The following is a 254,455-nucleotide window of genomic DNA, read 5'->3' as shown; positions in this document are numbered from 1 at the left end:
CCCCAGCAGACCACACCATAAAAGATAGCAGAAGCCACCACAGAGTCATAGAAGGTCTTCAGGAGTGGGCCCTCCACCCCAAACGACCTGAGTCTCCGCAGCAGGTACAGTAATCAGTAAATCAGTAATTGGATTCCAGTAATTGATGATAATTTTAGAGAAATTTGTGATGAAGACCTGACTATAGAAGAATTTGATTTTGCTATTAAGAGCATGGCATCTGACCGTTCACCGAGACCAGATGGTATAACAACTAATTTCTATAAGCACGTTTGGGAAGACCGAAAATTACTATTATTCAGTGCGATAAATGAATGTATAAATCAAAAGGAGCTTATGACAACAATGAAACAGGGAGTTATAAAATGAATTCCAAAACCGGGGAAAGATAAGAAAAAACTAAGTAATCTAAGACCTATAACACTTTTAAATACAGACTACAAAGTTTTTACAAAAGTTTTAGCAACAAGACTAAAAACAGGTATTTCTGAAATAATTAGCCCAACACAATCAGGATTTCTCAAAGGACGGTTGATCCAAAATAATATCCGCTTGGTTTTGGACCTCATTGATTACAATTACCTAATTAAGGATAATGGTTTTATGTTGTTCTTGGACTTCCATAAAGCATTTGATTCTATTGAACACACTTTTATTATTAAGACATTTAAACATTTTGGGTTTGGTGATGCATTTCTGGATATGGTCACTATGTTGTATACTGATATTAATAGTTGTGTTTCTCTTTTAGAAGGCACATGTCCCAGGTTCAGGGTGGAGAGAGGTATCAGGCAGGGCTGCAGCATCTCACCTCTTTTATTCATTGTAGCCACTGAATTACTTGCTACAGTGGGGCAAAAAAGTATTTAGTCAGCCACCGATTGTGCAAGTTCCCCCACCTAAAATGATGACAGAGGTCAGTAATTTGCACCAGAGGTACACGTCAACTGTGAGAGACAGAATGTGAAAAAAAAATCCATGAATTCACATGGTAGGATTTGTAAAGAATTTATTCGTAAATCAGGGTGGAAAATAAGTATTTGGTCAATAACAACAATACAACTCAATACTTTGTAACATAACCTTTGTTGGCAATAACAGAGGTCAAACGTTTACTATAGGTCTTTACCAGGTTTGCACACACAGTAGCTGGTATTTTGGCCCATTCCTCCATGCAGATCTTCTCGAGAGCAGTGATGTTTTGGGGCTGTCGCCGAGCAACACGGACTTTCAACTCCCGCCACAGATTTTCTATGGGGTTGAGGTCTGGAGACTGGCTAGGCCACTCCAGGACTTTCAAATGCTTCTTACGGAGCCACTCCTTTGTTGCCCGGGCGGTGTGTTTTGGATCATTGTCATGTTGGAAGACCCAGCCTCGTTTCATCTTCAAAGTTCTCACTGATGGAAGGAGGTTTTGGCTCAAAATCTCACGATACATGGCCCCATTCATTCTGTCCTTAACACGGATCAGTCGTCCTGTCCCCTTGGCAGAAAAACAGCCCCATAGCATGATGTTTCCACCCCCATGCTTCACAGTAGGTATGGTGTTCTTGGGATGCAACTCAGTATTCTTCTTCCTCCAAACACGACGAGTTGAGTTTATACCAAAAAGTTCTACTTTGGTTTCATCTGACCACATGACATTCTCCCAATCCTCTGCTGTATCATCCATGTGATCTCTGGCAAACTTCAGACGGGCCTGGACATGCACTGGCTTCAGCAGCGGAACACGTCTGGCACTGCGGGATTTGATTCCCTGCCGTTGTAGTGTGTTACTGATGGTGACCTTTGTTACTTTGGTCCCAGCTCTCTGCAGGTCATTCACCAGGTCCCCCCGTGTGGTTCTGGGATCTTTGCTCACCGTTCTCATGATCATTTTGACCCCACGGGATGAGATCTTGCGTGGAGCCCCAGATCGAGGGAGATTATCAGTGGTCTTGTATGTCTTCCATTTTCTGATGATTGCTCCCACAGTTGATTTTTTCACACCAAGCTGCTTGCATATTGTAGATTCACTCTTCCCAGTCTGGTGCAGGTCTACAATACTTTTCCTGGTGTCCTTCGAAAGCTCTTTGGTCTTGGCCATGGCGGAGTTTGGAGTCTGACTGTTTGAGGCTGTGGACAGGTGTCTTTTATACAGATGATGAGTTCAAACAGGTGCCATTCATACAGGTAACGAGTGGGGGACAGAAAAGCTTCTTACAGAAGACGTTACAGGTCTGTGAGAGCCAGAGATTTTCCTTGTTTGAGGTGAACAAATACTTATTTTCCACCCTAATTTACGAATAAATTCTTTACAAATCCTACCATGTGAATTCATGGATTTTTTTTTCACATTCTGTCTCTCACAGTTGAAGTGTACCTCTGGTGCAAATTACTGACCTCTGTCATCATTTTAAGTGGGGGAACTTGCACAATCGGTGGCTGACTAAATACTTTTTTGCCCCACTGTATTACTGTCATAAACTCAAACATCAAAGGATTAGACATAAATAATCACAAATTAATAATAGGTCAGCTTGCCGATGATACAACAGTCTTTCTAAAAAATAAAGAACAAATTCCACTGGCCTTAGATACAATAAAGATCTTTTCTGATGCTTCTGGACTACGCCTGAACCTGGACAAATGTGAACTCATGAGTATCCACAATTGTTCTCACTCTCTTTGTATGATATACCTGTCAAAAATGAAATCAAATATATCTTGGAATCTGGATAACTAAATGCATGGCTGATAGTGAAGAAAAGAATATTCAGAATACAATTGACAAATGCAAAAAAACTCTAAACCATTGGCTACAGAGAGATTTAACGTTGTTCGGCAGGATAATGTTGACCAAGGTTGAATCTTTGTCCAGATTAATCTATCCAGCTTATTCCCTAGCCATCCCACCAAGAATTATAAAAGACATCAATAAGGTGAATTTTAATTTCATATGGAAAAATAAACATCATTATGTTAGTAACAGGGACTTGATAAAAGATTATGAAGAGGGGGGTTTAAAAGCAATCGATTTTGAAATAATGAATGGCATTTTAAAGATTAATTGGCTACGATCTTTCTTGAAAAATGATAATGAGATCTGGTTCTTGATACCATCTCTTATTTTCAACAAAGTTGGGGGGATCCAATTCCTTTTAGTATGTGATTTTGAAATTTCTAAACTACCGTACCCATAAAACTTTCCAAATTTCATCAACAAGTTTTGTTAAATTGGAAATTAATGTTTAAACATAACTTCAGTCCCCACAATGTTCCACTGTGGAATAATAGGGTGATATTGAATCGGGGGAAATCTATGTTTGTGGAAGAATGGATGACTAAACAAATTTGGTCTGTGACACATATAATGGATGAAAATGGAGATATACTTGAATTAAACAGGCTTAATGAGAAATATGACATGAGTTGCTCGTTCGAGCTCTATAAAAAGGTTTCACAGAATATCCCAACAGTCCTTGTAAATACGGTAAAGATCAATTTTTCAAATATACAGACTCCAAATTTGCATAAAGTTAAACTAGATGGTCTTGACTTGGTTAATGGAAAATGCAATAATCAGTTTTTGAGGAGGTATTTGGTTAACACCTTATATCCAGGTAGGACAAAACATTCACTCGTCTTTAAAGATTATAACAAATCTGAGATCTCGTTGATCAGAACCAAATATTTAACATTTCCAATTCCCCCCAAATTTAAAGAAGTCCATTTTAGAACTACAAAAAATATTTACCCCTCCAATGAATTTATGAGAGACAGATTTAAATTTGTGTTAGACAACTGTTATATTTGTAAAACAACTTCGGAAACAACAGAGCACATGTTCTATGGATGTGTGACAATCCAGAATTTATGGAAATCTCTCCATGTCCTAATATTGTCCCAGTATGGATATATTGATTTTTGGTCTTTTCAAAATATTCAAATTGGAGTAATCCTTAAGGACAAAAATAGTGAGTTTTTAGTTAACAATCTCATTATTATAACAAAGTATTACATACATAAATGCCGATATGCTAAATCCCCCCCTTCATGGCCTGCTCTTAAAAACGACCTCTCCCTGTTCCGTAAATCTCTTAAGCTAATAAATAAGCCCCAAGCAATCAAATTGCATAGATTTTTAGAAGAGTTTGATTTTTCTTAGCCCCTTATTTAAGTTATGTGTCTTGTTTATGGAACCTCACTTTTAGAGATTTTATGATCCCCCTTGTCTTCTTTATTTCTGTTCCTTGTTTTTCATTCTTTTTTTATTCTTATTTATTTTTGTATTGGTTAGTCATCTTTTTATATTATTATTATGTAGATGTGTGAATATGGATGTGTATGTATGCATGTGTATATGCATATATATGTATATATGTGTGTGTATGTATGTTTACTTTCAGTTATTGTCGATTTCATTGTGGTGTATAGGAGATGTGATTCTGTTCTGATTGATTTAATATGTCGCTTGTCTCTTTGAGATTATTTAGAACAATAACAATGACAAAGTTCATAAAATAAAAAAATTATTGAACGCGAAAAAAAAAAATTAAAAAAAAAAGATTCTAAGTGTGACCGACTGCCTCTGCCGTGGGCAAAAGATGACTTAGACTTAGTTCCTCCTACGCCGGGCGGCGCATCGGGCAGCTAGTGATCTCCGTCGATGTCGGTCAGCAGCGACTGCTTCAGCTTCGTCCCGGGCAATGTCGACAGTTCTCAGATCGTCCATGAATGTTCGACGCCATGTGGTCTTTGGTCGGTGTTGTGGCCATTTTTGTTGAATGTTTATAGAATGCAATTTGTATTCATTTTTTGTTTTTTTCCTTGAAGGTGTAAGAATATACTGACCTTAATTTGTAATTAATTTTATTGGATAAGCATTCGAAAAGTGATTGGTTTATTAGTTTATGGACCCTCCCATTAATTAAGAGATTAAGAGCACCCGGGAAGGGTGTGGTAAAGAGGTTTTTTGTTTTGTTTGCCAAATGTCAGATGGGAAGACGGGAGGGTTAAAAAATGATTTTTTTGAACACTTTTGAAATTGTTAAAACAAATTAAGTTAACTTTCGTTTAAGTTTAAGTTTTAAGAAGTTATTTGGCTGATTTCTGTTTGTATTTTTTTCCCGAAATAAACGGCATATGATTTTTAAACAATGGAGTCAGAAGTGCGTAGCAAAACAAACCTCCCGTTGCCACCCACGGCCTTTCCTCGGATTTTTGTGTTTGGAAAGTAAAAGGCCACGACATTTAAGTCAAAAAAATCATTTTGACTCGCTTGGATGTCAACTTGGAAGATGGGAAAACTTGCAAGAATTGGACTTGGAATGTTTTGGAGGAAGGAAGGTTCAGGGCTGAAGCAATCAGCTTCATGGGCTCATCCGGTTAGAATAAGAAAAGCAGCCATCTAATGCAGAATTATTTTCAGGGTACTCCTTTTATTCTCAAATAAATAAGGCAAAAAAGGAAGGAAACAAAGACACACATGGACTGCCAATGCTGAAAGAAAACAGAGATTTAAGTTACTCAGTACCTTAAACAATACATAAAATAAAAACCCAAACAGAACCTCACCTCAGCTGCCGCCCCGTGTGGAAGTGCGGAAAGAGTGAGCCAAAAGTGAATGCAGTCCTTATATACTGTGTGACATATAATGTGTGACAGGTGAGTGCAATCAAGGACAAGCACCACACCCAATCAAAGGTGAGAGAACTAAACAAGGTGCATCTGGTGAAGTGAGTGGGTGTGCTGGGATGTGCTAAAAGGTGGGTCTCTACAACAGCCGCCCCCATATTTCTAGTGAGAAATATGTTGATATGATCAGGATCAGTCTTCGTCAGGAAGCGAGGGCAGGGGGATCAGACAGGAGACAGGGCGGATATAGGTTTTATCCTGTACTAAGACCTCCACAGTTCTGATGTGGTCATCTGGGCTTTTCAGCAAGCGCGTCACTCTTCCTACAGGCCAAAGGGCTCGTGGAAGGTGTGAATCCATAATCATGACGACAGAGTTCAATGTGAGATCTGGTTTTTCCTTCTGCCATTTGGGTCTTCTTTGGAGGGATGGTAGATAGTCTCTTATGAAGTGTCGCCAGAAGTGATCTGCCAATATTTGTGCATGTCGCCATCGTCGTCGGCCTAGGAGGTCAGAATCAGAATAGGATACCAGGGGGAGTGATGAATCATGTCGGCCCATAAGGAGAAGGTTTGGGGTTACGGGGTCAATGTCCGCAATGTCTGAGGATACATAGCCTAGGGGTTTTGAGTTAAGAATGCCTTCAACCTCAATTAGGACTGTTCTTAAGACCTCTTCAGTGACCAGTTGGGCACCAATGGTTCTCTTCAGAGCATTCTTCACAGAACGTATCTCCCTCTCCCAGGCTCCGCCGAAATGGGGTGCATGTGGGGGATTGAATTTGAAATGGATTCTTTTAGTCATTAGGACCGGCTGCAGAGTCGGAGCAAGGTTGTTAAAAGCTGCCCGTAGTTCCTTATCTCCTCCTTTGAAGTTAGTTCCTTGATCACATATAATTTCCAGGGGTGTTCCTCGTCGAGAAATGAATCGTTGGAGGGCCATGAGGAAGGAGTCTGTATCCATACTGTTTAGGAGGTCAAGATGTATACACCGAGTGGTGAGACATTTGAATATTATTCCCCACCTTTTCTCCGATCTGCGGCCTGTCTTGACCTTGTATGGTCCAAAGCAGTCTATTCCTGTGGAGTAGAAAGGTGGTTTGAATAACCTAAGACGAGCAGCAGGCAAGTCTGACATTTTTGGAATGATGGGCTGTGCTCTCCATTTCTGACATGCGACGCAGCTATACCGATGCCTGCGTACGGCTTCCCTTCCTCTGAGAATCCAGAATTTCCGACGTAGTTCAGCAAAAAGTCTTTCTGAACCAGCATGATGCAGTTTGTCATCATAATTTTGTATGATCAGTTTGGTCACTGGATGAGCAGGATCAAGTACTATTGGGTGAATGACATTCAATTCCAAGTCTGGGCTTTGCCGTAATCGGCCTCCTACATGGATAAGTCCAGAATTCCTGCACAACACTGGTGACAAACACAATAGACGGCTGTCGGATGAGAGGGGTTTGTCTGACTGTAAACGGGCTAAGTCTTCACCGAAACTGTCCAGTTGTGCCTGACGAAGGATTTCTTGTTCTGCTGTTTGATAATCAGCTGCAGAAGGAATGTTACCCTTTTGGTTGGAGAGTGAATGAGCCGTGAAATCCAATAGCTCTTGATACGTTCTGAAGCTGGGTGTGTATGTATGGGAGGGTATACTGACAATACCAAAGAAGTAGGATTTCTTTAACTCAGTCTGATCATCATCAGGATGAAGATCTGTAACTGTGGGCCAGTTATTTGGAGGTTCATGCAGAAACGAGGGACCCTCAGTCCACCTGTTTGGGCTAAGGAACTCTTTCAGGGATTTACCTCTCGTAACATCATCAGCAGGATTTGTGGCTGAATTGATGTATCTCCAGTCTTGACTGTTTGTGAGGTTTTGAATTTCTGAGACTCTGGCTCCTACGAATACCTTGAAACGGCAGGAATCTGACTGAAGCCAGTGAAGTACAGTTGTCGAGTCAGACCAAAGGGTGGTAGTCCTGACTGGTAAGGTGAGTTCTGTTTGTATGAGCTCACTGAGGCGTGCGCCTAGTAGGGCTGCGCATAGCTCCAGTCTGGGTATTGTTAAATGCCGTTTAGGAGCAACACGTGAGCGAGCTAACAAGAAACTCAGTTCTACATGGCCTTCAAGATCATCTGATCTCAAATATGCGACAGCACCATATGCTCGCTCTGAAGCGTCACAGAAGATATGAATGTCTCGAACTGTGGTAGAAACATCCATTTCCTTAGAAGTATAGCAACGTGGGATGGCAATTTGTGGGAGATAACAAAGTTCTTCTTCCCATGACTTCCATGCCTCTAAGAGGTCGTGTGGAAGGGAAGGGTCGTCCCAATCTCTCTTTTCTCCATAGCTCTTGCACCAAGGTTTTGGCGCGCGTGTTGTGAATGGGAGTAAGTAGCCTAATGGGTCATACAGACGAGCAAGTACTGCATAGATACGACGCATTGTGGTGGGGTGTGAGGCTAGAGTTCTGTATTTATAGGCAAACAAATCAGTCTCACAATTCCACAATAATCCTAATGTGCGTTCATGTGGGCCAGATGGCTTGTCTTCAGTCAGGCAAAGTTCATTACTTGCCGTTCTTACCTCAGATGGTAGATGGCTAATCACAACAGGATTATTGCTGGCCCACTGGCGAAGGTCGAAGCCTCCTTCTGATAGATGGTTTCTTAATTTGTCTAGGAGTGTTCGAGCTAACTCTGCTGATGGAAAACTCTGCAAGCAGTTATCAACATAGAAACACTGCATTACTGAAGACTGCACATCTTTGTCAGATTGATATTCCTTCACATGTTTCTGCAGTGCATAGATTGCACAACAAGGGCTGCAGGTCGTGCCAAAGGGGAGTACCTGCCACTCATACACTGAAGGGGGAGCTGCTTTGTTCATGTCACGCCACAGGAATCGGAGGAGTGGTTTATCAGGAGGCAGAAGATGGACTTGGTGAAACATGCCTTTGATGTCGCCACTTATTGCCACTGAATGTTGCCTAAAACGCAACAAAACACCGAGAAGTGTTGGGCCTAGGCTTGGTCCTGGCAATAGGTACTTATTGAGACACTGACCTTGAAATGTGAAAGAGCAGTCAAAGACTATGCGATCTTTATTGTTGTGACTTGTCATATGATGAGGAATATACCAGGTTTCTTTGCTATTGTGCATCTCCTCCGGGCTAAGTTTGACTACATAGCCTGCTTGCTCCAATTTCAAAATCTGATCCTTGTAAGACCTGGCTTTGTCAGGATCTTTAGCTAACCGAGCCTCAGTGTTGCGGAGTCTAGACATGACTACATTTGGAGGGACATTCAAAGGAGGAAAGTTTGCCATCCGAAGAAGAGGAGTGGCGTAGCGATTAACACCATTGATCTCAACCCTTTTTGTGGCCTGTTCAAGGAGTTCCAGTGCCAGTTGATCTTGCTTTGATCGGATCACAGATTTCTCACTGTATTCAGGTAAAGTGTCTAGTTGCCATAGCTTCTCAACATGATAACGCAGTACATCTGCAGATGAACTGAGAGATGTAAACAAACACTGCACATGCTCTGTACTGCTCTGGGGCTGAAAATCTGTGATCGGACCTTGAAGTGTCCATCCTAATTGGGTTTTAACTCCTGCAGGAGACCCATATGGTCCCTGTCTCAATGGAGCAGTAGGCGTGATGAGGTGAGTATGATCTGAGCCTATGAGCAGGAGTGGCGCTGCTTTATTAATAATGGGTAATGGGATACCTTGAAGATGCTTGTATCTCCGTTGGAGAGATGATACAGGGTAGGTGTGGTCTGAAAGTGCTAGGTGATTTGCAGTGAAGGCATTAGTAATTGTGTAGGTTTTCTCTGGGTGTGCGATGGGTGAGATTTTGAAACTTACGGAAGAACCATGAATAGTTTCAACTTCTTGACGGACCGTTCTAAGTGATAATCTCTCTGCTTCCCCAGTTAGGTTGAGATGCTGTGCAGCTGATGTCAGAAGAATGGTACGCTGGGAGCCATCGTCAAGTACTGCATATGTTTCAAGGGTTCTTTTGCCATTTCGCAGGAGCACTTTCACGACCTTTAAAAGGACACTAGGACAATCACTAGGTCTATCAAAGTATAGCGTCCTCACTACAGGATGAGTGTCAGTTTTAGATCTCTTATTTACATCGCATAGGATCTGGAGATGTAGTCCCATACAGGTGGCACATGCTTTCTTCAGGTCACACTTTGCGGCCTGATGATTCCTAGCACAACGCCAACACCGTTTGTTTACTTTTATCCAGTTTGTTTTCTCATCCTTTGTCTTCTGAATAAACCCAGGACACTTACTAATGTGATGTTCTGGTGAGCAGCAATATGCACATGTAGCCTTAGTTGTCATGATCGGCTGTGTTGCATGTACAGAATCATCAGATGTATTTGCTTCATGTAATATTGTTGTAAGTGGAGAAGCGTACTTACGGGCAGGTCGTGTCTGGTTGAAGGATGGAACAGGACTGGCCTTCTTTGGTTGACACCTGCATTCCATTTGCAACCAGGATGAGAACAAAGGCAAGGTATACGTCATTTCTCCCTGTTCCCTGTAAACATGCCGTTTGAAGCGACTGAAATGCTCTGCAGGCAACTTCACTAACAAGCTATCGACATGGGAGCCACAGTCTAGTTCTGCACGTCCTTGTTCTCCCATAGTGCTAAGCAACCCAACTAAAGCCTGTACTCGAAGAGCAAAATTATCAAGGCTCTGACCATCACCTGCTCTGATAGGAGGCAGTTCCAGTATATTCTTTAGCTCTTTCAATGCCAGCTGTCTTGGTTGCCCATAACGCTCATCAAGGGCTTTGATGGCTTGAGTGTATGGGTCAGGAGCGTAGGAAAAGGCAAGAGCTAATCGTTTAGCTTGGTCTACTTTGAGGTGATCAAGAAGGACATGATATTTGAAGTGCTCTGTCTCATGAGGATCAAGAAGGTTTGTAAGGGCCATCCGTAACATCCTGTATTGCATTTCGTCTTCTCTACTAAGGTCTGGAAATGAAGGACCTTCAAGCTTATATACATGTGTTCTCGTGCTAGAGGAGTGACCCGAGCTAGCAGTACCAGATATCAAAGGTTTCTGTTCATATGAGGTATTGGATGTAGCTGGTTGCTGCTCTAGAGGAGGGCAATGCTTGTGGTCAGATATGCGAATGAGAGGTTGAACAGGGTCTTCAGCTAAAGGAACAGCAGGTTGAACACATGAGATCTGGTCGGGATCCTGCCGTGATAAGGCCAGGAAATCAAAGGGAGTCTCATCTTCTGTAGCAAGGACTGGTCTAGGCAAACCAGTTGAAGGGATAGCAGCATCTAGTATTGTTGAATTAGGTAAAGGAGGGCTGGCAGCTGTAACTAAGCCAGACTGACGGCTAATCTGCGGGGGCTGGAAGGGTGATTGACAGGTTACTGTATCAATCACTGGGAGCTGCTCATGTTGTTGATGTGTTTGAGGACTGGCTCGTAAACTGCATACAGAAGCTTTTATTCCATCAGATGAGACTGTGCGAATTGAAGATCTGGAGCTACGAGAATGGGAAGGAGATGATTGAACCATAAATTGCTTAATCTCCCTCATGGTCGTTAGGAGTTCCCTCATGACCTCATCTTGGGTGGTGGGTAAAGGAACAAGGGATGTCTCTGGTGGTCTTTCTGACTCTCCGACAGGATCCTGCAGCCCATGTGTGTCTTTATCACTGTGCTGGCATTCAGTTTGGCTCTCTGTCTCACATGTAGCTCTTCTAGCTCCAGGGTACTGAACTTCATACTGTTGCAGGTAGGCAGGAGGTCTACTATCACGACTGGATCTTCTAGATGGCTGCTGTGTATCCATGATGCTAATACCTCTCCGGCTCGGAGGACCATGTTTTGGAGGAAGGAAGGTTCAGGGCTGAAGCAATCAGCTTCATGGGCTCATCCGGTTAGAATAAGAAAAGCAGCCATCTAATGCAGAATTATTTTCAGGGTACTCCTTTTATTCTCAAATAAATAAGGCAAAAAAGGAAGGAAACAAAGACACACATGGACTGCCAATGCTGAAAGAAAACAGAGATTTAAGTTACTCAGTACCTTAAACAATACATAAAATAAAAACCCAAACAGAACCTCACCTCAGCTGCCACCCCGTGTGGAAGTGCGGAAAGAGTGAGCCAAAAGTGAATGCAGTCCTTATATACTGTGTGACATATAATGTGTGACAGGTGAGTGCAATCAAGGACAAGCACCACACCCAATCAAAGGTGAGAGAACTAAACAAGGTGCATCTGGTGAAGTGAGTGGGTGTGCTGGGATGTGCTAAAAGGTGGGTCTCTACAACATGGAAGATTGGATCTTCGCAGAATGGACTGAAAAAAAATGACGCAAAGTTCGTGAGTAAATGCGAAACTTTGTTTGGATCAACCGAGATGCTGAGCTGCAACATGAAACATTTGTATTAAACAATTATCTTTTGGACCTTGTGAAACGAATTTTCTGGTTAAAATGGAGGAACAAGAAAGAGAGCTTTTTAATTTAATTAAAAAACGCAGAGCGAAGCTTGGCGTTCTGACAAGAAAACGAAATGACATTAATGCTCTCATTGATGCTGGAGAATCAAAAGCCTCCATAGATGAACACATGAGAACATTTAATGATTATTTGGGAGAGTTTATGGACTTACAGACTTCAGTTCAAAAATTGCTGAACGATGATGAAAAAGAAACAGATCACAGCGATTGGTATGAACCTAAGCTGATCAGTTTTAAAGACTTTCTGCATGAAATCGACACTTGGATAAATGCAGACCCTGATCCACAAAAGGATGAAGTTGTAGCCTCTAATGTTGGATCAAAGGTAGCATCTCATGACAGTGACATTGCGCCGCATGATAGTGTCTCACAAGTAGCGCAAGAAGCGAGCGACATGATTTCTGAACGAGTTGCTAAACCTGGCAGCAAGGGCTCTAGTAAAGCGCCCAGTAATGTTACTGCAGCCTTAACTTTAAGGAGTAAAAGCTCGCGTGCGGCTTCAATTGCGCTGATGGAAGCGGAAGTGGAAAGAGCCGCTTTAAAAGCGGAGGTGGACGCACTGCAAGAAAAACATGCACTCGAACTGGAAGAAGTTCAATTAAAAGCAAGAAAAGAAGCATTGGCTCTAAGAACTAAGTTGATTAAGGCTGATGCAAAAAGGCAAATTCTCACCTCTGCTCAGGATCGGCAGAGCCTTGCATCCAGGGCTGAGGTTGAATCAGAAGGCGGGATTACAGCGCCTTCTGGAACATCTACTGAGTTCATACCTGCTGCTACAGCTCGAAAGGCCACAAGACCAAAGAAAACCCCTTTAGTTCATTCTCCTTTGCCAATGCCCCTAGAGACACATGCGCCTGCTGGGGTCAAACCAGAAGGGGAGAGCCCAAGGCCAATCTCTTCACAGGTTGATATTCACAGCAGTGCCCTAATAGAGATTATGACAAAGCAAAATGAAATTACTCAGATGCTTGTAAACCAACAGAGGTTGTCACTGCTTCCAGCTATGGACATTCCTGTTTTTGGTGGTGATCGTTTACGTTTTAGATCCTTTCTTAAGGCTTTTGAACAAGGAATAGAGACTAAAACTGATAATATGCAGGATAGGCTTTATTATTTAGAACAGTTTATTACAGGACAGCCCAGAATTTTAGTGAGAAGTTGTATGCACATGAGTCCACAGACAGCTTACGTTGAGGCAAAAAGGCAGCTTGAGTGGAACTTTGGTAACAGAGCAAAGATAACGTCTGCATTTATAGACAAGGCTCTTAACTGGTCAGTTTTAAAGTCTGACGATGCTTCAGCATTACGTGCTTACACATTCTTTCTAAGAAGCTGCTTCAACACAATGGATGAAGCTGGGTTTCTTGATGAGCTGGAAAATTCAACCAATATGAGGATTCTTGTTTCAAAGTTGCCTTTTAGACTTCGTGATAAATGCCGACTAATAATCGTTGATATAACAGAAACGTGCGATCGCAGAGCAGGGTTTAAAGATCTTCTTGATTTTCTTGAAAAGCAAACAAGAGCTGCATTAGATCCTGTTTTTGGAGAGAGTCAAAACACAAAAGAAAAGATAGCTTCAAAACCATCAAAGACACCGCTTAAAACTAAAAGCAGTAGCTTTGCTACTTCTGTAGCTGTAGTTTCAGAACAGATCAATGACAAACTCAAACCGGAACGGATTCAGATAAGCCATGAAGATAAAGGGTTAGACCAAACTCATTTTTTGGACGTATGTGACTTATTCAAACTAAAAGCCAACAAAGAAAAGGTGACATTCCTTAAGAGTAAAGGTTTATGCTTTGGTTGCTTACAGAGAGGCCACATGAGTAAAACTTGTCCACATCGTTTGACGTGCCACACCTGTAACAAAACTCACCCTACTGTTCTCCACATAGACTCAAATGAACGGCAGTGGCAAGCAGCTAAAGCTGAATGCAAGGAATCATCAGTCTCAAATGCTCTTGTTTCTTTGAACTTTGGTAGCCATACTGGGGCCGGGGCTAATGAATGTGCCTTGTCAGTTGTTCCAGTAAAAGTGAAGTTGGAAAATGGGACGAAGGTTGTGGAGACGTACGCCTTTCTTGATCCCGGCAGCTCTGCAACCTTTTGCACTGAGGCGTTGATGATGCAGTTAAATGCATCTGGAAAGAAAGTGGAAATCATGTTAAAGACTATGGGTCAGGAAAGGCCAGTAAGTAGCTATAAACTTTTTGGTATGGAAGTAGCTGCTTTGAAACAGAATGAGTATTTGAGGTTGCCTGATGTGTACACTCAAAAGTTTATTCCTGTCACTAAAGAAAATATCCCTAAAGAAGAAAACTTAAGAAAATGGCCTTACTTAAAGGAGGTTAAGTTGACACCGATAAATGCTGGCATTGGGCTGCTTATTGGTGTAAATTCTCCCAAAGCGCTGGAACCTTGGAGAATCATTAACAGTGAGGGTAATGGACCCTATGCTGTGCTAACTCGTCTCGGTTGGGTTGTCAATGGGCCACTCAATCAGGGTAGTGAAAAGGATGAGCATGATGCTAGTTTTGTCCAGGTAAACCGCATTTCTATAAGTAGTTTAGAGGAAATGCTGGTTAAGCAGTATAATCAAGATTTTGTGGAGAACCAGTGTAATGAGCGTGCAGAAATGTCTGTAGAAGATAAACAGTTCATGAACATAATGTTAGAGTCAGCTGTACTTAAGGATGGCCATTATTACTTGAAATTACCCTTTCGTAAACCTGAAGTAAGAATGCCAAACAACAAACAGGTGGCTCAGCAGAGGGCGCAATATCTGCTAAAACGGTTTCAGAAGGATCAGTTATTCTTTGAAGAATACAAAGAATTCATGCACAATGTTAGTATGGAGGGACATTCAGAAATCATACCACAAGAACAGTTGAAGAATGAGTAAGGAAAGGTGTGGTATATACCTCATCATGGGGTCTACCACCCCCGCGAGAAAACACTGCGTGTTGTGTATGATTGTGCTTCAACATTTTCTGGAACATCACTGAACAAAGAGCTATTACAAGGCCCAGATCTGACTAGCACTTTATTAGGTGTGCTGATTCGCTTTCGGCAGGGTCCAATAGCGCTTATGACAGACATTAAAGGGATGTTTCATCAGGTCAGAGTAGCTGAGGAACACGTAAACTTTTTGCGTTTTCTCTGGTGGCCCGATGGTGACATCACAAAACAGTTGGTGGAACATAGAATGCTAGTCCACATTTTTGGTGCAGTATCCTCCCCCAGCTGTGCCACCTATGCACTACTAAAGACTGCTAATGACAACCAACATCTGTACCCAGAGGAGGTTATACATACAATCAGGCATAGTTTTTATGTAGATGACTGTCTTAAATCTGCTCAGTCTGTTGAGCAGGCCATCTCACTTTATCAGCAGCTTACTGAGGTGTGTGCCAAGGGGGGATTTAAGCTCAATAAGTGGGTATGTAGTGATCGCTCTGTCCTCTGTCAGATCCCGGAAGAAAATAGAGCCACAGGTGTAAAGATGCTGGACCTTAGTCGGGATCAGCTACCCACAGAAAGAGCTCTCGGTGTGCAATGGGATATTGAATGTGATGTTTTCACATTCAGTATTGTGAACAAGAACAAACCACTTACAAGACGTGGTATTCTGTCCAATGTCAGCTCCATTTATGACCCTTTGGGTTTCTTAGCTCCAGTCATTCTGCCTGCAAAACAAATTCTGCAACATCTATGTAAACTGAGGTTTGGCTGGGATGAGACAATACCAGCAGAAATGTCACAAACTTGGCAAAAATGGGTTGAGGATTTAGTTCTTCTTAACAAGTTTAGTATTAGTAGATGTGTCACACCCAAAGGATTTGGGGAGATAGAAAGTGCACAGCTGCATCACTTTTGTGATGCCAGTGAAACTGGATATGGTACCGTATCATATCTTAGGCTATCTAATGGCAAGCAGGAAGTGTGTGTTTCCTTTATTATTGGTAAAGCAAGGGTGGCGCCGTTAAAACAAGTCACCATCCCACGTCTTGAGCTGGCTGCTGCAGTTTTAGCTGTGCGCTTAGACAAAATGCTATCAGTTGAACTTAATCTTAATCTGAGTGAGTCAGTCTTTTGGTCTGACAGCACAACTGTGCTACAGTACATTGCAAACACAACCACACGGTTCAAAACGTATGTAGCTAATAGAGTTTCCACCATTCATGCTTTGACAAAAGTTGAGCAGTGGAGGTACATCAGTTCAAAGCTGAATCCAGCTGATGCAGCCACAAGAGGAATGACAGTTGGCTGTTTCCTGAAATCAGCCACCTGGATCAGTGGTCCAGAATTTCTCAGTAAACCTGTTGGTCACTGGCCCGTAGGCATGAATTGTGTATCTGTCCATTTGGAAGCTGACCCAGAAATAAAAGGGGAGGGCCTGATGTGTGCAGCTGTGCTGAAAGAAGATGTGTGTCCCACTACTAAGCTGCTGTTGTACTTCTCCAGCTGGACAAAATTAAAAAGGTGTGTGGCATGGATCCTGAAAGTAAAAGAAAAACTTAAACTGCAAACAAGGAAAAGACAGAAGTTGCTGGGCACGCACTGTGGAAGTCAAATATGTGTTAAGCAAGAGGATAAATGGAACACTCTGCTCAAAACTGAGGATTTGTCCAAGGCTGAGGAAGCTATAGTGAGCTTTGTGCAGAGAAAACATTTTGCTGATGAAATGACTGCCCTAAACTCTGGCACTGTAAGGAAGTCAAGTCATCTGTATAAGCTTGATCCTGTAGTTGCTAATGGTGTCTTGAGAGTGGGTGGAAGACTGAGCAAAGCGGATTTACCTGAGGAAACAAAACATCCTGCAATTTTGCCAAAAGAAAGCAATGTTTCAAAGCTTATTCTTCAGCATATTCACGAAAAGATTGGTCACAGAGGAAGAAATCACATGCTTTCAACCCTTCGCCGTCAATACTGGATCCCTCATGCTAATTCAGCAGCTAGAAAATTAATCAAAGACTGTATAGTGTGTCAAAGACAACGGCAAAAGCCAGGTGAGCAGAAAATGTCGGATCTTCCTATTGACAGAATCTCAGCTGATCTTCCACCATTTACTTATGTTGGTGTTGATTATTTTGGACCAATAGAAGTAAAGAGAGGCAGGAGTCTTGTTAAGAGATATGGAGTTCTCTTCACATGCCTAACCTGTCGTGCAGTCCACCTTGAGGTGGCACATTCTCTTGATACAGGCTCCTGCATTAATGCCATCAGGAGATTCATCTGCCGCAGAGGACAGGTCAAAGAAATCCGGTCAGACAATGGAACCAACTTTGTCAGCTCAAATCGTGAGTTAAAACAAGCTATGTTAGAGCTAAACCAAAGTAAAATCCAAAAAGGTTTAGCACAGGATGGCATAAAGTGGACCTTTAACCCGCCCTATGGGGCCCATCATGGTGGAGTATGGGAGCGCTTGGTGCAAGAAATAAAGAGAATATTATACTCTATCACAAACCAGCAAGTACTAGATGATGAAACCTTGCATACAGTTTTTTGTGAAGTGGAGGCTATACTGAATGACCGCCCAATCACACCTTCTTCTGACGATCCTAATGATGTAGAAGCTCTTACTCCAAATCACTTGCTCCAGTTAAAAGGCAAACCTGTGCTGCCACCAGGTTTATTTAAAAAAGAGGATCTGTATCTGCGAAGACGATGGAAACAAGCCCAGTATATTGCGGATCTATTCTGGAAAAGGTGGGTGAAAGAATACCTTCCTATGTTGCAGGAACGACAGAAATGGAACAAGATTCGTAGGAACTTTTGCATTGGTGATGTTGTGCTTGTTGTTGATGGAGCTGCACCAAGAAATTCTTGGCCCATTGGCCGCATCACTGAAACCATGGCCGATGCACACGGAGTAGTTCGCCGTGTTAGAGTTAAGACACGAACAAATGAGCTGGAGAGGCCAATCAACAAAATATGTCTCCTGGTGGAGGCCATCTAGAGGAAACAATGAATGTTTGCCTCCAACTGAGCCAAGTTCTGGAACCTCTGGCTCTACATTTACACTGACACTCACTTTGCCCTACACTCCATTATACAACATACACCTTTTTTGAATACACACAAAGCAAACAACATGAACATCGGCCTTGCTTTCGCTTGCCAGTGCGTGGACGGCACTGGCAAGAACTCTGCCATTGCCGGTGTTGTGCCAAAAAGTGATTCCCTGCCAGAAACTGATTGCCGTCCGCGGGAGCGCGCAGCTGCTTAAAGCTGCAGCGCCCGGATTACTTGCGTTGCCAGCTACTTCCGTGCAACTGATATAACGTGGGGGGAAAAAACCCAGACACATTTATGCCTTTGTTATTAGGCAAAGGTATGCATTTATGGAGCTTTAACGTTTCTTGTAACCGAATTATGACGCTTATCAGAAGGTTGCTTTCAGTGTGTAGCGCAGTCACGAATGACTACACGCATCACGATGGAATAATTAATGCCTACAGGTTTAGTATGTCTACTCTCGTTGTTCATATTTGTTATAAGACTGTCGAATAGTAGTTAAAACAATAAAGACCTATTGTGCCAGTATCACCATGATTCTTTCTTGTTTGTTCAGAATAACGACTGAGAACATGGCATTTTAGCGCTACCAAAAAGTGATTGTGGCCTATAACTTGTCACTGAAACAATATTTCGGCTTCAAACTTGTTGGATATCATCCAGAAGGGTTACATGTGATATATTATATCCCAAAAACTCTCCAAGAACTGCTGAATAACTTGTACAGGAACAATAAAACTGATAATATGCCATTTTCAAGCTGCCAAAAAGTGATTGTGGACTATAACTTGTCACTGAAACAATATTTCTGCTTCAAACTTGTTGGGTATCATCCAAAAGGATGATATGTGGCACATCATATCCCAAACAGCCTCTAAGAAATGCTGAATAACTTTTAAAGGATCATTAATACCCATAATATGCCATTTTCAGCCTGCCAAAAAGTGATTGCCACCTATATCTTGTCACTGAAACAATGTTTCTGCTTCAAAATTTTTGGATATCATCCAGAAGGGTTACATGTGACATATTATATCCCAAACACTCTCCAAGAACTGCTGAATAACTTTTAAAGGAACATTAACATTGATAATATGCCATTTTCAAGCTGCCAAAAAGTGATTGTGGACTATAACTTGTCACTGAAACAATATTTCTGCTTCAAACTTTTAACAAAATACTCGTGTTACCTTGTTTTGTCTAATTCATACTGGCTGCAAGATTTACCCACGGTGGTACCACAGGAGCTGTGCCAAGAAGCCCCGCAAGACCAAAAAAAACCCCATTTGTTTGTGAAGCATGCTGGTCAGAGGGTCGCTGTCAATGTTTCAATGTTTTTGAAATGTTTCTTGTTTTGTATCGTCATCTCCTATAATATTTATTGGTTGTTTATTAATTCATTAATTTATGTTCGTGTTGCTGTGTGTGTTTCTCTGTGTTGTTCACAACATTAGAGTTCAGCTTTGATTGCAATTTGTTTGTAGGATGATTCAATTATTTTGTGTTTCCTAACATGTTAGCATAGTTACTGTATGCAAAGAATTAATATATATGTTGTTCCATGGTTTACTGGTGTTGAGCTTCCGCTATACCCCCTATTTCTGGTCTATTTGTTAGTTTATTTTAACTGGTGGTTTCTTCTTTAATTAGATGTAATTATTTGTTTTTGGTTTTCGTTTCAATTAATAAGTGCTGTATTGGAATGACATTTTTATTACCGTTTATTTTGTCTTTCCTATTACTTGGTGTTCCTAATGTGTTTAAGCAGATCTCCTCCCACCTGTTTCCATTTGGCCATTTATCCTTTTTTTGTATTATTTTTGAATTACAACATTTTTGAAATTTGACATTTTATGCACAGGTTGAAAATGACATATTATCGGTATTAATGTTCTTTTAAAAGTTATTCAGCAGCTCTTGGAGAGTTTTTGGGATATAATATATCACATGTAACCCTTCTGGATGATATCCAACAAGTTTGAAGCCGAAATATTGTTTCAGTGACAAGTTATAGGCCACAATCACTTTTTGGTAGCGCTAAAATGCCATGTTCTCAGTCGTTATTCTGAATAAACAAGAAAGAATCATGGTGATACTGGCACAATAGGTCTTTATTGTTTTAACTACTATTCGACAGTCTTATAACAAATATGAACAACGAGAGTAGACATACTAAACCTGTAGGCATTAATTATTCCATCGTGATGCGTGTAGTCATTCGTGACTGCGCTACACACTGAAAGCAACCTTCTGATAAGCGTCATAATTCGGTTACAAGAAACGTTAAAGCTCCATAAATGCATACCTTTGCCTAATAACAAAGGCATAAATGTGTTTGGGTTTTTTCCTCCCACGTTATATCAGTTGAAGTAGCTGGCAACGCAAGTAATCCGGGCGCTGCAGCTTTAAGCAGCTGCGCGCGCTCCCGCGGATGGCAATCAGTTTCTGGCAGACAAGGAGGGTTGGGCGTGGGGCTAGCAACCCCACCCTGTAAAAACTCCAACTGCTACGGAAACAGCAAGTGAATCTCATTATCGACTGAATCAGGGCGAAGATGATCGGCAACCCTTAATGACGGCAGTGGAGAAAAGCCCTCGGGTCGTCCACTGCCCGATGCGTCGACCAATTTTCGACCCAAAAGAAACTACTCGTTATGGAATATGGAATGTACGGACTCTGTACCAAACAGGTAAATTGGCCCAGCTTCTATATGAATTTGGGCAAAAGATGACAGTCAATAAAAATCTAAATGATAATTTCTTAATACAATGATCCAAAAATGAAGGATTAAACAGTCCAGTGTCCCACTTGAGTACAAAATAAAACACACAGTCCAAGCCCAGAGCCAGCTATCCCACAAGCCAGTTGCACTTCACATGTTGACCACTTTAACAGGAATCAGCAGTTGTCTTCCAGGACCCACCACCCTGTAAGTAGAAGGCCAGTAATCACTCCGGCCTCAGCAACTCAACTCTGCCTTTAGGCTGCAGCATGTAGTAGGATAACAGAGTAACAAACTATCCATCATAAACATATCAGGTCATCCTAGATTTGGTCATATTACATACCTGCACAGAGAGACAAAATATCACAGCAGTGTTTGTAGTGTGGGCTATAAGTAGATTAGAGTATCAATGTAATCAAATACACTTTACTTCAGTTGGTCCAACCTCATCACAGCAAATGTGACACACAAAACCACTGCCAAACCAGTACAACTTCACACAATAAACATGGAGATGAATTAACACAGGCAACACTAGTCCACCATGTTACACTTACCATGCACTGGCCATTTCCTCCTGTGCACTTATAAAGCAGCTGTTAGTATGCTTTAGCTCTCCATTTAGAGTGTTGGATGATGATGTTGAACAGCTTTAAGCTCAACCCCCAAAAGGTTGATTCTGTTCATCTGGTCGTAATGTTTTCAGTGGGAGAAACGTTTCGTCACTCATCCAAGTGATTTCTTCAGGTTTCCCTAACCTTATAAACAGTACATTGCATAATGACCGAAGGCACCTAAAGATAGTTCCAGCCGATCCAGGAGAAAAGGGCAACCGCTGCCTAAGCGAAAACTCGTAGTCATCCTGTATCTGAACAGGATGACTACCTGAACATCTCAACTGTTCAGGTGTTTCGGAACAGTTGAGATGCATTTGAGTCTCTGTAGCTTTTAAACCCCAAAACACGCTGCGGCAAAAACCGGTCCTCCTCAAGGATCGGGTCCCCCGACACAGTAATATAGTGGAGGATTGCCAGGATTTGTACATCGGGGAAACCAAACAACCTCTGGTGAAGCAGATGGCACCCAGTCAGGCCAGGACTCTGCAGTCTATTTACACCTGCAGGCCAGTGGACACTCTTTCAAAGATGAGGATGTACACATCCTGGACAGGGAGGAACGCTGGTTTGAGCGCAGAGTCAAGGAGGCCATTTACGTGAAAAGGGAAAGACCATCTCTGAATCGAGGAGGGGGCCTAAGGGTACATCTTTCGCCATCTTACAATGCTGTGATTGCAGCCGTTCCCCAACTCTCTGTGAATGGTAGTGGTTGTTGACCAATAGTCACGAGAATTTGCATTTTAATGATCATCATAATTATGATGAAGGAACTGACCTCCCAGCCCATTGTTCCTTCAGTGGGCTGGTTTCAGTCATTATGCAAATGTGCTGTTTATAAGATTGAAACCTGCAGTCAGCTGAGACTGAAGAAGTCACCTGGATGAGTGACAAAATATTTCTCCCACTGAAAATGCTGCGTCCAGATGAACAGAATCAACTTTGGGGGTTCTGTTTACGTTTGTTAGCCACTTGGATATGATAGTAAACAGTAGACAGACAGTAGACACTGATGTGGCTGATTGAATCTTTTGGACTGTGTTCAGCATAATTAGCCATTAATTGGAAGAGGTGTATTGTTGATTTGTCAGCTATTCTCAATGTATGATGAATTATAATGGGTGTTTGTTATCTATTTGTATACTCACTATGGAGAGAGAGTGTGTATTATTGTCATGGTGTGGTGTGTGAGAGTAAGGAAGCAAGATGCAGACAAAAGACTGTGACGCGAGTGAGCGTTTATTTACAAAATGTGAGACTATTAACAAAGTGAGGGCCACAACGGAAACTAAGAAAACAAACTGCAGTGGGTGAGCTAGCATCAGAGGGAGGGTTCGCCCAGCGCATCAAAAAGGCCAGGACCGCCCCTGACTGTATATTTATTTTTTGTTGCCCTAACTTAGTCATCGTAAGTAAGCCTTATTTAGTTTTTCAAGGCAACGAGTTTAAGTTCTGGGAACTAATTAGATTTGACAGCGCTGGTGCTCAGTTTGGCTTATACCTTTAGTAGTATTGTGAAAATTAACTATATACCAGGTTTTTATTATTGTGAGCTCAAATACAGAAATTTGCAGGAGTGCTGGACTTTTTTAAAAATTTTAACAAGCTAATTATAATAAATGATAAATTGTTTATTGTATCTGTTACAAACAGAATTGTTTTGTATTGACTAGAATTTGGATTTTTGTTTTATTATGGTTTTAATGGTTTTATTATGGTGATATGTTCACCTTTATGGACTAAATTTAGTTTGGTTTGTGGTTGTGGCTCACATCTTTGACACAGAGAACAAGAACACATGGATTTAAATGCAGACTCAGACGAGTGACACAAGTTTCAATGATTTTTATTATAAGTAAAAGATGGCACAGAGCCAGAGGATCCAGTCCAGCACACACACCAGGAAGGAACTGAGAAGGAGACAAGAATCCAAATTAAGGACACTAGGAGAGTTTCCTTCTACAGAGAGGTGATGTAATCCTGATTTACTGCTTCTGGAGTGTAAAACATCGTGCAGGATGGAGGGGAAACCGATGTTTGAGCACACTGCTGGTTGTTGAGAGCAGGTGTGTTGACTGAACTCCACCAGCTGATGGAGCTGTGCTCACTGGACTGGAGAATCCTGCCACTCACTAACACACAAACCAACAGGAGGAGGCAGCAAGACAGAGAACAAAGATGAGATTTTTCTGTTCCAAGCTACAAGATATTGTTACAGTTGATAACTCATCAACCCACCTTTGGTGTGAGCAGCCTCGGCCATTAATGATCAGCGCATCAGCTCTGCTGCCTCGTAGGAGTCCTCGTTGAACACCTCCAGTCTCAGCTCCAGATTCAGCCACAGATCCACGTGAGCCCCTCGGCACGCTACAGTCACCAGGCTGTTTGCTCTCAAGAGTTCAGCTCCCCTGGATTACTGACTACCTGACAGGCGGCAAACTGCAGTCTACGGCTGTTACTCTGGACGTATATAAATATCTATTAAATTATATATCTTACGATATATAATTTAAAAAAATTTTTTTTAAGTATTTACTTTTTCATTCACTTTGAATTAAGTTAATTTTAATTTATAATCCATTCCAACCTATTATATTATGTAATAAAATTCTTTTTTTTTTTTTTTTTTTTTTTTTTTTTAATATTCATGCTTAATATGCCTCCCAATCTAAATGATTCAGAGGAATATGGCAAAGCTTTAAAGGACTATTGTTCCCACAAGAGGACTTCAGATTTTGGTAAATAACTTCAACTACCGCAACATTAAAATCCTTGGTTATTTGTTTTATAACATTTGATTTGGCACAGTCATTCACAAGTGCTGACCAATCGTCTAAAAGACTGTGTCTACATTCATTTTGGATCTTTTGGGGAAATACGAAAGAATAAATTGTGTTTTCACCACATTGTAAATGTGTTTCACGTGAACAAAAGGACATTTTTGCCAGTGTTTTCAGCACAGACACGTAAAATTCAATTTTCTTACGGCAGCTGTGTTTTTCTTCTTTTTTAATAAGTTTCCTGATATTTTGGAAGATTTTACTGTTGACCGTGAAAGACTTCAATTTGAAGGGATTGCTCTTGCATTTGTCAGTACTTTCATGAAAAACGCTCTTTGGATCCAACATGTTGGTATATGAGCAGGTAATATTTTGAAAAAAGTCTTGACCACTCAATCCCCAAAATTGTGTGAATCCTACAGTTGTTGAAATTCCATATTCTCTGTGCCAAGAATACGCTTCTTTACTGAGTACAGACATACAGTTCAGGCAAGGACTATTGAGCGTATAAACCAGAATGCTCTCCACAAAGGTTCCAAGCTGTTGCAAAATAATTTCAACCTCTTGACATAAAAGTGGCTCAGTATGTGTGTCATTTTCATAATCTACCTCAAATTCCGGTGAAACAAAGACGGTCTTACTGCGTTTCATGAAAAAAATGGCCAATGCATATTGTTTACGTTTATGCATCTGCAGATAATCTTTGAGGGAATCAAAAAATTTATTTGCATCGACACTTGGAATTTTGTCTGCCTCTCTCTGCATTTCTTTGATTTGATGATAACAGTCCTCTTTCTTTTTCTTTTTAAATCCTCGAATCAAATCACAGTTTTTCTTAAACAGTTCAATGTTTTGCTCGAATTCCAAACGGCAAGAACTGAGTTCATTGCGTTTCAAATTTGGTAAACCGTTTAAGTGTGGCATTTGAAGTTTTGTCAGTATCTCCGAATAATCATTACAGGTTTCAAATTTAGGTAAAAAAATGATCTGATGACCGGATATGTTGAGAATGTTTGAAGTAAGAGGATTCACGGAGTCTGGGTGTGCATGAGATCTTTTTGGTTTCTTGATAGTTATATACTGATCTGGGAATGAGTCTTTCCTTTTGGTCGAGTGATCGCCTTTGGTTTTGGAAACAAAAGAAGCCGTTTGTTTATTATAGCGATTTTTAAAGAAGATAATCTTTCTGATGTTAAATTGGCATTTACACGATAATATCTTTGTTTTTTTGCTATTAAACATCCTGCTTTCTTTTGGTTTATTTAAGTCATATTCTTTGTGTTTCAAGCTCGATTTTATTTTCTGGAGCCAGTGTGCTCTTCTTTTCACTAAAGAAAGAGAGGAAAAAAGGCACAATTTGTGAATTTACAGCTGTTAAAGTCGTGTTATTTAAAAAACGTGGCTGGTCCAAATTACAAATAAGATATTCTGTTTGGCATCTCACAGTAAATAAAAACACAATCCATCAATTTGCAGGTAACTGAAAACACTACAAAGATGGAACATACAGTGTTGAAGCAGAGGTATTTTGCTGTGTTTAATTTACTGACTTTTAATTTGCTGCCAGTAAATGGCCCCGAAATACCCGCCTCTAGCGTTCAGCCCAACCGCCCCAAAAACAGAAAAATTGATTCATCACATTTTTCCAGTTTTATATAAGCATTAACTCACCTTTGGTACGAATAGCCGTGCAGCTGTAACGGGCCGACTTTCTTGTCTTTTTCAAATATTTCATTAACTTGTCTGACCTGAAACAGGACAAATAATTGGGAAAGAATGAGTTCATCTTAACCTGGGAAAACAGTGCATACAGTCAGATCTGTAATTATTTGGATAATGACTCTGTAAGTATAAAAATGGCAGTAATTCCTAAGCTGCAACATTTGTGTTATGTCCAAATACTTAAGGACCTAACTGTATGTGCTACACTTGGAATCCAAAAAGTATTTTTAGAGACTGTTACAGTTAATATCCAGACTGAGATGATGTAAAATACTTGCTTTTTATGGATGATAGACGGTTTTTTCTTTGCCATGGCAAACTCTCAGATGATTTGTGGTTTCGGTTGTAGTTGGTTTGCGTTGATTGGATTCTCCCAAAAAGTTGTTAAAATTTTTCAATCTAAACAGAAAAAAAATATTACCTGTATTACCACAGCATGTTAGATACCACACACTGAAAGCTCTCATATCACATGGATACTCTTGTATCCATGTAAAATTACATGCAGCAGGTATCTGACCTACTTTTATAGATGTTTCTTGTTTTTGTCCTCTCAACAGTTTCAGTTTCTTGTGCAAGGAAAGTGTTGTCCTATCAGGCTTTCTTTTAAAATTGCCCGAGGTGATTAATGTGTGTGCATATGCACGTATACATATTAGTGATGCGCGATACCACTGATTTCCTTTCCGATCCGATACCAAGTAATATTCAGGGTGCTGATCCGATACCGATACTTTATACAAAAACGTATTTTATTTATTGTATCTCAAATGATAGCGTCATAATGATTACAGAACATCAGATTACTTGTTCTTATCACTTAATAATGCAGAGTTCATCACATAGAAATAAAAAACTGAAGTTGTGCGCTATTTGAACACCTTGCCTGCTTGCAGCACTAAAGGACTCCATGAGAGAGGTCTGTCTCGCCCTAGCACCACCTGTCCCTGTCCTCCTCTTCAGTTCACCTCAACATACGCTCGTCATATTCTGTGATGTGATTTACTCTGAGGTTAGTGATGTTGCCACAACCATACATGCCAACCCTCTCGATTTTTCCGGGAGAATCCCGGAGCCACCATTCTCCCGAATTTCCACCTGGACAACAAAATTGAAAAACCACATCGCAGAATTCCTATCATGGCCCAGCCAATTCCAGTTTCCAACAATGGCGGCAGCTACTTAGTTTTAATATTACTCTTATTTCTCTTTCTGGGTCGCAAAAAAAAAAAAAAACCCCAAAAAAAACCCCAAAACATTTTAACATATTGTCAGGTGAGAATGTAGCTGTGGAAACTTCAAATATCTGAGCCGACCGACACATCGTTTTCAAACCCCCGCGGGCTTTCGCTACTCGGGTTAAACATGATATATAAATCACTTTGATAACTTAAAAATGTTATTGTTTGCCTTTTTCAGTGTTTTATTTGTTCGTGAGTAAATCGGTTTGGCTGAGAATAAAGTTATTAGATTAGATTAAATTAAATTTAACTTTATTAATCCGTCGGGTGGGTTCCTCCGGGGTTTTCACACAGCTGAATAAACATCAAACAGAAAACTAATTAAAGAAAGTCTGAGACGGTCGAGAGTTTACTCCAGCGCCCGGTTATATTTTAGATAGCAAGGAGCAGACGGCTGAGTTTCACTCCACCGAGGGATCCTGTGACGTACTACCCGGCTTTCTTTAGACCGCGAAGGCCGGGTCCTCAGGTGGAAGCAGCCTCTGAATTTGGACACCCCCGCTGTTTCCGGGCCACCGGCTAACAATAACGGTGACATATAATATCGACATTTTAATGTGAGAATTGATTCTAGAACATAAATGACTGCTATCGGAGGAATCGATATTTCAGGATCGATCCGCACATCACTAATACATGTAGCTGTAAGAGACAGAGAGATCTATATCTGTGTGTAGACAGATAAGATAACTGCTCTACGGTACTGAACAGGTTTACTTCAAGAAAATATCTGAGCCAAATAAGCTGATACCAAATCATTAGGGTTTGTTGTGTTCTAATAGTAGAGTTGAAAGCTGAAACATGCTTTTTTGATCCATAGAGTTTGTTACATTGTTCACCTCACTGCCTAAGCTGCCACAGAAACTCAGATTTTTATTATTAACCCTAATATGTATCAAAAACAACATACAAAGAACAAAGAAACTTACCTACGAGGCAGCAGAGCTGAGCAGTGGTAAAGTAGATCTGACACGATTTTATAACCATACCTGAGCATGTGACCACTCTAACCCCTCCCCTTTCCTACCTGATCATATTACATTTATACTGACACAAATTACCGTAAATGGTACCTGAACCAGGGAACAATAATCCACATCACACCCACTTTCAGTTTTCATTACTCTGAAATAGCACTAAAATTTTTCATCATTTAATTGAAAAGTGTTAATAATAAAGTCTATATTTTATTATTTCATTATATAATATTTATTATATCATATATTAAATCTATGTAACAAAGTCAGCCTTTATAATGTCTATTTTAGGGAGGTACAGGAGCAATGTGTCGGTTAATGGACTTATTGTAGTATCACTACAGTGGTTGATAAACTGTTTACTTATATTACTTACTAATTATTATTATTATTACGTATTGCTTATTTATTATTACTTATTTATTTATTTAGTAATATTATTACTTATTACTTATGTATTTCAAATATGAAACAAAGTAATCTTGATTACTGTGAGTGTTATCTGAACCAGGTAGCAAAAATGTACAACACTCACACACTCTCAGTTTTGTTTCTCTGAAGTCACTGTGGGTGTGCTTAAGTGTTTATGAGTTAACCGGAAAGTGTTACATAGCCTCCTGTCTGCCACACAGCGCTTCCTGACACTCAGGAAGACTGCAACAGCAATTACTTATGATGTTCAACATCAGGGAAACAGTCATGTTGCAATAGTGTGCAAAACCAGACCTAAGAATGACTGACGTAACAAGTTAACAGAAGTGACATTTATTCACTATAGCAAAAGTCATCTGTAATGAAATACACACATTTTATTTTATTTTATTTTTATTTTTATTTTTTCTTTCCTTATTCTTTAACAGGACCAAAATGTGCCAAAACAATATTCCCAACAATATTCAGCCTGGACTGCTGAAACAAAGCCAGGCTGGTCAGTGGACTCATGCTGCTCATGCCAAATTCTGATCATCTGCAGCCTCAGTGATGTTTTTTCCTGTCTTCAAATCTCCAGTTTTACTGATCCTGTGCCCACTGCAGGCTCGGATTTCTGTTCTTGGCTGACACAGCCTTCTGCTGTTGTAGTCCATCTGCCTCAATGTGTTGTTTCACTCTGAGTTGCTTTTCTGCTCACCAGGGCTGCACAGAGTGGTTACTGAGTTACCATACTCTCTGTTGGCTCCAAACACTCTCATTTAACTCTAGAGACTGTTGTGAAAATCCCAGCAGATCAGCAGTGTTTAAACCAGCCCGTCTGGCACCGCCAATTACGCCACAGTCACCGAGCTCACATTTTTTCCCGTTCTGATGTTTGATGTGAGCATTAACCGGAGCACCTGACCTGTGTGTGCGAGATTTTATCAATTGTAGTACCGCCACATTCTAATCTGACTGGATAATCACATGATTATCCAGGTGTGCAGGACAGGTGTTAGCCAAGCTGTATTTTTTGGCTTTTTTCACAGCAGATGTTTCATAGCAGGGGAAGCACAGGTGTAACTGATTGCACCGAAAAACAACTGTGCTGTGTAGTTGAGGTAATTACAGGGTCGTGGTATTGTTCATGCTGGTTCACTGTCATGGCTTACTGGGATGTTTGTTGGAAATGAGCCATCGCTACCAAATCTGTTCCTGCTATGACAGTCAAAAAGTCTGCTGTGTACTGAAAAGGCTTCAATTAAAATATGGTGATGTGGACATGTTTTCACACATGCTGCAATAATGATTAATGATGGAGAAATATACGTGCAGCGTATTTCATAATGTAACAGCACATATGCAGCATCACAATCAACAGATGTCCATGGGCAATGTTTCTGGGCTAAATCTGGCTGAGTGAGAAAAGTCTTTTGTTTTCAGACTGGTATAAAATATCTTTTTTAATTTTCTCTCAAACATTTGAAGAGGCTGAATGTTGGAGAGCTTAATCATGCAGGAGGGGCTAAGTGTACAACAATAGAAACCAAATGAGGCGCTTTGGGCATTTGACGCCTCCAAAATGTCAGGTTTTGGGTATGTTTTCTTTTTTTTTTTTTGCCTGTCCCGTTTGGCTCTTTTGCCATCAGAATTGTTGTCTAAAGGCAAAGAAAGATGCCCAACGGATTTACTTTACCAAATTGACCATCCCAGCCTTGCCGTAATGGTCCATTTGATTCACCTTTTATTGTTTATTTTATTTTCACTTGCTGAATACGGGACAGACTTGACTGGGGGAAAGAAGGGGAGAAAGAAAGAGGGAAAGAGAAACAGCTGAGAAGAGGGACGGGGGAGAAGGGCAAAAGACAAAAACCAACAGAACGGGCAGAGAAAAAAAAATGCATATATCGATCACCTGGATCACCTGCTGAGAAAGAAAAAAGAAAGCAAGCAGAAGAGAACAAGAGTAATATAATAAACAACATCACAATGATATATGGGAATATGACAGTAAATACTAAATGTTAAACATTATTGTGCAGCACATAAGATCAACAGAACACAGTGTGCTTTGAGGTAGGAGCCAAAAAGGGTGTAGTTTGTGGGTGTGATCACCCGTGTGTACACCTGTGAGCATGGACGCGCTTGTTTTTAAAAGGTTCCTTCATGTAATGATCTGCTAGAGGGTGTGGGGGGGCCACTGCCCCGTCCTCCAGAGCATGAAGCAAGTATGGAGGAGATCAAAACTCCAGACATCCAGAGGCCCCCAGAACACAAGAGACCAAGGAAGACCAACAGAGGGGCAGCTGCGCCACTGTCCCGGAAAGAGCTGAGGAGAGTCCCAGATGAGGGCTCACTCAGCAGCCGCGGAGCAGAAGCCAGGGGGAGTTGCAGTGACGCGCCCGTGAGCTCCGCCGGCAGCCAGCTGTGCCTGAGTGATCGAGCCCCAGGCCGAGAGGTCGGGGGCACCCCACCTCCGAAGTGGCCCGAGCGGGCCCCAGGCTCCAGGCCCCGATAAGCGGCCGCCAAGGAGTGAGCCGGTGTGTACCTGGACGCCCACCCCCAGACACAAAGAACCACCAACGCACCGATGTCTGAGGGAGTCCGCCACTGGCAGGGGAAGTGGTGGTGGTGGTGGGGGGGGATAGGCCTCCAAACCTTGGAGGGCCTGAGATGTCCCCAGAGAGGTGGCATCTGATACCTAACCTGACATATAGACACAGACATACAGGCACACACAGATACAAACATCCATTCCCACCCTCATGCTCTCATTACCTCCACAAATACACACATTTTAGATGTAAGCACAGGAGGGAAAAATGAAAGCGGGATTGTTTTATTATTCTTAGAATAATAAAAGCAATTTAATGTCATTAAAGAGTGTCTATTCTAAAGAGTAGACAATTACTAGTCTACTCTCAACATTCTATTCTACAATACATATCTTTGTAATATAAAAGAGAAAACATAAATGTGATAAAAAAAAATTATGAGATAATTGAAAAATATAAAATAATGAGGTACACATGTCCAGCTGGGATAATCACACCAGGGTCTTCTTGATGTGATGTTCGTCTATTTCTCTGGCCGCTGCATCTGTGGGGACGGCGTTCGCTGATCCATTTGTGATGGTTTATGGTACACATCAACTTTTAAATGCCCCATTATTGATGAAAATCTCACAGTCTAAGAAGCCTAACCTGCCACTTTTCATTTCCTCCCTGGTGAATTTGATGTGTTGGTGCACCAAGTTGATGGAATCAGGGAATTGTGGTACGTCCTGAGACTTGATTTTCACCCAGGTTCAGGACACTGAATGTGCAGAAGACATGAATGCATATGTGTGAGTGGTTCGTGAGAAGTCCAGTATACATGTCAGTAGTGCACAAGTTGCTTTGTGTAATAGGCTGAGACGAGGGATGATCTTTGAGGCAATGCATGCATTCATTGGTCAGCATATTTATGTCTAACTGCCTGATCAATTTTTCATAAGCACTTTTTAAGTAGGTTTAGGTAAAATAACAAAGCCCTCTTTTCCACTTCTTCCATGTACAAATTGAGCACAATGGGTGAAACTAGGGAACCCATGGACATCCATGTTTCTCCCTGTACTGACCCTTGTATGTAAAACATGTGGAATTAAGACACTGTTCAAAGAACAAACACACTTGTTTGGTGCTGAGGCTGGGGTCATCCTCACGAACTACCTCCACTGCTTCAGTAATAAGTTTTATTAGGTTTCTGTTCTTAGAGTGATATTTTAATATGAGTCTAGCTGTATGGGCTTCCCCAGAAATGTGATTTACATCTTTAAACCTTGTGCTAACACTCTGAGAACTATTTCAAAAGAATCAGAAAAAATTTAATCTATCAACTATTTTGAACACAAATTATATTAAAATTGTACAAGTATATAAGACATGTTATTTGCTCGCTTCTTCTAATCACAGTCAGGCAGGAGTTTAATTTCTGTTAAAAAAAATATACAGACCTGATTAGCCCGTTATAAGCATCAGCACCTGAAGCAGGAACAATAATGCACAACACACACTTTCAGTTTTGTTTCTCTGACATTCCTGCATCACCCGAGGAAAATGAATGTGTGTGCTTTCACTGCTTTGAGTTGTTATGTAAAAGTTTTACACAGCCTGGATTCAAGGGAAAGAATCAGCATCACTGCAATAGTTCATAAACTTAAAACAGGTTGTGTTTAAAAAATGTTGCCCAGCTACACTCACCCTGTACACCACCTTACAGACTTCAGATTGCAGTGTTTGCATAAGATGTTGTTCACCTGCGTGCACCTTCCTCCACTCTTACAGTGTCATGAAAATGTATTTGACCCCATCCTGATTTCTGATGTTTTTTTTAAAAATATTTTTCACACTTTACATGTTTCAGATCAAACAAACATAATATTGATGGTAAATGGCCTGTATTTATATAGCACTTTATTTTGTCCCTATGGACCCCAAAGCGCTTTACACATTCACTCATCCACCCATTCACACACTGGTGATGCCAAGCTACATTGTAGCCACAGCTGCCCTGGGGCGCACTGACAGAGGCGAGGCTGTCGGGTTGCCCGGCCCTCTGACCACCACCAGTTGAGCTATTCAGAGGTGGACTGTGATCACTGTCCTGCTGCATAACCTGAATGAGCAGTTACAGCAAGTTGTCCAGATCCTGAAGCAGCCCCAGACCATCACACTGCCACGACTGTTGGAATCTTGGCAGTGACACCTTGTGGCGAAAGAGTTAATTACAGCCACATGACTGGCTGCCCTTTGACGTATGGCAACACAACAGCATAGAAAAGCCTGATTTTCCAGATACCTGCTGCATTTTAATGTTTGACTTTGTGCTGACTTTAGAATAACCACCATGTTTGACTGTTGGTTTCTTCTTATGAAATGCTGCTAATTTATGCCAGATGTGACAGGATGTAAACCTTCCAAAACCTTTTGTCCCTTCAGTTCACATAGTATTTAAATGTGGAATATTTGTGGAAATATTTCTTTATTTTATTTCTTTACTTGGGCAGCGGTGGCTACCACCACAGAATTCATTTTTCAAGCCATGTGCCAATACAGAGCAGAGCAGCTACAGTTAGGTCCATAAATATTTGGACAGAGGCAATTTTTCTAATTTTGGTTCTGCACATTACCAGTAAATTTTAAACAAAACAGCTTAGATGGAGTTGAAGTGCAGACTCTGAGCTTTAATTGGGCCTGAACAAAACAATTACACAAAAATGTGAATAAAGCATTTGGACAATTTGCATTACTCAAAATAAAATGTTCATTTCTAATATTTGTTTGAAAACACTTTGCTGTAAATGACAGCCTGAAGTCTTGAACTCTTGGACATCACCTGGGTTTCCTCCTTTGTAATTCCACTACTTTGCTTTAATAAACTCCTCTGTGGAGGTAAGCATCAACGACACAGAGCTCTCAGTTCTCACTCCTTTATTCGTCTCCAACATCAACTGCGCATATCGCGCCACAAAACACAGGAACACACTTCCTATACACTGGGTCTGAGTGGAGCCCTCTAGTGGTCCACCACACATGCCCCCCCGAACACCCAGCAGAACTAGTCCAGGACCCGGGGCTTAAGCAAACGGCCGGAACGGCTGAACTGGGGGTGGGGGGGGGGGGTGGGGTGGGGAACTGACAGAGGGCAACCCAGCCCGGGAGCGAGGCTGGCACTGGCGGTCAGAAAAAGCTGCAGACGACTCGGACTCCGTTGATTTTGGGTCGCTCCTGGGGGAAAAAACAGAATCCATCAGCCCGGTGGCAGGTGGGCGGCCGCGGCGAGGGGCCTGGGCCAGGACCACCTGATCCTCTTGCATAACATGTGCAGGCTTAAGTCTAGCAACAGAGACAACTTCCTGCCGACCGCCAAAGTCCAAAATGAAATGTTTGTTGCCTGGTTTAAGAACCCTGTATGGCCCGTCATATGGTGGACGCAGCGGAGTCCTATGGGCATCGTGCCTGACGAAAACGAAACGAGCAGAGTCCAACGAACTCGGAACAAAAGTGTCAGGCAGGCAGTGGTGCACAGGACCAGGAACAGGAAATGAGTCTCTTGGGGGGCGAAAAGGCAACAAAGAGGTATCGAAACATGGGGGAGGGCTCTCAGGTAAGAATTCCCCGGGGACCCGGAGAGGCTGGCCGAGCACCAGTTCAGCTGGGGAAACCCCGAGGTCTTCTTTAACCGCACTACGCAATCCCAGCAAAACCCACGGAAGACGGTCGACCCAGTCGCCACTTGTTAAGGAAGCCTGGAGCGCGGCCTTAAGTGACCGGTGAAACCGTTCGCACATCCCATTAGCTTGCGGGTGGTATGCTGTGGTGAGGTGGACCTTGACTCCCAGGCCGTCAGCCATAGCAGACCAAAGCTCGGAAACAAACTGGGGGCCCCTGTCCGAGGTAATGTCAGCAGGGGGGCCGAAACGTGAAACCCACGTTGACAAAAATGCCCTGGCCACCGTCGCCGCTGTCGTGGACGCCAGGGGTACCGCCTCCGGCCACCTGGTTGTGCGGTCCACCACAGTCAAAAGGTGCGTGAAACCCTGTGACTGTGGCAAGGGACCAACCAGGTCCACATGAACGTGATCGAAACGCCTATCCGGGACACGCCCATTCTTTCACCGTCTTGCGAAGGCCCGGCCAAACAAACCTGGCGCTGACCAGCTTGACCGAGGCCCGGACGCCGGGATGAGAGAGGGCATGCACAGAGTCAAAAACACGATGACGCCACGAAAGGGGAACCACCGGGCGGGGGCGGCCGGTGGAAACGTCGCAAAGAAGGTGCGGACCGCCGTCCCACATCGGGGTGTCCTCCAGCACGAGGCCCGTTTTTGTTGACTGAAGGGCAAGGACGTCCGGGTCAGCACGTTGCTCGGCGGCCATGGCAGCGTAGTCGATGCCGACATACACCGGAGAAACCAACACACGTGAGAGACAGTCAGCGACGTGATTGGACTTACCAGCCACATGCTGAATGTCTGTGGTAAACTCCGAAATGGCCGCCAACTGGCACTGCTGGCGTGCGCTCCATGGGTCAGAGACATTGGACATCGGAAACGTCAAAGGTTTGTGGTCAACGTACGCAGTAAAGTTGCGACCCTCGAGGAAAAAACGAAAATGTCGTGTCGCGAGGTGCAGGGCTAGCAACTCCCTGTCAAATACACTGTACTTGCGTTCAGCATCCCGGAGCATACGACTGAAAAAGGCGAGTGGTTGCCAGAGACCTGAAACCCGCTGTTCCAACACCCCACCCACTGCCACGTCAGAGGCATCGGTGGTCAACGCGATCTCCGCCGATGGAAGCGGGTGGGCCAGCAGGGCTGCGTCAGCCAGCACAGACTTGGCTGCGGAAAACGCACGGACGCGTTCCGGCAGCCAGTCAACCGGATCTTTGGCTGTTTTACCTTTTAAGGCAGCATAGAGTGGCTGTAGCAGCTGGGCAGCTCTGGGGAGAAAGCGGTTGTAAAAATTTATCATCCCCAAGAACTCCTGCAACGCTTTAACCGACGTGGGACGCGGGAAAGCCGAAACGGCCTGGACTCTGTCGGGCAACGGAACCACACCTTCAGCGGAAATGCGGTGCCCGAGGAAATCCAGAACAGGCAACCCAAACTGGCACTTGGAAGGGTTGATGATCAGGCCGTGCGCTGCCAAACACTGGAAAACCTGGCGCAGATGGGACTCGTGCTGGCTCGCTGAGCAGCTGGCCACCAATATATCGTCCAGATAAACAAAAACGAACGGCAGCCCACGCAAAACGGTGTCCATCAGCCGCTGAAAGGTCTGGGCGACACCTTTCAGGCCAAACGGCATGCGCAAAAACTCGAACAAGCCGAAGGGGGTGATGACAGCGGTTTTAGGAATGTCTTCGGCGCGCACGGGAACATGGTGATACCCCCGCACCAAGTCAATTTTAAAAAATCGACGTTCAGGCGAGATTGGCAGAAAAATCCTGAATGTGGGGGATGGGGTAACGGTCATTCTCCGTGGCATTATTTAAACGGCGGAAATCTCCGCATGGCCGCCACCGACCGTCCGATTTGGGCACCATGTGAAGCAGAGAGGCCCATGCACTGTTCGAACGCTGTACAATGCCAAGGCGCTCCATGGCTGCAAACTCTTCCCGAGCGACGGACAGTTTCGCGGGGTCGAGGCGGCGCGCGCGCAAACACCGGGGGCCCGACCGTGGGAATATAATGCTCAACCCCATGCTTCGTTACCGTGCTAGAGAAATTAGGGACAGACAGCGATGGAAACTCTAAAAGCAAACGCTGAAAAGCATCCCCGGAGGTCACTACATTAGCCCGAATCAGGGGCTCGGCGGCCCGAGTAAAACAGGGTAGCGAAGAAAACGAGAGAGCATCGATTAAACGTCTGTTAGCGACATCGACAAGTAGTCCATGAGCACACAGGAAATCAGCACCTAAAATAGGTACAGAGCTAGCAGCAACAACAAAGTTCCACTGGAAATCCAGGCCATGAAAACAAACAGTCACCAACCTTTCCCCAAACGTTTTGATGGGAGAGCCATTAGCTGCAATGAGCTGCGGCCCACAGTTCGCTGCTAGTCCGTCGGCAGCGGTAGGGGGAAGGAGGCTCTTCTGGGAGCCGGAGTCCACGAGAAAACGTCTCCCGGAGCGCGAGTCCTCTATGAAGAGCAGCCTTTCTGTATTGCCAGCGGTCGCGGCTGGTACGGCGCGCTGGTGGGTCCGTTTCCCTGGGCCGTGAAAGCGCAAGGCGGCAGGCAGTGACGCGCTCTGTCGCCAAAACGCTGATGGTAGAAACAGATGCTCTTTCCGCGGTGCCGGCGTGTAGCAATCCCTGCCGTCAGCAAGGGGGCGGATGCTCCGGGGGAGGCAGGTGGAGGCGTGGAAGGTGCCGCCGGCGTGTCCGTAGCCAGGGCGTGAACGTCGAAAGTGCGGCTAGCCAGGAGAATGCGATCCGCTTCTTCAGCCAGGGAGCAATAATCCTTCGCAGGCAGAAGCGGAGAGTTTGCGAGGACAGCTCTCACGGCGGCCGGTAGTTGGCGGAGGAAGAGGTGGGCGAAGAGGAAACCACTGTCATCCGGCCCGAGCAACGATAGCATGTTCTCCATGAGCTCGAGCGCGGTACCGCCACCCAAGCCTGACAGGTTGAGGAGCTTTTCGGCTCGTTCAGCGTCGGAGAGGGCATAAGCAGCTCTTTGAGGGCGGCGTATTTCCCTTGGGCGGGTGGGTCCCGGAGGAGCGCCATCGCGCGACAGGTGGCCAGCGGGTCGAGCGAGGCCACCGCATGGTGATACTTCGTGTCGTCAGCCGAGATGCCGCGAAGGGTGAACTGAGCCTCCACGTGTACAAACCATGACGGGGGGTCATGGAGCCAAAAGTCTGGCAGTTTAAGCGCCACAGCGAACGCAGCTGCAACAGGAGGCGGAGGTCCGGCGGCCGCTGATGCATCCATAGCGGAGTCTGCGTTATCTGCGGCCCGTTGCATGCTCGAGTCAGGGGTCACCAATGTGGATGTAAGCATCAACGACACAGAGCTCTCAGTTCTCACTCCTTCTTTATTCGTCTCCAACATCAACTGCACATATCGCGCCACAAAACACAGGAACACACTTCCTATACACTGGGTGTGAGTGGAGCCCTCTAGTGGTCCACCACACCTCAGTTGTTTTGGCTATATGTTTGGGTAATTCATCTGTGTTACAAAACACCACCCCATCAATGTGACTGCATTTAGCTGGATGTGAGCAGACAGTATGTCTGTTAACACCTCAGAATTCATTCGGGTGCTTCTGTCCTGTGTCACATCGTCAATAAACAGTAGTGTCCCAGTGCCACTGGTATCCATGCTCGCCTAAGGTAGGCTTTGAATCATGAGCTGCTCCATGTTTTCTCCATATTTTTTTCTTCCCATCAGTGTGGTAGAGGTGGATCTTGGTTTCATCTGTCAAATGAACTGTGCTGACTTGCACCTTGTGGTGAATCCTCTGTATTTACTTCCATGCAATCTTCCCTTTGTGGTAAACTTAAATATATCCATACACCTACCTCCTGGACAGTCTCGTTTACTTGGTTGGCTGTTGTGAAAGGGTTTCTTGTCACCGTTGAAATGATTCTTTGATCATCCGCCAACAGTGGATGAGCCGTGGACCTCCAAGTCTTTTTTGCATTGCTGAGTTCACCAATGCTTTCTTTCTTTCCCAGGATGCAACAAACTGTAGATTTAGTCCAAAGATCCAGACTTGGAGGCAAACCTGACCAATGGAAGATTGGCCTTTATTTACATGGTAGCAACAAATCCACAGCAATAGTGAAAACAGCTCTGTAATGAATCCAAGAGCAAAACACAAGGGCACTCAAACAGTACATCACAGAAAAGAGTTAAGAAAACTGAGGACTTAAATACACACAAGGTAATAGCTGGCAAAACAAGATCACATTTAACACAACTAGGACAAGAGATTATTTAAAAAAAACAAAAAACAAAAGAAAAAACAGAAAAAACAAATGCTGAGACTTGACAGGCCAAACTAAACACAAAGGCTAAACTGACTAAACATAAAACATATGACAGAAACACATTAGACATGAAGAACATAGGCGTGCAGGAAAAACTTGAGAATAACAATGAAATCGATGAATACAAAGGTATTTAAAAAACTGAAAACTACAAAAGTAGTAAATTCATCCCACTCCCATCCTGTTTTCTAGCTTCAGGAGCAGCAAGAAGACAGCTGTAGACTTTCAAAAATAATCAGGAGGCAGGTAAGGTACAAATAAGTGCAGAGGAGTCCAAAAGACAGTCCCCTTGTCTGTCACAGGCATCTCATTTTGTTTTGTTTTTTTACTCATGTTTAAAGTGCCTTTGGGTTTCTTACAAATCTAAGTAATTCATCAGCATCATCATCATCATTATAATAATAATAATTATTAATAATAATCATTAGTATGACATTCTCACTGTGGACTCCTCAGTCGTTCTCCTTAGGAACAATGGAAGGTGAGATGAACTGTGTCAGTGTGAAGCACTGAATTACAGGCTGATGTCAAAACAGGTGACAACTCTACTATTGGGGATGTTTCAGAGAAAGAGGAATCAGCACTGCTTCTGCCCCACCTGGAAATCCTCCTATATTTTGAATGAAAAATGCAAAATCTTGCATAAATATTTTTCTCATGCCTAAAGATGAATAAAAATACTTGAATATGAATAAAAAAAAATTTGTCCCCATAAGTGACTGTTGGTCCCCACAACCATAGTTGAGTGCCAATTTTTCTGTCCTCACAAAGATGTCTAAACATGCGCACACACACACACACACACACACACACAGCTAAGGCAGCCTGTCAGTACTTTATTTTATTACTTCCAGCCACCGGGGGGCGCTTGTTATCGTTTTTTCTCTGAAGCCAATGCCTCCGATCCTCAAATGCTTCATAAAATATCTTCGTAACTGTTTTGTTTACGTTTCATGATTCAGGAGATACGATATTTTAAAGATAGTTCTCTTTCTTTTCTCTTTTTTCCATTAAGCCCCGCCCAGCCGTGCAGCGTTGAGAAACAAAACGTGCGGCCGAACGCATGCTGATGACGACACCGTCGACGATCCACAACAACAAAACAACAACAGAACTCAGCTGTTTGCTAGCTAACTAGCCGGCCTGGTTGTTCAGCGCTGTTCTCGGCAGTTTCCCGTCACTCTGGTTTAGCCGCAGAAGTTTTAGAGCTGCTAATACGTCTGGCTATGAAATGGTTTCTAGAAAACCCTCAGTTATGTTCTGCAGTTGGGTTTAATTTTAACTTCCTTTGTCTCCTTTTTGCGGGCTTCTAGCTGATTAGCTTTACGACTGAGGACGGAAAGGAGGCTGTCTGCTCGCCATAAAGGTAACCACTCGTAACGCGCAAAAAACAAGCGCATAATGTCCAATGCGGTGTTAGTGCGCAGACTGTGAAATAGTCTAAATGTTGGCCTGTTGCATTTGAGAGAAGCTGGAAGCGAAGTATGAGTGATGGTGGGCGAATAACGGAACATTCAGCGCACCTGTGCTCAGGTTACGCTGTCACGTGATCTATCCTGTAACTTCACTCCTGCACGTTATCTGAAGTTATTAAATGTGGAAGTAGTAGCGTTACAAAAACCTGGTTGTTGCTCTATGTGCAGCACCTTGATCAACCTGTGTCGTTTTTAAATACATTTACTTGACAGGATTTCCCAGGAAAAGCAATAAAGTTGCACTTTAAAGCAAAAAGACAAATTAATGGGAACATGTTCTGCGCATGTCTTTCTGCTCTTTATTTATTTTTAGTTTTTTAATTTAATTTGTGGACTCCTTTTCGCTTAAGGCACCTTTCTTATGATTGGCTGCACCAAGCAAAGTGGAGGCTTGAACGGCAGGTGGGTGTGGCACACGGATATCCTCATTCTGTCAAGGCGTAACAGAGCTGACCTCTGACCTTTTGGCTCACAGGAATTAGTTGTATGTACACTGACGTCAGTATTTGAAACTTTGTATTTAATGTGACAATACACTACTGAAAGAGCATGATGCATATGACAGATAAAATGATATTTTGGCAGTGCTCTTTTCAACTTACAGAATGGGTTGACTTTGTTCCTATTATATGTTGTTGTTTAAGGTGTTTCCTCCTGGGTTTACATTTCTATACTTTATACGTTATCATCACACAGGCACAGTTAATGGTTTATATCTCTCAGAAGTCAACTTGAAATGACCCACTGGCCAAATTTAGTTGGACAAAAAGCAATATCTTTAAGAATGAGCCTGGTATTTCTTTAAAAAATATCAGTATCCACAGCAGGGCTTATAAAACTGCAATGTTACATATTTGTAGTGTAGAAGTGGCTAATTATTTTGAGTGCTTCATTTGTATGTTACAAACTGATTAGGCCTCAGTCACACAGGCTTAGAAACAGAGTAATGATGTGAATTGCCTGACCAGTTGGCAGCTGTGCACCAAACCCTCCCTGCAGGCCTCGACTGGGACAAAAAAATCGGCCCGGGCGTTTTGACTAGAGACCAGTCCACAAAGTATTATAGGAAAAGCCATAAAGCCTTTGAATGAAAACAAATGCTGCTGTGACAGTAATGTACACGCTCTTGTTGGTATATATGATTTCTATACATTTTATATCAGATGACCACTTTGGTTTTAAGATTTAGAATTAATTATTTATTAAAAGCGAGATATTTTAAATGAGAATAAGAAAGAAAAGTATTTCTTTGTGCCCCCCTCTCCCTGTTAATGCCCTACCTGGCCCCCTGGCAACACTTTGCCAGACCCGCCCCTGCACAGTTACCAGCTGTCAGCTACTTAGAAAAGGATCCTGGTGTTATTTGTCTCTCAGAAACCGTTCATAACTTCCCTTCAACTCATTCATGTCACCTAAAAGGTAAACCTGTTTCTCCATCACCTGTTCAGCTCTGATGATCCAGTAAGGACATCTCCTGGTTTCATCCTCATGTTTCCCTCTCACCACATAACCAAACCGATATCATAACCAGCAGCTTTTACAGCTGTGGCTCCAGCAAACATCAGCTGATACTAGAAATTAATATTAAATAAATTCTAACAACAGCTGATCAAGCTTAAACGTGCTGCTGTTGTTTAGCGTGACATCTGCTGGTTTCCTCTTTCTGGCACAAAGTGGTCGATAAACAAACAAGAGAGAAAAGCCGATCAGCTGATCATTGATCAGTTTCATGATTGAAGTAGCAACAGGAGAGGGAGGGGAGAGAATGAGAGAAGAAGAGGCAGCTGCAGCGTAAAGAGATAAATAAAATAAATCCAGATTTGTGTCTTTTTCTTTTTCATTCTAGCTGAAGTACGGGACAAATCGCGTTCCTTTCCACCTCAATACCATCTTCTTCTGTTTGTCTGTGATAAGACTGCTTTCAGAGCAAAGGGGAGGGTGTATCTGACCTCGGCTGTAACCACTCCAGCCCAGAGTCGATCATGAAACACTGGCCAATCCACCATCTTTCATTGTTTATACTGTTACAAAAAACAAAACATTGGCCCACCCGGCAAATGCCCAATGGCCAGTCCAGCTGTGCTTCCCTGTGATTGGTGACTGCAGTCACTTGTAGCTTGCATGGGAGGCATTGACTTGTCTGCAAGAACTCACCATTTACTCTCCAAGCTGCAGTGAAATTTGCAGCTGCCATCAGCCTCCTGTAACCACTCACTCATACACTTTTTACCCCTCAGCTGTAAAAGGCTGATGGGCGACAGGGACACCCAAGATTGTGAATGCGACAACTCGAGAAAATGGCAATGAAGGACTTTCAAATTGATACCATGTGTGTATCTAGTAAAAACAGACGAGTTTGAATCTTAGTGACATCGTCCTCAAGGTCAGGGGTCAGAGGTAAATTTTTCTGACTATCTTGAGAATGCGATAACTTGAGATGGAAGTCACTTAGGATTATTAAATTCATATCTACTAGCAGGCTGAGGGGTACCACTGGCTACTTGTTTCCTTTACCATTTGGTGGTTGCCAGCTGGGTCACTTATTGGTCTGTAGCCCTGGGTGACTGAGGCCTCGAGCAGCTTGTTTCATGCTCATGAACTCCAGCGAGTGTCATAAAACTGTTTTCAGTTACATTAAAAAAAATTGTGGGCATTGACCAGAGAAAACAAAGAGAAGGTGCTTAAGGTCTTAATCTACGTTGTCCATAAGATTCTGTAACACTGAGAAGGCTTTAGAGTCTGTTCTGTCCAAGGGAGCCCACGACAGATTTATTGGTGAGATTTAGGAAAATCAGCGAAGGTATTCACGTACTTGGTGAAGGCAATTAAGCCACAGTCTTTCAGGAATACTAAGGTTCAGTAAACAGCTCCACAAACCATCATCAGGCAGGCCGCGTTGTTAAGTTTTACCAGACTGGCAAAGACTGTAGCTGAGGACGTTTCCATGATGTTAAATGTAAAAACTCTTACTAACACTCTGAATTTAAGGAATTCAGCAAGAATATAAACATGAATATTGGCGTTGATGATGAGGATAAATGATGCGTACGAGACACATAGTTTAGTATAAAAATCACACAAACTAGCTCCTGCAGAGATTATTTTATTCCATGTTATCATCAGCAACTTGGAAAAAAAACGTATTTGTTTCTGCTTCATGTTTTTATCTTTAAGGCACTGATGCAACAATGTTTATGGCAAAGTCTGACTCCAAAACCAACTGGTGGAGATTCTGACCCCCACCAATGACCACGAATATTATTTCTTCACCGTTCATCATGTCCCCACGAAAAAGAACCCTCGTCCCGGTAAGCAGCCGGCGGAAAGCAGCGGACGACTACTTCCCCTTCAACTTGCTGCCGGTGGAGTGCCAGCTGCACGTCCTGTCCTTTCTGAACGAGGTGGATAAGTGTAGCTGCGCCCTGGTTTGCGCAAGCTGGAGCTGCCTCGTCCGCTCGTGGAAGCTGTGGCGGGTGGCCGACTACTCCCGTCGTGTTGGCTTCCACCTCGGTCAGGAGGGGTTGCTCGTTTCCAACCGGGAGTTCGAGAGGTGGAAATCCTGGGTCCAGCACTACACCTACCACCTCATCTCCCGCCGGGCCAGCCTGCTCACGCTGAGGGCCAGCTTCGACCTGGGGGATCGCTGCAACAAGTGGGGCGAGCTGCTGAGCCACCTACTGGACAATGTCCACTGCAGAGACCTCAGCCACCTCGACCTTAACTGGACTTTTACTCTTTTAGAGCCGCTCGACCTCAGGGTCCACTCCAGCCCCAGTTCCCACCAGGATAACATTACCAAAATGGACAAGGTAATTTGTTTCTACTGGTTTTATTTTCTAAGAACTGCCACCTTACACATTAGTTCAGGTAGAAAGAAATAAGTTTTCTTTATATCAAGCTAGAAAGCAAACAGTATATCAGGTATGAGTAGTCATTTTTTTCTTTATTTTGTGCTTTTTTGTGCTGTAGAATAAAAGAGAACAAGAGAAAAAGAATCAGGCATATTGTTGCTCTCTGGAGGTCTGAGCACAAACCCACGATTATATGATGTACAGGAGAGCATGAAGTCCTTATTTTTAGCAATCAAATTTTAACAGAGGCCATCCTGAAACAGGAAACAAGTAAATACCCCAAAACAGCTCCTCCTATTGTACATGTCAGTGCACATCCCACCTAAAAATCCACAGAATCCCATCTGACTTAAACAAATAACTACATGGTCTATAACAGATAGATATTTCTGTTAACTCTGCATAAGTCAAATCTTTTCACGTGGCTCTAAATGGGTCCCCAAACAGCTTTGCCTATTTTGCGGTTTCTACTGAAGTTTGCAGTGTTTTTTGACGTAGCGATTTCAGGCCTCAGTGGATGAAATAACTTCAACAAGGATCAACTTCAAGGCGACTACTAATTAGAGCACAGGAATCTGCTGATTGATATGTGATAAGGTAGTTCCTGTGTCGACGCCCATTTACCGAGTGTTCATTTTAGTCAATTTTTCCCCAAGCGAGGCCATTATCTTTGTGCCTTTTTAAAGTTTGTTCAGTTTTTATCATTAAAATATGGAAAACATCCTAACTCGGCAAAATAAATACAAAACCATAAAGATGGAAAAAAGGAGACAAATTACATTTTAAAAAATAAATTAAAAAAACCTAAATGTGATGCAATAAGGAGCCAGTCCAGTAAGTGATGCAGAGGGTGCTTCAGTTAGTATTTATTGTCTTTTTGGAAATTCTATTTGTGGCAACTGTCAGGTGAACAAAAAAGACGACATATTCACAGACGATACATGCATCAACAACAGCTGGAATTTCACCAAGAGTCAGAGCATCACAGCGTACAAGCTACACACCTCATGTCACCACAGTCGTTCATTAGATTTATACTAGAAGGTAGAAAAGAGGTGGTTCCCTGTACCTGGGTCCTCATGATCGTAGCGCATCATACAGTCTTATTGAGGGTTTGGGGGGGGTTTCTTTATTATCTACATTAGCGAAAAGTAGCAGGCAATAAAACAGAGTCAGAAGCACGTAGGTTATTTGTCCATAATTGTTCGTGATGGCTGCAGCCGTTTGGATGAGCTCTGCGTTAGCTGATGAAGGAATCCAAACAATGTGTTGATTCAAAATGACCTAAAACAGCAGCAAGTTTGGATGCATTTCACGACAAGCAGATGAATAATCCAGGTAACAGAAACATTCCTCCACAGTAACGTGTCCGGGATTAAACTACAAACAGTGTAATCCCCCCACATTCCTTCTTGCAGCTCAGATTAACACCCAGCACCTTTAACCGCTTTGCAGCTGTTATAGGATTAATGCATTCTTATGTTGTGTATCGTGCGGTCCGTGTAACTGTAGATGTTTTATTTTCTTAAAGATTTTTACTCAGTTTGAATTTATGCTTGAATTTTTTATAAAGGGTGTGATGACATCAGTATTCAGATGGTTTTGAAGCCTTTTAAGGTCTGAAGCTCAAATATAGCATCTGCTGTCCCACATGGTGCAACACTGAGACGAAGATATGTTTTACATTTGGAGTACCAGTCCACTTTTACATGTGTTTCATAGTGAGTGAGTATGAATCCATAGGGAGAGGTAGATTTAAACCCTATCGTAAGAGGAACAGAAGGAGTAGAGGTGTTTTCTGAGAAGCCTGGACAGCACCGGCTAACTCATTTTGCATAACTGGTTCAAGTTCCACCTGCAAGTGAGGCAAATATGAATGCAAGCATCCATGACCGGCAACGCTAATGTGTCACTTGTTTTCTTTTCTTTTGTCTTTGATTTGTCAGGTGACCCGCTTTCAGGAGCTGCTGAGCAAGCTGACCCAGAACTGCCCACGCATCTCCAAGATGCGCCTACATTTTGACTGGTCGGATTTGTCCATGTCGCTGCTCACGCAGTTCCAGCAGCTCCGAGTCCTCGAGCTCAAATACTTCTGGGTCTTTAAATGCGTGACTCCCTCAACGCTGCAGATGCTCATCAAATCCCTGCCTAACCTCAAGTCTCTGACGTTAAACATCTTGGTGCCGCTGAGGAACCTCGGCATCTCCTACACCCTGGAGTCTCAGTCTCTGGAGTTTTTGGACGTGTCTCCGAGCCGAGGCTTGGTCTTCTCCTGCCTTAAGCTGCCAGCCCTGCGTGAACTTCGAGCCAAGAAGATTGTCCTGCGTGTCACGCTGGACCGCAGGACCAGGACGCGCATCCAGAGCCGCTGGCCCTGCCTGTACCACGTCCTCCGGGAGGGGACGCCGAGGCTTCAGGCTCTAAACAACGAGAGGCTCCTCCCTACATGGAGAGAGAAAAGTTACGGAGAGCTGACTGCTATCCTGGAACAGTCCTGCTACTGTGTTCAGCATCTAGACAGCTGGCTGTGGTAGTCAAACGCATGACATTACATGAAGTTCTTACATTTCTCATTTTATGGTGAAATCTATAAAGGAGCTAAATATTGCTTTTACATCGCATTTTTTTATTATTATTGTTTAAAAGAACTGAAGACTCAGAATAACAAACTTGTTGCTGACAGAAGCAGATAAAAGCTGAGATTTGATAGAAAAGTAGTTTCCAACTCTTTAACAGAAAGCTGCTGTTCCAGTTGGAAACGCTGTCCAAATCCTGACAAGGCAATCACCCACAACACAGCTTTCTTAATTTTGTCCAGTTTTCTCAAAGCTTAATGTTAATTATGTGATTGAAAATCTGCTGGAAACATTTGTAACGCCCACAAGCGGATATGCATACATTGTAGCTACAACTACACCATGAGATGTGTGCAATGAGGCCCAATACCAGAAGACAGCGTGTACTGGTGACGATTAGAGAATAAAGGCAAAATGTTTTAGATTTATTTATAAATTTTATTCTTAAGAAATAGAAATCAATATGGGGGGAAAGCTGTCAGCACTAAATTCAAAGAAATGAAGGTAAGAAAATATTGACTCTGGTAAAGTCTTACAGTATGACTGCTTCATTCTGAAATTATTAACTTTTGACTGGGAAAGACACTTTCTCCCTCATGAAAATATTTTAGCTCTATTCTATGAACATTACATTTGCAGATCTTACTCTAAAACTATTCTCTCGCTCCTCAGTATAAATACAGAATAGGCTTGGTTTCAATCCCAGAAATATTGTGGCTCTTCTTAATATATCAAAATTTAATTTTACAGCTAAAAAATTGCAGTTTTTATTTGTATTGTGTATATGTATGTATGTGTGTGTGTGTGTGTGTGTGTATATATATATATATATATATATATATATATATATATATATATATATATTTATAATTCTATTTTTTTTTTAATTTTCTTTTAAAGACTTTGTACATTACTTTGCCTTTATTCTCAGCATCAGATTACCAGCATATTTCCTCCACTGTAGAAAGCAGATGGTTATTGTACTGTATTTTGTACTCAGTCGTTCCTTGAATTCGGTTGTATTTATTAGCGTCGATTACTAACTCAAACGGAAGACACATCGAGTCTTTTGCTAGAGAATTGCACAGATGAACACATGAGATCCGTGTATGAATGCAGTAAATGGGTAAGAGTGTGTGGGAGACGTGGTGCAGGACCAAAAATGCCAACGTGAAGCTCTTCTTCCTAAAAAGCAGCTGAAGAACATCAGCTGTTTCGGTGTGACTGCTCTGACTCGGCTGCTGATTGCTTTCGTTAAGCTGGTGTAATTCTGATCACAGGCTGCCGGGAATGCAGAAACAGTTCATTCCAGTGCTGGGCCACATTATTTTAATCTCGAGTGCCCCCTCTGTGGGCAGGTTTATTGTTGATGTGCATCATGTAAATGTGTTTGTCTGAAGAGGGAGCTAATGAGTTTCAGCAAACTTTACCCTGCCCGTCTTTAAAATTAGTCAGCTTCTGATGTCTCGAAACTTTTTGCACATTTCCTTTGCTGTCACAAAAGGCTGATTATTTCAAGTCAAATTCCAGCTGGTTTTTTTTTTTTTGTTTGTTTGTTTGTTTTGTTTTCAGCTTCATTTGTCTGCTTGTGACAGCAGAGACAGTCGAGTTAATGCACTTGCAGTTACCCTTCTTGTCAGCAGAGGTCCTTATTATCAAAGATTTGCCCTTGAAGATTTCTGTCCCTGTTTAAACCTGCACTGGTGTAACTGGTGGTTTACCTGATGGGCTCCTGTTTGTTCGTTTGTTTGTTTGTTTGTTTGTTTTTTTAATGGCTGAAAGAAAATGCTCCTGAACAATGTAAAATTACCAAGATTTTGCCTTGATTACCTGTAACACGGTCTGATTTAGATCCAAGTTGCAGTTATAATCTGAATGTGTTTCAACTGGACAAATGCAGAGTAAAAGTAAGAAAAGTCTTTGTAGCTGCTTATGAGACTGAAGCAGATGATTTTTACATTTTTCCTTCTACTTAACTCTTTAAGACCTCAGCAGCTCTTACCCTGTGGTTATCAGAATTTTTGTTACAATTTAGTCGTTGTAAGTTGTAACACGCATAAAATGATGTATTTTCCACCTATAACGTGCCTTTTTCTCTCTCCAGATAATACAGAATTAGAGTTAGACCTAACCCCAGCTGTGTGATGGATTGGGCCTTCAGAGCGTTTATGAGTGCAAAAATCTTGGTAATTTAATTAAAGCTTGTTTTTTTTAAACCAAATATCCTTGAGAGAATGTGTGTGTGTATACGCGAGAGTGCTTGTAGTGAGAGATCTGGTTGACATTTCACAGATTTCTTCCAAAAGAGTTGTGCTCTGTATTGACACGTGAAAGTTCCTGTTGCTGCCTCGCTTGCACGCATCAATCCAAATTAAATGCATTATGAAACTGATGACCTACCTCTTCCTTTCTAAGGAGTAAATCTTGAACGTAAGAGCAGAAACCTGTGACATTCAGGCAGATGTTATAACATCTGGTTCACTTGTCTCACATAATAAAAATGACAGTTGAGTTTTTGGGTTTACTTGTTTTATTGTTGCTGGGGTCTTTATTTGCTTTGGTATCCGATGTTGATGTAGTTTTAATGTGAACAGGAATGTGGCCTTGCTGCCTCAGCTGCTCATCCACCTGACTTTGGCCTCAGGGCGCTGATGGTTGGTCTCCAGTGTTATCAATATGCTCAGGATGATTTGACCACCTTGACCCTCCAACAGCAACATCTGTTCTCAGTACAAATAACCAGCAACACTCCCATCTCCGGCCCTCTTTTCCTGCATTATTCCCATTTTGCCTATTAGTCTCCCTCCTCTTTCCTCTCCTGAGATGAAGAATATGTGCACAGTGGTCACGGTGGTCGTCGTTACCCGCGGTTGGAGCTTTCCAGGAAGTTTAGTGATGTACCAATCATTACGGTCTATGTTCTCCTCTGTTTTTTTTCTTCTGTTTTATTCAGCCCACTCAGCAGTCCTCTCTTTATATACTGTCTTGGTGGGAGAGACTTGCATGGTCTCTGTTTAGATAAGAACCCTTGGACCCCTCCTGCTGCAGAGACTTGCTTGCAGAAATTTAAGGAAGAACAGCTGTATTTCGAAACTTTGAACACCTCTTACAATCAAAAGCGGTGATGCTGGATGTGTTCCCCACTGAGGATTTTGTTGTGCCCGGGGGTGTTTGTGTGTGATTGTGATGGTTTGAGGAGTGTTCACAGAAAGGGAATGTGAGGAAGTGTGGGATGGGGTAGGAGAGTGCAGTGTGAGGACTTGCGGTTTACCTAACCCCAGCATTAGTGGCATGACCGCAGTAACCACCTCCAGATGTTTGGGAGCACAATCTGACTGATTATTTACAGTGAACATCGCCCTCTTCACACTGCAATGTGTACTCTTTGCTCCTTTGGCAGTGTCAAAGTTAATGCTTAATCCAAGTACAGACCCTTAATTGCTAAGGCCAAGCCCTGTTTATTGGAGGGAGGTTACATGCCTGTGAACAGATCAGACAGCACAGACCAGAGGCAGACTCACTCAGGGAATCATCTCTACCAGGCAAGCAGCAGGACGGACCAAAAGAAGCAGCTACAATGCCACTGAAGTTTGGAACGACAAAGGCTATCGCCATCGCCTTTGGTGTTCTGACCGTCTCTTCCATCGGCGGCATGTTCACCATGATTATTCTGTTCAAGGCTCAGACCCAAAACATTACCATGACGCCACCTCCAACCCTGCCACCCACCACCATGGCCCCACCGCCAGACATGCGGCTGCCGAAGAGCTTGGTACCTCAGGAGTACGAAATTGTACTCGCAGTTCACCTCTACACTAAAATCATAGAGGAGGGGAACGGCTCCAATCCCAACATCACCACTCCGAACCAGACCATGATCTTCACGGGAAACTCGACTGTCCACTTTCAATGTGCCCAAAAGACGATGAGCATCTTTCTCAACAGCAGATACCTGAACGTGTCCTCGCCGGTGGTGTTGAACGAAAATACAAAAAGGAATATTAAAGTGTCTGGAATGAAACACCGCGATGATGAAAGTGACTTCCTCGAGCTCGAATTGATGGATCCCTTGGAGACAGGAGGGAACTACTCTTTGTTTTTGTCTTTCCACGGCGAAGTCTCGGATAATCTGGAAGCACTGTATCTAAGCAGATATACTGATGGTATCTTTGACTATGAAAGTGTAGATGATCCAAATGCGGACAGGTACGTATAAAAGCTCTGCGTATAGAATATATATCAATACATTTAATTATTTGTTGAATTTGGAGTTTCTAAAACAATTTCAGAGCTTTTCATTACTGCAACTTTAAAGTTTACGGTATTCCGTACAATAATCGGCAATTAGAGCTTAGAGGGTTTCTGAGAAAGTGAAAGAAATGTGGTCGTGTTTATTCCAGTTGGAAAAATAATCTATATTAAATTAAATCTATATTTAATTTATTTTTTTTTTATCTGAAATCTATGAAAGTTATGTAAGTATTCTGTATTTAATGCTATTTTTAGGATTTCAAGATTCCAATTTTTTCTGGAGTGAAAAATAAATACAAAATTTAAATTTAAGTGTTTTGTTTTTTTTATAAGAAAACTATTAAGGGAAAAATATTTGGAAAGGTTTCAAGGAAAAGGACATAAAGGCTGGATGCTAAATACAAACTGAAAAGAGTCAAAGTTATATTAAGAAAAATAAATAATTAAATAATTTCTTAAATCGATATTTCAAGAAGATGCAACTCCAAATATTAAATGATTAAATAAGTAAATATATAAGCCTTATTTTTGATTTTTAGCATTGTTCAAAGTGTAATTCCCTTTTAATATAAAGGAGAGAAAAAAATATCTATACAAGCTTACAAACTTTATCACTCAGCCATAATAACTGTAATAATTCATAATAAGCCATAATAATATTCCATCAGGTTACAGAGATGTTCAAGTTTCCACAGTGAATTAATTTCTCAACTTGAGTGTTTTTTAGAAACAGTGAGTCATCTGGATGACTAAACACAGTGATAGCTCAAACACAAAGTCATTTTCTAATATAACAATGATGCATCCCACATTTTTTCAAATCACTATTTATTTTCCACTGACGTGCAGTTCTTTGTGTCAGTTTTAATCTGACATGTAAAACAATAACCCAAACTGACTGTTCATCGTACCCTTATCCTAGATGTTGCACAAACCCATAAAAAATAATTCACAGTGGAACTTTGGCATTAAAGTTACAGAAACTGCGGCCAGGACATTTTTGTCTTTTGATAAAACTGAGTTGGCTCAACTGATTTACACAGCTTAAGATGAGGCCTAATCAAAATGCAGTTAAGCTGGAACCAGTAAGTATCCAACAGAAAGGACAAACAATATCTTTCAGAATGAAAAAACCTGTAATAATAGTAAAATAATCCATTCATAATCAATGTTTGTTACAACACGTCGCTGGGGTAACATCACTGATTGGTTACATGTGTGCTTGCACCTGCAGTGGTGTAATAAGTATTTAGTTACAAGTAAAAGTCCTGGCTTTAAAATGTGCCGTAAAAAGAAGTACACAGGCAAAATTTGCAACAGTATCAAAGTAAAAGCAATCATTCTGCAATACGCTCACGATTTTTATAAATATAATCACAAAGATCTTTTTTCAATAGCATCTTAATCTAAAGACCAGTAGCTTCAAATAAATGTAGGTGAGGAAAAAAGTCAAATTAAACTCTAAGAATAAAAGAAGCTATAAAGCAGCAAAGAAGTTTTTTTAAAAAAAGTAGCTTATTGTTTTTCTGTCTTCTCAGTTTTTGATTCTTGGATATGGTGTCTCACATTGAACTTAAAGAGTTGTACACTTATATGTTTACACATTTACAACCTCTGATCACGCACTATTCTACAGTGAAGACAATAATTTAATACATGTAACCAGCCCATTCAGGTGGGGACCTCAACTTTTCAACCGCTACACTTGTACTTCATGTATCCTTTCGTCTTTTTCTTTTTTACAAGAGTACTGCTCACAACTCTCTCACATCTTTTTGTTTTTACACATTCATACTCATATGAATTTGTGAGAATCAGGCACATCCAAAACCTAACCAAACCAAACCAAACCCAACATACATGAACACCTAGACATAGAACACAATGAACACCTTGGGATAGTTACACACACATCTTTTTCTCAGTTGTTGTTAACCAGCTACACTCTGTCTTTTCCATTTCTCACTCATTAATGTTTTTAACAAGTTATTGTGCATTCTTTAAATGGTACAATATGGCCACAAGATGATTCACTTGCAATTAATGTAACAAATTAGTCAAAAAAGTGCAGCAACATCATAGTCAAAGACCAATAAAAGCTGTTAGCGATGATAAAGAATATGTTGGGACATTTTGATCCAATTATAAGAGACCTGAACACTCTCTCGCTCTCTATTCCCTGTATGCTTAGATTCATTGCTGCCACCAATCTGCAGCCAACAGATGCCAGGAAAGTGTTTCCTTGTTTCGATGAGCCAGACATGAAGGCTGTGTTTAAATTGACCATCATCCACAGGCGAGAAACCAGAGCTCTGGGAAATGCAGCCCCTTATGGTAAAAACAAGTTCCTGTGTCAATACGCGATATAGGTCACCTGCTGAGGAGTCAAACATTAACTTTAACAATAGGAGTAAAAGATGTCCTCATTATGTATTTCCTTGTCTCCCTTCTTTCAGAAAGCAACATTTTAGATGACGAATGGCAATACACTATCTTTAGAGCAACACCAAAGATGTCCACCTACTTATTCGCCTTCGCAGTGGTCGACGACAGCTTCAAATCCATCCCCTCTCCAAGCTCTGATACTGATCGCGTGGAGATAAATGTAGGCTACATGTCCTGCAGGATGAATCTGATGCAGTGTTACTGATGTTTTTGTTTTTGCCAGTACACTTTGAAAGTCAGCAAAACGGGGCTAGTAGCCAGTGAGGTTTTACTATTTTTACCACTCAGTGCCATTTCTGTGTTTTGTTTGTGCAGACGTATGCTCGTCCTGAAGCCATCAATGCAGGACACGCTGATTATGCCGGCGACATTGCCAGAAAGCTCCTTCGATTCTACGAAAGCCAATTTGAAATGAAATATTCAATGGGAAAAATAGGTAAACTATACCTACTTACATCTGTGAAGGGTCTCAGTCATCCAGGTCATTGTAGTCTAAGCAGCTTGGAAAGAAAGGTGTCTGGACTTCTCGGATGAGAGGTGAAACGTCTTCAAGAAACTTAAAGAAGTCCAGGCGCCTCTCTTCCCAAACTATACCTACTTACATTTCAGTCTTCTTCTTTTATCAGCTCACTTTTGGGGTCACCCGCACAAAACGGTCTTTGTTCAGTATGTTGCTTTTATTGTGGATATAAACTCCCATGAATTAAATGTGTTGAACCCACACTTTGACTTGTTATCCACATTTTATGGCTCACAAGTACTGTTTTTGATTTTTAGATGCATCACTTACTGCTTAATCAAAATACTGTATTGAGTAGCTCATACATGTCTCATAGGGGATAATCTGGTTTTTAATACTGAAGGGTCTTTATGCTCTGATATGAAGCACCTTAAATTATGTTGTTGTGAATTGGTGCTATGTAGACCGAACTGAACTGAACTGATTTGAACAGAATTGTGTCCATTTCTTTGTGATCTCCTTAGACCAGCTTGCACTGCCAGACTTATACCCTGCTGCGATGGAAAACTGGGGACTGATCACATACCAGGAAGGATTCCTGCTCTATCAGGAAGGCGTCTCCTCCCTGTTGCACAAGGAAGATATTGCCACTGTCATTGCACATGAACTGGCACACCAGGTTAGAGAGCAGTAAAACGAATAAAGCATCTGATTTCAATCCTCTGAGTCATTTTCCTGTTAAGACCACAGACAGGAGTAGCAAAACATATGGTTTTAGCAGCAAAAGTAAAGATCATTCAACATTTTCACATGATAAGAAACACCGTTTTGGATTAAGGAAGTTGTTTTTAAGTTTATTACAACTTTTACAACAATATTGAATAGCAATGCAACCTTTCCTGTGCAATGATTTATTTTTATTTTGTTGGCAGTGGTTTGGAAATGAGGTGACAATGAAATGGTGGAACGACCTTTGGCTGAATGAGGGCATTGCTACCTACCTATCTTACATTGCTGTGGACAGTGTGGAGCCTACATTCAATATAGTAAGTCCAGCCTTGCAATATCTCTGGAGTTCTGCTAAATGCTCAGGCAAAATTGTTTAAGCTTACAGTCTCGTCCATGTTTGTTTTCTACAGAAAGAAATATCTATCATGAATGATCTCCACGATGCATTTAGAGAGGATGCTTTGGCCTCATCCCATCCTCTCAGTCCTGCATCAAAAGAGATCAATACGACAGATCACATCCTTGGAATGTTTGATTCGATCAGCTACAGCAAGGTAGCTAGTCAAAGCTGTTAATACACAATTTGCCACCGTGTGTTTTCTACTAACAGGAACATGTAATCTGTGTTCACTTTGTTAGGGCGCAATTGTGCTGAGAATGCTGGCAAACCATGTGGGAGAAGTTGTTTTCAACAAAGGGCTCCAAGTAAGCAAAAATGATTTTCCTTTCAGGTCCTTCCCAAGGCTTAAACGATCGTGGCTCAAGAGTTGGCAGTTCATCTTGTAATCGGAAGGTTGCCGGTTCGAGCCCCGGCTCTGACTGTCTTGGTCGTTGTGTCCTTGGGAAAGACACTTCACCCTTTGCCTGCTGGTGGTGGTCAGAGGGCCCGGTGGTGCCAGTGTCCGGCAGCCTCGCCTCTGTCAGTGCGCCCCAGGGCGGCTGTGGCTACAATGTAGCTGCCATCACCAGTGTGTGAATGTGTGTGTGAATGGGTGGATGACTGAATGTAGTGTAAAGTGCTTTGGGGTCCATAAGGACTGAGTAAAGCGCTATACAAATACAGGCCATTTACCATTTAAACTTAAAAACAAACAATAAAACTAAAGGGTTTCACTTGACTGCCAGTCTGCAGTTGAAACTCACTTCTGCCAAGACAATCCAAATGCAGAATCCTGGAAACGTTTTCATGAGAAAATCCAACCATTTTGATGATGTCATGGCTCATGTATCTGGAGCCATGACAATATTGAAAGAGGACACAGATGTAGCAATCGTACCATTTGATGCTTTAATTAGCTATTAAATCTCATCTAATATGCATATAACTTGTTTGCTTTTGAAACCAAAGTCTTGGCAAATGTAAGGAAACGGAACATTTGTGAAGTCCCTTGTGTGCTACAAAACTCTGAGCGCCTCACAGGCTTTTGAGATGGATGGAAAGGAAGAGCAGATTTGGCTGGCCATAATTGGTGCCAGATATTGACACATAGGCTTACGTAGCCACAGCTTGTGGCATTACGAAATGAACTCACTAATTTTTGTCCACAGGATCAGGATTTGTCCCACTGTAGCTGTCATCCCTGTTAGTCTGACTTACTGAACTGGGCTACTTCAGCCCCCCTGCAACTCTGATGTTGGAAGAAAATAGATGGGTGGAATTTATGAATGCAGCTTAGCAACAAAGCTTGCAAGTGTTAGCTGATAACTTAGCACTCCAGCCTTTGATCCAAATATGGTAACTTCTGCATTTAAAAAAAGAAAAAAAGACACGGTGGTGGCCAAAATGCTAATAAGGCATCACAATCTGCACTCCAAAACCAGTGGGTGGTGTCACAGTGGTTACGCCCATCCTTTGAATACAGTCTTTGATCCAGCGGTGTATTGTTTCAGTTTAGTCGTGTAAAATGATCTTTGGAAACTTTTGAAACAACTGAAAAAATAATAATAACACAAAGTTGTAATTCCGAAATGGATCAGGCTTCATTTGAAAGGCAACACTTTCTAGTTTCATAAAACTTGTCTGTATATCATGTGGCTAAAATAATCCCAAACCCTCGACAGGTTGCAGGTAACCTGGTGTATTCGAAGAGGTTAACCTTTTTTTTTTTACCATCAATAGACACCAGCTTCTGTCATACATCCAAATTGAACATGTTGAAAATAAAGCCCTCAGTGCTGCTCTGAACGAAAGCATTCCAACATCTGGTTCGTGTCTGCAGAAATGGGGAAGGCACGCAGCTTTTGTCCACTTGTGTTTTCCACTGCCTCATGCAAAATGAATAAGGGTGTTGTGTTTTCCTTGTCAGATATACAAGGAAGAGGCTAAATGTCTGTTCAAACCTTCATTTTTGTAACACACCAAACTCATTGTGAATGTTCACGTGTATCCGGGCAGAAGACTAAAAACAAAACAAACAAAAAAACAAGGAAAAACTAAAACGTCTTTTACTCAGAGATTTATTACAACATCACATCTCCCTCAGGTCCAACTGCTCACAGCTGCAATTGAATCTTTTCACCCAGCTCTTATTCCAACAGCTCCACGGGGAAATAATTCTTTTTTTGTGCCTGATGCAACTGTGTCCACTGTTACTCAATCGTTCTGATTTGCTCTGCTTTCATATATTTCATAGATGTATCTCAAGGCCTTTCAATATGGAAACGTAGAAAAGGATGACCTCTTGAAGTATATACAAATGGTAAGATGATAAATTATCCAGGCTGTTTTATTCTGCCAAATTTCTGTTGCTTACTCTATGCGTGCCTTGTCATCAAAATCATTCCCACACTTTCATTGCCTGAGGATTAATCACAACATTGTATTTATCCCAGATTTTAAGTATTTTGGACAAATCATAGTTTTTGGTCTGTGTTTTAGCTCATTTAATTTAAAACAATGGCTAGCACATTAAAATGCCAAACAGCAGCTTTTAGAAAGCAAAGACCTGCGTGGTATATTTAGCTCTTTTAAAGCAAAGGGTTCGAAAATGTTCAGATACTAATGAATTCAGTTATCATAAATCATATTTACAAATACATCGGGTTTGGACTGCACATGGAAAGATATTCATTGGCTTGTTTAATGTTGGCAGGCTGCGACTCAGAACCGCGGTAACAAAGCTGTCCGCAACACTGATGACATCGCTGGATTCATGAACCCTTGGACCACCCAAAGTGGCTATCCTGTCATTACCATCAACACTACCAATGGACAAGTCTACCAGAAGCAGTTTCTCTTCAATAACTCTGCCAATTCCTCGTAGGTGTCTTCCACATCTTTCTACAAACTTGACCTAACTTTGTGTAAACCAACTATTTTTTTTTCCAGCCTAGACAAATCTGTAATAAAATCATCTAGCTTGAGTTAACATTTTGTACCACTTTTAATGATAATACAGATTAAATAACCATCTGTGGTAAAAAGTCAAGTTATTCAATGAATAACTCACATCGTTAAGAAAGTATTGGGCCACAACTGATTTCATTGCTTTTGGATGCGCCTTTGCCTTCGAACTCCATGATGCTGCCATGATGAATCATACAGGGTCCAGACTGGGATACCTCCAGATCCTGGAGACTCTGGCATGATAGTGGCACAGATTAGGTTATTACAAAGGAAAATAGATTTCATGCTCATGTTTTTGTCTCTAAAATGCTTCTTTTCAGTTTGTGAGCTTTAAAAAGTCTGTAAAACTCACAATTATTGCTCACTTTATTTTCTGGGGCATGTGAAACTACATCCAGTGTAAGATCTACCTGTTCTTTTTCTGTTTAGCAATTCATGGACAGTGGAGATTGAGTTCATCTCAAATGCGTCGTCTAAATTCGAGAAAGTGTATTTGTATAACAACAAGCCAGGTAAGATGCAGGAGAACACAAAGTATTTTTTATTTTACATCTTCTGTTTCAAAGGGAACCAGAATAATGTTTTATTTTATTATTAATGTGGGATGAGACATAATCAAGCCATTGGTTAAAAAAACAAACAAACAAAAAAACCACAAGCATTTTTCAGTGAAATGTTTATTTGCCCCAAAAGTTCTTAAATCAGCTACAAAGGCTTTAGATATTCCTGGAATGGAATTTTCTTTAAATGCACAAAAATAAAAATTGGCCAAAGAAATGTTTTGCATATATTTTAGGAGGTATAGAAAACCATTAATCACATACATCGTTAATCATCCTTAGTGTTGCTGAATTTGAATGACATTTGTGCATGTAATGTTGCAAACACATACAGTGTCAGAATAGTTAATCATACAAACTGACTTTCAAGACACAAAAAAGCATCAAAACAACTACAGATAAACAGATGTGAATCCCAAATGCCACCTGACGTGTCCGTGAAAAAATACAGAACAAAAGGAAGCGATAATGGGAATTTATCACAAAGAGTAAAAGAGTTGCAAAAATGACATCAAAGATATACGAACCAAAAAACGGAGATACAAAAACATCTGGGAGAAGCAAAATGACTGCACACAGTGCATCTGCTTTCAGTTTGGTTGTCTTCATGTTTTTACTTCTTAAGTCTCGTCTCAGTCTCTGTCAAGTTTCCTTTTTCTCCATTCAAGTGCTTCATTTTACTCACTCGCAAAAAAATGTAACACATTTTCAACTAATTGATGTCTCGTGAACAGTAAACAAAGAAGCTTTCATAGCTAAGAATGGTGAATGGATCCTGGCAAATATCAACTGCATCGGATACTACAGAGTCAATTACAATCCAGAGAACTGGGAACGCCTTCTAGCACAGCTGCAGAAGAATCGGCATGTAAGTACTGGGCCACTCCAGTTTTACACATTTTACTGGGTGATTTTTACTGGAAATATTACGACATCTTATCTTCTGAAGCTTCTTTGTTCCATACCAGGCAATAAATGCAGGGATTTTGTGAGTTATTGGTTAATTATCAAAATAAAATCTAATTACATTTATATAAACTGACAAGGTTATATTGAAGAGAAATAACTTATTGTCGAAGGCAGATTCATTGGACTGCAAAGGTTTTCTAGAGGCTTTAAAGAGCAACAATAAAAGCATCCAAGTTTGCTTCCTTTATTACACAGTGAAGTTTGATAGATTGTGTTGGAGGGTAAGCCAGAGATGCTGTTTGAACAAAGTAGACCAGACCAAGAATTGGCCTTGAACCAAAAGCTCAGAGGTTAACTCAATCCTTCAAAGCGAACATTTGTCGTCGTAGATCCCGAGTTACACAAAAAAGGCCTTACTTGTGCCTCACGTATAACTTTTACAACTAACCTGCTTTTTTCTGGATGTACGAGTCTGTAGTTCTATCAGCAATGTCGTCACCATGTTCACGGATTGTTTGGTTGGTTGATCTACCACTCAGTTGTTCATGTTCTGTCATCAATAATTCGCGGTGCAGAGAAAGAAAGCTTTCTTAACGCCTGTGACTTTCCATCCAGTGCAACGAACGGGGCAAGGGTTACTATTGTTACAGTTTCTGCTACAAAGCACACACTGACTAAGGCAACTCCTCTTAAACACTTGTCATAAACATACCTGAATTCCCTATGACACTGATTGGGGAACAAAACAAATGGTGGAGGGAGAATAATTTTGTGGACAAACACGGGATAGCAGGAGTAGAGAATTCCAGGTTAGTGGGTGGGAATCAGATGGCAAGGAAAGTCACGTTCAGTAACCTTTAAAGTCTTTAACTTTAAAATGGCAGCTCCCAGGTAAGAAAGAAGTAGCGCTCGGTGGCTCTCTAACTTTGAAACTCTTGTGTTTTTCCAGAGTATCCCGCTGTTGAACAGAGGGCAACTTATTGATGACGCATTTAACTTGGCAAGGTACTGACTGTGACCTGTTCATTTAATAAAAAAATAATAATGCTGTGCTATTAATATATTAGATATGTTAAGCGATAAGAGGAAACTAGAACGTCATTAAGAAGTCCACTTAACTTAACATGCAGCTTTGCATCAGGCAGTGGTTTGCTGAATATTTAGATCTGGCCTTTTGAAAAACTCTCTCATTCTTTCAGTATTAATCACAAACCCCCTTCCAAACCAAACAGCCTAACATTATTAAATGTTATTTGACATTTATTTTACCAAAGAACGTGGCTACTTTGCTCCAGTTTCTAGGGAAGGCATTTATTTGAGATAATGAAGTATATTATATGTGTTTTATTGAGATATTGGATTAGCTGGAGCCTGTCATGGTAGGCTACACCCTGGACAGGCTGACACGCTATCACAGAGCTAACACACGCTATTGACACCCTGCTGCTTATTGCAGCTAGCTGGACATTAACCCTGTGAGCTCTTGTTATGATCGGTGTTATCCCCAGCTCTAACCCTAGTCTTGGCAGTCGGGGTAAAAAAAAAAAAAATCCTTGTAACTTACAGGCATTACTTACATTTTTCCCCCAAAAATGCCCTTTTGTTTTTCTCCAAAACTCAGGGTTAGACATGCCAGTGATTTCAACTCATACCTCAGAGAGTTAAATGCAAATAGATAATTTTCTTTAGACAACAACATTTGTCAGCCATCATTATTTTACTCATCCGGTCATCTGTCCAGGATAGGGTTGAGTTTTGTTAGAGCCAATTATTAAACAGGCAAATCCCGACAAGTCACAGCGGGCACTTTAAATAAAGTCTGAGACATTTTGCCGCTGCAGTATTTCTAAAAAAAACATTTTCCATTTGATCTGATGCTAACCAAAGACGTCCCAACCAAATTGTGGAGACTTAATTTTTTCATAACATTTAGCTGTAAGAAAATGTGATTGTAGAAGCAGTCCCATTGGAGGTTGTATAAATAAAAATGGCTAAAGCACAGGCGGTGTGTGGATGCTCCAATATTGCTTTTTTGTGAATTTTGAATAAATGGCTGTACTGACTGAGATCTCACTCTTGTTCTAATCAGGGCTAAACTTGTCAACGTGACTCTGGCTCTGAATTCAACCCTTTTCCTCACAAAAGAGACAGAGTTTCTTCCCTGGGAGTCAGCGGTCAGGAATCTCGAGTACTTCATCCTCATGTTTGACCGCTCTGAGGTGTATGGACCCATGCAGGTATCTGTCATCTGTTTTCACTAGTTGTAAAACTTGTCTTATGTTATTATATTTAACAGGCTTAATGTGATCTTCTGATTTTGTTGATGTTCAATAATTGGAACAATGTGCAGAAAATATTGTATACATTGCCGAAACTCTGCCGTCTCTTCCTGCAGACATACCTGCGGGAACAGGTTAGAGAGCTGTATAACGTCTTCAAAAACGACACGGACGATGACCGCGTCCCACAGAACGATCACTCCTTACAGTAAGTAAGATCTTTATTTTTAAGACGGAATTCATCCTGAGTTAATCGTCAACAGATTTACACATGCTTGCATGTAGTTTACGGTTCATAAAATCACACTCGAGTCCAAAGGTGCTAATAAAAAGCAGATGTGTGAGTTTGTATTTTTGCCTTTGTGCTGTAACAGATGTGTGATGTGGACTGTCAGTGTTGTTTTAAAGGAAGCAGTTCTCGTGTCATCAAGGATCATTTAAAGTGGTCTGCTTTTTTCTCATATAAACTGTTGCAGGGGTGGATGTTCATGTTAAACACGGCCAAGGTTTCAAATAATGACTTCATCAAAAAACACAGGTCTCAGAAAGAAAGAGTGGGGATATCTGTTAACTGGACTGTTCTAGTAACGTATAAGAATAAAACTGTAGAGCTGGAAGTAAGAATGATAAACTGTAAACTGATTATTTGATAATTAATCTTTGTTTATGTGGCACAACAATATGGCATTATAGGTCGACGTGATAATGAGGGTAGAATTAGTCTTAGTGGTATCATTTTCACCTTTCCTTAGAAATTGCCACTTGTTAGTCATTTATTCTTCTGTAACTGCACTTTAAGTGTCACTAAGAGTACATTCAGCTGCTGAAAATTACGCCCCAAGTTAGAAACATTTACCGGGTAAATGCTGAGCAGTCACTGGCTGTATGGCTAGACCACAAAGTGCTACCAAAAGATGACATAAAAGAAAGAAACTGGAAGCTTTCAATGAACGCGTAGGCCCTCTTGGTTTCAAAACCATTGGTAAAACAATTCGTTAGAGAACTGTCAGTGTTAGATGAGTAGTAAGAGTCCATTTAAGGGTTAAAAAACTCCTGTCTCCAAATTATTCTCATATTTGGAAACACTCTGGCATTTCATACCTTTGCATTTATCATACAAAATGTTGTTCCATCCTAAGGTACACCCAGCTCTTAGCCATAAAGCTGGCATGTTCCAATGGACTACCAGAATGCGTAGAGATGGCTAAGCAGAAGTATGCCGCCTGGATGGAGAGCAACAATACCAACAGGTGTGGACTTTTCTAGAATAAGTATCTTTGTTTTCTGTGTCACACTTTCTGGAATTATCCAATGATCATCTAACTGTATTAGCTTTCCATATATTCTGTAGCTTTGCTCTCCGGTAATGATTTAGTAAAGGTATGTGTAATCTAATCCCTCTTTCATGTCAGTTGTTGGTATCTGTGCATTGTGGATGTTGGTAAAGCTGCACTTGGTGGGATTTTCAAGCAATCTCACTCTAATTTTCAATTCCAACATCTTTTCCCAAACAAGTGCTCTGGTGCGCTTACAGCTAGCATTTTTGAAAAGTTTCCAAGTGCAACTTTAAAAAATTGGGACTAAGACTGTATATAAAGGATGGACGTAGCCACAATGACATCACTAATTGGTTAGGGACCTTGAGGCGTGGATCTGACTAAGAACCTAAGGAACAACACGACACTCATCTGCAGTGTCGGGGAAAAGCAGACAGTGTATTCTCTCAACCCCAAACTGGTTGCAGTAAATAGCTGCCCCTCTCCAAGCCTGCTTCTGCTGCAGGTGTCTTCCTGTAAAAAAGGAGTTCTTCCTTCCATGTTTCCACATGTTTGTTCATAAGGGATTGTCTGATCGCTGGGGTTTTCTCTGTAATATTTGTAGGACCTTCGATTTCCTATACAACAAGCTTTGAGGCTACGTCTATCTTTTATTTACAGTTAAATACGTTCACTGCATGTGCTTGTTACTTCAATGTGGAAATGCCTTTGTGCTTGACTGCAATACTGTGTGGATATGTATGCTCCATGTTATACTGTATACACATTATAAATTAGGGCGGGGGGGCATATTCTGGATTTGTTATCTTGTGTTCAAGAAAATCAAAATCATCTTCAGAGAAGTCACAGAATAGTAACCAAAGTCTGACATCCATGGATTCTTTTATATTCTTTAGCCTTTATTTTGTCCAAAAATGCTCACTTGGGCCGTGTATATGTCTGACTTTGCCAGATGTGACAACAACTTCAATCTAAAATGAGTACATCAAGGATAAAATGAGATTTAATTAGATTTAATTATGTCAGACTTAGACATTCTGTCAGTTTCTTTTGCTATATCACTATACTAAAAAGCAAGACTGCAGAAAGACAAACAGACACTCGTCTCACACTCATGACTCCAGCATAGTGAACCCAGCACTTAAGCTCTCAACTTAATCACTTACTGTAAAACCGCTAAGCACACTTTGTCTTTTTAATCTGGGGGTGTTGAAAGTCAAGAGGTTGAAATAAATATTTTCGCCATGCAAAACCTGAACATGAAATGGGAATATAATTCAGATGTGGATACACATGAATACCATATTTCCTTTATCATGCAACTCAGACATTTATGATGGGATACAAATAGACTATAAAAGAGGCTAAAACAGGTCTTGCATGTAGCTGTGCCTCCAAGATCAATAAATGGCCTTCAGATTATTTTATCCCAGTTAATAGATTTCATGTTCCATAACAACAGCTTTTTGTATCAGAAAGAATTAAATAGCCAAAGCTCAAAGTGGTTTATATTTGCTTTATCGCTCCCGCATTCTTGGCCTGCATGTTACTGCAGTGGTTAGCACAGTTGCTGCAAAGCAGAAGGCTGTAGGTTTGAATCTGCTGCTCTGCACGGCGTCTCTACCAGTGGTATTTGTGGAGGTAGGGAAATGAGCACGATTCGTGATTTGTCTGTCTCTACGGCTCTGCCAGGATACCTCAATAACACAAGTTGAAGAAGTCCTTAAGAACCTGGATGGATGGGACATCATTTCACTTTTCAAACTAATTTAGACATCAGGGGACATTTTCTCTTTTAGCATATGGACTTTTCCAAATCTTAAAAAATCTAGCAGTGTTGTGTTTTCATTGAATTTTTGATGGGTGGGCAGATGTTGGACCATGCCATTGGATGTCTTCTTTTTCAATTGTCAACAACGTCAATAATTTGAGCATTTTCTGTGACTTCTGTAAACATCAATATATAAACCACATATATAAACTGACAATGTTCACAGTCTACTATACTGATGAGCCATTTCTATAAAGTATAATGGACTGCATTTTATTTTGGCGGGTAGAGTTTTTTCTTATACTGCTGATGAGATTCCTTCTGAAGCAAAAACATGTGATGTCAGCCGTCCAGCACAAAGAAAAAAATGTGAAAATTAGATGGTCCTGAAACAGGAAAAATAAAGTGTGTGTGTGTGATTCAGCATCCACCCAAACCTGCGGTCTGAAATCTACTGCCAAGCTGTGGCTGCTGGTGAGAAGGAAGAGTGGGAATTTGCCTGGGACATGTATCAGACCTCCAGCAACACCTCGGAGAAAGAGCAGCTCCGTCGTGCTCTGTCCTGCACCAAGAAGATCTGGTTGCTCAGCAGGTAAAGCATAAAATCCTAAAGTGTATGCCACATGTGTAAACTGTTTTAATAAAGCAGTTCCCAATACACATGGGTTTTATTCATTAGGTTTCCAGTAAGAGCCTTCCTTATCTTGCAGATACCTTGATTACACTTTGGACCCTGAGAAGATACGTCTGATGGACGTCGCTTCTACAATTTACTACATAGCCCAGAACTCAGCGGGGCAGGCGCTGGCCTGGAACTTTATCAGAGCAAACTGGGACTACGTCAGCCAAGGGTAGGTTGCTATTTAAACTGCTTTTAGTCCCTCTCATATTGGTTTTTACAGATGCCATCTCATTTTCTGAGTCATCTCTTTTGCACTGTGGATTAGACAAACATACATGATGCCAGTATTCTTGGGTTGAGGTTGATGATAGGTCACATTTCCTTCAGTGATGAGTGTTTATTTAGCCTTTTTATTCCAACAAATTTACAAGGAGTTTAAGAATTCATGGCTTACCTCAGAACATACACTTATAAAGGTGGAGGAGTTTCCATAACACCCCAGTTAGATGTGTGAAAACTCTGGATGAGCTCAGTTTTTGGCAGTATGACCTCATTTCAGCTGGCTTGTAAAAATGTGAATTTGCTCAGTGGCTTCCTGTTGTAGAATTGCGAGTATATTTCAATGGTGTTGGCACAAAGCAACAAAAACAACCAACCCACAGCAGCGTGTTTCTTTTTTTTCCTCCTATTGATTTAGTTCAAGAAGACAATAAAATGCAGCACTGTTGCAACCATTGGTAGCTATGTTTCTGACTATTTAACAGGAGGGACAATGCAAAAAGAAAATATCCATATATGGGATTACCTGGCTTGGTGTGGATATGATCTTGTGGTGTCTGCATTGACCTTATGGCTCTAAGTTTAATGTGATTAAATATTATCTCCTTTTTAGATCTGTTTATCTATGATGGCCTTCTGGAGTGCAGTTTGAAGGCCATAAGTTTTCAGCCAAAAAATGACCTGCCTTTAAGAAGACGTGTAGCCTGTTTTAGGTCGTGGTTTCAGGTTTTTCCTCCTGAATTCGACATGTTCATTCAGTCTCAGCTGCGCCTTCAACCCACTTGCCAGCATCAAACAGACTAACCAAGACTAGATAAGAGAAATCTTTATTGGTGTCCACAGGGGAAATGTAGTTGCTTGAGAAACTTGAAGCTAATGAAGAGCAAAAAAAAAAAAACATTAACAGTACAAGTTTTGCTAAGAAACAAGCCAACAGTGTCAAGATAACTACAATATTTTTTCAGGATTGGGTGGAGACCAAAACTGAACTAACAAAGTAACGTTACCAGTTTTTGGTTGAAAATGAAAATATGGCGAGGGCTTGGGGTTATATGGCGCCACCACATGTTTCTCGATTATGTTTTGGCTTCTGCTTTATGCGCAGAGGAGACATATTTGCTGCTTCATCACAGAGAGTCGAGGGCCTCGGCTGGTTCAGGGGCCAGATGTTTATAGAGCACTTTTAGTGACCTGTGAACAAACTAGCTGGGCCATAAAAAAATCAGGCATTTATAAACAGTCGACTATAAAAATCCTGCACTGTGTCATCAAGTGCAAAGGTCCTGTTATTTAATCACTTCTTATCATTACCTCTCCTGTTTGTGCTGTTACCAGGAAGTTAAAATAAACTGTATCACAGTATAATTAAAGGGCGGCGGCGGGGGGGGGGGTCATTTCGTGGCCACACTGACATGCGAACGTTATCTAAAGTAAATTATTTAATCAGCAGGGGATTGAAACTCAATTTTTCCTTGACTAATCATTACCTGTCATTACCAAGTTCATAATGTAAAACAAATGAAAACTAACTAAAACTAACCATCAGTATCAACTTACGGTAGTTGATACTGATGGTTAGTATCAACACTTATAAATGAATCACTTGAGTTTCACTGAAAACTGTTGCTAATATTTTACCAGGGACGGGGCGATGCTGATTGCAGGAGTGACCAGCAGATTCTCGACAGAGTTTGAACTGGAAGAGGTAATTTACCAGTCATTTTTATTGCTAAAATGAGTATGAGTATGCAGGAGTATGAGTTGTCTTTCTAATCACAATCCAGTAATCTGCTCACACCAAATCAGATACACCCCAATACTTCATTTATTTATGACTCCATAATTAATCTTACTTACCTTTGACAGATGACACAGAATTTGTGTCATTAGCTTTATTTCCCTTGTACTAATCAGCAGTTCTCAAAACTCTTCTTCATTAACACATTTAACACGGTCATTTTTATTTGTATGAAGTTAACTGCTACAAATGACACATTAGTTTCTGAAATCTCACTTGACAAAAGCTGAATGTCTTATTTTTCAACTATGTTTCAGCTCATATTTATTCAATTACATAACAGGTTACTCACATATTATTTACCTTCAGCCACCCTTTTACCTTTTTCAGCAAACATTTACATTTAGCCACATATCAACATTCTTTATTTTAACTTTATATTAATGTTACTGTTTTACTTTAGCTGTTCTAATCATTGCTTTTAGTTTTTTTATATTACTTCCAACTATTTCAGATCTTTAGCTTTTTTTTTTAATTGTTGAATTTATCATTTACATTTAGCTTTTTAAACATTCATAACTTACTTTTAGATATATTTTAAAAATGGGAACTATTGCTTTTCACTTTTTCAATATCATGTCATGTTTCAGGTAATTAAATTATTAGCTGTTGTTTTAACTAAATTACTTCGTTGTATCTTTATCTTTCAATACATATGTAACTTACATTAGTTAAATATTTTATTTAACCGTTTTTCATGATTATAAATATGACATTTTCTTTTTTAACCTTCTGAAGATAATTTTAAACATTTTACCTGCCAATACTTTTGGCCTTTAAACATTACTAAATGAGTATTATTTAAGACACTGTCTGTGGTGTTTTCATTATTTATGCTACTTATTTGAGCTTTTTCAACATTTCCAACATTCACAGCTGTTCAGAAAAGGGAAAGAAATGTAATTTCACATGCTGTTACTTTTAGCTATATTTTAACAGTGGCAACAGCTGCTTTTAGCTCTCTCTTTTAGCTTTTTTTTTTTATCTAAATGCTAATTACAATATTGTAGCTATTCTTTTAGCTAATTACTCCAACATATCTGTATCCTTTTCAATATGTGTAAATTAGATTCAATATTTTATTTAATCATTTTTTCATGAGGGCATAATTACATTTTCTTTTTTATCTTTTAAGTTTATCTATGAATTATATTTTATTTTTAACTCCAAATATTTTAACTGTTGCACCAATTACTTTAGGCCTTTCAACATTGTTGAATTATGTTGAGATCATTGTTTTATTCACCGTCTATAGCATTTTCATAATTTATACTACTTTAGCTTATATTTCAAGTATTGTATTTAATTTAATAATGTTCAAAAACTGATAGCTGCAGAAAAAAGAACAGAAACGGTCTTTCACATGCTGCTGTGTCATGCCAACACCTAACTTTGTGTTTTTTTTCTCACCCCTTTGTGTCTACAGCTCATGCGTTTTCAAAATTACGACCTGGGTGGTGCCTCCAGGGCTGTGTCTCTGGCCATCGAGCAAACCCAAGTGAACATCCAGTGGGTCAAAGAGAACAAAGACGATGTTCTGCGGTGGTTCGAACAAAAAACTTCTTCTGTAAGACAAAAGGAGTACTAACAGGTTCAGAGCCTCTGATCTGATTGCCAGCTTATTCTCTCGAAGCTGCACATTTTTAGTCAATATGACTTTACAAGAAAAAGAATTGAATGTAATTCAATTCCAAGCTGAAATATGACTTGTGCAGCACATAGTATATTATAATAAGTACTAAGAGAAATGTTCAGTATTCATGTATATACTTCTGTGCATTATTTATACCATACACTCAATGAAAATGGAGAAATAAAAACCAATCTGTTCAACATTTGTGAATTTTGCACATAATGCTAATGAAGGATGTATTAGCTGTATGGCTGCATGTTAAAAAATTGCATTTATCCTAGAAAATCCATTGTTGCTTTGCATAATTGCTTTTTAGGGGTTTGTTTAGTTTAGTTTATTTTAAGTGAAAACAAACGTCTCTTTGTTCCATTTGCTTCTGTTGCCACTTTGTCGTTTGCAAAATCTATTAAATGTGCTATAATCAAGAAGCCAAACTGATCTTGCGTTGCTGAAATTGTTATATTTAATAATAAAATACACACGAGCCTTTTAATTGTGTTACTTTGGTTAATGGGTATTGCAACAATGTCACAACTGGAATGCTTTTGGGGTGTGACTGCTTACAGTTAGGAAAAACGAAAAGTTTGTTCCTAATATGTTTAAAAGTTGATGTCCCTTACCCAAAGAGACTATATGTGTGAAATTTAAATTATACAATTTTAGGGGAAAAAAAAAACCAATATAAAACTTGAAAATCGTCAAAATTTGTCTGTTTCTTAGTCTGTATCTGCAATACAGGCACACTCTCTGAAGTGCATCAAGTTTGGTCTCAGTAGTTCTTTCCTGAAAATATTGAAAGCATTAAAATAAAAATTGTTTCCCCAAATTTTGTTGCATTGCTCCTATGTTCTAAAATGCATTAATGATGTGAATGTGATTGTGATTTGAGGCTTTATAACTGACTTTCCCTGAAGAAGAACCCCAGCTGGGTTTGTGACATTAAGCTCTAATTAGGACACTGTATGTTCCTCTGCACACAGTGAAACTTTAATTAGCTGAAATCCCAGTTTTAGATCCCCACCTTAAAATTTGACACAAAAACAAAGCGCAATCGTCATTTAACACACATTCATTGGTTTTATTCAAAGCACAAAGTCATATTGTCCTTTAGCTCAACCACGAAGGAGTATTAGAGCCACATTAAGAAAAAAAGAAATTAGCGTTCATTTTGAGATTAAAGTCAGAACTTGTAGATGAAACTCAAAATGCTAGTTTGAGAATAAAGTTGAAATGTGAAGATTACAATTGTTGTTTAAAGCCAAACAACTGCCACGGCTCCTGCAACCTCTGCAAAATGCCTCGTGTAGACGATTTAGTGAAACAACTCGATCAGCTGTCTCATCGTGATATGACATCCATCTTTATTGCATAGCCATCGGTATCCTTGCATGCGTCCACTGCCAGACATTGGTTCCGGTTTGTTTTTTTAACTTCTGATCAGCTGCAGATTTCTGCACCATCTCTTCAGTGTTTTTTAATTATCACCGCTCCGTGTTTATGAGCTAAAAGACAAATAACTTAACGCAAGACATTTTTAATTTCCACATTTCTTTCCTTTATTCTCAAAATATTATTTAAACTTTAATCTTAAAATTTTGTTTTTATTCTTAAATTGATCAATAATTTTTTTTCTTAACGTGGCCCAAATAGGTCCTTGTATTCAAAGCCAAAAAGCACTTAAAAAAAAGCCAGTTGAGAAAAACAGGTTTGCAATTTGAGGGCTCTCCACTTGTGTAGCATGCTGCATCTTTATTTAGAAAACCATAATGCTCAAGCCTGTGCTCTTTAATACTGCACACTGGCTGCACTTTAATATAACAGATGGTTGGAAACATCATGTCTATAAAATTCATAAAAGTTAAACAAAAATAATTTGTAAAATCGTCACATGAAAGTCACTTTTTTCTCAGTTAAAATTAGAATAAGAATTTGTGATATTACAAACTTCATTACTACCATGAATTCTTTGCAGGCCTCCATATTCAAAAACATGAACATGCAGGTTGACTCATGTAAATGTGGTGAAGCATACAAGAGAAGAGCACAGTTTCCAAGACAGCTAGTCCCATACTGTAGAGGTGACGCGAGGTTTCCAGCCCTATGGCAACATATGCAAGATATAATAGTCAAAGTCCAGTCCATGCTGGAGATTGGATCGGGGCCCTGAGTTCAGACTGGTGGGAAACACAGTTTTCTCAATCATCCTGTGGATAAAACAAAGCAGGGGCAGTGAGTGCTTTCTGGTTTCTGTTTGTCTAAAGCTTCGATTATGTTCTGAATAACAGCCGCAGAAGGTTTTTGCTGTCCATTTCACGCCAGGCCAAATCATAGCTCGTTTTCCAGATCACACTATAAAAAGGTGGAGTTCCCCCATGCAGGCCTGATAGCTTGTGCAACTCACTGCATTTCTCTCACTTCCTTAAATAACTGATGTTATGAGTCCACAAAGCAAAGTTCTTGCAGGAAATCCTCGGCACAAAATTCTTGCTCTCCAGAAGGTCTTTTATACGTCTCATAAATTTTAGCAGGAAATATTGTTTGAAACCTTTAATCAAAGTCTGAGGCAGTAAAGAGGATTTGCACAGGTCAGGTTGAGCAACAGCCTGTCTGGTTCTGTTTGTACTAAAAAGTCAAGAAGGAAGTCAAGAAGCTAAATATGCATCTGATTTAAAGGGGAAAACCTGTTCTATCATTAAAGAACTCGTGGTCTTAACGTCCACCAGGTCACCGGTGACCCGTTAACAACCTGTTTTTAACTCTAATTTCAAAAATCAAAATAAACCCTGACCCTCGTGTCTGACCCACGTCAACAACGAGCAAAGTAACTGCTGAAGTATATCGACTGTATGTGCCAAAAGCCAGACTATTAATACTAGTTTTCCACCAGTGCGGTGCTAAAAGCTGGCTACAGTCAGCGACACAAAATTAAGGGACTCAGAGTTCAAACCGCTGACCTCAGTGGTGATGGGAGAGGCAACCGCAAGAGAGGAGCCCTACAGATTCTTTCCGACATAACTTTGTTCTCATGGAAATTGCTTTAACGTTTTCGGTGTAACACTGAGTAACATGTGGGTCCAAAACCTGCTGACTGCTCCTCAACAGTTACTGAAACACAGCTAGCTTTGATTCAGAGGCTAGTAGAGCTTCTGTCATGTTGAAGCCGGTGATCCAGCTGCTGTGAGGCTGCCAGTGGAAACTGAGGGGCTGGCCAGATTTCTTTCTTCTCACATATTCATTCAGGAAGGCACCTAACTCAGGTCTACCTCAACAACTCTATGGATATCGAGCCATCTGCGATAGAGTCATGGGTTACTCATACACTAGTCTATAAGCGAGAGGTCTACAGTGTTGTAACAATCTGAAGTTAATTACTACTGCACATCATCTTAAAGCTTGATCAGATACACATGCAAACAGCGTTTATTCAGAGTCCAGTTGTGACACCTGTTGGCAGCGATACAAACTGCATTTCGCTATCTGCATACACTTTAGTATAATAGATTCAAAGGGCATCACCTACTGATGAGGCCAGTCTAAGGATGCTAGTGACACTTCAAAGTTGGATGCAGTGAGTCCAGGGAGGATGAGTATCAGATCTTTCCAGCCCCTCAGTTTTCACCACCAGCAGCACATAAAGTCTATGAAGCTCTGATGCACACACAGACCTGTCAAACCTCCAAACAGTCTTTTGTTTTTTTCCCCTTACATCCCTCGTCTGTGATGGCCTTCGATAGCTACATCAATATTCAATTCAATTTTATTCATACAGCACCAAATCACAACAACAGTCCCCTCAAGTAGCTTTATATTGTAAGGTCGACCCTACAATGATAAATACAGAGAAAAACCATCAGTTATATGACCCCCTATGAGCAAGCACATTGGCAACAATGGGAAGGAAAAACTCCTTTTAACAGGAAGAAGGTGTGTAATCAATGCACTACGATGTCTAAGAATATACAGTATTCATCTGTGAATCATCTGACCTGTAATTTCCAGCTAATTTCCTATAATTTAGTTAAAAATCAGCTTGCATTTGGCTGTACAATATCTCATAAATTCATACACAATGCATTACAAACAGAGGAAAATGAGTCTTTGCAGCTGCAGTAACTCGACCTTTTTGTCACAAGAACTTTCTTCCAGTAATTAAAAAGTAAGTAAATTGGATAGATCATAAAAGCAAACAATCCTGAGCACGTAGCACCTTAGCCTGCCAGCACCGCCCCCAAGGTTGCAAACTTTTTGCGAATGAGTCACATTGAACAGAGTAGAATAAATCTCCTGGAAGTTAAGTTAACCCCACGGCGAACAGATCCTGGTCACTGGGAAGTTTGTGCAGTGGAAAAATGGCTTATGTTACATGGTGGGCTGTGGAATTAGGCAGAAATATGTTTGTTAGTATAACTGCTGCACGACTGAAATTTTTAATAACGTTGGTATTTGAGAGCATGATATCATTTCCACTGCAGCTGAAAAAATGATTGTTTGAGGAAAGCCACAAAGCTCAGCCTTAGCTGCATTCCAGCCAGACCAGATCCTAATGCTCGCCCGCATCAGCTGACGGCTCACCTCATGCCCTGGGTAATTGTCATACAGGGCAATCAATTCAAGCTACTTCAGCCTTCCTGCAGTGGCTGCACATCTGCAATCAACTTTACAACGTACCCCCGCTCCTCCTTCACGTTGTCTCCGACTCCATGTCACGCCTGTTGTCAGAGATACCTGATCTGTTCTTGCGAGGGCCTTGGCGGCTGCTCTTTATTTTGAGTTAGTTTTCAGGAAATTAAAAGAAACTCTTTCAGGAATTTGTAAGAAAAGGAAAAATAAATGACAAACCACCGATCTGGGCTACATCCCTGATATTATGTGAGTCATTTCATTTGTTTAGAGATTTGGTCCTCACCCATTCGTCCTCCTCTGCTCCCTCGCCTCCTCCTCCAGGCTGCCGAGTGCTGCTGGTGTCTGATTTGTTGGCCATTATTTTGTCTGTCCATGAAGCTCCAGCCTTATCGTCTCCAGCAAAGTTACACTTGGTCACTGTGCCGCCATCAATTCTGGCCAAAGAGACTGGAATTTGAAGAAGGTAATGAAGTTATTTACGCATGACACAAAACAAAGAAGTACGTAAGGTTTTTAAAGGCATTTATAGAACTTAAACGAAGTGAGCTACCAACTTTGAATTCTACTCTTTAAGCTTTATCACCTCTGTAAGGATATGCCAACTTGATTATTAACCGTTCACTGACTTTGATAGAGAAGAAATCTGAAAAATCTGAGAAAGTTTTCAAAACTTTGAATGTCAGATTCATGTTTAAGTTCTAACTCTACACAGAATTAAGAAAGCAACAAGATGGAGACATCTGATAATAAATGTTCAAATATCCATCACATCTGAATAAATCCAGGCTAAAAACCAAAGGACAGGTATTGATATCAGTCTAAACCAGAGGTCGGCAACCTGCATGCGGCTCTTTAGTCTTTATACTGCGGCTCCGCCTGGTTTGGGGAAATAAATTACAAGTATTTAGCTAAAGTGTAATTTATTTCCAATTAGTTTTTAAAAGTCAGGTCAAGGCTCCAAAAGCACAAAGGCGATATGAGGGTGGTGGCTCACAACAGTTTTTGTTTGCTACATGGATCATTTTAGTTCAGCTGGGTGTCTTTCCTTTTGTTATCAAAGGAGCTTGCAAAGAAAAGCGTCTGGACTTCTTTAACTTGCTTGAAGACGTTTCACCTCTCATCCGAGAAGCTTCTTCAAGTCTAAGATCAAATGGTGGGGAGTCCCAGATTTAAACCTAGTGGGAGTATCCCCCCAAAAAGGGGGATGGAGATGAAGCATCGCTGAATATGTTTCCAAACCAACTTCATTCTAAGCCAAAGACTAGAAAATATGGTGAAGCATATCTGCCCTTTGGCTTCACCTGCACAAGTACTGAGGTAGGTCTCCCCTGCACAATTGGTTTTTCCTTCGTCGGGAGCAGCGCTGGGCTGTTCAAATCACAGACTAACAGTATCCCACAGTTGTTTATGTTTTTAAACCCATTTTGCACAGAGAGGCATTTTTTGAAAAATGTATTGATAGCAATGTTGAATATTATTACACATGAAAAAAAAAAAAAACTACATGTAAAATAATCACACCATGACGCCTCTGCCTTTGTAAATGGAGGGACAGTAACTGCATTTTTCTTGTAAAACAAAGAGGGCCCAGCAAAAACAAGTTTGGGAACCACTGTGTTAACCGACAGTTGCAGTCTTAAGGATTCTTTACATTTACAGCTCAATGTGACATACAGGGTGTCTCCAGGTACAATTAACTGAAGCATGATGTGAAATTTAGGACTAAACTTGTCATGGAAGCAGACAAACCAGAAATATACTTATTTAACCAAGTGAACACATGCATGCCACTTCAAAATGAACAGTAAAGTAAAATGAAAGCATTTGGTTAGGCTTAAAAACTCCAACTGTGTTAACTTAACTGATAAAGATAGACAAAGGCAGACAGCCTTGACCCAAACCTCCTGGCCGTAGGCTGTGAGAACATGTGGTTTTTGGCTTTGCTCTCCCAAGTCTTGGCAATCGGGAAAGAAAAAATAATAATCACATAATAACTAGAGCTATTCCAAAATAAACCAATTTCTCTTTCTGCAGAGAAATACAACCCGATGTTCATTTTTGTCCTAAACGATGTCCCCTCGTCCCAGTTTTGAAACACATGGAGCATGTTGCTTTGTATTTCCAGGCACCAGTTTCAACAAGTATTATTCGTTTTTCTTCTAACCGTTTCTTTAAGCTAGTGAGCAAGCTGGTGGAAATCTGAATCAAATTAAAGACTGTGAAGCTCTGAAGTGTCTTTTATATTATTTCATCTGCCTTTACAAAAGGATTAGATACACAGAGGAAAAGGTCTCAAAGCATGTGATGACAAAAGAAGGCAAACCTTGAATCTTTAAATCATGCATCCACACAATGTCTGCAGTTCATCAGTGACAGAACAGAGTTTACTAAAGCATACCACAGAAGGTGTAAATCAGAAGCTACCCCTTCCTGTTTTACAACTCCAGATGCAGATTCAAGTTCATATACAAGTCAGACAATAGTTACACAAACAAAGAAGACGACTGCAGCTTTAGGTGTAGACAGTTAAGCAGTGATTCATTTCTATTAACTTGTATTTTTTACTACACTGACTAGCAGTTTACAGCATAAACAGACCCTTTGCTGGGCCGATGTCACCAAACTCAGACCCAACCCTAACCGCAGACAGCACAGACGGTGTACATGGATGTTAAGATCTTAGGCAGGACAATTCACAGAAAGGCTCTACAGGCAAGTAAATAACAAACATCAAGTTCAGACTCACATACGAAAGGACTGTTTCCTCTAGTCTTCAACCGTACATCCTGTCCTGTTTCCAGGTCCGTTTTTTCCATGTCTGCCTCCGGATACCAAAAGGCCCAGGTCCCAGCGGGTCTGTGCTTCTCAGTTATCTTCATTAGCTCGGCTTTGTTCACCGCGGCTGACAGCTGCTCCTCAGACAAACGGTCCGACTCCCCTTTAGCTTCTACCTCTGTAAAGACGGAAAACACAATGAAGCCAAGTAAATGAAGGGAATTAAGAGCTCCGCACCCACGAGGCTTTTTCTTGTTACATATCAGTGGCGTATTTAAGAAACAGAGCTAGCATTAGCATGCAATCATCGCTGCTTGCCTTCCTGTAAAAGTCGCTGCATGAAGTTGGTGAATTGTAGGACAGGGTTAGACTTTTCAGGTTTGCATGCTGCACTACTGATCTGTTCTACTTCAGACCTCAACAAAAAAGTATTTATTACATCTCATCAATCAGACTGAGGAACTGAACTGCAGCTAGTTCTCGTCATACAAATAAATGGAGATTTCTAGAGTTTGCACCTGACCGCACCTCATGTCTTGCTCGGCCTATTCTGACACTGCACAGCCAGCAGATCCAACTCCAGTGTACTCACTGTAGGAGGACATGAGGAAACCAGTGTTGACCTTTTTGGTGTCACTGAAGTTGGGCTCCACTTCCTTTCCACTGGCATCAAACTTCCGCTGATGGATGCGGCTCGGTTGGATGTACAGCACGTAGAAACGTACCTGCAGGTGACAGAAGGATGAATAAATACCTTCCAGTGGTTTTCAGCTTTACTTATTTCTGCTTATTATCACCAATGCCTGCTCCTCGAATAGTGACCTGAAAACCCTCACAGTCTTTTTACAATTATTTGCATCTACTGAGAAGAAGGCGTCATGCTGGGCTCTTATAACCGATGGTTTTATTACTGTACCTTTTGATTGTTGCTGTCAGTGATTGCATGTCTGGAAACATCGAGCAGCTTCCCTTCTAAAAGCACTCCAGGGCCACTGTGTAGAAAAACAATAATGAGTATCTAAATGTGTACTGGCGAAATAAAGTGCTGTTTTATTGGGACTGAGTGCTGAATAGGGACTCAGTTAAACGCAGAACTAGAACTGCAGGGAGGATGATTCATAGCACACATAAATCCTACAGAATAAAGGCATTCAAACGTTTTTCAGAACAAACCAATGCAGTAAAAGTTCGACTGTGCTCTGAAACCCAAACTCACCATTTCCATTTGCTTTAGTCACATGACAGTAGTTTTGTTACTGGATCTAGCAAAGACCACGAACTGGCAGCTCGTCCACACACTGTGATCAAAGTTACATCACTTTACATCCAGCCAGCAGCAGGCAAGCAAAATGAAGGGGAAGTCTTAGCCCGGCATGTCTAAAGTCCCTGAATTTTACCACATGTTAGCTGTTATATCAAAACCTCAGGGGATCAGTCTGCAAGCTTGCTGTAGGCAGACAATATGTGCAGTTCCCAATATTACATTTTTCCCCTACTGGCCTCCAGCACCAGCAGTTTTACTGGCCACATACTGTAATATCTACTCAGAGTCATATAACTCTTTCCTAGTCTTACCGACTGAGTTTAGAATTACAAAGGAATAGAGCCTGACTGATTACCGGTAGACTCACTCACTTCCTTTAAAGTGAAAATATTGTCAGCAAGAAGAAAAAATGGCTTCTTAGATAAAATAAAAATAACTGAAAAAGTATATAGAACATAGAACGTATGTAGAACAAGTATAGAGAGCAGTGTTGGGACTAAGGCGTTATTAAGTAACGCGTTACAGTAACTACGTTATTATTGTGGTAACGAGCACGGTAACTAGTTATTATGCCAAAACTGGGAACGCGTTACTCGTTACTGGGATTTAGGTAGGCTCGTTATTCGTTACTTCGTGTGGTGGCTATCGCGGAGCTTCCACAGATTCAGTAACATTAGCAAGTGGTGGAGGCCAGCAAGTGGATGAAGGAAAAGGCAGGCAAGAGGAGAGACCCGAGGCGCTGGTCCGAGTGTCAGGTGAACTGAACTTCAGGTAAGAAGTTATGACCTGCAGTCCATCTGGGTCAGATATGAACCAAGTTTAGGTGGAGTTTATTTTCGTTATGCTGACTTTTCCGTACTGCGTGCTAGCTAGCATGACGGAGTTTATACAGCTGGGTGGGTGCTATGATGTTACTGATGTTGAACTTTATTTTGTTCGTAAGGTTAATTATTAGAGTTGCCAACCGTCCCGTAAAAAACGGAATCGTCTCGTATTCAAAGAAAATATTACGCGTTTCGTATTGAGGTGAAAAGGAACATTTTGTCCTGGACTTCAGCTACAATGAAAAAGACACAAAGCTGGTGTTATTCTGTGTCTTTGCTGCACAGCTGCCTCTTCTTCTCTCATTCTCCCCCCCCCTCTCCTGTATCTACTCAATCATAAAACTGATCAATGATCAGCTGATTGGCTTTTCTCTCTTGTTTGTTTATCACCCACTTTGCGCCAGAAAGAGGAAACCAGCGGATGTCGCGCTAAACAACAGCAGCACGTTTAAGTTTAATAAGCTGCTGTTAGAATATATTTAATATTAATTTCTAGTATCAGCTGATGTTTGCTGGAGCCACAGCTGTAAAGCTGCTGGTCATGATATCGGTTTGAATATGTGATGAGAGTGAAACATGAAGATGAAACCAGGAGATGTCCTTACTGAATCATCAGAGATGGGCAGGTGATGGAGAAACAGGTTTACCTTTTAGGTGACATGAATGAGTTGAAGGAAAGTTATCAACTGTTTCTGAGAGACAAATAACACCAGGATCCTTTTCTAAGTAGCTGACAGCTGGTAACTGTGCAGGGGCGGGTCTAGCAAAGTGTTGCCAGGGGGCCAGGTAGGGCATTAACAGGGAGAGGTGGGCACAAAGACATACTTTCTTATTCTCATTTAAAATGTCTCACTTTTAAAAAATAATTATCTGAATCTTGCAACAAACAATTGATAGATTGATGCATATATACCATCAGAACAGTGAACATCACTGTCACAACAGTGTTTGTTTTCATTCAAAGGCTTTATGATTTTTACTATAATGGTCAAAATGCCCAGGACGATTTTTTGTCCCAGTCCAGCCCTGTATGCAGCTCATCTGCAGTCTGGTGTTACCTACATCTTCCTATTCAGAAGGCAGAATTTCCGAGTTCTGAGTACAATCGAAAGCACCACGACTGCAGTTTTTTTGTTGGATGTAAAAAGCAGGCTAGGATAGAATCAGGTGTGGGATTTCTCTCGTGGAAATATGCACATTATTTTTTCCTTTCTATTGGTAGGTGGCACAGTGCACTTGTGGCAAGTAAGCAAGCTAGAAGACTGCAAAGTTATGGAAGCAACACATTAACAAGAGAATTCTGAGTAAAACCAAAGTTACTTTCCCTAGTAACTAGTTACTCTGAAAGTAACAAGTAACTTGAAGTAACCGAGTTACTTTTGATAGAAGTAACTAGTAATGTAACTAAGTTACTAATTTAAAGTAACTTACCCAACACTGATAGAGAGCATTTTATTGATGCATTCCCTCTTAGTTATGTTAATAACATACTAAGATATATTAACATGTTAATAACATACTAGAATTCCACGTGAAAGTTTCAAATTTCTTTGATGCTCTGTACCTCACATTAGAGCAAATATTTCCCAGATAATTACATCAAAATGCTGAAAAAGGCCCAAACGGGGTCAAGAGGTTCAGTCCAGTGACCCCTATTAGCCTGGCTTTGTTATAGTCAGGCCCCACGGTCCGGGCTCATCCAAAAAAGACACCGTGACCCTCAGTGGAATTATTAGTTTCTTTCTAACTATAAGTAAAAGGAAGCAATACAGTTTTGTAATAAAAAAAAAAGTGAAACATCTAAACTGATGTTAAGTCACTCCAGTATTAAACCATGTTAGCTGTTTGGTTAACAGCTTAGTGTCTCTTTGAAGCTACAACGCAGTCACTTATCAGACGGTGCGGCTAGCTTTGAAGCATGGTTTTCCTTGAAAAATGCAAAACAAATAGAAAAGCGTTGAGGAGTTCACACTTGTGGCCCCAGCTGCTCTAGTGTGTGATGAGTTTGTTAATTCACTTATGCACCTTGCGAAAATGCCTCGTGTTAGTTCTACAATGTCATCTAAAGCACTTTGATTATCGCAGCTACAATTTTACCATGAGTGAAATGATCTGTTTTTGTACCACGTTGCAAACGTGTTTTTTTTTTTTTTTCGTTTATGTTGAACACGGGAGTCAATACTGTGTCAGCCTCTAGTGGCCACAACAGGAAGTGCAGCCAGGGCGCTCTGATACTGCTGGTCGTACATCCACCTACACTGCGCTGTGCTGCATATACCCGACATAATTTCATTTTTAAAATGTTTTGAACAGTGTACAACTCACAGATCTGCTCTCTGGGAACACCGAGGGATTTATTGACGGAGTCTGGTGCTGCCCCCTCACAGGGGAAACACTGTAGCGTGTGAACGCGAGCACATACCTCTCAAACGCAGAGGGACACCACGCACGGTCAAACTTTTCACTGTGGACCGGCTTGTTCTGCAGAGACGTGTTGTGATAAATGCGACTCATCTTTCATAAAATCGTAACTTTTCCCTTCCCTCAGATTTTTCCTTTTTCCGGACTTCCTGTTCGTCCCTGAATGAGAGGTGCGCTCGGTTTTCTACACAGCAGACGCCGGCGGGTAATAGTGCAGAAGAGAATGCGTGCGGTGAGAGTGGACGGACAGCCCGGACTCTTCTCATTTATGCAGAAATTGCCTGCAGATCACCTAGGGGGCGCATGATGGCCCTCATTGAACAGCAGTGAATGCAGCGCAAGTACATGTAGTTTTTTTCTTTTTCATTACTAATTAGGCGCTAATTAGTATTCTTAATGTTTGTTAAAGTTGTTTCTCGTGCGGTCTTTAGTGAGGGGATCATCCTCTGAGAAATACCAGTATCTGAACAGGGACTCAAACCAGCAACCTGCAGGTACAGCTTGTATTTTCAGGTGTCTGCACACACAGCAAGTCCAGATTTACGCTTTATTTCTACACAAAAAGCTTTTACAAGTATCTGCTGATTATTGTCAGAACTGTTGATTTTACACGTTAAATGCAAGCATTGTGCAAACTGTTGCACCATTTCTGAACACCAGAACTACAAAGTTAGCAATGATTCAAGGGTTTGTACTCTCATTCCAGCACATTTATTCTTAGGAGGTGAAAGGAAAACTTGCACTCATAATCCAACAAGAATACAAACACCCATAGATTTTTATTTAATCCCACTCTGGGGGAAATTCATTTATTACACCAGCACGAGGGAAAGGAACAAAAAGCGAATTAGAGATATATTAGAAAAATAAAAAACCAAGAAGAAACACAATGAGAACAGTGTACAAAAAAGCCGAAATACTATGTATATAGATGGTTGCTTTAAACAAGGCAAGGCAAGGCAAGGCAAGTTTATTTGTATAGCACAATTCAACAACAAGGTGATTCAAAGTGCTTTACAGAGACATTAGAAACAAGAACAAATAAAAAGCATGATTTAAAATTGATTAAAACAAGCAAACAAACTAACTAACTAATTAACAAACAAACAAACAAACAAACAAACAAACAAACAAACAAACAAACAAACAAACAAAACAGTATATAAAACCAAAACAGATAAAATCAGAACAGTAGATAAAATCAGTAGTTAAATGTAAGTTTTGAAATTTAAGCTTAAAGTGTGGATTTGGTGCTTTATTCAAATGCAGCTGAGAACAGGTGAGTCTTCAACCTGGATTTAAATAAACTGAGTGTTTCAGCTGATCTGAGGCTTTCTGGGAGTTTGTTCGAGGTATATGGAGCATAAAAGCTGAATGCAGCTTCTCCGTGTCTGGTTCTGACTCTGGGAACTGATAAAAGACCGGATCCAGATGACCTGAGGGATCTGGATGGTTCATACTGGGTCAGGAGGTCACTGATGTAGTTTGGTCCTAAACCATTCAGAGCTTTATAGGCCAGCATCAGAACTTTAAAGTCTATCCTCTGACGGACAATACACCAAGATTTTTTCTTTTTATATGTACCTAAAGTGCAGTGGGCGAGATGATAATACATCTGTAGTTTTAAACAATTTTTCCTCCGTGAGCACATCAGGAGCAACTCAGGGTTTGGGATACTTTGGCATGCAGGCTGGAGCAGTCAAGGACCAAACCACCAACCGTCCAATGAGTCGACGGGTTGCTCTATCTCCTAATCCACACCAAGCCTCAGAAGCTGTGGTTTTTTATGTGATTAGTGCAGAAAAAACTATATTGTAGCTCTTTATTGATTGATCCTGTGCATTAATAGTTAAGCATAATAATCTGAGGTCACCGTATGAACCCCAACCTTGCATCTAAAATGGGTTGAAATGCTGTGCAAGTTGTACCCACGGAGCAAATGCATATGCTATACTCTAATAATAATCTGTGTGGATGTATTTATGTTTGAAGGCAAAAATCAATAACTCAGACACATGGTTCTTATTTAGCACAAACACTATTAAGTAGCCACAAAGAAACACGATACTACAAAGACACACAAAAAGGTTTATTGTGCATGTTTAGGTACATGCAGTCTGCTGTTCATTCAAAACTCACTTTGATTTGATGGAAAGAACACAAAGTCACCTAAATGAATGTGGATATGGTTTCGGTTAAGTGTCCGAACATTCTCTGCGGGCTCTGCTGCTGAATGCAGTCTTTGTGTGTACATGTTTCAACTCACTTCTGGCTCGTTTGGGAATTTTCTGCATGTCCTCTGGTTCCTGTCTGTGGTGCTTTGTAGATTTGGAAGCCTTGGATTTCAAAGCCTGTGCTGTGTTTAGGAGCCGGGTGGGAGGTCCAGATTGCACATGGATAGTTTGGGCTGCAGGGCTACATCCTGTTCCAGGGAGCTCGCTGCTCAGGGACCATCTTCCTTGGCTTGGCTCACATGATTTAAATTGCTGTTCAGCAGAGTCCAACACCACTGCGGTGTTTACACCAGTGCTTCCCAGTGTGCCCAGGTCCAGTATACAAGTCTGCATGGAGATAAACAGAATTGGATAAATTATTGCTGCTTACACAAAATAGCTACAGGAGACATTAAAAAAAAAACTACAAAGAGTCACAACATGAGAACAAAAATCCACAAACCCTCTGAAGTGGGTGAGAAACATTCTCGGGGGGCATGAACGTCAATACAAAATCTCACGAAAGCATTTTCTGTGCCACAATTTGATGTGTGGTTTACACAAGTTTGAAGCTTATGGTGTGAACCTCTTACTGCTGGTAACTCTCACTCTGTTATTGACATATATGCTGGTCTCTATAAAGTTACATTGTAAGAGAAGATAAAATAGATAGCAGGACTCTCATATGGACGTCGTATAATACCAGATAATAATAATGTCATCTCACAGCATATGGTAAGATTATTGGGAGGAACATAGCATTTGTTCCTAGAGCAAGAACATGGTATGATATCATCTCGAAGAATCATACGCGGCCCTGATTGTCAATGCAAAATATCATAAAATCATTTTCTGAGCCATGAGCTGGTAGCTTGTTTGACGTTTAATATCTCAAATGTGCCAAAAGAGATGCAGGGCTTTTAGCCAGCAAGCATCTGGCCCTGTAGCAGTGACAGGACGTGGCATTGGTGGTTCAGTGGTAGATGCAGGAGACGCAGGGCCAATTCCCGGCCAATGCGCTGCTACTTTTTAACAGAATCAGGTAAAGGAAAAAAGTGTGCAAATTTACACACTCAGCCGTACTGGAACTCATTTCACTGCACTGTGTTGAACATGCCAGTTCTTGATACATGCAATCTCAAAGCATATTACATATTTGGGTCAAGAGCTGACAGACAAAAAGGTGAAAACCCACAAGTCTATGTCTGGTTTCACATTGTTTAAAGTCTGAAGGTCTGGGATTAGTCACTCTGCTTTCATAGTGCCACCAAGTGACTCAGTGTGATTCTCCTCACTGACACTTGCACATAATTCAGTTTCAGATCAATCTATAAAAGCACTGAAAGCTTTGAAATATTAATAATCTTGATTTCATCTCAAGTGATCAGTACAGTCGATGACATTCATCCTCTGGTGACCGTGAAAGTAGAAAAGTCAGAGGCTTGTTTTCACATCCTCTTCTGTTTAAAGCAGTAGGTCTGAGAGCGGTCCCCAAAATAACTGTGCTTCCGTTGTTAAAGCCAGACGCGCTATTTTAGCCTTCTAGTGAGGCTCAGTGGTAGAACAAAGCGCCTCACAGTATTGTGAGGTGAAACCCAACAATTCCTCAGAGAGCAAGAACATGTAGCACCTAAATCTAAACGTGAGGCCATACAGATAATAATAATAATGGATACTTTATTGATCCCCATGGGGAAATTACTTGTTTTTCTCTGCATTTGACCCATTCACTCAGTGAAGCAGTGGGCAGCCCACTAAGCAGGCGCCCGGGGAGCAGTGTGTAGGGACGGTACCTTGCTCAGGGGTACCTCAGGGTAGCCGTTAAGTGGATTCGAACCGCCAACCTTCCGATCATGGGGCGACCACTTTACCTACTGAGCTATCCCTGCCCATAACAAGATCATAACAAGTCCAAAATCAATCATAAAGTCAATCATAAAGTCAAGCAGTAATTACTGATTACTTCCCCAAAAAAGTAATCCTGTTACTTTACTGATTACTTATTTTAAGAACCATGTGTCTGAGTTACAAGTAACGCGTTACTGTGGGCAGTACTGATCTCTGGCCATGAATGTGAAGTGTGTGACGAGTAGCTGTTTCAGTCTAAGTTGGCTGAAGATGTTTTTCAGTGTAATCGTGGAGAAACTGAGGCCATGTCCACACTAATAAGTTTTGGTTTGAAAACACATCATTTTGGCCTTCCGTCCACACTGAGACGGCGTTTTCGGTCAAGGAAAACGCAGCGTTTTGAAAACGCTCTCCAAAGCGGATACATTTGGGAAAATGTTTTCGCGTCGCAGTGTTGACAGCGAACTTGGAGCCTTTTCGAAAACGATGACGATGCATGTTAGTCATGTGATGCAGTCATGTGACCAATTAAACTAAGATAGCAGAGGGCATTATACAGCAGTTGTTTTGCTTGCGCTCAATTTTGACAGCCCTATTAAAGGTTAATATCAGTCTGTACGTGCTCCAGAGAGCTTTTCTTCAAATTCTTTAATTCTCACTCTCTTTTACAACTTTGTACTTTTGTGTTACTCGCAGCAATAACTCCGTCTCATTGTTGGTCCATTTAAAAAACTCGGTGCTTTTCCTCAACGTTTTGCTGCAACGTTTCAAAGAGCTGAAAAGTAAATAAACAGCAGATGGATTTAAGGCAGGTCGAATCGTCTTGCGTATCACGCATGCGCAGTACTGAAACGCAAGCATTTCTGTGAAAACAAATGAAAACGATAGTGTGGAGGCGGAGCGTTTTCAGACGCCATTTTCAAATTCACCCAGGCTAGTGTGGACGTAGCCTGACATTCTTACCTTGTGAAAGGAGTCCTTGAGTGCATTTCTCTGTGTTTCTCCTGATATTGGGCTGCTCTCCTTATCAGTACCTAAAAGATGTGAGTCAGATAAGGACACGTGCCGTCTTCAAGACATTCCCACGTTAGCAATTCAATATAAATCTGAAAATATTCTTAAACCCATAAAAAACAAACCAATGTTTACCGAGGCAGTAGCGTCCGAGCAGAATGTTAAGCCAGATGTTTCGTCGTTGAGTCCAGCCCCCTGGAGCTTCCACCTCGTACAGACGCTCTCGATACTGCTGGTGCTTCTGCAGGAACCTTTTGAACACTGAACACACAAACACATGTTTTGTTGTATTTCTGTTGGAGCATGGATAAGTCTGAGTGATTATATGAGTAGATAATGAGGCTGAATGCGCTTAGAAATCCAAGACAGCATTTTGTCCTGCAGATTTTTTCTTTGCAACCTGTAGGAACCATGTTTTTAAGGCTTCACCACGGGATGGAAGCTTTGCCCTGTTGTCTACTTTGGGTATAAAATCATTTAATGATCTATTCTAAGGGCATTTTCTCTTCCTTTGAACAACTTGAACAATGAAACCCACTTTTTTGGGTACCCACAGGTCTGTAGCTTTATTCGAGGGATGACACCTCATTTTCCCTCTCAGCCTTTAACCCCACTCATTGAGACTCTTTTGCGTCCACCTCCAAATTAAAACGGTGCTGCTTCATGCAGCTATGAAGAATCCTTTATCTCCGGAGTGTCCCAGTGTTAACTATTCAGTTGCTTTGGGAGCAGGACCTTGGTAAGGAAATCACCCAGGACTTTTGGGAGGATATACTCTTCCGGGTCCACTCGTCATCTATTAGTGCCGGGCATACACTGGTCCAGTGCAAAGTGCTGCACCACACCCACTGGTGAAAACTCGCACTTTCCAAAATCTACCCTGATGCTGATCCTGTCTGTGATAGATGCAAACAAGCCCACGCCTCACTGATGTTGTGGTCCTGTCCCTGCCTTACTAGAGGTACTTCAGGAGCACTTAGATCTAAATGTGTCGGTCTTTGCTGTGACACCTGGTGAGACTGCTTTGCTAGCGTTGACAGATTTCGTGGCTTTTTTAACTCTTTTGGCCAGATGTCTGATTTTGCTCCAGTGGAAGTCAGTCACCCTCCTCTCTCTGAGGCCTGGATTACAGGTGTTCTTTTTAGCAATGTGGAAACGGTAAAACATACTCTATGTGGGTCAACGGCAATATTTCTGAATTCATGGAAACCCTTTTTCAACAATGTAGAAACAGTGCAGTTGTCATGGTTGGCTGTGTGGCAGGCAGGCAAGCAGGAGTGGTGGACCCAAAATGCAGAACTCAGACACGGAAGTGGGACTTAAAGCGCAGCTTTATTGCTGGGAGAAACCTCGTACTAAATAAACTCACTAAAAGACAAACAAAGGTCATAACAGAGGAACTGAGGACTGAAACACTAAACTGGAGCAGGTGACTAAACACTAGAGACGCAAACTACACAGCTAGTTGAGAGTACAACGCGACACTGACACAGAGAAACACAGGGCTTAAATACACAGATGGCAGTAATCAAGGGATGAGAGACAGGAGGGGAACACACCTGGGAGAAATCACAGCTGACGAGACAGGGGAAACGTAAACTGAGCACACTCACATAAGACACAGACCTTCACAATAAAACAGGAAACTCAGACACAGGGAACCAGACAAGACGCTGAACTGAACAGACAGAATCAGAATCAGAAAGGGTTTTATTGCCAAATGTTGAGCAGGTTTACAACATTAGGAAATTGCTGCGGTGCTTCAGTGCAAACATACTGTCATACAGACAGATTCACAAACAGACGGGGTGACACCATAGACAGACAGAGATACAGACTCAGAGGCAGACCGAATATAACACATAGAACTCAAACAATAATCATCATCATAATAATAAACTAGAAAATGATAATAATAAACTTAAAGCGCTGGGTCACCGACCCAGGACCATGACAGCAGTTCTGTGATATACCACTGTGAATCTGGCTGTCCCTATTTTATTGTACTTGGTTCTATGCTACTCTACTGCTTTTATTTTGTTTTATTTTTGTTCACTCCTGACTTCTTTTGGTCATGAGGTACTCTATTATTATTCTGTTTTTTCTACCAAAGATAATCTTGAGTTGCTGTGGATATCCCGTACTGTCTCCACTCTGTGGTTTGCTGTGGGGACCGCGTTTATGACATGGTTAGGTTTCTTTTACATGTATAGCCACAATGTCACTTTGACCGGCACTTTTGGGCACAGCTAAGTCTTTTTTGTCTTTTTTACATGGTGTGCAATCACTCTGTTGTTGTACTGTAATTTGCTGTGATTCTGAAAAATAAAAAGAGTTTGGGAAAAAAAGGAATAAAAGAAAGCAGCAAAAGTCTGGGAAACAACGCTTTGCACACAATGAGCTTTGGAAAAATGGTCTATATCACCTTAATCTGGCACTTTAAAGGAGATCTGTGTAACCTTGTAAAAACCATTGTCATTAATCAGTGAAATGAAGCAATTAGTGAGTCTTCCCATGAGTGTTCAGGCTCTCTCTCCTTCAAAAAGGACGTTTTGGCCAGATTCAAGTGTTCCTTAAGTGTTCTTTCCAGCGCCTGACAATATCTTTAGTTCTGGACAGCAGTTTTTATCCCTGACCGAGCCTGAGCCCAGCCCTGCTTTCCTTTCCTGAGCTGCCGGACAGCTTGCCAGAACTTTCATGAGGCCAGCTAAAAAATCTGTTCTCCATGGTCTCCTCAGACTTTTCCAAACCCAAGTTTCTGCTTCTGTGAAGCTGCAAAACTTCAGCAAAACTCTTTGATACCAATCGGCTGTTTCAGGCGACCTCTGAGCCAACCATTCAGACTCCACATCCACAACCACTGCTGGGACCCAAGAGACACGATTATAACAGTTATGTGCCACCATACGCTTTAATATGGTGATTGTTACGGTCACCCGTGCTTAGCGCCAAGGTATAATAACAAAAACAGTAGAGTATCCTGACACCTGCCGGGCACATCTCACCAGGAGACACTCTGGGAAAAGCGACGACAAAAAACTTCAAATGAAACACTCATTGGTTGACCAAATGCCTTTCATTTAAATGAGGGGCTAAATCATCAAGTTCACCTCTGTTTCCAGTTACAGTCAGTGTCATCTTGGATTTCTGTGTGTTTCACTTGGGAAATGCAAATTCCACTATTAAAAAAACCTATTACATTTTTTTGCGTCATGATGTACAGGTGTGTGATCAGCTTTTAGCTATAACTAGATCATTAGTGCGTGAGTCTACTGAACATTTCTATTGAACAAAAGCGAAGAAAACATGCAGTTCCTTGACCAGATACAGCAAACTGTCTGACAGAGACCTAAAGAAACAAGTATACAAACAGGTCAAAGAAGGACCCGAGCTGACCTGCAGCCATGCTGGGGGATAATGGAGAGCTGACTCCCAGAAACTCCTCCGTAGAGAAGGAGGAGCAGAAATCCTCCAGCATCTGAAGGCCGAAGCCTCTCCTCCTGCAGCTCCTCCTCACCAGCACAGTGTCCAGAACAGGCAGCAGGTAACAGCAGCTGCTCCAGCCGTCACACAGACTCCCTGAAACAGCAGAGGAGGACATGGATTGCATTTAAGAGGTGGATGTAGCTTCCAGGTCTGAAAAGCTAAGTCAGTGTAACTCCTTCAAATAGAAGGACAACAGAGGGTATGATTTATCCATAGAAAGAGATTTGTGAAGCTTCAAAGTGAACACCTTCCTAATAGTCATCTTGGCGTGATTAGTTAGGCCTGGATGTGATCAGAAAATTGAGGAATTGCTCGGTCCTGGAAGATCATCTGATGCAAATTCACATCCAACTCATCTATCTCATATAAGATATTTTAGATCATCCACACTTGCTGCACATCTGCAGGCCACTTTGCAGCCCGCCTCCACCCAGCTCCTAATTTCATGCTGTTTCTGACTTAATTAAAGTTTCAATCCGACTCAAGCCAGTCTTCTGCCCTTAACTTTGCAGCTTTCTTCACATTTGTCCAAACTCCTGCTGGACATACACAAAATATAAATCGCAACCTGCAGATGTGTATGTTCACTGATACCCTGTTTGCCAATCACTCTCATCCTCCTCTGCCCACCTTTGTGCTTCACGGTGTAAAAGCCGACCGCCTGGTTGTCTTTCCACAGCACTTTGCAGCTCTCTTTGGGAGGATGCAGGGAGAACAGTGAAGGCCTCTCCATTATCTGACTGAGCAGAAATACAATCACCCTCTCCATAACAGACTGGACCTGCGGACAACATGCAGAAGTTTCCAGACAGTCGGCTCTGGTAGATTAACGATTCAGCAAATCTTCATTTAGAAATTGATAGAACAGACTTTTTCTGTGAATTTACACCTGAAGCCTGTAAAACTATGGCAAGCTTCAAAAGCCAGTATAACATAGGTTCATGCGTTTTCCAGCTTCACACTCCACTGCACAGCTTGGTTGTATGTATTTATGGTTGTATTTATGTATGTCTTAAGACTTGAAAAAAAAGAAGGCAACTTGACTTCTTTAAGTTTGTTAAGACATTTCACCTCGAATTCAAGAGGCTTCTTCAGTTCTAAAAACAAATAGTGGACTGTGTCAGGTATTTTATTCCTAATGGGGGCTGTCACCTCTAGAGGTGGTCCTGAGGGTCGTTGACCACTATTTTTATCTTGCACGTCACCATATTGCTGAGTCTGAAGTACACTGAGATGACGTGGTTGGAGAAAATTCTCCCGAGTTTCTCCCGCAAACCCGCTGCATAAGCTGCTACCGACCACACCTACAATGCAATCTTGAGATGATTCTTGTCATGAGTAGACTGATTTATTCTCTCACTGTTCACACCTGTGTACGAGCCATGAAGTGACATAGTGTCTAGACAAATGTACTTTAACACAGTTACCGACACCAAACCACTTCTGGATTTGCTTGACGTTCGCAAGACGTCATCCAAAAGCCACCACTTCCCGTGCAGGTATAGGCTGACCACTGGAAGGTAACATCAGAGCAGAGAGCGTCAGTCTGTGTCTGAGGCTGGAACATCTCACAGAGCAGCGTGCTGAACCCAAACCTTGTGTTTGATCATCCGAAGGGTGCAGTGCCAGCACCGCGCAGGCAGGCTGGCCATCCTCAAACAGCTGCAGCTGGCTCACATTTGTTGCCGTTATTGCCACCTGAGCAGACAGGAAGATAACATCAAGCCAAATGTTGGTAAGGTGGTAAAAACACTTCCACCATAGTTCCCGTTCGAGAGTCACAGTAACCACACAGAGAGTTAATTCAGGGCATCTGCACGCCAAAACAAGTTAAGTTTAATGCTTTAAAAGATCTGTTGTGTATTTCAATACCAAAACATATGCATGATTAGGTGTTATTACATCCAACTCTGTTGTATTTATATAGCGCCAAATCACAACAGTCACCTCAAGGCGCTTCAAATTGTAAGGCAAAGACTCGACAATAATACAGAGAACAATGAGACGATCCCTTATGAGCATGCAGTTGGTGACAGAGGGAAGGAAAAACTCCCTTTTAACAGGAAGAAACCTACATCTACATAAGATTTCAAAGTTTACACTTACTAACTCAAAGTTTTGAGAAAATAACTTGAAATGTAGACGATAAAGTTACATTTCGAGTTACTAGGAGAACACAGTTAATGGATAATATGGATGCTAAAAGATTTTAGGCTCTTGATTTAAGAATGTGAAGCTGTTTATGGTTAGCTGAGATTTTTCTAGATTTTACTGTAGACTAAATAAACAAGTCCGTGTGAATAACTGCAAACATAATTTCATTTACAGCAGACCTTGAAGAATATACAGGGAGTGCAGAATTATTAGGCAAATGAGTATTTTGTCCACATCATCCTCTTCATGCATGTTGTCTTACTCCAAGCTGTATAGGCTCGAAAGCCTACTACCAATTAAGCATATTAGGTGATGTGCATCTCTGTAATGAGAAGGGGTGTGGTCTAATGACATCAACACCCTATATCAGGTGTGCATAATTATTAGGCAACGTCCTTTCCTTTGGCAAAATGGGTCAAAAGAAGGACTTGACAGGCTCAGAAAAGTCAAAAATAGTGAGATATCTTGCAGAGGGATGCAGCAGTCTCAAAATTGCAAAGCTTCTGAAGTGTGATCATCGAACAATCAAGCGTTTCATTCAAAATAGTCAACAGGGTCGCAAGAAGCGTGTGGAAAAACCAAGGCGCAAAATAACTGCCCATGAACTGAGAAAAGTCAAGCGTGCAGCTGCCAAGATGCCACTTGCCACCAGTTTGGCCATATTTCAGAGCTGCAACATCACTGGAGTGCACAAAAGCGCAAGGTGTGCAATACTCAGAGACATGGCCAAGGTAAGAAAGGCTGAAAGACGACCACCACTGAACAAGACACACAAGCTGAAACGTCAAGACTGGGCCAAGAAATATCTCAAGACTGGTTTTTCTAAGGTTTTATGGACTGATGAAATGAGAGTGAGTCTTGATGGGCCAGATGGATGGGCCCGTGGCTGGATTGGTAAAGGGCAGAGAGCTCCAGTCCGACTCAGACGCCAGCAAGGTGGAGGTGGAGTACTGGTTTGGGCTGGTATCATCAAAGATGAGCTTGTGGGGCCTTTTCGGGTTGAGGATGGAGTCAAGCTCAACTCCCAGTCCTACTGCCAGTTTCTGGAAGACACCTTCTTCAAGCAGTGGTACAGGAAGAAGTCTGCATCCTTCAAGAAAAACATGATTTTCATGCAGGACAATGCTCCATCACACGCGTCCAAGTACTCCACAGCGTGGCTGGCAAGAAAGGGTATAAAAGAAGAAAAACTAATGACATGGCCTCCTTGTTCACCTGATCTGAACCCCATTGAGAACCTGTGGTCCATCATCAAATGTGAGATTTACAAGGAGGGAAAACAGTACACCTCTCTGAACAGTGTCTGGGAGGCTGTGGTTGCTGCTGCACGCAATGTTGATGGTGAACAGATCAAAACACTGACAGAATCCATGGATGGCAGGCTTTTGAGTGTCCTTGCAAAGAAAGGTGGCTATATTGGTCGCTGATTTGTTTTTGTTTTGTTTTTGAATGTCAGAAATGTATATTTGTGAATGTGGAGATGTTATATTGGTTTCACTGGTAAAAAGAAATCATTGAAATGTGGATATATTTGTTTTTTGTTAAGTTGCCTAATAATTCTGCACAGTAATAGTCACCTGCACACACAGATATCCCCCTAAAATAGCTAAAACTAAAAACAAACTAAAAACTACTTCCAAAAACATTCAGCTTTGATATTAATGAGTTTTTTGGGTTCACTGAGAACATGGTTGTTGTTCAATAATAACATTATTCCTCAAAAATACAACTTGCCTAATAATTCTGCACTCCCTGTATTATTTGCAATAATAATCAGTCACCCAAATGTGGTTAGGTACCTTTGAGGTCTGCGATGACTGAAACCACTCATTATCACAGGGGCTGGACTCCAGAGAGGACATGTACTGTTCAGACGCAGATGTCAGGTCATTGTGATCCACAGATGGCAGGTCTACAGGGTACATGGCCTCTTGGAGAGGATACAGATGTTTAAGATGTACTTACGCATTTACACAAGATACAAAAAATAGAAACAAAACGTGAGTCTTGACTTTATGGATCTGATTACATTAGTATTCTCCCGTGTGCGACCACCAGATTGTCTTTAAAACGGTTAATCTTTAAAGCTGCGTCCCCTTCATTTAACACTGCAAATACACGAGAGAATGAATTATGAGTCCGCACAAGCTGTCCGGTCCTCCCGGTAAAATCGGCGCATAAGTTAATGCAACGGTCCCCAGTCCCCGGGCCACGGACCGGTACTGGCCCGTGAGTCGTTTGGTAGCGGGCCGCGAGAGTTGAGGCTCGAGTGTGAAATTTAGGGGTTTTATTTATTATTTATTTTTTATCGTTAACTTGGTTTCCCTGGGTCTTTTCCCATGTGTTATGAATAAATTTTCTTGTTTTCTGGTACCGGTACTGGTTTTATTTTGTTGGATTTATCCGCGACACCTTAAAGGCTGGTCCATGAAACTCTTGTCGGACATAGACCGGTCCGTGGCGCAATAAAGGTTGGGAACCGCAGGGTTACAGTTTTTTACAGACTTAGGTCACTTTTGCAAAACTCTTCACACAATCCTCCTAACTGACCGTCAGCTTGGCAAAGCAGTTCATTTCACATTCAAAATGCACTACAACTACCAAAACACTTCATTCAGGTCTCAAATAAACTCATTCTTCCAGAACACTAGCAAAGGTTGACAGCCGACAAACACACTTTGTCACCCACAAAACAATGACCTAAAAAACACTAACAACATGTAGCATTACACAGTGTTTACTTGTGTAAAACAAGGACACATCTCTGTTTATAATTTCAGTATATGTTACTGGAATGAATCAGACATCATGCAGAATTCGTTAATATTTGTTTATGTATTTTTATTTTTCTGCACTAAGTAATCCCAAAATACAAGAATTTGTATACACACCATCCACTGATACACATACAATAGTAATGCTAATCTACTCGGTCTTCTCCATTTGGCCACAGGTTCTCATCCACATCACATCTTATGTCATCTAGGGCAACACACCTAGGAAAGAATCTTCTGGCTGCCAGAATTGAAGGAGTTGAACAATTGAAGGAGTAACACCTGTGTAGATGTTCATCTACAATGACAATCAGCTGTGGCTGGTTAAACTGCATTTTTAGATTTAAAATATGTTTCAATAAAATATTGTTGTTGAATTTTGCTTTCTTTTCAAGTTTTGCATTGTGTTATTGTTTTGACCATAAGTTTAACAGTTTTGAAAACAGTATGTAAGCACATGCAAAATGTCCTGTACGTACAAAGATTTTTGGCAGTTGTTGTGTCTGAGTGAGAAGATAATTCATGAAATTTGAGAGATGTAGTCATTGAATGCATTTTGTGCCAAAACAATGACAACTGGTCCTCAGTTTAGCCCACATAGACTTCTGTTGTGCTCACTGTGTGAGGAGTTTTGCAAACGTGACCTAAGTATTGGGAAATGTGTCCTAGCGTCTGTAAAAAACTGTAATGCAGATTTCTGCTAAACAATCGGTTCACACAGCCAAATCAAACCAACTCATATCGGTGGATCTGAAGGAAACAAAATCAAAATGTAGCAGATAGCAACCTAAGAACTGTTTACTTCAATCGTTTCATAAAAAGGCTGCAAATGATCATACGCTGCTTGAGCTGCTTTTAATCTGAGTGCTGTAAACAGCTGTGTGAACCTTGAACTGCAACGCAAACAAGAACACGTCACGACAAAGGCTTCATAACAAACTCGAACATGAATTTATTTAATTTCGTTAACTTACTTTCTATGGACCGGATGAGCCCTTATTGCTTATCAGCAACGTCCCTACAGTCCCGAAATGTAACTTTGATGAGCCTACTCAACCACTAACATCTTCTTTTCTTTGGCCCGGAGCGCCATCCTCTGGTCACAGAGAGAGTTACAAAAATACACGCCATTGTTCGCGGTCTGACTCCATTAACCAATCACAGCAGAGTGTACCTTCGGCGATGACCCTTTGGGCGATGTAATTTAGCACTGGCATGGAATACAGGCATGACGGGAAATGCGCGTTGACGGTTTCAGAATAAAAGAACACGCTTTACCAAGCAAGCACAAAAGGACATTGTTTTTATTTAGCTCATGTTAAAATCTTGCAGTAACAGTCAATCTTCGCTATCTGTTATTAATTTGTAACTTTTTTTTGTTTAACCTCCTAGGACCTGGCGTCCACATATGTGGGCATCACATTTTGGGTTATTTAGACCAAAATACTAAATTTTGCTCTGCAAGGGCCTGATATCCACTTACGAGGACATTATACTGTTACTGTCCTATCGAAATTTCAAACGAATATTCTTATATGTGGCTCTCATTTTCAGGTCCCAGGTCAGCATTGGTGGTTCGGGTCTCAGGAGGTTAACACTTAGAAAATCCTTGAAAAAACAGTTTTTACCCTAACTTCCCAAAAATGGCTGCAAAAATATTATATAGTGATATTTATTTTCCATTATAAATGACTCAGTCTTTTACAAATGCTTCATCCTGGACTATACATATTTCATATTACATAGTTTATTATATAGTTAGATGGTTATAGAGAGAGAGAGAGAGAGAGAGAGAGTGAGTTTTGTTTTATTTTGAAAACAGAGTCCCGGAAGCGGTATGCTAGAAGTAGCTTTTATGTTGTCAGCGGCAGTCTGCGTTTGTGTTTCGCCGTCGGTGACCTGTCGGTGACATTTGCAAACAATGCTCCTCGGGCTGACTAGAGGGCGGGTGCTGCCGTCTCCTCGGCGCTGCCTCCTGCATTGTCGCCACATTAAATCTGCAGCCACCGCTGCGGTGAGTGTTATTTAACGTCCTTCATGTTGGTCGTTTAACTTCAATGCGTGTTGTGCACGAAGTCACGTGCACAGCATGTCTTACCTGCGTGCACGGTACAACCTGCTAGCAAAGCATTAATTAACAAGGCTAATTATGAATAAGCATTAATTAAAAGGGTTAATAAAGCACGAGGCCCAATACCACCGTGTACAAATGCTAATTATTATCTCTGCGCATTAAACTTGAGTCAGCGAAACCTGTAAAAGTTTAGGCGGCACTAAAGGTCTTTGCGAAGGCTTTTTATATGTTAGCATACACTACAAGCGAACCTTAAATTGCAAAATACGGCGACCCGTATTTTTTTCCGAAATGAAATATGAAATTGTCACACCCTTCTGAGCTATTTAGACGAAATATTGAGTCCAGAAAAACAAGCAATTCAACCCTTGGAATGTGTCACAGAATTTTTCTTGATTCTTGATTATGCTTGTCTATGTGCGCATTGGTGGTTCAGTGGTAGAATTCTCGCCTGCCACGCGGGAGGCCCGGGTTCGATTCCCGGCCAATGCAACCTGCCTTTTTCTTTGTCAGAGGCGACATAAAAATTATGCGTCTACTTTCTCGAATCAAATAAATATGAATAAGTATTTGGATGCGTTCATAAAAGGTATAAATTCTCTAAGCCTATTGTAGAATGCACCGTTTTTCCTGTTTGCTGGAAATGTAACATTGATCTCTACCGTCTACTGAGTGTTGAAATAGTGTAAGAATCGCGGAAGGGGGCGGCAATCGGTTCTTATTCTGTTGTGCAAAAATCCTTACTGAGCGCATTGGTGGTTCAGTGGTAGAATTCTCGCCTGCCACGCGGGAGGCCCGGGTTCGATTCCCGGCCAATGCAACACCTAATTTTCTTTTCTTTGTGTCATGAGAGGTGTGCAACTATAGCAACTTTAAAATATATGACACCATATTTCTTTTTCTGAAAGAAATATGGTGTCATCTTATCACCCAGTAGGATTAGCCTGATGGTGTTAAAGGCACTGGAAATTTCAAAAAGCATAATGCTTAGCACATGCCGACTGACCCAGAAAGCCCTCCATTTCCTGTGCAAAAGTCATAGCAGCAAGCATTGGTGGTTCAGTGGTAGAATTCTCGCCTGCCACGCGGGAGGCCCGGGTTCGATTCCCGGCCAATGCAAGGCTAGTTCTTTTCTTCCGTGTGTGGGTATTTAGAGCAGCTATGAATATCTACGTTTAAAACTGCTTCTGTACTTACTATATAGGACTGAAAGCTAGTGTGGTGAACTTTGGATAGAATACAGGTTAAAGTCACTTTTGCATTTGCTTGCTCTTTGTGGCACAGAAATTGGCTGTGGGGCCATGATCTGTTTTCTGTTCAAAGGCCACAGTGTCAAGCATTGGTGGTTCAGTGGTAGAATTCTCGCCTGCCACGCGGGAGGCCCGGGTTCGATTCCCGGCCAATGCAAGGCTTACTTTTCATCCCCCTCTCTATTATTTATGTGTAGGCATTCAGACGGGCTATAAATTCTTTAACTGTCTTGTGGACAGCACACCTTAAATTCTACTTATCTGTTAGCCAGCAATCAAACTTTGAGAGATGCTGTACAGCTGGCTCATCTGCAGAACTGTAGGTGAGTCCCCGCCCCCAGTGTGTTCGCTTGAGAGGTAACATCTTCCTGAACTTGGCTCAAAATGAGCCCACAGACAGTTTGCAGTTATTTGAGAATAGGGCTGTGCGATATGACCAAAATCCCATATCCCGATATAAGACATCTATCGTCCGATAACGATATAAGTCACAAAAATGTAACATTTTCTGTAAATTCTGTGAATCTCGGGCAGCTCGACCTGCGTGAAATGTTTCCAGCTTGGCGTCGTGTACCTGGAGTCGAGTGTTTTAACCGATGCATGAAACGATACATTTTTAGACATAAGTTGTAACGGCCGTTGTTTTCTTTGTGAGTATTTATTACACAGTGTGCTGCGGGGAAAAGCCTGTTCTAACGTTTGAGTCTAAGGTTTATTTTTTAGCACCTGACGGCTCCTTTTTGCTTCTCATCCGTAAACAGTCTGCATTCTCTTTCACATGATTCAGTTTATTTTGAACAGTCTCAACAGGATCTTGAGCTTTATTCTGAAAGGTTTATGTGGAAAATAAACAAGCGGACACATGGCGCGATGGTTTTACCGTCGTTGTTGTTAACGACAACACATAAAAACAGGCACTTGTCCGTCCGTGTGGTTATATTAAATATAAGAGAAAGAGAGAACTTTAAGAAATTAATATAGCCACTACAGTGACCATCAAAATGATGAAAAATATCGCCGTGAACAGTTTAGTTTATTTTGCGACATCATGAAACAAACGATAGCGTAAAATTAAACGATAGACGTTTTTATATCGTCATCCGATATATATCGTTATATCGAACAGCTCTATTTGAGAATGTGCTTGTTTTATTGATTGTAACATGGGAACATGTACAATCATACAGCTTGTTGGAGACACGCTTATTGGGGCACAACAATGAAATACAGTGGGAACACCTGATGTGGTCACCTGTACATCTAACACATCCTGACAGAGTGATAAAACCGCAGACAGTAAAAAAAAAATTTTTGTGTGCAGTGCCTTCTGGGACCGACAACCTGAACAGAACTTAAGGGGCACCTCTTGGTTGTCAACAGATGGGGAGCATCTCCTTGCTGCTAGAGTCCCTCCCCACTGAGCCCCTCTCAGCAGGAAGTCAAGTAGGCCATTTACATAAAAAGGGGAAGACCATCTCTGAATCGAGAAGGGTGCCTAAGCCCATTGTTTGTCAGTGGTGCTAGTTTCAGTCATTATGCAAATATATTGTTTTTAAGGTTGAGGAAATATGCAGTTAGCAATGGTTTCTCTGTTTCCATTGCCAGCTCCTTCAGTCTCAGGAAAACCAGGGCCATCACAGGTGACCCCTTGCACCCTACCCACCACTTGTTTGCCACACTGTCCTCTGGTGGGCACCTTAGATCAGTCAGGTTCAACACCTGCTGACTCCTTTCGATGTGTAGGAGCAGCAGTTACATCTATTACTATTACATCTGGTGCCAACTAGTGAGATCAATGATGGGTTTGTTGACTAGTCGCACACATCCCTAATATAGACAGTATAAAAGACGTAGCTACCACATTGTCATCCATTGATTACTGAAGCATTTCTGCTGTCTTGTTTTTTAAAAAAAAACTAGACAAAACAACAATGGGTGGGTCTTTCTGTGAAATGGCTCACTCATTGGCTAATGACCATAAGCATACCATGGATATCCTTTTTTCTAAAACACGATATGCCCAAGAATTAAAATACAGACAATTTTTGTTATCCAGTGTGACTCAAAACAAGTGACCGATTCCAGTAATTTAGCAGAAAAAATCTACAGAGGTCAAGTCAGAAATAAATACAGGGTATTTCATTTGTATTATTACATATTATCAGGCTATCATTATAACAAGTAGTGGATGCTTTTGGTATTGTATTGTGTGTAACTCTGTATTCATTTATGTGTCTGCACAGAGTGGTGTTGGAGACAGCGTGCTCTCTGCATTTAGGTCTATATGTGGCGAGGACGGCGTCTCATTGGGCGAAGCTGTTAGAGAACAACATGGCAAAGATGAGTCTGTACACAGGTCAGCATCTCCCATCTCACACACAAAAAATCAAACATTGACCTATACTGATTTACAGATAAGCAGAGGAGCTGCCATATTTCTTGTGTTTTTCTCCAGACTTTAACTTTTTTTCTTGTTTCTGTGTCTTTTACTCAGTATCAGAGTGTTTTGTCGTTTTCATACCTTTCTCTCAAACATGTATTGAGAGAGTTTTTGTTGTTGTTCTTGTTGCCGTGGAACTGTTACTTTCATTGAGGAATGGGACTGTGGTGTTTACTCTTTTGTTTTTTAAACTAAACTTTTTGTCATTGGCAGACAATCAAACATTGATCTGTACTGATTTAGAGACAAGCAGAGGGGCCACCATCTTTCTTGTGTGCTTAAGTTGCTGACTGTGTAGTTGGCCAATTTTAGTTTCACAGTCAGATCCACCCTTGCTCGTCACACATGGGCCTGAAAACAATGCTAAATGTGCTAGTGGCCTGTGGGGCCATCATGTGTTTTCAGTGGAGAAGTTTCTGCAGCAAGCATTGGTGGTTCAGTGGTAGAATTCTCGCCTGCCACGCGGGAGGCCCGGGTTCGATTCCCGGCCAATGCAACACTAATTTTTCTTCCCTTTTTTATTATATATGTGTAAATCTGTTATAGAATCATAACTTTCTGTTTTCAGTGGATCACCCATGCTAGCACCATTGACCAACAATGGGCCAGCAGGTCAGTGTCATAATCATTAATATGCAAATTATCATGATCATTGATCAATGGCTATAGTACCATTCACAGGGAGTTGAACAATGGCTGCAATCACAGCATTATAAGATGGTGAATGATGTACTCTTAGAACCCCTCCTCCATTCAGAAATGGTCATTTACATTTTCACATAAATGGGCTCCTCGACTTCCTGCTCAAACCGCAAATCAAACAGCACCAGTCGATCCAATCGCACATTTTTAGCCAGTGAAAAATCACCTGATTACTTACATGTAACTGTCTGAGTGTGGGTTCGAGTTCTGATTGGGACAAAGCTTGTGTTACATTAACACAGTGGTTCCCAAACGTTTTTTGCTGGGCCCCCCTTTGTTTTACAAGAAAAATGTTCGCGCCCCCCACGCACAAACACATCCTCCAACCACACACACCTATATTTTGATCCATTGCGGTTAATTTCACACCTCAAACATTTAGCAAACAATTAAGCAAATACAAGTAATCTGCAGTAAATTACAGGTAGTAAGAAAATAAACTACAAACTCTTTTACGCTACGTCCACACCTACACGGGTATTTTTGAAAACGCAGCTGTTTCGTCCACATGTAAACGAGATTTTTTAAAAACAGAGTTCGTCAAGCAATGTCAAAGGTATGTGCCTTTTTTCACGTCACGCTGTGCGCCACGTTATTGTTTACATGAGATGAATTGCAGAATAGCAGATAGAGACAAAATACTGTTAATCTGACTATCTGCAGGTTTTACACGCTTACATACACACGCAGTTACAGTCCCTCCATTTACAAAGGCAGAGGCCGGGTTCGATTCCCGGCCAATGCAGTCTAATTTTCTTCTTCTTTTCTTTGTGTCATGAGACGTGTGCAACTATAGAAAATTAGACTGCATTGGCCGGGAATCGAACCCGGGCCTTAACAACTTTTTTGTACTCCAAGTGCTTCTGCTTCAAATGATGAAATAGGTTTGTAGTGTTTCCTCTCTTCGCCACGACAGCCCGCTTGCATGTTCCACGAAAAAATTGTGCTTTGGTGGGTATCGGATGGACGAAAACCAAACCACTTCCACACCACCGAAGTTGCACCATTTTTACTGACCAATTCTGCTTCACCCGTTTCATTCAAAGATGCGCTTTTGTCCATATCATTGTCCATCGCCGCCATACTTTTTCTGCCATGTGCGTATGAGCGTATAAAAACAAAGGCACTGCGCATTTTACCCATATTCTATTGCGATATTTCATTTTCTTATCGTTGCCTAACGTTATGCCAGTATTACCGTGAACGGTATAATGTGGCCCAGCCCTATTGCTGAGTTTTGTGAAGATGTGTAGGGATCGAAGGCAACGTGCTATGTTGTTAGCAAAAGAGGCTCTCTGTGTGTCCCAGGTTAACACGAAGAAATGGTTTGATAGTAAAGCACTAAAAAGGCAATTTCAGCCTGGGGACAGGTCTGTCCGTCCCTGCTTCTGCTCTTGGGCCCCTATTTTATAGTGAAGAAGGTGACAGGTGTTCACATTAAAAAAATAAGAGTTTGGCAAGGCAACAGTAACGTACCTAGGTAAGCAGGTTGGTTTTGGACAGGTCCACCCGGTGGAGGCAAAGATTGTCGCAGTCTTGAACTATCCGACTCCGACCACCAGGCAGGAGCTAAAGCAGTTCCTCGGTATGATATTACCGGTGTTTCTGTAAGAACTTCTCTGCCAATGTGGTTCTTTTAACCAGGTTATGTAGCCCAAAGGTACAATTGGAATGGTCTGTAGAGTGCCAGCATGCATTCGAGTGAGCAAATTCCTTCCACTGCAGCGCCCCTGTCTTAGCGGCTCCTGATTCTCTCAACCTTTCAAGCTAGATGTTGATGCTAGTGCCACTGGAGCTGATGTTGTGTTATTGCAGGATGATGAGGCGTGCGTGTGTCATCCTGTCTTGTTTTTTCTATATCAAGTTGAAATGCCATCAGCAGAACTATTCTACTGTAGAGAAGGAAGCATGAGCTCTGCTTCTCGCCCTGCAGCATTTTGCAGTGCATGTTGGCTCCAGCTCCTCTCTGGTAACTGTACTCACAGACCACAATCCTGTCGTTTTTCTTCACCGAATGTACAATGATAACCAACGACTGGGCACTGCTGGCACAGGATTATAATCTTGTGATTAAGCATAAGAAAGATACTGACAACATAGTAGCTGACGCACTCTCATGCAGCTCACAGTGAAGTGTTTTGTAGCCAACAATCCTAAATGTGCTACTGGCCTGTGGGACCGTCCTCTGTCTTCTGCGCAAAGGGTGCGGCAGCGTGCATTGGTGGTTCAGTGGTAGAATTCTCGCCTGCCACGCGGGAGGCCCGGGTTCGATTCCCGGCCAATGCAACACCTACTTTTTTTTCACACACACTATATAACAATATATACACAGTTAAGTCTGTAATTATCCATACCCCTGGCAAATTTTGTCTTACAAAGTTACTTTTATTCAACCCGCAAATTTATTTTTTGTTTTGACTGGACGGACACAGGCAGACACTCACAACTAGAACAAAACTGTCTTATATACAATATCAACTGTTTCTTCCTCATTAGTTTTTTTTCCTTCCATCCATCTAAGTCTCTCTGTCTCATAGAAAGCAGACTCCTGAAACTCCTTCCAGGTCATTTCTTTGTCCATGCCTTTGTCTCTGTATAGAGTACACTTTCAAAGGGCAGCAAATATAGTTTTCCTGCCACTTCAGGGAAGCCCGTATGAATGTGTGGACTATTTGGTCCCTGTGGCTGAATCTGCAGAGGTAGCGTCCGGTTCCCTCTGGAAAAATTCTGTCTGAACAAATTCTTCAAAGGGCATTTTAGGGTTACTGATTCCCTCAGCAGCATAACTTTGATGTATCTTCTTTGAACAATAGAAATACGGCACAGGCCCTCGATGGTAAAAAAAAAATAGTGGATGGAAGATCCACCTGTCTCATACTGGGACTTGGGCTGTCCACAGGCAAGACAAATCTTTCTGCCTTCCTTCCTCAGGTTGCTCCTGCTGTTGATTCTCTAAGATGCGTTCCACAATCTTCTCTATTGAGTCTTGTGTCAGAGGTGTAGACAGGGCAGGAGGAGGTGGGTTTAAGTAAGCTGGCTCCATGGTGACCACAGGAACACTGGTTGTCTCACTCCCTTCAGTTAAAGAGTGCCACAGTTGCTGAGTCTGCAGAAGTTTTTCTGGGCTTGTGTTCAAAGAAGTGTTTAGAAGCTTAGCCAAGTGTTTCACATAACAGGATATGTGTAGCTTGGATGTGGGTGCAGCAAGCTGTTGAGATCAGCACACTAGGTCCTGCTTCACAGGTGCAGACTTGTCCTGAAGCTAATTTTTAATTCTTGTATCTTCATCCGATGGGTCCTGGAGAAGGTATCGAAGTGGCTCCTTGTGGAACGCCACCGATTTTCCCTGAGTAGAATACAACTTTCTTGTGAATCTTGACATACAATCATCAATGGTCATGAAAATTTGCATATTAATGATAATGAAACTGGCCTCACAGCCCATTGTTTATTTAGTGGACTAGTTTCAGTCTGTGTGCAAATGTACTGTTCAGAAGTTTGAGGAAACCTGCATCCAGCTGAGACTAAAGAAGTCATTTGGATGAGTTACGAAACGTTTCTCCCACTGAAAACACTACGTCCAGATGTACAGAATCAACTTTTTGGAATTTACTTTCCGGGATGATTGAGCATACGTCAAGACAGAATAGTTCATAATTTACCATGCCTTTTTATCACAGCTGATAAAATGTAACCGTCTTTAACCAAGTGATGGACGTTTTCTTACACTAATCAAATAAATTAAATCACAGTGAACACTTCTCTTACCTTTAAAATACACCTGCAATTTTTAATCTATTGGTTTACTCTTATTTTAAACAACGTTTATTACCTTTGACGAATGAACAAGGATCGCTGAGATCTGTTGCAAGTGGTGCATAACTTGTCTTTTTTCCTGAAATTTAAAAGTGGAAATTGTTTAAAACTGCCAGGTCTCAAACTCGCAACAGCGCCGGAAGGGTCACAGTGGTGAATAATATATTAAATCCGTAGTTTAGCACTACCATAGAGAATGAATGGGAAACTGTTTAGACCTGTTGAGCTAAACAATCCCAGCCTCCCATGCAGAGGCCCGGGTTTGATTCCTGGCCACTGCAGAAATTCCTACAGCAAGCAATCCTTTTTAAATTCAACCCAGTAACTCCAAGTAGGCTGGTGTTACATCCTGTGAGACTGTGGGAGTGTGTGGGTGTGGTGTTGCTCTCTCTCTCCCCCTCCTCCTCTCTAGCTCCACCCCTCTCTGTCTCTTTTTCTCTCTGCCCTCTCTCCACGACGGAGCTGCTGCTCACTCCCTCATTTGGCACCAGGACCCAGTCAGCAATTAACTCTCAGATGTTATATAGGGTTGGGGAAGAACTGTGTGGTTTTGGGTTTTTTTTCTCTTCATCTTTGCACTGCTTTCTATTGAATGAAGAGGTCCTATGGTGTGGTTGTCCTTGCTGCAGTTTGGAGTTGTGAAAGCAGTGGGGAGGTTGCTACATTGGTAGCGTGGGCTTGTGGGCCTCAGCAGCAGTAAGGTGTGTGTTGCTAGTAATGGTTAGGGTGGGCCTGTGGGCTCCAGAAGTGCATTTTTCTTTGTTGTTTGTTTGTTCATCCTCCTTTAGACACATAAGACTTAGTTGTGACCTTTTTTCTTTTTTTTATCTTATTGATAAAGCAGTGTTGCCATCTCTTTGTGTTAGGATTGTTTGTAATAAAAACGTAATATTTGCCATACTGCTCTGTTTGGCTCCCTTCTCATTCTTTCCCGGTTCTATTTGTTACTGTTCCCCACGTCTTTGCTGAGACCTTATTTGTGGGGACGTAACAATGTGGGGGTTCGTCCGGGATCTCAGTGAAAGGAATTGAAACAGCTTTGTATGAGTTTTGGTGTCTGTATGTTGTTCTCGGGTTGCTTGCTTAACTCTGGTGTATTTGGAACTCTCTCCCCAGTTAGCGCAGGTGAGTGTCTAGCTGAGTGTAATCTCTTCCTTCAGACACTCGTTCTTTATTTTGCCTTTTTTATTTTCGGAGTAATCCCGGGTGGGGATTAGGTCCCTGTCGGGGGTAGGCTTTTCAGTGCTTTGAGCACTGAAGGTTCGCCTTTAAAGTTGCCTCGAGCCTGGTACACTCCAGAAGCTAGGTAGGCTAGCATTCGAGGGTAGGTAGGACTGAGGAGAGGTTCCATGGTATTGTTATTCATTGTTTAGCCCCAAGGGTATATGTTTCCTCCTTCCTTTGGAGTGTGTGTTACATGTCTCTCTTTTATTGGTATTGTTAGCCCTGAAGTATTGTTGATAAAGTGGCTAATGGTGCCTAAGAACAGGCGCAAAGTGTGGTTGAGCCAGCTACTGAATCTGAGAATCCCTCCACTTACCCATCATTAGCCAAATGTCTTACCGCTGCGCCTGAAGATGATGGTACAAAGGGGGGTAAGTAGCAAACATGTTTGGTTTCTGACGGTTTGTTGATACACAGGTGGAGTCCAATGTCAGGAGACAAGTACAGTTCAGCAGATAGTGTTTCCAATTTTCACCAGCAGGTGCTACGGTTAGCACATGAACATTCATAGTCCGGTCATTTGGGTGTTACAAGACATATGACCGCATATTGGAACATTTCTTTTGGCCAGCAATGAAAGCAGATGTGGTGCAGTTATGTAACACAGCATGCAGTTCCAGCATGCGTTCGAGTCAGCAAATTCCTTCCACTGCAGCGCCCCTGTCTTAGCGGCTCCTGATTCTCTCAACCTTTCAAGCTCGATGTTGATACATTCACCGAATGTACAATGATAACCAACGACTGATGCACTGGGCACTGCTGGCACAGGATTATAATCTTGTGATTAAGCATAAGAAAGATACTGACAACATAGTAGCTGACGCACTCTCACGCAGCTCATAGTGAAGTGTTGTAGCCAACAATCCTAAATGTGCTACTGGCCTGTGGGACCGTCCTGTCTTCTGTGCAAAGGGTGCTGCAGCGTGCATTGGTGGTTCAGTGGTAGAATTCTCGCCTGCCACGCGGGAGGCCCGGGTTCGATTCCCGGCCAATGCAGCACCTGTTTTTCTTTCCTCTTTTCACACACACACACACACACACACACACAATATAACAATATATACACCGTTAAGCCTGTAATTATCCATACCCCTGGCAAATTTTGTCTTAAAGTTACTTTTATTCAACCCGCAAATTTATTTTTTGTTTTGACTGGAAAGGACACAGGCAGACACAACTAGAACAAAACTGTCTTATATACAATATCAACTGTTTCTTCCTCATTAGTTTTTTTTTCCTTCCATCCATCTAAGTCTCTCTGCCTCATAGAAAGCAGACTCCTGAAACTCCTTCCTTGTCCACGCCTTTGTCTCTGTATAGAGTACACTTTCAAAGGGCAGCAAATATTTTTCCTGCCACTCCAGCGAAGCCCGTATGAATGTGTGGACTATTTGCTCCCTGTTTCAGGTCCCTGTGGCTGAATCTGCTTTTCCTCCATCCTTCTCTTCTCCCTCTTCTTGGTAGCATCCGGTTCCCTCTGGAAAAATTCTGTCTGAGCAAATTCTTCAAAGGGCATTTTAGGGTTACAGATTCCCTCAGCAGCATAACTTTGATGCACCTTGTTGGAACAATAGGAATAGCGCACAGGCCCTCTCTGGTAAAAATAATGGACGGTGGATCCATCTGTCTCATATTGAGACTTGAGCTGTCCACAGGCAAGACAAGTCTTTGTCTGCCTTTTTCCCCTCAGGCTGCTGCTGCCTTTCCAAGATGCCCACCACAATCTTCTCTATTGAGACTTGTGTCAGTGGTGTAGACAGGGCAGGAGGAGGCGGGTTAAAGACGGCAGGCTTTATGGTGACTACAGGGATACTAGTTGTTTCACTGCCTTCAGTTAAAGAGTGCCCCAGCTGCTGAGTCTCCAGAAGTTTTTCTGGGCTTATGTTCAAAAATGAATTGGTGTTGAGAAGTTTAGCCAAGTGCTTCACATACCGGGATACGTGCACCTTGGATGTGGGATGCAGCAAGCTGTTGGGATCTGTAGCAGAGCGATGGACCATGTCTGCATAATCTTGATCCACAAGCTTCAGGATGTCCTTCTTCCCATGGTACTTTAGCAACAGATCATCTATTGCCTCTTTCATGGGTCGTGTCCAGCGTGTGTGGTCCAGCACAAAAACCTGTCCACCTGTCTTTATAGGTCCAGTGTGAGCACTCCTTGGTGAGGCCCGCATCGACAGAGGTAGAGCTTTAGAGATTTCTGGGAAACAATAGTAATAGTTACTCATATATCATGTAATGAACTAATAATAATAACAATAATAATAATAATAATAATGTATACATTAATAATAATAATAGTAGTAATGACACGGAATTCTTTGAAAATACCATTATGTTAACTTACCCATGACTGTTGTAGGTTACTGGGTGTCTTCTGATGCTAACTCCTGCTTTAAAAGTGCACCAGAGAAAGGGTGGGTGACAAGTGGTGCTGGTGCGCAGGATGCCACACCTAGCGGTGCCATGCTGGAGGAGGGTCCCGCTGCTGGAACCTGAAGTTGGGCAGCCACAGGTTTTGGAACCGAGGATGGGGGCTGAAGGGCAGCCGGTTCATCTTTTCTCAAGGTTTTGTGTTTGTCCCAGTTCAGAGTGACTGGACGGCAGCCTGGCTCTCTGTATTCAAGCCCAAATCGCTCACCAGTGTCTCTGTCAGAGAGGTGAAGTGCAGTGTCACTCTCCTGGAGGCTGCATTCAACTCCACCACTAGAGCTGGATCAAAAACAGAAGGGAGAATGACATCTGGCTGCTTACGGTCCACCAGTCTTTGGTAGTTCCATCGTGCCACCCCTGTCATGCCCTGGGCCTGGAATAGTTCAGTGGATACGTGAGTCCCGGTAATCCACTGGGCCTGGTGGAAATGATAACCCTCCTGCTGTGAAGTGCCTCGGACAGGAATCCAGATGGGGACCTTGGCACCTTCACCAGGGACATGGTTAAGCTGAAGAGTCCCACCGTACCTAAACATTACACCCTCTGAGAGCTCAGGGTCACTGAGGCAGCCACGCAAAATGTGGACTCTCTGAACGCGCCACGCCTTCAGCATGGTTGGCTTGAAGAGTGGGAGGTTGTTGGGGTCTGTGGCCAGGTGAAAATGGTTCAGGATCTTTTCCACTCTGTTCAGCAGTTCAGTGGGTTGTGGTATTTGGATCCTGCAGTGCTCCCGTATGTGTTGCTTTGTGGGATTAGCAGGATGGATGCCACAGAACTTATAAGCATGGAACCTTTTCAGGTCTGCCTGATCAACCACTGAGAATGCAGCAGAGAGAAGCTGGCAGAAAGTGCTGAACAGGGGATGATGCTCAGAGGTGCAATCTCGCAAAAATCGCCTCAGGCAGTGGAACAGGTTCAGTTTTACAATAATGTTCTTATTGTAGTGGGTTCGAGAGGCACAGCTGTTTGCCACTGGTCCAGATGTGGCCGCAGCAATAACAGCAGGAGTAGTTTTCCAGGCATCCCACGATAGATTTTCACCAGGGATACAGTCTGGGTTCTTAAATGGAGCACAGCAATCCCTAAATGTAAAAAATACAAATACATGTAAGTATATGGAATATTATATGTGTGCATCAAATTGATCTTAAAAAGGAAAAACTCAGTTTGTCCAGACAGATTAGCAGTTTGAATGACAAGGATGATTACGGTTTTTACCTGTCCACCCAGTGGTAGCCGGCCTTTTCCACTCCTGCATCACTGTACCTCTTGGCCATTCCCTGGTACATGGGCTCCAAGGACCTTTCTGTCTCAGACTGAACCATGACCCACGAAACAATCAGCCAGTTTTCATTCATTATGGAATAACTGGACATGACCCCAGATGCCAGTGTGACTTTTCGTGCCGCCTTCCTGGTGTGGTCAGACCTGAAGATGTGGCCAAAAGTGCCCGGGCGGAGTTTGGATATGGCTGGATGTTGACGTCGGAATTCGTCGAGCAGGCAGTCTATCAGGTAATGGCTGGACACAGAGACGCCACACCAGGCATGTGGGTCTTCATAAGACCTGAACTCCTGTGGCTTATTTTCCTTCCTCAGGAACTGCCCAATGGTCCTCTGTCCATGAGCTCCTGCCTCAGAATCCCAGACCGATCCTGTGGCATGGAGGTACGCCAGGTGAGCTCGCTCGTACTTGAGGTGCATGAGTTCATTTATTGGGTTTGCCATGTCTGCTGGAGGTTTGCCAGTCCTCCTGAGCTCATCCGTAACAGACTTGCAGATGGCCTTTTTGTATGTAAGAAAAGCAGGGAGAAGGTTGGTAAACCTTTTGGGCAGTTTCTCTAGCCATCGTTGATTGTCAGCAAACCAGTTCCTGCGACAAGCCCTGCAGCAGAGTCGTGAGGAGAGGATGTAATACTGACCACTGGTGCCAACAAGTACTCATGGCCTGCCCACACCAGCAGAGACCACTTGTGAACGAAAGCAACCATGGAGACATGGCAAGATATAATTGTTTCTTAACCTGACCATGATAGCACTTTCAGGTTTCCAACTAAAGAAGGGGTGGAGCTGGAAAAAAAATTGGCGATGGAAGGTCAGCCACTGTATCTATGAGCTCAGGCTGTGGAGGGAGACGCCAGAGTGAAATCGCGTTCCCTGCGTGACGCACTGGTCGAGACCCAGGCCACAGTCCAAGGTCCTGAAGCTCAGTCTTCATCCACAGCTTCTTGTGCGGAGAACAATTCCAGCTGCTGAGGTCGTGCTCAGCATTTGACTCAGGTCTTTCTGTTTGACTGACCTGTGGTCTCCTTTAGTAGAAATGCCGGCTCCTGTGGGAGGGGCACAGGTGACTTCCTCGTCACACCTGAGGCTGCACTTACAGGTATAGTTTCCCCCCCCCCTTCTTCTTCTGCCTGTCCCGTTTGGTACTTTTGCCATCAGAATTATTGTCTAAAGGTGAGGAAAGATGCCCAACGGATTTACTTTACCAAACTGACCATCCCAGCCTTGCCGTAATGGTCTATTTGATTCATCTTTTATTGTTTTTTTTTTTGGTTTTTTTCCCCACTTGCTAGATACGGGACAGACTTGAATGAGGAAAGGGAAGAAAGGAAGAGGGGGGGGAGAAAAAAAAAACAAAAAAAAACAAAAAAAAAAAAACGAAAAAAAAAAAAAAACAAGATTACTAAATAAGCAGACAAAAAAATACATATATCAATCACCTGGATCACCTGTTGAGAAAGAAAAAAGTAAAACAAGCGGAAGAAAACGAGAGCAATACAATAAACAACATCACGATGATCTATGGGAATATAACAGTAAATACTAAATATTAAACATTATTGTGCAGCACGTAATATCGACAGCGCACAGTGTGCTTTGAGGTAGGAGCCAAAAAGGGTGTAGTTTGTGTGTGTGAGTGTAACACTTCTGGAGTCGTTACAGTATACTAGGACCAGTTAGGTTCGATTACTAGAGCAGTAATGAGTGTAGCGTGTAATAAAGACCACAGACCAGTAAATACGTTTAAATTGCCGGCTTGTTATTTTGTGAAGACAGAATAGACAGTTATAGACACATTACATAACACATTCAACATCACACATTTAAGGAAAACAAGATATTTTCTTTCCCCTTTTTAGTTCAGTATGTTCTGTTCGTTCATCCTATTTATCTCAAAACCTTTTATTTGGCTTTAGAAGGATATTATTTTCAACCTAGGTTACTGTCTTATTTATTTCAAGTTCTAAGTTCAAGTTTATCCTATTCTTGAGTTAACACTGTGTTATTTTAAATCAAGTTCAGTTCTTTAGGCCCAAGATTTAATTTAATCTTGGTCTAGGTTCACCTTTAAATTTCAACCAGTTCTTATTTTGTTTTAACCCAACAAAATTATTGACATTTCCATTAACACCATTACAGCATTAAAATGTAAGGTTGACCAAAATAAATTACAAAAATAAATAAATGCAAAACTGAAAACAATTCAGCAAAAGGCTGAATGAATCCCTTAAACAAACAAACAAAGAAACAAAAGAAAGTTTTCTTTGTGTCCTTTAACTATTGATCCTGGAATTACTCCAAATGGTTATCCAGTGCTTTGAAAGGCCGCTGTTCTTTTGCAGAGGTGTATGGATTATTCCTACCAGTTTTTTTCAGCGAAAGAGCTCAACGTCCAGCAGGGGGAGTTTTCCTTTTTTCCTGCTCGGTACAGTTCAATGGGTCCGTGGGTGGCTCGCCATCTTGTTTCTCGCTCAGCGGATCAAACTCCGATTCTAGCTCGGCATTTCCCGATCCAAACCTTAATGGCCTACCATAGCAACAAAATAAAGTGCATAAACATTCGAAAATAACACAAGGATAGCCCTTAAATAACAGTAAAAGTCAGTTTTTTCCAGCTTATTTAGCCGTAAATGAGGTGACGCCAATATGGCGTGCTGAAACACCGTCAAAGGCCTTTGAAGTACAGCCTGTGTGTCGGTTAAGCATGAATCCACCGTTTTTAACATAAAACAACAAATCTGCTACCTTGGCTCTCCATTTGCATGAAATGAGCAATATAATACAACAAAACATTTCTTGCATGAAATAAAATACAACAATACAAATAAAATTTCTGAACTCACCAAGTCCCGTTCGGTTATGTTTACAACGTCACCAAGGCAAGGACAGGTCGGAAAAACAAAAATACATTCTCCAGAGTACAAAAATGGCTTTATGTAGATTTCTGGCTTGTTTTTACTATTTTTTCACTCATTTAAGCAGCAGCTCTGCAAGGACTGTCTGCATTTCTCTCTCTCAAGCATCAAAAAGAAGGAACAACCCGATTGGGTGTGGCTATCACAGGAGTCACGCTGCAGCGTGCCCTTTCACAATAAGAGTCTCAATACATATTTTAGCCATTTTACCTGAATTAACATAAAACACCATGAATTAGCAAGTTCTGCACCCTTTTAACATGTTTTTAAACACAAAAGAAATCCTATAACATGAATTATATCATTGCTGATGTTTTTAATGAATTTTCTAACCATTATGATCTATTTATTGACTATTTATCACCTGTAATATATTTCTTATGACTGTTTTTACTAACAGGCTTTTATTCATTGACAGCTATGTTAACCAGGGTTACATGAGCACCTGTGTGTACACCTGTGAGTATGGACGCACTTGTTTTTAAAAGGTTCCTTCACGCCCCCCAAGCGATAGAGTACATCGCTTGGGGGGTGTGAGGTCGCGGACCGGGAGACCACGTCCTATTGTGGCCAAATTCGGTCAATTCAAACAGAAGGAACAGGTGAAGAGTCGCGGCAGAGAGCTGAAAGGAACAGACTTCAGCGTGAACGACCAGTTCCCCAAAGAGATCCTGGAACGACGCAAGGTCCTGTTCCCAGTTCGACGTAGCTTCATCCAGAAAGGCTCCCGTGCTGTCATCGCCGTGGACCGGCTCTACGTGGACGGACAGCTGTACCGCGACCCCGGCACCACACTGTGGTTATATTGACTGCACTCCAGATAAGAACCCGCTACACTCTTTTCTTATTCATTCACACTTTCTCCTTTAACATGGGTTTAACCTAGTAATATCAGTATGATGTCATAGCAGATATAACACCGTCACCCTCAGTCATTACTTTAATTGGAATGTTTCCGTTTCGTTTCTTTTTTTTGTTGTTGCTCACAGTTCATGTGGTTTCTTTCTTTCTCGTCTTTCACTGCTGTGATCACCTACTTCCCCACTCACCTACAAACAACACCCTCTATTTCTCCATATTTTCACACCACGATCACGCAAACACATCCGCTCAACGGCAGCACATTCACAACAGCCTCACAGCACGCACAGACTTGCAGGACACATAACACAAGCCACGCTTGTTCATATTAGTGAATATTCACACACATAGTCAGACTTATGGAGCCTCTCACCACACTTTTTTTTTTCCTCTCTCTCTTTCTATTTACAAACAAGGGATGTTTCCACATTCTCTCCACCTGTCTAAACGAAACACCCAGCATACTTCATTAGACATACACACACAATTATGGGCATGCTGAGGTTTGTCACATGGAATGTAAATGGAGCTGGCACCAGAGGAAAGAGGTTAAAGATATTTAACCAGCTTAAAAAACTACAGGCAGATGTTGTTTTATTACAAGAAACTCACAGACCTGTCACAGGTTTAAACGAACTTAAAACACCTGACGTGTTTGCAGCCTGTTATAATTCTAGACAACGGGGAGTAGCAATCTTAATACATAAAAATGTTAATTTTACAGTACTCGATACAGTTATAGATCCAGAGGGTAGATTTCTAATTATTAAACTATCAATATTGAACAAAAAACTATGTATTGTAAGTATATATGGTCCAAATGTTGATGAACCCTCATTCTTCCACGGATTTTTTAGTGCACTCTCTGAACACCTCGAATGCACACTCATTCTTGGCGGTGACCTCAACCTTGGACTAAATGAAGAAATGGATAGGCTCAACACAACAGGAACTCAGCGCAATTGGCAATCCACAAATATAATCAAACAGTATATGAGCGACTTTGGCCTTCGCGATGCATGGCGCTCCCTTCACCCCAACAGTAAGGAATATACTTTTTTCTCGCATGTTCATCACTCTTACTCTCGTCTGGATTATTTTCTGGTCAGCAGCTCACTGCTGAGTGACATTTCAGACACTGAGATTCATCCTATAGCTGTCAGCGATCATGCTCCTGTATCTTTAACACTAATGCACAAGAATAATACTACGCCAAGTAAAAACTGGAGATTTAATACATCATTGCTTAAAGATGAAGACTTTATTAAATATTTTAAGGAATGGACTTCATATTTAGACTTTAATGACACTCCCGGAATATCTGCTTCTGTTCTATGGGAAGCAGGGAAAGCTGTGATGAGAGGTAAAATAATTTCTTTCTCATCACACAAAAAGAAAGAAGAAAACAAAAATATTCAGGAATAAAAAAAAACAAAAAACATCAAATCACTAGAAGAAGCCTACGCGTGCGACCAAGATCAGGAAACATTGAACAAAATACGCAAGACAAAACTAGAATTAAATGAAACTATTAATTAAAAAAAACAATTCCTTATACAAAGACTTCGCTTGCAGAATTTTGAACACAGTAACAAATCAGGTCGATTTCTAGCTAACCAGTTAAAAATAAATAAAGAAAAAACAACTATGTGCTGCTAAAGATTTATCGGGGAACACAATATATGACCCTGGAAGAATAAACAACATTTTTAGGGATTTCTATGAAACTTTATACTCACCACAAATAAACCCATCTAAAAAATGAAATTGATCTGTTTCTTGACAACGTAACTCTTCCAAAATTACTAGACAGTCAAGCAATGGAACTGGATTCGCCACTGACGCCAAGTGAACTCCAGGAAGCCCTGATAAGTATGCCCAATAATAAGGCTCCAGGTCCAGACGGCTTCCCTGCAGAATTCTACAAAGAATTCTGGACAATTCTGGCACCAGTATTCCATGGAATGTTGCAGGAAATCGAGGAAAATGGCAGACTACCACCAAATATGAATTCTGCCAACATTAGTCTCCTGCTAAAACCAGGCAAAGACCCTCAAGCTGTCGTCCAATTTCTCTTTTAAATGTAGACCTTAAAATAATCTGCAAAGCTCTCTCAAAGAGATTAGAGAAAATAACCCCCCTCTTAATTCATCCTGACCAAACTGGTTTCATACAAGGTCGGCACTCCTCAACAAACACTCGTAGATTACTTAATTTAATAGACTACTCATACAATAAAAACATCGAAACCATAATATTATCCCTAGATGCAGAAAAAGCATTTGACAGAGTTAACTGGAAATTTTTATTCGCAACTTTACACAAATTTGGTTTTGGAAACTCTTTCATAAACTGGATAAGAATATTATACAACTCCCCTACAGCTCATATCAGAACAAATGACCAGACATCCTCCAGTTTCTGTCTCCTGAGGGGCACCAGACAGGGATGCCCACTCTCCCGTTCACTTTTTGCAATTTTTATCGAACCTCTAGCAGCAGCATTTAGACAGGCTACAACAATTAAGGGCATAAAATGTAAGAACATAGAACATAAAATCAGTCTCTATGCAGATGATGTGTTGCTTTTTCTGCAAAGCACACAAACCAACCTCTCTGAGGTAATTACTCTAATAAACTGGTTTTCAAGAGTTTCAGATTATTCAATTAACTGGCCAAAAATCTACAGTTCTCCCCATTAACTGCTCCTTCCATAATTCTTCCTCTGCCCCACTGCAATCCGGAAATATTAAATATTTAGGTATTAATGTTTCTCCTAAGCTTTCAGACTTAACTAAATTAAACCACATCCCACTTCTAAAGAAAGTAGAAGGCGATCTGACTAGATGGAAATCTTTACCCATATCACTCATGGGAAGGGTCGCCACTATAAAAATGATGATCTTGCCAAAAATAAATTACTTATTTTTGATGATCCCTAACAAACCATCACAAGCTTGGTTCAGATCTCTGGATTCATATATTTCCAAATTCCTTTGGAAAGATAAACCCCCGCGTATCAGCTTAAAAACGCTACAAAGAACCAAGGAGGAGGATTAGATCTGCCTAATTTTCACCAATACTTCTTAGCCAACAGGCTTCAGCTCATCTCAGAATGGTCAAAACATACCTTCTTAGATGAGCCCTGGCTAGATGTTGAACAGGCACTATGCAAGGATCTAGAGATTTCAGACCTACCATTTATTAGCTCAAACATCAAAAGACATGAATGCTTTAAAAGTATCAACATCAGCTTCTCTCTGACAGCATGGTGGGAGTTTCTAAAAATAACGGAGTCTTCATTAATCCCATGCAAACGTACACCTATCTGGAATAACCCTGACATATTACAAAACAATAATATGATTAATTTCCCAGAATGGAGTTGTAAAGGAATTAAATACTTAGAACATATATTAGAGGGAACAGAATTTATTCCATTTGACAGACTAGTTGCACAATATGGGATCAACAAGAAAAGATTTTTAGAATATCAACAAATTAAATCCATAGTAAAAAAGAAATTTAACCTCAGTCAAGTTTAATTACAAACACCACCAAGTGCGGCACATTTTCTTACTCTTAAATCCCCCAAATTATTATCCAAAATATACAGAACACTTTCTAAATTAGATGAATCAATATCCCTTCCTATTGCAAAGTGGGAAGCAGATCTATCAGTCAGTTTAGACTGAAACTTCTGGTCTCAGGTATGCTTAAAAACCTTTAAATTGATTAAAAATCCCAGTCTGCAATTAATACAATACAAAATACTACATAGAGTGCACTATACAGGTCATCGGATGTTCAAGATGGGCTTTACATCTTCCAACAACTGCTCACACTGTCAAGGCAATACACCAGACAATTACATTCACGCTCTTTGGTTCTGTCCACCAGTGCAGAAGTTTTGGCGCGAGATATGTGAAGACTTATCAAAGTGTCTGAAATGTAACATTCCAACTTCCCCCTTAGTGTGTTTGTTGGGCAGCTTAGATGTCACTTCAGAAAAGAATATAGCCCATATGGTTTTCACTGCCCTATGCATAGCCAAGAAAACTGTCCTCATGAACTGGAAAAATAAAAACAATCTTAATTCTAACCAATATAGAAATTATCTATTAGATTACATTAGTCTTGATTAGGGATGGGTACTGGTGGCACCGGTTCTGACATAAACGGTAGTAACCAGACCGAAAAGCAGCGCACATTTCGGTGCTTTTTTTTCCTGAGCTGTGATACACTTCTAGCCAATCGTTTTACGTTTCCGAGGATAGTAGGTGGGGCCAGGTACGTACGTTCTTTTATGCAGAGCTACAGATTAAAAATGCCCAAGGCGAAGCGGTCAAAAGTCTGGCTGTACTTCACAGCAAAATATGAAAACTCAGCAGCCTGCAACAAGTGCTTTAAGATGATACTGTGATACTGTCAAAGGAAGTAACACCTCGAATCCGATGAAACACCTGGCGACGCATAGCATTTTTTTTTTTTTTTTTTAAAGCCGAGAAATGCGCCGTATTTGATGGCAGCAGCAGCCGTTCTTCTCTGCGTGAGTAGCTTAATGTTGTTTGTGTGTAATTTACGTTGAGTAGGCTAACCACGTTATTACATTAATGCATGTAAGGTGAACTAGCAAACATCATCATAGCTACATGCGGCTGTCTTCTTGTTTGATGGCAGATACTCCCTTCACCCTGGCCAAAAAGGCTAAAATGACCAAAGAAAAAGAGGGAAACAGCTAAACATGAGGTTTTTGGACAAAGTTTGTATTTTTTCCATTGTTTAAGCACTGCTTCCAGCCAAGAGTGATACCATATATCCCTATAGCTGCAGAAAAGGCTAACATTGTTATCTTTTTACAAAAAACCAGCTGAATATGAGAGGTTTTTGGACCAATTTTGTGTTCTCCATTCTTTAAGCACCGGTTTGAGCACCGGCACAGTTTCAAAAGTACCGATTTGGCACCGGTATCAGATAAAACCTAAACGATACCCATCCCTAGTCTTGATACAGCCTCTGCCACCACATCAGATCAATTGCTCTGGGCTCCTTTGATCAGCTCCATCACCTAGTGGGGGTGGGGGGGTCATAGTTTGGTCCCGCCTTCACTGTTGTGATTGGTGTGGGGGTAGGGACAGGCTTAGGGCGTCGGGGGGGTTCCCTGGAGGCATATTCCTTGGGGGGCTCAACCCGGGGTAACGGTCATGTCCGATTGGGGGCTCTTTTGGCTCTCGGGTGACCGTTTCCTCGTGGCTGTGTGCAGCGGGGCTAGGGGAGGGTCTGTGCTGACGGACGTGGGTTACTGACCTGGTAGCCTGTCTGCCCCTGGGTGGGTCCGGGGTGGGCGTGAGGTTCTGGGGGCGCTCCGTCTCTGGGCTGGGGCCCTGGCCGGGCCTCGGGGCCTTGGGTCCTGGTTTGTGTGTTGCTGGGGTTGTGGGCGGGTGGGTGCATGGGGGCCCATCCCTGGCGCAGGGTGCCGCCGGTGCGTCGAGCCACCTGGGGGGCTCTTCAACTGGTGGGGGAGATTGTCACACCTAGCAGGAGCTTTCCTCTCCCCAGGAACTCTCTGCAGGAGGGGGAGATACAGGAGAGGTGGAGGAAGATCTCAGCCTGGGCGTCTATTGTCTCATGTAGTCTGGAAGATGAGTGGATGGTGGGGTGGGTGCAGTTTTCTCTGTGGTGGGGCTGGGTGGACTGTCCCGGGCTCTGTGGGGCCGGGGGGCGCTGCTGCGCTGGGCCCTGGTCTGGATGGGCCTGGGCCCCCTTTCCCTGGCGGGTCGCGGAGTATGGGAGTGCCTACTGGGGTCAGCGGGGGAGCTGGCCCCAGGGAGGGGTCACCTGCCCCTCCCTTCCTTCCCTCCCCATCTCCAGCTGCCTCCCTCCTCCCGCTCCACCACAACCACCCACACATTCAGGGCCTTGGAGTAGGGGTATGTCACCAGGGTGCAGAGGAGGCTACCCCCCCTTCTGTCCCCTTCTGGCTGCCTCTGCCTCAATTTTATCCCACAACTTAGACATTCACATTACTCACACTCTCATTACACATACATATAGGATCTTGGGGGTGGGCACGATACACGGACTCCAAATTACCATCAGGGTGTACACCTTACCCCTGGCGTCGTTGCCCACCTCTCAATTTTGAATACACGTAGACATTGAGGGCTAGCAGGAGGGACTATGCGCTTACCTGCTGCTCTCTGGCAGGTAGCTCCATGCCCTCCTGGGTTTTAATTGCACCTTAGAACACACATGCATCAACACTACAATGAGCGGGTGGAGGGAGGTTTGGAGTCTTCTCTCACCCCCGTTCTCTGCGGCCTGCTGGAGCGGGGGGCTAGGAGGAGTTGGCCGTCCGACTGCGGTCTGGAGTGTGGGGCCTCCCTGCTGCTGCGGAGTCGGGGCGGTCTGCCTCTCCCCACCGCAGGGAAAAGGGTAACACCACCTGGGTCTGGGTGCAGTTCCCCCCTCCAGGGGCAAGGGTACCTAGACCTGGTCCGTAGAGTACGCTTGGGGAGTGTGATCGTGTGTACAGCGTCTCTTTATGTCTGTCTCCACGTTGGTTGAGTGTGGAGTAAGTGCATATAAGAGCATGAGGGTGGGAATGGATGTTTGTGTCTGTATGTCTGTGTCTATATGTCAGGTTGGGTATCAGACGCCACCTCTCTGTGGACATCTCAGGCCCTCCAAGGTTTGGAGGCCTATCTCCACCCACCACCACTTCCCCTGCCAGTGGCGGACTCCCTCAGACATCGGTGCGTTGGTGGTTCTTTGTGTCTGGGGATGGGCGTCCGGGTACACACCGGCTCACTCCTTGGCGGCCGCTTGTCAGGGCCTGGAGCCTGGGGCTCGCTCGGGCCCCTTCGGAGGTGGGGTGCCCCCGGCCTCTCGGCCTGGGGCTCGGTCACTCAGGCGCAGCTGGCTGCCGGCGGAGCTCACGGGCGCGTCACTGCAACTCCCCCTGGCTTCTGCTCCGCGGCTGCTGAGTGAGCCCTCATCTGGGACTCTCCTCAGCTCTTACTGAGACAGTGGCGCGGCTGCCCCTCTGTTGGTCTTCCTTGGTCTCTTGTGTTCTGGGGGCCTCTGGATGTCTGGAGTTTTGATCTCCTCCATACCTGCTTCATACCCTGGAGGACGGGGCTGTGGCTCCCCACACTCCCTAGCAGATCGTTACATGGAGAAACCTTTGGAATGCAAGCATGCTGATCCACACAGGTATGCACACAGGTGTACACACGGGTATTCACAGACGCGGACTACAGCTTTCTTGGCTGCTGCCTCAAAGCACATTGTGCGCTGTCTATCTTGCGTGCTGCACAATATCGTTTATTACTTAGTATCTACTGATATTTACTGCTAGCTAGTTTATTGTGATGGTGCCGTTTTTTTATTATGTTGCTCTTTGTTGTTTGCTTTCTCTTCTGTTTTTTTCTCTCTGTACAGGTGACCCAGGTGTTTTTTTTTTTTGTTTTTTTTTTGTTTGGGTTTTTTTTTTTTTCTTTCTTCCCCCCTTCTCACCGTCTCTTCTCCCCTTTGGTTTTCTTTCTCTCCCTCTCTTTCTTTCATTCTTTCTCCCTGTCCTATCCCCCAGTCATGTCTGTCCCGTTTGTAGGAACTGAAAATAAAATAAATTCATAATTATAATAAAGGTCAATCAAATGGACCAATATGGCAAGGCCATGATGATCCACTTGATAAAATAAATCCGCTTGGCATCTTTCTTGGCCTTAAGACAACAATTCTGATGGCTAAAGATCCAAACGGGACACACAAAAAAAAAAAAAGAAAGAAAAAGAAAAAGGAAAAAAAGGTTCCTTCATGTATGTCTGTGAAGGTTCTCAGTCATCCAGGTCATCGTAGTCAAAGGAGCTTGCAAAGAAAAGCGTCTGGACTTCTTTAAGTTGCTTGATGTAATGTTCCTTCATGTAATGATCTGCTAGAGGGTATGGGGGAGCCACAGCCCCGTCCTCCAGGGCATGAAGCAGGTATGGAGGAGATCAAGACTCCAGACATCCAGAGGCCCCCAGAACACAAGAGACCAAGGAAGACCAACAGAGGGGCAGCCGCGCCACTGTCCCAGAAAAAGCCAAGGAGAGTCCCAGATGAGGGCTCACTCAGCAGCCGCAGAGCAGAAGCCAGGGGGGGTTGCAGTGACGTGCCCGTGAGCTCCGCCGGCAGCCAGCTGTGCCAGAGTGACCGAGCCCCAGTCCGAGAGGCCGAGGGCACCCCACCCCCGAAGTGGCCTGAGCGAGCCCCAGGCCCTGACAAGCAGCCACCAGGAGTGAGCTGGTGTGTACCTGGGCGCCCATCCCCGGACACAAAAAACCACCAACGCACCGATGTCTGAGGGAGTCCGCCACTGGCAGGGGGGGAAGTGGGGGGAGATAGGCCTCCATACCTTAGAGGTCCTGAGATGTCCCCAGAGAGGTGGCGTCTGGTACCCAACCTGACATATAGACACAGACATACAGGCACACACAGATACAAACATCCATTCCTACCCTCATGCTCTCATATGCAATTACTCAACACTCAACCAACGTGGAGACAGACATAGAGAGACACTGTACACACAATCACACTCCAAGCGTGCTCTAAGAACTGAGTCTAGGTACCCTTGCCCCTGGAGGGGGAAACTGCACCCAGACCCAGGTGGTGTTAGCATAATGCCAGCATACAACTATACTATTAGAGGAACATCGCCAGAACACACAAAAACAAGAACAAGACAATATATAAAAGTTAAAGTTCAGGCTCAGCTTTGGAGAACAATTCATGTAAAACAATTGTACTCCAGTTCTGAAACCTTTCATTTGAAAGCCTGTGTTTGCTCCGGAAGATCCTCTGGGTGTGGACCCTTTTGCTGCTGCTGGCACAGTGACTAGTTATGCAGAGACAGAGGCATATGAGATAGAAACAGACTTAGCCATTATCACGTCTGACATTTAGTAATAGCGCAGTACTTACAGCTCTGCATTTGTAGTTTTACAGGTGAGATGCTCAGCATTGCGTCCTCCAGGGCTTTATCCTCATCCATCCCTATGATGCAGGCAACAATTAGATAAATATATACTGAACTTATTTCACATCAACAACGTTATTAAATATTATTAAAACAATTTACCCAGGGGTTTAGTTGGAGGATTTTTGCAATCAGACGCAGACTGCTGCTTCTTCCACAGGTACTGCTGCAACTTATGCATCCATGTTCCTTGACTGCAGCTCTTCCTCATGATAAAGGCTGCATAGCCGTCACCTCTACCATCCCAAATATCCTTCCAGGTGCTCTTGGTTCGTGAGCCAAAGCCAACCAGCTGATCATCCTCAGAGGCATCTGCAGCAACACTCACTCTGCTGGTCTCGCAGTTCAGAAGAGTCTTTCTCTGTAAAGCTGAGGGCATACTGTACAAATGAATGCAAGCTCTCCTTGCCATGCCTTTCTTCCACAGAGGTCCCTGCAGCCTCTTCCTTCTGGAGATCTTTGATCAGGTACATGGTGTACCCGACATCATTCTCCAGAAGCCACCGGAAAGATTTCCCTTTATACTTTCCAAACTGCAGGATGTACTCTCTCCCTGCACTTCCTTCATGTCAGACACATCCCCTCCTCTCTGATAGACGTCAGTCAGAGCATTCTGACGTACAAAGTCCTCCCTCACAGGTGCAGACTTGTCCTGCAGTTTGGGGTCATTTTTAATCCGTCGAGCTTCTTTTGACGGGTCCTGGAGAGTGTATCCAAGTGGCCCCTTGCGGAACACCACTGAGATTTTCCCTGGATATGGCGCAACTTTCTTGTGCATCTTGACATGCAGTGAAAAAATAAACAATTATATTAAACAAAATTGATTCCAAACAGAAACAAAGACATTTCAGGTTATAATCTTGCTGCACATTGTGGCTGGGTTTAACAGCAGGATGCAGGAGAACAATAAAGAGAAAATCTGAATAAACATTTGCGATAAGTGTTTTTTCTCCAGGCAATACAAACTGTGTCGCAGTGTTCGTTTGATTTTGGGACCTGAAGCAGACGGAGTTTTGGACCCAGATTACTCTGCGAGGCTCCTGACTACAGTAGCCGTAATGCTCCGGCAATCCACCAAGCGGTGCGCCTTCGTAGCTTACCAAAGTTGTACTAAAACATTGGACAGATTTCTGCGCGCCATGTACCATATAAAATCTGTTCGAGGTCAGTAAGCACAACCAGAATTCATACATAAAGCACACTGTCGATTTTTGAGAAAATTAAAGGATTTTAAGTTCGCCTTACAGTGTGTAAAATACGTTATACAGGGGGGGGGGGAGGAAAAAAATAATAATAATAATAATATCGCGATATATATCTATTTTAGGCCATATCGCCCAGCCCTTGTCCATTGCATCGCAAATGATATTGCAACACATCTGTTATCTTTAAAATACACCTGAAAATTTATTCTGTTCGTTTATTCTCATTTCAAACAACGTTTCTTATCTTTGATCAATGACCAAGGAGCCGATGGTGCTCTTCGGGCTCGATCTCCTCCATGCCTCTTTCATGCCCTGGGGGACGGGGCTAATGCTCCCCACACCCCCTAACAGATCGTTACATGGAGAAACCTTTTGAATACAAGTGCGCTCATCCATACAGATGCGCACACAGGTGTTCACAGACAAACTACACCTTTCTTGGCTGCTACCTCAAAGCACATTGTGCACTGTCAGTCTTGGGTGCTGCACAATAACATTCAATATTTAGTATTTACTGTTATTTACACTTAGCTAGATTATTGCAATGGTGTGGTGTTTATTATGTTCCTCTCTTTTTTGCTTGTTTTCTCTTCCCCCCCCTTCTCTCAACAGGTGATCCAGGTGAGTTTTTTTTTCTTCCTTTCTTTTAAGTCCCCTTTCTCACCGTCCCTCTTCCCCTCTGTTTTTCTTTACACCCCTCTCTTTTGTTCTCTCTTACCTATCCCTCAGTCATGTCTGTCCCATCTGTAACAACTGAAAAATAAAAATAATCATAATAACAACAACAAAAAGGTCAAATGGACCAATATGGCAGAGCCGTGATGATCCACTTGGTAAAGTAAATCTGTTGGGCATCCTTCTTGGCCTTCAGACAATAATTCTGATGGCTAAAGACCCAAACGGGACAGGCAAAAAAAAAAAAATAGGAAAAAAAAAAAAAAAAAGGGAACATAAACAAGGATCGCTGAGATCTGTTGCAAGCGGTGCATAATTTGTTTTGTCTTCTGAAATTTAAAAGAGAAAAAAAAAAAAAAAAAGCCGTATCTCAAACTCGCAAGAGCACCAGAAGACCATAGTGGCCAAAAATATATTACATCTGTAGTGGTTTAGCACTACCATAGAAAATGAATGGAAAACTGTTTGGGGCCGTTTAGTTAAGCAATCCCAACCTCCCATGCAGGAGGCCTGGTTTTGATTCCCAGCCAGTGCAAGAGTGTTTACACCAGTATAAAACACCTGTGTTTTTAGTGGATGGCCGACGCTAGCACCATTGACCAACAATGGGCCTTCAGGTCTGTGTCATAATCATTAATATGCAAATTATCAAATCAAAATTTATTTATATAGCACATATTAAAAACAACAGTGTTGACCATAGTGCTTCACAGTCAATAAAAACATGAGACAGTTAAAACAAACAATAGAAGAGGACAACAAACAATAGGTAACAACGCAACAAGCTAAAACAGCCAACTAGACAGAATCAAAAGCCAAAGTAAAAAAATAAGTTTTAAGACGTAATTTAAAAGACTGGATAGACTCGGCAGTGCGAATATGAACGGGGAGGTTATTCCAGAGTCTGGGTGCCACGGATGCAAAGGCCCGGTCGCCTCTCGACTTCATTCGAGTCCTAGGTTGTGCTAGGAGCCTATGGTTGGATGATCTAAGTGCCCTGTTGGGATTGTATGAATGGAGTAAATCAGAAAGATAACTGGGCGCTAAATTATTCTAAATATTAAAAGTGAACAAAAGAATTTTAAAATCTATACGATATTTAACAGGGAGCCAATGTAATTTGGCTAAAATTGGAGTTATGTGTTCATGAATTCTCGTACCTGTTAAAAGACGCGCCGCTGCATTTTGAATTAACTGGAGCCGGCAAAGAGAGGAGTGTTGGAGGCCCGAGTAGAGGGAGTTACAGTAGTCCGATCTGGATGTAATAAATGCGTGGATAAGCTTTTCAAGATCTTTTAAAGGAAGGAACGGCTTTGCTTTGGAAATCTGACGCAACTGGTAAAAGCTGTTTTTTACCACAGTGGACACCTGTTTCTCGAGTTTAAAAGAGCCATCCAGGAACACTCCGAGGTTTCTTACAGTGGACGAAAGATGGCTAGCGAGAGGGCCTAGGGCATCAGCTAACTGGTCTAGCGGAGTGTGACTACCAAAGACTATGATTTCGGTCTTATTCTCGTTCAATGTAAGAAAATTATGTGATAACCAAATTTTAACTTCATGCAAACAGTTGAACAGAGGTTGCAAAGAAGCAGTCACATCGGATTTCAAAGGTAAATAAATCTGGATATCATCGGCATAACAGTGAAAGGAGATGTTATGTTTTCTAAAAATTAATCCCAACGGCAACATGTACAAAGAGAAAAGAGCAGGACCGAGCACGGACCCTTGAGGCACACCACAATAAATAGGGGCAGAAGCCGAGGAGTGTTGCCCCATAGCAACAGAGAACGACCTCTCTGAGAGATGGGATTTAAACCAAGATAAAACCGTACCTTTGAGACCAACAACATGTTCCAATCTTGATAGAAGAGTGTTGTGATTAACCGTGTCAAAAGCAGCAGACAAGTCAAGTAAAACTAAGACCACAGAATATCCAGAATCTACAGTTAAAAGAAGATCATTAAAAACTCTAAGTAAGGCTGTCTCTGTGCTGTGGCGAGGTTTAAAACCAGACTGAAACTTTTCATTAATACCATTTGCATCTAAAAAGGCCTGAAGTTGTTTTAGAACTACCTTTTCCAATATTTTGGAAATAAAAGGGAGTTTAGAGATCGGCCTGAAGTTAGTGAGAGCATTAGGGTCAAGATTTTTCTTTTTCATAATAGGTTGCACAACAGCATGCTTAAAGACAGACGGTACACAACCTGATGACAATGATGCATTCAGCAGAGATAAGATACAAGGCCCAATAACATGTAAAGCTTCCTTAAAGAAACAAGAAGGAAGAATATCATGCGGGGAACCAGAGATTTTGAGATGATCAATTATATCTTTTAAAGCAGAATAAGACACTGGCTCAAACTGTTGAAAGACAGTCAAGCATTCAGAAGCTGGAACTGGGTCTAAAACTGATGATGGGTGAGATGGATGAGAAGCCCTTAGAGCTGAGATTTTAATCAGAGAAATACTTTAAGAATTTATCACAAAGAGCAGGGGAGGCATCCCTATAAGTGGTAGTGCGAGGGTTTATCACAGAATTAAAAGTATTAAAAAGTGCTCGGGGGTTGTGGCTATTAGTCATAATAATGCTAGACAAAAAGGCAGATTTGGCAGCTTTAACAGACTTTTGATACTTAGACAATTTTGGAGGATGTCCAGAGAGACGTGGAGTTTGTCTTTCCTCCATTTTCTTTCAGCACGACGACATTCACGCCTAAGGGCGCGAGTAGTATCATTTAGCCAGGGTTGTGAGGATTTGGCACGTTTAATTCTCAGAGGTGCCACAGAATTAAGGATGTCAGCGCATGTAGTATAAAAGAGGTTAGCAAGCTCATCCGCTGATAAAACCCCATTACAGTTAGCATCAGAGAGGGGAGAGTCAAGGAAAGCATCAATGAAGTGGGCGATTGACTGGGAGTTAATCGTGCGCGATTGCCGCACAGGGCCATCACTGTTCAAATCCACATCGCTCGCTACAGTATTAAACAAAACCGGAAAGTGATCTGAAATTATCATGATCATTGATCAATGGCCATGAGTACTACTCACCAAGAGTTGAACAATGGCTCCAGTCACAGCATTGTAAGATGGTGAACAATGTACTCTTAGATTCAGACGCTTAAAAATATTCAGCAGTCGATCAAAAACACAAGAAAACCATGAATCAACATGCTCTGCTTTAACTTTACCTGATGCTGCTGAAGTAGAGTTTTTATTAGAAACACAGAAATTCTTTTATCATGGTTTGCTGTATGGGAGGCAGGATGAAGGAACCAAATGCAGAACTCTGAGACACTAGGGTGAACTAAAAGAGGCAGCTTTATTGCGCTGTAGCAGAAAACGCCATAAAATAAACTTGCAACAAACTAACGTGAAAACTGGAAACTAAAACTAAACACTGGGAAGCTACAAAACTGGAAACGACAGACTAGGAACAAAGATAACAGTGAGTACTTGGGGACGGGGGGAAAAACAAACAAACAAAAACACACAACACACAACAACAACACAGATGTGGACCCTGAGACAGAGGCATGAACTGTGGGACAGGAAAAATAAGTGGAGTAGACATAATACGGACACAGGGAAGGCACATTGTTGTTCTAGCTTCTAGTTTCAAAAGAACTAAAACCATTAATAACAATACTCAAGAAATATAAATTAAACACAAAACACTGGGTCACACCCAGGACCATGATATTGGCATAAAAAGTTTACATTTCTTCGGCATTGAACAGCAGAAATTAGGATCTCTTGTCGGAGGTGATTTCTTTCTGTTCTTGAAGTACACAGAGAGAGAAAGAGCTGTGCACGAAGTGCGATTTTATCGTGGTGGAAGCAAAACGGCAAAAGTAAGAGTGAATTAATGATGATATTTATCAAATGTGAAGCTTAGTTTGGATCTTTTGCTGCTGGTTCAGTGAATTTTGGTTGGAGAGAGATAAAAACCTGCAGCTCAGAATCTGTGAGATGTCAGCTTTCAGCCTCCAGTGTGTCTGCGTACGTGCCGTCGGGTGAGAACGCAAACATCTTATAGATTCTGATGCATCGGGTGCGCACTCTCCTTTTACGTCTTTGTGTGGAATCCATTTACCTGCTCTCGTTTGCCGTTTTACCTGTTTAGTGGTTGTTGAAATAGTTTTGTGAGCTTTAACCAGAGATTTGGCATTTTTGGCAAAACACGCATGTAAAAATCGATCCAGGATTTAATGAATCAATATCGCTTTATTCAAATTAAGAGATTTAAAATCAGAAAATCAATTATTTAAACCCACCCCTATGAAACAGACAGAAACATGACTGCTTGACTTTTAATATAAATAAAACAAAGGCTATAAAGATACAAACTGTGAGACCCCTCTAGAGAAAACATGGTTGAAATAATATATAAGATTTAAAGCCAGCACTCACAACTTGCTTAAATCAACTTTTTCAAAACACTGTATGCTTACCTGATGGTAAGCATACAGTGTAATATGAACATGTAGGTGAACTTTTTGCTGTGCTCCATTTAGGATCCCAGACTGTATCCTTGGTGAAAATCTATCGTGGGATGCCTGGAAAACGACTCCTGCTATTGTTGCTAGGGCCTTAAACCCACTAAAATAGCAGCATTATTGTGAAACTTGACCTGTTGCACTGCCTGAGGCGATTTGTGGGAGTTCACCTCTGAGCATCATCCATTGATCAGCACTTTCTGCCAGCTTCTCTGCTGCCTTCTCAGTGGTTGATCAGGCGACCCTGAAGAGGCTCCATGCTTATAAGTTCTGTTGTATACATTCTGCTAATCGCACTAAGCAACACATACGAGAGCACTGCGGGAGCAAAATATCACAACCCACAGAGCTGCTGAACAGAGTGGAAAAGAGTCCTAAACCATTTTTACCTGGCCACAGGCCCCAACAACGTCCCACTTTTCAAGCCATCCATGCTGAAGGTGTGGCGCATAGAGAGAGTGCATATTCCTTGTGGTTAGCTGAGTGACCCTGAACTTTCCGAGGGTGTAATGTTTTGGTATGGTGGGACTCTTTAGCTAAACTATGTTCCTGGCGAAGGCGCTAAGGACCCCATCTGGATTCCCTTCCGATGCACTTCACAGCTGGAGGGTTACCATTTTCACCAGGCCCAGTGGATCACCGGCACTCATGTATCCACTGAATTATTCCAGGCCCAGGGCATGACAGGGGTGGCACGATGGAACTACCAAAGACTGGTGGACCGTAAGCAGCCGGCTGTCATTCTCCCCTCTGTTTTTGATCCAGCTCTAGTGGTGGAGTTGAATGCAGCCTCCAGGAGAGTGACCGGTCAGGAGAAGTAATAATAATAATAATAATAATAATAATAGATTGGATTTATATAGCACTTTTCAAGGAACCCAAAGCGCTTTACAATACCACTATTCATTCACTCTCACAATCATACACTGGTGGAGGCAAGCTACAGTTGTAGCCACAGCTGCCCTGGGGCAGACTGACAGAAGCGAGGCTGCCATATCGCGCCATCGGCCCCTCTGGCCAACACCAGTAGGCAAGTAGGGTAAAGTGTCTTGCCCAGGGACACAACGATCAGGACAGAGAGCCCAGGGATCGAACCGGCGACCTTCCAGTTACAGATGCAATTCCCAACCCCCTGAGCCACGGTCACCTCTCTGTCAGACACTGGAGAGCGATTTGGGCTTGAATACAGAGAGCCAGGCTGCCGTCCAGTCCCTTTAAACTGGGACAAACACAAAACCCAGAAGGTGAACTGGGTGCCCTTCAGGCCCCATCTTCTGTACAAAAACCTGTCTCTGCCCAACTTCAGGTTCCAGCATTGGGACCCTTCTCCAGCTAGCCGTGGCATTACATACATCAGCACCACCTGTGACCCAACCATTTTCTGCTAGTGTGCTTTTAAAGCAGGAGATACCATCAGAAGACATCCAGCAACCTACAGTCATGTGAAAGTTAACATATTAGTATTGTCAAACAATTTGGCATTATTATTATTACATGATATGAGCAACCACTGAACTATTACTATTGTTTCCCAGAAAGCTCTACTTTTGTCGATGTAGTCCTCGTCATCGAGTGCTCGCACTGGACCCATAAAGACAGGTGGACGGATTTTTGTGCTGGACCACACACGCTAGACACGACCCATGAAAGAGACAATAGATGACTTTCTGCAAAAGCACCACGGGAAGAAAAACCTTGTGGATCAAGATTATGCAAACAAGGTCCATTGTTCTGCTACAGATCCCAACGGCTTGCTGCACCGCACATGTAAGCTACACATATCCCGTTATGTGAAACACTTGGCTAAGCTTCTAAACACTTCTTTGAACACAAGCCCAGAAAAACTTCTGCAGACTCAGCAACTGTGGCACTCTTTAACTGAAGGGAGTGAGACAACCAGTGTTCCTGTGGTCACCATGGAGCCAGCTTACTTAAACCCACCTCCTCCTGCCCTGTCTACACCTCTGACACAAGACTCAATAGAGAAGATTGTGGAACGCATCTTAGAGAATCAACAGCAGGAGCAACCTGAGGAAGGAAGGCAGAAAGATTTGTCTTGCCTGTGGACAGCCCAAGTCCCAGTATGAGACAGATGGATCTTCCATCCACTATTTTGTACCAGCGAGGGCCTGTGCCGTATTTCTATTGTTCAAAGAAGATACATCAAAGTTATGCTGCTGAGGGAATCGGTAACCCTAAAATGCCCTTTGAAGAATTTGTTCAGACTGAATTTTTCCAGAGGGAACCGGACGCTACCTCTGCAGATTCAGCCACAGGGACCAAATAGTCCACACATTCATACGGGCTTCCCTGAAGTGGCAGGAAAACTATATTTGCTGCGTGAAGCTTGTGGATCAAGATTATGCAGACATGGTCCATCGCTCTGCTACAGATCCCAACAGCTTGCTGCATCCTACATCCAAGGTGCACGTATCCCGGTATGTGAAGCACTTGGCTAAACTTCTCAACACCAATTCATTTTTGAACATAAGCCCAGAAAAACTTCTGGAGACTCAGCAGCTGGGGCACTCTTTAACTGAAGGCAGTGAAACAACTAGTATCCCTGTAGTCACCATAAAGCCTGCCGTCTTTAACCCGCCTCCTCCTGCCCTGTCTACACCACTGACACAAGTCTCAATAGAGAAGATTGTGGAGGGCATCTTGGAAAGGCAGCAGCAGCCTGAGGGGAAAAAGGCAGACAAAGACTTGTCTTGCCTGTGGACAGCCCAAGTCTCAATATGAGACAGATGGATCCACCGTCCATTATTTTTACCAGAGAGGGCCTGTGCGCTATTCCTATTGTTCCAACAAGGTGCATCAAAGTTATGCTGCTGAGGGAATCGGTAACCCTAAAATGCCCTTTGAAGAATTTGCTCAGACAGAATTTTTCCAGAGGGAACCGGATGCTACCAAGAAGAGGGAGAAGAGAAGGATGGAGGAAAAGCAGATTCAGCCACAGGGACCTGAAACAGGGACCAAATAGTCCACACATTCATACGGGCTTCGCTGGAGTGGCAGGAAAACTATATTTGCTGCCCTTTGAAAGTGTACTCTATACAGAGACAAAGGCGTGGACAAGGAAATGACCTGGAAGGAGTTTCAGGAGTCTGCTTTCTATGAGGCAGAGAGACTTAGATGGAAGAAAAAAAGAAAGAAAAAAAAAAAAAAAAAAAAAAAAAAAAAAAGGAAAAGAAATTAGGAAGAAACAGTTGACACTGTACCTAAGAGTTTTTTTTCTCTAGTTACATTTCTTTTGTTTATATAAATAACATTGTAAATGTAAAAAAGTAAATTGTTTTCTGCAAAAGTATCACTCTTCTTTATAACCTGTTAGAGTTCACCTACATGTTTATATAACTGTATGCTTACCATCAGGTAATCTGTTTTTAAAAAAAAATAAAAAAAAATAAAATAAATTGTTAGTGCTGCCCTTAAATCTTGTACATTATTTCTAAGTCACGTCATGTGATGATAACAATCACACTTTCTCTAGAGGGGTCTCACAGCTTTTATCTTCATAACCTTCTGTTTGATTTATATTATTAGAAACACGACTGCTTGTCTTTTACCTGTGTGACTGTACAGCCTATGTCAGACATGTCCACCAGACAGAAGAATCAATTCAGGACAATGTCTGAAGTTATCTTTAATACATGCAGCGAACAGCTGGAGATGGTCCAGACACTTTGGCTGTCACACACAACGCGCTCCGTTTAGACCCAGACCAAACAATATTGTTTGACTGATGGCCTTAATATAAAGACTTCGGACTTTATGTTTCCCAATTTTTGCTTTAAGTTATTTTGTTATTTACATAATAATGTAAATAACCTAATAATTATCCTTATTGCTGTTTTAGAGGAGCGGCGCTTCAAAGGATAGTTGCAGGTTTCTGTCAGAATCTGCAGATTATACAGAACAAGTAAAATGTTCACGTTTCTCCAACGTTGTCTTCCCAACAGTTTCACTGACATCTACACTGGATGGCCAGGAAGCGTTCGCAATGTCTTATCGGGCGCTTCTCCGGAGCTGATAATTGGCATCTGTCTTGTGTCAGTGACGTAAAAGACGGATTTAATGCGACATGACCGTTCAAACAGCAGTCGCTTTCTGAAACATCGGATATGTATCGGATTCAGTACCACATATGAAAGTGACCCAGATCGGATTTGTGCCGTTCACACTGTCATACCATGATCGATATGGGTCAATTTCCCTTCCTCTGTAACTGCCCAATGTTCCCCTGTCCTTGTGCTTCATGACTCAGAGTCCCAGACACAGTCTGTGGCATGGAGGTATGCCAGGTGAGCTCATACTCGTGGTGCATGAGTTCGTCGATTTGGTTTGCCATGTTTGCTGGAGATTTGTCAGTCCACCTCAGCTCATCCGTAAAGACTTGCAGATGGCCTTTTTGGATGTCAGAAAAGTTCGGTAAACCTTTTGGACAGTTTCTCCAGCCATCGTGGATTGTCAGCACACCAGTTCTTGTCAGTCATGAGGATAGGATGTAATACTGACCAGTGGTGCCAACAATTGGCCTGCCCACACCAGCAGAGACCACTTGTAGACGAAAGCAACCATGGAGTCATGGCAAGATGTATTTGTTTCTTAACCTGACAATGATAACACACTCTGGTTTCCATATAAAGAAGGGGTGGAGCTGGAAGAAATTTGGAGATGGCAGGTCAGCCACTCAGGTTGTGGAGGGAGACGCCGGAGTGAAGTGGCGTTCCCTTGGAGTTACGCACTGGTTGAGACCCAGGCCACAGTCCAAGATCCTGAAGCTCAGTCTTCATCCACAGCTTCTGGTGTGAAGAGAAAGTCCAGCTGCTGAGGTCATGCTTATAACCAGCCATAGCTGGCTGAACTGAAGGAGCTAAAATTTAAACATAAATATTTGAAAAGCAGTGTTACTCTTACATTGTTTCTCTTAGAATACATTAAAAAAAATATAAAATTTTTAAAAATCAGCGTTACAGCAGCATCACTAGTGCTAAAAATCTAGGAACTTTTCACGTGCTGTACACGCTCACCTTCTGTCCACAAAGTGCCCACTTTTGAAAACAGCAGTGAAGATGTGCAAGCAGCATCTGTACTGGGTCCTGAAAAAAAATGAATGCAGTCTCTCTGTAATTAATTTATGCAAATTCTGAGAGAGATGAAAAGATGAGAAAATGTAAAAATGATTTTGAATAATTAATGATCTATGCATTAAGCAGATGTTTAAGTGAACATCAACCATAAATGAAAATGGAGAGAGACCGGGATTTGACTCAGGCCTGATTGAGCATGCATCAAGACAGCTTCATTCGTCATTTTCATCATGCCATTTTACCACAGCTGATTAAATCTAACCGCCTTTACCCAAGCGATAGAAGCTTCCTTAAACAAATCAAGTAAATGAAATCACAGTGGACACTTCTGTTACCTTTAAAATACACCTGAAAAGTTAATCTGTTGGTTTACTCTCATTACAAACAACGTTTCTTACTTTTGATGAATGAACAAGGATCGCTGAGATCTGTTTCAGGTGGTACATAAGTTGTCTTGTTTCCTGAAATTTAAAAGTGGGAAATTTTTAAAAAGTGCCGCATCTCAAACTCACAACAGCACAAGAAGGATCACGATGGTTAAAAATATGACACCTGAAGTTTAGCACTACCATAGAGAATGAAAAGGAAACTGCTTAGGCCTGTTGAGCTAAACAATCCCAAGCTCCCACGCGGGTTTTATTCCCAGCCACTGCAAAAGTTCCTAGCGCTCAATAAGCAAGCAATACTTTAACTTCAACCCAGTAACTCCTAATACGCTAGGACTCATCTTAATGGTCGTGCATCATAACAGTTTCCTGATTCTTTTCAAAAGATTCACTTTTTATATTTATCTTTCTGAGAAATCCTTTCATGTCCTTATTGATACAGCCCATATCAAAGTACATTTCGTGTGAATTAAAAAGCGCAGACTAAAGCAACGTCTACAAATTCATTGTTCTCTCTCACTGACAGTCCAAAATACAAAAGACTAAACGTGTTAAATGTCATGTTGTAAAAGATAATTGCAGTGCTGTAAAGATAATACTCTAACAAAATGTTTTATCTTATAACCATATTCAGTCAGTCAAGTTTACCAAACTTTACCATGAGGGATGTGACATTCAGTAACTTGGAAATTCTATTGTGACGACAAACGTTAGATCTGTTTAGTTAATTTGTTTTATTTAGTAGACTTTTGGTTATTGTACTTTCTCTCTAGCTTCTCTTCAGTTTTTCGGTTCACTGTCCAGTCAGCTAATCATTTACCTCCGTTAATGAACACTTTCAAAAGCTTAGAGCTTCCAGATTCTCTGAGTAGTTGAGGATACCAGTATAAATCCTAGGGACACCTCAGTTTTGTTCTGTACCCAACTGAAGTAGGATCCAAGGAAGAAATGTAGTATATGACGTTTGCCATTTAAGATTCATCAGGCATTGGTACAGTAGTGAGCACTTTTTGAAAGGTGTTCATTGTCTTGTGACTGACTGTGTTGTTAGCCAATTTCAGTTTCACATTCAGATCCACCCTTGCTCTTCACATACAGTTCCCAACACTTAGAGAAAACCCTAAACAACCTTCTACTGGACTGTGGGCCGTCCTCTGTTTTCTGTGCAAAAGTTGCTGCAGCAAGCATTGGTGGTTCAGTGGTAGAATTCTCGCCTGCCACGCGGGAGGCCCGGGTTCGATTCCCGGCCAACGCAGGGCTTACTTTTCTTCCCTCCATCTATATATTTTTAAATCTGAATCTATAAAATGCACACCTTTAAAACTGCTTCTCTCTTAGTCAGAAATCAAACATTGACAGATTTTGTGCTACCTAGGGGTTAAAATGAAGTGTAAACCTATTGTAACATTACCCTAAAAGGTCCAGGGGATGACGGGGAAGTAACAAAAGGTGTCCAAATTGAAAAAAAGGAGACAGGGAGGCAAATGGTTAAATTAAACTGAAAAAGAGGCAAGCCGCTATCACCTTTTAGAGAAGGAAAACAACAAAACCCAGATGTTGGTCAATAAACTGAACAGTGAGTCAAAGAAAAAAAAAAAAAAAAAAAAAAAAAGGGTTAGTCACCAAAACAGTCCTCTCCACAGAGCAGGGGAAACCAGTCACCATACGCACAGCTCACTAGCTACAAAAACCAACGAGGCTCTCTGGCACCCGCTGCATATGCAAAACCACCAGCATTGTGGAGGACCCCACACACCCCTAACATACAATCTTCAACCTTCTGGCAAGAGGTACCGGAGCAGTAGGGCCCTCACTGCCAGACAGCAAAACGGTTTCTTCCCCCAAGCCGTCAGACTCCTAAACAGATCAGTGACTGGACTGACACACACACACACACGTCAAGTCACTTTTATCACAACCCACTGTTGTTGTTGCACTTTTCTATTGCACTGTCTAGTGTCGGCGTTATTCTGTTCTGTCTGGTGTTGTGCTGTTTCGTTTTTTGCACACTTACACTTTATGTAGTCCTTTGTTGATAGCCTGTTATATGGTCTTGGAGGACCGATGTCGCATTTCACTGTGTACTGCACGACTGCTCATAGTTAAAATGACAATAAAGCCACTTAATGTGGCACTAGAGCTCGCCTTAAGTACACTTAATTGCTAATTAGAGTCAGCTTAGGTAGCACCTAAGGCAGGAGAGATGGCAGGACACACCTACACGTCGTTCCAGACCATACTCCATACCAGTTGGTGGCGGTAATGCACCTTTCACTTGTTTGCCAACCGCCAATATAACTGTAAGAAAGAAAGAAAGACACACCCACACAAGGTCAGTTGGACAGGAGCCCCTGCAAGGGCCATAACACTATATTCTTATGTGAATAACTGGCCAGAGGGACCACTGTCTGTCTTCTGTGCAAAAGTTCCTGCAACTATTCCCCATTGAAGTAGGATCCAAGTAATCGTTGGTTTTAACTTACATCGAGAAACTCCAAGTAGGCTGGCTACACTGAGCTGTGGTTTGTCGCACAAATAATATGACCCATTGGGAAAACCCTAATGTACAGTCAGTGAACCAGGTGGAAACAATTATACACACCGCTGCCTGTCGTCTCTTACCTAGGGTAACTCTGGAGAGAAATAAAGTCCAGCTACTCTCCACGAAATTAGTTCTAGAGCCCAAGCTGTGTGTGATATTCAGTAACTTGGAAATTGTATTGTGACGACAAACACTGAATCTGTTTAGTTAATTGATTTTGTGTAGTAGACACAGGGCTGACAACAATGCTAAATGTGCTACTGGCCGGTGGGGCCGTCTCCTGTTTTCTATGCAAAAATCAGCTTATCAGCCAGTAGGATTAGCCTGATGGTGTTAAATGCACTGGAAGTTTGCTTCGTACATGCCGACTGGCCCAGAAAGCCCTCCATTTCCTGTGCGAAAGTCACAGCAGCAAGCATTGGTGGTTCAGTGGTAGAATTCTCGCCTGCCACGCGGGAGGCCCGGGTTCGATTCCCGGCCAATGCAGTTCTTATTTTTCCGCTATATATGTGTAAATCTGTTATATAATGCACCACTCTAAAACTGCTTCTCTGTTAGCCAAAAAACAAACATTGACAGATGTTGTGTCCCTAGTGTTAAAATGAAGTGTTTCAAGAAAGAAGACCTTAATCTATATACTTGCATGTGCAACTGGCCAGAGGGGCCACTGTCTATTTTCCCTGCAGAAGTTCCTACAGTAAGCAAATAACGGTGAGCGATAGAACAAATATACTTGATGTGGAAGTTTTTCCATGTACGATGGCAAACATGGCTTTATTGTAACCATGGGGTATAACAGACCAGGATCTCTGGGTCTCAGCAGTCCTTTTAAGGGTTATCTGAGCAGGTCTTTGTCTAGCCTCTAACATCACTAAAATGTCAGCTGTTCCCCAGTTTTAGTTTCACAGTCATAGTCACACTTAGTCTCATAATCCTGAAATACAGAGAATGCTTGAACAATGTGAAATACACGTGTGTCAGCCGGCTCACCCACTGTCTTCCGTGCAAAAGTTGCTGCAGCAAGCATTGGTGGTTCAGTGGTAGAATTCTCGCCTGCCACGCGGGAGGCCCGGGTTCGATTCCCGGCCAATGCAACTCTAGTTTTTCTCCTGCTTTGTGTTATATTATATAAAGCATGTAGTACCCAATAATCTGGAGAGGCTAAGTTGTCGAGGCCCCTCTCTCTGAGCTAAGGCCAACATGTCGGTTGTGTCTGATGACGGTTTTGACCGCACATCCTGTGTCACGCGACGCAATCTTTGTGGCGTGTCAGTTGGTCATGCAACTTTTGCAACTGTTTAAAAACTTGAGCTTGTGGAAAGAACTTTGCAAAAACCTTGACAAAGTCCCAGCTTCTTGTTTTGTCTCTTTCCCCTCCTTATCAGCACACATGCCACAATATTGTCTGAGTAGCGACCCCTTTGGTTTGGTAGAATACTGCAGCGCCTTAGTGGCAGGTAGTGATGGCCAAATGAAGCTTTCCGAAGCACTGAAGCTTGTATTGAAAAACGGTTCATTACTCGAAGCTTTTCAACACAGTCCTCTCCGGTGACATCTGGTGGTGAAAATTTTGAAGAGCAGCTTGAATCTGCAAAATAAAACGGACTGCTCAATTATCACTGCTCACTCAAGAGTGGAGTTCTCTCTGATATTGGGCCACCGTTCCGTTGCTTTGAACATGTAATTGGTTTTGTTTTCTCGATTGGGGGGCTGAAAAAAATGTAATGCGTATTTGCGTAATACATTTTGATCAATAAACTTTCCCTATTTAAACATGCACTATGGTGGCCTTTCTTTGCTCATAACTCCTTGATGTTGGTAAATACAATAAGTGAGCAATATATATAATATACATATGAGAATGCACAGCACATTATGGAGTATGCCCCTGCTGTGAAGTCCTGCCTCCATCTACTTGTCGTTTAATCACTGGACAGCTTGACAGGTTCATACAAAATATTAGATTAGGCCAATTGTCCTATACATATTTTTGACTTAGGGGTGGGATTGATTGTGAACTGGAAAGGGAAAATGCTTAGGAAGCTGAGTACGGCTGCATCGTCACTGATTTGTAGAATCATTTTGATTCGATACAGGATCCGATTCAATTTGATTGGAATCTGGAAAGTTTTGCCTCAGTCAGAAATATTACAAGTCTGATCATTTAACAGTAGATATCCATAATTTCGTATCTATTAAAAGAAAGCTGACACATGTGAGACTTAATTAGAGATGTAAACAGAGAGTTATGAAACCTGCAGCTGCAGAAGCCAGCGAAGAAAAAAGAGGCAAACACAGAGCGCGGACCCGACGACACATCAAAATCTGACTCTGACGCGTCGGGTCCGCGCTCTGTGTTCACGTTTGTATGCAGAATCCGTAAACCTGCTCCCAGTTACTGTTTTAGCAGCATGGTGTTTGACGACATGTTGTGAGGTTTAACCTGAGATGCTGGCGTTTCAGGCATAATAACGTTAATTTACAAATCGACACGGGATTTTAATGAATCAATATCACTTTATTCAATTTAGCATGGATTGTAATCAGAAAAGCGATAATCAAAACCCATCCCTAATCAAGAACTTGCAAAGTAAAAACATGCTCTATGTCAGGTAGCCCTTTTGTTATTTACATTTAAAAAGAGGATTAGTGTTACTGTGCGCTGGCTGAGTCTGTTTCTTTTCTTAGAAATAGTTTCTCCTGCCCTGGAGAAAATCCACTTGCATGGAACAGAAGAGGCTGTGGAGTGCAGGAACTACACTGCAAGCTGGTAGATATGCAGGTATTCCTGGGTCCTGCAGACTATCACCTAAAAACAATAAACAAAATGATTTTCTAAACTGTGTAGCAATGTCATGTACGTATAGTGTCAAATACATTTTTGTAGTCTTCATTAGCTTTAATTCACATGGAAGTGTTCCTAAAGTCATATGCTGTAATGATATTTACATTATGAAAACATGATTTTGGACATTTCAAGTTTTTCACTTCGGCAGATAAAATGAATTGAGCAAAATCAACTCAAAATATTCCCACACGCCAGAACGTCCTCTCTTCCTCGCTGGCTCCATATCTGTCAGTGGAATGATCACCTCTTCGCTCTCTGTCACCATCAACACACTCCACGAATCCCGTGGATGATTCACTTCCTTATATCTGTTTGAATCAGGTACCGAAGCAGTTACGTGCGTAATGAAGCTTCGGACGTCACTGGTCACGTGACTTTTGCCAAACGAAGCAAGCCTCGACACAGTGCTTCTGAACCAGTGTGTTGTTTTTTTCGACACACGCTCCGGAGCCCCAGCTTCAAGCGGGCCATCACTAGTGGCAGGTATAAATGGCTGCATCTGTGTGATGACAGCATGGCGGTGAGCAAAGCGACCTCTGCAGCTAAATGCTGCCTCAGCACATTTGCAAAGGTGCGAGGAGTGAGCTGATCTGTACTGTACTGATTATAGCACGAGAACATGTAGATTCATACACTTTTATTGGAGAACAACAACGAAACACCTGATGCGTTAGCCTGAACATCTAACACACTCTTACAGGGAGACACAACCTGAGGCAAAAACGTGTGTGGTGAGCTGTGGTTTCTGGCTCAGCTGCTGGGAGCAGTGGGAAGAATGGGTGTGGTTCTTTGGAGAAGTAGAAAAAACAGAATGTGACAGCATTGCATTATTTTTGTGCAGATGCCGTCCTCCAGATGTGGTGGTGTTTCCACGTTGTGTGGAGGAGGTCAGTGCCTTGGCAAAGGTCTGCCACAAGCACCGCCTTCCCATCATCCCTTTTGGCACTGGGACTGGCTTGGAGGGAGGGGTTGGAGCTATGAAGGTGAGATATTTGTGTGGTCATACTTTCTCCCACTTAGAACAGTTAACATCTTTAGTAACAACAATAACCAGCAGGATGTCATCTTGGTGATAACTGTCATAAGTCTTATTTCCTGTGTTTGTTTGTGTCATCATCCTTCAGGGGGGAGTGTGCTTCAGCTTAAGGAACATGGAACAGGTTCTGGATCTCCACCCAGAGGACTTTGATGTGACGGTGGAGCCTGGTGTGACTCGAAAGACTCTCAATGCATACCTGCGAGACACAGGCCTCTGGTTTCCTGTTGGTCAGTCAGGATGTTCACAGGGATTCACACAGATTAAGCATTAAGTCAACACTTTTGACATGAGTGTTCAGTTTAGGGGCGGTGGTCGGGGTCTTTGTGATCGTCATAGCACCAAGAGAACAGCTGCTAGTTATCTTGGCCTGTCAGTACAAGTTGTACCAAAAGATGAAAGAAAAACTACTGCACAGAATTAGTGATGTTGTATGATGTTGATGCTGATTTGTTAAAAAATATATTGATATTATATAATATAATAATATAATGTGATGATAAAACCCCCAACTATGATGGTAGTGTTAAAAGGAATGATGAAGAATACCTAAATAATACTTCAATGCAGGATGTTTTTAGGGTTTTTTCACATGCACAGGAATCTTTGCTTCTCTGTAAACAAGTACAAGAGAGTAGGTAGCAGCCAGATCATTAACTGATCATCAGCAACTGTGAGCATGTGCTACAGGCCTCAGTTAGCATGTTAAAATATTAAAGTTCATGACAGCTGCCCTCTTATTCACAAGTGGTCACTGCGGTTGTCCCAAGTTGTAAATATCTGGGTTATACAAAGTTACTGTCAGATTACAGATGTGTCCTTTTTTAATAATTGACCCAACCCTGGTTATGTGCTTTGTCTCAGATCCTGGAGCTGATGCATCTCTGTGTGGTATGGCTGCCACCAGTGCATCAGGTACTAATGCAGTGCGTTATGGGACTATGAGGGAAAATGTTATAAACCTGGAGGTAGTGTTGGCTGATGGGAGCGTCGTACACACTGCCGGGAAGGGCCGCCGTCCCAGGTACTCACCAGGCAAATGTGATGTATCGTTATGATCTTGAAAGCCTCTTACCTTTGCTTCTGTCTTGGTTTCTCTCCTCAGGAAGACGTCAGCTGGCTATAACTTGACAAACCTGTTTGTAGGCTCAGAGGGGACCCTGGGGATCATCACTAAGACCACATTACGCCTCTATGGCATCCCAGAGGCCATGGTGTCAGCGGTCTGCTCATTTCCTTCTGTCCAGGCTGCTGTAGACAGCACAGTGCAGACGCTACAAGCTGGAGTACCCATCGCTCGCATCGGTGAGCAGGAAACTTGGAAATAATGCAAAATAACGGCACACTGTGATTCAGAGGGCTCAATGTTAAGGGATAATTCTGGATTATTTTGAACTGTTAAATAAAATGATGTTAGCAAAATGCACTCAAAAACAAACATTTCAAACATTGCCAAAGTTTCACAGAATAAGGTCCGTGTATCAAACGTTGAGGATCCAGTACTCTAATGTAGAAAGTTCGAAATACTGTTTAAAGGTGAAAATGGTGAAAACATAACTGATCACTTAAATATTCCTTATTTATGTGTTTCTCTCAATTCTATTATTCCCATCATCATCTTCACTGTAAACGCATTGTTTCCTTTCTTAGCGTAAGCCTCAGTCGTGGAGAAAACAGACACATAAAGATTTATAGACATAATGAGGAAGAGACAAAACTTTATTGCTCTTTTCAGAAACGCGATTTTTGCAGTGGTAGTGGTAAAACGGTCTGACCTCAGGGTCCAAACTCTGCTTCAGGTCCCAAAGTCAAACAAACACTGCGGCGTCACTGAGAGTTACAAACTTTAATAAAGTGATCAGTGTGTAACAATTAGGTTTAACATCCAGCCATCCATGAAAACAGGATTTATGAAGTTTAACGGAGTTCAAAGTTAGCAGGGAGTTAGCTCACTACTTTCCATCTAAACATAATATACTATGTTCTGACTGAGAGATTTCTGAAAAATTCAAACGTACAGCTCTGCTATCACTTCCAACATAAATGAAGACAGAAAACTAAACAGCAGTGACGTTTGTAGGGTTACTGAAGTTGGACTAGCTGGTATATAATGTTGTGCTACGTGACTGCTAGTGACACAGCTATGTTAGCATAATATAAACACAGTAATGCTGGAGGATGAACGCTAACTTTTTTCCACTCGTTAACGTGAGGGTTCCCAATGATTAGGGACAAATGCAATCGCATGGCAGGATGCTGTAAACGGACCGAACTTCAGTCAGGAGAACAATAGAGATAATCCATCCACAATACGAGGTTAGTCATTCATATACTGCTGCATGGGCTGGGCTGTAGTTGCATTGTAAGGTTTTAAAAACTGAGCTTTAAAATGTATAGTGGTAATAAAACCCGAGAGAGGCCGACAGTGATCACTGACTGTTTTTAGAGGCTTGGTCAGATTAAATAGAACAAGATACAAAACATTAAAGCATGTTAAAACACAGCAGCCTTAATAAACGCAGAGTAGTTTAGGACCTGGAGGCAGGGTTCATACAGCATCACTTAAAAACCGTATAGAATCCAGGAGGGAAGAATTTATCCTCAAACTAGAGATGAAAATGAGATCAATACCAATTATTGACAGCTGGAACCTACGCAGCAATGATGCAAGTGAATGACTTTAGATCATCTTACCTACATTTCCTTTAATCGTGTGTTTGTCCTGTGTGTGTGTGATCCAGAGTTTCTGGATGATGTGATGATTGATGCGTGCAACAGGTTCAGCTCTCTGTCCTACCCCGTGACCCCAACTCTGTTCCTGGAGTTCCACGGCTCAGAACAAAGCCTCGAGGAACAGGTCAAAACAGCCGGTGTGTGTGTTTGCTGATATCAGACCAGATGTTCTCCCATTAGATAAAGCAGTTTCTGAAAGATATTGAGCTTTAGTGTTAGTTTCCCAGATATGGCCAGGATATGAAAAGTAAAGAGTCATGAAGTCAGTGGACCATTTGTAAACATTTCAGGGTCCTCGGTTTTGTTGTAGACTGTCGTAGATGTTAACAGTAGTCACAAATATTTGTCTGTGAGGGGATGTGTCCAACAAAGCTTATTATTATTTGTAAACTGGTTGGTCCATCCACTGGATCTCAGGACAGTGCTTCTGAAAACTGCTTAACAGTCACATAACAGTAGTGTTGTGGAAGTGGGAGCAGATTTTCTCTCTTTGGTTAAAGTTTGGGTGTAATGTGATTTATTGAAAGCAAGCAAACTCCCATTGAAGGTCAGTGTGTGTGTTTCTACAGAGGACATCACTCAGAGTAACGGAGGGTCAGACTTTCAGTGGGCTCGAGATACGGAAACACGGAATCGGTTGTGGAAAGCTCGTCATGATGCCTGGTACGCTGCTCTGGCTCTCAGACCGGGCTGCAAGGTAAACAAAGTCACCTGCTTCAGAGACCGGACTTCGAGCATGATTTTCTCTGTAGGTCGATTATTTTCATTTCCATCAAACAATGTGGCATCCTTTCTTTCCTAACACATTACCCAGTCCATATCATTATAGACATCCAGCACGATTTTTTTCCATTGAGGCCTCAAAGTGTTCCTTTAATTTTTGAGCAGTGAACTAAACAGTGCGTGGTCGTATCTTATTGGCTACTGCAGTTCTTGTTTGTGTTTTGTTTGCTTGGTATCTTGAGGTTAGAGGGTCCCGCCCCTAATAAACTATGGAAAAGGGAAAAAAAATGTGTGACAGTCTGTGCTGTGCCTTGTTTCTCTCCTCCTGTGCTGTTTCACCTCGTTTGTGGAATAAAGAGGTTTAATCATATTTTGACAGTTTGATTTAAAACCCACTGTGACAGAAAAGAGTGTAACTGTACACTAAAACACCTTTCCTCGGCACTGACACTAAGGAAGGTAAAAAGAAGAAGGTGTATTACAGCGTGAGAGGGCTCTCGTGTTGGGCAGATGTAATATTGCTCCAAAGGGATTACACACAGCCTGCAGTGTGATATTATTATAACTTATCACTGCTGTGTGAAAACTCAGTACCATTCGAGTTGAGGTTGTTGGATATGTTGCCTTTTAATAGTGAGGCTTTGTGTGACAGCGCTGTGCTACACAAACACAGTCACTGCTCGGAGGCACTTTTATGTCTCACTTTATTAACGTTTTAAATCCTGAAGATTGCACAAGACACCTGCTTGATGCCTTTCCAATATCGTGACCTTATCTTCCCTGTGTGTGTGTGTGTGTGTGTGTGTGTGTGTAGGCCTACTCTACAGATGTGTGTGTTCCTCTGTCTCGACTGCCTCAAATTATTGTGGAGACAAAGGAGGACCTGATTGAGAACAGACTTACAGGTGAGCACACATCCACTTGACTTCACGCTGAAAGCGCACCCACAGCTGAATTTTACACCATGTTGTTCATTCAAGGCACTTGAATCTCTCTTATTCCTCAAAGCATTCATCTTTAATGTTAGAAAAAAAATAATAGAAATTTATGAAAAGAAAATAATTTCTTTCTTTTTGGGATTTCAGTGAACCAGTTTGAGTGAGCTTTCTGGTAGCTGGTCAGCTGACCCGTGTGGTGGAGTAGAGAAGCTGCAGGAAGGTTGATTAAAACGTGTAGTTTGAGGTGCATATTTTAACTGAAGGAAGCACTTTGAGGTCTAAGGGATCAATGAATGAGACTTAACTCCTAATACTACAACTTTTAAATACAGGAACTCTTGTTAAGCTCCAGGATGTAGGGGTCATTCTGGTGTATCATCACAAGAGCACAGAAGAAGAAAGTGATGTAAAAAGCTGATGTTTTTTGGCACTGTATTGAATGTGGATGGCTTCTGCCCTCAGGTCCCATAGCAGGCCACGTGGGCGATGGGAATTTCCACTGTCTGATGGTGGTGGATCCAAACGACCCCGAGGAGATGCACAGAGTCCACCTGTTCACTGAGAGACTGGCTAGGTATGGTGTCACCTCGCACTCACTCACAAATCTTCTACCAATCAGGATTTCACTTGTTTTTCTGGAAGATTGTCGCCATCCATCGAGCCGTTCACTGCTTCAGGGTTGACAACAACAGGATGTGAGGACACAGTTCATATCTGTGACTCATTCATACAAATAAATGTACAGTGTTTAATCAGCAGACATTTTATTCTAGTTTGTCATTTTTATTATGACAAACCTACAGTAAGCAGACCTCACTCTAACTGGAGTCCCTGTATGGACATATCTGATGGGTAATACAGTTGTCCAGGAAGTTAAGCTGCATCCATTTGAGGCGACTCGCACTGGACACGCTGCTTTGAAGCTGACAGTTGGTCACTAGCCTGACATATGTTGTCTACCCTCTCATGTTTTAGTCAAAGTTGTCCCACGCCCCCACTGGTAGTTGCGTCAGGCGCTTGCCTTGAAGTTAATAAAAGTTTATCTTGTAATGTGTGCAGTTCTCATTGCCAGTATTTTGTTTTTGAATGTTGTTGGCTATCTAATATGGCCTCTGGTATCGTTGTGCATTGCTTCCTATGTGGACTCTCCCACACAGCACATACAGTTCATGCCCACATGGACCAGCTTCAAGTAGAAACCAGCCCTGCATTCTGTGCAGCTCGAGGAGAGACTTTAAAGCTCCGCCCACCCCCGTGACTGAGCTCGCAGATGTCGTTAACATGATCAAAGTGATAAAATGATTACAGAGTAATCTTGACTGCTTTTAACGTGTATCTGAACGAACACTCCTCTGAAAAGGTTATTATCGCATACAGTAGTAATCAGCTACATGGTAACACTAAAATTACCATTAAAAAACATTTATTGTACTAGCAAAAGACATAGACAGGAGCCTCGAACCACCTGACAGCTGCTGTAATGTTTTATTTATACTTCCTTCAGATCCCATCAAGCAGACACACATTGTTACTGAATACCAGATGTTCTTACTAACAGTAATCTCCTTTTTTTTAAGTCTTATTGGTTGAGCGCGTATGCCTCATGTACCTGTCAGGCAGCCTGGCCTCACTGCTCCATTTTAGCAACTTTCCTTGTTATTACCTTCATTGTCAGTCTCTCTTCAACACGTTTCTCTTCACCCTAATCCTCCCCACACTCGCCGTAATCCTCCTTACTCCGCTTGCTTATCTTCAAACAAATTCCTCCCCGTTGGAATCGCGCTCTCGCCCATCTCTCTCGGTTAATATTGATTCCAGAGGGCCAAACGTTTAAGTCTTGGGACTTGCAAAGACTTGTGGGCTGTCTTTCTATAGATGGAGGGGTTTAGCTATGTACCAATACAATCTTCTCAAAATCTGTTTTCAAAGACTTTAAACACCACCAGCTATGCCAGGGTCAGGCTCAGACCACAGAGGGTAATGGCATAGAGGATTAGATGGAAGAAAGCCACAGCTCACCTGAATTAGACCTGAGCGAAGGCAGCGGAGACTCCAATGCACGAAACAACTCTAACTCCCGTCCTTCTCCTTTTAAGCCATCTTTCTTCTGATTGGCTGCCCCTTTTCCAACAGCAGGTGGGTGGGGCTTCTGTGCTGTGGACCATGAATTGGCCATATTAAAAATATACACTCTGTATTGCGTCATATAGAGCCAAGAAAACACAGCCTGAAGCCTGAGCTTCTGGCTCACAGCGATTACTTTCGTATGAATGTTTGTGTTTAGAAAGTGAAACATTTTGAAACATTTGTAAAGGTTTCAGAAAACTTTCAAACTTTTTGCTCCTAAAAAATGTATTTGCTTCTTGCAGGCGAGCCTTGGCCATGGATGGTACGTGTACAGGGGAGCATGGAGTGGGTTTAGGAAAAAGGGCGCTGCTGTGCGAGGAGATGGGGCCTGTGGGCATCCAGGTCATGCAGAGTCTCAAGGACGCCCTCGACCCAAACAACCTGATGAATCCTGGGAAAATCCTGCAGCGAGAAGAGCCATGAGCAGCGTGTCCATCTGAGTGAAGTTTGTGGACGCACCTCTGTTAAAGGAGCACAAGCAAACATATGAAATCATTGAAGCAGTGATTTGCAAATTCAGTTAAATCAAGAAAGCTATACGTGTTTTGTGGGATTTCTCACGAATGTTCCTACATGCACCAGAAAACCTGACTCTTGGAAAATGATGAGTGTTAATAGAATCTTTTTTGCTAACTCCAAATTTGAGTTTTTAAGGAAGACCTGGTCTGTTGTTGCAGACCAGCAAGCATTATGTAAAGATTATCTTCCACAGATGCTTTCTTTTTGTGTCATTAAAATTAATGTCTAATATGTGGACTCACTCCAAGTGCTGTTCAACCTGTTTATTGCCTGCTGAATACATTTCATTGAAAGTAGACACTACAGTTTATTATGCTTTTGCTTTTGTAAACACTTTACCTAACTGCAGATGAGCATTTTGACACAGGACTCCATTATTCTATTGATTTGCATAGCTGTTTAAAGAGTATCTAGAATTCAGCGACTATATGTTGTATACTTTAAATAAATCACAGTATGCAATGGTTTCAGTGAAATCCTTGACCATGATGACCTACATAAAGAAACTGAAAGTTTTTGTTAATTCACAGAATGTAATGTAGGATGAATGTCCATGGGTGAGGTCTGCATCAGCAGGAAAAGCTGAAAAACCTGTTAAGATATATTTAAAAGTCCAAAATCTTTGCCCTCTTTCACATTTTTCAAAGCTATACAGTGGGACAGATCCATCTTTGACGACCTGATTCTAGGCCCCAGGCCTTATCTTTGACCTCCCTGATATAGGTTGTCAGGAGGTCATTAATGACAAAAGTACAGTAACTTCTAATAATTTGGAGCGCTGCATTTGAGCGCTACAAAGTTGGCTATTGTTAAGAAGCTACATAAAAGTGAGAAAAGCAAACATGTTAGCTTTTCAGCATGTTAAATTCATTTCACTGTCCGCTAAACGGAATGGAGGCAGCTTTCAAGGAAGCGAGCAAACTTCAAGTAATTTAAGTTGCCATCATTTGGATTCACTGCGTTTTATGTCACAAACCATTAAACAAGAAAATTATCAGAGCCAAATGAACCTTCAGGCGTCTTTGTACCTGGATTTCTTCCTTCTGTCTGTGATGAAGCAACGCTCTACACCACCACACGGTGTCAGTGGTGCATCCTTGAGAGACAAACCTGCAGCGTGTCAGCCAGAAGATCAAAATATAATGCTCATTTCTGCCTCGGCAGCTTTGTAACTATTGTTTTCCCAGCTTGCAGCCACTAACTGAACATTAAGAAAGACGTGAAGAGCACTAACACACTCGCACAGCCACTGAGCTACAATCAAATCTCCTTTTAAATAAAAACACTGCGTGACTTTGTTATAGCTCACTCTGAGTTCTGTTTATTTTATTCTTATTGATTTGCATAGCTGTTTAAGCAGTCTACAGTTCAGTGACTATTTCCTGCAGCCTTTCTAATAAGTCATATTTGTTTTCCGTGAAATCCTTGACGATGGTTCAGGAGGCCTTTAAAAAAGATGCATTGAAACTTATAATTAATAACAACCACAAAATGATCACAAAGAGACCATGCATTCATTTAAAAAGACAAAAGAAGAAAATAAATAAGTGCAATATACATTCTAAAGTTATATTTCATGTGGGTTTGAAAAAAATCCACACATGCAAAAGAAAAACGCTATTTTCTCCCCATTTTACCTGAAAAAAATATACAAATATAGCAGAAATGGGCTGGTAATCCAGTTTTCACCACCTCTGTTAAGTGGCCTTTTATGACTAAACTAACTAATGATGATATGTTGAGAATGTTATTAAGGGTGTTAATGAATCCTTTACTTCATTAGGGTATTTTTGGTAATCCACTCATTGAGAGTTAATGTTTAGTTATACTTTAATAAACAGATTTTTGACTCAGATTCTTCACAGCTGCGGACCAAACATGTCAAATTTGTTAACATTAAATAAAGTTAGAAGTCACGTTTCCTTTATAAATGTATTAAATGTATATGGGCAACTTGTTAAAAGGTGGCACTAAAATTTTCTTGGTTATGGATTCGCTGGAACTATTAAAAAGAAAACTGGCTGAGAACCTGCTTACACTGTGTTTTTGTGAGCTTGATTTTTTTTATTATACTGGTGCAGTGTGTGTGTGTGTGTGTGTGTGTGTGTGTGTGTGTGTGTGTGAGAGAGAGAGAGAGAGAGAGAGAGAGCATGAGAAGCAAGGGAAGCATTTTAGTTTTACTAACAAGTTGATTTCTTATCCTCTGTGTCAAAAAGCAGTTTTTCCTCTTCTAATTTTTCCTGTGTGGAGACTGTGTAGCAAACCTTGTTTCTTTTATTCATTTTACATTCTGTGTGTGATGTTGTCTGTTATCAGTGTTACTAAGATCTCATGTTAAACCTCTACACCAGTGATTTCTACTCATTTTGGGCCTTTTATCCAGACCTGTCATATTAGTATAATCACCAACACACTGCTCATGTTTCAGTGTTTTATATTTATCTAACATGGCTCATTTTTTTGCTTTGTTATTATATACTTTACATTTACTTAACTGTTTTTACATTTTGAATGCTGTCATCATAACTGTTTTAAGCGTTCATCCATTACCTTTATGAGCATTAATACTGAAAATCAAAACTACAAGTGAATTAAATATTTCATGTCTAACTGACTAATTGAATCCATATTTGCTTATTTATTACTTCTTAGTACTGCATTAGAGCCTATCACAGCAGCTGTAATGGGATGAGACGTGGGGCTATTCTGAAATTAATAAAATAAATAAATAAAAATCTTTATTTTCTTTGGAAGAAAATAAATTTTACATTTATATTTATTATTTCTGTATGTTGTTCTGGTTCCCATATTCCTTGAATTTGCAGGGTCTGGACAGCAGCCTTTGTAATCTTATAGAATATTCAGGTTTTTAATCTTCCTCTAAGATTTCTCAGTGTTTTATTATAAATGTATGACTTTAAGCCCTAAAAAACATTTTTCTCGAAATATTACCCCCAACTCCTTCTACCCAGTTTTTTTTAATTATTGTGAGTTCATGAGGAGCCCTCACAGTTTGTGTTGTACATGTACAATGACAATAAAGGGCTATTGTAGTCTATATTATTCCTTTATCTAGAATAGTCACAATATGTCATCATAACTTGGTGCCTTTAGATAATTATTTATTAATAGTAGCTAACCATGGAGCTGTACATTACCACTGTTTCTTTAACAATGTATTCATTAGCCTGATTTAATAATGTGGCCTGTATTTTGACCTTTGCCCCTCATTTCAGGGATTTTTTACTTTAAGCTGTATTTTTGTTTTTATCCCTTATTCCACTATTTTGCAGCAGTGCTTTAAATCAGCTGGAGCTGATTGTGTGTGTCTGGCTTTGTGTGTGTTTACATGCCTGTGGAGCAGAGAGGGATCCATTTATAGGCTTGCTGTCATTATAGCGGGATAGATTAACACCTACTGTACTGTAAGTACTCAACAATAGTTTACCTTATTGGGTAGTAAACCCAAGAAGGCTGCACGAGTCTGACTTTGTTTTACTGTGGAAGAACAAAGAGCCAAGGAGAATATAACCAGCCTAATTACACACACAGACACACACATGCAGGATTAAACGGAGCAGGCCTAATCCCAAACCAAACATGGTCACCAGTGATCCCAATAACTTAGCATACAGGATGGTGGCAAAATCTGTGAATAGCCTGGTAATGACATCAGTCTGCAGGACTAAAGACTTAAGGCCTGACCTTGTGGGGCAGCAGCAGAGGAGCATCGACGATGCAGAAGAAAAGGGGTTAATTAATGTTTTAATTAAGAATTTAATCTGAGAGGGGATTCACCAACCATTCAGATATATTCCCAGAATGTTTTAATCCAGACTCTTTAAGACCTGTGACTGTTTATATACAGTGCTTTCCTCCTCAGTGCATCATTGTAAACCATAGTTTTATAATGGTGAACACAAAAATATGATATACAGCTCTGGAGTTGTAAAAACAATAGAGTTCAAAGTTTTAACAAACAAGGACTCCCCTTCATAAACCTCAAAGTGGTTCGGTCCACATCCTGCTGCATCTTTTACCTTGCAAAGGTGAACTGAAAGGATGTCAGTGGAATTAAACATATTAATGCTGCTGTACGGACTTTATTCTGGAGGTCAGCCCACCATGAAAATCATCAGAACTTAAAGACTTGACTGGATTTTCAAATCATTTTCAGACTGTTTCGTGACATTTTTTAATTTCTCATATAGATAGTTATTCCTCAATTCGTCCAAAATCCAGCACGATACCACGATAACCATAAAGTGACTGTCTGATAATGTAGAAACTTCATAGCTAGAGCCGATATATCTGTGACAGGACAGATACTGGACGATAACTAACGAGCGATCAGAGCAGTTTAAAATTATTCTGTCTTTGTGTATTTTTATGTCAGTTCTTTTGTTTCCTTTGTTTGTTTGCTTTTTCTTTCGGCTACCTGGTGCGTTCCCCCTCCACCGCCGTCACACCTGTCCTGTCCTAAAATGCCCCATAATCCAACATGTGAAAAAAAAGAAAGAAAAACAGGCCAATCCCATGTCGGGGAATTAGAAACGGCGTGCATCTGTCTCCCATACTGTCTGTATTTATGATCCGAGCCTGCGCACTAAGCGCGTCCATTGTCTGGCCAGCAGCAGCAGCAGCGGCTGAGGCGGAGCGGAGAGGAGCGGAGCGCCGATCTGAGCGCAGGGGAGCGGCTTCACTGTGACCCCGATCTCCGGGGGGTGGGAAAAAAAGCGAGCCCACCAGACCGGACGGACGACGTCATTTATTTGTGTGTGTGCGCGCGTGTGTGTGTCAGAGACAGACCGTCGTTTTGCTGGCGGTCAGACAGACAGCAACAGTTGTCACGATGTCTGAGATCAGATGAGGGCAGAGCAGCGGAGGGAACACTGCGGCGCTGCTGTGATCCGGGCCGGCCGCCTGCGATGAGACAGCCGCGTTAACCAGCCGGGACAGCAGGGCAGCAGCGCAGCGCGCGCATCTGTTCGCGGAGCGCGGATTTCGGCGTCAGTCAAACGCTCTCCGCTCGTTCCTCCCGGTGGTGTGTGCGGGTGAGGTGAATCCAGACGTCAGGGCTGGCTCATGTTCCGCTCAGCAGGGAAACGGGCTGTTGCGTCTGCGGAGAGTCAGAGCTGACGAGCCTGCCGACACACACGGACGGATAGGCAGGCAGGCAGGCCGACAGACAGACAGGAGCGAGGGGAGGGGGGCACAGCCTGCCCTCTGCGGATCGAGCCGAGCCCCCTCCTGTACCCACCCAGAACCCCCACCCACTCCTCTCCCCGCTTTGGATGGGGGGAAAGCAGAGCACGGCGGGGCGGCCCCGGGGTGCTTTTCCCGGTGTCTCTACGGATGACAGCGCGGTGCCACCCTCGGCCCACTTTGGTCACTACCGGCCGAGCGGCACCATGGGCCTGCGGAGCCGCTCGGTGAGCTCCGTGGCTGGGATGGGCATCGAACACAGTCCCGCCGTGCCCTTCGGCTTCTACACCCCAAGAGGAACGGACTCGGATCGAGCCGGAGGGGGGTCAGGGGGCACTACCGCGGCCCCTCACGGGACCGGCTACCAGGACACTGGGGGCGGAGGGCACCACACGGACGGGGTGCTGTATCTGGGGTCCCGGGGGTCGCTGGCTGACACCTTGCCCCTGCACATCGCACCCCGCTGGTTCAGCGCGCACAGCGGTAAGGTCTGCAGGCTACACACACACACACACACACACACACACACACACACTGTTAACCAGCAGATATTCGGGGGACGGCTGACGGATTAATCATCACACAAAAAAGCACGAACACATTCCCACGGACACCTGCTCCTACTGCCAGACACCTACCTTGTTTACCTGCAGGTAGGCTGCTGAACGACACCAATGCGGTGCCCATAAATTTCACCGCAATCACGGGGAAGTTAAGCCCGAGGACGCACTCAGAAACAAGCAGAAAGGAGGCTTTTGTCTGAGAAAAATAAGACTGCCCTGTATGGAAAACATGTTGTGCTTCACGTTCTCTCCGCTGGCTGTAGGGAAAAAAAATCTGGGGCACTGGGATGAATTTTTTCAGCAAGAAACTGGAGATGTCGATGTTTCATCATTGGTGATGAAATGTGTTTAAAGCTCATTTCTGTGTGCGGATGTTTTGGGGAGAACATAGTCACCGCTGCGCCGTCTGCGTAGGTCATTGCTTGTTGTGTGAAATGACTCTAATAAGCCTGTTGCCAAATCTGGCTGGGTGAATTAGCCCAGCGATTATAGGGGAGAGAGGGAGGGAGGATGGATGGGGGGGAGGAAGGGCTGAGAGGGCTGTTCATGCTCATCATCGGCTTACCACCCTGCACAATATGTCTGTGTGCGCCTGAACACAGCTGCACACTCACAGGTATATGTAGGTCTGATGTCGGGCGCCTCCTCACACTCACAGTGAATATCAGTTTGGCTGTTTCCTGTGGCGCTTAGAAGGAACAGCAGCACTTCAGAGACGAAAAGAGAATCAGCTGGCACATAAATCTGATCCTTCTGAAATCTTAGAGGGTCATTTGCACTTAGAAATGCCAATCTCACCGCTTTCAGTGGTGTTAAAACACAATTTATTGTTATCATCATTATTATTTTACAGCTGGTCATGTAACATTATAAGCTGTGTAGACCTGCCATGTCAAACTCATTTGAGTTTATGACCAAATCACATTGGTTATACGTGATTTATGACCATACATAACAAATGTGATTTCAGTTGATTAGTAGTATGAACTGCACAAACTGAGTCATCTTTTTTAAATACAAGTGCAAACGTCTGGGGGTTTAGGGAGCCAACCTTACCCACCAGAAACAACGCTTAGCCACATATCCATCTTTGGATGTAGTATAACTTTGTGTATTCAAATATTTAATAAGTAATTGAGGAACCTTATAAACACTGTCTTCTCTCCATTACACAAAGCAGCCTCAGCCTGGTCCCCAGGCTCTCATTATCAGCGCTCTGACCGGCTCATGGAAAGAGAATAACAAGTTGGATGTCAGTATACATGTTGTTTGCACCTGGCCTACATTGTCCGGTGACTCCAATGTGCTCTCATAACCAGGTTGGAGGATCGGAGTGTAAAACTGGAGAAATGAGCAAAAATATGTAAATATTAAACAGACAGGAAGCAGAAGCATGGTCACGGCTGAACAACCTTTGATTTTCAGCAGATCTATTGGGTTTCTGTAGAGTTCACCAAGTTAAGCTTATGACTCACACCAGTACATTCACCATTACAATAAAGAATGGAAGGATTACTGAAGGGCCTGCTGTGCACAAGGCTAAGGGGAACATAGGTCCATTAGTCCACCACAAAAAACCACAAAGAGGTCCAAAGTGTCCATAAAGAGATGCAAAATCACTGGAGAAAGGAGAAACAAAACAACCATAAACATAAAGTTATGCAAAAATACAAAACGTCAATAAAGAGACTGTGCATAATAGCTACAGAGAGAAATAAGATGTCCATAATGAGATGCAAAATAACCATAAAGATATGCAAAGAGACACAAAACGAATGCACAGAAAAATAAAACGCCCACAGCTACAAATAAGCTCAAAATAGAGATGCAAAGCATCAATACAGAAAGTAGAAACAGTTACAAAGATATGGACAATAAATATAAAGAGATGCAAAAATGCCATAAAGAGATGTAAAAAAGCCTCGAACATACAAAATGCTCATAGAGAAGGCAGAAATCATGATAGAGAGATGGAGAGTATTTAAAAAGAGATGCATGACAGCTACAGACAGATCCCAAACTTCCATAACACAATGTAACGTGACTCTGAAGAGATGCAGGGTAGATGCAAAGAGCTGCAGAAACATGCAAAATTATCCGAGTCAGAAAACAGCTCCAACTACAAAACGGCAGAAAAAGTGACACGAAGGTTGCAAACTAGCATGTGAGGAAGGCAGCTCTGACCAAAATGTCACCGTTTTAATGCTGTAATAAAAAAACTGGTTGCTTTTGTTGCAAGTTTTGCTATTTTTCATCTGTCTACGCTTTAGCACGGCTTTTGGTTTATAACTTTTCTCGGCTGGGTTTTATTCTGGGTGTTTTTCTTGGCTGCATTTAGAACCACAATAGAGCTGTGTCAGAAAATCCAGGACCCTCATTTATTTCCACTGCGAGCGCACAGTGGGGTGCCACCGCAAAGGGCCCCGGCAAGAAAACGCCCATCCCGGTTCAAAATGATCAGCGTCACTGAGCTTTTCACCGTCAGCCAAAACCATGCGTGAAACTGTCTGTATTTAATAGACAAGATCAAAAGATCACTGTCGCCTGCTTTTTTAGCTTTTATTCTCATTTATTCATTGACCTGAAAATCTTTGGTCACAACTTGTTTTCAAAGGTTAGCAGGAACTTTTTTGTCAGGTGGGAATTTGTGTTTATTCCCGTCGTGCACAGATGCTTTATGTAATCACGCAGCTCGGAAACCGTTACACTGTCGTTCTGATCAGGACTCTCATCAGACCACATCCTAAAGTTCAATTAAGCTGTTAGCACGTAGCATCATGCTACATAATACTATAGTCCTAGTAGTGTAACTACATAACATTATTTTGCACAGTATGATTTGTTTTCTTCCTTTCTCTGCACATTTATTACCAAAAGCCTTGAACCATTCCAGCAATCAAAAGAACTGCCCTTGAAATCAGACAGCATAAAGGATTTATTACTCTAATTACCTGAGGTCGACCCCATCTAGCAGATTCTCTTTCTTTGAAAACAGCAGGGTGACAAAAACATCACAATTAAATCTTAATGTTCAAAGCAGTGCGTCTCACCTTGTTGTCTGTAATCAAAGGCCTCACACGCAGCCGCTGGTCTGTAGGGAAAAATGGCTGTGACTGGTTGGTGCGTGGCTGGAGGTTGCTGCCATTAATTTGGTACTAAAGAGGTGTACAAGGCTGCCTGCAGATTGCTGCAGTTGGCAGCAGTCAGTATGGAAAATGACAACATGTCAAGCAGGTTGAAATCTCTTAAAAGTGTGAAAGCAGAAACGGAGAAGTTTGCTTTTGAAAATAAAAGTTCCGCCTTTTCAAATGCATTGGTTGCAGCGGTGCAGCACGCTCTTTGCAGCAACCACTTGGCAACTGGTTGGGGAGTGGAATATGTGTTTTTTCTTAGTGGCCGGTGTTTGCTGTGTCTGTAGTCTTCATGTTTCTGCACCTTTGGGCTCATCTGCCTCCATCTCACCCAATCCCAACATCCTCTCTGTCACGATAAACGCTCTGCCCGTCCTTCTTCTGTTGTATTCTAGGCAAAAGACGGATGCAACTGAATTTTAACAAGCCTCTGTGTGTATTTAAAAACTGCTGTCAGGGAGGCGCAGTTACAACATAGTGATGGGAAAACATGTTTTATCAGCTCACCATATTGCTCATGTATCTGTATCTGTTTTACAGCTCAAATTTAGGAAGGAAAATATTTAAATATAAAGTTTATGGTATACACTATTTATTTATTGACATGACTGGGATGAATAAAGTATTCTGATTCTGATTCTGATTCTGATTGCTGCTGGGAATGCTAATTTAAAGTGTTATCAGAACAAGTCTGCAGCTCCCCCAGGGGGCAGCTCCCAGCTGTGAGCGTGGTGTAGAACTTTGGGTTTTTCCTGCAGGCTGTCACTCTAAATGTTTAGAGCTGCTTCTACAGTATTACATACAGTCTGTGAAGCACATGGATCCAAGCTACGATTACCTCGCACTAGTTTTTATAAGTAAAAAGCTGCGCCCATCCCGTCCTTGTGTTTGGACACAGGTTTTTACTTATTTGTGGCGCTATCGCTAAATCGAGTTAGTCGTTATTAAAATGAACTACTGTAGTTGTGTCAATTTTCTCAAATTTCACGTCATTGTTAGCTTTGCTAAGTTTCCTCTCACACCGACATCAACCTCACAAACTCTGTTGTTGTGATTTTCTGCTATATAAATAAAGCTGAATTAAAAAGATTGTGATGCAGGTGAAAAGTAGCAGTTCTGACAGAACATGAGTTACTTTGTTTTGATTTCGTGGACAAATATGGACAAAAGAGTAATTTTTAAAGTAAAAATAACGCAGTGCAGGAGCAGCAGAAATATATATATAGTTTTCATGGTGTTCATGGTGTTAACAGGTTTGGGTTAAAGACAAAGAGCAGACTGTCGGCTGATCTCGTTAGACTGATTTGCTCCATTACAAAATCACCAAGTTATGTCGAACTCTGTGCAGCATCAGCTCATGTACATGTTCTTCTTCAAACACACTTTATGATCCTTCAGCGATGATTTAGAAAAAATTTTTTTTCCAAAAAAACAGGGAAACTCTTAAATACCAGAGCAGATAAAAATACTCACACTTCAAACGAATGCTCATTTGTGGCTTTTGTGGACCATGAAAATGCCACATTTCTTGGTAAAATGGATTACTTAAATTTTTTTATTATGAAGCTTAACTGTAGCATTACACAGATGCAATAATAAAATGGGCTTTGAAGGAATATCTTCTGCAAATCAGGTCTGTTTAGGCGTCTGAGACGAAAACATAAGAGCCACAGGTGCGACTTGGAAAAGCTCGATCGAGTTCGCCAGAACGGACTGACCATCTTTTTAAAACAGACAGTTTATGATTTGTTTGTTGCTCTCTATGAATCTGCTGTCAGATTTGCTGTATAGACGTTGCTGAAGTACAAGAGAACGTTTGAAGACACTACGGTGCCCCTGTGCCAGTGCAACAGGATTAATGGTTAATACAGATGTAAATATAAGAATCCTTCCATAGATTCCTTGAATCACTTGCCTCTTTTTATATGAGGGCTCTGCTTTACCACATTTGGAAGCTCATTTGAAGTTTGGGCTCCTTGTACAAATGTCCAGAGATGCAGATGTCATCATTATTTTACAAAATAGCCAACGACAGTGCTGGGATGTCCTTTCGGTCCTTTTAGCTACTTAGATAAGTCACCTTTTTTATTACAAGGACAAACATGTCTGTGCGCCACCTCTACTACCTTTGGTATCAACCTGGGACTGAAGTAGCAATCCTCACTTTGTCCCTCTAAGGATTGTATAGGAATTTCTTTTACTTATGTATTAATCACATTATTTTATTGTATGATGTCTTGGTGCCACTGGACTTTAACATGTCTCACACTCACACAGTAAGACAAATGGTGGGGGTCCAGTAAGGAAGTTGGGGGAAGCAGACAGCTCCACAGGTAGAGTCTTTTGTCTCTTCGAGGACTCTGGGAGGTAGCAAGGGAGTGTGAACCTTAAAGTGTGAAACAGCTGTGTACTGCCTTTTGTTCCTGAAGAAGGTATTTAACTGAGAGCCATGTTAGACTCAGGGAGACTCTGCTGATCGTCTGTCCCGCGGTCATGTAGGCTCTCCACAGGCTTGGTTGTCTGTTCTTTGTGTGTTTTGATTAAAGAATGTTAGCTATCGCTCACCGCACGTCTGCAGGCTTTATTTCATGGAAAACTTCCACAACAGGGTCCAACAGTATCTATACGTCTACATACACAAATCCTTGTTTTATCCTTCGATGAAAACACATCTGCTGTGGAAAATGTCTGTTAATCAGACAGGCCACACGTGCCTCCATCCCTTTGCCCTTGGGAGGTCGGTGTGTGTTTGTGAACACGGTAGAGAGCGAGCGCAGGGGGAGAGCAACGCCAGCCTCAAAATCATCATCACAAGGGAGAACAGATTGTGTCTTTGAAATTCAAGTAAAGGCCAGTGATAACGCAAAAGTGTGTGTGTGTGCGCTGAGCTATTCAGATGCTAAGAGATCCAGGCTAATGTTTATCATGACACAGTCCAGTACGAGCTTTGCAATTGCATTTTAATGTGACCTCGCCTCACGTCTTGCCTCAAGATCGCGTTAGGTTGCTTCATCCTCGCATCCATGTTCGGTCCCCAGCAGGTGGAGGTCAAACAGGCCACACGCTGAGCCGCATCACGTGGCTTCTGCTTGAGTCTGGATTTGGGGATTTTTACAACGTTCATTCATGTTTTTGCAGCAGCTTCATCTCACTAGCCCTCTGCTGACAGAACACATGGCAACGGGCATCTGTGCGAGTCGGACCCCACAGCGAGGAACTGCTGTGTTGTGTCTGCAGCGGGTATTTGGATATTCAGTAACAAGCGGCGTGATGAAGTGTTTCATGTTTAAAGAAGAAGTGATCCTGCAAACTTCAAAGCAGATTTTGATAGCTGTTTAATGGCTTCATATATTTAAAAATAGCTCAAAAGTGCTTATAATATCAGCTTTTCTCAATCAATATTTGTGGGGTTGGATTTTAGGTCATTCAAACATGTCACAGATCACCTTTTTGATGTTTTATAGTCTGATTAAGGTTGGATTTTAGGAAGATGCTAAGCCATGTATGCATGTACAATACAGTTACAATAATTTAAAGTTCAACAATGGATAATAATTTGTTTTTTTTTTCATGTGAAAAGTGCAAAGTGTTGCATAAGTTAGCACGGATACAATTTGAATATTAATATTTAAGTAAGTAAGTTGGGGAAAAATGCATTTTGTGTTCACTCCGACGTATCCAAGGCAGAAACGGTTTTGTATGGACATAAAAATGTGGCCTGCAAAAGTTAAGTAACAGAAACCAGTCTTGTTTCATAACACTTGTGTTTTTTTCTGCTTCGCTTTGGTCTTGTATGTAAAAGGCTTTCTTCAGTTCTTAATTGCTTTCATTACTTCCAACATTCCACATCTGCTGCCAGTGAGAAGCATGAAAGGCCGAACAGTTTGAAAAGGGTTTGAACTTGGAGACCTTCCTTTAATGCTGGAGTGTCTGTAATTAATATGTCAAAAAAACAGACAGATGTGACAGAATGGCGAGGCCAGAAGAGAGGCACACCAGACTGAATGAATCATTAAAGGAAACGGACAGAAAAGAATAAATCTGTTCATTGTTGTGAGATGTCAGCGTGATGTAACTGAAGGACAGCAGAGAGAGAGCGCAGGAAATGTTGTGACGAATAAAGACAGTTTAACTATTCAGTCCCCATTTTTACACTCATGCTGCTCTCATCTGTGTACTATAGCGGTAGCACAACTAAAACCCAAGTTATGACATCCATAAACGCCGATATTGAATCTGAAATTGGTGGAGAATTTTGAACTTGAATTAGGTGTAGTGCAAAAAAGTTTAGAATGCAGTTAGAAAAATATAGCCTACTAATATTTAGCTAAGAGCACAAAAGGTAGGCTACTGATAAAAAGCTTCCGGTTGTTGTTCTTGTTGCTAGCAGGAAAAAGTAGAGTGCCCTCTGGTGGACAAGCCGTGCAATGTCAACACTCAGAGCACGGATGAAATCCTTACTTTTTAAATTAGAATTTGTCAGCTATTATAAATATTGATACTGATGGATGTTTGTGGAGGAGCGTGGGGATAGTTATAACATTTCTTAACATCTTTTAATAATAACAGTAATTAATTAGTCATACAATTAATTAACTAGACCCCCATCCCTGAACTGGATAAGCAGAAGAAAATGGATAATGAGGCTTTGGCTCAGTGGCCCTGTTAGGATGTTGGTGGTCTTTATCTACTCGACTGACATAGATAGGTTAGAACCGTCTCCACCTAAAGCAAATTCAAAGACTTTATGTGAAGTTTGGTGAGGCACAGGTGTACAAGAAAATTTGCAAATCTCTCAGTGAAGTAACACGTCTGACTTCACAGTACAGCCTAGCGCTTTGGCGAGCCTTTTATTATTGTATCCATCGGTCAGAGTCACAGTCATCCTTAGACCAACAGGCCTCCCCTCTACCCTCCTGCCTCTTTATCGGCATAGCCTTTCAATACAGCATCAGTGCTTAATCAATACACCATTTGCACTTTTTTTCTGACCAGCAAGTTTAATCCCTGCCGGCTCTGACTGCGAATTCCCCAGCGGTAAATGGCAAGTGGAAAAGCATTTCTAAAGCTTGATTACATCGCCTGCTTGAACAGAACAGGGCAGAAAACAATGGAACAAACTCAGTACAATCAGAGGCCTTTGCAGATGCTTCACAAATGTCCCAAGACCACAGAGGGGCTCATTTGCCCATTTCTTACAGGGAAGAGCAGAAGTGATGAGCTGGCTGCTTATTTGAAGAATACTTTTAAGTGATTTGAATTACTGGAGTGCTGAGCTCAATAAGACTTTTATATCGGCATCCAAATTTTTTGGATGTAAATTTGTCGTGTAACATATAAGCAAACCAAATGGTTTGCTTTTTTGTAAAAAAAATGTGTCGTTTTAAAAAACATCCCAAAAAATTGAGTTAATGTGAAGCAATGATGAGCTGGTCCCGATTTTTCTACACAAGAAAAGAATGAAATGAAGATTCTGGGTTCATCCAATTCTCCAGAGAAGGCAGCAGCAGGGAGCATTTCTTACATATTTCAGGATGTCAGTGGGGCAGTTTGAGCTCGTGTTGACAGAGTTGGGACCACATCTGTGTGTCTGAAGTATATTGTTTGAAAATTCACTACCAGTGTGTGTTTTGAGCTACTTCTGCCCTTGTTGCCAAATGGAGCGATCTGATTGGTCATATGGAGCTTGATCAAAAAAAAAAAAAAATCTGAAAATTTATCCTGTAAAATTATGTTTTTGGTTTTAACAGCTCCATTAAGAACAGGTGAGTAAAAAATATTTTTCACAAATTGTGTTTGGTGGTCTGCTGTGTAAAACCTTTACTAATATATTCATTGCCAGGGACGTCCCCATCTTTATATGGAACACATTCGATTATCTAATGCTAAGCAAATAACGTGAAAATGTAAAAGTAATTTTGATGATTTAAAATTAGATTTATTTGATGTATAGTAACAAGTGAAAGCTGCAGAGTTTGATCCTTAGAGGAGACACAAGTCAGTTTGAGGTTGCGTCAGGAAGAGCAGCCTGCGTAAAAATGGCAGGACAGAAGAATAAGACATTGCAATCATATAGTTTATGCTAAAACGCACACCTGGAGCGTACAGGCCTCTTAGTAGCCCAACTTTAAAGAAATTCTACTCGCAAATCTCATACTGGGTTTAGTATCTAAACTGCTTCAGCCTGCATACAGTTTCTAGTGCCTCTGCTGCTTTGCAACCCACCTCCACCTCACCTCCTTTGTGCTAGTTAAGCTGTTTCGGATTCAACAGTTTGTTGTCACTGATGCCTGTTTTGTTCTCTGAGAGGGTCTTAGGCACCTCTTCTCTGAACTTTTAGCTCTTTGAACATGCGCCACACTTACAAACAGAACTTCAGTGATGTACATTCATACTATATTGGTCCTGACAGGATTATATTCCCTGTTATTGTTGACCATTAACAATAGATCTGTGCTGTTCACATGCAGAGTTATTAAGTATGAAATAAAGGTTTGTAAACTCGTACCCAAATCAGTGAGTGTAGAAATCCATGGGCAGAGGAAAACACAATTTCACACTTCCACAAGCACACATACTGCAAAAATGCTATTGCACTGTTATACACACTCATAATAGACACAAACACACAGGTAAACAAAGCTTTTCTCTCTCTCTCTCTCTCACACACACACACACACACACACACACACACACACACACACACTCTCAATGTCTCTCTCAGCCCCATCATTTCCTCTGACCCCTCTGCCCAGCCCCCCTCCCTGCACTCATCTCATGAGTGGATGTCTGCGTGCTATTGTTCTTAGATTACAGGCACATAAGCGAAGCTGTTGCCTTCATGGAGAGGTGCTTTTTCATTTAAATGTGATAAGCAGAAACATGCACACAACCGTTCGTTCCAAGACCCGCTCTCAGCTTAGACTAATAGGAAGGGTATTGAAAAAATAGGCGTGGCAACAGCAGAGAAGCACCTCCTACAGTCCGATCTGCCAAATCTGATTTTGGCTGATTTGAGTTTTCACTCTAAGAAATACAAATGAGAGCAAACATGAGTTGTGTAGTTTTTCTTGAAGGGAATTTTTATTTCGTGCCTATAATAAAACACAGACTAATTGAGTATTTGTAAATAAAAACTGAATGACAGCATGACGCTCTTTATCTTACATGTTTCCCACCTCTGTGTGGGGGGGTGTTGGGGGTGGAGCTTCTTACAGACACGTGTCAGACACAGGTGGCTGTCTGCTTCATCCCTTCATCCTCCGTGAGTCACAAACTGCTTTGTTTGTACAGTTGGGCCCTTTTGGAGCATTTTAATGAAATGATCTGAAATATTCTGGTGTTGCTGTGTGGAACAGTCCACACACGAGTGTCAGCTTTTGTGAGTGAAATTATGGTATTTCTTTAGTCTGTATGCAGCAGTAGATAACAGGTACATGCAGAACTGAGTGCTGAGTTTAAAGACCTCCAAACCTCCTCTGACAATAACATCAGCACATCGTTTTGATCTTAGAGCATCATGGGATGGATTTGCATGAACGAGGAGCTCCTGTAGGTGTAAAGTGTCGGTGCCCAAGCATTTTTTTCCACATAGTTTACTGAGTGGAACAATCCTGTTGCCGTGTGCGGTGCAGCAGTTACAGTTATGAAGGCGACAGCTCATGAACCACTCACAGTCAGTCAGCCAAAAACCAGCCGATTCTGTTCAGAGGCCACTCTGTCGGAGTAATAGTTAAGATTAATATCCAGGTATGTAACATGCAGCAAGTCTTATTTCTCCCCTTACAACTGTGGCAAAGTTAACTTATTGTTGTTTTTCTTACATAAGAGAAAGAAATTCAGTTTCTCTGACTAAACTCATATATTAAAGAACACAAATGGTTATGTAATAACTCCTATATTGTTTTAAAATGAGCTGAAAAAACAATGAAACGAGGAAGCAAGGAAACAGAAGTATGATGAAACAGATTTACAAGGATACAGACAACAGTTTGAGGGCTTTGTGTTTTTATTTTTACTAAATTTACAAAGAAGTGTGGTTTGGGTTAAATGGTTCTTTAACATAAGATGCGAGAAATGACCAAGAAAAGACAAAATAATCACACATGTACTGGTAACGACAACAGAGAGTCCCAAAATGACCACAAAGAGACAAAAAGCAACCATAAAGAGACACACAAAGACACCCTGGATGGTGAAAGTGGCACAAAAGCACACATAGACACAACATAAATGAATAAGAAAGAAAAAATAAAGAAACAAAAGCAAACTGAAAAAGTTGGAAATATGATTTTCTGTAATGGGTTTAGATTCTACGAGGCAAAAGGGAGTATTTCTATAATAACACAAAATACATAAAAATATGCAATAACACAAAAAAGGAGAGTGCAGGTTGAGTCTGGTAGACAGTGAGATTAGACGCTGCTGCTCGGGCCGGTGCTTGCATCATCATGTTCAGGATTTGGAGGGATGAAAAGATGCAGATTATTGACAAGTGTATAACGGCGTCCATACTCTGACACATGGATATGAAAATCTGTGAAGTGCTCCTTTGAACACTAAAATAAATCAGCACAGATCCTCCCACACATGCTTGCAGCAGCGCACACAAACAAATAAAAACACCACCCGCTGATGCACGGCGTACGTGGGACTCAATCAGAGCTGCTGCCGTCCATGCGATCGGTGAGTTGTGGCTGGATTTCACAGCAGAGGGTTTCAGAAACACGGGGATGGGGGGAACATCTGTGCCGCTGAACCGTCTGGTTGCGGGATTCGAGAATATAGGTCAGCACTGCAATTTATTTCTGTTTCCTCTGCCGCGCTCTCGCACACACTTCCCATCTTTCCTTGTCTCTTTCCTCTCTGTTAACTCAGCACACTGAATTCTCAGAGGAGGTTTGTAAGGACACACACAGACACACACAAATGCACACACACACACACACCTACACACACAAACACACACAGACACTCTGAATACATGCAAGGACAGAATGAGATGACGGGGAATGAAGGAGAGTCTGCGAGGTTGGGAGATGGGATTTTTGTTGCTGTGACAACTACAATGCTGCCTATCGCTGTTGGTTGAATAAGCTCACTATGCACATGCACACACGCACACGTGTGCATGTACACACACATGCATGTACACACACATGCATGTGCAGACAGACACGTGCACACATACAGCGTCACCTTTAGGAAAAGTTATCTCAATCCGACTATTCCTGAATTACTTTTGAAACAACCACAGTCACACACACACACACACACACACACACACACACACACACACACACACACACACACACAAACAGAATGCTACTTATCATGGCAGAATTACCCAAAGGGTCTAATGGGCAGAGGCCCGTTAGACACGTATAAAGGAACTAATAGTATTCTTTTGTTGACCATAAAATAATCACAGTGAATGAAAAAAAAGACCACAAAAGGACTTAAAATGGTTACAAACAGACAAGATGACTACAGTTAGACCACAATCAACCTTTGTTGTTACAGCACTTTGTGCACAACACAGCCATAAAAACAGAGAAAGAATCAGATATACAACTGTAGCACAAAACAAAAACTGCACCATTATTTAGCTTATTGTTCCTGACTAACACAGCCATCTTGTAACCTGACTCGGCTGCGATAGCTGGCACTGGGAGTGTGTAATTATGTAGAATGACAGCAAAAGGTGCTGTCAACACGTACAGTGCCAAAGCTTCGGGTCCATCCTCTAGTTTGTAGCTGAGTCCTGACTCTGAATGTTTAGAAGCATACCGGGCTTCATTCCTCCATGCACTCTGCATGGACATCTTTACTTTTCTGTACTGAATTCTTGGCCGAAGAATTATAAAATACTAATACTTGCATAACTAAATAAAAATTTGGTACATTACCAAAAAATAATTTACTGTTAGGTGAGATGAAGTGGTGGAGAAAGGTTTTTAGAACTATTACTTTAGCAATAAAACGGGATGAAAACACCTTACTACACATAAAGCTGTTGTGTTGGCAAGTTCTAGATAATGTATAAAAAATTAAAGTATTTATTCTGGAGAAAAATGTTCCCCAGCAGTGGTAAATGAGCTTGAGCTCATTTTAAACACGTCATACTCTATTTAATCTACAGCAATTCATCTTATTCTATAAAGGATATAAAAAGAAGCTGCTAATGAGCTCAGAAACAAATGCCGAGGTCTTGATTTTTGAAAAATTATTTTAAAATATTTTAATAAAAAAAGAAAATCACTGCTTGTTAACTGTCAGATAAAAGCATTAATGAAAAATGAAGATGTGTTGGGAAAACTGCTTGTTAAACTTAGATTTATCCTATATGCTAATCTGACAGTGATGACTAAGGCTGCACATGTTCCACTGCCTGTTTTATTAGACTGGATTTGACCTCTTCTCTCCATCATCAAGGCTAAAATACAGAAGACATCCAATTGCTAATGCTAGCTCTGCTGGGACATGAAGCAGAAAGCAGAGCTGGTGACAGCTCGGTCCCCTGTCAGTCACTCATCAAAGATTGGAGGTTTATCCAGAATGCACATGTGGCCTCTCAGCTCCATGAAATGGAGACGCGCTACAGTTGCCAACAGGATCCACGGCAAGCGGAGCTTCCAGCGACAATAGCCAATTACAGCCACAAGATGGGAGTAATGTAATCGATGCAAACAGAAGTTTTATGACAGGACGCTATGTGAGATTAAAGGACTAGAGAAGTTGGTGTATTTTAATTGATGTCTATTTTTTGATTTCGCTGGTCAAGCACTGCTTGCCTTGCTTTCCCTGACAGAATGCCACTGACTGAATGTAATTCAGATTTTGCAGAAAAAAAGTTTGTTGCCTACAGAGTGTCATGTGTGCATTTGTTGTTTGTCATGATAATAATGATCACGTCAGCTGTCAGACACAACTTATTTGCAACAAAGCAGCTCGTTTCCAGCTCAGTTCTGCTCACTTTCTGACGCTCCTGTATCAATAAATATCGACTCTCTGTCCTCTATATGCTCTTCTGGAGAGAAGCACACGCTGGAAATCTGTGCTGACTCTGTCCCATGTTTGTCACATTACAATTACACAAGCAGCACCTGTCTTGTTAGTAGATTATGTGCTCCCTTAATCAGTCTGCCTGTTTGCAACCTGCTAATTTGCGCTGCTCTTGGTACATTGTGATGGTCATTACTGAAACAAACTGCCTGCCTCTGTGTTCACAAAGTGGCGCTTTGTTAGTGGATCACATGCAAATATTCCACTATCATTGCTGCAGTTTTTGATTGCAGCATCCTTTTAATTTGCTCGCTTAGTCATTCTCACACTGAGTAACCACAAAAAGAGAGACAAAACAAAGCTGCTGCTTTCACTGTGTTTGTTGCCCCTATAGAGGAAGAAGTACAAGGCCTGTAACGTGTCTGCGCACGGGCTTGGTGTTCCTATTATACATGCATTTGTTTTAAAAAAACAAAACAAATGAGCATAATGTAAGAAAAAGAGACAGAGCTAGAAAATAAGTGAGGAAGACACTCTGTTCTGTCCGCAAGCATTCATAACACCGTTTAAAAAGGTCATCAAAGGTTGGATCAGCCGTGCGGCTGCATGTCAACACCTTATGCACTGTAATTGCAAAGGCCTGGGCAATTATGAGCAGCGAGGGTTCAGCAGTCACCGTGGCAGTCAGTGGGCACGGCGACCGTTGCTATGGACAGCGCCTTAATGTCATCACAGCAGAGCAAAGAGACTTTCTAAAGATAAATCTGTGACTTGGGCAGCGAGTGGAGCAAGGAAAGGCAACTGCTTACAGGCAACGAGAGCGAGATATGAACACTTAACTCAGTCATATAAAGGCACGCTTGGATGTAGTGGCTTCCTTCTGTTATGTTTTTCACAACAACCTTGCTGCAGCGATCGTACTTCTATCCTTTTCATACATTCATCAATAGAAATCTTACAGAACATGAATATCTTTAAATGGATATTAGTTGGTATGTGCAAACATTTTCCTGTTGTGATAAATCACAGTGTGCTTCAGAACGGGCTTGCTTTCTCACGTATAAATCACTTCCCTATTAGCATCAAGTGTCTCTTGAGTCAGAGCCGCCTTCTGCCCCCATAAATGGGGACAACGCAAATCCTCAGTTTGAGGCTTCGTCCTCTATCTTTTATGTACAGTCTCTGGCCTAGTGTTTGTCAAACATGCAAAATATTTTCTGGTTCTAGCTTTTCAAAATGCAAATGATCAAAGTTGCTGATTTACTGATTAGTTGAGTGACAGAAAATGAACAACTGTTGTGTAACTGAAGATCTTTGAGTTTCAAACTGCAATCAGATAAGAAAACGTTAAAACAGAAGGACATTGAGGTCGTCGTTTTCACTGGAATCTGACATTTTATAGACTGAACATTTGTCTAGCTCACAGTTTAATCAATAAATTATGATAGACAAAATCATGGTTCACTTTAAACTGCACTGACGAAACAAACAAACGTGTCGTTTGCTGTGTGACATCGTTTTCATGTCAGCAGAGAGGCTTTTTGATGTTTCAACATTATTGCGATGTTACATGTTGTGTTAGTAAGTTTCAACTGTACTCTGAGACCTTAAACTTGTTGCTGTACTACTTTCACAACCGACAGATATTATCAGTGTTTTCTTTCTCTGGTTGCTGTGTATGAAATGGGTTATTATTACAAGAATTTGGTACAAATTCAAGTTAATGCATCCAATGGATTGCAATGGAAAACCTTTTTGAATATACGAACAGATCGTCTGCTCAGTTTCATATCGATAGTCTATCCAGTGCAAAAACTCCACTACCAGTGGCATTAAATATTTGAATAACTAGTGACGTTTATGAACTTCAAGCTAAAAAGCAGAAAGTAGCATTAATAACAGTCACTGGAGAATATTATTCAACCTTAAACTAGTTAAAGAGGATCAGACTGATGTGGTGTAGCACCTCAAATAAACAATGAGGCAGAAAGTGTAACACTCACCAGCCAGAGCGAGTTATTTAGCCCGTGTATTTTAAATGGCACTGGTTCATTTTAAATCTGATCTGACAAACTATATATAGACAAGACAAAGACACGTGTCAAATGGTGTAAACCATTTTAAGACACCAGCAGAACAGGAGCAATAGTTCTGTAATAGGAGTGCGTAGACAGCAAAATTGCAGTTTCTGTATGTTTCTGTGCAGGTACATACTCGCACATATCTGATGAATCACGATGTGATGCACACTGTTTTTACACAGAGTCCAACAAAGAAAATGTTTCCAAGCTTTTAGTGGTTTTTACCAGATGGGGGAAAGAAGCTCAAACGTGATTATTGCACAGAGTCATTTCTTTCTAGCTGGAGCTGAAAATCAAATTCAATTTCTCAGTTAGCCGTCTATGGCATGAATTCTGAGGGGATTTTTGGAGAAGAAAAATATTTCCACTATCATTGCTGCAGGTCTTGATTGTGACATAATTTGAAATGACCTATAACTGACTTCGGATCTTCTAACAGTTACTCAAACCTGATTCTGGGCTCCGCTCTTACTCACTGTTATTCTTTTCAAGTTCACTGAAGAATGAGTTTAACTATCCAGTCACATCTGTCCTCCAATCAAAGGTTCTTGTGCCCATTTTCTGTAAGTTAGTACAAGTTTATGTTCGTGCATGGTTTGCCTACTTATCCTGCCACTCCGTGCTGTCACAATGTTTAAACAGAGATTCTCCTGTAGATCCCAATCCCTGCTGCAACCAGAGATGGGCAGTAATCTGATTACTTTTTTCAAGTAACGAGTAAAGTAAGGGATTACTATTGCAAAAAAGGTAATTAGATTACCGTTACTTTCCCGTAAGCACGCTGCGTTACTAAAACCGTGATTTTTTTGCGACAGTGTCTCATGACAATGATGTAAGCGAGTGAAACGTTTGTGGCAACAGCTGTGTGCAGATCAACAATGGATCATGTATCGAGTGCGGCAGCGAGTATGAGCGTGCAGCGTTTAAAGCGTGGAAGTACTGACCTTATTTTGAGTTTGATTCCGTAAAAAGTGACAAAAACATTAGCGTCCGCTGCTCACTGCGTGGGAAGAAAACTTCTTTTACACCGAAAAAAAACAACTTCCGAGCAAGTACCGACAGTACGCTGCCACGGGAATGTGAAATCCACAGATCCTTCCACTGACCGCTACGACACACCTGCACCAGGGTAAACCTCCGCCTGCCCCACTCCTGCTATACAGGTGAAAATAGAGCAACAGGACCGCTGAGTCTTTGACTTTATTTATTTTCTGCTGTGTTTTACTTGCATCTATTTGAAAGAGTGAGTGTAAACACAAAAAACTATTTTATTTTATGAGCTGGAATGTGCAGAAAATAGGTTTAAATGTTAAACAAATTTCTTCCAGTCAGAGAATGTTGCATATAATTTAATGTTTGCTTCATGCGTTAAGTTAAAAGATTAAAACTAATAAAACAATTTTCAAAAAGAGACTTTTTCATTTGATTACATTTTGTATGATGGATTATGCAGAAAAAATAGAATTGGGCTGAAAGCTCTATCGCTCTATCACCTACTCAGGTTGTAAATCATGTTTTAAAACAGAAACTAAGTAACTAATTACTTTTGAAAATAAGTAATGAGTAAAGTAACAGGATTACCTTTTTTGGGGAAGTAATCAGTAATTAGTTACTGATTACTTTTTTCAAGTAACTTGAACAACACAGGCTGCAACACACCTGAACCAACCGAACTGAGTATTTTGACCATATGTGAAGTGATTATAAAGTTAAACAATTAAAAAAAGACCAAAATATATTTTATTCCAGGCTCCAAACTGGATTTTAATGCCATTCATGTGGACATTTTAACCCTGGAGTCTATGAGGTTTGGATCTTTTGGAACTGGCCTCTAGTGGCCATTATGGGAACTGCTGGATCTGGCACTTCAGCGCTTTGAAATTCATAATCCTTATTTACTGGATGTGTAAGAAATGCAACATAATGAGAGGGAATGTAACGGGCATTTTTAAAAATTCATTTTTTGTTACCTTTAAAGTAATCTACAGATAAACTGACAGATTTAAAAAAGGAGGACGTTGGAGCCCTCACTGATGCGTCGCTCATCTTACACCTCATCTACATTTAATCGGTGTTGGGGGAGGAGCACGGTGTGAAGCTGCTCTGCGAAGGCTGTTCAGAGCCAGTTATGTTCACTGTGTTGTTTACTGTTCCCGTTCAGGCCCACTGTGGTCCCCGGAGAGGAGGGCTCGGAGGGGTTGATTGAGCATTCAGGGACTCTCGTTGTTGCAAACATCCTAATTTAACCCCCGGTGACGCTGGATTGCACAGACCCAAAGCGCAGTCCGTGCTGTCTTCAAGCTGCGGCCCGTCCTTTGTTTTTCCACGGTATAATTATCCTTTTCTCTGTCTTCACCTCCATCTGAGGTTACATTACCTCCCCGTGTAACAAACAAAACACGTTTCTCGCTTTTCTCGCATTTCTCCTCACACCCCCAACATCCATCCTCTCCTCTGTCTCTCCATCTCTCTATTTTCTCTTGTTCTGTCCTGTTCCCATGGAAACTGCTGGTCTTTCCGGTAAGGTAAGGAGAGTTTGTTGGCGAGAGTTGCGTTAGTTGTAAGTTGTGATGTAATCAACCTAACAGTTTCCAGGGCTGCCGTTTATGGTCACGACAGTGGTAGGCTGCTGACGATCGGGCCTCCTCCTGTCTGACTGTGAGGCTCAGTGCGGTACAGATCCTCCTTTCTGATTCCCATTATGTCTCCTTTTGTGTGTTCTTTTTGTGGAACCTTCATAAATTCCCTCGTTCAACACTTTCTATTAGTTATAAACTTTGAGGGGGAAAACCACAAGCGAGCTTAACCTCTCTTCCATTGTCCTGTTCTTCACTCACACTGGGTTTTTCATTTTCCTACAGGTACATCTGTGCTGCAACGCTGTCTCTTTCTCATTTCCCCTCTTAGTGGTTACCTGTGCATCTTATATGCTTTCAGGCCTGTTCCTCCACTGTCCTCTGTCACATTGGCATATGGTATATGTAACAAATCTAGGAGCTTCTTTGACAAATTCAAGACTTGGATATATCCTTAGCCAGGTAGCCTAAAATTGGTCTTTTGACTCTACCTTAATAATGTTAGTGTTACCTGTCAGAAGGTCTTGAGGATTAATGTTAACCTAATTAAGTTAGGCATTTGCTTTAGTCCTTTGTGTGTCTTTTTTCTTATCATTTGCCTTTTTTGCTCGCAGCTATGCTTGTCTGGCCTCAAGTTCACATCTTGTCTCTGTATGCTACCCACAGTTCCAGAAACCACATAGAGCGTGTAGACTTGCAGAGAGAGGAAAAGAGGTGTTTTCCAGGTTGGATGTCCGTGTAGGTCCATTCCTGTAGCACGTCTGACCAGCTGATCTGCATCAGTACAAACATTTGAATTTTATTAGATCCCTGTAATGTTTTACTTGCAGCCCTGCACTGAAATTTAAGGTCTGGCAGATAAAGTGAGCACAGTTACAGTAGACTTTGGAGTAAAATTAGAAAGCCATGATACAGAAACAAAAGTCTTTATTAAGGACTGAGCATGAAAGGTCTTACTGAAGCTTTGATATGATACAGCAGTTTGCTTTAATCAGTTTCCATTTTTCATTCCTTTTTTTAAGCTCCTACCATCCTCAAAAAGACAGGAAGTGAAGCTGGGAGTGACCAGGATGGAAAAGATTAGAAATGAGTACTACTACTAGTACTACTACTAGTACTACTACTACTAGAAGCCTTATTATTTCATCCCAAATCTATCCCTATAGACCAGGGGTAGGCAACTCCAGGCCTCGAGGGCCGGTGTCCCTGCAGGTTTTAGATGTGTCCTTGAACCAACACAGCTGATTTAAATGGCTAAATTAGCTCCTCAACATGTCCTGCAGTTCTCCAGAGGCCTGGTAATGAACTAATCATGTGATTCAGGTGTGTTGACCCAAGGTGAGATCTAAAACCTGCAGGAATTGCCCACCCCTGCTATAGACTCTAACAACGCAAATACAGCTGCAAGCACCAATTAAGGTGCGGAGCAGTTCAAATGATGCAAGATTTGTGCAACCAAAGAAACACGTGGCTGTCTAAATGTTCTTTGATGAAATTTCGCTTGATGAAATTTTAAAGAAGTCTGAATACAATTTGACACCCATGAATGGTTTTTAACCTTCTGTTTTTAGGGATATGAACCCTATCTATTTAAACTGAGTGTAGGAATCATATCTTTGAGGAAAAAGCTCATTTAAAAAGCTTAACAGTTCATTCTTGCATCTTAAAACTTTGCAATTAAAACTGAATAATAAAAATATCATTTAAATATGCAAAAACTTGTAATGGTCACTCGTGCCTTCCTGTGTCCTGGTTAGATTACTATAAATCACAGTATTGATATCGTAGTCAGTACTCAATGTCCAAACAAGAACTTGTGCAGAATCCACCAAGCAGCAAATCTCACCACTCGGCAACAATATTGAAATACTTCCAGGTACATTTTTGAGCAGTCAGTTTGAAATATTGTCTAAATTAAGCTTAATTTCAGCGGTCACTTGGACCAAAAAGAATCACCTGTCAAATCTGATTTAAAAATTGCCTAAAATATATGAACTTTTCTGAAAAATCAGATTTCAAAAAGCTTTTCCTTTTGTTTGCTTCTCGAAGTTCTACATCTACAGCAGTCTTTGCTGTTGAAGACTTTTTCCCACAACCTTTTTAATGCAGGACTCTTTGAATGACTTCTGCTAAATCTGATAAAATATTTCCAAAATACAAACTACTATTTCATTAGCTGGACAAGCTTACACTATGTGGTCAACTCTGTTCAGTTTGGAAAAACAAAAAGTATACCTACCCCAACCTGGGGACCAGAATTGAAGATTAAAAGGTGATACACCTGAAGGACATGCATTTCACTCATTTGGTGTTTTGGTTTATAAGGGAACAGGCTCCAAATACTACAGGAAATTGGTTCTCATTCTTTCCACCTGTATAACTGAATCAATTTCAACCCTTCATCTTTGGGACAGTATTGGAGGACGTGGATTTTCAGTCGGTTAAAATGACTTTATTGTCTGCGATCCTCCCAAGCACCAAAGCATTACTGTAGGCAGTGAAATGTAAAAGTTCAGCCGAAGGCTTGTTGTGTTTGGACACTTTGGGATACCAGGAAAAAACTGTCCAGCCAACATTGTGCTAGAGTGTGATGGGAAACAAAATGTGTGATAAAGAGCCTTCAGTGATCTGTCATACTGGGGGGAAACATTTTATATAATCTAGATTTAAAACACTGCAGCTGGTGACCAGCTTCGATCTGAACTGGGTGTCTAGTATTGATGGATTTCTGGTGATGCTCTCGGCCCACATTGTTACAGACAAGTCGTATTGCTCTATACTTTATCTATTGGAGATTAGAAACTAGGTCTGAGGTACAAAGATACAAATAAGTGCCTCCTGCCAGCGTCACAAGTCAGAGATATCTTAGATGAAGCCATCACAATGATAAAGACACAACAAGGCTGAGACTTACCTGAGACTTTGGGTAACTTTTGCCACATAACAGATACTAATCCTGTACAACACATTGACTAATATTTAAATTGAAGCACAAACAAAGCCCTTCTAGACTTGCTTACTTAATGGAAACCATTAACAGGTCACGAAAAGCGGGGAAACCAGTCATTTGTAAAAGATTCCAAAGGATGCATTATGATGTCAAAAATGCTGTGATCACAATGTATGATCTGTAGAAAGGGAAGAAATGGGAGTTGGGAAGGTCACATTCATGCCAGAGCAGAGTTAAATAGTAACTGACAGAAGTTTCAAAGGGCTTATTTCTGACTCGGTATCTTATTATGAAACGAAATCCTCTGTTCCATCATCTACAAGAAGGCGGGAGGGTCATCAGCTTCCACTCGGGGAGAATAAGAACAAAATTGCCTCACTTTTATTTAAAGAGCCATTCTTACTAAACCACGATGTTATATATCATGTCTTTTTTAAAAACAAGTTAAAGTGCACATTCCTAAGAGTGTATCATCTTTGATATCTATTGATGAATACAGAATAGGTAAAGCTGTATTCTCCTGTTGTGCACCTCATGGGTGGAAGAGGCTTCAGAGCTCAGTTTATCTTCTCTTAGGTGATGTTTTATATACTGAAAAGGTTTAACATAAAAACTGTAACGGTAGAAAGAGTGTATGAGACTTTCAAAGGTAATGTTTTGAGTTTAAACTTCGGAAAAGTGAACCTAAATCCTCGGTTGCTTCTCTTTCTTCGAAGAAATTAGAAGTCTGGTAGATATGCAGAGGTTAAGATTGCACTGGCAGACCTGTATGTATGTATTTATGTGCATGTGGCTACACAGTTGGGAATTAATGTTACAACATTAAATGGACTGGTTCTTGTATGGTGCTTTTCTGCTCTACCTGCGCACTCAAAGCATTTTATACCCGACCTCCTGAGCCACAGCTACCATGCTCAACCTGTGATGTAAAGATTAGAGGAACAGAAAAGTCGCATGTAATGTCATAAATGTGGAATTATATTTTTATGAGCTACACGTGTGTCATTACTGAAGATGAAGAGTCCAGGTTCTGCTCATCTCCCCTCCACGTTCTTCCTTGTAGCTGGTTCCTCTGCAGCGTGACAAGCAGTATGACTGGAGTTGCTCTCAGACTTTCCATCTGTAGTATTAATGGTGTCTTCTCTCTCCTTCTCTCTGATCTGTCTGCCTGACACCGCCTGCCTGGAGTGCCACTGTGTGTTAAATCTCCCCCTTCAGTCTGCGATGCCACAGAGCTAAACCCCTAGAGTGGCTTTGTTGTGCTTCTGCAGTGGAATCTCTGCCTTCAGCCTGTCTGCCGTAGCTAAATCTCAGCATGGCTATGTGTGTGTGTGTGTGTGCATGCGCGTGCATCTGCAGCTGAATCGGTTTCCAACTTCTGCCACGGAGCTGAAAAGCTCCAGTGTCCTCGCTTCCAGAATTAGAACAGAAATTAGCAGAAACATCTTGAACTTGTGGAGCTGGTCATGTGCGCAGCTTACCGTTGACCTTACAGGCTCGCTACTGTGTGTTTGCTCTGTGAGATTTTGTCATTTTTAGTAAAATGTCTTGGTTTTTATGTAGCTTATTTAGTGGACCACCTCTTGAGAATTCAGTTCCTGAAATAATAACAAAGTATTTATTTTTTTAAATCACTTTTGTATTACATCGGATTCATCAACTTTTTTCTGAATGCAGTTTTGCCTTTTTACCTGCTTCACCCATAGCCACTGTTTCATGCTCCACCACCTCCACTAAAGCATTACCATTACCTGTGAGTGTGACTTGTGGATGGTGACCTTTTGTTTTCTGCGGTGTCGCTGAAATTGCTGTGTCACTGTGTCTTAGTCTGCCGCCCAAGCCTAAACATCTCTTATCATCGGTTTTATTATCTTAATGTACCATCTCCAGCAGCGCTAAAACATTTTCTCCTGCATTGAGGGACCTCTACGGGTCCTTGATGTCCATCAGGAAGATCCTCTGAAAAATCTGTTTCTTTTAAATAATTATATGTAATTAAACTTTAGTGCAAACTTGACTTCTATTGTTTGGCTCCATTTGATTTCAGAGGACAGGAAACTACAAACTAGATTATGTATTCTGAGCTACAGGAAGGAAAGAGTTTGGTTTGCTGTCTTTGACCAAATGAGATGGTGCACGTATGACGTCAGTATGAAAAAGACTTTCCCAGTATCCTGATAGTGAATACTAATTAAAACAATTAACATTTGACTATAAATTAAAGTGGTTTGCTTTGGAATCCGCACGCAACATTAAGTACAGCATTCCTGATATATTCTTTTGTACACTGGTGGACACAGTGGCCAGACGAATGGAAGGGCCTGGAGTCTGGAGACTGAAACATTTTTAAGCCAACCCTGGTCGCAAGTGACAGTGACACAAACTTTAAAGACACAAAAGCAGCAAAATAAGAAATGAAAACAATAACAGAGATAAAAAGGGCATGAAAAAGACAACAAATGATAACAAAGACACAAAAAAGATGTAAAACAACAGCCTGAAAAAATTTAAATACCAAGACAAGTAGAAGAGCATCAAACAAATGAAGTACAGCAGCAGGACTGCATTACACATAAGCATAAATGAGATTTTTTTTTCATATTATAAACAGCAAATATAATGATATAAATCAAATCCATTTGTTTTGTCAAGCTTAAAGATTCCTTTGAGGTTTCTAAGATGTGAAAATGTCATAAAGGTCCTCGTTAGTTTTAGTTTAAATATTATTTCTTTTCTATCAGAAGCTGAAAATGGCAAACGTACTGCAACACACTGAATAACTGTATTTGAAATAAGAAACATAGCTATAGATAATAAACTCAGTTCTTAATTCTGACCAGGTAGAAGCTTCAGGTGTTCCAGAAGAACAAGAAGCAAAATGGAAAATGAAGAGTTGGGCAGTTTCATATAAATATTAATCGTCAAAAAATACTCCATCATTTCATTTGTATGGATTCAACTGGTTTCAATTTTGGAATATATATAATATAATAAGTGTGTAAATAGAAAAAGAAGAAGCTTTCCAATTAAACGAAGAATATAAACAGAAGTTTTAGCTGTGTTCTTCTTGTGCTCCAAAGAAAAGAGAAAGGTACAGGAAAGCCCCGTTAGTGCAGTGAAGTGGATGGTGAGGCTCATATATGATGTGCGACTTGACCACAAATCCAATGTGTGCAGCTCCTTTCCAGCTGTCGCTCTACACTTGTGTACTCTTCTTTTTCTGTTGTCAGGTATGGTGCTCGAGAAAAGTCATGCTTTGTGCGCGCTCTAAAGGCTGCCACTGACTTTGATGCTAATAACTGCTAGTGGTATTAGTGCCCTCGTCTTTTCAGCTTTGTGTTTGTTGGATGTCTTCTTTGGTAATTTGCTCGAGTTTTTGCTAAAATTTTCTGTCTTTAATCTTTTTCTCCCCCCAATGTTTCACTGAAGTCGCCCAAACATTAGCACAGTGGTTCCTACATGTCAGGTGCAGGTGTTGCTCACCTGCTATTCAAAACCTTTGTATAGGATTGGTATTGCAGCTAATCTGGAAATGTCGGGAGCACTGAAGTCCTCAGAAACGTTGGCACGATCAGCTAAAAAAACCTTTATTGGCGAAAAGCATTTACGTCAGCATTATCTTTTAATGACCACTGACTGCACTGATTGTTTACACTTGGAATACTTGCCTGAAATTTGCATCCTCATGGCTCGGAGAGAAATTACACACAAGCTACTGTTGAAAAATGTATGAAATGCCCAGCTGTCGTTACCGTGCGGATCAGGTGGTAGTTTGAGGAAACAGCCTGTTAGACGAGCTTGGGCCGATGGTCACTTGGCAGCTCGGCAGCAGCTTTATTAAAAGGAGAACTCTGATGCATCTGTCCCATTTTCTTTGCTTTCTGCTTCTTTTCACTTTATCCCTTCACTTTGATCCAACGTTTTTGTAATTCCTAACTCAACTGAGCACTCTTCCCCCTCTCACCATCCATCAATCCCATAATTCAGAGTCAATCTCTGTTCAGGCTTAGTTTTTTGCTTTTCTTTTTCCTCCCTATATGTCCCTTGCAACCTCTCTTTTTCATCAATTCCCACTTTCTGTCTCGCCTTCCTCTTTTCTCTGCTTTATAGTCCCCTCTATCTCTCTCTGTCCTCCCATCCTCCTTCTCACTTCTGCATCATAAAGTAGATGGCTGGATGATTCATGTCTGCCCCCGGACTGTTGTGATCCTTATTTTACTGCACAGTTAAACAGGACTCCCCCTTTCCTCCTCCGTTGTGTGTCTGTCCTCTGCAGCTACCGACACTTATCAACCAAAGCGTCATAGCGTTAACACAGATAACAGCCAGGACTGGAAACAATAAACGTGTCTTCATCTGCTGGGTAATTATTGTTCTGCAGATATTTTATGCGAGGACTGAATACAGTCTGGATTTTACAGTGCTATTGATTGGATCTGGGAGAGTTGTTTGTGCGACCATTAAGCTCCCAGGCACCAGTCTGATTTAGACTGGCTCCTCTCCATGACTCTGGGCATCCACAGTCCAGCTGTCTTTTTCTCTGCACTATTCATCATTATGAGAGGGACATCCATGTTTTAATCAGTTTGTCTGCTGCGGTATTACTACATATCGCTGTAGTCGTTCATTGCTCACAGGCAAGCGAGGTTGTTCAATGATTGATGTTATACATAGAATCTGTCAGTGAGAGTCTGAATGATTGAGTCAGTGTGTTTGCCAACGGATGTCTTTCCAACTCATTTAAAGTGCAAATGTTTGATGTGCGTTGCTGCAGGGTTTAAGTTCAACTTATGCTCTCTTTTAAAACTGCATTCTCCACAACATTTTCTCCGGGTCTGCACTTGATATCTCACAAATACATTTTTAATAAATCTTTCCTCTTTATTGCTCACTTTCACTCCCCCGCCATTGCCCCGGTAAGCAACAAAACAGAGCACAAGCTTCTAAGTGAGGTTTCAGTCATTATCTGCAATGACCCGAGCTAACCCTAACTGCTGGTGTGCAGAACATGTAGATACTGGTTATTTTTCTTTACAGCTTTTCTGTTAATGCTCTTCCAAGCAGGCGAAACTTCTATAACAAACCCAAACTCTAAACATAACCCTAAAAGGGTCAAAAGTGACCTGGTGAATGATAACAAAACCAAGTAGAGACTACAACGGAAATGTCAGGATAGCATTTCTACATCTTTCAGCTTGACTTCTGATCATATTGGTGCGTCGTACCCACGTAAACAATCCTAGGTCACCCATACCCCCAACCTGTTGCAGCAGATGGCTGTTTCTCCCTGAGCCTGGTTCTGCTGGAGGTTTCTTCCTGTTGAAAGGGAGTTTTTCCTTCCCACTGTCGCCAAATTGTTTTCTCATAGGGGATCACCTGATTGTTGGGGTTTTCTCTGTTTTCTTTGTATTACTGTAGAGTCTTTACCTTTCAATATAAAGCGCCTTGAGGCAACTGCTGTTGTGATTTGGCACCATATAAGAAAAATAGAATTTAAATGAAATTGAAAAAGCTGTAATATTAATAAAAACATAGCTGATTTATTGTCAGGACAAGAATTGACCTCATTCCTTTTAAATGTACAAAAACTTTATCAAACTCTATGAACAATGCATAAAGAGGACAAAACTCTGTGCTTGAGCCCACACTGTCCCTTACATGCTGTGTGCTGCTGTGGTTTGGAGACACTCATTCCCTTGGGAGGAAGGTTCACTGCAAATCAATACAAAGCTGCTCTGAGTGATCATCATTGTCCTAACATGAAACATTTCCATCCTGAAGGGAGTGTTTGAGCATATTTTGCTCAAATGGTGCCCGGTCCTAATTTTAAGAGATAATGTTTGTAGAAAGTATGAATCTTACCCTCAGCAAAACAAGCAAAGGAGGATGAGGACCACGGATCAACCAAACAGTGGGTTCTAGGATTCAAGCTTCTTTCCCCAACTAATATCAGCAAAACTGAAGTAATAGCACCCAAAGTGAAAACACAACTGTAAGTGATTAACTCGTAATTAATAAACAAAACTGCAAAATCAACTGAGGATTAACGCTGGTGCTGATGGATGTGACAGAGAGAGAAAGAGGTCACCTCTTTTTTGTGTTTCTCAGTGTAGGCACCATAATTTACAACATAAAGATTGTGTGTAAGTCTTGAAACCAGCAAATGAGACCCAAAGGGCATGGATCAGTTAACTGTTAGATAATTGCCCGCCTTTATTTTGAAAGTTCAGTCACTGCTAAGACACTGCTGAGTCTGAGAATCTCTGTGGGGCGACAGCTGTTGTTTGCTCTGTTATTTACTGTCATGAAGTATATTTAGTATGATTTATTCATCTATTTGAGAAAATGTGAGGGCATCTCCTTTTGCAAGCATGCTGCTGAAGCTACTGCTTTCATTGATTTTGGTCTGTTTTTATTATTTTAGCTTTCGTTTTATGATGTCAGGGGCCTGATTGGGATGATCTGCAGTTCTGGCCCCTAGTGTGTTGTGTTCGTGGCTGCCTGTGTGTCTGAAGCGTCATTTGCCATTGCTCATGTCTCTATTTGCTTAAACCTTTCTCCTGCAGCATGCAAAGTCTGAAGAGCATCTGGACTTTAAGATGTTTCACCTCTCATCTAAGAGGCTTCTTCACTTCTAAAACCAAATGGCACTGGTCCAAGTATAAACCCTAGAGCAGGTTGTCCCTTAAGAGGGTCGTTGATCCACTATTACTCATGTGCATCATCACAATAGCCAAGATGGTTTCCGGTGAAACCACTGTGAGCTCTTGCCTCATCCTATCATGTGACCTGTTAAGATTACCTGACACAAGACGTGAGTGTGGGTTAAACAGGAATCAACAACCCTCTAAAGGGACAATCTCCACTTGGGTTTAAATACCTTGGACTGTCCACCATTCGGTTTTAGAACTGAAGAAGCCTCTCGGGTGAGAAGTGAAACATCTTCACAAAGCTTAAAGAAGTCTAGTTGCTTTCTGTCCAAGTTCCTTAGACTATCATGAACTTACAGAGACAGCACATTTTGTTTTAACAAAATCCTTTAATGCACATGTCCTGGGGAAGTAGAAGCATCTCAGAGTGAAGTACAAGATCTCACTGTCTTAGTCACGAATGTGAACAACACCAGCACAGACCTGACTGCTCTCACCAGCATCAAACACTTGAGTGCCCGCTACTGAAATGTGTAGCCAAGTTTCTGTTGAGCATAACAAATCTGCAAAGTACCTTGCATGAGGTCAGATTTCTATTACTTTGTTGTTTATTGATCTCAAATTTGTGAGTATCCTCAGTGGGTGCGGTGACCTTGTGTACTTTTCTCCTGACACCACCTCTCCCTCCCTCCCTATAACTTCTGCCAGCCTGTTGTCCTTTTACGTCTGGTAAATATCCTTATCTAAATATCCTGATGTCATCCACATGTTCGTAAGTTCAGCTGTGGGGGAAAACATGTCTTTCAGAACTAACATACAGTAAGACAAAAAAAAGAACGAAAAACCCCGAATAAAGTCACCTGGACAGGTAAGCCATGCAAGTGTGCAAAGCACTTTGTGCAATTAGAAGTGAATAGGCACTATTGCTATTTTGTAATTTAAAACACAAATGATCAAGATAGTGAAAAAAGGATAAAACAGTTTTAAAGTTGACTTTTATTGGAATAATTAAATGACACATTATTACCTGCAAAGCTCTACTAATGAGACAGTTTGGGTCAGCCTGGCCTTGTGTGCAAAACTGAGGCCAAAAAGTGCCACAAGGCTTTGGCTTACACGTTCGGTATTGACTGTAGGGTACAGTAATTGAATGCAGCCTTACTGAGAGGTTTTATGAACTCAGAGCATCAATCACTATTACCATTCAGTAAACAGAGATTGTTAGAATCGCAGAGACTGTAGCACTAAACTGCAAGAGCATGGTTTCAAAAAGTGAATCCCCACTACCACCACAGTCTTACCTTCCAGCTTGCTACAAAATCAGCACACTGTTTCTGCACTGGCACTGAATGTTGGCTGCAGTGAGACACAGAGTCTTCCAGGATGAGTATAATTCCTAGAGCTGGTGCCATCCTTCAGCTCCTGGCTGTTATTGGAGGAACTCATATGACTCTCTTTGTCATGGAACCCTAACCCCGTGTTCTTGAGAGCAGTGAAAGTACTTAATTGGAAAAATAATAATATAGTTTTTGCTGTCAGTTAAGAGTGTTTTCTTCTGTCTCATTATTGCAAAAACTTGGGAAAAAAAATGTTCTGACAGCAGAGCGTTAGGGTCATCAACGATAATGACCGAGACATCAAAGAGGTTAACAAGTGAGTCAAATTCAAGTTCTGATGTGATGAAAACACAATAAAATCGATCCATCTATAATTGCCTGTGACACCAACCAAAGGAAGGACACCGAACCTTAGGTAATTAAATGTTATCAAGGATGAGCTGTGAGCAGTGAGCCTGAGATTAATGGAGTATGTCCAGACAAGGTGATTCAAGACCCTGTAAAGGCTCACCCAAATTTATAGGCCTTTGATTCAATTTTTAATCAATTATATGTGAGACATATATATTACAAACTGCATCTGCATCCCATTGAAACATCTGTAATATTATATCTGAAAGTCAGAATGAAGTTTCTTCATATTTGGTCAAAAAAGAAGGCAAACGCTGTGAACTGTAATGCACTCACATTTAAGTAGCGCTTTTTTTACTGTCTATTTAAAGTGCCTTAGATTACAAGTCACATTATACCCATACATTCATTAAGCACATTATTCTATGCAGATCGCACCTGTGGCCAATTTAGAGACTCTAATTAAGCTTACATGCACGTCTGTGGACCCAGAAACATACTGAGAACATGCAAACTCCACACATTTTGACGCCTTAATATTTTGTGACCACAAATGTCTCGAGAAAAATGATATTGTGAACCTTGGTCATTTCAGCTGTTATATTTATTTATTTATTTTGAATGGTTCCTTTTCTTTGTACATGATTCTTTCATTTTCTTAAGCTAGGCTTTCTCCTGCTCTCCTGCCTTAGCAGCGCAGGCTTCTCTCTTGCAGCACTGTCACCACTTTTGCTGCTTCACCTGGAGATAAATGTGTTTCCTTATATAGAAACTTGGGGGTGTGACAGCATTCAGATGGTATATTGCACAAGCCTGCTGGTTCAGAATAGTTTACCAACATACGCACAGTGATACAAGCAATATCGGCTGGAGCGCACATTTCATAAATCTGTAACAACTGTAAATTTTGCAAATGCACTTGTTTTTGTTGTGCAGGATAAGAACGTTCCACGCACATGTAAGTAAATGAGAAGCAATGTTCAGCTGGTTGTCAGCTGAACAGATGATGCTGGTGAGACTATCATCAATGAATTGTCCTTTTTCACTTCTTAGTCCTTTTTTAATTTGCTTCTTATATGATGTTGCTCACAAATAAAAGCCAGTGTTTGAAACAATTGCTTTTGTTTTTTCAATGGTCGTCTGCATTTTAACTGACTCAGCCTACTTCACACTTCTCATGCTGTCAAATTCTCGATTCATCAGCATCACAGGCAGAGGCAACTGGCTCTTAAGTACTTCCAGTATCCGTGCACATATCTGTTATTATTGGTAAGAATCTTATAGGGAAAAAATGTTCAGGACGTTCTTTAAAACTATCAAAATTACATATTATAGACATTAGTTTGCAACCCAGACCTGAGAATCATCACACACAATAATGCAATCACCATTTTACACGGGTAGATTGGTGATTGCTGAGAGATGCACATAAAAAGTGAATTGCAATAATCAAGACGGGAGAAAATTAAAGTGTGTACAAAAAGTTTGAGATGATTGACTGACAGTAAACGTTTGACTTTTACAATATTTCTAAGATGAAGGAAACAAAACGAACCAGCAACTTGACAAAAACTAATTCAGGCTAAAAATGAGACCCGACATTTGAGTGAGACTTCTGATTCTGTTTTTTAACAAAGAATGTCGAAACTTAACATAAACACTGAAACTGGAGTGACGTCAGGTGCACAAAATAATTTGAATATCGACTTTTTTTCCCCATTATCTGGTTTGACAAAACCTAAAATCCAAGTCTGAATTTGCTACCCAAGACTTTCTGCTTTGGGCTCTGTGAGGGTCTCAGTGTCCTTTGACTTTTCAACACATAAAGTAGTGACGCCAACTTCAGTCACAGATATTATCAGGAAAGGAGGCAAAAAATAAACATGTCAAAACACAACACATTGCATGCATTGTGTGCTTTCAGGTTTCAGGACATCGTCTTGCCTTTCCATCACTGATCTGTGGCCAGTGTCGGTGGTAAACAGCCAAAAACAGACTGATTAGTTTTCTAATCTGTGCTTTACGAGCTACAGTTACAGTTGTGTAAAAACATGTTTATATATTGTCTTCATCACCATTTCGGTGTCTTTCTGACACATGCAATTTGCACTGTTTTCAGTTTACTGCACCACTCGTTTTAGTGGTATAACTGACTTACAGCTCAGCATGTTGCACATATAAAATGCATTAATTCAGCACAGATCCTGTAGAAAAGAAGGAGATAAATGTGATACTTTCAGACAGTTACACACTAAGCTTGGAGACATGACACAGGAAACACAGACCTTCGGCTCCACATACCATGCAAAACATTTAATATTGCTGTCCATAAGTAACCTTGCTACTGTAACTGCTGTTTCCAAATCCACTTTGAGCCATTTGTTGCTGATGCAGTGTTTACTGTGGGGTTGCAAGGTTTTAACACTCTGCAACAAAGGCCAGCTGACTCTTGGATGTTTTTGTGACCTATAATGGGTTACTGAACATTGTGAAACAAGTAAGATACTCTGTGTGCACTCTCAGAATTGTCTTGAGCAGCAGGCGCTTCAGAAAGCCACATGCAGTGTGGCCAGTAAGAACCAACCAAAACTCATTTGTACCATCGGTTGTCGAATGTATGCATTTGTTCAAGTTTGGGTTATAGACAGTTTCTTTTTGAATGTATTTATTGCATTATTAGGTCTTCATCATTAATATTATTAGGACTAATTAAAAAGAGTATCTTATTTGTCATCTAATGTTAGTATTGTTCGCTAACAAGACACCAGCATCTTTTTCACTCAAGTGTTTTCAGCAGTCATATCACACATTAACCCTGACCCTAACTCTAGTCAGTCACAATATATAAATGTTTCATTTTTTGTTAATCTGCCAGCTACTAAGGCAGACTATGTGTGATGTTTGATTTTGAGAATGTGATCATTTCATGGGTTCACATGTCAAAACTGCTTTAGAGAACACAAGCATGAGACCCGAACCTTTTAATACGTATTCAGCCGTTCTCATTCAGCTCAGGCTGAAAGTAGCAGCCCACGCAAACATGTCATACATGTCAGTGTGTTGTTCGTGGCTTCCTGCTGACAGAGTTCAGCGTCAGTGTCTGTCTTGATGTCTTTATCAGTGGCCGGTGGTTATTTGGGAGCTGCAGCAGGGTGTCAGGCGGGGCTTGGCCACCAAGGCTCGATGAAATATGCATTGGCCCGAGATTGAGTTGACTGACCTTGCTCGGTTGTGTGTGTTGTCTGTGCTGGGGTTTGACAAGAATAAGTCTTTAATAGCACTCGGGCTCAGAGGGTGTGACTGCTCTATCTGTTCGGCCCCTTTCCTTGTTGTTACTGCATAGTCATGCAAGTTATGTGCCGGTGCTGTTTGTGTGTTTTTAGTCCATAAACAGGTGGACTGGAGAACAGATTGCCTGAAGGTTTGAATGGCAGCTTAAGTGCAGAGCGTCTCCATTTCTTATACCTGGATGGATTGTTTTGACAGAAGTCACGACCACGAAAAAACTGAAATGACTACAGTGCATGAAGAACTCAATTACCAAGCTCGGACCTGTAGGCCTTATTAACATCCCTCCCTGCAAAACTCGTTGACTTTGACCAAGAGGCTGTTGACCTGAGCCGTTAGTATCAATCATTTTCAAAGCGCGACACATACGAAGCTGTTTTGCATCACATTTTGTTTCATTTTGGGAAAAAAAGTATCCGTTATTAACATTTCCTTTTTGTGCTGACAGCCGACACCGGATTAGAGGTTCATACTTTGATTACAATTAAACATTGACAAGCATCTGACATTTTTAGATAATCTTGTCATGAATGTGCGATGATGTCATTGGTCAGAACTGGAAATGCAACCTGTGAGGAGTATTCATACAGCTGAGAATAATAATATTGATAAAGTTGCTGGTGTTATGATGTAATTGACCAATTTCAGAGCATAATCAGCTAATCTGAGACACATTGTGTTTTTTATGGAATATTTTTTAAAAACAACCATCCTTCAGTTTTAAAGAAGCACAAAGGCAGTAAGATGTTTTAGCAAGTGAACCTCTGTTTTGTAATTTCACTCGCTTCATGAGACGCAGTTACTGAGTGAAAATGTTTACCAGCTACATAGAATTCACTTCTGTGGTGCTGATTTAACTTATAATCTGATTTATAAGTCAAAGTAGAAACTTCTAGCTAATTGTGGTGGTGCCACAGGCTCATATACCGCAGCCTATGGCGCTAACGTCGTACATATAGAAGAGTAAGAGGAGAATGACTCAGAGTTGTTAGAGAAAAGCTTCAAAGTAGCACCAGGAGGCACTGGAGAAAAAGCTAACGGGCATATGGAACCGAACTTTTCTTTCAAAAAGAATACAGTTAAAAGCAACATTCACACTTTCTAGCTAAGCTGTCACCCAAGATAACGGCCCACGCTCTTTTAAGTATCAATCCTGTGAGCAGCACAAAGTTGATCGTTTAAGCAACTCTGTTACACTTCATTGGAAATCATAGGCACATTTAACATTTAGTTATTGGGCTGTTAGAGGAGCACTATCATTGTTGAGTGTGTGTTTATGTGTTTGAGCTGGCTAAGTTTGCTCAATACGGCCAGTTTCTCTTGTTCTCAGTCATGTCACAAATATGCTGCTGTATTGCACACAAGATCCATAGAGGCCGGGGTCTATCACACCAGGCAAGACCCCAGGTGCAGGCTGTGTAAAGATGCCCCTGAGACAATCCAGCATAACAGCAGGGTGCAAGATGCTAGCAGGCAAGGCATACATGGAACACCATAACCAAGTGGCCGGCATAGTGTACAGGAACATCTGTGCTGAGTATGGCCTGGAAGTCCTGAGGTCAAATGGGAGATGGAGAATTTCCGAGCTAAGATCCTGTGGGACTTCCAGATACAGACGGACACAATTGTGATGGCTAACCGACCGGACACAGTGGCGTTAGAAAAACAGAGGAAGACGGCCATAGTGATAGATGTAGCGGTTCCGAATGACAGCAACATCAGGAAGAAGGAACATGAGAAGCTTAAGAAAATCCAAGGGCTCAGAGAAGAGCTCGAGAAGATCTTGAGGGTGAAGGTAACAGTGGTCCCAGTGATAATCGGAGAACTAGGTGCGGTAACTCCCAAGCAAGGCGAATGGCTGTCCAGAAGTGTGTGGCATAGAAAGAACTTAAGCTCAACTTAAGACGAACCAGGTCAGAGCTGTATTTTCAGGCACTAACTGCCTCCAAGTGTTGAAAGCTTCAGATAAATTCTGCAGAGCACAATTACAAAAAGTACCTTTAATGAAACTATTTGCTATCAGAAATTTTTATTTACACTACTTTATAAAAGTGTTAATAAGGCTGCCCCCTACATAAGAAACAATAAAATGCTGTACTTGGGTTTGAGTGGTGTGGTGGTTAACACCTTTGCTTTACTACAAGAAGGTTGTCGGTTGATACTTGCCACTTGTGTTCTCAGACAGTTTTAAAAGATTGTCTCGCATCATTAACTCGTGTTTGAAAAGAGGTGGTTGGTATGAACACAGAGAGGAAAGAGTTCTTTCTAAACTCCAGCCCAAACCAGTTTAGTTTAATGCTTAGCTATGAAGCGCTGAAAATCTGCACGTTCTTGTTCATCTATTCTTTGTCGCAGAGAATATGTGAAGAGTTAGCGTCACAATGACAGGATGGATGCAAGTCAGTTGAGGCTCCAAGAACCATCAACTTGTTTGCATTAATCCTGTATTATATCATAATTAGTAAAGAGCAATATATTTATGTCGAAAACAACATTAACGATTATTTTAGTCAACATTTCCTGCTGTGAAGTGTAATAATAATAATAATAACAAAGGTTATTAAAGGTCAGTCATTCAATCAGTCAGTTTATTAGTATTCAGCACCAATCAGCATGATTTTGCTGCGAGTGACTGATGTCATTAAGAGGATGAATGACTGTTAATTACAAGTGGATGTGTTTTAATTGCTTTAGCCGTAATCGGATGTTTCTGTTGTGATTACAAATTGATTTTCAGTGGATATACAGGAATTGATTTTCTCATCCCTTTTGTGATTGTTGAATGGAGCAGATTTCGCCCTTTTGATAGTTTGTTTCTACTTGAGGCAGGAGTGGCAGTACCCATCTGATAGAGAAGATTTTAAGGACCCATCTGCTGTTGGAAAAATCCAAGAGCAAAGATATCTGACAATGTTCTGCCAAATTAATGTGGGGTTTTTTTCTGCTTCAAGAACTGAGCTCATCTCCTACAGCGGCTGAAGACTCTTGGATACTGTGTTGTGCTAAGAAAGAGAGCGCAGAGAGAGATGTAATGAAATTAAAATGCAGGCACTGAAATTGATTTTGGCCCAAACTAAATAATCATCTGTTGGTGAGGACATTAACTCAGCTTCCGGGTGGTATTCCAGTGCACCCGTCACACTTCATGCATATTACATTCGCTTTGTCACAGTTTATAAACCGTCATCTGGTGTTTTAATGTGACCAATCAGGCGAGGCTGCCTATCATGTGGTGGTCCTCCTGACACAAATCGTGATTTAGTAAGACGCCAGCAATGAGCCAGCTGCAGGGAAATCCCGACTGGAAGCTTAACAACAGATTTTGCATTAGGGTCCTTATCCAGCTTTGATTTCCACCGTTCACTGAATGCTAATTATTGTATCACAGCGTCGCGCTGCTCTTCTCTGCAACTTTGACACACAGATGTTTTTCATCACTAAAACATCAGAGAGGACTGACTGAGAAAACAGGATAACTCAGCATTCAGTTTAATTCAAGTGTTGGCTCTGAATGTAAAAAATGGTAATACATGCAGCACCTGCAGCCAGACAGAAAACACAAACACCGAGCAACAAGGTGAGATTTTCTGCACTTTAAAAAGAATCATTATTTTAATTTTCCATCTAAAAGTAGCAGCGCCAAAGGGGAGAATGTTCTTTACCAGTTATAAGTTCTTACCTTATAAAGATTTCAGTTTCATTTAAACTGGTGCGGTCTTCTGCTGCTGTACCACGTCTACTTCAAGGTTTGGCGCATTAAGCATTCATGCTGTTCTGCATACCTTCTAAGATAGGATAGATCAAGAGATAATTTATTGATCCCACAAGGGAAATTGTTGTAACAAGTGGTTATTTAAGTTACTACTAGGTTAAAGCAGTCTGGTAATTCCCTTCTGACCTCTGACATCAACAAGGCATTTTCTCCTTGAGAAATACTGCTCACTGGATATTTTTTGTTTTTCCAGTCTGTTCTCTGTAAACCCCAGAGATGCTTGTGCAGGAAAATCCCCAAAAGATAAGTAGTGTCTGAAATTTGCGTATGAAAACAAAGGCACTGCGCATGCGTGTTTTACCCATATTCTATCGAGATATTTCATTTTCTTATCGTTGCCCAACATTATACCGCTATTACCGTGAACGGCATGATATGGCCCAGCCCTACCAACAACCATGCCGTGTTTAAAGTCACCCTAATCGTCTGTTTGAACTTCAGCTGTTCAGAATGCACCGAATTGGTGGTTCTTGTTCTTGGTTCAAAATGAGTGGACGAGACAAGAAAAGAAATCAAAGGGACAGGCTTTGGAGCCGTACGGGACGCACAGCCTGACAATACACAGCAGCTTACATCCACTTTGCCTTTAAAGCTGGTGTGAAGGGAGGTTGAAGAAAGCGCTGAGCGGGTGCACCAAATAAATAAGGATCAATCAGGTCTCTTAGAACCCTAGAGTAAAAATATGGAGCTGGAGATGAGCACAATAGATTCTCTTTAAAGTCTTTTAATACAATCACCTCGTCCTGTATCCTAATTGAGATATACCAACAGAAATCCAGCCCAATTGTTTCTGAATGTAAGTTCATCCCAAATCAAACTGATATAAGAAATCCTTTGCAGTGAAAGATTACAGCTAAGCCAAGGGTGAAATCAGTCTTTGTTGCTTTCTAACAAACATCATCTAATGAACAATGGCTGCCGTATGTAATATGTTAGTAAGAAAAGAATTACTCAGTGAAGCTGGATATGAGCAAAGATTTGTATAAAGAGCCATTGCTGCTGAATGTTTATATGTAGCTCTATATTACTTTGAGTAATGCAAGGCAAACACATTTCACTTCTATTATTGTCAAGAGAACAACAGATACCTCTAAAACTGGACACCTCACACTAGAATAATCTAGATCAGGGATGTGAAGCTCATTTTACGTTGTGGGTCACATACAACCCACTTTGATCTTAAGTGGGCTGGACCAGAGAAACTACAGGATAAACATGTAAAGATAGATAGAAGGTTCTAGTAGTTCATTTAAGTCAGTCATTGTTAAGTCAGCGTATAATTTAGTTGTAAAAAAACTAGTGCTGTCAGTGTTAATCTCGTTAAAATGACATAACCGCATTAATGTGGCAATTCTCTGTTAGCGAGGGATTGCCCCGTGCATGGGGCTGCACGGTGTCAACGCGTTGGCGCGGTTAGCTCATTAATACGTTAGCACCGTGCAGCCCCACGCACAGGGTGATCTGCGTTTACTCGCTAATGGGGACTGCCGCGTTAATGCGGTTAACGAGATTAACACTGACAGGACAAAAACCCAGATGATTTCCCCCCGAAACAGATAATTTTCAATAGCAGATGGTGTAAAAACGGGAACCTTTCTCTCATTTGATTGTTTATTTCTGGCTTCATTACTTTGGTGTTTTATGAATGGCAGTTGGTGAAGGTGGGGGTGGGGGGGTTTATTAATAGAAAAAGGTGTAAAACTACAGAAAATACAGTTAAAAGTTGATTATCTGTGCACTTGTTCACATTTTCTAAAGCTGTTCAGTGGGCCAGATGGGAGTCTTTGCTGAGTCAATTCTAGCCCCTGGGCCTTATGTTTAACACGCCTGATCTACAGGTTTAAACATTATTGGCTATTACTGGCCAGATGAATATTAAATCAATGTTGCTATGTGGTGAACTGTCCACCCTCCACAGAAAACTGTCTGGACTTTTTTAAGTTTCTTGAAGACGTTTCATCCGAGAAGCGTCTTCAGTTCTAAGAGCAAATAGTGGAGAGTCCCAGATTTTAAGCCCTATGGGAGTGTCCCCAAGAGGGTCATGGACCCCTTTTTGATCACCTTGGCTCATGTGATTGCTCTTAGAACTGAAGAAGCTTCTCGGATGAGAGGTGAAACGTCTTCAAGGAAACTTAAAGAAGTCCAGACGCTTTTCTCTTTCTTTCTTCACAGACATGTCGTTCTCAGCAGCACTGAGAAATTTCTCCTCTTTGTCATTTGGTGCCAACCGTCCCACAGCTCGCGACCATAAAAGCGCTGTGTGGCATTTATCGCCACACCACCTGTGGTCCTAAGATGACACTGAAGGAAAATATTAGAGAAATGTGCCCGTTTGACACGAACCAACTCCTGTACAGTAGGACTGCAAAACAGGCCTGCGCACACTCACAGCACACATCTGTGTCCATGCTCTCACATAGGCACCAGTATAATTAATTTATGATCCGGCCCTGTGATTTATTTTCGTCCCTATCTGACCTTATGCGCTCCTTGAATACGAAATGTCCGCGAGGATTCGCGGTGCTTGGCTGAGTTGAAAGCGAACGCACACACAAGCTGCGCAGCTAGAGTCCTGCTGGACCACGTATCACAATCCTTCATTTCTCCTCGAAACGCTTCAGCTCTCTCACCTTCTTCCTGCACCTCTTTTTCGCTCATTTCTTCCATCTCCCACTCTCTGCTCATCCCTATGGAGCGTCTGAAAATAGCAGCTAAGGGAAATGTGGGTCAGCTGCCATGTAGTGTGTGTAGTGAACGTTTCTCTGTGTGTTTTCTACCTGCACCTCCTTAGCGTTTTTCACATTTCACAGAAATGAGCACCACGTATGTATGCTGCAGTTCTGCAGTGTTATTTTTGTTTTTTACTTTATTTTCCACTTGTAAGCCTGTGAATGTCTTAGAACTGTATGTGTCATCACTCCAGCAAAAACACAGGAGAAGCTCAAACCTTTGTTTAGCTTTAAGTCCTCTTCACACTGAAGGTCCCTTTACCTCAGCCAGGTACAGGGACCTGTCATTAATTTCCATTTTTGTCAGCTACCAATTTTCTATCATGGTAGCTGCCGTTTGTGGACTGAGGCTGCCTCGTATTGCTACAATTTAAATGGAGCATTTATTATGCCTTATTTCTGTTTCATCAAATTTGGTAGAGTTGCATCTAACCATCTTTAGAATGAGCTCCGTATCACCAGTGCTTGTTTAACGACTGTTATTTAGTGGCGATTTTATGGGGGAAATGCTTTTCTCATCCAGTCATCAGAACAAAACTGAGAGGATGTTTTGCTGCGTGGGTATAAAAAGTTCAGCATATGTCAAATGAATATCGTACGGTAAAATCTGATATTGTGGCAGAGAGTGAAATTATGTTTGACAAATATGTTAATAATAGCAACAATCTGACATTCACCTACAGAATGATCCACCATTTGGTGAAAGTGGGGAAGAAGAGCAAACTTAACTAGGGCGAGAGGAAAGAGAAACACACACAAAGTACAAGAACTACAGGAAAGAATGGGTCAAAATGAATGACATGCAGCAGTGGCATATGAATACATGATGACTGAAAAGAGGGGAGGGAAGAAGAAATGCCCATGTCATCACAGGAAGTCCCCAATATCATGAGCCTATAGCAACGTAACTAAGGTAAGGTCACCTGAGTTTAAAGTAGAGATGGTGTCTGCCTCCTGAAGAGTCTGATAGTTGAAGTCTCTGCCACATATTCGAGTTTTAGAAAGTTTAGGAAGCACACGTTACCCTGTACACTTAAAGCAATGAACTCTTTTGGGATAACCTCATAGTGTTAAATAATATATATTAATATATGATCAAGCCTGATCATACAAGACATTAACAGGGAACTGGTGAGGGAAAAATACAACCTCTGTTAATACTCTTCTTGCAGAATTTGTACCAACTGAAAGCTCTTCTCCTCACAACTTTAACTTAAAAATTAATTTGGTCACAGTTATGTTATATGCACAGGACGCTGCCATGTTGCAGTTTAGTTGTAGGTGGGCTATTTTTTTAACTAGAGTCGTCACATGTCCAGTGTTATTTGTAGCTTGCAGTTCCTCCTGCTAGACGGAGAAGCTCCTACTTTTAAAATAACACCCCATTAGTAATGTCTACGAGCTGTTATCGTTATCTATAACTGACAATTTGGTGTTAAGTATCATTTAGGAAGAGTAGAATAGAATAGAATAGAATATCCCTTTATTGTCATTGTACGTGTATAATGACACTGTGAGTGGTCCACACCAACTGTGCAGGAATAAAATATAAATAGTAAGACAGTGAATATTGTAAAGGTTTTAAAACGACACAAGCAAGACGTTTTACTGCCTAAAGCTAACCAAATGACATAAATGAAAATAAATGGTTACTGAAAGCTACAAAAGGGCCTCAGATCAGAGCTGAACTAAACCCTCTTGGCTGAAAATGAGATTATTAGTTTCTTATTTGGAAGACTTTCAAACTTGTTGGCACCACAGGCACATCAGTGACCACCTGTCATAAATGTTTGACCTCTTATCAGAATATAGTGGTTGGGGATTTGGAGCGGGGACATCGTCCTGACACACCCAGCAGCGAGTTGGGAGTTATTTGCTTGCGCCTTGTCCCATCTCGTCAAGCAGATCCCAGAGCTTGCCTTCTCCACCTGGGTGGTGTCTGGCCCCCTGTAGCACCAGTTCCTGGAGATGATGAGTTTGCAGAAAAGCCTCCACTCCCACTCAGCGTCCCAACTTCTGTCCAAGACACGCTGCTTATCTTGACTGTGCGCTGCAGCAGTCTTGCAGAACTGCTGCGGCTCACATACCTGTGGACATTGTGGAGCTGATACTATTCCAAACTTTATTCCAAACTCCTTTCTCTGTAACATTTAACGAAACTGATTTTTTTCACAGCAGCAGTCCTGGCCACAGCAAGTTTATCTCACTTTACCTCATGCAGCCTGACCTTATTGAGAAACGTTGGAAGTTGTTGGTCTAAAACTAGCAAAAGACAAGAAAGGAAAGAGGAATTAGGAAAAGAAAAAGACAGAACATTACAAATTAAGAGGTCTAATACTTCCAGGATTAGTTAGCAACAGCGAAACGCTATGCACCTAAAACTTTTCCACAGAAAGTCTCTGAAAAGAAGAAGGGGAAAAATGCTCAGCAAGAATCAGTGTAATTGTTTATATATATGCAAATCTCATTAAACCACCAAACAACTGTAGCGTTACCTATCATATAATCAATTTTTAATAAACGGAAACCAAAAGGCAGTGAAACTGGTGGATTTTTCAAAGAATTTACACATTGAAATGAGCAGTTTTGTATTTTGTAAATGTTTTTTTTTAGCAGTTTGTTGGTACCAGTCTTGATTTGAGCAAAGGTACAGTAGAGTGAGCTCAGTAAACTGAAGTAATCTGGATACAAAACCCACTGGCCTAAAACCTGCTGAAACATATCCCATTCTCAGCGATGCTGAACGTGAAGAGTCACTGCCGTTTTGATTGAAGCTTCCTTTTGTCACAGTCGCAGCTGTTTTCAGCTGTGTGGCCCAGTGTTGACCTAATTATCTGGTATGTGTTATACTAATATAGTCAACCCTGATGGCTCCAAAGAGCACAAACAGAGAGTACTGACACAGCTACAACTTTACAGAACTTGGCAAAACAAGCACAGATGAGTGTTTTTAAAGTGTGCATTGGGGTGAAAGGGAAGAACTGGATAGCACAATGATAACGGCCTGGGTTCATTCTAATCAGTCTTCCATATCACAAAGTTTTATTTTAGTCAATGTTTCTTTCCTTAACTGATAATAAAGCAGTGGCTAATGATTCAGCCTGTTTGTTTTTTTTAGAAAGGCAGACCTTCTACTCCATCTGAGACCAATTTTTCCCATTAGTAAGCTGGATATGCTAATGGCCACGCTAATAGAAGCCAATAAGTGGGTTATTATTTTTTATCCATTCTCTTATTTTGAAAGTTAACTCAAAAACACCTTCCTGTCTTTTGTTTTCTCTTCTGGTTGGCTCACTTGTGGCGGTCCTTGATATCGTTGATCTCATTCAGCCCAAGATGGCGGCCATCCTGGGCTTCAGCTGGGGTCCGTAGTCCTTCCTACGGTGCGAGTTAGAAATGTGCTCTAACTCGAACATGCAGCAGGTGGAAAACCGGATCATGCGCTGTTATGATAAGTTCACCAAAGCTGCAGAGCAGAACAAAGAACCTTGCCAGCTGTATTCAAAGACTGTTTGGGTCTATTTGGGTATTTTAACATCAGAACGGCCGGGATTTCCTATTATCACATTCTTTTACATTACAAAATGACATTTTACATTTCGTTCCTTTGGGTGAAATGCACTCACAATGAAGCCGATGCTTGTTTATTTCACAGTCATGTGTGTGTATATATGTTTGCACTGATCTTTTACTTTGCTCCTCTTCTTCCTAGGATTCAAGTGTCCTGTCTGCTCCAAGTCTGTGGCGTCCAATGAAATGGAGGTTCACTTTATCATGTGTCTAAGCAAGCCTCGCCTCTCTTACAATGGTAAGAAACACCTCCTTCTGTTCTTTTTATGATCGATCTGGTAGAAATCAGGCTCGCTGTGCCAGGGAACAATGAGCTTGAAGGCCTTGAAGCTGCTGCGCTCATAAATATTCGTGACAAGGTGGGCGGGTCTAAAGACAGGAACATGTTATCGAGCTAGTCCTTCAAAAACATGATAAATATGAATGAGGGGCAATGAGGAAAATCATAAAAATTCACAACATGAATTTACACAACCCGACAGTTTCAGCCATCCACTTTGGAAAATACAAACACAGCTGAGGCTGCAAAGCCCTCGACTGCTGCGCTCTGACATGTGACCTCTTCAGTTTCACAGCTCTTACTGGTTCTGTGTGATTCTGTTATGCCTGTTGGGGGTTTTTACTTTTTGCTGTCATTCTACTGGAGTACTAAACTGTACTTGCAAGATCCAAGACACGCTGCTTATCTTGACTGTGGGCTACAGCAGTCTTGCAGAACTGCTGCGGTTCACATAACCTGTGGACATCGCGGTGCTGATACTACCAACCCTGCCTCGGTACATTGAGTTTTTTCTTTTATAATAACAGCCTACATTGAGTCTCAGCTATAAGAGTACAGTGTGTATTTAGTCTTCACTTTTATAGGTTTAAGATGAGTTGGTATTAAGCTGCAACCTCCAGGGCTAACAAACCAAGCCATAAACTGCAGTTTCTGAATTCCAAAAGCAACTCAGTCACTACTGACTGCCATGATGACGTGTCCAACTTTACAGTAGGCTTAAATATGTTTACAAACTGCTGCACAAACCCATGCATTTGGATACTGGTTAGGTTGAAAATTAGGGGTGTTTCTGCTTTGAGCAGGGCGCCAACCTATGCTTGTTTTATGGTACTGCAGTTGTTTTTGTCTGGGTATGAATTTTATTACAAATAGAAAACCAACTTATCATGAGCAAGTTTGCATTGGTTGAAAAACCAATGTACTATTGCCGGGTGTAGGTTGAATGGTGACTGGTTGAGAAGTCGGCCAGAACAAGGAAGAGACCAACAGGGACAAGGAAAGTCAAAGATGATCAAAAGCAGCATGAAGAGGACTTAGCTTTACTTCAGCTCTTTGGATGTTCTAACGCCGTTCTTCTCTGTGGCTGAAGGATCAGTAGCAGCACAAGCAAGACTAGCTCACAGACCAGTTGCCCCTCAGCACAGTACACAGCTACAACTTCAACTTCATGTCTTCAAAGCTAAGCTCTGTACACGAGCAACGCAAAAGAATGAAAGGCCACAAATTATCAGCTTACTCTAAGTGCTGCAAACAGTGTAGGGATGTGGAGCCGGGCATGTCAGGGTCTTTTGTTTTACTTCATTGACCATGTGGGCAGTGCTGCCCTGTGTCACTCTGTTAGCTCATCCCTCCCTGTCTGCTGCCCGGCTGTTTTTCTCCCTGTTATCTAACCAACAGTTATAACTGATCATCTGGGACTTGTTATTGTGTTTCTAAGGGATTACACCTGCTGTTGGTTCAAGTACATCTTGAAATTGTTCAGCCTTTGTTGGATTGATCAACTGATCAATGAGTGATATTAATCCCAGTGTGGGACTGCAGCTGGGGAAGGTATCATACAATGCAGTTCTCCAACTGCTGCAGGATCAGGTTGGAGTGGCTTTTAAGCTCTCAGCAGATAAATACACATTATCAGCTGCAGCCCTTGACCAGTCTGGGGCTGTGTAGAGAGCCCAAGGGGACGTGTTTGCTGGGTGGACTGTAGGTATGTGAGGGTGAATGGTTTGCCTCTTGTTCCGTGTCAGCTGGGCTCCAGCCCCCAAAGTAGGCAAAGAAAATGTATTGAGATGGTAAGAGCTGTGAATAACCTTCGAAAAGCAACTACGCATGCACGGATCCATCAGTTTTCTTCCACTTGTCAAATTCAAAGTCGGTAGTGGAGGTCGGCAGTCTGTCACGTAGCTACGGCATAGAAACATTCACAACTACAGCAAACTTGGAATGATCACCTAATCTAACAAACATGTATTTGTACTGTGGGAGGAAGCCAGACTATGAAGAGAGAAACCACACATGTAAACGTCCCAGCAAAAGATTCAGATCCTTCTTGCTGTGAAGCAGCAATTCAAACTTCTGCACGCCTGCACACAACTAAACTTTCAACATAAGACCCACTGGATTGTCCCAGTGAACTGATGGTGAAATCCTTTGTTTTCTTGAATAAACTCTGGAAAAATATATTTGTTCGGCTGTTAAAATATGTGGGTGGCCTTCTAAGTAAAGTCTATGTTTACCTCGAGGTGTGGGCCAGTGTTCTGACATCGCACACATTTAAATACAGCATCGTTCCTAAGTAGACGACCCACAGGATGGTGAATATGCATTGGGAAATGAATTCACTCATGGTTTTAGGTAAAATTTGAAAAATAAAGCACAGGTTTTATAACACTGAGCTCTTTGGTCCATTTTAGACTCAGTTATAAATAAATAAATAAATAAATACTGAATTTTACCATTTTTAAAAAGCCAGATGATTCCTGACTTGGGGGAATATTGCTGTGATTCTGACATCATTCATGTTTACTGTTACTCGGTGTCCACAGTGCTGCTCTGGGCTATTTATGAATGACATAAAAAAGTACATAAAGCTGCTGCAGACACACGGTCTACCTTCCAGTCTCCTGTTATTTCCTCAAGCAGGCTTCTGTTTTAATTATGGCCTCGACTGCCGCTCCTGGTTGCTTGGAGACACGCGGTCATCATGTCTGTTTGTTGCCCCACAGCAGTAAGTTGATTGACACTTACTTGTTTGACTGTGTGTCTAAATGGGTGACCTTGTAAAAGTCTGCTCATACGTGGTGCTCATGTTTCTGAGCGTAACAATAACTAATTGAGTGAATTTGTTAGAGGCTGACAGAGACGGACACGAGAAGTCTTCAACCTGGTCATCGAGGCCGGTGCAGTAAAAAAACTACTGTAAGGCCTGCAGCTGAATTTGGATTGAGTGACAGAGACAGAGAGAGGAGAATTTTAACTGTCTTAAGGAAGATGGGATCCAGAATGATGGAGGACCCTGATGGCTGATAACGGACGAGAGGAAAGGGCAAAAGGAGAAACACTCCCATAATTCCTCCTTTTTCGGCACCTCCTGTCCTTCCTGTCACTCTTTATTTCCAACAAATTACTCTCTCGTTCTCCCTCTGTCCCTCTCTCATCTGTGAGTCTGTCTGTCTGTTCCTGCTGTGTAATCTCGCTGTAATTTCTTTTTTCCCGCTATCTTCTTCCGTGTCTGTTCTCTTGGGTTTTTGAGGCCCACAAAATGGGCTGTGCTTATCTTGTTTCCCAGCATGCTCAGGGGTGTATTGTCAATCACCTGGACCGACTGACTGCCGCACATCGGCACATCACACACATACACTCACACACACACACATCTACTGTTCAGGAGATTCATGAATGCACTGATAAACCTCTAAAGTTAAGCTGACTTGCTTATAACCTGCTTTCAAAATGAAGTTTTTAATACCACATCATCTGCATACATTTGTAGTTTTGTAGCAGAATTGTCGGAAGTGCTTCTTCCTGTCAGGGTGTTGATAGGCATTACATACATTTCAAATTTGAAGCAGTACAACTGAGCAGATTTTATTCAGTTTCAGCGTAGAGTGCCTGTCTGCTGTGATGCACTGGATTCAAGGGCAAGGTTTCATAGCCTTTTGGTCGAACGCACAAGGTTATGGCACATATGGTCAAAGGACCACTTGCTTCACACCCAAATGAATAATTACACACTTTTGTCATGTAGAAACTTCACTAAGCAGGTTTAAATGCTTAGACCTGAACAAAATCACAAAATTCTTCTGGCTCATATCCTTTTGATACCCCTCTAACTTCCTAATAAAGATTTTATCGCTCTGTGAATGAGGGCTGTTATCGTTCTGCATCTAACTGTGGCTGGCACATCAAGAGGCTGGACTCAAAGGACACCTTGTACATATCTCTGAGCTACTTGGAGTCATTGGTCAGCCCTGGCTTGTCATTTCATTCTGGAATTTAGACTTGTGACTAAATCCTTTCTGCTGAAGCAGGCTTTTTACCAGGCTCAACCTCACAACAAGAAGGTTCCTGGTTCAAAGATGTTTGTGGCCTTTCTGGGTGCTTCAATTTTCTCTGGGTACACCAGCTTCCTCGCTTCAATAACAGTAGAAAAACATATATAAAGTACATTACATTACAAATGTCATTATTCAAAGTGTACATGTGTTTATGAATCTGCTTGGCTATGTTACTACATGGTAACACTATCAAGAGTTAGAATTAGAAACATATGGCTTAGTTAGGTAGTAAATGTGCACATATTTTTTCAAACTGTGTCGGATTATCAAAGACATCATTAAAACCTTCTGGTTCTGATGCCTCAACACTGCCATTTTGAACAGCCTCATATTTTAGCATTAGCCTAGCCAAACATTTAGCTTCATAGTGGCCTCTGTTGATAAACTGAGCCTCTCCCACCCAAAGCCTGTAATTTTGTACTTTCTTCTTGAAACATCACATTATTTCACAAATGACAGAGCATTTTTTCATTTATAACTTCTGCAGTATCATAAAAGACAGGTCACTGTTGCAGGATTGTGGAGGAACTGTAAAATCTCACCCTACTTCATAAATCCATATCTTTGTTATCATATAGATTTAGTATGAATAAGCTAATACTGGCAGTGAGTAATAACAGCATTCTAACAAAGCTTTTTAAGGGCCAACATAATGTAAGGGCGTCTTGTGGGATTAATTTGAAGTTTAAATCTCAGTACGTTGAAATAACGTCCTTTTTGTGTCTATGTGCTTACCCACCTGCCTGAGCAGTGCAGAAGCAGGTGAGGGTTGTAGGTAGCACGAGTCCACGTGAGCTGACCACCGGATCTTTTCTGGGTTTTGACTTTCGCATGATGTTATTTTAATGCCTTGCACTAAATATAGCTCGTTGCAACGAGGGTGAGAAGGGGCCTCGTAAAGACCTGGAATGTCAGGGGGAGGTAGCACGAAGACACAGACAGATAAGAAAAAGGTGAAGAGGGGGGTGCAAGGCATGCAGTTTGCCTCACGCGGATCAAGTCATTGGAGGATACACGAAGAGGTTAAAAAAAGAGAGTTTGGTGCTGTGATTCAGAAAGGCAAAGAGCACCTCATCTAAGTCATTATAGACGCCAAATATCTGTTTGCAAGTGTGCAAGTTAGGAGGGAAGCAGGCAGGTGAGGAGAGACTGAGTGATTGAGAGACTTGCAGCACTGACACATATCTCACATCACATTCTTCCATATTTGCATCACAGTCCAATGCTTTGGTGTAATTTGCACCGTAAAGTTTACTTTCATATCAGAAATACTTTGATTTTCGTTTCATTGTTACAGCTCTTTTTCAGTTGCATCTTATCTCATTATTATGAGAAGATGTCACGGTTGTTATCAGTCATTGCTATACTTGTGAGGTCAGGGCTGATGATGCTACCAGATTTAATATAATGGATTTGAGCTTTACTTTGTTATAATTATTTTTTTTAATCTGATGACGGCCACCTGGTTCCTGAAGACTTGATTGCCTTTGATGGTGGCGACCGATGTCTTTTTGGTACCAGCCAACAACTGCAGATGTTGCTGTTTGGTTTTTACAGCACAGATGTAAATGTGCAGAAATAAATTCCTCAATGTAAACTGTGACGTCTGCACAACTTAAAATGACCTTGTGTACATTTTTCCTTTTGACAACAGATACAAACCTGACAAAATTAACAAAATCACTAGAATGTAACTTTATCTGAGAAACATCTATGTTAAACTAGGGACGGGTTGTACTTTCCTGTAATACCATTTTATACCACAAGTTGGTACAAGGAGTCAATGTCATTGTTTTTTTTGGCTACAATTAATGTCAAATGTTTTTTAGTTTTTTTTTTTAAACCCACTGTTAAAATACTGCCCTCTGGTGGTAAAAGTTTACATTTTGTAGAGTGCATAAAACCAATTTCAACCTAAACTCCACTCTAAATGACAAACATTGATGTTTTACATTGTTTTTATGCAAGCATACATCAGCATCGTGTTTTTAGTACATCACATATTAGATTACATCAGCAGGCTGGTGTCTATAAGCTGTAACAATGTTAAGATATAATCATGCATTGTGTGATTTTTGCAAAACTTTATTTTGTCATGGTGACACCGGAGGGCGTTGTATTATAAAATAACAACTGTGTTGTACAGCTCTCTGCAGGCCCTTTCATTTGATATATTACTCAATATATTTCTTGAAAAAAGGTTTCAAGGTCAACCTTGACCTTGGGCACTAAAAAGAAAGGTCAAGGTCAAATTGTTAGTCAACCTAGTTACTCATGTCCCCAAAGGCCTAGTATATCGTTGTGAAGTTTGGAGACAATAAAAACATATTTGTAATCATGTTTTAACAGATTTTTACATTTGGTGTGACCTTGATCCGATTTTCAACAACATTAAATCAACTCGGATGGTTATTGGTATCTATCGTCATCGAGTGAAAATTGTACCAAAACAAGTACCAAAATGTTCCCTCCAAAATGTATACTTATTCAGAAACATTGTATTCAAACTGTTATAGCCTGTTACTGTAAAGTAACAGGCTATAACCTAGGAGGTTATAGCCTGAGAGGTTATTACCTCCTCCCGAGAACCAGCCTATCTTTTAAATTATTTGAGCTACCCTGCTAAGTCCTGATGTACTAAAGAGAGGACATCCTGGGCTTTCCATTGATATCTTATGTGTTTGGGTGGCCTCTATTACGTCCAAAGAGGAAGGAAATCCCCAAAAAAGTTAAATGGGAAGATTCCTCGGTTCTCAGGAGGATTTATCAAAGTCTTTCTCCAAAAGTTGATTCTGTTCATCTGGACGTAGCGTTTTGTGGGAGAAAGGTTTCGTCACTCATCCAAGTGACTTCTTCAGTCTCAGCTGACTGCAGGTTTCCCCAAATCTTATAAACAGTACATTTGCATAATGACTGAAACCAGTCCACTGGCCTGTAGGTGTGAATAGACTGTCCTGGCCTGACGACACTCTTTCAAGGATGAGGATGTACACATCCTGGACAGGGAAGAACGCCATTTCCCTTTTCACGCCATTTACGTGAAAAGGGAAAGACTATCTCTGAATCGAGGAGGGGGCCTAAGGGTACATCTTTCGCCATCTTACAATGCTGTGATTGCAGCCATTCCCCAACTCTCTGTGAATGGTACTCATGGCCATTGATCAGTGGTCTTTGATCAGTGGGTTTTGGTCAGTAGTTGTTGATCAATGGTCATGAGAATTTGCATAATTATGATTAAGGAACTGACCTCCCAGCCCATTGTTCCTTCAGTGGGCTGGTTTCAGTCATTATGCAAATGTACTGTTTATAAGATTGGGGAAACCTGCAGTCAGCTGAGACTGAAGAAATCACTCGGATGAGTGACAAAACGTTTCTCCCACAAAACGCTACGTCCAGATAAAGAGAATCAACTTTTTGGAGATTTACTTTCCTGGATGATTGAGAATGCATCAAGACATTTATCAAAGTCATAACACATGATCGTTAATTATATCACTACATCACTATAGGTCGTTTGTACAAACAATGGCAACAAGTAATGTAGTTTTAAATAGCTCTGTATAGCATTATTATCACTTTGACCTTGAGATCAATCAGTTAACTTATATGACAAATTAGAGGTCAAATGTGACACAGTTTAAATCTTTATACGGTACTTTCAATATGTTGACATAAGACAGCACACTTGTAAGAATTAGTGATGGGATTTCCGGCTCTTTTTAGAGATCCGGCTCTTTCGGTTCGACTCACTAAAAAGAGCTGGCTCTTTCGGCTCCGAACCGGCTCTTCAGGTTGTTTTGTTGCTTTAATTAATTTATTATTAACAATAATATAAAATTATGCACAAAAGGAATTACTAACGTAAAAAAAAGTGGTTTTATTTATATATGTTTATATATAGATATATGCGGTGGCCCCTAGAGACAAAACACGTACAAACTCCAAAACACATTTCTAGCATGAACTGAACTTCCAAAGCAGAGCTACTAGATCACTTAAATTACACAATTGAAAGCACGTGTGTATTGTTTGTGTATTTATACACAGGCACTCATATATATTCAAATAATTTTAAAAAAAAGTTCATTTACCTGTTATTACCACACACCAAATCCAGTCGTTGGTACTTGCTGGCTTGTGTAGCCACAAGATAACAAAGGCTCAACACTGTGCCCAGCATCCTGGAGCACTTCTGTTGTCTTTTGTACGTGTTTTGAGTTTTTATGTGCTTCTGAGTTTTTATATGCTTCTGTGTTTTTACGTGCTTTGGAGTTTTTACGTGTTTTGGAGTTTTTACATGTTTTTACGTGTTTTGGAGTTTGTACATGCTTCAGAGTTCGTACGTGATTTGAAGTTTGTATGTGCTTTGTCTCTAGGGGCCACCGTAAATATACTTTTATTTATTCACTCCACATAAAATGTAATAAATAAATCATATAATACAAAAATCAACTATTCACATTTCAAGTTTTAACTATTTAAATTTTAAGCTTTTTCCTTTTACAAATTTAAAGTGAAAAGAACACAAAACACTGCAAACCACAACACAATTAAATATAAATTATAATATGAAAACAAACAGAAGATGCACATTCTCTGTCATATGGACCTGCATGAATAAACTTTCTGAATCCTTTATCATCTGCAACCGAAAATAGTTGTGGATGATTACTATATCTTTCTAATGTTGTTGTCCCTGCCTCTCTTTCTCTCTCTCTGGCTCTGTTCCTGTGCTACTGAGTGTAACTACCGCCCCTCCCCCCTCTGCCCAGCGTAAAGCACAAGGCTCGCGTGCAGAGTGAAGCGGACAAAAAGTGCGAGAGAGAGGCTGAGAGAAAGAAAAAAAAAAAAACCCCACGTGACGGCTCGCGATAAGGATCCGGCTCGCGTCGTTCACGTCAAAGAGCCATTTCGGTCGCGAACGACCCATCACTAGTAAGAATCATGCAAGTTATAAGGCTTGTTGATTTTTGACCAATGTACCATAAAGTTTACCTTGCAGACCTTGGCGGATGTAAGTCAAATTTGAATGGATTGTTAACATGGTCCCACTCTACAGCCCTACAAAGTGTTATCAGAATTCATACAGATCTTTCTGAGCTAGAAGAATGACCTGCATGCAAACGCTACCAAAAACATAACCTCCTTAGCAGAGGTAATTATGAGCTCTCTATTCAGGAAGTTGTTTTCCTTTTGCCTAAACTCAGCTAAACCCTAACCCTGCTGTTGTTGCATCATAAAACTGAATTTCCTGCTCTAATCAAACAGTGTCATCTCTGGTAAACTGGATTCCTGTACAAGCTTTGGTATTAGAGAAGGTCACAGCACATTTTGTTGATCTACATATTTTATTTTATTTTTTTACATTATTTACATTTGATCTTTTACATTGTATATAATGTCTACTGATTTTATTGTTTATTTTAATATTTTAATATTTGTGTACAGCGCTTTGTGATTGCCTGTCTGCGAAAAGCGCTTAATAAATAAAGTTTACTTACTTACTTACTTACATTAATGTCGTTGCAATATTACGAAAGGAATTAAACGTTAACACTAAAGTCAGCTGTAAGATTCTCTGGGACTGTGGTGGTTTGCTAGAACAGAGGTGACAGGCTGCTGCCTGATATTTAAAAGCCTTGCAGCTGCAGCTGCGATCAATACTGAGACTTCTGGCTGAGGCAGAGCTGTGATGAGTTAGAGCGCTGGCTTCATCCAGATGACCTCATTTTTTAAAGCATTTCCACAGGTGAAGCAAACACGATTGAACAACCCTCTTAACTTGATTATCAGCTCAGGTCAGGTGTTGACTTTAAATTTAATACACTTTGCACTCATTTCCAAACGGGCAAAACTGTGTGGCTTAAAGGACTGTGCCGGCTTTTTGGCAGTTGATTGATTTCTGAGTTTTTCCTGGTTTGATTTGCAGGCTAATAAGAAGTAATGTGCAAGATGCTAAGAGGAGGACTGGATGTATTGTTATCAGACGCGATGTAGATTACTGCCACTTAATCCAGAGTGCTTATTCTGAGAGATCCTGGGTGTTTTTAGGGGGTGGATGGATGTGAACAATAGACAGGAGACACTATTTTTCAAAAGAAAGAAAGAGGGGAGGGAGGGATGAGAGGAGCAGGGTTATGGGAGTTTGTTGAGGAACTAAGCTGATTTGCAGTCTGAGCATATGCTGTCTCTTATTCCATCTCACAGTCTGCCCCCATCAAGTATCCTTCTTTTCGCTTTACTGATAAAAACGGGATCTTCTATCATTTTGGCAAATCCTCAATGCCGTTTTTTCCAGCCTCAAAGCAATGATGTGTGGCATTTCCACATGAATAATATTAATGTGGGTTCCTATGGTTGCGTAACAGTGACTGAAACTTTATCTAGGGTTAGGATTAGGTTATGGGGTTATGGCTGGGCTCAAATTCTACCTCCACTGACAATTTATGAGGCCTTATCTGTGACTTTATTTTACAGTTAAAAAACTTTTACAGGTCATTGGATTAGAGGATAATTCCTTGTGACTTTACATATAATGTCAGGTCCAAATTCCGCACAGATCCCTGCAAATCTAATGATACTGTGCTTTACTAATGAACTCGGATCACATCTCTTGTATGCATCTTGTTGTTATATGTTGGTTATGAGATTTGCCAAAGATGGGTCCTGGACAGGCAATAAGTGCACCGTAAAAAAAAAAAATCTTTAAAAAACAGTAATATTCCAGCAGCTGGGGTGCTAAAATAATACAATATAAAATAACAGAAAAAAACTTTCCCATGAAAATACAGTTATTTTCAGTAATGACAATACAGTTTGCTGCCCTAATTTTACATGGGATTTTGCATTTTTCAAGTGCTTTTAAACATTAAATTAGGAACAATTTAATGTGATTAAACAATGAAATTACCTATAAAAAAGGTCAATGAATGCGGCAATATGAAAAATAATACCTAAATGTACAGAAATATACAGTTAGTTTAAATAATGATGGATTGCATTCATATAGCGCTTAAAGCACTTTACAATTCCACTTCATAATTCCCCTCTGACCATCACCAGTAGGGGGTAGGTGAAATGTCTTCTTGCCCAAGGACACAACGACCGAGAGTGTCCGAGCCGGGGCTCAAACCGGCAACCTTCTGATTATAAGGCGAACTGCCAACTCTTGAGCCACAATCGCCCTAAATAACAATAATAATAATTATTATTTGATGTAAAAAAAGTTTATGCGAATGATTTTATATATTTTTCCATAGCATTACATTTGAATTTTACAGTTTTACAGTTTTTTACAGTTTTATCACGATATTTTTTACAGTGTGGGTGGATGTTAAGAGATTAACATGCTGCAGTAAGACAGTGAATATTACTGTGATGGTTCTAGTTCCAAGGAAGGGCTAGAGGTCGATACTGGGGGACCGGCAGGTTAACCTGGTTAGAGCTGGGTTTTGTTTTGCCACCAGCAGAGCAGGAACATTTTCCAAATGTTTTGGTGTTTTGGTGTTACAGGTTTTTTTTTTTTTTTTAAAAAGATCTTTATGTTCCAGACAGATGTGTGTGTGTGTGTGTGTGTGTGTGTGTGTGTGTGTGTGTGTGTGTGTGTATGTATGTATATATATATATATATATATATATATATATACACACATATACATATATATATATATATATATATATATATATATACACACATATATTGTTAATCCTCTGAGGTCTAAGTCATGATTAATATTTAATTTTTCCTTTTATTAAATTGTTCTACTAAGTCTTGCCAATCAGAGAACTGTTCTACTTAATTAAGCTCTTAATTTATGTTGCTGCTTGCTGTGCTTAATATTTTGGGGTGTAAAACAGGATTTCCTAAGTTTTTTGGATGAAAAACCTCATCTGTCTCACCTTATCTTTTTAAGTACAACGTGACAGTGGTTGAAGACGGAGCACCGAAAATTAGTTTGAGACTCAGATTTAGATTTAACAATAAAACACATTAAGCTGAAGAATCATTCTGTAAAATATAAAAATAGATTGTTTAATTTTACTGTTATACAAATGTACAATGTCAGCAGCAATGCTCCTGCAGGCTGTGGCATTCAGACTATGATTGATCATTTTCCGGGGACCAAAGTATGCCAAGAAAACATTTCCCACCTCATTACACCAGCAGCAGCAGCAGCAGCAGTGGCAGTGGTGGCCTGGACAGTTGACATAAGGGAGGGTGGGGCCATGGATTCATTCTGTTGATGCTAAATTGTGGCCCTAACATCTGCGGCTTCAGCAGAAAAGGAGATCCGTCAGACCGTGGTGTTTTTTTTCCTTCATTCTTTACTGGTTCAGTCCTGGGGGGCCAGTGTCCACCACCGTCACAAATTTCTCTTCTTGGCTGACAGGAGCTCAAACCAGTGTGACCTTTCATTCAATTCTGAGTAAACTCGAATTCTCAGGGTATCAGCAGTCGCAGAAATACTTACTATGCTGCAGTCGGTCACATGTTTGATGTTCACTAATGCTCCTGACACGTATTTATGTAGGCTGAGGAGTCGGCAGTTTCATTCGATTGTGTTTGTACTTGTAGCATTGGGCACAGGACACACCCAAGCCTGAGTAAAGTAAAGTATTAACTAAAGTAAATTAAAAACACTTTGTAAGGGCTTAGGTTTGCTTCCTCTAGTCGTCCTTTCATCATCACCATCGACAGCAGGTTATCTTGACCGTGTCTACATGCTTACGTGGACTGAGATGCTGCCATGTGATTGGCTGATTAGATGTTTGTTTGAAGAGCTGCTGAAATAGTTTATGTAAAAAAAAAAAGGCCAGTCAACGTATTTTTTCAGTTTTGATTGCCATTTATATCTGTAAAGCAACTCTTAGGGGGCAAAAAATAAAGTTTTCTGATTTTCTTTCATTAGCAGGGACATAATGTTGGATTACATTTTGTGCTTTTTGTTGTTTTTGGCATTTGAAGTGTTTTTTGAATCTACATCATTGTTTCCTTTGGGGAATCACTCTGAATGCTGACATATGTGTTGCTAATTGATGCACCACAATGAACTGGTTTTGAAACCTTTACAATAATAAGTTCTATTTGGCATCGTGTTGGGTTTATGGAACTGAAAACAGGGGGTGGAGGGCAGAGTTATTGGCTAGTGCTAGCGACTTTTTAAAACTAAGATTAAAAAAAAGAAAAAAAGAAATCACCATCTACAGTTTCTGAAGGGGAATATATTGCTGTATTTTGTTGTACCAGACTGTAAAGTTGGGTGTGTAACAGGAGTGACTTGATGTTACAACCAGCCTCAGCTGTCCATAAGAATAATAACATTTTTTGCCACATGTGGATTGGCTTATTTTTTGGCTCAGAGGTTGTAGCTTACATAAATACCCATGATAATAATCCATTTAATTTATATAAAAGTTTATTTTAGTCTATGGGTCTATGGGGTTCACTTAATCATTTGTAGTAAGCCTCAAGTGGCCATTTAAGGAACTGCAGTTTTTGGCACTTTGTTTTTATGGTTATTTATTTATTTTCATCACAGGAAATATGATCTTGACAGTTCTAATATTTGTCCAATATTTCAGTGCACCCCTACTTTTGTTTATGAGAAACCAGCACAGAGTTTCTTTAATGTTAGACAGAAACACTCTAAAAGTGAAGCCAGGTTTTCAGGGAATATGAATATGATCATACACTGTGGATGAAAGAACCATTCTGCATTGCTGGGTTACGCTGTATATTAGCATGAAAGCAGAATCTCAGCACTCGTTAAGCAGATTGAAGAAATCAATCCAGTTCCACAAGGAGAAACAGACTCGAAGCTCCTGATTCATCTCCAAACTCCTCCTCGTGCATGTTCACTGCTGCACGGAGCGAACGGTAACCACTAAGCTGTGTCTGCTGTGTGCGATGCACCAATCTGCTCCCCCCCACTGCTCTCTACTGTGTTTGATATGCTCTGAAATGTTTTTGGTGCATACTGATTCGTCTTCTGCTGTGTGTGTGTCTGTGTGCGGCTGCCACCTCAGATGATGTGTTGGCGAGGGATGCCGGTGAGTGTGTGATATGTCTAGAGGAACTGCAGCAAGGGGACACCATAGCCAGACTGCCGTGCCTCTGCATCTACCACAAAAGGTGAATGACACACACACACACACACACACACACACACACACACACACACACATTTGAATCACTGCCCGTTATATAATTTTGCACTTCTTCTAATTAAATCGACTTACAGCATCTCGATAAAGGCATTCCTTAATGATGGACGGGTCCTGTGCCTTTGATTTAAAGGTTATTCATATTATACTATTGAATGATAGCATATCTAAACACTGATATATCACTGTCACATTATCTGGATGGCTTGAGATGATTACGAATGGAAAAGCCTTATGCAACTGCCTATTGATCCCTAGAAGTCCCAAAAGTCCCGGGTTCACTGAGTTTGTCACCGTAATGTAATCAGAATTATATTTTCAAAATAAAGGTGGCTATATAGTATATTACCCAGGAGAAGTACTCCGTCCATACATTTTCTACCAGCAGTGTAAGCAGAGAGCAACTCCTAAATGAAACTAAAGAACCGTTCTGAGAATCGTGTTTTGTTTCTTTTATTTTCTCTGTTTGTTTGTGTTGTTCCTCCCAGGAGAATATCCTCCATCATGACCTTAATAATTTTTACATTATATTGAGCTCATTTGTCATAAAGTTATGCTAAACGCCTGCAAGTTTTTGCGTGTGTTTAGTAAATAACTGCAAGGCTGTAACTCATCATTAGCCAGCCATTAGACCCTAAAGCCCAAATTTACATGTCTGAATTGTTTTCTTGCGTCTAAGAGTTAAAAACTTTTATAATGCAGCTCAGCATAACTTCCAGAAAAGAAAAAAAAAAACATTTGTTATTAATGACATCATTAAGTGAACTGCATTTACCATCTTCTTACACACATTAGCTTGTGCTCACACAGTTTATATAAGCTAGCACTGGGATGAGGTATACATTAGACTCCGGGTCAGTAAGTAAGCTGCTCAAAAAAATGAGTCTCACCTGCTTCTAGACATAAAAGCCCAGACTTTTGATTTTTATAAATAAGGTACTGACAATTCAAACAAGTAAAACAACATCTTAGCTTTTCTTACAGGGAAGCCTGTTTTTTCCATATGATGCATGCTGACTACGCAGTCATGGATTTACAACTGGATGCACTCTGATGATAGTGCCTTTTTCCAACCAATACCTCCAACAGATGTTTGAAGCGTAGCAAATGAAAAACAGAAACTACATATATATATATATATATATATATATATAAAAGAGGCATATCCAGGTGTCAAAACTGAAGCTAAAGGAAAAGAGCGGTAAACTAAGTTAACTACGTTTCTTTTATTTATTGGCCAGCAGGGGGCGACTGCTGTGGTTCCAAAAAGACTTCTGGTTGTATAGAAGTAATAAAAAGGAGTTTCATCCAGCGTATGCTCATCGCTCAACAACTAATCACTCAGAAATTGTTAGCCAATGAGAGTGCAGTTTCACAGTTAGCTCCACCCCTGCCTCGTAGTGTCCTGTGTCGAAACACCGAGACGCAGCAGCAAAAACACTCTCCCCAAGGTTTCGCAATAAGAGTAATCATCATTCATACTGTGGATGATGGGCGCTGTTTGCTTTGTGATTGTGATCAAAATGTCACATGGGGCACATTTACTCACAGAATTTTCACTTTTAGCCTCCGAATTTATATATCTGGGGCACAGCTCCACAGGGCCACATTGATTCTGAAGTATCGTTTTGAAAACAAAAGTCAGTCATTTTAAGACAGCAATGCAATATATCAGTTTATTTTATTTTCCTTACTTTTCTCTCAAATCAAGTTTTTCCAGCAAATTATGTTTTTCAGTTCCAGCTTATATGTGACGTGTGTTAAAAACAGTGAATATTACCAATATGGTGTAAGTACGGTGTTTTGTTGAAAAATTCATACCTGAGTTACTGTTATAGCTGTTACCCTTCAAGTGTTGGATTCATATGCTCCTAAATGTTACATAAATCATCTTTTTCCTTCACTGTAGTAATTTTTAAAAAGGTACCATGCTTATATAAAATCCTGGTAAAATGCTTGGAGCTGCTTTGCAAAACAGCTGCTTTTTTTGGTTATTAAAAAACATTTTGATGGTTGCACCTCATGTATTTCTACTTGTAATGTAGCATTTTATACTTTACGGTGCTTAAATTGCTGCTTAAAACAAAAGATGTCCTTCCACCCACACACAGATTTATGGGGTGTTTTATTGCAAACTTTTCCATAAACACAGCGAGAATGTAAAATGTTACAAGTTGAGAAATAATGCACATTAGTGCCGCTCTTGTGTTCCCCCCTGGGTCTCGTTTACAGTATAAGTTGCATGTTGTGTATGTATTGCTAATGTGGGAGGATATGGAGGCCTTCCAACATGCCTACGTGTTACTTTAGCAACAACCCTCTGTAGTATTGAATCCATCTTAGACTGCAGTATAATTCAATTGTGTTCTTATGAGCTCTCAACGCTTAATCAAATTTCTATTTTTATCAGCTGCATAGATCAAGTAATCGCACTAAGTTCACTCTGTGTTTGTAGCTGCATTCAGGACGCGGCGTCATGCCTTCTGTTTGTTTCTGCAGCTGTATAGACTCATGGTTTGAGATCAATCGGTCCTGCCCTGAACACCCCTCTGACTGACTGACCACCGGGCCCACTCTGAATACTGTTCAAGGTAAGAAACACACTCAGAAGGCCAAATATTACAGACGAAATGTGTGTAGTGTGCAAAAGAGCCAGTGTTGTCTTTTTACTGCTGCTTAAATGGTGGATTTGATCAGGACAGACTGAAAATGAGGCATACATACCAAAGAGTAAAATCTCTTTCTGTTTCTTGACCTTCTTGTCTGTTACAGGACATCTCGTGGTCCTGCCGGGGATATCTGGACACAGGCGTAACCAAATCTGGTGAAACAATCAAAGTGATCAACACTTACGTATCCTGACAGAATCCATCATCCTACCAAAATAATTACTCCTTGAGAACTGAACCAAAAGAAAAAAAAAAGCGTAACTGTCGAACCATCGTTCACTCCCTCCATCTTACATCTGCTGATGATACTGCTGAGAACCCACCACCCTTCCTTTCATCCTTCGCACCTCTTCAAGCTAACAGAGTCCCTTAAAGGGCTTAGTTGGCCTCAGCTCCCCTTCTGACTCAACCGCGGCCAGCTGCTTCCCTGACACGCTCAGGTCCTCGCAGGCCTTACATCACATCTTTGGATTCAGGCTTGTCAGTTACTTGTGTCCAGCCCTCCCATGGCCTTAACTCGGAAGAGGAGTGGAAGCAGAGCGGAGGAAGGAAGAAGGAAGGGAACCAGTGATATGGAAGGAGGAGGAGAAGGAGAAAACCGGCAAATGGATGATTGTTGAGCTGCAGGAGCTCGCTATGAGAAAAAGACTTGTACATTAGTGGGTGGGCCTCTTATCTCAATAGGACGTCAACTTGGTGATGTCCTATCATAACAGACTGCCTCCCAGTGTGCTCTTTTCTCATAGTTCCTGCCTCAGTTCTGCACTCTTCCTCACCAATATGACTCAAATAATTAATTTAAAGTCTCCGCAGTGCTATTTAGATGTGGTTCACGCATACCTGGGCAGGCAGAAAGAGTCAAAAGTGTCAAACTGGGACGTCAGCTTGTCTTGTATGTATGGGTTGGTAAGAGGGACTGGGGGCTTGGTGGAAAGGAGCAGTCCTGACTGGGAGGCCAGAAGGAGCCAGCGATGTAGTTTATGCTCCTACTGTGTGATATGTGTGTTTGGGATGCTCCACTGTCAGGCTTCACCTGGTATGTGTATGTACACTATGTGGGTGTGTGTGTATGCGTGGACTGGTGACAATGTAGCTTTTGCTGAAGCCTTGTGTGTGTGTGTGTGTGTGTGTGTGTGTGTGTGTGTGTGTGTGTGTGTGTGTGTGTGTGTGTGTGAGTGAGTGAGGCAGCATGAAAGGTTATCGTAGAGGGCTGACTGAGACAGTGCCGTGTGTGTTTTGAAATGTTTACAGTGTAGCTGTCCATGTTCCCCGTGTGTGCGACTGGCAGTCCTCCCTTTACTTTGCTGATGTTTACAGCTACAGAGAAGCGACATGACATATTGTAAATTTCACTTGTAACCTCTCTCGGCTCTTTCTTTTAAGATCTGCCAGATTTTTCATGTGATCATGATTAGTCATTTTCTTGTGAGAGCCTCGAGTAAGAGCCAGTGTGAATGAGTGTCTCTGTGCATATGACTGTTTGCATGGAAGGATTTCTGAACAGGCCCACTGGGCACAGCACCAAGGCCCAAGGAGTCAGATAACCCCGGTCCAGAGTCTGTCTTTTCTTGCTAATAAATAATAAGAGGACTTGAAAATACTCAAAAAGACCCAAACAATTTGAAAATGGAACAAATAAATAAAAAGAAACTGAAAATATTCTAAAACCAGCTCCAAAGAAATTTGAAAAGATCCAAATCAGAGACCCACAGCTACCTAAAACAGCTACAGACAGACTCGACTGACTCAAAACAGCAACAAAGAGACTTAAAATGATTTAAAACTGCTGCAAAGACACTTAAACTAACTTCAGTGGCTACCAAATGACTGAAAACAACTACAAAGAGACACTAATGATTCAAAAATGACGTAGAAAGATTCAAAAATAACTCAAAACAACAGCCACGACTACCAAAGGGACTCAAAATGACCTGAAACAGCCACAGACAGATTAATGACACAAGAAAAAACAACTACAGACGCATAATAATTTATAATACTCAAAATGACTCAAATGAATCAAAACATTTAGAATTTTTTTTAAATGGGCTCAAAATGTCTACTGAGAGACTAGAATGACTTCCAAACAGCCAAAAATTGACTCTAAATAATTTAAAACTGCAACATGGACATTCATAATCAATTAAATCAAAGAAATTCATAATTCCACAAAAACAAATGAAAATCAGAATTTCTAAAACAATTTAAAATGATGTAAAAAAAAACCAAGAATTTTAAAGAAATAAAAAAAGGACCAGGTAGAGAAATAAATGGACACAATGGAGGAACAAACGCAGAAGCACCCTGAAGACGAGCAGAGGTGGACAACAGCGATGACCGTGTCAGTTAAAGTCTTTTGTCGTTTCTTTGTGTCTTCCTTGGTGGAGGCCTTTTACAAGCCTGTGCCCGCGGGCCTGTTGGCTCACGATCCATCCATGACTGTTCGTGCATGTGTGCTTGCAACTGAAAAGGCGCCTCTTGGTCTTTGCGACTGTCGGTTCCCCACATTGTATTTCTGCTAGAGCAGGTCTGGCTGTCTGCGACGGGAGACGTGAGCCACTCAGACCCTTAAAAGGACTCTGTAGTCCCACTGTGGAGCCGCTGAACGGGGCTTATTTATTCATTTGTTCATATTTAACAATATTTGTTTAATATTCCAGTCATGTGGGGTGTTACTCACTCTTCAGAATGCCAAGAGCTGATGTGTGAAGACTACTACGAATCAACATACAAACTGCATTTACAAAGCTACTGTAAACAAATGGTGGAATAAATTGTGCTAGATGACAGACCATTTTCAGCTTTCATTCTGTGACCCAGATTCAACTTCTCCAGCAGGAGAAGTGGGTTTCATGGTCAACCTGCATGTGTTTTACTGGGACATGGTGTTGTTGCTGATCCCTTCAGGATAACACTCTTACATCGCTCAGAAATGTTCAGCACACAACCCCCCCCCCCCCCCCCCCCCCGCCCTTCCAGGAGTTATTTTAGGACTGAATGCGAGGTATCTGCTTTCAACCTATTTCACTCTGTCATTTAACATTTAACAACATTTCCCAGAACCCAATCTGATAGTTTCCAGAGAGAAAACATTTAAAAGGCAATGAGTATGGGGTAAGAGTTTAAAATCTTTGTTTGTGCATTAGACTGCCTGAGTCATGAAGCCTGCAGGTCAAGAATAATGAGATAGGATTAGTAACTAACAATAAATCAACACTACGAGGTCTAATTTCATGCTGAGAAGTCAAACCCTAAACCTAACTATGTTGTAAATATAAACAACAGTTTATGAAACACTTTTTACATACATTTTTTCTTTTAGTTGCCACGACTTGCAGGAACAATTTCCAAAAGCCCCAAATTACATATTCTGATACCACAGGATTAGCATCAAGGGCTTTACTTTACTAGCCAGATAATGAAAACCACTGAAAACAGACAAATCCTTCATTTCCAGCCTGAACATAGAGGTGGTTCAAAACAGCAAGCCCAAATGTGTGTGTCAATAAAGTTTTAAATCAGTTCTGATTGACACATGTAGACACTGCAAGAAGCCCAAGATGGAAAAAGAGGCACAAAACAACAAGGAAGCTCAAGCAAAATGAAAGCTAATCTATATATCAAGGGAATATCAGAGCATGCAAGCACGGGACAACAAATAACCCACAATTCCATGCACATGTGCTGCACACCGATCAAGGCTGTCAAAGTCTAACGTCGGTAATAATCTGAGTGTTTAAATATATATGTATTTTTTTTCTACACCTAATATACTTTTCGAATTTGTAAAGAATTTCTTGGTGTATCTCAAATGAAGATGGGTTGAAATATTCACAGGTCTCCAGTTGGCAGCATAACTCAAGAAGTCAGTTTACATACTGTCGAGTGTGCCCAAAAGGACACTTACCACAGTTTATTTACACAAATGCATGGCGGGAAACATACTGAGCATGTTGCATAGTGCGGGATGTCAGCAGATGACTTTACAGAAACACAAAAAGAGCGCTAGTAGCTGCAAAACAGCTGCAAAGACACAAAAGACCAAAAATAACAATGAAAAAAGATCTGAAAGGAGCAGGAAAATGAACACAAATGGCCTGTATTTGTATAGCGCTTTTCTAGTCCTAAGGACCCCAAAGTGCTTTACACATCCAGTCATCCACCCATTCACACACTGGTGATAGCAAGCGACGTTGTAGCCACAGCCACCCTGGGGCGCACTGACAGAGCCGAGGCTGCCTGGCGCCACCGGGCCCTCTGACCACCACCAGTAGGCAACGGGTGAAGTGTCTTGCCCAAGGACACAACGACCGAGACTGTCCAAGCCGGGGCGAACTCCCAACTCTTGAGCCACGATCGCCCACAAGTAAACGCAAAGCAATTAACAGAAAGAAAAGCCCCTCTCAGGCTTCATCAGTTTGTTAAAGTGATGACACTTTGTCATGCAGACTCTTTGACTGGTGAGACATGACAGAATAAAACAGTACTTGTGCGATATTATGTAATATACATCAGTACACAAAATTTTCTTTTCTTGTCTTGCAATATTTTGACAGCTTTTTCATTTAAGAAGGCAACTTCCAGTATGTAGTCATGGAAACAGGTCCATATGCACTTGAGCAGACCTTAAATGGGTCAGGCAGATGTTCCACTGCAGGTTAAAAACTGCGACATACTGAACTTGCCACTGCTGTGCTGTTTGCATAACTGCATACTGCTCACTTCCTTTTGGAGACAGTCATGGGTCTGCTGCTGGATGATTCACCTGAAACACTTCTAGATGCAACCTGGAGCAACAAACTGATTGTCAGAGTCTTTCTGTCTTCATCACGGAAAGTCTGTGTCAGAAACGTATGATTCAGTCTGACATAGACGTTTCACTGCAGAGGAAATAAATGAGGTAAATTTGAACATATGTGAAAGCTTGGAAACATTAGTGTGGCCCCCTCCCAGCAATAAAAGGTATGTGAACTTTTGCACTACTTTTTTACACAGCGTTAAACACATAAACACATCCTGAAAAACAATAAATCAATCAAAACATGCATGCATGCATATTCAGACTTGATCCTGTGAACAGAAAAATAAATGGGCATCTTTGAGCCTTACATGAGATTATTTTGGGCAAAGTTAAACTATTTTTGATAGTTGCAGCACATAAAAGAAAGAGAAGAGCTGGCAGCGCCACGTGGGAGGCTTACATGTCTGCCTATTTACAGCTCCACCTCAGCTCCTAGAGTCCTTCCTCTTTATAGGGTTAAAATCCAAAAAACATAATTAATATTAGATATTTAAATTGCAGGCTGAAGCAGTTTTACTGTGTCATTTAAAGTGGAAAAAATGATTACTATATAATTCTTTTACAGCCATTTGTGGGAAGGTGGCATTATTTTCATTAGGATTTTTTTTCTCTGACACTGTTGAAAAAATAAGAATGCATGAAAATCAATGCTGCCAATCATTGACCCAGCTTAGGACCTGATAAAATTAATTGGATCATTTACTCCTTAAAATGTATTTTATGGAGATTACTTTTGGTTTGTTGTTGTTTTTTTTGATAAAAATTAGTGGAGCTATGTAAACATACTGGCCTTTAAAGGGTTAAAATCACAAAACATATGATTAAATACAAATAATATTTGATATTTATGTTTCAGGCTGAAGTAGTTTTAAACACCGAGTCATTTAAAGTGGAAAAAATATGACTTTATAAGAATTTTTACAGCAGTTTCTGAGAAGGTGGCATTTTTATCCTCGGGGTAAAAAGAGCTGGGATTTTGGGATTTTTAAGGTTGACAACAGGATCCTAAACTACGCTGACTCTATAAATAACTAAAGTCCTGCCAAAACCAAACAAAAAAAAAAAACCTTGCTAATAACCTAATTAGCAGCTGTGTGTAGTTAGTAGAAATGTACAGTTCAAAATGTAAACGAACAAGTCAGTGCTACCTAAAGGTGCGAACAACATTAACAACTGCAAATTTGATAAAGACATCACAAAATATGTCAGTTTTATGCTGTTTTTTCTGTTGCCTTTCCAAATGTACACATGTTAGCAAAGTTTCCTCTACAGCATGTGGGGATTATATCATTTTATATCATTTTATATCAGGTTGATTCTTTTACATCTTTTTATTTAGCTTTGAGCAGTGTCATTTGATTAAACATTTATTCCATTTATTAAACATACAGTTTCAATCAGTTTCAATCTTGTTTTTCAGTTTCATAATGTCCATCAAAGTGTTCCAGGTTCACAGCCGGTGCGCTCTCACTCATATGTAAAGTAATGCCATTTTGTGAAAGTTGCCAGCATGTCTCAGGGCCTCAGGATGTCCAGGCTGTGACTCACTGGATTGGGGTATTACTGATACTGGGCTGTCACTTTCAGCTGGTCACCAGTGGTTATTTTATGCCAAACCACGGTCCTTCTAAACCACATGCAGACACAAATTACTGAAGCAAGAAGATGTAAAAAACCAGAGACATCTTGTGCACAGTGCTGAGATGCAGGTGGCATGTGACAAAATACAGTGTGATGTACTGGGTTTAGAATTTATGGCAAATTTTTAACATTTGCCAGGTTTGTGTGGGTCACTTATATCAGGGTTAGGGGTGGGAGTGAGCTTAGGTTAACATCCATCTTGTTTTAAGGAACTTTTGCCTGTTTGCTTGAAAAAACTTACGGCAGCAGAACTGCAGGACCAAAATGTCTTCATGGTACTGTCTGGAAAGCAAATCTTAACCCTAACCTTAATGCTGAGTTCAAGCACCTCTCCTGTATAATACGTTTTGGTTAATTCTGGGTAGAATCATGTTACTTTGCGTAGACACAGGACCTCTGAAGGGTCCCTGAAGAGTTTGGCACTGAGACACTGACAGATGATGCTTTGGGTCATGTGGGTTGTGGGCTTCTCCATGGATCTGACTTGTTCACGCGCACCCTTCAGATTCTGGATCAGATTAGGAGTTTGGAGGCCAGCTGAAAGACTTTAGGCTGTTTCCCTGCAGCCATTCCTGGGCAGGTTTGCGGTGTAGTGGGGATACACTGTCATGCTGTCCGAGGCAGCTGCCATCAGGGAGCACCACTGGGGAGGAGTGTGCTTGGTCTGCAGCTATGTTGGGTGTGTGGTACATGTTGGTTAGGAGTCAAAACACCATTCATATCATGCCAGAAGTTTATCCCAGCCAAAAATTACATAATAATGACACAAAAATCCTCAAGTTATTTATTTGTGACTTTAACTCTGTTCCTGATTTGAGTAATACTTCACCTGTCAGTGTTTACGTGCTCACCAAATCAACCAGAAGTTTTTGTTGGTTTTTTTTTTTGCAGGAATTCCATTCCATATTTTACTCAAGAGTTTCTTCTGGAGCACCCACATTGTGTCACAATGCCTAATGCAGTGTTAGCGGAAAGTGCTACGAACTTCAGCACAAAGTGTTCAATCCCACTTGCGTGTTTTTCTAATATTAGAGCACTTGCGGTCATAATGTGGTTATGATGCCTCATGAACGCCACTTCAAATAAAGTGTTGCAGGCCTGTTAGTGCTGAGATCATCCCTTCTGCTTATTATGGCCATGATGCATGGAGGGATTTCAGGAGAAGATTTTAACTTCAGCATTATGATGCATGGAACACAGAAAACCAACTAATAATAATAACTGCAGCTATTATTGCCTGTTTATGGGACACACAGTGTTCTCAGTCTATCATAGCCTGCAGCTAACAGAGGGGGATGATGTTTTGTGGAAATTAGTCAGTTTCTCACAGTGAAAAGTCCCTGCTGGCTCAGCTCAAACAAACGAAGATAGTACCTTCATTCACTACTGCTGCATTTTATTTAAATGAATGACTTATTTTACATTCTGAGCATTTGAATAATCACATGTTTATTGTGGATACTAGCATGACTCATGACTTTGGTGTGCAGTATGCACATCCAAGGCAAACTGAAGGTACCCTTACTGAATGGAGAGAAGGAAGATTACTGAATAGACTTGCTGCAATTTTTCTTTTATAAACTCATCAATGTCATCAAGAGATATATAAAGAAGGTCAGAGGGAAGACAAGTTTGAAGTATGCTAATTTCACTTTTAAGTGTGCTTCACAGAAAACTTAGTGTTAACTTGGCATTCATAGTTTAAGATACTTATCTTCTTTTTACAATTGTAGATGTAATTATTACAATTGCAATCATTACAGCGAAACATTCTTACAACCTGATACAAGGTGACTTTACATTTTTAATGGTTACATTCTGACCTCTAATGGCTGAAATTGTAATTACAGATTGCTTTTTATGGACAAATTTTTTTATGCTTTTCTTTGAATGAACAACTTGTATTATAATAAGGGCTAAGCCTGTTATTTGTCCTTACATAATTTTGAAAATGAAATTCAGCACGTTTAAAAAAAATCAAAAACACAAAAAACAAAAAAAGAAGAGAAAAATAATCGATAACTGATTTTCGTTTGATTTTCACTAGCAATCGATTGCTCTGGTCTTGAGCTCTCTGCGCCGCTCTGGTTGTTTCGTCATATTTTCTGGCGCCAAAACAGCAAAGGTAAAACAGACTGTAAACATAGCGGAGCTGGGTTGCGTCAATAACAGTTTACTAAAAGTATTTTTGTTACTGACCGCTTTACAGATTATTCAAACGTAAATGGACACGCAGTCGTATTTTCCCGTACCGCCTGGGGTGGGTATGGAGGAGAATTTCCTGTCTTTGGACGATATTTTGCTCTCTCATGAGAGACTTCCTATCCGGACAGAGTGCACTTTCCCTCGGCTTGGCTTTCTGGAGAAGTCGAGTGACACGCAGGACATCCCGGAGGTCGGTAAACACATAACAGTTAAAGTTTTGCGAATGTATTTATGCTAAAACAAGTAAACCAAAAGTACCGGAATCGCCCGTTTATCTTTTTCACAAAGCTACTTACATCTCGCTAAACTTCATTCATATTTTTGATACTTTTGTTTATGTCATTGTATTTATAAAGGGAGAATCTTCGAAAAAGCAGTTTCCAGCGTTCAAGGATAGACAGGACTCGCGTGTAAATTCGGCGTATTTATAAACGCGAACAACTATACCAGTATCAAAATTTCTAACTTGTGTATGCTTAAGCTTCAGCTAGTTAGCATCGCAAGTGTTCTTCAGTCGGCTACCAGAAGGTGGTACTAGTCTTAAAAATCTACTACTAAACAAATAAACTACATTTGAAAAGCAATATTTCTAAGTACATAAAGGAGCAGGTAACGTCAAGCCTTGCTGTAGGTATTACAGTAAAGTGAACAGTGCTTTAGTACATGTGAGGTCTTGGAGTTCTTAAAAAATCCGGTGTACACCAAAACACACCCCTGTAGCACTATTAGAGCTCCAGAGAGCCGGGGTATTGTTACTCCATCACTGTCTTTTGTTTCATCCCAGGGTACAAAGATGGAGCTTCCTCTGTGGCTGACCAAGGGCCTGTACGAGAGGAAGAGGAAAGTGGTCTCTGTGGAGCTTCCTAAGGTGTACAAAGAGGGTTGGAGGACCGTGTTCAATGCTGATCCCAACGTGGTGGACCTCCATAAGATGGGGCCCTACTACTATGGCCTGGGATCCCAGATGCTGCACTTTGACAGCCCAGAGAATCCTGAGATCGCACAGACTTTGCTGCAGGTAAAAAAAACAAACGTTAACATGGAGGTAATCAAGGATGAGAGAGACCAGAGTGTTATATACCTATGTGGTATGTGACTTTTGTTGCCATGATGCCAGGTCTCTCTTGGAAATGAGATTTTTAATCTCAATGAGATTTTTTACCTGGATAAATAAAGGATTAATAATAAAAAAAAAGAGTAGATCTGCATCACTGAAAGTGCAAAATAATCCTTATTTATCTTTTACTGTCCTGCAGTGCCTGCTCCAAAGCATGTTAGGTTCGACTTAAGAAATTAACAGGTGGCTGGAAAATAGTGTCACCATCTTTCAGACCTCTGTCTGGACTAGGGCTGCCACAAACGATTATTTTGATAGTCGACTAGTCACCGATTATTTATGCGATTAGTCGACTAATCAGATCATCATCCACTGGACGTAAAACTACAGCTTATTGCACCAGCAGCATCTGCTCTTATATAACTATCATTAGCTTACAGCTTTAAGCTTTTAAGGTGCTAACTAAAAATAAAGACAAGATGATAGTTTATTCAATTTTAATGAAATTTGCAGATTGTTTCGGTAAAGTTTAATAAACTCCTTGCTATCTAAAATATAACAGGACACCGGAGTATATTCTCCAGCATCTCACACTTCTGATAATCAGCTGTCTGCTTGACGTTTATTCAGCTGTGTAAAAACTATAACTTTAATCTCAGCCAAACCGATTTACTCAGGAACAAATAAAATACAAAAAAAAAAAAAAGCCAAACAACAACATTTTTAATTTATCTAAGTGACTCATATATATTTAACCTGAGTCGTGAAAGACGGCGGTGGGTTTGAAAACAATTTGCCGGGAGTCCGGTGTTCTCACGGCGCTAGTGACCTAGCCCCCGGCTAGCTATCGAGCTAGTGGGTAACAGACGTCTCCGAAAACGTCGGAGCGCTTTTGAAAATATGTGGTGTCCTGATAAACTGAGCAGATATTTGAGGTTTACACAGCTACATTCTCGCCTGAAAATATGTTAAACGTTTATTTTGTGACCCAGAAAGAATAATAAGAGTAATATTAAAACTAACTAGCTACCGCCATTGTTGGAAACTAAGCTGGGCCGCGCTATGAATTCTGGGACACAGCTGCTTCTTCTTCTTCGGGGTTTAACGGCAGCTGGCATCCTTGTACATGCTGTGCTGCCATCTTCTGTTTCAGTCCGTTATTACACTCTTAAATCCTGCTATTATTCCTGCGTCTTTTGCGATCTTACAAAGCTTCAAACGACACGTCGACTATTAAATCAGTCGTCGACGATTTTGATAGTCGACGTAATCGTGACTAGGGCTGAACGATATATCGCATTTGCGATAATATCGCGACATGATCAAGTGCAATTTTCTAACCACAAAGGCTGCGATTATACTCTGGACATGTCCAAATTCATGGGCTGCATCCTCCTGAGGCCGCATTTGTAGACCGATTACGTCACAGCGACGCGCCGAAGGCTGTCCAAATTACTACCATATCCCAGAATTCATAGTGCGGCCCAGCCAAACTCCAGTTTCCAGCAATGGCGGCCGCTACTAAGTTTTAAAATTACTCATACTAATCTTTCTGGGTCACAAAATAAACTTTTAACATATTTTCAGGCGAGAAAGTAGTTGTGTAAACATCAAATATCTGCTCGGTTTATCAAGATATCCCATATTTGCAAAAGTGCTTCGACGTTTTCAGAGGCGTCTGCTACCCACCAGCTCGACAGCTAGCCGGGAGCTCGAGGGTTACTGATGCGGCCGAGAACGGCACAACTCCCGGCACATCATTTTCAGATCACCGCGGAGTTTCGCTGCTCGGGTTAAACGTAATATATAAGTCACTTAGACAACCTAAAAATGTTATTGTTGGGCTTTTTTCAGTGTTTTGTTTGTTCGTGAGTAAATCGGTTTGGCTGAGATTAAAGTTATTAGATTAGATAAAATAAAACTTTATTAATCCCCCGGGTGGGTTCCTCCTTGGTTTTCACACAGCTGACTAAACGTCAAACAGAAAACTTATTAAACAGAAGTATGAGACAGTCGAGAATTTACACCAGTGTCTGGTTATATTTTAGATAGCAAGAAGCAGACGGCCGAGTTTATTAAACTCCACCGAGACAGCGGTGACGCTAATCAGAACTAGACCGTCCAATTTCACGCCTTTAAATTTTAAAGGCGTGTTTGTGTGTGTGTTTATACAATTGCTATTATGTTTGCACTTTATGTGTAATGTTACTGACTGCAGAGATCAGTAAGATGTGTGTATTTTTTATTTATTAGTTTTATTTATTTAATATTATTTTTTAATTGAATGACTGTCTAGTAGTTCACAGATGTCGAAAAACTGAGTGTGGTAAAGCCACTGATTTTGTTTATGTATATTTCTGCAATCTGCACATTGTACTGACTTTCATTTTAATGTTTACACCAGGGTTCCTTGTCAGCACTTTATGCTCAGATGTTTGTAAGCTAAAAATAAACTATTGTGTATGTTCAAATATACTGTTGTGATTGAAGAAGTTAAATAAAAATGTCAGTCATCAATTCATGCATCACCTCATGTCATCATAACAGAGGTCTGTCTTCCAGGAAAGAACAGTTTAAAATTAATGTAATATAGTATTGGCCATACTATATGATGTATTGCTTGTCTTTGTTTAATAATACAGAAGACAAAGACCTTAAAAAATAATCGCATATCGCATCGCAATCGCAATATTGGGGCAAAAAATCGCAATTAGATTATTTTCCATAATCGTTCAGCCCTAATCGTGACTAGTCGACAAATCGTGGCAGCCCTAGTCTGGACACGGTATGAGTGTCTAAAGTCTTAAAAACATTATTGAGAAGAATAGATTCTTAGGAACTTAATTCTGCTGTTGTTGTTGTTGTTTTTTTTTTTTTTTTTTTCATTCTTTGTTTTGTTTTTTTATTTATTCTGTAGGGAAATTTTAAACACTTTTATTGACCCATTGGCCTGGCTGGTTTTATTGATCATAAAACCAGGCACCTAAGCTGTGTCGCCGATCTTATATAAAATTTGTTAGTGAGCCTACTTACTTCTTTGATTTAGGCTTCTGTGTTTGTCCTTCACTAACTTGCCTTATTTTTCAGAACTGCAGCTGAAACAATATAGCCAACCTTATCTTAGATACAAGTAAATAACATTTTAATTGAACTAAATACAGTTTTAATTACAGTCACAGCCGCCTGTGTTTTAATGATAGAGCTGTGATTGTAAGAAGTATAAGCGACACACGTTATGTTTTTTTACTCTTATTCCATTTCATTGGTCACGCACTCCAAATACTGACTCTTTTTGCGAATGCTAAATCGTGGCTTGTTGAGTTTATAAGCACCTTGGGGTGGCTGTTGAGCCTGATCACCAATGTTTGGTTAAGTGATGCCAGCAGCTGTGGCTCAGGTGGTAGTTACTCCATTGGTAGGACGGTGGATCGATCCCCGACTCCTCCAGTCAGAAGTGTTCTTGGTCAAGATATTGAACCCTCGTTTGGCCCGTATGTGTTGAAGTGACTAGGGATAGACAAAAGGCCTGTGTGAATGTGTGTATGATTGGGTGAATGAAATTTGCAGTAGAAAGTGCTCTGATTACTCAACTGAGTAGAAAGATATTATAGAAGTGCCAGCTTTATCCTGTATATGTTAGTATTTGCCTCAGGTTTCATCATGTTTAGTATGAGCAGCCACCATTGTAACAGGAAAAAAGGAAACACAGACTAAGACCCACTGTAATAATAGCAGGTGTGTGCTGCACAGCCATGAAATAATACATATATAAATCAGACAGAGGTTTTTATTCCACATGACATGTGCAGTGATTGATTTCCTTCATCAAGGACACAGCATGTCTGCAGATTCGTGAAAACAGTGTGTGTGCGCGCGCTATGGGAGGTGAGGCAGACCTACAGGAGAAGTACAAGCCATTAGCTTCTTGTGGTGGCAGATATTAAGTGGACTCTTCATTAAAAGCTCAACATTTTAAAATGAGTGCATGGGTGGAATTTTAAGTTGCCACCAGAGTTTTGGATTGTCTGCGTATTGATCTTTGTGTACAGATGGTTTGTACCTGAGCAGCTCATTTTATTGCCACTCATAATATTTAAAAAAAAAAAAACTGAAGGAAAACAAATGAAAGAGTCCAGCTTAAGCTGTCTATACCGACGGCCCATTCTGACTGTCACTTTCTACTCGTGTTTTGCAAGTGAGGATAATTTCTGCACTTTGTATGAGGTGGAAGATGGAAAAAAGAAATTGGAGCCTGTGTTTGGTCATCGTGACTGCGATCGCCTTTGAAACATACTGTCACTGAAGCCTTTGCATGGCTCTTGTATCTTTTCCATTCCTGCTACATCTTTTTGTCCTTGTCTTATTATCAAAGTGTCTGAAGGTCTCAGAGTATCTTAAAGCATTCATGTTGTTTTCCTAAAACCTCCTAAATGTGGTGTCTGACTGCTGCTGGCAGTAATGCTGCTTAATGATTTCCAGGTAAACTGATCCTTGTGTGATGTAAGTTTAATATGCAGGCTTGAAATAACTCCATCCATCTTTTACTGTAAAAGTGCTTCCATTATTACCAAAAATGCTTCCTCCAATAGAAATTCAGGGTGTATATAATTATAGTTATCGTGTATATCATGACTATTCAGACTCAGCTGCTGAAATATTATATAACATGCAGATTTGGTAACTGGACTGACTCTTATGGAGTGCTTTTCTGTTATGCCTGAGCACTCAAAGAGGAGCAGACTTTACTGAAAGCCACATTCACACAGTGCCACTGAGCACATGCTGACTGTCACACACACCGGTCGATGGAATCGGCCAATTAGAGTTCAGTATCTTTGCCAAAGAACATTTCAACATGTGGACTCAAGCAGCCAGGAATGGAACCAACAACCTCTGTTTGGTAGACAGCTCGCTCTACCTCCTGAACCAATTTCGACACTTTTTCTGTAGTTAACCAGAATGACCGAGGCCATATTTCTTAGCAAGCTGTGCAGATGCTTATAGAGAAAGCTGTGCAGTTTTAACCCATTTCCAATCAGGAAGATATTACAGATTTACTTCAATTATTCATTTTTTTAAGCTATTAGATAACAAGAATATATGACTGCTTGTTTCCTTGGATGGCCTAAACCTCTTTGAGGGTGCAGGAATTAACTGAAAAGTTTGAAACAGTTGTGTTGGATACTTCTGAATTTTTCTAAAAGGTTATACTTTGGATACAACAGTTTTGTTTTCCCGCTGAGGAACACCTGCATGATGTTTTTCAGCTATGCATGTGTAGCTTTCTAGATTAATTGCTAATCTGAATGAAGAGGTTAATGTACAGTTTTGTTAAAATTGCTCCCAAAACAGATTTTTGTAACTTTTGAACACGAGCAGAACCATTTGATTAAACACGTGAGTTACTAAATGCAGAGGGTGATAAATGGCTTAAAAGGAATGTATTAATCGTGGACATTTGTACAATGTTTGATGGAGAAAAGGTGCAGAGTGGTGCATTAAAAACTGTCCAGAATTCACGAAATGTGGTATCTGATTTCCTCCCCACTTGATGAGGCACAGAACGTTTCTCTGTTTTAAGCCCTGTTTCAGTCTTCTCATCCTCTGAGGTGCTAAGCCCTCCAAATAAAGGATTTCTGCTGGATTAACACCAAGATCAAACGCGTGCTGATGGTATGTTATGCGTTCCTGGACCAGCAGGGGCAGACCACTGTTCTCTCTGCAGCCAGACATGAAGTTTTTCCTTGTAAAGAGGTCACAGTGTTTCATGGCTCTGATGTCACCTTCTGTGTCAAGCAGAAATCTGAACGTGAGATTTATTTGTTGCATAAATGAACAGATATGAGATTAGAAAGTGAGTCTTTAACTTTGTGCATGTGTTACTGCACTCTTTAGTCTTGTTTAAGGAAAGAGGATTTGTCCTGGTGTAGCTGACTGACAGAAGCAGCAGCCCAGACGTTTTATTAAAAATGCTCACAGGACACACATTCACTGATAAACCAGTGTTACTCTCTTCATCACAGCTAGGGGGTGCAGTCAGCTCAGGAAGTGTTACAGTGCTGCTGTTACCAGGCAGACTCACTTTAACCTGACTCTGACACACAAACAGAAACACATGTTCAGAGTTCTTTGCAGCCTCTCATAACTCAAACTGTTAGAAGCTGTAAGATTATTTTTAACGTGAGCACAATAGCTTAATCTGTCGTGTTGAAATTTATCAGTTATGAATAGGGATGGGTATCGTTTAGGTTTTATCCGATACCGGTGCCAAACCGGTACTTTTGAAACGGTGCCGGTGCTCAAACGGTGCTCAAACCGGTGCTTAAAGAATGGAGAACACAAAGTTGGTCCAAAAACCTCTCATGTTCAGCTGGTTTTTTGTAAAAAGATAACAATGTTAGCCTTTTCTGCAGCTATGGGGTATATATGGTATCACTCTTGGCTGGAAGCAGTGCTTAAACAATGGAAAAAAACACAAACTTTGTCCAAAACCTCTCATGTTTAACTGTTTTCCACTTTTTCTTTGGTCATTTTAGCCTTTTTTGCCAGGGTGAAGGGAGTATCTGCCATCAAACAAGAAGACAGCCGCATGTAGCTATGACGATGTTTGCTAGTTCACCTTACATGCATTATTGTAATAACATGGTTAGACTACTCAACGTAAATTACACACGAACAACATTAAGCTACTCACGCAGAGAAGAACGGCTGCTGCTGCCATCATCATCCGTCATCATTTCTGCTACACTGACAGGGCTAGGGGCCAGGACTCTCCTCTTCGTGTTTTTGGGGGATGTTGCTAACTCCGGGTCCGATAACAGGCACCACACCCGCAGTAGATGTGCTCGGTGTGAGGTCTCGCAGCAGGCTATCAAATACGGCGCATTTCTGGGCTTTTAAAAAAAAACGCTATACGTCGCCAGGTGTTTCATCGGATTCGAGGTGTTACCTCCTTTGACAGTATCACAGTATCAGCTTATAGCACTTGTTGCTGCTGAGTTTGCATATTTTGCTGTGAAGTATAGCCAGGCTTTTGACCGCTTTGCCTTGGGCATTTTTAATCTGTAGCTCTGCTCTAAAAAAACGTACGTACCTGGACCCGCCTACTATCCTCGGAAACGTAAAACGATTGGCTAGAAGTGTATCACAGCTTGGGAAAAATAAAGCACCGAAATGTGCGCTGCCTTTCGGTCTGGTTACTACCGTTTGTCAGAACCCCTAGTTATGAATAATGCACGACTGCATTCTGACTGAAAAAATAGAAAACTAAAGGTGGCAATCAGTCTGGTGGCATAGTGATTGACAGAAAAATAACAGTTTGTTGTTTTGTTTTTTTTAAATTGTTTAAGTTTCTTGTTGAAATAGTAATTTTTTTCAATGTTCGAGTCACACATGTTAGTATTGATCTATATTGTCACAGCTGGATCTATAATATATTTGTGTGGCTATCCTTCTGTGCTAGAGATGCACTGACCCACTTTTGTCCAAGTCCTATCTGATATCGATACCATTACTTCAGATATCTGCTGATATTGAATCCTAAATTATTTCCTTGGGAATTAATAAAGTATTCTGATTCTGAAATACTAGTAATGAATTAATGACGTAATCATCCCCGTGACAAAATCACGTGCAAACTCCACACAAAGGCCTCGGCTGGGGTCGATGCTGGTCGCTGTGACACCTGCCTCCCAACCTGTAACCCGGCCTTTGGAGTAAACTAAATGTTTATTCCAAAAGCCGGGTTAAATTAAAATATCCTGGGAACAAACCTTAATGCTCATGTTGACGTACTTGGATGACCCACAATTTCATTTTGTTCTTCCTGTGAAGTTGTTTTTTTTTTTGTTTTTTTTAAATGTGAAATAGAAAAAGCAAATTAACTGTTATTGAAAATAATCGTTTATCTTTTTTAATTTAATGTTACAGCTCAATGTAGCAGCAACGGGGAGAGCCATGTTTAGACACACTCTGATGTTACCGCCAATATTTTTGAGATCAAGTTTTTTTTCTTTTTTTTTTCTTCTTTTTTTGAAGCTTTGAAGTTTTGCCTGAAAGTTGAAAACATGAAATTCTAAATGTCTGAAGTTTAGCATTAAAATGATTATCAAAGGTGAGCTGTGTTGCACAAACTGGGTCACTCTGATTGAAAACTTTGCAAGCATGCCTAAAATGTAAAATACATTCACTGCTTGGTGAGTTTCTGCACATTAAACTTTTCCTGCTGTCCTCCATCCAGACATTTATCGCTCGCTTCAGGCGAACCATGGACTCCTCCCAGAACGCCTACAACGAGGACACGTCAGCGTTCGTGGAGCGTCTGGACTGTCTGGAGAAAGCTCTATTCAGGTCTGGCCAGAGCGGCCTAAACGGCTTCCAGAGCTGGGAGAAGGGGCAGGCCTCGCAGCTCACTGCCTCCAGCCTGGTTCTCAACTACCGCAAGAGGAAAATCACTGATGTTCAGCCCTAGCCCTGCTCACCCGCAAGACTCTTTTTAGTGCCGTCTTTGTCCATGGACCGCTTCTTCCCCTCAGCCTGAGCCATGCAGGGAGTGTTGAGACGTGGACCCTGTAAGGAGTATAAAGACATTTCTATTTATTTGTCACATTGCGTGCATTAAGAAGCTTCTTTGTGACATTTACACAAGTAAAGACTGTTTTTACCAGTAAAGATTCAAAACATTTGATACTTTCTATCATTACAAGGCGAGTTATAATATCTTCTACTTTGGTTTGAATTTTTAAAAATCTAAAATCAAAGCAACGTTATGAAGATATTCATCCTAATATCTAAAGGCCTGTTAATAAACTTGTGATATTGGTATTAGAGCAGGGCGATATGACCAAAAATATTTATCACGATATACATTTGAAAATTTGCGATGATATAACTGACAATATAATTGACACCAGACAAAATACTTTACAACTCCACAACTTTATTAGTGCAAAAAAAACAAAACATCATTGTGTTTTCACTTAAACAAGCAGCTGGTTTTTTTTTTGTTTTTTTTTTTTTAAATGTGCATTAAAGTTATATAAAAACTGTAAATAAAATTTCTTTCAAATTTTTTTATGCCCGCAGCACTTAAAAGGGTGAGCCAACACTTCAAGGTTCACCTGTATCTGAGCGTATTTGAGGAAAATTCAATTCAGTTGCTGTGAGGTGTTTTCTGTTCTAAGCTAAAAACCATACAATAATATAGACAAAACCTCAACAATCAGATGACCTCATATGAGCAAGGCGACCGTGGGAAGAAAAACTCCCTTTTGACAGGACGAAACCTCTGGCAGAATTGAATTGAATTTTATTTATACAGCGCCAAATCACAACAACAGTCACCTCAAGGCACTTTATGTTGTACAGTAGATTAGAGATGGCACGATACCACTTTTTTATATCTGATATCAAAAATTTTGATATCTTCCGATACCGATATGAATCAGTTATAGTGGTTTTTTTTTAATATCTTGCTGATTTTTGTATAAGTTCATACTCAAGTTACAAAAAACAAACAAACACTAAAGTTATTTTGTTATACCTGTATGCAAAAAAAAATATACTGCACCCAAAATATTTCATAGTTCAGAAATACTGATCAAAACCTACACCATCCTCCCTATTCTGGTATTTTAAAGAGTAAGCAACCTAACTAATAGGGTTGCAAACTCAAGCAAAAAAAAAAAAGAAATGGGGGAACCCCCCACCCTCCACCTCATGATGCTTAATCGACGTAATCAACTTTAATTTCATGCAGTGTGGGGAAAAAATGGACAGAAATAAACTATTTTTCAAGAATAATTAAATAGATTCAGCATCTTTCTTCAACAGAATTGCAGACTGCACAGATGGAAAAAGTACTATAGCTTACTAGGGTATATTAGACTTAATAGTTACTATATACAGTAATTGACTTCTATACATTTTTCATCAGATTAAAACTTTGGGTGTAAGATTCGGATAATTATTTATTAAAAGCTACACATTTTAAATGAGAATAAGAAAGAAAAGTATGACTTTGTGCCCCCTTTTCCCTGTTAATGCCCTATCGGCCCCCTTGGCTAAACTTTGCTAGATCCGCCCCTGCACAGTTACCAGCCGTTAGCTGCGTAGAAAAAGATCCTCGAGTAGAAAGTAATATTAAATAAATTCTAACAACAGCTTATCAAGCTTAAACGTGCTGCTGTTGTTCAGCCGCTGGTTTCCTCTTTCTGGTGCGAAGTGGGCGATAAACAAACAAGAGAGACTGACTCGCGACAGAAAAGCCGATCAGCTGATCACTGATCAGTTTCATGATCGAAGTAGCAGCAGGAGAGGGAGGGAGAGAGAGGCAGTCGCTCCATATATCGGTTGTTAAGCTTAACGCGGGAATGCTTTACAAACATTCAGAGATTGACTTACACACTTGCTTTACTTCTCTCGGGGATAACTTTGTCGGAGATGAAATGCCGGGTTGGTAGCGAGGCTCCAAATGCTCAACCAGATCGCTGAGAGGTCTCGCACGCCACAGCCGCTCTATCACGTGACGCATACTGCTCCGATGTGCTAAGGTTATGAGGCGAGTTACGGAGTGTTGCAAGTTTTTTGAGGTGCTTTTTTGATATTTAACGGATCTGATTACATTTTTTATTTCTCTCTGATATCCAATCCAGTAATTTAGGTCAGTATCGGACCGATACGTAATATCGGATCGGCCCATCTCTACAGTAGATCCTACAATAATACATACAGAGAAAAACCCAACAATCATATGACCCCCTATGAGCAAACACTTTGGTGACAGTGGGAGGGGAAAAACTCCCTTTTTAACAGGAAGAAACCTCCGGCAGAACCAGGCTCAGGGAGGGGCGGGGCCATCTGCTGCAACTGGTTGTGGGTCAGGGGAGGGAGACGGGACAAAAGAGATGCTGTGAAAGAGAGCCAGAGGTTAATAACAACTGATGATTACCTTACCACCCCAGCTTTTCAGACACTTTGACACAGTCTAGTAAGCTGTTACGCTGCCCATGCTTTCTGTCAAAAGGGCTGTTTAGTTTCTTTGCATGGTAACTAACCTCTCCTGACAGATGATGCAGCTGAGGGCTCCCGCAAGATCTACATGATGTGGTGATTGACTGCACTTGTGGGTAGCTGTGATTTGCTCCATAAAGGCGACTGAACAGTTTTTCCCTCTAATTATCCTCCTTGCTGTCAATCAGTCTTTGATGTCACACTTCCACCATCCAGAAATGAGTCAGTCGAGTCTTTTTTTTTTTTTTAGATAATAATAATTATTTATCCCTGTATTTGTACAGGAAATTCATGCATTAAAAGGTATAAAATAAAGTGTCTTTGCATTGAATTGCATACTAAGAATCACTAGTTAGCCTAAAATAAATGCAATCAGACCGTTGGAGGAAATCTGTCAGGCATGAGTAGAACAAAAGACCCAGAGCTGACTGTGAGGAAACATACTAATCTCTGCACTGTTAATACAGAAGGCAGAAATGCTTTGCATTTTGTTTAAATATAAGAACAGTAAAATCTTTAAATATCAGGTGACATTATGCCTGTAGGAAAAGAAATCTAAACTGTTTCGAGTCCATTTTCTGCTGCTTATCTGGACGCCGAGCAAGCCAAGACATCACTCTCCCGAGCAGTGTTTCCCTGCTCCACCTTAGGGATCGTGTGGAGTTAATTGGCTAGATGGGTGTATACTGAGGTATCCTACTAGTTGGATGCACTTGAACATTGATAAAAAGTACCCAGAATGCATCTTGATCAGATGTCTGTACCACCTCAGTGTGAAGGAACAGGGACTGTTTGTCCTCTTCTCACCTCGCCTCACCACAAAGAGCCAAGACTTCCTACAGTGGAAACTCATTTAGATTTTTCTCCGAGCGCAGTCATGCTCTGCTATCTGTCAACCATATCGGTGTGGGACAACGCCGCAATTTCTGCTGACTCTGCACCGATCTACCGTCACGCTGACTCTTACAGCGATTAACAGCATTGATTTCCTGACCTCAAATGAATCCCTGCTCCCCATGCAGGCCCGTGTTGTGTTTATTATAAATCATTGGCTTTAAAGAGAATTCTTTGTATTTGGGCTACGCATATCTGACATTTCTTGGTTAATGATCATCTATAAAATGTATTAAAAAATATATATAAATCACAAGTTGAGAGAAAAGTTTTCAGAGAAAAACATTTATAGTGTAGAATCATTCTGGATGCAGCTAATGAATATTAGCTTTAACAGAGAATCATGTGATCTCTCCAATTTGGAAAACACACAAAGACAACAGTGCCAAAATTCCCAAATACTCAGGAAGAAGCTCAGAATCTTGGCATTCTCATTATTGTTCATCCTGTGCTCAGTTTGGATGTAAAACTGCTTTAAAATGTTATATTACAAAGGTCTTTGGTCTTCAACGTGACGGGAGGCCTGCAGGCACTCGAACAGTGAATACTGCACAGAGAGTCTCCACAGTGTGCAGATTGAGGTCACATCTATGCCAACTGTTGTACACAGTGAGCCGAATCTGTAATAACCACCTGCCGTGCACCAAATGCTCTTAAAATGTGTCTTTGGTAGAATTACCAGCGAGGGTCGTACACCTTGCAAACCACACAGTCATGACAAGACTTTCAGAAACAGTCTTTAGCAAAGCTGTGGTAACACTCCAAGGAGCTAAAAGTTGCTGTTGGATCCCTACAGATCCTCACAAACCAAACCAAACAAACCAGCGCTCCATGGAGCTGAAAGAAGGGGTTTATTTAAAAAAAACATTTAATCACTTATTAACCATTAAAACACTTTCTTTTATGCTAGTTCATTTATAGTTAATATATAAAAAGTTAAAAGATCAAGCATATTATACAAACATGAAACAAGATATTTAAAAGTCAAAAAAACAAAACGGTAAAAACAGAGAAACGCCCACTCGCACAGACACATGAATATACAGTGTTCAGCATAAATGAGTACACCCACTTTAAAAAGTACGAATTTAATCAGTAGGTCAATGAACAAAAGGACAATTTCCAAAATGTTCACAAGGCTGAGTTTTATTGAACACTTGTTTAACTCCATAACATGAAATTAAGCTTATTAATATAACTTAGATCACAAAATCTTCAGTTTTACTCAAATTGGTTAAAGCAAAAATGAATACACCCCGCAACAAAAACTACCACATCTAGTATTTTGTATGACCACCATGATTTTTAAGGACAGCACCAAGCCTTCTAGGCATGGAATGAACAAGATGGTGACATATTGCAACATCTATCTTTTTCCATTCTTCAAGAATAAGCTCTTTTTGAGCCTGAATGCTGGATGGAGAGTGATGCTCAACTTGTTGCTTCAGAATTCCCCACAGGTATTCGATTGGGTTCAGATCAGGAGACATACTTGGCCATTCGATCACCTTCACCCTGTTCTTCTTCAGAAATGCAACAGTAGCTTTAGATGTGTGTTTTGGATCATTGTCGTGTTGGAAAAGTGCACGAAGTGATGGCAGCATCTTCTCCTTCAGTATAGAGCAGTACATTCTTGAGTTCATGATACCATCAATGAAATGCAGCTCCCCAACACCAGTAGCACTCATGCAGCCCCACATAAGGACACTGCCACCACCATGTTCCACTTTAGGCACCATTGTCTTTGAAATGCATGGTGCACAGGTGAGTCTAATGCATCTCATTAGACTCACCTGTGGTTGAATGCCTGTTAATTCGAATTTTGTAATCTTAATTGTGGCTTTTCTCCTAAGACTATAATTGGGGTGTACTCATTTTTGCGGCATGGGCTTGAATGAATTTGTTAGGAAAATCACTTTTTTGTGTGCGCAAATTAACAAATCTTATTTGCAATCAATGGCCCACATTTGTGGGAGTATTTTGTAGTATGTCATAGAAAATGTTGATTCTGAAAGGAAACTAAAGGTTTTCTGACAAATGAAGCAGGGTGTACTCATTTATGCTGAGCACTGTCTGTACATTTGTATATACAAACCATGGTTTTATATCCTGTCTCTTTAGTTCAAATTCTTTGTGTTTTTCTTTCTATCTTAACTTCCTGTATTGTTCCTTTCGATTTCTGCATTGATGCACTTTGTAGGTTTAACCATTTCCTGGTTATTTGCTTCACTCTATTTATTCTCAGCACCCTAAATACTGTGTGATTAGTGTTGATGTGCAACAATGAACATAGTAATATAACATTTTCATTACCTCGACCCCCCCCCCCCCCCCAAAAAAAAAAAAAAAATCAATAATGTATCAATGAAATGAATCTCAGTTGCTTCCTAGTTAAATAAATGTTAAAGTAAATTAAAATGAGATGAAATTAAAGGACGAGTTGGGAGACGATCCGTAGAAACCGCCTTCCTGTGGAACAACGCTGACCCCAGCTGGTGGGGAGTATCCTCTGTTTAAAGGTCTCAGATGCCAGCATTTACTGAATCGTCTGTGTATCCACAGCACGATGTAGCGCTGTCGTCCCTCTAATCAAAAATTACTACATTTCCCTGAGCCATGATTCATTGTGAAAAATCCAGTTATAGGCGATCTGAGCACCAGTTGCCACAGAGTGAGCATTTTCACTGGAACTGTTACTACATTCATCTGATTCCCATTGTAGCCCGGTTAGTGTTTTAACAGATAAACAAGCTTAAAGATAAAATAAAAGTTATTTTATTAAATGTGGGACTTTGCACCTCAGACCATCTGGTGTTTTATATTAGACGGTTCACAGGTGGAACTTATAATGTTAAGGGTGGGGTTGTTCAGTATGACAACGACAGTGAGTTTCTAAACATATCAGGGGCTGAAACTGGTTCATCTCCAGTAAGCAGTATATTACACAAAATTCCTTCACTGAACAATGAGAAAGAAGACGCTGAGAGAAACACTCAGCGTCGAAGGAGCTTGGAAAGAAAAGCGTCTGGACTCTCACCTCTTAGACTATGATGACCTGGAGGACTGAGAACCTTCACAGATTAACTGGACACTGCAGTTTGGGCTTTTGAACCTCGAGCTTCAGAAAATGTCCAGGGGCATCTGGGTCCAAATTGTCTGGGAGTGGTTTTTGCGAAAGCCTCGTTAGAGGAACTGGCCCACGTATTTTAGCAAATTTTCCCCTGACTTCCTTTTTCAGCCTGGAGGTTGATGCTTGGTGTCGATGTGCTCTACTTTGCCCTCTTAAAGTTACTGCATTTCACTGCTAATGCAAACTCAACACTTACAGTCATCTCTCCAAATGAAAGATTGTAGTGTTTTAGTAGACAGAAATTCTTTGTCAAACAGTTGGATTAAACTAAAGAAATGACGTGATCTGTACTGGATAGGTGTAATAAAAAGCCAGGCTTTCTTTGAGTTAGCTGGTGTAACAAAAATGAAATCTCAGTCGGAGATAACAGCTATCCTTGGTAGTCCAAGCTTACTGCTTTAGGTCATTTGACTCCTCTTCTTCACAAACTGAACCTACAAAGACATGTTGAGCAAATTATCACCAAGCATAAAAACATATTTATGCATTTTCTACATACCCAGGTGGATGCATACAAATTGACATGACAATGTGACAGTTTGCACAACTTACTTTACTGCACAACTTCATTAGGTGGCATTATTGACACACAACAGGTTGCAGGTATAAAATGTAATTTAGAACATGTCATAAGGACAGAATGAGTCAGTAGTACGGTGCCTCGAGATACCAAAACTATTTTATATTTTTTATATTCTAGGCTTTTAGCCATTTATATAAAAAAAACAGTAATAATGTATAAACAAACAAATAAAACCACCCAGTGCTTGATTTAAATAGCAGACTGCATGATACAGATTGTTTTTACTGGATTACTTTGTGCACACAGGTAAAAGTGTGTGTGAGTTGGTGTGAGTATTCAGCAACATCCAGCTGACTACTGTAACGGGTCATGCATCAATTTATGTGAAAAAAAAGATGCATGTGAGCGTGTCCTGGCTGCAGTGCTGCCCTGAAGTGTTAGCCACGGGTCACATAATAGGAGTCAGAAGATAGGTCAGTGCTGATGAAGATATTGACATTGCCTCTGGGCTGTAACTGTTGACCCTGCTGACAGAGAGAGCACTAAACAAAGAGCCTTCACCACATCATTGCTCGATGAACCCGAGGTGATTTGTGTTCAGTGTCTGTTCTATTTTCTCCTGTGACATAACTCGGTTTATGTGGTTGGCCAAACCACTCATTACGACTGCTTTGATGGCATTTTCAGATCCGATGCCCTTAGGCTGCAGAAGGCTGGGAAATGAATATAAAATTAGATTCTTAATATAATCTAGTTGAGATGAATGATTCTTTCCCAATGTGGGTCAGTCAGTGATGACAGACACATAATGTGTGACATAAAACCAGAGCATGGAGTCAGATTTAAGCTCTTGTGGAGCTGCTGGTGCAGTGGGGGAAATGACTCAGCTTAAAATAACTGCTGAATGATTTTGTGCTGTGACCTCCAGGTTTCTCTTTGCACGCTGGTTGCAATCAGCTCACCTGTGTTGCTGCGGCTCTGTGCTTTACTGCTCTTTGTAGAACTGCGAGTTTTGATATATGAGCAGATGTTACATGAGCCGTCATGGCTGCTTTCCAACCTTGTGGAGGGGGTGGAGTTTGGTCAGTGCAAATAAAGAGCATCATCAGCTTGAATGCCAGGCTGTACCAGTCCAAAATAGTCCATCACTGTAACCTGAACCACAATAATAACAGCAGCACATCATGTACAGAGCAAATAACGATTAAGACATGACATTTCTTCTCCTTCTTTTACCTGCTCCTATTAGGGCTGGCCTTGGCAGATTATCACACCATATCCCAGCATGCTCCTCTGTCACACCAAACCTCTGAATTCCCTTCTTCACCACATCTATGAATCTTCTCTGTGGTCTTCCTTTTTTCTTCCTGCCTGGAAGCATGCTTTGTCCAGTTTATCCACTTTCCCTACATCACACCTTTCTCACGCACTATGTGTTAACCTTAAAAACCTCTCTGCATTGAATCGTACCTGCTATTAATCTCCATCTCTCTTCCACAGCATGTCTTTATCCTGTTTTCCTTCTCCCACCCTAACCGGTCGCAGCAGATGGCCCCGCCCCTCCATGAACCTTGTTCTGAGTTTTCTTCCTGTTAAAAGGGAGTTTTTCCTTCCCACTTTCGCCAAGGTGCTTGCTCATAGGGGGCCATTTGATTGTTGGGTTTTTCTCTGTACAATATAAAGCGCCTTGAGGCGACTTTTGTTGTGATTTGGCGCTATATAACTAAAATTGGATTGAATTGAAGTGAATCATAGGCGGTCTTACTACCATCTTGTAAACCTTCCCTTTCATTCTTGTTGCCCTTGCTGACCCCAGGTATTTAAATTTATCTAACTTCGCTACCTCTGATCTTTGCAGGTTTACTGTCACACCTGTCTAGGGATGGGTATCATTTAGGTTTTATCCGATACCGGTGCCAAACCGGTACTTTTGAAATGGTGCTGGTGCTTAAACAGTGCTCGAACCGGTGCTTAAAGAATGGAGAACACAAACTTTGTCCAAAAACCTCTTATGTTTTTATTTTTAGAAGTCTTTTTTTTCTGCAAAATGATAACCAATTTAGCCTTTTCTGTTGATACAACATACCTCCTTTGGTTGGAACTGGTGCTTAAACAATGGAAAACACAAACTTTGTCCTCAAACCTCTCATGTTTAGCTGTTTTTTTTGTAAAAAGACAACAATGTTAGCCTTTTTTTTTTGCAGCTATAGGGCATATATGGTATCACTCTATCAAATAAGAAGACAACCGCATGTAACTACAACGGTGTTTGCTAGTTCACCTTACGTGCATTGATTTAATAACGTGTTTAGCCTACTCAACGTAAATTACACACGAACAACATTAAGCTACTCATGCAGAAAAGAACAGCTGCTGCTGCACCATCACCCGTCATCATTTCTGCTACACTGGCAGGGCTAGGGGCCAGGACTCTCCTCTTCGGGTTCTTGGGGGATGTTGCTAACTCCGGGTCCGATAACAGGCACCGCACCCGCAGTAGATGTGCTGCAGCAAGCTATCAAATCCCTAAATTCCTTCGGGATTAATAAAGTATTCTGAATACGGTGCATTTCTCGGCTTTTAAAAAGACGAAATGCGTCGCCAGGTGTTTCATCAGATTCGAGGTGTTACCTCCTTTGACAGTATCACAGTATCACCTTAAAGCACTTGTTGCAGGCTGCTGAGTTTGCATCTTTTGCTGTGAAGTACAGCCAGACTTTTGACCGCTTTGCCTTGGGCATTTTTAATCTGTAGCTCTGCTCTAAAAGAACGTACGTACCTGGCCCTGCCTACTATCCTCGGAAACGTAAAATGATTGGCTAGAATCCAAAGTGTATGACATTTCAGGAAAAAAAAAGCACGGAAATAAAGCACCGACATGTGCGCTGTCTTATGGTCTGGTTACTACCGTTTATGTCAGAACCGGTGCCATAATTGGCACCGGATACCGGTACCCATCCCTACACCTGTCTCCCTCTCATTCACAAACATCTACTCTGTGTTCCTTCAACTGATTTTCATTCCTCTTCTCCCTAGTGCATACTTCCACTTCTCCACGGTCTTGTCACAAACATGTTGTGTGCAAACATCATAGTCCAGTTTATTACTTAGTATCTACTGATATTTACTGCTAGCTAGTTTATTGTGATGGTGCCGTTTTTTTTATTATGTTGCTCTTTGTTGTTTGCTTTCTCTTCTGTTTTTTTTCTCCATACAGGTGACCCAGGTGTTATTTTTGTTTTTTTGTTGTTTGGTTGTTTTTTTTTTCTTCTTTCTTCCCCCCCTTCTCACCGTCTCTTCTCCCCTTTGGTTTTCTTTCTCTCCCTCTTTTTCTTTCATTCTTTCTCCCTGTCCTATCCCCCAGTCATGTCTGTCCCGTTTGTAGCAACTGAAAATAAAATAAATTCATAATTATAATAAAGGTCAACCAAATGGACCAATATGTCAAGGCCATGATGATCCACTTGGTAAAATAAATCCGCTTGGCATCTTTCTTGGCCTTAAGACAACAATTCTGATGGCTAAAGATCCAAACGGGACACAAAAAAACCAAAAAACCCCCCAAACAAACAAAAAAAAAAAACCCATCATAGTCCACAGAGTGACCCACCTGACCTCAGCGCTTTCTCATGTAAACCTTCCCCCAACTTGAACCAATTATCCCAACAAACTGTCTTTATTTGTTATGACATTAGTTTGTTTGTTGTATTTCAGAACCCCACCCACCCCATTTTTGTTTTTCCTCCACTTGAAAAGCTGGCATATCTGAGCCTTTACCAAGTGTTTTTCTTGTTTCCTCTCCTGAGAAGTGGTTCATAGATGTTAGCCACCCTCTGAGACCACCACAGGAAAGCCTTCTATTCTCAGGATTTTCCCTGACTGGAGTCTTGTGTTCTGCATTTCGTTAACTCTGTGCCTGATGAAGTTGCTATTCTATCTTTCAGCAAAACAAAACTGGATGTATTGATCCTCTGTTGATGTCCTTACTTTTGCTCAGCCTGATGGTGCTTTGGGAAAAAGTGACCCAGTTTCCACAGTGCTTTAGAGCGCTATGTACTCCCCCCTTAGCAACCTTCAGTGTAGCCATGATTTGGCAGTGAGAAAATCCTTTCTCTTTGCTCACTAGGTACGCTGCCCACAGTCATTAAAAAAAAGCAGCTTGCTCTTTGGTGATGGATTTGTTATTGGCTCACTTCTGTTAAGCATCTACTTAGTGTTACTAAAACTGCAGTTGTCAGTCCCCTGCTGAAAAAAGTAAATCTGGTTGCTTCAAAACAACAAAACTCACAGCCTAAAATCTTCCCTGCATAACATCAAAGAGAATTTTGTTTTATTACATTCAATAATTTCTCCCTTCTTAACCAAATTTCTGCTCCTATTAAAGCACTGAAACTGCACTCAAAAATTTAAAGTGACTGAATAATGATTCATGGATCCAACAGTATTGGTGAGTTACTACTAGATAAATGGATTAATTGGGTCAGCCTCTTGGGAATTGTCGTGAGGTGGAGGCTCTGTGGGTTATTTTGAATCCAAACAAACTGTTATGAGGTGCGGGGTCCCACAAGGATTAGCCCTTGTGCCCCTCCTGTTGAAAGTTATGTTACCAAAGACTATAGAGCTCCTGCTTTTAACTCTTTCATTGAATTCTAGACCCACCAGTACGTGAACACAGGGCTCTATAGCAGGTTTTAGCAGCTGTCAACTGCTCAGCGAGGTGAGTTATAGTTGCACCTAATGAAGCGGAATTTTCTGGACAAAAGTTTTACAGTAAGTCTAATAAACTTCCACAAAGCTTATTTTCAATATGGCTTCCCTTCATTGGCTCCCTGTTAAATCCAGAATTGAATTCAAAATCCTGCTCCTCACATACAAGGTCTTAAATAATCAGGCCCCATCTTATCTTAATGACCTTGTAGTACCATATCACCCTATTAGAGCACTTCGCTCTCACACTGCAGGCCTACTTGTTGTTCCTAGAGTATTTAAAAGTAGAATGGGAGGCAGAGCCTTCAGTTTTCAGGCCCCTCTTCTGTGGAACCAGCTTCCAGTTTGGATTTAGGAGACAGACACTATCTCTACTTTCAAGATTAGGCTTAAAACTTTCCTTTCTGTTAAAGCATATAGTTAGGGCTGGACCAGGTGACCCTGAATCCTCCCTTAGTTATGCTGATATAGGTGTAGGCTGCTGGGGGATTCCCATGATGCATTGAGTATTTCTTCTTCATACAGTATGTGTTAACAGACCTCTCTGCATTGAATCATACTTGTTATTAATCTCTGTCTCTCTTCCACAGCATGTCTTTATCCTGTCTTCCTTCTCCCACCCTAACCGGTCGCAGCTGATGGCCCCGCCCCTCCCTGAGCCTGGTTCTGCTGGAGGTTTCTTCCTGTTAAAAGGGAGTTTTTCCTTCCCACTGTCGCCAAAGTGCTTGCTCATAGGGGGTCATATGATTGTTGGGTTTTTCTCTGTATGTATTATTGTGCGATCTACTGTACTATATAAAGCGCCTTGAGGTGACTGTTGTTGTGATTTGGTGCTGTGTAAATAAAACTGACTTGATTTGAATCTAAATGCTCATTGGAAAAACCTCACTCACCAGGGCTGGACTATGACAAAAAGTCAGCCCTGGAATTTGTGGTCCAGCATGCCCACCATGATCACTAAAATACATACAATGTATACATATTTTGTATGTATACCATTTGACCTGAATCTTTTAATCTCTCCCTCCCTAAATATGTCCTGCCATCTAAGCACAGAATTCTTTATGTTGATGCATGTGGCTCTTGTGGTTCTCCATATCTATACTTTAATTTCATCCTTTTCCACCTTTCATCACTTCATAATCACTAAACTTTTTCTGCAAGCTGCGTTAGTAGACATCGAAGGTAAGGAAGGGGCTGGACGCCTTAAGAGATTTTATTGGGTAATCCAGTGTCAGTAATGAAAATGAAAGAATGGGTTGCTGTCAGTGCTTTTATGGCCAGTATGCCAGATTACCAGTCCAGCTCTGCCACTCAAGTTCTGTTTAGAGAATCAGACCAGTGCTAACTTCTGGATGGTTCCTCTGGTACTCAGTTTGCCAAGCTCTAACCTTATGTTTTAATTTATCTGAATGAATCATTATGATACTGACTGCCACTACCTCTATTGATAATGCCATGTTGTTATCAGGCAGCAAATGAAGAGGTTGGCAGGTTAGCTTAAGAGGGAATAAATATCCCATTCTAAATTTTTGCAAATGCAAATAATAAGTGTGTGAAATAAGTGTGACCACAGCCACCTGAAACCCCTCCGCTCAGTTAATTTGAAACATCTAAATTCCCATTAATCTCAGTGATCACCAGTGTTGGTCAAGTTACTTGAAAAAAGTAATCAGCAACTAATTACTGATTACTTCCCCAAAAAAGTAATCCCGTTACTTTACTGATTACTTATTTTCAAAAGTAATTAATTACTTAGTTACTTAGTTACTTTTTAAAAACACGATTTACAACCTGAGTAGGTGATAAAGCGATAGATCTTTCAGCCCAATTCTACTTTTTCTGCATAATCCATCATACAAAATGTAATCAAATGGAAAAGTCTCTTTTTTTAACTTGTTTTATCAGTTTTAATCTTTTAACTTTATGCATCAAGCAAAAATTTAATTATATGCAACATTCTCTGACTTGAATAAATTAGTTTAACATTTAAACCTATTTTCTGCACATTCCAGCACATAAAATAAAATATTTTTTGTGTTTACACTCAGTCTTTCAAATAGATGCAAGTAAAACACAGCAGAAAATAAATAAAGTCAAAGTCTCAGCGGTCCTGTTGCTCTATTTTCACCTGTAAAGCAGGAGTGCGGTAGGCGGAGGTTTACCCTGGTGCAGGTGTGCCGCGGTCAGTGGAAGAATCCGCAAGTTTCTCTGTGAGTTTCCCATTACGTCGTAGCGCACTCGGTGCTTCCTTGGAAGTTTAGGGGTTTTTTTCGCTGTAAAAAGTTTTCTTCCCACGCACAACGGACACTAATGTTTTTGTCACTTTTTATGGAATCAAACTCAAAATAAGGTCAGTACTGCACGCTGCACGCTGAGCTGCATGCTCATACTCTCTCCCACAATCGATATGTGATCCATTGTTGATCTGCACACAGCTGTTGTCACTAACGGCGCACTCGCTTAAGTCACTGTCGTGAGACATTCTCGCAAAAAAATCACGGTTTTAGTAACGCAGTAACGCAGCGTTCCTAATTACCGATTTTGCAATAGTAATCCCTTACTTTACTCGTTACTTGAAAAAAGTAATCAGATCAGTTACAAGTAACACGTTACTGCCCATCTCTGGTGATCACCAGCACATAAAAACTGCATGTGCAGACTCAGTCTGCTATCATAAAAATCACAGTTTCGGTAACTTTTTCAGTCTAAAGTTCATGATGAGAAATGCAAGCAGGCTTACTGTCTGATTGATTTTGTGTGAAATTAGATCCATCACAAGCCTTTCAATACATCTGTCTGTGCATCCTGTTGGGCAGTCTCAGCCAAAGATTTGGCTGAAGCAAAGGACAGACTGAATGGGAGTGTCCAGCAAGCTGACATACAAGACACTAATGCTGCCTCTGGCCTCTGTCTACGTTGAGGGCCTCTGACATTTGGTATTTGTTGGAAAGCTATTTCTATAAAATGCTGAGAGGAGCCCAAGGCTTAATCTCTCTCTCTCTGTGTTGTGGCCTCTCTCACTCTGCTTGTCTCTTATTTTCTACACATGAGTACATAAATTGTTGTGGCATTACTATTCTATTGTCATTTTACCACTGTCAGTTCGATCAGACTTACAAGTAATATAATCACATAATACTTATCACAGGTTGTATTACAATTATCCATCCATCCATCCATCCATCCATCATCTTCTTTGGCTTATCTAATTCACAGCTTATGAACATAACTCCTGTGATTTTACTCTAGCTGTGATTCTCTGTAGCTCACATGAAAACATTGTAAAGCTGCTGATTCCTGATCAGCCACTGATTTCTGGTTCCTGCTGTAAAGAGCTTCCAGAGGGACACGTCTCTGGGATCTGTGATTTCTTTGCTCGTTAAAAAGAAAAACTCCGTTTTATTTTGTCTATTAGCCAGATTAGTTTCTGCCATTGTGAAGTGACAAGATAGTGTATAACCATGGAGACATCAACTTACGTAATAGATCCAGCCCCCAAGGAAGTGCTGGACAGTGAGGCCGAGAGTCTACAATTACAGCTGCAGGTGGTCAGGTGGCCTCTCATCCATCCATCCATCCATCCATCCATCCATCCATCCATCCATCCATCCATCCATCCATTTTCTCAACTGCTTTTCCAGCAGTTGATTTTGGAAATAAGTTGATTTTTATGATTCTTCATGATTACTTTTTAGTGCTCCTTATTACTGCAGCCATCAGTCACCAGCTTACTGGGATCGATCTGATTTTTATTTTTACCTAAAAGAGCCCTGAGATAACTGTCCTTGTGAATCGCTGCTGCATAAATAAAACCAACTGAACTGAAATGTAAGTAAACCAAAGTGAATGTATGAATATAAAACAGACCTGTTCCACCCCTGAGTTTGCCTGAGCTGACTTTTTTATTTATGCATTCCAACACAACACTGGAATCAATTCTGGTTCTACATTTACACCTGCTGTTGCCATTTCTTTCTGTAAAGTCTGGTCTTCACCTTTTGCAAAACAGATAATGCAGATTCACATAGTCAGACACATACGTATATCAGCAGCTACCAAATAGTTTCCTATTTTTTCCTCTCGGCTGCTGGCCACCTGCTACAGATAATGAAATGAGGCCTACAGTGTGCTGGACTCCCTTCCACTCCCAGCCCGGACAACATGGCATTGTATGAGCTGTTGCTCTTGTGCCAGCTTGGGATGGGGGGTGGGCGGTTGAGGAGGATATAATACTCATTTGGAGAGCATTGCTAGGGCGTTGCTTCAGATACAGCTAATCCTCACACCTCATCACAGGGATGTGGGGGGCTGCTGCAGCATTTCTTTACCCTTGGCTTTTTTCCCCTCCTCTCTTCACACATAAGCCCTCTCCCACTGTGTTTTTTCATCTCTAAGCCCTTTTCACATTTTCCCTTTCCTCTCCGGCATCATTTATCCTCTTTTCTGAGGCATAAGGGCTAAAAAGGCAGTAGAAAGAAGGAGGTAATAGAGGATTTAGTACTAGACAAGACTGGCTGAAAAGAACTGAGGACAGAGCACAGCAGGGATCAAAGCATAAAGTAGACTCTGCATTTGGTTCTGAGCTCCATTAAACGTTAAAAGTGTATTCATAAAATTCCAAGAATCTGCCATAGTTTTAGTGCTCATAATAAATCTTATAATAAACAACCTTTTCAAGCTGTTTAAGCATGCCCACAGTTACTACACATATACAAGCCACTTTGCAACCCACCTCCACCACAGCTATTCCTTTCATGCGTTACCTAAGTTAACCACTGTTATGTTGTAGTCATTCACAACTGCTCTGTTCTGTGCTGACATTTTTCTCTATCTAATCACATGCTCACAGAAAGTTGTTTGTGAGGAGGCAGAACACAACTATGCCACTAAACATAAACCTGGCCAACTTCCCACAGCTTCATAAATATATTCAATATGCACAAAAATGTTGGTCCACACCTCTTAATCTTTGAATTCATGTTTTTTGGTGTCTGTCTTTACAAACATTTGTGAAAGAACATGTCAGTGAAGCTCACTGAGTTCTTGTGTGGTACTGCAATAGAATTTCACCTCTGCGACATGTCTGTTTGTGAAATGTCTTCCCTTTGTGATATTCCACACTCAGCTGTAAGTGGTATTACTGCAAAGGGAAAGTGTGTAGGAACCACAGCAACTCAGCCCCAAAGTAGCAGACCATATAAAGTCACAGAGGGAAAAGTCACCAACAATCTGCCGACTCAAAAACTCCAAAAGTTCCAAACCTCCTCTGGCAATAACATCAGCACAGAAACTGTGTGCTGGAAGCTTCATGACATGGAGTCTCACAGTTCAGCAGCTCCACTGTGTAGATGGCCCCATTCTAACTTTATTATTCTTACTTTATAAATGTTCCTTTTCCAGTCTGTGTTCGTCTAATAAATAGAAGGATAGAAGGATGTAGCACATAGTGTCACTTTTATTTAATTTGGGAATTTTTCACAATGCTTAATATACCAAATAATATGGTGATAATAATGTTAGTTTTGTTATTCCAACTTTATTTTCTTGTGCTGGTTTTTTTTATTATGCCAGATCCTTTTAAGGCACTTTTTGATTTCCTGTTTGTTTCAAAATTATTGTTTTATCTGTTAATAATGTAACTTTTTTCTGAATGATATTCTACACTCACCAGCACATTATCCTGATAACCGTGTCATAAAGCTCAGGCTCATCTTAGAGTGCTTTCTTGAACATGACAATGAGTTCACTGTACTCCAGTGACCTCCATAGTCACCAGTGGTGATAACTCTCTGACGTCTGACCCTAACTATAGGAAATCAAAATATGTATTTGTATGCCACCTATTGTGACTCTGACCTCAGAGGATTAAGACGCTATGTTAATATCAGTGAAAAATGGCAAATGGACGTGTTGTCATATATCGCTTTCTACTCTATCAGAGCACTCAAAGCACTGACTTCTGTTTGGGAAATGGTGGTTAATCTAAAGCTTAACACTGAACACCAGTCGGAAAGATCAAAACATACTAGTTTACCTTCTTATTTGTAAAGTTATGATTTGTGCAAAACAAATAAACAAAACAAAAGAAGAAAACAAAACAAAAAGCTGCGGCAGCTGAAAGAAAACATCATTTTAACTGGAGCCCTCTAAGAGAGCTTCATCCACTTTTCAACAGTTGCTTCCAAAACGTGAGCTCTGGGGTTCCTGGTGTGAGCTCAGGTGCAGCCCTGAGGTTTCAGCAAAGGTTAAGCAATTCAATCTCGGCCAAAGTAGTGACATTCACGTCATTAGGATTCAATTCATCGAATGTGGTTCTCAAAATTAAACAGCTTAGACCAGATGGGTTTCTATGTGACATTTGAGGCAATCAGTACTTTGGCACTTTTTGGAGATTTTATAATACAGCTCACAGGCACAAAAACCAGAGCAACACATTCAATTACATTATTTTGTTTTGGTAGTATGACTGGTAAAATTACATAACAACATGATAAATACTAGGTAGGAAAAGGAGCTGAGCTGGGGGAGAATTGATATATGGCACACGGGAATGAACTCAGGATATGCTCAGGAAGCAGCTGCAGTATTTTTCATTAATCCATTTGTTTGTCAGCGTTAACAAACTGCAGCTCGTACAGGTGTACAGACCTGTGGACCGTATCTCAGGAAGTGGTTCTAATGACACTTTTGTTGAGCCAGTATGACTAAAGGAAAGAAGAAAAAAAGAAACCCCAGTCTTGAGCAGTATACACATAGTGTCCATCACTAAAAACTGCAGAATACTTTCAATTTGATGTGTGTTTGTGCTTTTCAGACATTTATGAATTGGTGTTCTTAGATAGATTTAAAAAAATGTCTTTGTGTGTTGTTGCCAAATGTATATTTGTACCCTCTCAACACCAGTTAGATTAGAAGTTGTGGTCAAAATGAAGAATATCCACTCATGAATGTTCTGGTAACTTTAGTTTTTAATGAATTCCTTGAATTGTTCTTTTTCCAGTTTGAAATGATTATACAGAATCAATTTCTTAATGGCTTAAAAGAAACAAGAATTTGAGTTTGAATTTGTTTTGGATTTTCTCTAAATCACACAGAACATTAGTGTCATGATCCGGCTGTGTGCAGGCAGGAAGAGGACCTAAATGCAGACTTAGATGTAGGACGTGAACTCAAAAACCCCAGTTTTGTTGCTCGATGCAAAACAATACAAAACTAAACTGGAAAAACCTAAGAATCTAAATCCACAGGGAGAAACACAGCCGTGAGGGAGAACGCAACACAGAACGGAGGGATATGCTGACAAACGTGATGGAATAAAACACAAGGAGGGAAAACAAGGCACAAGAACTCAAACAACTATATAAACACAGATGCACAGACGGGGACACAGAGAGCAAAGAGACGAGGGGAGCCTAAATGTACAAAGCTTAACACAGAATAAACTCAGGATTACCACTAAGAATAATAAACCATAACACAAAAGGTCATAAAAACACAAGAAACATAAAATGCTGAGTCAAAAGGACCCAGAACCATGACAATTAGTAAGGTAAAGTAACTTGTTTCACTGCCCACTACTCTTGATGGACTTTCCCTCCCACTTCTTGCTCACGATATGAACATCTTCATTCTGGTCTCCATTCTTTCCATAGTACAAAAACAGCTCTTGTGACACCCTCTCTCATGGTTCACTCTACTTCAGTTAATTGGGGTGTGCCCCAGGGGTTTTCTCTTTATTATTTATCTCCTATCTCTGCAGTATTTTAGGGAATATAATATTCAGTTTCACTTTTATGCAGATGACACCCAGTTCTATTTCTTTTCCAAACCCTCTCCCATTTTCCTGCCCACTAGGGCTGGGCCATATCATACCGTTCACGGTAATACCGGTATAATGTTGGGCAATGATAAGAAAATGAAATATCGCAATAGAATATGGGTAAAACGCGCATGAGCAGTGCCTTTGTTTTCATACGCACATGGCGGAAAAAGCATGGCGGAGAATGAGAAGGGCGAAAGCGGATCGTTGAATGAAACGGATGAACCAGAATTGGTTTGTGAAAATGCTGCAACTTCACTGGTGTGGAACTGGTTTAGCTTTCGTCCATCAGATATACAACAAAGCACTATTTTTGGTAGAGCATGCTAGCGGGCCGTCGTTATTTTGGAAAATACGGCACACTTAAAATCAATCCTTTGATTTTTCTGAAAATCGACAGTGCCCCTTATAATCAGGGGTGCACATAAGTGGTCCGCAGGTGCGCATTCGCTGTCAAAATAAAAGACGTGCACCAGATAAGAAGTTGCAACGCGCGTTACACTAGTAGTAGCACAGGAACAGAGCCGGAGGGAAAGAGAGAGAAAGAGACACAACAGACAACAAATACATTGATGGGGTTTTTTTTTTTGCACTAATAAAGTTGTGGAGTTTAGTATTGGAGTAAAGTATTTTGTCTAGTGTCAATTATATCGTCAGTTATATCGTTATCACAAATTTTCAAATGTATATCGTGATAAATATTTTTGGTCATATTGCCCTGCTCTACTGCCCACACCCGCTTCTGATCGTTTAAAGGAAATTAAAGTCATTCCTTCCCTTCAGGTTTAGACTCTGGGTGTCATCCTCGACAGCACTCTTGTCCTTCATGGCAGAATTCAGCTGACAACATTATATCCAGAACCAGAACATATAACACCTGGAGTAAAGTGGCTCCATTGGGTTCCAGTTCACCTAAGCATTAACTTCAAGACCCTCCTTCACATTTTCAAACCTCTTCATAACCTTGATTCTCCACACTTGTCTGTTCTCCTGGATACATGCTCGCCCTCTTTGACACTTCAGTCCTCTTCAGCTTTTCTTTTCTTTACTGCAGCTGCTCACACGACTACTGTGTCAGAGCGTTTAGTCCATCTTTTGACCTCTCTCTCTCTCTCTCTTTCTCTTTTTAGCAAAATTGGTAGAGCGTATTTAAACTCTTTTGCACAAACCAGGCTTTATAAATAATGTCCACTAATTTTTAATATTGTTGAGGTCAGAGCTTTAGGAAGGCAATTTTATACCTTTTATTTTAAAGGTATAAACGATGGGCTTCACACAGCTGAGATATTCAAAATTACAGTGGTAAGGTAAATCTACAAACTGCAAGTTTGTATTCATACATTGTTTTGGTTAATCAAGATAATCAGCTGATGATAAAACTTTCTGCCCATCACTGTTTCTGTGTGTTAAAAAAAGTATATTATCTTTTCAGGTTGCCTTGTTTAATTAAAAAAGGAACTAAATTTGAAGTATGTAATGACCATCTGAGACCATTAAACACAGCAGTAATAGGTTATAACACAATAATTTATGTTGCAGTTGTACCTAACGCCATCACTTTAAAATAATCCTCTGAAAGGATGTCTCAGGTTGTTAAATGTTCTCAGCTCGTCTCTCCTCATGTCCCGAACTCGCCTCCTTGGCTCACATTTCTGGTGGGAATCAGAAGAAATTAGAAAGGAGGTGTGATATGTACACGCAGAGCGGATGAACAATCGAACAGGTGAACCTATTGAAAGCAGCACAGATAGCATGAAAGGAGGGAAAACACCAGACATGCACAAGTTAACTTTACAAACTAGACCAGAAAGCAAGTGGAAAAGACAGAAAGCAGAAAATCAAAGAAAAGCACAAAAGGCACAAAACAAATAATGCCGGATAAAATGAAAGTTAGAAAAGAGACAGTTGTACAAAGTACCACAACCTTGTTGGGTGCTTGTTATAGTTGGTTGTGACCCAAATTAAAAACTGAATAAATAAATAAATAATAAGAGAAGAACACATTTATGTTCTAGGCCTGGTCATTCAAAGCCATTTCCTGCATCTGTGGCTGACTACAGAACGCCTGGCTCTGTCTCTTTTGTAAACTATACAACTTCACAACAGTTACTAGAAGCAGTTGATGCCTGTAA

The 254,455-nt window shown here is 41.2% G+C and overlaps 8 protein-coding genes, 10 non-coding genes and 4 pseudogenes across 18 annotated transcripts; 17 read left to right on the top strand and 5 right to left on the bottom strand.

Moving 5' to 3' along the window:
• Positions 1-23,320: 23,320 nt before the first annotated feature.
• On the bottom strand, positions 23,321-28,197 carry LOC146571563 (uncharacterized). Its single transcript, XM_085281316.1, has 5 exons — positions 28,163-28,197; positions 26,271-26,391; positions 25,942-26,018; positions 23,729-25,598; positions 23,321-23,622 (listed from the first exon to the last, which is right to left on the bottom strand). The coding sequence occupies exons 2-4, from the start codon at positions 26,303-26,305 to the stop codon at positions 24,142-24,144; spliced, it is 1,569 nt and encodes a 522-aa protein (XP_085137442.1). The 5' UTR covers positions 26,306-26,391; positions 28,163-28,197; the 3' UTR covers positions 23,321-23,622; positions 23,729-24,141.
• Positions 28,198-40,230: 12,033 nt separating this feature from the next.
• LOC146571562 (uncharacterized) lies at positions 40,231-47,873 on the top strand. The gene is made up of 3 exons (XM_085281315.1): positions 40,231-40,527; positions 43,811-44,445; positions 46,434-47,873. The coding sequence occupies exons 2-3, from the start codon at positions 43,882-43,884 to the stop codon at positions 47,019-47,021; spliced, it is 1,152 nt and encodes a 383-aa protein (XP_085137441.1). The 5' UTR covers positions 40,231-40,527; positions 43,811-43,881; the 3' UTR covers positions 47,022-47,873.
• A 2,673-nt stretch (positions 47,874-50,546) lies between these two features.
• Positions 50,547-70,248, top strand: anpeplb (alanyl (membrane) aminopeptidase-like b). The gene is made up of 20 exons (XM_085280798.1): positions 50,547-51,269; positions 53,506-53,648; positions 53,771-53,919; positions 54,075-54,195; positions 54,744-54,898; positions 55,152-55,265; positions 55,359-55,502; positions 55,588-55,653; positions 57,582-57,647; positions 58,041-58,207; positions 58,724-58,806; positions 59,589-59,722; positions 60,713-60,768; positions 61,853-62,000; positions 62,159-62,250; positions 63,182-63,292; positions 65,515-65,682; positions 65,801-65,941; positions 67,633-67,696; positions 69,216-70,248. The coding sequence occupies exons 1-20, from the start codon at positions 50,641-50,643 to the stop codon at positions 69,375-69,377; spliced, it is 2,913 nt and encodes a 970-aa protein (XP_085136924.1). The 5' UTR covers positions 50,547-50,640; the 3' UTR covers positions 69,378-70,248.
• A 231-nt stretch (positions 70,249-70,479) lies between these two features.
• Positions 70,480-81,573, bottom strand: arpin (actin related protein 2/3 complex inhibitor). The gene is made up of 6 exons (XM_085280802.1): positions 81,331-81,573; positions 77,737-77,812; positions 77,413-77,545; positions 76,792-76,998; positions 74,329-74,492; positions 70,480-71,626 (listed from the first exon to the last, which is right to left on the bottom strand). The coding sequence occupies exons 1-6, from the start codon at positions 81,420-81,422 to the stop codon at positions 71,618-71,620; spliced, it is 681 nt and encodes a 226-aa protein (XP_085136928.1). The 5' UTR covers positions 81,423-81,573; the 3' UTR covers positions 70,480-71,617.
• Positions 81,574-82,105: 532 nt separating this feature from the next.
• fam169b (family with sequence similarity 169 member B) lies at positions 82,106-95,905 on the bottom strand. Its single transcript, XM_085280796.1, has 9 exons — positions 95,793-95,905; positions 93,844-93,974; positions 91,486-91,588; positions 91,318-91,403; positions 90,521-90,671; positions 89,801-89,983; positions 86,540-86,665; positions 86,354-86,424; positions 82,106-83,890 (listed from the first exon to the last, which is right to left on the bottom strand). Exons 2-9 carry the CDS (start codon positions 93,967-93,969, stop codon positions 83,525-83,527), a joined length of 1,212 nt encoding a protein of 403 aa, XP_085136922.1. The 5' UTR covers positions 93,970-93,974; positions 95,793-95,905; the 3' UTR covers positions 82,106-83,524.
• A 767-nt stretch (positions 95,906-96,672) lies between these two features.
• Positions 96,673-148,623, top strand: ldhd (lactate dehydrogenase D). Its single transcript, XM_085280799.1, has 11 exons — positions 96,673-96,832; positions 100,386-100,498; positions 140,924-141,065; positions 141,207-141,348; positions 141,983-142,142; positions 142,224-142,423; positions 143,860-143,988; positions 144,421-144,548; positions 145,389-145,479; positions 145,975-146,086; positions 147,882-148,623. Exons 1-11 carry the CDS (start codon positions 96,740-96,742, stop codon positions 148,060-148,062), a joined length of 1,491 nt encoding a protein of 496 aa, XP_085136925.1. The 5' UTR covers positions 96,673-96,739; the 3' UTR covers positions 148,063-148,623.
• trnag-gcc (transfer RNA glycine (anticodon GCC)) lies at positions 97,314-97,384 on the top strand. The gene has a single exon. It is a non-coding gene; the product is annotated as a tRNA-Gly (tRNA).
• trnag-gcc (transfer RNA glycine (anticodon GCC)) lies at positions 97,642-97,712 on the top strand. The gene has a single exon. It is a non-coding gene; the product is annotated as a tRNA-Gly (tRNA).
• On the top strand, positions 97,941-98,011 carry trnag-gcc (transfer RNA glycine (anticodon GCC)). Its single transcript has one exon. It is a non-coding gene; the product is annotated as a tRNA-Gly (tRNA).
• trnag-gcc (transfer RNA glycine (anticodon GCC)) lies at positions 98,229-98,299 on the top strand. Its single transcript has one exon. It is a non-coding gene; the product is annotated as a tRNA-Gly (tRNA).
• trnag-gcc (transfer RNA glycine (anticodon GCC)) lies at positions 101,008-101,078 on the top strand. The gene has a single exon. It is a non-coding gene; the product is annotated as a tRNA-Gly (tRNA).
• On the top strand, positions 103,500-103,570 carry trnag-gcc (transfer RNA glycine (anticodon GCC)). The gene has a single exon. It is a non-coding gene; the product is annotated as a tRNA-Gly (tRNA).
• LOC146571551 (uncharacterized) lies at positions 104,064-110,787 on the bottom strand (annotated as a pseudogene).
• trnag-gcc (transfer RNA glycine (anticodon GCC)) lies at positions 107,250-107,320 on the top strand. The gene has a single exon. It is a non-coding gene; the product is annotated as a tRNA-Gly (tRNA).
• LOC146571550 (uncharacterized) lies at positions 122,625-123,877 on the bottom strand (annotated as a pseudogene).
• On the top strand, positions 129,218-130,618 carry LOC146571549 (uncharacterized; annotated as a pseudogene).
• Positions 130,857-132,392, top strand: LOC146571548 (uncharacterized; annotated as a pseudogene).
• On the top strand, positions 135,877-135,947 carry trnag-gcc (transfer RNA glycine (anticodon GCC)). Its single transcript has one exon. It is a non-coding gene; the product is annotated as a tRNA-Gly (tRNA).
• On the top strand, positions 137,650-137,720 carry trnag-gcc (transfer RNA glycine (anticodon GCC)). The gene has a single exon. It is a non-coding gene; the product is annotated as a tRNA-Gly (tRNA).
• Positions 138,258-138,328, top strand: trnag-gcc (transfer RNA glycine (anticodon GCC)). The gene has a single exon. It is a non-coding gene; the product is annotated as a tRNA-Gly (tRNA).
• Positions 148,624-153,452: 4,829 nt separating the features above from the next.
• Positions 153,453-217,322, top strand: znrf1 (zinc and ring finger 1). The gene is made up of 5 exons (XM_085280803.1): positions 153,453-153,846; positions 197,508-197,603; positions 211,727-211,832; positions 214,364-214,455; positions 214,637-217,322. Exons 1-4 carry the CDS (start codon positions 153,453-153,455, stop codon positions 214,419-214,421), a joined length of 654 nt encoding a protein of 217 aa, XP_085136929.1. The 3' UTR covers positions 214,422-214,455; positions 214,637-217,322.
• A 5,734-nt stretch (positions 217,323-223,056) lies between these two features.
• gins3 (GINS complex subunit 3) lies at positions 223,057-244,199 on the top strand. The gene is made up of 3 exons (XM_085280795.1): positions 223,057-223,370; positions 223,965-224,198; positions 232,477-244,199. The coding sequence occupies exons 1-3, from the start codon at positions 223,200-223,202 to the stop codon at positions 232,705-232,707; spliced, it is 636 nt and encodes a 211-aa protein (XP_085136921.1). The 5' UTR covers positions 223,057-223,199; the 3' UTR covers positions 232,708-244,199.
• Positions 244,200-254,455: the final 10,256 nt, after the last annotated feature.

Source organism: Mchenga conophoros, linkage group LG7 (assembly GCF_057382185.1).
Source record: "Mchenga conophoros isolate Kocher_MC1m ecotype Shallow Benthic linkage group LG7, M_conophoros_male_GT1.1, whole genome shotgun sequence".
Classification (NCBI taxonomy): Eukaryota; Metazoa; Chordata; class Actinopteri; order Cichliformes; family Cichlidae; genus Mchenga; species Mchenga conophoros.
The sequence above is the reverse complement of the archived record's forward strand: the minus strand, read 5'-3'. Positions and strand labels throughout refer to the sequence as shown.

Bases quoted from the DNA above. Each gene is read 5' to 3' on its own strand.
- LOC146571562 (XM_085281315.1), top strand. From the start codon at position 43,882: ATGACCACGAATATTATTTCTTCACCGTTCATCATGTCCCCACGAAAA. The intron at 44,446-46,433 runs GTAATTTGTTTC...TTGATTTGTCAG, and splicing joins ACATTACCAAAATGGACAAG to GTGACCCGCTTTCAGGAGCT.
- fam169b (XM_085280796.1), bottom strand. From the start codon at position 93,969: ATGTACCCTGTAGACCTGCCATCTGTGGATCACAATGACCTGACATCT. The intron at 86,666-89,800 runs GTCAGCTCGGGT...TTGTGTGTTCAG, and splicing joins ATCCCCCAGCATGGCTGCAG to TGTTCAAAAGGTTCCTGCAG. The intron at 83,891-86,353 runs GTAAGAATGTCA...ATCTCCATGCAG, and splicing joins TCAAGGACTCCTTTCACAAG to ACTTGTATACTGGACCTGGG.
- gins3 (XM_085280795.1), top strand. From the start codon at position 223,200: ATGGACACGCAGTCGTATTTTCCCGTACCGCCTGGGGTGGGTATGGAG. The intron at 223,371-223,964 runs GTCGGTAAACAC...GTTTCATCCCAG, and splicing joins ACACGCAGGACATCCCGGAG to GGTACAAAGATGGAGCTTCC. The intron at 224,199-232,476 runs GTAAAAAAAACA...TCCTCCATCCAG, and splicing joins TCGCACAGACTTTGCTGCAG to ACATTTATCGCTCGCTTCAG.
- LOC146571563 (XM_085281316.1), bottom strand. From the start codon at position 26,305: ATGGCAAAGAAAAAACCGTCTATCATCCATAAAAA. The intron at 26,019-26,270 runs GCAAGTATTTTA...GTCCTGTTTCAG, and splicing joins CCGTCTATCATCCATAAAAA to GTCAGACAAGTTAATGAAAT. The intron at 25,599-25,941 runs GTGAGTTAATGC...CTCTTTCTTTAG, and splicing joins CACGGCTATTCGTACCAAAG to TGAAAAGAAGAGCACACTGG.
- ldhd (XM_085280799.1), top strand. From the start codon at position 96,740: ATGCTCCTCGGGCTGACTAGAGGGCGGGTGCTGCCGTCTCCTCGGCGC. The intron at 143,989-144,420 runs GTGTGTGTGTTT...GTGTTTCTACAG, and splicing joins GGAACAGGTCAAAACAGCCG to AGGACATCACTCAGAGTAAC. The intron at 144,549-145,388 runs GTAAACAAAGTC...GTGTGTGTGTAG, and splicing joins CTCTCAGACCGGGCTGCAAG to GCCTACTCTACAGATGTGTG.
- anpeplb (XM_085280798.1), top strand. From the start codon at position 50,641: ATGCCACTGAAGTTTGGAACGACAAAGGCTATCGCCATCGCCTTTGGT. The intron at 53,920-54,074 runs GTAGGCTACATG...TTGTTTGTGCAG, and splicing joins CTGATCGCGTGGAGATAAAT to ACGTATGCTCGTCCTGAAGC. The intron at 62,001-62,158 runs GTATCTGTCATC...CTCTTCCTGCAG, and splicing joins AGGTGTATGGACCCATGCAG to ACATACCTGCGGGAACAGGT.
- arpin (XM_085280802.1), bottom strand. From the start codon at position 81,422: ATGAGTCGCATTTATCACAACACGTCTCTGCAGAACAAGCCGGTCCAC. The intron at 77,813-81,330 runs GTATGTGCTCGC...TTTTCTACACAG, and splicing joins TGTCCCTCTGCGTTTGAGAG to TGGCCCTGGAGTGCTTTTAG. The intron at 74,493-76,791 runs GTGAGTCTGAAC...TTCAAATTCCAG, and splicing joins AGGAAACAGTCCTTTCGTAT to TCTCTTTGGCCAGAATTGAT.
- znrf1 (XM_085280803.1), top strand. From the start codon at position 153,453: ATGGGGGGAAAGCAGAGCACGGCGGGGCGGCCCCGGGGTGCTTTTCCC. The intron at 197,604-211,726 runs GTAAGAAACACC...CTGCCACCTCAG, and splicing joins GCCTCGCCTCTCTTACAATG to ATGATGTGTTGGCGAGGGAT. The intron at 211,833-214,363 runs GTGAATGACACA...TTGTTTCTGCAG, and splicing joins CTCTGCATCTACCACAAAAG to CTGTATAGACTCATGGTTTG.